The 243,793-nt window shown below is 44.9% G+C and overlaps 15 protein-coding genes and 4 long non-coding RNA genes across 23 annotated transcripts in view; 7 read left to right on the top strand and 12 right to left on the bottom strand.

Annotated features, from left to right (window-relative positions):
- Positions 1-3,698: 3,698 nt before the first annotated feature.
- Positions 3,699-11,489, bottom strand: LOC144102178 (uncharacterized). Its single transcript, XM_077635491.1, has 5 exons — positions 11,451-11,489; positions 11,352-11,367; positions 9,966-10,066; positions 6,633-6,962; positions 3,699-3,858 (listed from the first exon to the last, which is right to left on the bottom strand). The coding sequence occupies exons 4-5, from the start codon at positions 6,836-6,838 to the stop codon at positions 3,699-3,701; spliced, it is 366 nt and encodes a 121-aa protein (XP_077491617.1). The 5' UTR covers positions 6,839-6,962; positions 9,966-10,066; positions 11,352-11,367; positions 11,451-11,489.
- Positions 11,490-20,233: 8,744 nt separating this feature from the next.
- Positions 20,234-25,451, top strand: LOC144100100 (uncharacterized). Its single transcript, XM_077633138.1, has 4 exons — positions 20,234-20,441; positions 22,678-22,693; positions 24,505-24,602; positions 25,342-25,451. Exons 1-4 carry the CDS (start codon positions 20,243-20,245, stop codon positions 25,449-25,451), a joined length of 423 nt encoding a protein of 140 aa, XP_077489264.1. The 5' UTR covers positions 20,234-20,242.
- A 49-nt stretch (positions 25,452-25,500) lies between these two features.
- Positions 25,501-34,237, top strand: LOC144100099 (uncharacterized). Its single transcript, XM_077633137.1, has 8 exons — positions 25,501-25,572; positions 26,304-26,526; positions 27,198-27,351; positions 29,129-29,241; positions 30,117-30,255; positions 31,241-31,414; positions 32,263-32,388; positions 34,010-34,237. The coding sequence occupies exons 1-8, from the start codon at positions 25,524-25,526 to the stop codon at positions 34,217-34,219; spliced, it is 1,188 nt and encodes a 395-aa protein (XP_077489263.1). The 5' UTR covers positions 25,501-25,523; the 3' UTR covers positions 34,220-34,237.
- Positions 34,238-36,698: 2,461 nt separating this feature from the next.
- LOC144100098 (uncharacterized) lies at positions 36,699-56,968 on the bottom strand. The gene is made up of 12 exons (XM_077633135.1): positions 56,881-56,968; positions 53,874-54,090; positions 52,992-53,007; positions 51,314-51,408; positions 50,065-50,235; positions 48,134-48,356; positions 46,853-47,006; positions 43,975-44,087; positions 42,648-42,786; positions 40,479-40,661; positions 37,975-38,100; positions 36,699-36,954 (listed from the first exon to the last, which is right to left on the bottom strand). Exons 2-12 carry the CDS (start codon positions 54,067-54,069, stop codon positions 36,745-36,747), a joined length of 1,626 nt encoding a protein of 541 aa, XP_077489261.1. The 5' UTR covers positions 54,070-54,090; positions 56,881-56,968; the 3' UTR covers positions 36,699-36,744.
- Positions 56,969-59,140: 2,172 nt separating this feature from the next.
- Positions 59,141-77,936, bottom strand: LOC144102177 (uncharacterized). Its single transcript, XM_077635490.1, has 9 exons — positions 77,848-77,936; positions 75,394-75,609; positions 71,797-72,019; positions 70,612-70,765; positions 70,054-70,166; positions 67,291-67,429; positions 64,470-64,652; positions 61,421-61,546; positions 59,141-59,350 (listed from the first exon to the last, which is right to left on the bottom strand). The coding sequence occupies exons 1-9, from the start codon at positions 77,918-77,920 to the stop codon at positions 59,141-59,143; spliced, it is 1,437 nt and encodes a 478-aa protein (XP_077491616.1). The 5' UTR covers positions 77,921-77,936.
- Positions 77,937-87,153: 9,217 nt separating this feature from the next.
- LOC144100989 (uncharacterized) lies at positions 87,154-105,252 on the bottom strand. Its single transcript, XM_077633949.1, has 12 exons — positions 105,186-105,252; positions 102,063-102,381; positions 100,559-100,574; positions 99,141-99,235; positions 97,405-97,599; positions 96,246-96,468; positions 93,668-93,821; positions 92,168-92,280; positions 91,227-91,365; positions 90,044-90,226; positions 88,698-88,823; positions 87,154-87,604 (listed from the first exon to the last, which is right to left on the bottom strand). Exons 2-12 carry the CDS (start codon positions 102,355-102,357, stop codon positions 87,395-87,397), a joined length of 1,749 nt encoding a protein of 582 aa, XP_077490075.1. The 5' UTR covers positions 102,358-102,381; positions 105,186-105,252; the 3' UTR covers positions 87,154-87,394.
- Positions 105,253-106,615: 1,363 nt separating this feature from the next.
- LOC144100990 (uncharacterized) lies at positions 106,616-122,818 on the bottom strand. Of its 3 annotated transcripts, XM_077633951.1 has the most exons (10): positions 122,779-122,818; positions 120,253-120,344; positions 117,750-117,917; positions 116,357-116,579; positions 115,018-115,171; positions 113,104-113,216; positions 110,796-110,934; positions 109,437-109,613; positions 108,513-108,638; positions 106,616-106,853 (listed from the first exon to the last, which is right to left on the bottom strand). In XM_077633951.1, exons 2-10 carry the CDS (start codon positions 120,314-120,316, stop codon positions 106,644-106,646), a joined length of 1,374 nt encoding a protein of 457 aa, XP_077490077.1. In that variant the 5' UTR covers positions 120,317-120,344; positions 122,779-122,818; the 3' UTR covers positions 106,616-106,643. The 3 variants fall into 3 exon arrangements, with proteins under 3 accessions (XP_077490077.1, XP_077490076.1, XP_077490078.1); XM_077633950.1 differs by lacking the exon at positions 122,779-122,818 and having other exon boundaries at positions 120,253-120,370; XM_077633952.1 differs by lacking the exons at positions 109,437-109,613; positions 122,779-122,818 and having other exon boundaries at positions 120,253-120,370.
- Positions 122,819-127,139: 4,321 nt separating this feature from the next.
- LOC144100097 (chymotrypsin inhibitor) lies at positions 127,140-129,256 on the top strand. Its single transcript, XM_077633134.1, has 2 exons — positions 127,140-127,296; positions 128,994-129,256. Exons 1-2 carry the CDS (start codon positions 127,233-127,235, stop codon positions 129,182-129,184), a joined length of 255 nt encoding a protein of 84 aa, XP_077489260.1. The 5' UTR covers positions 127,140-127,232; the 3' UTR covers positions 129,185-129,256.
- Positions 129,257-139,890: 10,634 nt separating this feature from the next.
- Positions 139,891-147,592, bottom strand: LOC144100096 (juvenile hormone acid O-methyltransferase-like). Its single transcript, XM_077633133.1, has 3 exons — positions 146,905-147,592; positions 143,774-143,939; positions 139,891-140,191 (listed from the first exon to the last, which is right to left on the bottom strand). Exons 1-3 carry the CDS (start codon positions 147,418-147,420, stop codon positions 140,016-140,018), a joined length of 858 nt encoding a protein of 285 aa, XP_077489259.1. The 5' UTR covers positions 147,421-147,592; the 3' UTR covers positions 139,891-140,015.
- Positions 147,593-149,909: 2,317 nt separating this feature from the next.
- On the bottom strand, positions 149,910-152,474 carry LOC144102176 (juvenile hormone acid O-methyltransferase-like). The gene is made up of 3 exons (XM_077635489.1): positions 151,836-152,474; positions 150,721-150,886; positions 149,910-150,082 (listed from the first exon to the last, which is right to left on the bottom strand). Exons 1-3 carry the CDS (start codon positions 152,376-152,378, stop codon positions 149,910-149,912), a joined length of 882 nt encoding a protein of 293 aa, XP_077491615.1. The 5' UTR covers positions 152,379-152,474.
- A 2,942-nt stretch (positions 152,475-155,416) lies between these two features.
- On the bottom strand, positions 155,417-168,837 carry LOC144100988 (juvenile hormone acid O-methyltransferase-like). 3 transcript variants are annotated; one of them, XM_077633948.1, is made up of 5 exons: positions 168,243-168,376; positions 166,156-166,321; positions 158,949-159,100; positions 158,132-158,297; positions 155,417-156,575 (listed from the first exon to the last, which is right to left on the bottom strand). In XM_077633948.1, exons 2-5 carry the CDS (start codon positions 166,295-166,297, stop codon positions 156,409-156,411), a joined length of 627 nt encoding a protein of 208 aa, XP_077490074.1. In that variant the 5' UTR covers positions 166,298-166,321; positions 168,243-168,376; the 3' UTR covers positions 155,417-156,408. The 3 variants fall into 3 exon arrangements, 2 of the variants coding, with proteins under 2 accessions (XP_077490074.1, XP_077490073.1); XM_077633947.1 differs by lacking the exons at positions 166,156-166,321; positions 168,243-168,376 and having other exon boundaries at positions 155,420-156,575; positions 158,949-159,866; XR_013307906.1 differs by lacking the exons at positions 155,417-156,575; positions 158,132-158,297; positions 158,949-159,100 and adding an exon at positions 165,586-165,723 and having other exon boundaries at positions 168,243-168,837.
- LOC144100987 (juvenile hormone acid O-methyltransferase-like) lies at positions 160,897-164,247 on the top strand. Its single transcript, XM_077633946.1, has 3 exons — positions 160,897-161,654; positions 162,256-162,421; positions 164,072-164,247. Exons 1-3 carry the CDS (start codon positions 161,088-161,090, stop codon positions 164,245-164,247), a joined length of 909 nt encoding a protein of 302 aa, XP_077490072.1. The 5' UTR covers positions 160,897-161,087.
- Positions 168,838-174,567: 5,730 nt separating the features above from the next.
- Positions 174,568-175,101, bottom strand: LOC144102174 (juvenile hormone acid O-methyltransferase-like). The gene has a single exon (XM_077635488.1). It carries the CDS (start codon positions 175,099-175,101, stop codon positions 174,568-174,570), a length of 534 nt encoding a protein of 177 aa, XP_077491614.1.
- A 1,459-nt stretch (positions 175,102-176,560) lies between these two features.
- On the top strand, positions 176,561-181,856 carry LOC144100094 (juvenile hormone acid O-methyltransferase-like). The gene is made up of 3 exons (XM_077633131.1): positions 176,561-177,290; positions 179,322-179,487; positions 181,590-181,856. The coding sequence occupies exons 1-3, from the start codon at positions 176,745-176,747 to the stop codon at positions 181,760-181,762; spliced, it is 885 nt and encodes a 294-aa protein (XP_077489257.1). The 5' UTR covers positions 176,561-176,744; the 3' UTR covers positions 181,763-181,856.
- A 2,643-nt stretch (positions 181,857-184,499) lies between these two features.
- LOC144100986 (uncharacterized) lies at positions 184,500-188,870 on the bottom strand. The gene is made up of 3 exons (XR_013307905.1): positions 188,672-188,870; positions 185,887-185,979; positions 184,500-185,160 (listed from the first exon to the last, which is right to left on the bottom strand). It is a non-coding gene; the product is annotated as an uncharacterized LOC144100986 (long non-coding RNA).
- A 3,841-nt stretch (positions 188,871-192,711) lies between these two features.
- LOC144100093 (uncharacterized) lies at positions 192,712-194,397 on the bottom strand. The gene is made up of 2 exons (XR_013307521.1): positions 194,289-194,397; positions 192,712-193,088 (listed from the first exon to the last, which is right to left on the bottom strand). It is a non-coding gene; the product is annotated as an uncharacterized LOC144100093 (long non-coding RNA).
- A 4,864-nt stretch (positions 194,398-199,261) lies between these two features.
- LOC144100092 (uncharacterized) lies at positions 199,262-201,372 on the top strand. Its single transcript, XR_013307520.1, has 2 exons — positions 199,262-199,481; positions 201,013-201,372. It is a non-coding gene; the product is annotated as an uncharacterized LOC144100092 (long non-coding RNA).
- Positions 201,373-203,928: 2,556 nt separating this feature from the next.
- On the bottom strand, positions 203,929-226,864 carry LOC144102173 (uncharacterized). The gene is made up of 8 exons (XM_077635487.1): positions 226,856-226,864; positions 226,130-226,239; positions 224,466-224,500; positions 222,848-222,869; positions 221,527-221,573; positions 209,952-209,973; positions 204,724-205,190; positions 203,929-204,024 (listed from the first exon to the last, which is right to left on the bottom strand). The coding sequence occupies exons 1-8, from the start codon at positions 226,862-226,864 to the stop codon at positions 204,008-204,010; spliced, it is 729 nt and encodes a 242-aa protein (XP_077491613.1). The 3' UTR covers positions 203,929-204,007.
- Positions 226,865-237,355: 10,491 nt separating this feature from the next.
- LOC144100091 (uncharacterized) overlaps positions 237,356-243,793 on the top strand; it is a 7,112-nt gene continuing 674 nt past the window's right edge. Inside the window, exons 1-4 of the long non-coding RNA XR_013307519.1 lie at positions 237,356-237,552; positions 237,965-237,995; positions 239,084-239,112; positions 241,503-241,521. This is a non-coding gene — a long non-coding RNA (uncharacterized LOC144100091). The remainder of the gene's footprint in view (positions 237,553-237,964; positions 237,996-239,083; positions 239,113-241,502; positions 241,522-243,793) is intronic.

Raw genomic sequence — 243,793 nt, 5'->3', positions numbered from 1 at the left:
AGACACAACAATAATGAAAGATGACAAAATTACACGAGATTGCATATGCGAGTCAAGTTACTTGCGGACGCTAATACCTCGGGACCTTTCCTTGCATTGAAACCGCTCGGGAGATCAAAAAGCCCTTGCTGTCAGCGCAGGTTACATCGCGTGTCCGTGACAGTTTATTGTTAGATTAAAATGAAAAGAAACCCCTTGTCTGAGCAGAACCTGCATCTTGATCCTCAAGTTTCTGATATATCCTGATGCCGTTAACCTACAGCATGCGATTTAAATGAGGATGATGAAAAAAGTAATTGAGCCCATAGGCTCGTGACCCATGGTCTTGTTGGCTTCCTCGATTTCGCTCGCCTATTGAATCAGCCAAATCTTTTCCCTCGTGTCCGAACTGGTCAGGGCGGCCTCCCAGTCGGCATAGGTCGGGCTGGGGATGAGTAGTTATGCTCGCATAAAGGGGGGGGGGGGGGAGCAATCCCAATAGGTATGATATGCTCTATTTCTGATATTACTACAACCCGGGAATGCGTCGGGGTATTTGGTGGGACGAGAGGGGAATTAGGGGCGCAAACTAGATATTTTATGGCCTTCCGCTCTCACTTTTATCATATAAATCTTGGAAAAAATGTCTGACCAGCGCTTCCTTAGTTTTTGCTCTCAACCACCGGTGGCAGACTCCCGCTTCCTTATTTCTCAAGAAAAACACCGTGTCATCACTAGAAACTTCTATCATACATCCTTTGGTATGTACACCATGTACCAAGTGGGGGGTTCAGCAGAAAGCAAAGGTCCGGCTCGTTCCACCAAAGCTTCGTCGGGCGAAATTAACAGCATTTATGTCTCCAGAACACCTCCACTGTGCTCACAAGAACAAGCAAGCATGTGACCTTCAATAGCCAACTACGTTTCTATAAGTTTCGTGCAGACGTTTGTGTATGAAACGTTTTCTTGGCAAATTGTGTCGCGTCGCCCATCGGCGTCACCGTTTCAGCATGCCACATACGCCAGTAACCACGTTCATCTACCGGCCGGGGATAATTTTCGGAGTGCGCCAAAGTGGCCATGTAGTCCGCATAAGGGTCCAAAAGACTGCCTGTCAGTAAAGACCAGGTCGTCATGTCCTGGTCCCTCTAGCCTGGTGGGCCCTTACTATGTGGTCCTTTAAACGGACCCTGATGACAAGGAGGGCCAGGTCATTGACGCAGCTGTTCCTCATGAGGACCCTGGAATATGTCATCTGTATATAGGTCCTCGGAGTGGGCGATCTCACGGGGTATTCCTTATAGATGTTGCAATCATTTGTTCCTGCCCGGAAATAGCAAACGGCAGACCTCTTTTTCATTTTTTCCATGGCGAGAATCTTGGTAGCAAATAAGAGTAACAATGAAAATGTAAACATGAAATCCCGGAGGAAAATGAGCATTTCTTCACTTCTGCACGACTTATAATAGTTTTAATGCCTTTCCGCAACGCACCTTAAGAGCATTCAGGCAATCGGCGAATTTCGTCGAGGTGGTGTGGATGCCGTACGTGTTGAGAATACCGAAGTGCGACACTCCTTGATGCTGCATCGAGCCAATTGCGTTCTTGAAGGCGTCCTGGCCGACGTCTGTGAAGAGCTGGTCGTTACTGCACAAGGACAAAATTAGGCCACTTTAGGCCTACCCGGATTTAACACCAGAAATGAAGCTTTTTTTTTTCAAGTATGAGCTGAAAAAAAATTCTGTGCGAACCATACGCGCTGTCCACAGAAGCAGTAAATTGACCAAAAAAGCAGATTTCACCTTTATTTTTATTAAGCCAGGAGCATTCTACCACTAGAGGCTATACTTAGAACATAAAACCTGCCTTGCTCATCACTTCATTTCCTTCCTCTATTGTTTGTCTCTAATGCATTAAAACCATAAAGACACTTGTGTGCCCAGTTTACTATTGCTGTCGATAGGCTCAGTTATTGGATGCTTGTGAAAAGGGGTCGCCCTTTTTGCAGCGCTGGTTTTTGGCCTTTAGTTAGCGTCTGCTCTATCTTTCGTACTATGTCAGGAACTCTGGCTACAGCAAGAATAGTCGACAGAGTTCCATCCACTATGCGCAATCACGACGCCGGAAGAATTCTAAAACGATAGTTGTATCTAGGAGATTATGCGAGCGAACTGGAAACTGAAAACTGAAAACTTAAGCTGCCGCCTCAATAGAGTGCTGTCTAGGCAAGCTTAAGGGATACGAAACGTGGTAAACGGGGTATGAATGCATTCTCGATAATATGCTATTATGTGGTTCGAGACAACCCGTTGGAGCAGTGATTATCACTCTTGCGATTCAAGAGCGAAAATGTTTATACTGCACTGTATAATGTAACTCATCTACAAGGATTTTGGCATGGAAAACACTGTTCATCTCAAAATAGAATGCATACTTTATTAGTCTGAAACCTCCAGCAGACGTACATAATAAATTAGGGTGACTCTAAAACAAAGCAGTCCTGCCAATCACAAGAAATGTTTTTGCGAAAATGTAGCGTTACAAGATTAACACAGTTCCCTCAATTTATGCTGTCAGGACAAACGCAGATCGAATTTTCTGTTGTCGTGTTCACACAGGTATTAACATACGCACTGGTCTTTTTCTGCTGCGCATATCAACCCTGTTAATCGCATTTTCCCGTGCCTCAAAACTACAAAAAAGTGCCTATCGCTCGTACTAACTTAGCTCGTGGTTCACTGCGTTTTCTGGCTATTCATCATTGGAAGAAGCTTCCCCACGGAATTTCATATTTTCTAACCATGAACATTTTGTTCGCCACTTAAAGCATTATTTAGAAAAATGTCGCTTTCTCTGGTGAAACGTTCCATATGAGCCGCTCGTATGTAATAAATTATGGTGACTCTAAAACAAAGCAGTCTGCCAATCACAAGAAATGTTTTTGCGAAAATGTAGCGTTACAAGATTAACACAGTTCCCTCAATTTATGCTGTCAGGACAAACGCAGATCGAATTTTCTGTTGTCGTGTTCACACAGGTATTAACATACGCACTGGTCTTTTTCTGCTGCGAAATCAACCCTGTTAATCGCATTTTCCCGTGCCTCAAAACTACAAAAAAGTGCCTATCGCTCGTACTAACTTAGCTCGTGGTTCACTGCTTTTTCTGGCTATTCATCATTGGAAGAAGCTTCCCCACGGAATTTCATATTTTCTAACCATGAACATTTTGTTCGCCACTTAAAGCATTATTTAGAAAAATGTCGCTTTCTCTAGTGAAACGTTCCATATGAGCCGCTCGTATGGAATTCTGGAAAAATAAAGCCCATAAGTTATGGATATATATGAAGTCTATAAGCATTCCCACGATTTCTATACGATTTCCATACTGTGTAGTTGACGTCATATGGTGTCCGTAAGTTTCCGTACCTGATTTTATACTCTCCATACCGACTTCATATGCTCCATACTGGCTCCACAAATTTTTTTTATGGGAACGCATGGAATTATAGAACTCCTAATGTGGAAACTTTCAGTAGCGTTGGTCACATCACATTTTTATTATTTGTTGTTCATTTATGTTCTTCTTGTCTTCTATACTTCATGTAATGACCGTAAGGGTCTTTAAATCATCTGAATAAAAAATCTGTAAACCCTGGATGACATTTCATTTTTTGTTTTGGCTGCGGGGTTTCAACCGACAAGAGGTAGTCATCGCACTCACGCCGGAGAGAAAGAGGCGCCTATTCCGGTGACGGACATTTGCTTTCCCACTGCCAGGAAGTGGTCGAGCCCGGGGTCCGTCCAGCCGACGGGGAGCAGCTTCAGGTAGAAGGACTCGTAGAAGATGAAGTCGCATAGTCCGTCCACAGGAAGTGCACTGCCAGCCGCGAATTCAACGCTCACCGTGCAGAGTAGTGGGTTCTGGACGTCGACCGCCGACCCTGCAATTATTTCGACGGCCGAGAATTAAACGAAGCATTGTATACCGGCCTCAAGAAAGCTGCACTCGCCTTGATTTTAGCAGAAAGATTTACTCCTAGGCTACTTGGTGAAAACGATCATGCGGTATAAATGAAGCCCAGCATATCGGGACAGAGACGCAAATTAGGCTACCTGACTTGTTATCAGCTTGTTATCAGCTTGTTTCCGTCTTTGTCATTAACACATTGTTTTTATCACTGCTATCATTTCTTCATTATATCGTTCCATGAGATAATTCTAGGCGAGCGCACGTGCAGAAAAGAATAACCATCTTGACCCACTACATTTAACATCGTTCGTAGATACCAGATCGCTAAACATGCTCGTCCTGTAACCAGAAAACGTTTGAGAATTTTCAGTTAGCACGTACCAGGCCGTCTTGCGAAGAATTAGCAATAAGGACTCAGGGACTATCTGAACAGACGAGGAAAACGCTAAGCAACACGCCCAACTTGAAAGTCCAACTAGCGGCGCGGTAACGGTCCTTGACTGTATTAAAGCTCGCACTGACTGAAACTAAGTTCTCAATCCGCAAGGAAGATTCTTGCGGTTACTTTAAATGCAAAGCTCGAAAGAGAGCGCCTATGCACCTGACGCATTGTCACGCGGTGTCTAGACTAGCGAGACCATACGGCAAGCTGATCTGACATCCCCCCCCCCCCCCCCTTCCTGGGAAAAGAATAGCTGGCGACGGTTACAAGCAAGGAACTGAAGGACTGGGATATGGGATACAAAAACTTGGAGGACACTTAAGTTCGCCTTAAGAATACGACGCGGTAGCATTAAAGGTTCCTCTACTTTAGACTGAGGGTCCACTGACGTAGCGTTTCGCAGACGTCGACATGCTTGTTGCCATCACATACTGCTTTATTACACATCACCATCTACGCTAACGGATGACGCTAATTACTGACCATAATTATTTAAATGTTCCTTTAATGTAACTAACCTGTCTGGTATGAGGTGCCCGTATACAAGACCTCCAGTTATCCCACTGAAAGAACCTTCCCTAGGGGCGTAGAGAGAGATATAGCGTGTTCTGCTCTCGATCCAAAAGGACAGCGGTTCGATTCCACTTGACCGCATTTTTCCTTCTCAGCGAAGCTGCTTTTCGACGTCACTGCCCTCTCGACCAATCAGGACTTTCCAGTCAAAACGATGCCGATGTCGGGTTTTCCGCGGAACGGGACCTTTAACGCTATTGCAGTAATATGCAGTGATTTAACGCAGAAAGATAATGAATCTGGCCCCTTCACTTCTGAAATGCAACTTTGCTGCGAACTACTGAAATCGGCATGATAGTGTCGCCAGAGTAACTGGGTCCGTGTGACCCAGCTAACTGGAAATGAGCAAAACGCGCTCGAGCATCACTCTGAAATTATATGCGCGCATTATGAGCGAACCGCGTTTGCTTAAGCGCAATATACCGCTGCATTTGTTTATATAGAGCTTCTCGGCATTCCATAATAAGAGTACGTTACAAACCTTTGAAGTAGGCCGTGTATAGCCTTCAGTTGAAGCGCTGAATGTTCGTCGAAGGATACGTAATGCTAAACAAGCATGGTTACCGGGCTACAGTAGACATTGCGTAATGACGCAGTGGTAACGACGCTCAGTGCAAGCGCCCGAACCGGCACGCACATGTTGTGTAAGTGTGCATGCGTCAGTCTTCGCACAGCTTCGCATTACTGTCAAATAAAAATGCGTTCGGTTCTGCTGAACAAGAACATCAGGGAAAAGGAAATATTTGCAAAACATGTTCCAACTGGTTGCAGCCACGTGCATACAAACCAACCCAGTAGAGCTGCACAGCTGTATAACAGAGCTTTCTGTGAAATGGTCTAAGCTTAGGTGCTGGTAACCTGTCGTTTTTTAAGAGCGTTAGCTCTTCCTCATCACGTTTCTCGATTTATTCGGGTCTGCTACCGCCTCCCTTCGGCGTGAAATTTTCGAAGTCCGAGGAATTCAATACGGCGGCCCCCATAGTAAATCGATAGAGCAACCCAAATGGTGATTGATTGGTGACGTCATTAGTATATCAAATTGGTGATTGATCAGTGACGTCGCCGATATATACAATTGGAAATTGATTGGTGATGTCACTTATAAAACCAAGATATCGTCCCATAATGGTAATTAATTTATGGCATCTTTAATTAATCCAAGATGGCGGCAGCTAACGCTCGTTAGTTCGTCTTCCAGACTGTGGCGGCATCTTTTTTTCCCTTTCTTTTCTTTCGTCAACTTCTGTAGACATTCTGCTTTCTACATAGTAGCGTTTAATGCTGCTGTGATCAGGCTTCAAATTATAATAATTAATAATAATAATTGGTTTTTGGGGAAAGCAAATGGCTCAATATCTGTCTCATATATCTGTGGACACCTGAACAGCGCCGTAAGGGAAGGGATAAAGGAGGGCGTGAAAGAAGAAAGGAAGAATAGGTGCCGTAGTGGAGGGCTCCGGAATAATTTCGACCACCTGGGGATCTTTAACGTGCACTGACATCACACAACACACGGGCGCCTTAGCGTTTTGCCGCCATAAAAACGCAGCCGCCGCAGTCGGGTTCGAACCCGGGAACTCCGGATCAGTAGTGGAGCGCCCTAACCACTGAGCCACCGCGGCGGGGCAGGGCTTCAAATCAAAGGCGTAATTTCGACAACGCTTACGTTTCGTGGTCCCAATTTTGGTCGTTGGTGTCACCGTAGTCGTCGTGGTGGTAATGGACGACGTCGTGGTAGTTGAGCTGGACGTCGAAGCCGCAGTCGTTGACGTCGTCGACGAAGACGCCTGCGTCGTAGCGTCCGTCGGCGTAGTCGTAATAGTAGAAGTAGCAGTCGACGTCGTGAACTGCACGGTTTCCAATATGGTCCATGGGTGGACTACCACTTTCACTTCCGGTCGGACGAGCACGACCGGCGGATCTGTTCTGTCCTGGCCCGAGCCTCGCGACTTCTCCGACCGCGTTGCGTTGCCTTCGTCGTATAGATAAGGTGAGCCTGCGACGAAGAAGAGTTAACGGGCATTTTGCGCTATTGACAGCGGTGTAAAGCACAGGGAAGGAATTGTGTAACACTCTTCATTACCCTCATGGTATACAACCAATAATGTTTGTGCTAGAGGGGTTGGAAACTTAACAGCTCACTAATTAAGGAAGCATTGAAATATGTGCAAGGACAATATTTCGTTACTTCTCATTACGCTGATCTTAAAAAATAAATATTGCCAAAATTCTGCCTCAGCAGCCGCCAGCAAAGCGGTAAGAATCATGTTATCTAGAAAGGTCACTGTTGACAGATTAGTGCACCCTGTATTTGTTTCGTCTTTTAATGGCTCGCTATCAAGATGCGTTTACAAAATGGCTGACACTATGGTTTGCAAAGAAGGTGGAAAGGGTGTGGATTTGAGCTTGTCTGCTGCTGGGAGTTAGTATTTTAGCAATTTTAATATAGTGAGTCTGGAGTCAGTATGTCATTTCCTGTTGAATTCCTTAGAACCTAGAACGACCGGGACGGGCGCCTATGCCGTTTGAAAGCTCTCATTCTTTTGTGCTTCGCGACCGCGCAGTTAGCATGAACGATCAGAAACTAGCCGAAAGGATACTTCTATGTTAACTCTATTCGCCAATAACAGCCACAAAAACCACTGATAACAAGAAACTTTGAGGTTTCGTCGCCCTGTTCCCTTTAGTGTCGCAGGCGATGTAAAAGGGTTAGCACTGTCGACAAAGTCCCCAGAAAAAGATTATGATGATCGCTTCTAGTTAATTTTGTTTTCACTGTGATGGTTACAAAACACTGAATAAAGCAGAAATTTGGGCGAGTTGGTTCGTGTCCATTTTATGTGCTCATATGTTTGATAACCAAACACATTTATCAAACACATACACGCACGAAAAATACCGATAGCGATGCTCCCTAATGCGAAATTTAGGCAAAGCTGTTTAGATACCTTTTTTACGTCGTAGTATTATATAAAGAGAGGAAGTTTAAAGGTACAGGAGTGGCGCAACAGGTAGCGCTGCTATGGCTCGGTTGGCGCTCGCCGGGCTCCTCATCCTAGCCCTCCTGGCTCAGAAGCTCATCAACCGCTTCTGCGATTCCGCGAAATCTTAATGCATTATTGCGACAGCCACCGCCTCTACCCGGCCCCTGCCAAGGGGCTGAGTAAGGCGGAGGAGCGAACTCTGCGGCGCCTGCAGACAGGAGCTCTTCTCTGTCCTGCCTTAGTCAAACACTTGATTTGAACATAGATGGGGCTGACCGCACTGTGAAGAGATCTGCGACATTTTTCGCGTGGTGTGGGTACTCAGAATCCTCACCTTCCTTCTTCCACTACCCTTACCCGAAAGGCATGGGAGACTGCCCTCCTCAACTGCTTCACACTGGAGTCCCAAAGGGCTCTGGTAAAGCGGGAGCTAGACGGAGATTCATCATGCGGTGTCCCGGACTAAGGATACTGACCATGTAGAGGGGTCGTCTGACTAAAAAAATGAAAATTGGTTTTTGGGGACAGGAAATGACATCTCGGCGGACACCTGAACCGCGCCGTAAGGGAAGGGATAAAGGAGGGAGTGAAAGAACAAAGGAATAAAGGGGTGCCGTAGTGGAGGGCTCCGGAATAATTTCGACTACCTGGGGATATTTAACCTTTCAATGTCAGTCCACTGATAGTAATAATAATTGTTTTTTGGGCGGGAAAGGAAATTACGCAGTATCTGTCTCATATATCGTTGGACACCTGAACCGCGCCGTAAGGGAAGGGATAAAGGAGGGAGTGAAAGAAGAAAGGAAGATAGAGATGCCGTAGTGGAGTGCTCCGGAATAATTTCGACTACCTGGGGATATTTAACCTGTCAATGTCAGTCCACTAATAATAATAATTGGTTTTTTGGGCGGGAAAGGAAATTGCCCAGTATCTGTCTCATATATCGTTGGACACCTGAACCGCGCCGTAAGGGAAGGGATAAAGGAGGGAGTGAAAGAAGAAAGGAAGAGAGAGATGCCGTAGTGGAGGGCTCCGGAATAATTGCGGCCACCTAGGGATCTTTAACGTGCACTGACATCGCACAGCAGACGGGCGCCTTAGCGTTTTTCCTCCATAAAAACGCAGCCGCCGTGGTCGGGTTCGAACCCGGTTCAGTCCACTACGATACCGCTGCTGAGGTCGGGTTCGAACCTGGGCACTCCGGATCAGTAGCCGAGCGCCCTAACCCCTGAGCCACCGCGGCGAGTCATCTTCTGACTCCCAAACTCCAGACTGTCTCTTTGAGCATTGAAGAAAATTTTTCATCACAGCTGGTTCCGTCTACGCTTTCCTCCTGATGCTCCCAGTGCGCCCTCCTCTCCCGCTTCCTCCTCGCACTCCCTCCCCTATCGCAGTCTTTACTACTCCGCTGAGCCCTGCGTTCCCTCTCTTTTTATCCTCCGATGCGTTCCTCTGTCTCTTTCTTCTTTCATTCCCACCTTCCTTCCCTTTCTTATGGCAGGGTTGACGTGTCCACCAAGAAGTGAGGAAGTTGATGCGTCTTTCCTTACCTGATAAGTTATAACCAATCATCATCACCACCATCATAGTTAAGTCTGTTACGCCGAGGCTGAGGCACGCTGCTCAATACAGAAACGGGCGTCTAAGAGCTTCAATCTGTAATATTGAGCACCCTGAAAATGGCGAATGCTTGTGGCTCAGTGGTGAGGGTGCTCGGCTACTGATCCGGAGTTCCCGGGTTCGAACCCGACTGCGGCGGCCGCGTTTCGATGGAGGCGAAACGCAAAGGCGCCCGTGTGCTGTGCGATGTTAGTGCACGTTAAAGATCCCCAGGTGGTCGAAATTATTCCGGAGCCCTCCACTACGGCATCTCTTTCTTCCTTTCTTCTTTCACACCCTCCTTTATCCCTTCCTTTACGGCGCGGTTCAGGTGTCCGCCGAGATTGGAGACAGATACTGCGACATTTAGTTTCCCCAAAAACCAATTTTCAATTTTACCTTCGGAGGCAACTTACCTGCCGTTAGCGCGCTGAGGATTACGGCTATGGAGATGAGGCACGCCACGATTCCGAAGACGCACCCGATAAGGCAATACAACTCGCTTTTTTGATGATCCCTGTGGATGAGAAGATAAGGCGGTACGAGGGCTTGACAAAAGTCTTGATACAGCTGATGTCAGAGCGGCTACCCTTTTCACACACCCGGCCAGGTTCCCACCCGCAAGCTTCATTACTGCTATCTCGGTAAGTGGGTATTAATAATACGAGCTGTAATCGGCTTGCAAAAGACTCCGCATCGGACGTCTCCGGGATAATATAGATAACCGGATGTTCTTCAAAGGAACACTGGAGTCAAATTGCAGTGGTGATGCAATAATAGATTAACTGTGTAGCAGTAGATAACAGAGCTTGATGTGTTCTTATAACATATTGGTTATTGTTGAAAACTGACAGGAAATGAGCTATGGAAGGCGTCAAAACTATGAAATATACAATTAAGGTTCGAACCCGACCGCGGTGGCCGCGTTTCGATGGAGACGAAACGCTAAGGTGCCCGTGTGCTGTGTCATGTCAGTGCACGTTAAAGATCCCCAGGTGGTCGAAATTATTCCGTAGCCCTCCAATACGGCACCTCTTTCTTCTTTTCTTCTTTCACTCCCTCCTTTATCCCTTCTATTACGGCGCGGTTCAGGTGTCAGCCGATATGAGAGACAGGTACTGCGCCATTTCCTTTCCCCAAAAACGAATTTTCAATTTTCCTCCGTCAAAACACAGCCGGCGCGGCCGTGGTTTGATTCTACGCCAAGTCGCTCAGCCACCGCGGAAGGGTGCCAACATAACCATACATTGAGGCTGAAGTGAAGGGGATATGTTAATAGTAAAAAAATTGTGAATTGAGGGCTTTATGAGAGCGCATTTTTTTCATTATCATATTTACCGGGTAACAAAATTACCCCTCCCCCCCTTCCCCTATAAGGTGGCGACGCGATATGACTGCCATGCTGTTGATCTCCATGGCTGCGCAAGTGACGTCATATGAATAGGGTCCATAGGGCGTCAAAGACGTCACTGAGTGATGACTTCACGAATTGTGAGGACCAATCAGAGATGTCGGAGAGGTCATTGAGTGTTGACGTCACTGTTCTGAGAATCAATCAGAAGCGTTCTGCTAGGAGTCTCCTGATCGGTACGTATTAATGCGATCTGGCTCCAATACCGAGGCTCAACCGATAAACAGCACCGCTGTAAATGGATGTTGGGCAGAGTATTTCACTGTTTAGTAAACAAAGCACTAAATGGTATATGAAACCACTGCTGTACGCAGGTTTAATACTATGTGACGTGCACTAGTACCAGCATTTAGGCATCGAAACCATCCTTTTCTCAATTCATTCAACTTACACTTTGAGGTTTTCGTCTGTAAGAATAAAGAAAAGGTGAAATAAGCAATCTGAGCAACCACCGTGGGTGCGAAAAATGCAGTAGCCGTGCACGGCTTACCATGAGTGCCTTCAGTACTCGACGAAGTGCCTGTCTGCCCTGTGGAAGAAAACTTTTTTTATTCATGTGCACAATTTTAGAAAATCGGTTGCTAAAAACGATTAACGAACATCTAAGTAAACAGTCAGCCGAACTGAGGAGCCGGGGTGTCATTTTCTAGCCATTAAATTTGCACTTTATTAATGCAATAAGATTTGAAGCCACGTCACGGAATACACCCGCCCTTATGGTCTGTTCTGAAATTCGGGGAAAAAAAACTCGCCGTTATGGTCTGTCATCAATATCAATTGACTGGTCTAGACAGTTATGACATCATAAGGTCACGTGACGTGCCACACCTGGTCCCTCTCTCCTTCTCCACGCTCACAGTCGCAAACAGAAGCCTGATAACGGAAAAACCCGGCGTTGTGATACATTTCGCTGATTATAATGCCATCGCATTTCGCACACGTAATGAAATTAGTTTGCCCCATAGTATTTCGTTTCTAGTTTGAGTTTTTGACATCCACATATTAAACAAGAGTATCATTGACAATGTGCTGCTAACTACCGTGATACGCTAGCGCGTCAATTCTACTGACAAGCGTACAAAAACACAAATTGAGCTCTTGAAATAGCTGGATGAATGCGAAGCATCATGTCGAGCTAATATGCGTAGTTTCGGCTCAACGCTATAACTGCGTGCTATATTATACGCTCTAAGTTTGCGCGGATGTACAAAAGTTAAGTATTTACACAACTAATAAGAAAAACAAAAAGAAGTTCAAATCTTCTGAAGTTGGGAATCCAACACAGTAATCATAGAAACGGAAGTGTATACGTCCTTTATTCCCCCAAATTTTCCTATTCGCTGCGAAAACTTCCTAAGCGCACAGAAGTAACTCAAGGAGCAAGAAGAAAGCGATGTGTCATGTTTTATCATTAGTAGCGTTTGCAAGGAAAACTGCCATTTTCGTAATGTTACATATAGGAGTCCTGAGGAATAGGATTTTAGCAGCTTTAATGTGGCAAATAATAACTCTCTCCCCAATCTGTTGTAGGGCTTTATACAAAGCATATGTGCAGCTGTTTTATTGCAGGTCAACCTCGGGAGGGAAATTGTCAGTGCAGAGCAGTGGCGCTGGCTTCTTTCCCGAGGTCGAGACTTCTTGTTTTGCAAGGACGCCACAAAACTTTTGTGGGGTTCCCCACAAAAGTGACGCTCCTTCCTGGTGATGCTCCTTCCCCGAAGAGCCTTACGGGAAAGAGCGTTCAGGGAAGGAGCATCACCACCTCAGTATGCCGGCAATTCCTTAAGACTGGTGCCATGCAGAAGCCTCGGATGAGCCCAAAAAACTAGCAGCTGTGGGCAGTAAGCCTTTTTTATTTAGGTACATTTCCTGACTGACAAAGACATTTGTTTATTTAAGTGTGCATGACTTAAATACCTTTATTTTGCAGCACCTGCATGTCTTCAATTTTGTCATGATTAATACTCTTTCAGATGCATGTGATGCATACATCAAAGCTGCACAAGCTGCCGAGGATGAGAAAATGCGCAGAGCACTTGAATTGCTACCTGGCGGACATGCTGAGGGACATCAAGTAATCATCGCCTGCACCTGCCCCTGTAGTGAATGACTGTAGTCAGATAAAAATGATAAAATAAAGGCAGCAAGAAAAATTATTTCATTGACTGCAGCCTAGTATTTAGGGCTGGGATGCATCATTTGCTGCACTGAAGGGTTGCAAGCTCATTCAGGTAGCCTACATATTCAGAGCTATTAACTGTGCACCAGAGTACGTGTTGCAAGGCCATTGTATCCCCATGTCGAGGCCCTCGTATCTGTACGAAGGTTACGTGGCCCTCGTATATACGAGGGACGGGGGTGACACATATCCAATAGCGTACATATGAGGCACGTATCACCCGTATATATGTGTTTCGCCATACGTGTTGAGTAACACGTATGCCATATGAGCACGTATACATACGAGCATATATGTGTACACATATCCAATAATTGCGTATATATGAGACACATTTAACACATATATGCGAGATTTTTCAATAGGAATGCGCGCTGGTTTTAAGCAGCACGGTATTTAATATGCTTTATCATAGGGCGCCGGTAAGGATATCGCAGAGCATGCCTAATCTGCAGGTCAGAGCGATTTGGTCATCTAAATGAATGTAACTGGTGTAAGTCACTGTAGGAGTAAAAAAATTGTGCATCACTTACTACTCTTCATTCTCATGGTGGAAAAAAATGACTCTGGCAAGACCATTCCCTGTGAGTAGCGGCCTGAAACAAAAGCTCACCGTTAATCAAGGCTATTGAAACGCGTCTCGATTGCAAGCCCGAACACACGATGTTATGTACTAACTCTTTGCACTTTCAATCCGCAACCTCAATGTTCTCATCGTCTTTTGTGGAACAGTTGTACGATAGTGCGACAAAATTTGCGAACTGCGATGAATTTCCATTTCTTAAAACCGTTGGATATACCTCGTACTTCGCAACACGGACAAACTCCACCGAATGGTCATTCATGCTCAAATTGACTCGAGTAAAAAAGCGATTCCTGACGTCAGAGTACCGAAGCCTGGCTAATTGGTTTTGGGGAAAGGAAACGGCGCAGTATCTGTCTCATATATCGTTGGACACCTGAACCGCGCCGTAAGGAAAGGGATAAAAGAGGGAGTCAAAGAAGAAAGGAAGAAAGAGGTGCCATAGTGGAGGGTTCCGGAATAGCTTCGACCAACTGGGGATCTTTAACGTGCACTGACATCGCACAGCACACGGGTGCCTTAGCGTTTTGCCTCCATAAAGACGCAGTCTGACTAAAGTTTCGGTTCTTAAGATTTAAGGCTTTTTTATTTTTAACGCGCCAAGAGTTACAAGAGCCCGCAGTGCACTGTTGCAGTTTAAAAGGTAAATGCACCCTCAAAGCGAACAAGAATAGCTGTCTATCTATGTCAGTGCCCTTCTACTAATTGTGCGCGTCCTACAAACCGTTAATACGTCCCGTGTACAGTGGTACTGGCTGACACCACTTCGCCGCAGCTACATATTTCGCTGCAGCTTATGCCCAGCGATATTTATTCAGCCGACCTGCGAAACAACGCTTTACATCCCAAAAATATCGCGTTTGTGGACGCTAGCAGAAAGTGGCGCCACCTGTGAACGGCAGTGACGCACTAATAGCATTCTTTAATTCTTCTTGAACACTTTCAAGCAGTTCATTTGAGTGCCGAAAGTGGCGCGGCCCTCGGTTAACCTCCGAATTTTGCACTGACAGCTGTTAAGGACGATCTTCCTGGTTCTCTGGCGTCGGCCTAGGACCCCGCCATGCTGACTGGCCAACATGCAGTGACGTCACACATGACTCAGTCAAAATTACTAACGAATTAAAAATATGTTATAAAGATATAACAAAAATTTTTGTTTAAATTATTCACTAAGGCAGACAAAACACCCGCAAATCACACAAAAAATGTTTGCCTCAGTCAGTTCTCTACCATCCGCAGTCGACTGCATCCTCTGCAGAGGAGGCGTGCGCTTCTCTGCGATGCATGAAAGCTTGAGAGTCACGTGATCACGTCTGGCCAAATGGAATAGAACCACACAGAGAAGGCGAATGCGCGAATCAACTCCAGTAGGAAGCATTTACAGAAACGATCAAACATTTCAACGGTGGGTGCGGATCTACGTATGTTATCTTCATGACATTTGACGGCTTTGGAGTAGCGCAGTATGAGATCAAGCTGACGACAAATTTAAATAATTTTCAACTGCAAATCGTGAACTGTGTGGTTTAAAGTCCTGAAGAGACACATGGGCTATGAGGGACGCCATTGTGGAGGTCTCCAGATTAATTTAGATCAGCTGGGGTTCTTCAACGTGCGCGCATCAACCACACATAGCGCCTGGACGTTATTGCGAGCTCGCCTCCATCGAAATGCGGCCTCCGCGGGCGAGATTCGATCCTGCGACCTTAGGATCAGCAACCGGACGCCAAGGCCACAGAGCCGCGGCAGCGGATAGTTGAAGATTGTAGTCACGCCACCATTTTTTATGCATGCTTATTATGCAAGCTTATTATGCATGCTTATTATTATTATGCTTATTATGCGAGCCTATTATGCATGCTTATTATTATCATGCTTTTTATGCAAGTGCCGTTGGGGCAGGAAGAATTTCTCACCTCGTGGAGACGCAACTCCGGTCTCGTCAGCTGCAAAAAAAAAAAAGAAATGCAGCAATCTTATCATATCAGTCAAGCGGCACCTAGCTATGCTATAAACTAGCTCGGAGCGCATAGAAATGTTAAAATCAGATTGTCGTTTTGGACGCATCACTGTTCTCGATACAATGAACAGAGCTGTCCGATATAACGCCATCGCGAATTCGCGGTTTTTGTCCAACATGGCCGACCCGATGCTGATCTTTATAAACACAATCTGGCTAGCAGCTGATACTAACTGCAGGTAAGCGTCGAAAATTTGTTACTGAGGTAAGCCGGTGACTCACAAATTTAATAAGATGATGCTAGCGCACTTTGTAGCGTGATCGACTGATAGTTCATCTAATCTTCTTTCCTTACTAAAGAGCGTAAACTTTTCAAAACCTTAATATAAGAGAAAGACGTGCTTTCTAGCACAAACAGAACTGAAGCCCATTTACACAAGACGCGTTATAACGAGCGCACTTGTCGACATTGATTTATTTGATGCTTGTAAGGAAGGCCATAACCTTCGCCTTAACCATCGAAGAACTCTGAACTCTAACCACAGGAGGGCAGTGCAAGTGGCATGATTTTGCACTTTTTCGCCAGTTTCTACCAACTGCATTCGTATTGAAATGCAGAACTCTTTCAGATCACCTTAGACTTAGTTCAACAGGAGAAAGATTGTAAAATGGTCCAGAAAGTCGCACAGACGCCGTTCTGAGGAATATCGACGTGAGATCAGCTTTCAAGTAGTGGCTGAGGTAGCAAGACACAGCCCGACTGCAAGCTGCCGCTCGCCTGTTTGCCAGAGATTAGATTTGAGGGCGCATGCAACACACGGGTGTGCCAGGCTTGTCGCTTTGGTTGCAAGGCCGGAAAAGAACTTGCTCAATAATACGTACGCTCTTGGGAGTAGTAGTACACGACTCCTTCGCTGGGAGTCGAAGTCATGGTTCCAGGTCGACGGGACGCCGATGGCGACATGGAACGGCGGAGCTTGGAGCATCCACCGCTAAGGCCTGAGAGAGTGCGCTTCTTCTTCTACTTGTTCCAGGACGGAGCGCCCCCTGATGGCTACGTCGTCTAATTGCTTGTCCCCTTTAGTGGTAATTATTGTCCACTGGGGGAAAATTTTCAATTTCAGATTTGTAAAGCAGCGCACGTCACGATTTCCGAGAAAAATTCTTACATTCGTGTTGTCTACATATGTCCGTCCAATTTCTTACCCTAATTTCGCTGTAGCGTTGCGGATGACACAATTTTCATTTTCCCTCACTCGATCAAGTCTAGCTTTCTCGGGCAAAAGTTTTGAAAATTGGAAAATTGTAAAACACTGCTATGGAATTATTGAAGGTAATGGTCTGTTCTTTTGATATGTAGCAGTCTTTATTTTAAAGTGTTTCCATCACTCTCATCGAGCAGTTAAAACTTCCGCAGAAAACCAATGGGAAGCTCTTTTGATGAGAGCAAAAACGTTGATAGAAAAAAATTCAAGACTTTCGTCTGATGAACTGCGGGCATATTGATTGTTATAATGAAATATTGCATTGGTATGAAAAAATTTAGGTTCATAAACGGTTTCCCGCTCAAAAATGATTTTGCCCAGTATTGTTGGGCATGATGGGGCGCTTCGACAAAGAAAAAAAAGAAGACAGATCAGCGCGAGCATGTGAATAAAATGTGAATTCACAGCTTTTCAATTCCTTTATTTTTAACCTTTTTTTCATCCAGATTTGCGTCTTCTTCACAAAATTATCCAATTACTCCACTCCTTACCCATGTGTGCGTTTGTATCAACAATGTACCCTGGCCAATCCCCCACCGTGGGTACGTGCCATTCAGCCAGAGGCCATCATCATCATCATCAGCATTATCATATTCATCATCAGCGCGAGCCTAGAGCCGTGTGCACAGAAGGAGCCTCCTGGACGCTTCGAGTGGGCAGCTGCACCCCTGAGGGATCTCTTCGTCGGGCCTACTCGGTGAGCCAGCACGTCACCCTCTGCCACACTGATGACCCCTAGACCATCTCTTACTTCTGGTCTGAAGGCACCAACCAGCCGCGATAGCTCAGTGCCTAAGGCGGTTGGGTGCGGATCATAATGTCGTTGGATGAAATCCCGGTCACGGCAGCCGGGTTAGGCAAAGTGGAAGAATGCCCGTTCTGTGTGCGATGTCAGCGTATCCCAGGTAGCACATTACAGCGGGCCGATATTAGAAATCTGTTGGCAAACACGGCCGTAAGTAGGCGCAAAGTTCGCAAAGAGCATCTTATATTGGCTGAACCACTCACTAACATATCCAATGATGGTCCTGGTCCTCCGTCGCTTTTCCAGTACTGGCTGGGTCATCATCAAATCATGGTTATCATGGGTCACGTTAGCCAGAATTCTCCCACTCTTTGTCACTGCTGGCTGTGCCATCTTGGAATCGTGGCTATCACTGGCCATGTTAGCCACAGTTCCTCCGCTGTTTGCCACAATTGGCTGTGCCATTCTAGAAAGCTGTCGATATTGGCCTAACTGTGCCATCACTCATCCAGTATTAGAAGTATACTGGCAAACGCTGGTCAACCTTGTGTCGTCTGCTAAAACGACATGGCAAAGTTCAATATTGCTACAACAGAAAGACAGTTTATAATCTTTGGAACTCGTAAAAACTGACGAATTCTCTATACGCGGTTTGAGACCTGTATACAGGCCTGTCTCATTTCAGTTTAACTATAATTGGCATGTATACTCGGACAAAGATATATTTTACGTCGATCCTTGAGATCAAAACACGTGTTCCTGGAGCACATTATAACATTTGAACAGCATCAGAGTTGTAGCGCTGTGCTATTACTCTGCTACTGCTACTGCAATTCTGTCATAATACCCATGCTACGTAAACTTTGAGTGGCATTTGAGTCAAATAGTATTCGACACTTCGAATGGCATTCGGACCAAACGGAGTTTACGTTAAGGGACCCGAGGTCGCCTCTCTCTCTCTCTTCTTTCACTTCTGCCTTCATTTCTTCTCTCATTGCGAACCTCGAGCGTCCACCTCGACTGAAACAGTTACAGCGCTTAGCCTTTTTTCATAATCGTCACGCCACCATTACACGCATATTTTTACCAGTGCTAAGGTGGTTTACGGACCGAGATAAAGGAATTACAGTTTATATATCTATTCCCCTGTTTCACTTTTTTTCGGTCTCTGGGTGCCGGATTGCAAAAACGGCTGTGAAATGTTCGCTGTCGTAGAAGAGCTCCAACATGCAACAATGCTTTACGTGCCTTTCGTCCGAGTTTTCGGCGCTGTTCTGCTCACTGTATTCTAGCACCTGCGCCAAATCATCTATCGCAGCAATGCCTAAATGGTGTGGGCGTACTGGTATCCGGCTCGCCTTGTCTTGTTGGCACTTGGCTGTTCCAGGACTACAAGGCTCTCATAAAGGCTGTTTAACACCTATTTTTGCGCATAATGAATATTTTAAAGGCAGTTTTTTTTTTTCACAGGGTGGCTGAGTGGAATTCAGTTTTTGAGTCAACAAATTTTGTGGCTGAAATAGAGCGTCTGTTCTTGGTTGGTTATAATTTGAGCCTGTTTTAAGCAGTGTTTTGAATACTTACTGTCTTGTTTGTTTTTGCTCTTATGTTAACACTGCTTTTGCCGAGCAAGATAAGCGCTGGTCCTTGAGGGTAACGGAGTGGATTCCACTAGAAGGCAAGCGTAGCAGGGGCCGGCACAAAGTTAGGTGGGCGGATTAGGTTAAAAAGTTTGCAGGCATAGGGTGGGCGCAGCTGGCAAAGGACAGGGTTAAGTGGAGAGACATGGGAGATGCCTTTACCCTGAAGTGGGCGTAGTCAGGCTGATGATGAGGATGACGACGACGACTTTTGTCGTAATGTTGTTCAAGTCTTTTATTGCGAAGCAATACTACTTTAGGTCGCACTTCAGCCCGTTCCGTGGCGAGGCGGTGGTAGGCACCACGGACCTTTAGCGTGACCTCGCTGCGTGACGTCACACCACGTGACCTAGAGTGACGTCACACCAGCTGTGTAAAAACGGGGCCCCATCTCACGCCGTCGCGAGGCGAGGCGGTAGCCACCAACGGCGGCTTAACTCCCGCTCCTCTCACCAGGGGTTCTACGGTCGGTGTGACGTCATACCAGCTGTATAAAACAGCTCCGCTCCTCTCGCCTTCGCAATCATCAGGCTTAACCAAGCTAAGCCACGGCCGTTTTTTTCTTTTATTGCCCTCCAGCTAGGGCTAAAAATAGCCTGCAGTATATTTGTGAATAAATACACCCCTGGCTGTGCTGACAGAGGCCTAGCAGGAATTGGTGCGAATGGAAGAAAACTGGCTACTGGCGCTCTCTACCGTAGATATGAGGAAGAGGTCAGCATGGTGTGTTCCTGTTGTTTGCGGGAGACCCAGAACATGCGAATCATGCCTGCGGAACAAGCGAGTTTGTACGCGGTACAACTTCAGCGTTACAGTTTCCCTTATTGTTTTATTTTCTTGTGGCGATATGCGTATTCGATGTTGGCACAGTTTAATTTTGTTTCTACAGGTTCCAAGCTCTGTGTTTTGAATGGCCAACGCCGGCGCCTACCGGGAGCCGGGGGACGACGCTGTGCAGCAGGGCATGCTGTACGCCTATGACATGGCACAGCAGGCCATGTACGGACCGGCCCAACAAGGAGCCTACTGCGAAGTCCCGTACCCTCCGGTGACGCCTGACCCAGATCTGGTGGCTGCCCCGAACCAGCCGGAATCAGCAATGTCAATGCGTACGAAAGCTCTTTGCCATCAGTCAAGCTGCACAGTCGAGCGAGGGACAGGCTGAAGTACTGCAGGCGTAGAAGCGTACTAAAAACATTGACCGGACCGTCGCAGAAATAGAAATAATATGGCTTAGAGAACAGGAACAAAATAGCTTGGAATTTGGAAACAAAGCAGAGAAGGTGTGAAGTGTACTATAGTTGTGGTTTGGGCTTGTTGGTACTTTTGCACAGCTAGACGGAGCAGCGGGGAAATGACGAGGACAGACAATGTCCTGTAAGCTTCTGTGTTTGTCCTCGTCTTTTCGCACTGTTCCTTCTATCCATGCAAGGCGTGAAAGTTAAAAACATATAAATGATACAAAATAGGCTACTCCTTCCGCGTTTTCAAAGTGTACCCAGTATCATGCAAGAGCCACAAAGGCACTGAATGCACTTGATGTGTATCGCCGGCGAGTTTTTATGAGTAGCTTCATGCTTTGAAAAATGCCAGCTCTTGTATCAGGCTTACAGCCAGCCAGCGTACAGCCGGCTAAATCGCAAGCTATCTCGCGGAGCTCCCGACTTGTTTCGGTGCGCCAGGACCTTATGGCGGAGGCAAACGGCGAAAAAATAAAGGCTAAACTCATGCTCCCAAGGCGCATGGAGCTGGGAACGTGATCTGGAAAGCTGTTTCTTTTTATGGACGGCACCCCTCATTAGCAGATTACTAACAAGCCGCCGGCATGAGCACGCATGTCGTTTTGCGCGCGTGCGCGCCCTTTTCACTGGGCCTTAGTGCCCACCTTCAGGTTTTCCTCCTCCTCTCAAACCAACCCGCCTTATGGCAAGGTGGTGAAATGATTTTGTCTCTGCTGATGAGAAAAACGTTAACAATGTAGCAGTCGGTCGATAATTTGAAATTAACAATAGGCCGAACATGCTTAACCGTGAGATAAGCCAAAACATGCATTTTTGGTTCTTTAGTTCATGGCGTGAGCGCTTCATTCATCTTTTAAAAAAAGCTGTTTTAGAAATATTCGCAATGTCGATATCCAATCTTCATAGATCTGAATATAAATGTTTTGGAGATGCGTCGTTTGATTAGGTTCTTATACAATTTATATCTTGTCGCTTGAGACCCACGGGGTGGCATTTTGATGGCCGTTGCAAACTGCCAAGGACAGAACGGCTGTTGTACGTTCAAGTTTCGAGAGCACCCGTTCCTGCCTTCCAGCCTTCTGGCAAGCTGCAGCTGTCAAGTGTATCGACGTTTCGCGTAGTGTTGATAACAGCTCAGAGGAAAAAGAGCAATGGAAGTTAAGAAATGAAAGATCCATGGTTTGGTTTTTCATATTTAAACTTGCGCTGCTCATTTTGAAATTTTGGTTCCTCGGTCTGTTGTTAACATTGTGAAGATTCGGCATATAAGATAAAAAGTATTTCGTTCAACTCGCTTGCCATTCAGGCATATTTGTGCTATAAGCATGCGCATGCTTAGACTTTCTCTGAAATGCCCTAAAAGAGTCGGCGTCCAGGAGAAGGAACGGCGTTGTAGAAGACGTTCGCTGTGGCGCGCTTTGTGAACGTGCGCATAGCCTTCAACGTTTCTCAAACTTGCTCCGTCATAAGGCTTTGAAGCAAAGAAAGGTCGGCGTTGCTCCAGATAGCAAAACATTTGACCGGTTGTACGAGGCTCTTATTACATTCGTCGTATGAGGGGAGTATGAGGGAAGAGCAGGGGTGTAACAAGAGCATGAGAAAAATATTCGTCGTATACTCCTGACATGCCCCTCGTACGCTCCTGATGTACTCCTCCTTCTGCGATGCTGTCAGCAACAATGATATTAAGGCGCACAAAAAAGAGGAGCTGAAATTGGCAGCATCTCAGCAAAGCAATATTGCAAGAAAGAAATGCTCTGCAGTTATTTCGTATATTTTTGGAAACTGAAATGCCCAACGTGGTTTTCGCCGTTATCACGCTTATGGTACCAAAGGGCCTGATTCAACAGAAAACATTCTTATAACAGAGCCTCCCAACTTCGGTGTGTAAACGATGGGTGAGTCTCCACCTCTCAGTACCTTTGTCTACGTAAACATAAATCATTCCTATTACTGAACCTGACCGTGAAACCAAGATGGACTGCGACCTGCTCATAGTACGCACTTTAGACTGAATCAGGAGTACTCGCAAACTCATACAAACTGAGCAGCCCGTCGAAATGTTCGCATTGTGAGCTGAAACATTGTTTTCGTTTTCTTCCAGCGTGGAAAGATAAAGAGTAAGTAATGCTGGAATGATTTTGCAAGGTTTAACAGTTTTTATGTTTCTTTTTAGCCTTTTGGGGAATATATACCAAATAAGTTGAAAAACTTCATAACCAAACAAAGCTTTGCTGAAGCTTTCTGTCCACTTTTTTTTTCTGTACTGTGGCTGTGTAATGATCGGGCTTTACTTCGAAAAAACACTGCAATCGCTTTCTTGCTCTGCCAAGGCTGTTGTTGGAGGACATCATGGGTGTTTTAGATCTTCGTGCGTATGACGTCCCCAAACACAAACATGCTGTCTAGCCTTGACGTTGTTTTGGGCTATCTTGTACAATGATGGCACAATCAGACCAGCGTGCTTGGAAAGAAGCATACAAGATGAAGACTTTAACAAGGGAATAATCATGAATAAAAGCAGGCTGACCGCAGGCAGAGGAATAAATGCAGCTGATTTTACAATTTTTTGAATCTTAATAGTGTAAATAATTTTTTTTCTTTCAAGTTACTCTAATGCGGTATCATGGTCTTGCTAGCGGAGGCACTGGGCTAAATAAATTAGGTTTTTCGATTTGCAAGATGCACCGATGCTTAACAGCCGCTTTCATCATATGTCTCTTTTCAGAAATACACTGAGGATTTTTTTTTCTTCTCTACGCGTTATCACGAGTTTAAAAATGTCATATTTATGGCTCGTGCGAAAGTTCGGCGTTAAAAAACTTACGACTGCTCATGAGTGTAAGGAAAGACAGGTCGTCAGAAAAGCTATATTTGCGGCACTTCTGTATAGATCAGTTAACGGTATTCCAACCTCGACAGGTGTTAAATTTTTCACAAATTGTCAATAAATTTTGAGCCTGACCAAAAAATATTTGGCGCCAACGACAAAAAAGATTACATGGCGTTTCGCCTCCACTTGGCAATCTTTCTCACTCTTTCTTTTAATCGGTGCATTTTTTATTTTTTATTCATGTACTACTCAGACCAAACGGGCTTCTGCCAAAATCTTGACTTTAAACTTCGGAGGTTACGTTTGTCTGAAGAAGATCAGTGCTACGTTCCAGCACGCAATCAGCATTGCAGGACACCTACAGGGTACGCCACCGGAACACTTGCTTTATTAAAGGATTTAATCTATATGTGGGTTCGGGATCCCAATAATGCCTTCCTTAGATTTTAAAGAGAAATCAATATGGCCACTAGCAAGGGCAAACTATCTGAACCGTAGTCCCAAATTTTGTTATTCTAGATCAAAGAAACCACCCAAATGAGTTGCACGGAGGCTTCCGATAGATACCACCAGAGGCCAGACAATGAACACGTGGCCAGCGCTGCTCTGCGCTTGGCTGTGAATTTTTTCGAGGAAAACAATCGACAAGTGGCTTTTTGCTGTTTTCAGCTCGGGTACCACAAATGTTACGCTATTGATTGCAAGTGAGGTTCGAAGCTTGTACGAGCAAACGTGCAATATAAGATCGAAGAGTAATCAAGCTTCAGTGGTTGCTGTTCATGTGTGGCGTAGCTTAATTTGGCAGCGGCTAAACGTACGTCACATTGTTGAATGACTGACGATAAACTGTCCGAAACGGAATCTGAAACCTGGCCGAAATTATTCCGGAGCCCTCCTCTACGGCACCTCTTAATTCCTTTCTTCTTTCACTCCCTCCTTTACCCCTTCCCTTACGGCGTGGTTCAGGTGTCCAACGATATATGAGACAGATGCTGCGCCATTTCCTTTCCCCAAAAACCCATTATTATTAGTTATTATTAAACCTCCAAGGCTCTCTGTAATGATATTCCTTTCTCTCTCTCTCTCTCTCTCGCACAGGGAAGAGAAGAGCAGCTTGACGCAGACGATGATCATCTGCGGCATGATCTTCTTCATACTCACCACACTGGCCATTTCAGCGATAGCGTTGATGAGCGGTGAGCACTTTGAATCCGGGGCGCTTTTTTATGCAGTGTACACAATTTCATTCACAGTTGTAGGCTCAATCAAGGAAGAGATTTGATACGCTCTAGATTTATGCTAATCCATCCTGTATCAAAGGAGCTATGCTCTAAAAGGACTTGTCTTGGTCCGGTCCCAGGTCTTGTTCTTAGCGCTCTCTAGCGGTCTGAGGATTCCCTCGCGCCCGTGTTTATGTTGTGCTGTCGAAAATTCTATTTTTCACGGCTCTCTCTGCCCCGCCGCGGTGGTTCAATGGTTAGAGCGCTCGACTACTGATCCGGAGTTCCCGGGTGCGAACCCGACCGCGGCGGCTGCGTTTTTATGGAGGAAAAACGCTAAGGCGCCCGTGTGCTGTGCGATGTCAGTGCACGTTAAAGATCCCCAAGTGGTCGAAATTATTCCGGAGCCCTCCACTACGGCACCTCCTCTTCCTTTCTTCTTTCACTCCCTCCCTTATCCCTTCCCTTACGGCGCGGTACAGGTGTCCAATGATATATGAGACAGATACTGCGCCATTTTCTTTCCCCCCAAACCAATTATTATTATTATTTCACGGCTCTCTCTCTTTCGTGAAAGCGTCTACGTTGCGGTTCCTCTTATTTGTGGATTCGTCGTTCCTTTTCTCACCATTTGCATGCATCCACTCCTCCTGTTTCGTCTATTCAATACCTTTCAGTGTAACGAAAATAAATTAAGAAATAAATACGTACGCAGATTTCCCCGCCTTTACCACCGAGGCGGCCGAAGACGACTACCTAGACCTGAGCTACCCCGTTCCGAAACCAGAACGACATGATATCTACATCCAGATAACGAAACCGTAAACCAAAGCCACCTTGGCACCTACAACGACGGAACGGGCCACTGCTCGCACATTCGAGCCGCCACCGCCGACCATGCGGACCACTACGACCACATCGACGTCGACCGTCTCTCCGCGCCAAGGTTAGTGCGCCTTTGGCGATTCATCTCAGCCCCGTTCCTTGTGTTGGTCTGTCATGCTTTCAGTTTTGTGCGACCAGGCTTTCCAGATTGAAATCCTTTCCCTCAATTTTTCTTCTTTTTTTTTGGGGGGGGGGGGGGGATGCACTGCTTGAAACATAAATGTTCCTAGTTGCATTCATACCCAGCAATTCTGGACAAAAGCGTTTTTGAGCAGGAAGCTATTTATGAACGCAATTTTTTCTTGTAACGTAAGATTTCACTACAACATTCAATATATCCCCGGATCACCTGACGACAGTGTTGTATGTTTTTTCATAAACGTTTTTGTAGTCGTCAAAAGCGTTCCTCAATGGTCTTCTATGGTAGTATTAACTGTTCGATGCGATTGATCGAAACACTTTAAAAGAAAAAATTTGCTACATATCAGAATGAACCATTACCTTCAATAATTCTATACCAGTGTCTTACAATTTTTTAATTTTCAAAGTTTTCGCCCCAGAATAGTGGACATGGTCGATGTGGAGTTAGTTGCACATCGTTTGTGTGTCATACTCTCGACGGTAATTTTTTAATACAGGAAGCTTGCAAACGTAAGGTGGCCGAAAGCTAGGTGGGCCAGGGTTCATTAGGAATAAGTGGGAGAGGCCTATAGACGTGTTTGGGTTTGTGGTGATGATGATGATTATGATGATGGCGATGGTGATGTTGCTTTCGTCACTCGATCTACGCAGCTTTACCGGAGCGCCCCATGGTGTGCACTGTGGGAACCAACTTAAGGACACCCCTCATGATCCCGGAAGACGGCCTCTGCGACTACCTCTTCTACGACTCCATATTCAAGGATAACCGCAACGTGCTGGTCAATCCGAAGGGATTCGAGAACGACATGAAAATCTTCGCCGGCAATTACCGCAAGTTTAAGCAGACAGCTTTCGGTATCGGCTTCGCATTCAAGTAAGCGACCGCCTCCGTGTAGAGAATCCCGCCTTTAACGGCTTCTCGGAAATAACGATTGTGCAGTTTTGACATCCATGGCAGGAATGACCTTCGTAGCTAGGGAACACGAAATTGCAGGAACGTCGAGACGACGATAAAGCAAAAGCACGGTGCATATGTTTTCGCTTCCCTGAGTCCAGCGCTGTATCTTCTGTTAGCATCGAACGGGCCTCCAACTTAGACCTTTCTTGAATGCAAGAACATGATTATGCGTTTACCGTCCAGCCCGCTTATGACCAACCTGACGGTAATGAGAAATGCGTCAAATGGTGTAAACGTCATCAGCCCCCGTTCCTCACTGTCCCCATATCCTCCGAAGGAACGCAACATGACACTGATGAGCAGACGGTTCGTGACATTGATGAGCTTTTGGTTGTGACACTACTGCGCATAATACCCGCGTATCCGGCCATTGCACTTCGAGAGAGGGTACTACACTTTGAGAGTCTTCGAATATGTAAAACTTTGATGATGTTCGTTAGCCACTTCGTTCCACCTCTGGGCACTTTTTGCTCTACTGCTCTACTTGTTCATGTGACTCGTTCCTTGAGTGCACGATATCGAGAGGGGTCGGATAAAACCTGCCTCCATTCATTTGAAGCTCGATTACCGGATGTGACGTCACGCAGAAAGGCGCATATCCTGAAGGAAAACCTGCGCGCGGCCGGACCGTTGCGGCTGGAGTATTTCTGGAGTCGTGGCATTTACCACTTTGGCATCCTGGACACGCCCACACTGCGCCTGAGCCAATCGGAAGTGGAGGTGGCCTTCGAGTGCCTCAAGGTATCCTGTGACGTCACGAGCTGTAGACGAATCAGGGTGTTTAACATATATTGCGTTTTAATTTAATGAATTCATGATGCATTTCTTTGTAGCCGTGCGGCTGCACTCGCTAGATGGTAATGACTGATCGCTGCCTGATTTAATCTACTCTCAACACAAGGAGGCCGATCCTGTGAATTATAAGCGAACGCTTAAATTTAATTTGAATTTCATTGTGAATAATAATAGTAATAATTGGTTTTTGGGGAAAGGAAATAGCACAGTATCGTTGGACACCTGAACAGCACCGTAAGGGAAGAGATAAAGGAGGTGTTAAAGAAGAAAGGAAGAGAGAGGTGCCGTAGTGGAGGGCTCCGGAATAATTTCGACCACCTGGGGATCTTTAACGTGCACAGACATCGCACAGCACACTGGCGCCTTAGCGTTTTTTCCCCATAAAAACGCAGCCGCCGCGGTCGGGTTCGAACCCGGGAACTCCGGATCAGTAGTCGAATTTTATTTTAAACGGATTATGTTTGAAGGAAATTACTGAAAAAGCGACGCTGCAGCGTTCTGGCAAACAAACTGCTTTGGCATGTATCCTCGCATGAGAGTCGAGTGTTAAAAAACTAACTGAAGCTGCCACTGGGAAACTGAGGAAGCTTATTTGATAGTTTAGTAGGGCAAGCGTGCCTATATTACTCGATATTGACTTGCTCATATCTTGCAGAAATAGTTCTGGTTTATGGTTTTGACGTTGTATTCGCTGACACGCTATCAGCAAATGTGTTTCTGAGTTTTTTGGCCATCACAGCAGCTAAAAGATGAACGCAATATTTTAAACGTAGTCCCCGGCCTGACCCGTGTGTTTACACATATTGGGCCGAATAGGCTACACCGAATATTTTCTCGATTTTTTAATCCGAGTGTAAAAACCCAGACGCCAACTGCGATCTTCCTGACAAGAAAAACAAACTATTCTAGTCACCGCTGCGTTCACCGAAGCAGAGTGCATTTCATTTTATTTATTTACTCTCACTCGCTGAAACATTAGAGAGATAAGAGCATAATAATGACAAGGACATCAGCAAAACAACAAGACTACAAAATAGGGCTCAACAGAATAGAAATATTTGCGATTTGAAAGCTGTTCATCTTTTGGGAGCGCGAACTTTTAAGTAGAGAAAGACAGAAGACACAAACCACGCGCCATTATCACAAATGGTTTACTGAAAAAGAAGGGAATACTTAAATACGATGCAACAACGGCAGTAACAAAAACTAGCAGTTATATATTCAAGCTCAAGTAGAAACCAAAATGGGAACCTCCGAAGATAGCCTATTTCTTTTTTTTTCTGCTAAAACAGTAGCTTGCTGACACAAATTCCGCACGAAGCTATATGGAATTCTTGCATCAGATTTATGGTGTGCCCTTCCGGGTGCAGAGACAAGGCTTGCGTTTACTTGAGAATAGACCTGTAATTTCGGCATTCGCGCAAATGTTCGCGTACTCCGGAAGAGTTGTCCTTGTTATGCTCTGTGATTCGAATGTTCAAACACCGCCCAGTCTGGCCTATGTGGGCGATTCCGCACAAGAAAGGAATCTTGTAAACGACTCCAGATTAACGGCACACAAACTTCACTTTGTGTTTTACTTGACAGCCGCGGGAAATGGGGTCAACGTTTTCCGCATTTGGAGCCGCAACAGTGCGGCCAAATCGGATTACATTCTGCCTCGCCTACCGGACACCGAGCGGTCGTTGGAGCTGTTGTCGTTTTTACCGCGGTTTCATTTCAGGCCCTCGACAGCCTCGCCCAGGTCCAGCGGCGGGCCGGACACCCGTCCTTCATTTTCTTCGCAATGGTCGTTCTGAACATCACGTGGGAGGCCTACTACTGGGGAAAATTTCAGTAAGGACTGGTAATATGCACTGAGGATCTGTAGATCAAATGGCTGAATTTAGTGAATACCATATTCAGTATTAAACTCATAGTCTTTCTCGTATTCAATTAAATCGGCCAATTTAGTGCTCTCTGCCTGGTGCTAAAAACACCTATCTTTTAGTTTTTGATCTTAGCTCGCATTTACATTGCATTCTTTCACAGTGATTGGCGTTGTTGCAATAGCTGTTGCATAAAGTTAATTTTGATGTTTCTGTTTAGAGGCAGAAAGTTAGATGGCATTAAGTAGTTTTCGGGCACAAAGTGACTAAAACATCTGCCTGTTGACCTGTTATTCACGATCGATTGGTGTCAAAATGGTTTAAAATACACGCATAAAATAGGTCGGAAACAAATTCCCGTAGATACTTGTGATGTGACCACCAAATTAACGGAATCGTCGTCATTTCAGAATACACCAGAGTGCTTTAAACAACCCATAAACAATGAAGTTTTGGAACTCATACGAAGAGCCACATTTTATAGATAAAATGCAAGGTCCACTCTGTGTACTCCTCGTTGCTGATATAGCTTACCGAAGGTTTTTTAGGTACTTAATTTTAATGTTTCAGCGCTAAGCACAAAGACAAAGAATACACACCACAGGACTGGGAAGAATGGCGCAAGGCCTGCATTGTTCCTTCTTTTCTCGTGGCTTTTGCGCTGAAATATTGAAATTAAGAAACTGCGCCAAGTGGCCCATATTTCAATGACATTGCCTTTAAATTCAGTTTCCGGTGCGGGGGTGCTTGGTCGACCACAGCACTTATTTTTTGTACGTAATTTTGCGAAGTTCAATGTCCCTGCCACTGAGTGTAGACCAAAGACCATTTGCGCATGCGCAGAGGCTACTACCAGCCGGACCTCGTCATCGCCCAAGGCCACTACTATTACGGCGACAACACGTTCGCCGAGTGCCGTGTTATGCCTCCCACTGCGCTGAGCAGGCCGCCAGAGGCCAGCAACAGTTACCAGCACGACCTGGTGAGAGTCACGTACCTGAGCTTTTCACGCCTAGTCTGGATTTTTTTCCCCGAGATAAAACTGCACCTTAATAGATTTTTTTCGGTGCTGACTTGGCCAGCGGCGAACGTAGCGTGAACTGAAGTACACGTCCTAGCATGCAGTGGCACTGTGTAGAGCACTAATTGCAAGCACACTACATGACGTACCACCCATCTGCACAAAAAGAGCTCGTTGATTATATCCACTTGCGAAACCTCGTTTGCAATTCTAGCTATTTCCCACGGTATCTTATCTCAGTTTAAAAGTATGTCGTGGCCCTTATTCGTAGTGTCCGGCTGCCGTGGTGCCTCGGCGGTTATGGCACTCGGCTGCTGACCCGAAAGACGCGGGTTCGGTGCAGTGACATGCCACCATCAAATGACTTAACAGCTTTGCTTGACTCAAGAACCAGGTGTATTGACCGCTGAGAAGTTAATATGAACGCCTTAGGTGGTACAAAAAGTCTGCCAACCTCCTAATTTTGTCTTAGTGCGAACGCGAGATTAAGATAGTCGGATTCTATGGCAATTTGAGACTTTGTGAATTCTCGCCCCACTAAAAAAACCGTACACTCTAAAGAACAGAGTACACAAACTCACTTCTAACCATAATTCAATGAGAATTTCGCTATGGTAAAGTTAAAGAACTTGGCTTCAAAGCACAATGATTTATGAAGTGTAGGACATCACAACACGAATAAGAAGTGGGAGGAAAGCCGCTAAAAAAAGAAACTGACTAACGTTTCTACAAGAGGACTTGTCCTCGCCTGACCAAGTGCGGTCACAATTGGCGATAGAAGGAGAGTGAGGGTCCTATAAAGTCCAAGAGGAGTGGTGAGGCTTAAGTGCCTTCTGCCCCATGTTCTTTTGAGTGCCCAAGAATCCTATCTTCCCTTTCCACTCTGGTGCATCGACGTCTGCGACAGTCACGCTGTCGCTGACAGATCTGCCCGCACGCCTTGCAGACAATGGCGGTGAACACCTTCCGGAAACTGACCATCCTAGGGAAGCCAACGCTGTGGGCCATCTCAGTCACAATGAAGGGCCGATGGACGATGCCTCTTCCCGGAAGTACGTTCGAGTTTCTCTCGCGCTGCGTCAACAACTACAGCGCACCGTCGTTCGACACGTACACTGAGGTGAGCATCCCCTCCCCCCCCCCCCCCCCGCACACACACACACACGCTGTGTTCAAAATGGTGGCAGTAATTTAAAGGAGTAAGGGTTGCCTTCGCGAGTAGCAGTTGAGTACTTGCGCTCCCTTACAAGGTAGTAAAGATGTAGATTCCTCTCGTAACTTCTGCGCCACTTCGTTTGGCAGCTGCACAGCTATGAGGATCCACTCTTTCGGTGGGTGGGGTTGAAAATGGTAGCAATACCGCTTGGCCACCGTAGCGGTGGCCAAGTGGCTGAACATCCGCCTCGCATGCGGGAGGTGCGGGGTTCGATCCCCAGTGCCGCTGGGCACCCACCGGTGATACAATGGGCACAAGCTTTCCCCTGGTCTGGTGCTCGGCTTCTCTAGGGTGAAATGCTTGGAAAATGAGTCTTTGACCTCTCCTTGAGTAGTTGAAAGTAGCTTGTGCCGTGGCACGTTTTGGCCCCAGATGCCCTTGCGCCATAAAGATCCATAATTATCATCAGTACTCTACAGGACTACGAATTGCCTTGTAGGGGTGTAAGGATATCTATACTGCCTTCGAAGAGGTTAATATAGAGAACCTTTCACGGGTTGTTTCGGCATGCTCAAGACCGCGGTCGTCTTCTAGCGCACTCACACACTCCATGGTTACTTACAGGTCTCATGATTCCTGGCCTAGTTTCTTGCTGAACTATTTTTGAGAGTAGATGCAGTTACTGGGGGATTTCACCTTCAAACACTGCTGCTCTGGAACACAATTTTGTGTTTGCTGACTTGATTTATGCGCTCGCCATCGATCGGACAACGAGACACCGTTTCGCCTTTTGTTCCTTTACGCAACGACAGGTCTGTCGCCACCAAGACTTCAAGCACCAATTCAAGTACAACAAGCAGCAGGGCGCCGTGCTTGTCCGCCACATCAAAGAGCGGCTGCTATTTGCCTACGACAACGAGGACGGCCTGTGCCAAAAGGTGGGACCACGACTTGTGGGTTAAAAAAAAACACCCTTTATTTTTTAAACACACTTTATTCTTGCCAGGTGTCGAGGGAGCGAGAACCAGAGCGGAAAATGGTGAATGAAGTCGAGATAAAAGAAATAACCTAATTAAAAAAATTGTGAAAGGTGCAGTGCATTCAAGGATCTTCAAGGATTTAAAAACTGTAAATTATAAATTGCGGGGTTTAACCCCCAGAAGTGAAACACGGGCAATGAGGGACGCCGCAGTGGAGGGCTCCACTTTAATTTAGACGACCTGATATTCTTTGACGTGCGTTAACACGAAAAACACGAGTGTTTTCGTATTCCGCCTCCATTGAACCCTCTGCGTTCGGGATCGAACCCGCGACCTTGGAATCAAAAGCCAAACTCCAAAGGCACAGAGGCAGCGTGGCCAAACCCCAAAGGCGCTCAGCCCCTAAGGCTTCAGCCGCCCACGTGCAGTGAAAGGGCGGAAGTCGCACGTTTAATGGGCAGTGGAAGAGCACGTTAAGGAACCCTAGGTGGTCGAATTTAATCCCGAACCGAACTCTACGGCGTCCCTCATAGCTGATGTCGCTTTGGGGAAGCTTTCGAACACCATATACCATACCCTACCTAAAGGTTTGAAGCGAAGTGGATAGAAATCAAAAGAAATTGAAAAGCAGCTTTGAAAAGCTGATGGAATTCAGTGAAAGCCAAGGCGATGCAAAGTGTTTGAGAGAAATCCAAAAGAATTTCCCATCAAAATGCGTCCTTTTTCGCACGTGCAGATCACTCGCACAAACTGAGATCAGATGGTGCGAGACATCTGGTAAATACGTTCTCTGGAGAGCAGTCAACTTTCTGAATCTCCTTTCAAAGATTATTAAATATGATAGAAGCAAGCTTTCTTCAAGAAAGGTACACAAGAAATGACGGAAATTGAGCAGCTCTTCATTGCTACTAATGAATAAGTTTTAATGTCTGTTTCTTCGCGCCTTGTTATCGAGCTGTTAAGGAGGCAAAACGCTAAGGCGCCCGTGTGCTGTGCGATGTCAGTGCACGTTAAAGGTTCCCAGGTGGTCGAAATTATTCCGGAGCCCTCCACTACGGCACCTCTTTCTTCCTTTCTTCTTTGACTCCTTCCTTTATCTCTTTCCTTACGGCGCGGTTCAGGTGTCCAACGATATATGAGACAGATACTGCGCCATTTCCTTTCCCCAAAAACAAATTTAAAAAAAATTAAAAAGTAATCAAGCTGGTGATGTTGATAGTAATAATAATTGGTTGGTTTTTTGGGGGGAAAGGAAATGGCGCAGTATCTGTCTCATATATCGTTGGACACCTGAACCGCGCCGTAAGGGAAGGGATAAAGGAGGGAGTGAAAGAAAAAAGAAGAGGTGCCGTAGTGGAGGGTTCCGGAATAATTTCGACCACCTGGGGATCTTTAACGTGCACTGACATCGCACAGCAGACGGGTGCCTTAGCGTTTTTCCTCCATAAAAACGCTAAGTAGTGCAAGAATTGATTAAGGAAGGGGTAACGATGTTGGGATTTGTGATAGAGTTAATGAAGATGGCGATGGTGGCCCGTTACTTATCTTTCCCCGCCCTTCCTTTCCTCCCTCCTGACAGCTGTGCAAGGTCCAGGCTCTGCAAGCGGCCAAACACTTCGGCATCGTCGCCTTCGACTTGGACTACGAAGACTTCTCCAACTACTGTCCCACGTGGAACAAATACGGGAACTTCTCGAGGCTGCGAACTCTGCGCAGGATACTGGACTTCTTCAGGACGGAGTTCAAGACCGAGGAGGACGAGGACGCCTGTCTGCGCCTCGTATCCTGAGTCTCCTGGACAACGAATTCCTCCTGTGCACGTTATTTGTTTAAAAGAATTGAATTCATTCAATTAATTTACATCTTCATTTGCGTTCTAGAGTAGGGAGTGGTGAACTTTCAAGGTTAGGCTACGCGCAACGCAATTCGGATAGCCATCGACGTAGCTCTGTTGGTAGAGCACCGTACGAGACATAGGGAATCCTACCAGCGGCATATGACTTTTCTGTTGAATTATATTCCATCTCAAAAAGGTTACGCTACTAATTTCCTGTTTAGTCCAACACCGCCAATAAACAATTCCTCTATAAACAAAGAAAACTCTGGTTTGTGGGAACTGGTTGATTGTAAAACGTCTTTTCAGAATAGCGTGAAATGACCTATTCTTCTTTGGGTTTATGGTTTATTGGGGTTTAACGTCCCAAAGCTACTCAGGCTACGAGGGACGCAGCACGTAGTGAAGGGCTTCTCTGATTATAAATGTCTTGGCGTATTTATTACCGCCAACTTGTCATGGAAAACGCACACTGCACATATTACTAATAATGCTAACAGAATACTTGGATTTATTCGCCATAATTTCTTTCCTCGCTCCTGTGCCCCTAAAACTACTTCCATACAAGTCTCTTGCTCACCTGAAACTAGAGTATGCCTCTTCCGACACGGATCCCCAGACCAAAACACTCACACAAGCGCTAGAATTCATTGAAAATCGTTCTTGTTTTATACTTTCTAATTACGTTCGGCCAGTTCAACGTTAATAAAGGACACACTGGACCTTCCTGACCTTTTCTTATGCCGTCGTATTCCTCTTTTGTCTCTTTCAGAAAATATATTTCATCAATGAATACTTGAAACAATCGCTTTTTCTTATCTCTACGAACTTTTCGCCCCGCGTGGACCACCGTTTCAAGGTTGGCGCTCCAAGCTGCAGGCCTTTTATTCAAGATTAATTTGTTCCAAGACTAGCACGGACTGGAACCACCTTCCCGTCTTTGTCGTGTCCATCACTGCGCCCGACGCTTTCAAGTCTGCTGCGCATGATCATCTTAACTTGCCTACTACACATGTATTTTTGTTAGTCACCCATTCCTCTCCGTAAAGCCGAACGGCACTGAAAGTAAATAAATGAAATCAGGTGCGAGTGATGACCAGCGCATAATGAACCTCCCTAGGCGCTCACGCTATAGCGTTTCAGGAGAGCTTGAACTCCTCTAAAACTGCGCTTCGGCCCTCAAAACCACATTTCCTGGGTGAGCCTTGTTGATTTAAAGTTAATTCATTCACGTATTCGTTAATAGTGAATACAATAAAACTTGTACAAAAGGAGGTACCATAGTAAACGACTGGGGTGGGGGGAGAGCATCTTAGAGCAAAGCAAGTTAGGTAAAATCGTGAACAATAGAACCAGTGTATGACGCAACAGGTGTAAAAATAGAACCTGGAAAAAAAGCAACGGTAACAATAAAATGATTTAAGAAAAAACAAAATTGACATAGTGTGTCAACTTATGTGCATAACACCGACGAAATAAAACTTTAAACAAGAATTATTACTGTTTAAGCATATACGTAGGGTGAGCTACGCTGAGCCGCCGAGCATCAATTGCCGCTGAGCAGCAATTTCTCTCTCCTCCATGGCTGTACCACACTGACGAACGCCCCGCTATATGTATACCCCCACTGATACCTCTGCGCATGCGCACAAAATGAGAGGCGCTATCAAGCGGCTCCGGCGCAGCGTCAGACATGGCTACTGCGCAACGGAGGCGCACAGCAGGGCACGCGCCGGCGCCAGTGCGTCTGCCGCGGCTATGACGTCACTCCTCTGGAATGCGCAGACCGTCGAGGCCCGCGCGGCGGCTCCGGCGCGCCAGCTGTGCGCCGTGTGACGTCACTGCTCCTCGCGCATGCGCAGCACGGACCTCAAGGAGCCACGCGAAACTGTTCATCCTCGGCTAGTGTTTCTCACGCTACAATATACTTTAATGCGATGATGGAATGAGTGCACACTATAATTTCACATGGCAAGGTACCCAGTAGGATATGCCGGCAAACATGGTAGATTTTTATAATTAATCCTCGCTTTAGTCAACATAATATTAAACTGTTGAAACATTGTAGGACTAGTATTTATAAGCTGATCAGAAACGCTATCAATATTAGCATGATCATTAATTAGCTTGCACATAATTATGGATAATTCCTCACTGAATGATTCAGGCATGCGTTTGAAATGAACGGAATGGCATGAGCCTGGTGGCTCGGTTCTGAAGGCGCTGAAGACTTTCGATGTGTGTGAAATGTGTTTTTCCCCATCAAGACAGTCACTTTCAAAGATCATCTGTGATCAAACATACAAGAAGGAGACTGCACGTAACGCTCGTTTCCGAAGCTGACGCGCATGAATATAGCACTGACATCCGTACGATTGTTCCACACCCCCTAGTTTATACGAAATAAATGTCGTTTGTAAAGGGAGTGGGGAAGGGGGCGTAGGGACGTTGCCGACGCCGTGGTCCGTCTGCAAAACGACTCAGGTGACTAGCTGCAGGCAAGCGGGTTCGTCGGTGTCCGCTCTGAAGCTCGTCCTGAAGAACTCCACTATCCTGCGCAAGGCTCGCAGCCTCGAGAACTTCCCATACTTGTTCATAGATGCGCAGGTGTTGAAGAAGTCGTCGTAGTCCAGGTCGAACGCTGCGATGCCGAACCGTTGATTCGGCTGCTCACCCTGAATCCTGCACAGCTGTTGCGAAAGTGGAATTAATTACGAAAAGTAAGCTTAATTCAGTCCTCCTCGTCATCGTCATCATCCTCGTTATCACCAGCAACCACCAACATCACAATAATCGTGGCCATCATAAATGTGACTAGCTGGGCCGAGTTAATCTTCTTTTTGTTAATCACAGCGGAAGCTATTAAAGGAAGTTTCCTGGGTTTCGCGTCGTAAACCAGAAGCTCTACGGGATGGAAGAGAAGCATGGCTACCATGAAAAGAAGAGGGTACGATGATGGTGAAGAAATCAGCAACTGGAGGGTGATGTCCATGGTAACCACCCTTCAGGGTGGTTACCGTGGAAGAATCAGTGTGGGAGGATGGAAGAATGCGTGACCGAAAGGTGGTTACTTCGGGAACCATCCGGTAGGTTGGTTACCGTGAAAGGAAGAGGGAGAATGTCAGGAGTGTGGAGGAATGTCGCACGTTGCGTCGGAGGAAGCTGTTAGCTAAGAGGTTCAGAGGCGGTGACGCCGTGTGCCTGGAGCGGAGGACTGGACAGGAGTGCTAGTCGTAGAAGGAGTGGTTAAGGCGCTTGGTTGCTGACCCGAAAGATGCGGGTTCGATCCCGGCCGCGGCCGTCGCATTTCGGTGGAGGCGAAATAATAGAGGCCCTTGTACTGTGCGATGTCAACGCACGTTAAAGAAAACCAGGTGGTCGAAATTCCCGGAGCCCTTGACTACGGCGTCCCTCATAGCCTGAGAAGCTTTGGGGCGTTAAACCTCCATAAATCATAAACCATATCCCTCCCCAATTCTTTACGTCAAATAGCACAAAATTAAGATACCTCAACAGCTGTCACTGCATCCCGTGCTACTGCATTGCAACCGTGCTAGGTGTTCTAGTAACATGCAGCAGACTCTCCCAACTATCCAAACTTGTGCAGCTCTGTGGGGTTTCTCTACTTCTTTCATTAGGGCTTTGTTCACAGTCTCCTGGCTCAGGCATGTCGTAGTTAAAAAGATTGAGATTAGATCTCGTGACGTCACCTTTTTGCAGAAGCCCGCTTCGTTGTCGTAGGACATAACGAGGCGTGCGGTGTCGTGGTGAGCCAGCATGGCGCCCTGGTCCGCGCTGTAGGTGAAGTGCCGCTCGAAGTTTGGGTCGCGGCAGATCTGACCCAGAAAAGAGGGAAAAAAAGGGCAACTGAATCAGCATCAAAGATCAAACGATATTTGTAGAAACGGGACTGATGTACAGACAAACACAGCCTCGAACTAGCATCTGAAGAAAAAAATTAAGAGATTGAGAGTGCTGCAGTTTTTTTCAGCAAGAAAAAAAAAACGCAACAGGAGAGCTTAGGGCATGTCTACGATGAAAAGCAGATCAAATTACCACTGGGCACAAAAGTTAGCGGGACGCCAGTTCTTGGAAACAATGATTATTTCAACTCCACCTCGTTACCGAGTCGCCTGATATTGTTATCAGAGGAAGAAGCATTTAGGCCTTTAACACCTTCATACAATATTAGTCGACTGAGTAGCGAGGGGAAGCTTCAATAAACGTTTTTCTAATAACTCGCGTCCCGCAAACCTTTGTACCTAATATCCCCGACTGTAATCTTAAACTGCAAAATCATTCGAAAAAAATGGAAGCATTTTCGTCTAAAACAGAGGTCTCTAAGTACTTGTTTTTTCCTCGCACCGTGGCTGAAAGGAATGGTTTGCCAGCAAACGCGGTCAATTGTGAGAGAATGAAATTGTTTCTTCAAGATCTGAACAAAGCAGATGAGCATAATGTATCTTATTTCGCAGAAAGTGTTTCTCTATGTTTATCTTGCTTTAGGGTTCGGTTTTCCACTACAGCTGTTTTAGAGCGAGAGCCCTGCTCCTCGCGGTACAACTTCCGATTTCGACATGGATGAGACAACGACCTTCAATGCCTCACAAGGTCAAACCAAACTTAACAGAGCGGTGATATGGCCCAAGCGATGATGGTATGATCACGTTATCATATGACTATGAGCATTGAGTACCTGACATTGATCCTTTAACTTGACATTTGATTTGAGACAGTGGGCACCACATCGACAATGACCTTCAATGCCTCGCAAGGTCAAACCTAAATGCATGGTGTTATGGCCCATGCTAGGGTAGTATGACCGCGTGATCATATGACTATTGACCGTTGAGTACCTGACTTCCACCTTTGATCTTGACCCTTCACCTTGATATTTGATTTGAGACAGTGGCGACCATGCTTAACAGACCTTTCGTATAACAAGGTTCAAGCCACGTTGAACTCCAGCCATTTTTTTTACTGTTAGCTTGCTTTTTCCTTTGCAATGCATTTTATTTCTATGCTTATACATTATCTCAATGCCCCACTCCTGCTTAAGGCCTGGTCGGCGGCATATTGCGTTTTCGATTCTAACAAAGTGAGTTGTGCATTTTCAGCTAATGTCCAGTCTATGCGCCATTCTTAGCTAATAAAAGCAACAACAACAAAAAAAGAGAGATGCCACCTGAGGCTAACGCAAACGACACTCCACAGCAGTGCTAGTTCAACTTTACAAAACAATCGTATACATGAACAATGTGAATGTATAAAACATTTTATGAAAAAAAACAAGAAAATACCTCAAAATAGCCTAACAATCATGTCATCAGAGAAGCTGACGCAAGAATTATAATACAGCCAAAAGGACTTTGACTTGTTAGTCAAAACAGTGAATGAAGCGTTCACAGACAAGACACGCAATCGAGCAACTCCTGCAACTTCGAAAATATAATGTGGTATCAGCAAATCTAACTACATAACACATTAATTTCTTTTTGCACCATTAAAATGCTTTTCACCTGAGACTTTACATAATTTTTAAAAATAGGGTTTTTGAATTAGAAGAGCGCTTTTCCGCCATAGAATTGCCAGCGGTGAAATACGTCAGCATACAGCTAAGGTTTGCTAACTAGCAGACTGTTTCACTAATATTTAATAGTTAACTTTTTAAGTATTACTGTTATGCTCCTTAATTATTGAGAGGTGTGTATCCCACCTCAAGTAATATCCATATCAATTTTTAGAATTTCGAAAACGCGGTTACCCTCGGCGATGTGGCCCAACAAATTTTTCCCACATTGCGCCAGAATACATGTGCTTTCGAGAAGCATGCAGGCAAAGCAACCCCTCCAGTGCACGTAGCTCGTCGAAATATTCGAAATTTGTTGGGCCACAGCGCCGAAGATAACCGCGTTCTCGAAATTCAAAAAATTGATGTGGATATTGCTTACGGAGGGCTACACGCCATTCTGTAATTAAGGAGCCCAACAGTAATAGCTAGAAAGTTATGAATTAAGTATCAGTTAACCAGCCTGCTAGTTAGCACGTCTCGCTCTATTTTGATGAATTTCACCGCTGGCAATGCTATGGCGAAACAAGCGCTCTTCTAACTCAAAAAGCCTATTTTTAAAAATTGTGTTAAGCCTTAGGTGAAACACCCTGTATAAATGCTGCCTCCTTTGAAGCCCGGCTGAGCAGAATAATGGAGACTTACGTCCGCGTAGCTGCCGAATGACGTGCCGCTTGGGTTGTGGGCGCATCGCTCGAGGAACTGCAAAGGCCTTCCGGGCAAAGGCTCCGTATAGTGGCCTTTCATGGTAACAGAGACCGCCCAAAACACCCGCTTGTCCCGCCTGGTCAGCCTCGACAGTTTTCGAATGCTGTCGACCGCCGCAGTCTGGAAGATATCCGAAGTATATGCGTTTTTACCTGCACCTGAACTATTAATTAGAATCACGCCGTTTTCAGTTAAATTTCTAAAAGAACGTATTTGTTGACACTGACTGCTTTATGCATTATGAAACCATCTCAATTTTTTATGATGTTTGCCTACTGTTAGCGTTTCTTTTTGGTCTGCTTATTCATGCTTATCTATTTTTTATCACCGGCCGTGTACTGCTTTACATATTTTGTTTGTTTGCTAATTACAAGGTCGCCTTGACAGTTTTTGACACTGCTACCTTTTTGCGCTGCATAAAATTGAATGCATACGGGTTCTGAAATAAATCTCAAATGTGTAACTCTCAAATCTCTGGAGGTCCGTCAGCGACGGCACGACTCTACCACAGCTATGATTTTCGTGATTACCGGTGCAGGAAGCACTGTTATCAGAAATTAAGCTGAGCGTTTAAGTTACTGGTATTAGAGTCGGGCTCCAGGCAATGAACGTACTGTACCACTGCGCCTGGAACGCTATGAAGACTCCCAGCGGTCTATTAATGTAAAGTAGGGAGTGACCAATTGTGCAAATAAGGGCATTAACTCATTAACGCTGTCGTGTCATACCCTTAAGGCGGAGCTTAACTGCCCCCTCCAGTTATTTTTAACTTCGCGGGATGCTCGAACTAAATCACCTCTTTCATGCTGTAAAGCCTGAAACTCGGCTCACAGATTTCATTGAAGCTTATAACCGTCCTGGTTCTCATATAGAGTTGCATTCATCGTAATGTCACGGTGGTGTGACGTTTCTTATAAACATGACGCACCTTACCACATTCGCAATAAGTCATACTAAGGCAGATTCAGTAAAAAAAATTGCCACTACCGCAAAAATTTAAAGGCGGCCATGGCTTATGTAACAAATGTGCACCAACCGTGAAAACTGCAGGCATAGAAAATTGATGACATGCCACTACGGTAGAAATTGCGATACATAAATTCACCGAATGCACCGCTGACGCTGCGTCAAACTCTCGTTCAATGTCTATAACTTCTGCTATTGCCGATCAACAATATGTGTAACCCTTTTACCTTACGTCTATTGGTAGTAGCTCAAAGCACCACTCTACGCGTTTTTTTTTTTTTTGCCGCCATCCTGAGCGCGATTTCGACAAATTCGCCTTTTCACTGCTTCAGGGCAGCATACGTTGCTCTGCCGTAAAAGTCGAGCAGAGTGACAAGTTTCATATTACTCGATAAGCCTGCAAGCTTTAGAAAACAACTGTTAGAAAAATTACAGGGGAAGTATTATCAATCCTTAACAAAGCGGCTAAACTTCGGAATTTACAACCTGGAAATATAACCAGCATAACATATCATTCTTATATAATAGTACTACGTGAATACCTTGGTTATAAAGTCATTAATGACGTTCTGATTCTGATACTATTTGAGTTAGTCCATTTCCTAATAGAGTGATGTTACTTTGTCGTCCTATTTTGCATTGTTTGTACATTCTGCCGAAGTTTTACAATTTGACTTCAGTGGAGAACGAAGCAACTTCCTTGCATAATTACTTCTTTACATATTTTTCATAGGTTCGTTGCAAGCATTTTGTTCATTGCTCTTATTAATGGTTGTATTGATATGAACCTTTTTCACAATTCTTTTTAGTTGTGAGGTTCTACTGTTTACAAACATTTTGGTAACCGCTTTTGACAATACACTATGATTTCATTTGATATGCAGGCCCCCGCAATATGCGACTGTCCTATGACGTCATAATTTCGTGTCTTTGCAGGCGGGTAACACGTAATGACATGTGCTTGAAATGTGACGCCCACTGTATGTACCACGTGATATTATGACGCCATTTTTGTTTCAATTCGCGTTCACCGTCTAGAAAGTCAGTGCCGGAAAATCCCCAAGAGCCAGCAACTTCAACAATCGAATGACAGCGGGCGGCGGAAAGTGCACGTAAAGTATTCCGGCCTGTCATTCCTACCAGGTCGTGCCTGTAGGTGTTGTTGGCATCCTGCGGCCTGGTGACTACCGTGGGAGGGAGGACACGACATTCGGCAAACGTGTTGTCGCCGTAATAGTAGTGGCCCTGCGTGATGACCACATCCGGCTGGTAAAGGTTCCTGCGCATGCGTGAAAAGTGTTAGGCCCAACTCAGGAACAGAGAACCTGTACTAAAGCTCGATCTTTGATAGCACGGCACTTTCCAGAAACTTGAACGCCGTTCAGCGTGCGACTGTAGCCCATAAGTGCTTTCTTTTGGGGTTCAAGAGCCCTCAGACACGGGACAAAAAAAGTCTTTCAGTGCAAATTAAGCCTATTTCTTTCTTTATTAATTTATTTAAATTCTGTAAACCCTTTCGGGCTGTTACAAGGTGGGAATGAACAAAACAGGAAAAATTTCAGAGGAACAGTTTTGAAGAATACGCCATGAAAAGCCGAAGTGACCGTATTACCTAGACAACCATTGAATTGACAGGTACACAAGGGATCACAATTCTTATTTAACGCACGTTTCTAATTTCTGAACAAAATTCTCTGTTGATGCAGTGTTAACAAATAGGAGTGCCAATAGCGTGGCCCCACTGGAATGTTCAGAGAAATAGCTGGTCGCCAAGGTGGTGGCCTAGGAAGTTTGATTTAGAAATAGAATAGAAGTAGAGCAAGGAAGTTCTTCAATGACCGGCTGTGCTCTACTGGAAGTAGCTGCATTAGAGTGATTAAATTGATGTCCCGGAGCCGAACGCGCATAAGATTAATCGCTAGCTTCGAATATCGGTTATTGATGGATGCTGGCATTCGATATAACCGGAATGGAAGCATGTAACAATGCACAAACACCGCCACCATGGTGGTTCAGTGCTTATGGCGCTCGGCTGCTGACCCGAAAGACGTGGGTTCGATCCCGGCCGCGGCGGCCGAATTTCGATGGATGCGAAATCCTAGAGGCCCGTGTACTGTGCGATGTCAGTGCACGTTAAAGGACCCCAAGTGGCCGAAATTTCCGGAGACCTTCACTACGGCGTCTCTCATAGCCTGAGTCGATTTGGGACGTTAAACCTCCTTAAATAATAAATCATAAATCAACGCACTAACAATGACGTGTTGCTGCTGGGCACAAGAGAGTGGAATCAATCCGGACCGCGGGATTGACCTGTCCATATCCTTTTCATCGAAGAGTGAGGTGTCTTTGTAATCCCTGGAAATGGTGACCGCGTTGGTCCAGACGAAGTCCTTGTGTCTGACTATTCATGGGTGGACTGACAACTTCCCCATCTGCGCTAGTTGAATTTTGAGCCGCCAATATTTACTTGAAATTTCTGTCATAGCGGTCTTCGAGGGTGTAGTTCAGAAGGACCACTGCGAAGAAAATGAATGACGGGTGGCCGGCATTCCTCTGTGTCTCGGCCTGGCTGTCGATATCCTGAAAAAAAAAAATTACGGTCGACCTATTGTTTGGAGTCAACAGTGAGCATTGAAGAGGAAACCACAATTCAGTTTGTTTGCGCAGCACCACTACTACCACATCTTTCCGGCATCGAAACTGAACGAAAAAGCAATATCGTATTTTGACGAAGATGACACAATGCACAATGTGTGTTCTAAAATCTCTTTTCGGTTAAATAAGAAAGGTGAAGGTAATAGAAGTGTTACTATAATGTGGGGCATTTCAGTTATAAAAACAATAAAGTTTCACCCTAAGGAAGGGTGATGAGGTGGACCAGATACATGAGAGGGACACTAAGCGGAAACCTACCTTAGCTTGTATCAATACACGGCCACGTTCTATAAACCCAAGGACTATACTTTAATTGAAAACAGAGCATCTATAGGCTAATAAAGGTATACTGGTGTTGTCACCACTGACCGTTTTCTCCCCTTAAGAGCAGTGCGTCGAGTCAGGTTTTTTAAACGTGGATCCCGGAGGCTACGTTTCCCCGCCATTTACTTCCAATCGGTGATCGCGGAGTCCATTTCGGGTTTGATGTCTCGAGTTTAAATGGACTGCAGCGAACCTTTTTTTTACTCCATTTTATTGCACAACGAATGCTGCCGGACGAACTTCAGCGCAACCAGGAAGAGGCAGACCAGAATGTTTTACTAAGACCAATATTTGGATAAAGCTGTTCTCAGCATTCCTCTGAGGTTATTATGTGTGATGATACATACAAAGGTTATCAGAGCGACCTCAGGCGGAGGTAATAATTAAAAATAGTTTTCTTGAATGAAATTTAAATAAGCAGCCGCTCGGAGGAAGAATCACTACGCATTACTGCTATATTGATTTTGCATGCCTTGAAGTGCCGTGTCATTTGCGAGTGAGTGTAAAATAGTAGACAAAAAATAGAGACAGAAAATGACGGCCAAACAACATAGTAAAGGCCGTGGTGGATATGGAAAACAGGCGAATAATACATGGCCTAAAATCGACTCAGGCGCAAAAGGCAATGTCGTAGGTGTTGCACTGAATCAAATTATTGAATTTTGAAGGCATTAAAGATGAGCGAATGACTCCAACCACATTTCGGCAAGTTTTGAACGATGGGTTTCAAAAGGCGCAAAAATTACATCATTTGGTTTTTCCACGTTGTATTTATAATTGAAATACTTCTCTGTGCGGTGATTTAAAAACTAATCACACATTTTTTTCTGTTACCATTCGCTTATGGACATTCATGATTAGCTAAATAAGTAGAGCGCACTACAAAATGTGTCCAGGCAAATGCCAGGCGTTAGCCTGAAGGCTCGCAACTTATGCTCGTTTGTAAACCCTTGCCTGATACTGGATGAAACGCCCCTCATACGGGTATGTTCCTTTTGCTAGTCTTCCTTATATGCGCATTTTTGCTGGAAGATGACACCTTTTCGCTAGTTTACCAAGCACTCATGAAGCTCATGATTGGGTGACCAGATTTTCATTACGGCCACTTCACTGCTGATTTCTTAATTTTTTTCTTTTTATACGACACAGAGCTTCAGAACGAATCCGTTGCTGCCTGATTTTCGATGAAGAGTAAATATACCTTTGTTCTGAGCACTTTGGAAATAAATTAAGCCGCTGGCCTGGTGGTGGTAGTGGTTTTTTTAAATAATAATAGCAAAAAGGAAGGAAAAGATTTTTGCTAGCCCCGGCATCTGCCATAGATACTGAAGCACCTGAGCTGGGGCAGCGGAAATAAAGGATAGCAGGCAGAATGGAGAAATAAGCCGCTGGCGTGTGCACGAAATTGGGCGCACAATGGTAAGAGCCAGTCAGTAGAATCGCGAAGCGCGGGTATTTAATAGAGGATCTAATGACTTAAACAGTACCGTTTTTGTCTTTTCCTTGATTTCCAGTAGCGCTTTTTTTTTTTTAAAGCAGCACGTAGTCTATTATCCTTCAAATCCCGCCACCAAAAATGCGTTGTTCGTATTTTGCAGATAAAAAATGTATTTATTTCATGACAAGTTTGGTTAACTGCCATACACATTATATATGAACGTGTTCTATGTTATATGCGTCATCACTACTACTGGTGAGACTGACCCGTTGCAGAGCAAATCAGCTTTATTTTTGTTAAAGCCTGGTGACTTAGTGTCGGGTGTTTAAGTTATGCAGTATATACTTTCAGCTAAAAACCCCAATTGTGGAGCACAGGGCGATATTCTGAAGCCATCCTGTTGGTGTGAATGAATGAAGAAATGAAGAAGTGAAAATTTAAATAAATAAATCATTGAACTGAAAAAATTTCAAGACATCACTTAAGTATGCTTAAGAGCAGAAATGCCGAAGCCTTTTCTTTTCTTCGCTTTCTCCCTCCATTGTTTCATTAGTTATTTTTATTTTATTGTTTCAAATTTTTTATTTTTATTTGTTTATTTTATATACTTTATATTTTCTTTTTGTTTTTCTAATTTTTTTAATATGTATGCCTTCTCACGCATTTACATCACTTTTACGTCGAATAAGTCACAGAAAAACCTGCTTCAACACAGCATTTATTTTCATTAATTCAATTCAATTAACAACTAATCGCGATTCATCAAACAAACTTTTCATATTTCAAGATCTTCTCACGCACTACCCAACACACTCAAACTTTTGCACATTTTATCTCCACAGAACCACATTATCGGGCGGACACAATTTGCGGACACTCTTTGCTAACGCGACATTACGATATAATGCTTTCGCATCAAAATAAATACCCTGAGGCAGTCCATGGCTGCATCTACTTCCGTCCCCTTCAGGTTCGAAGTGGGCGTGTCCAGGATGCCGAAGTGGAAGATCTCGCGATCCCAGAAATAGGCCAACGGCGACCGGCTGCCAACCCTCAGGTTGTGCTTTAGGTGCCTCGTGCTTCTGCGTGACGTCACAAGCACATCCAGTCATTAGAGTGCGGAATGACTGCAGTCGCCGTGCGCATCTTGCAACCATCTTTCGTGGACTCGTGCACTCAAAGTATGGTGTCTATCCTGTTTCTAGAATAAAAACTAAGTGCCTAATGAATTAGTAGATATTGGCGACTTCATGTTAGGACAGGATCGGGCAAATGTATATAGCACAAACAAATCAATGTTTTGCTCCCGCTCTGCTGCTCATTTCCGGACACAACCGTAGCGATGGCCCAGTGGTTAAGTATCTGCGTCGCATGCTGGAGGTGCGTGGTTCGATTCCCAGTGCTGCCGGGTACCCATCGGTGATACAATGGGTACAAGCTTCCCCTGGCTTGGTGCTCTGCTTATTCAGATTGAAATGCTTGGGAAATGGGTCTTTGACCTGACCTTCAGCAAATGAAAATACCTTGTGCCATGGAGCTCTCTGGCCGCAGATTACCTTGCGCCATAAAAAATTATCATCATCATCATCATAATCAACATCATCATCATTTCTGGACCCACTATACTATTTATCACAACGACAAAGTACGCATATGAAGATCATAACTGACTTCTTTACAGCGGTGTCTGATACTGTCGTGCCTCTATAGATGCGTACAGTTAGGCCTGACAAGCACCGTGAAGAGATCTGTGTGCGTGTGTGTGTGCGGGGGAGGGGGATCATGCCGAATATGCAGCTACGGCTTTCATGCGTCAGACGCAAGGATCGAAAAATGTGCTGTGCTCTTCATCTCCTGAACCCTGACAGTTTATGCTCTTCATCGACGAAGGACGTTTTCACCACTAACATGTACCATCGGAGGCAAAAGTAAGAGACCCCCTCCCTCCAAGTTCAGACCTGTCCCACTCTGCGTAGGAACGCCACTTGACGAAGCTTTTCTGGTGACAAAACGGGCCCCCACTACGTTAGTCTCGACACCAGAACAGTTGTCAGGTGGCGCCCCCACGCAGAGTGGCATAGGCCGGAACTTCGAGAGGGGGGTCTGTTACTTTTTGCCCCCATAGGACACTACACATTCGTTATTGGCCGGAAACTGTTAGAGGCGGAAATCTCTCCATCCGTGAATGCCAAGGGTCGAAGTCGCTTACTTGAACGCGAAGGCGATGCCGAAAGCGGTCGTCCTGTACGTATTGTAAGAGTCGAGAAATATTCGCAGGTCATTGCCGAAATTATTGGGATCCAGGAGCAGGTTCCGGCGATTCTTGTAGATGGAGTCGTAGAAGATGTAGTCACAGAGTCCGTCATCGGGTAGCATGGCCCCACTGCTTAGCTTAGACCCTATGGTGCACACCATGGGCCGCTCGTTCAAGGCTGTTCGAAAGAAAGGGGGCGACAACGTATGCGAAAAGCAGTTTTAGCTGGCTGCCCCGTCGCGGTGGCTCAGTGGTTACGGCGCTCGACTACTGATCCGGAGTTCCCGGGTTCGAACCCGACCGCGGCGGCTGCGTTTTTGTGGAGGAAAAACGCTTAGGCGCCCGTGTGCTGTGCGATGTCAGTGCACGTTAAAGATCCCCAGGTGGTCGAAATCATTCCGGAGTCATCCACTACGGCACCTCTCTCTTCCTATCTTCTTTCACTCCCTCCTTTATCCCTTCGCTTACGGCGCTGTTCAGGTGTCCAAAGATATATGAGACAGATACTACGCCATTTACTTTCCCCAAAAAACCAATTATTATTAACAGGGACAGCCCATGAGTTGATCGAAATGCAGCAAGTTGAGTGTGAGCGAGACGGTTCAATGAAAATCAGACAGACAGAGTTTTGACCTAGGCGCGCTGAATGATTAATTAAAGGCTTAGAGTAAATAATAATAATAATTGGCATTGGGGGAGAGGAAATGGCGCAGTATCTTTCTCATATATCGGTGGACACCTGAACCGCGCCTTAAGAGAAGGAATCAAGGAGGGAGTGAAAGAAGAAAGGGAGAAAAAGGTGCCATAGTGGAGGGCTCCGGAATAATTTCGACCACCTGGAGATATTTAACGTGCACTGACATCGCGCAGAACACGGGCGTCTTACCGTTTTGCCTCCATAAAAACGCAGCCGCCGTGGTTGGGTTCAAACCCGGGAACTCCGGATCAGTAGCCGAACGCGCTAACCACTGAGCTTAACTACTTAGAGTAAACTTAGAGTAGCTACTTAGAGCAAACTAAGTAGTTAGACTAACTACTTAGAGTAAGTAAAACGGTGTTATCTGTATACGTTTATTAGTGCTTCTGATATTTATGCGAGAACATTTAGCGCTAGGTGCCAGGGACCAAGAACCGAGTATGATTTTCTTTCCTTAAAATTCACAAGTTTTTTTTTATCTCATCCACTGCTACCTCCTCCTCTTCCATGGCATTCTCTTCCTCTGAAATACGTTATCGCCCGACTTTCATCCTTTGCCGCGCTCTTGAATAATAATAATAATAATAATAATAATAATAATAATAATAATAATAATAATTGGTTTTTGTGGAAAGGAAATGGCGCAGCATCTGTCTCATATATCGTTGGACACCTGAACCGCGCCGTAAGGGAAGGAATACAGGACGGACTGAAAGAAGGAAAAAAGAAGTGCCGTAGTGGAGAGCTCCGGAATAATTTAGACCGCCTGGGGATCTTTAATGTGCACTGACATCGTACAGCACACGGGCGCCTTAGCGTTTCGCCTCCATCGGAACGCGGCCGCCGCTTTGCCATAATTCTGCCAGTTCGCCCTGTTCTCCGTTTTACTGTTGTACTGTCAGTTCGCCGTGCTCTTCGCTTTACTATAGTTCTGCCAATTTAAACCTATTATTATTATTATTATTATTATTATTATTATTATTATTATTATTATTATTATTATTATTATTATCATGCCAGTTTGCCGGGCTCTTCTCTTTGCAATAGTTCTGCCAGTTCGTCGTGCTCTTCGGTTTAATGTAGTTCTGACGGTTGCGTCGACAGCGACGACGACTCCCAAGCCGCGAACAGGCGCCGAAGCGCTGCGCTCTACAACGACACTGCGATGAGACGTTTAGGTCGTACTGACCTTGACGCGGCGAGCGGGTTGGGGGTGCAGTGCTGCCACCTGTCGTGGATTTCGGTGGCGTGGCTGTGGAGCTCTTTCGTGGCGTCTCCGGGACGATATAAACCGACACGCCGGGGCTGCCCACGCCCCCGAAGTCGTCTTTAGTCGACTCGGTGGGATAGGCGGAAGGTACTGCGTGTACATAAAAAGATGTTTTATGTGCGTCATGTCAGAGGGCGATATAAATGTGGAAAAGTGGCCGCACACACTTGGCAAGATAAAAAAATTGGCTGGGCTTCAACGTAGCTTGAACCCAGTTATACGAGTGAGATACGTTTAGCATGATCTCCACTGTCTCAAATAAAATGTCAAGGTTAAGGGTCAAGGTCAAAGGTCGAGGTCAGGTATACAATAGTGATAGTCATATGATCAAGTGGTCATACTACCATAGCTTGGGCCATACCACCACGCAGTTAAGTTCCATTTGAAATTGTGAGGCATTAAATGTCGTCGATGGGGTGCCTACTGTCTCTAATCAGATGTCAAGGTCGAAGATTAAGTTCAGAGAAAAGCCAGACACCCTGGTGGTCATAGTCATGATCACTTGGTCATATATATTTCTTTCTAAATGATTTTATACTCCTAATTTTTAAATACTTTAATACTATTTTTATATTTCTTTCTAAATATTTTTATACTACTTTACCTTGGGCAATGCAACCACGCAGGTAAGTGCCGTTTGACCTTGTGAAGTACTGAAGGTCACTGTGTCATCCTCATCGAAATCGGAAGTTGTACCCCGAGATGTAGAGATCTCGCTCTAAAACACGCTCTCAAGAAGCAGCTGGAAGCTAAGCGCTCGTGTCCACGCAGGACACTGGAAGTTGCTAATTTTCGCCAAAAATTAAACAGAAAAGATCCGCCGGATGAATTCACTGCTTGCCAGGATATTTGTTTTCTGCATCCATGGCAGTGTGATTAATGCCTTGTTGCATTCACTTACTGCTATTTTTAGCCACAGTTCAAAGGGTCTTGAATACACATATAACACGATAGCTTTACAAAACGATTGAAAAGCTGAAGAAACTCTGGAGAGGAAAGATGGAGAAGAAAGGGGAAGGGGACCTATATCTAAGCCATAACCGATAACCCTCGATGGAATTTGATAATAAGTTGTGCTAGAGTTTAGCTTAGCCAATCTTTCTTGTTTGTTTGTTTGCGGTTCCCTGAGGCAAAATCCCACAGCTGTCCAAACTATCAAGCTGCTTACCGTTCAGAAGCATTACCACAGTTGCCATGACTGCCATGAGAAGTAGGATGAACAAGGCTGCGATCATCACCATCTTGAACAAGCCGGGCTTGTCCCTGTGAGGAGCCAAGTGACGAAAAGCAGAATTATCTTAGATTGTCTTGAAATTTAAGACGGTGCATCATGCTTGCTTTGCCAACGTGAGACGCCTAGGTGCTCTCGTGTTATTCTGCTCCACGCCAACCTAGAGCTTTCTGTAAGTCTTAACAATACTCCTTTCGTACTTTAGTATTGATAACGCGCGCTTTCTCACTCGCTTGTACACAAGGAGGTCGAATTTTTGGTTCCCACACTAGAAATAAATTTGCATCCAGCGAAAGATCTTTGCGACGTTCACCACAAGTGGAAACGGCCTAGTCTATTTTTTCCGCTTTCTGGTGGCACTTAGTTGAAGGGAGTTATTGATAATCAGTAACAAAGCAAGTCTTAGCTGGTCGACCTTTTACTGGTTGAGCGTAATCACATGGAAGGTGGAGAGAAATGTATTACAAGCCAGTCGTGTTTCTTACAATGCTGGCATCTTAGAAGTTTTTTTTTATTATACTGGTTTTAGCCTCTCTATGCCGTCTTAAGAAGCCATTAATCGGTAATCAACCAGCATGTATTTGTTCTTTATTTTTGTAACGTGCAAGTAAACTGAAGTCGTCCTCGAAAGTTGGCTTATTGCCGAAACGTACCATAAACATTGTGCGAGTTGACGCAGGTATTGCAGTTGGCTATTTTTGCAAGCTGGAACTCCTCAGCACATGGAATAACCAGGATAACCATAGGATATCCATGAAATAACCATGGGATTATCGTATCTCTAGTTAGCTTGGAATTTTAGTTACCTTCTATGAAAAAACATTTTCAATAAGGCATTCAAATTTATATTTAACAGACTCGCTGAACTGGAACAAAAGCTGAAAACGCGACCCATACACTGTTGCAACTCGTAGTAAACAACACGCACTAGCGTGGCTTTTTGAGGTTGTTGGTGCTCGTGCTGTTCGTTTCTTCTGTGTCCTGTCTACTCTGCGCTATAGTCTCTTGCTTGAACACGCACTAGTTTCTTTAGCATAAGGGACACCCGAATGTGGAGATATCTCGATTTAAAAATTCTAAAAAAGTTAAAAAAGAAAACCTGTCTCAGGAAGCGAAACTTTTTACATGCTAGAGCCTTGCTTCGAAATCATGTGCGTATCCTCACGTTGAATTTACCGTTAGTTCTCCTGTAAGAAATATACTTTTATTTGAAAGCTTTTCCCGAACGCATTTGATTGAACACGTGCTGGAAGACAGCGCAACAAAGACCTCTACATAAAGGATCGAGGCTGTGCCTGTGTTCATAGGAAAGCTGGGTCGCGCGGCTGTCTGAGACTACATCATGTAGCAGGCACATGCGTAAGGATTGCTCGCAGTGCTTCTAACACTGCAAAACTTCATGTCATGCGATTCACTTCATGCGATTCGTGTCACCCGCACATGTTGTACCGAATTCTGCTGCCAAGGAATGAGGAACGATAAAGACAATGTTTCGATGGGGGCTCACTTACGAAGGCTGGACGCCTAATGTCGGCATCCTTACTGGGCGTTGCATTTGTATGCGAGACACAAATGAAAATATTACTTAGTGTGCCATCACTGCTCCATTACTTACATGTCATCTTTCCAGACTGAAAAAAAAAACGATAAAAGGCTTGGGAGGGAGATTAAACGCTCCAGCATGCAGTGCAAGTTAGGAAAAAAATGGGCGTTCTACAGGCCTGGAATTCAACGCGGTCACGCCATATGAGAAAACTTTTACTTTTTGCGTTTTTGAGTCCAACTATATTCAATTAGATGCAAGCATCTACCACCGAGCTGTGCTTTGATTCCACGAAAGGTACCAAACCGGCTATACCTCAATAACAAAACAACATATGATTCATGTTTTTAAATAAGGCGGCCTGAGAAGTGTAGGTTCATAAAGCAGTCGAAAATAGTTTTCATTCATGTGAATACGTTACCCGCCGCGGTGGCTGAGTGGTTAGGGCGCTCGACTACTGATCCGGAGTACCCGGGTTCAAACCCGACCGCGGCGGCTGCGTTTTTATGGAGGAAAAACGCTAAGGCGCCCGTGTGCTGTGCGATGTCAGTGCACGTTAAAGATCCCCAGGTGGTCGAAATTCTTCCGGAGCCCTTCACTACGGCACCTCTTCTTCCTTTCTTCTTTCACTCCTTCCTTTATCCCTGCCCTTACGGCGCGGTTCAGGTGTCCAACGATATATGAGACAGATACTGCGCCATTTCCTTCCCCCCCCAAAAAAACCAATTATTATTATTATTATTATTCATGTGAATACGTGATCTGTTGCAACTTGCAGCACCTGAGGCATAGGCGATGTGGCCACAAGAATTTTTAACATTGTGCTCCCAGAAAGTTAGTATAAAAGGGAGTAAATTGGGCTCCAAGTACAATTACACATTCGCCATGACTTAAAGCGTATCCGTTAGGTTCAACTGGATTCAAACAGCGTTGTCAGCAGGCATAGTTTCGTACTTGACATGTAGGACTCCGGCTGGGTCTGGCTGGCGATTAGGTCCGGGGTGAACGTTCCTGGCGTGTACGGCACCTGGCCATACGCAACCTGTCTGACCGGACCGTACGCGGCCTCCTGTGCCGGGTCATAGCCATATCCCAGGGTGTTCGGAAGAGCCACACACGACGGGTGAGGGTAGGCACCGGTGTTTGCCATTCAGGACGCAGAAGTGGCAACCTGCACAAACAGTAAAATTGGGTGATGGGGCCAAAACTTGTAAAACGACGATTACCTACGCTTTTAGTGATTCCGCCACTGCCAGCAGCAAAACAAGGACGATGCTGCTTTTTCATGATGAACACCCTACGCTTTAGTGAAAACAGATATTTATGAACTAGAAAAGGCAAAAAAAGCAAAGTACAGGTATCGCCACCACCAATTTTTTCTAGGAAGCTGCTGTGACAGGACAGTTGGCTGGTGGGCGGACCTCTGATGTTAGGCGGCATCGCAACCATTTCAAAGAGGGGATCACGGTGCACTTTGTGGTAATGACGTCACTGATTTTATTTGAGAGCGAAAAATTCCTAGGCCCAGTTTCTCAACAAGAGATGAGTTTTGTGCTGCCGAGAAAACTGCACTATGACCAGAAAGAGAAACGTTATCGATTTATAATAAAACAAAAGTTTAATGGAGATGTCCTCAGTGTCTGTACATTAACAGTCAGTAATAGCTAAGAGAAACTGAAGGGCCTGTTAGGGGAACATAGGGGGTCAGAACAGCGCGGAAGCTTTACGCAAAATAGCTAGAACAGGAAGCGGTTGATGTGACCGTGGGTGTGTCTAGCATGCCAAGAGGTACGGGATGACATAAGTGGCCTGACTGGTGTATCCTGGGGCAGGGGGAAATTTCTTGGGGGCGGGTTTTACAGCGGTTGCCGTTAGTGGAACGTGCCACGTTTTCCGCAGCCCGCCGAAGCGCGTATTACTGACGTCAGAATCACGTGACGGGAGAGCGCACCGTAACTCAGCTGATCAATACATTGGCAGAGCAGGTGGTTGTGCAGTGGCGGTACCTGCAAGATCTTCGTGTACGTTGCCAATAACGTGAGCACAAGTGAATATGCTGGGCTGCACACCAGTTAAGACGGATGGACTGCTTCAGCGGACAGAGAATCCTGACGTGTGCGCTCCAAGTCCGAGATGAAAGAAATGCACTAGGATCAGGAAGAACGCGCCCGCACGAACTAAGTGGCTGGACTCGGAGAAAGATGAGCTGCGACGGTGTAACTGGGGTACCCTGGGGGAGGAGGAAATGTCTTGGGGGCGGGTATTGCAGTGGTTGCCGTTAGTGGAACGTGCCACGTTTTCCGCAGTCCGAAGAAGCGCGTATTACTGACGTCGGAATCACGTGACGGGAGAGCGCTACAATAGCGCCCGTAAAGCGCCATAGGTTCGCATTTGGTTGTCTGGAAGGAGACAGGCTCTTAAATCTGCTGCGCATTTCAGTGGTCAACTAGGCCACTTATCAGTAACATCGCAATAAGGCCAGGTTAGGAGGGCAGCTAGCGAGTAAATTAGCAGCCTCTTTAACGGGGAGCTGGTAACAATTTTTATATATACAAATATGAGCGACTGCTACTTTGTGCGCTGCTAATAAAAACCTACGTTTCATTTGAAACAAGGTTCACTCAGAGACATGCTTTTTAGAAAGGTTTCTCGGCATGAAGGTTAGGAGCCAAGGCCACCTACATTTTCAGTACCTCTCAGGTCCTCCGCTTTCTGGTGAGAGCAACGCGGATGCCTCGTGCACCGGTAACTCACAATAGAGAGTTTTAGTTTCACGTACGTAGAGCTTTTACGGGTGACCAAGGCGCATGCGCAGAACGCAAAGGGATGCGCCAGTCTCACGTACGTACGTGAGATTCGGATTTTTACGTTGCGGTCTTTGCGTTGCTTGCGTACGTAGCGTTGACAAACATGGCGGCACCCTGCCCGCCGCTTCACGGCGATAACAGCTTCGTCGCTAATCCCTCGAGGCGATATGGTGTTCTAAACTGCTGTATTCGCCTTCGATTTGCTCATTCTTACCCTCGCATAAGGTTTCAAGCGACAAATAGCTTTTGTTTTTCAGACAGAAGGGCGATTTTTCAGCTGTTAAGCCTGACGAAGTAGCGTTGGTCGTCGTCATAGCAACGGTCTCGCTATGAATGGCTTCGCATAATGACTTGTCTTGGATTATTTTGGCTACAACCAGTGTCTGTGTTTCTTAGTAGATGGCGCTAGGCGTAACGCGCGGCGTGTTTCGCGTAAGTGTAACTATAAGGGTTTCAAACCACCTGCGTGCAGGCTACGTAGACTTCTCACGTTTGCGTACGTGAACCCTCTACGTACGTGAAACTAAAACTCTCTAATGTGGCGCTCTTCAGCGGGAACCCTTACGAGCCCTACGTTAAGTTACGCGGGCTGCGTCATCGCGCGTCGCTTCCTCTAGTCTCCGCGAAGTGGCGCCATGAGACGTCTCTTGAACAGCCTAAGCTTGAACAAGTAGAAACGCCAGCGAGTAGGGATGAGCAAGAAAATGGGAAAGGAAAGACTTGGTAGCTCTGTTTCAGCTGATGTGGCTGGCACTAAAAAATCTAAGAGGCCTTGGCTGAACACATGACTTTATCGTTACATTATCGACGAGCGTGAAATACATGGCTACGGGCTCAAGTCGATGCTTCTGTGCACTTTCACCCTTGGCCTAGAATTTAAAAAATGGATTCGTCTAACAGTCGAACAACAACTACGACACGAGAATGAGCGTACGTGTAACAGAATTAGGAATAGAAATTCTTTTTCCAATCTTATTTCACACAGCTCATGGGTGTCTTTTGTGTTCCGCTTCCATCGAATGTGACCGTCGTGGCCGGGACGCGCAGCCGAAAGCCGTTACCATCTAAGCGTCACGACGGCAATACGCCTTTAGTGCAGGAGTATGGTAATAGCTATGGGTCACCGCTGTGGCAATCACGCTTAGCTGGCTCACCGATAAATATCGACGAAGGGAATCTTCAGGGGCGCAAGTTTTCCCTCGAAGCGTCCAGGGGATCTTTTCTGCTCAGACAATTGCCTCGTTGTGGTCCTCAGCCCGCGCAAGACTAGCAGCTCGCGCTTTTTCGCCTTTCTTCTTTGTCGTAGCTTCGCACCGCTGGGTAGGAGGCCTCAGCCACTCACCAGAGCCTTAATTGCAATATAGAATGCGTTGAGCTGCTCCTCAGTGAAGTGTTTCGTCGACAGTTCTCGGACAGGAAATCTGAATTCAGTGTTTCTTTCACTCCCTCCTTTATCCCTTCCCTTACGGCGCGGTTCAGGTGTCCAACGATATATGAGACAGATACTGCGCCATTTCCGTTCCCCCAACAACCAATTATTATTATTATTATTATTATTATTATTATTCTTATTCCACAACCCGCCGCGGTGGCTCAGTGGTTAAGGCGCTCGGCTACTGATCCGGAGTTCCCGGGTTCGAACCCGACCGCGGCGGCTGCGTTTTTATGGAGGCAAAACGCTAAGGCGCCCGTGTGCTGTGCGATGTCAGTGCACGTTAAAGATCCCCAAGTGGTCGAAATTATTCCGGAGCCCTCCACTACGGCACCGCTCTCTTGCTTCCTTCTTTCACTCCCTCCTTTTCCCTTCCCTTACGGCGCGGTTCAAGTGTCCAACGATATATGAGACAGATACTGCGCCATTTCCTTTCCCCCAAAACCAATTATTATTATTATTATTATTATTATTATTATTATTATTATTATTATTATTATTATTATTATTCCACACTTCTGAGTGCGCTTGACAAGCGAGACAAATGCACGTAGGTTCTCATAATTTGTATCTCCTCGTGGTTATGTTTTGTTACCTGATGTAATTTTGAAGTCTAAACTGCACTTGAATTTGTTTCACAGTCTACGAGAGTAGGTTGTAAGAGACAATGCGCTTTATAGCCTCGTTAGAGACCATAAGTTATGACTTAAATATCACCTCTTATATATCACCTCTTGGACAAACATTGACACACGCCCTCCCCATAATCTGGCATGGTGGCCTTTGAGGTTCGCCATTCTCATCTCTTCTTCCTTTCCTTCCCTCCCTTCTTGAGTTTTCGCTCGGTTGGCCACGGCGGAATCGGTAACTGAAGAGGTCTTGGAATTTAATGAGCTTAAAGAGATTAAATACGTGGATCTTGCAGAAGGACGCAATGTCTTTTTGTTCTAACATTTGAAATGGTGACGTATTCGCTCATTATATGCGAGACGGCGTCCAGACTTCCGTGCACCGCGGAGCGCCGAGAAGGAGGCCCAGTCATGGCACGATTCAGAGTGCGAATACAGTTACGAAGCAGGAACGCTTTCCAAAAAAAAATTGTGGCTCCAGTCCACGCTCTGAAGGTGGTTGGACAGCGAAGCTGTAAAATCACCCTCAATGATTCATTGCGATGTCAGATGAAAATTCACACACGTGGCTCTACAAAGAGTGAAACCAGAGACAAGTAACATGTGCATTTAATACCCTTTGTCTTCACAAAGACATTCACGACTGCTTTATTATATACACTGACATTATATACACTGAGATGCAGCAGTATGATATATACTGAGATTTTCAGTTCTAACCGTAGAAATATTCTTTGCAAAGGTTAAATGATTCCATGACCCATGAACGGTGGTCGGTTGAGTTGCATTTCTGAAACGGTGTTCCCATTTTCACACGCGTCAGTGCACGTTAAAGATCCCCAGATGGCCGGAATAATTCCGGAATAATTCCGGCCATCTGGGGATCTTTAACGTGCACTGACGCGTGTGAAAATGGGAACACCGTTTCAGAAATGCAACTCAACCGACGTTAAAGATCCCCAGATGGCCGGAATTATTCCGGAGCCCTCCACTACAGCACCTCTTTCTCCCTTCTTTCTTTCACAGCCACCTTTATCCCTTCCCTTAGGGCTTGGCTCGGGTGTCCACCGAGATAGTGATACAGTTACTGCCTTATTTATTTTGCTATAATAATAATAATAATTGGTTTTTGGGGAAAGGAAATGGCGCAGTATCTGTCTCATATATCGTTGGACACCTGAACCGCGCCGTAAGGGAAGGGATAAAGGAGGGAGGGACAGAAAGGAAGAAGAGGTGCCGTAGTGGAGGGCTCCGGAAAAATTTCTACCACCTGGGGATCTTTAACGTGCACTGACATCGCACAGCACACTGGCACCTTTCGCTCAAAAATCATTTTTTTTTTCATTTTTTTTTTCATTTTACGAGCCGCAGGCAGGCAGACTCGTCAGCGCCTGTCTTGAAGCTCGTCCTGAAGAATTCCACTATCCTACGCAGCGCACGCAGCCTCGAGAACGTCCCGTACTTGTTCATCGAGGCGCACTCGTTGGAGAAGTCTTCGTAGTCCAGATCGAACGCTGCGATGCCGAACCGTTGATCTTGATGATCACCTTGAACTCTGCACAGCTGCCACCAAAGTGGATATAATTATGAAAGGTAATCTGCATGCCATCGCAATCATCATCAATATTATTGTCGTCATAATGAAATCAAAGAATCACAATCATCATAATAATCATCAAAATGGTAAGCAGTGGTGAGTTAGAGAAATGTGCCTCTCACTCACGAATTTTTTCGTTATAGCGAATGTACATGTTATAGCGAATTTCCGAAGCAGGTCACTGCATTAATTTATCCTTGCGTTCCCTTAGCGTACACTTTCGTGTATAGTGCTTATCTTTTTCTGCGGCAGTTACTGAACTGTCCTAAAGGTCCGGATCATTTAAAATGAGGATGGGAAGAAAGCAGACTCACAAAAAGTATGAGTGTAAACGTTTACCCTATAGAAAGTGAGATGTGAAGTAGAGTCAGCACAACAGCGGCAAAATGAGCAGGTAATAAAACAAAGTAAAAATACTCTATTAACATCATTTCTTCTGTCTTATGTTGTTTAAACAAAACTTCATGCTGCTGAACTTAGTAGCCGTTGAAAAAACGCTTCGACCCTTTACTGATGATCATTAAACAGTTGGCTTAAATGACTAACACCGTCCCTGTTAATGGAAGAACTGTCTACATAAGAGATAAACAAGATTTCGCAATCACATTAGAGTTTTTTTAAATTGCGTTGAATAGCCTTGCCTCTGTCACTGAATTGTACAGGCGTTAGAAAGCTTCATTTTAATTCATGCTATTTCGCGGTCCTGCCGGCTGCCTACGGAAGTTTTTAGTGTGAAAGAAAGCCTCAACACCGCAAAATTCGCCTGCCAGCGTGAAACCTCTGAAAGAGTCACGAAAGGAAAGAAAATGCGTATAACTGGCTCCCTGGGTCAGTGCACACCTTAGTCATGCTTTGAGGTACACGGTGGTAGTGACAGATATACGTCCATTGGCTTTGACTGTGTTGTGGAATAAACGCGGAACGGAACAGGCCGCTGGTGTGTAGTGAGATTGGCGTTAGATTGGTGTTCACAACATTATAGTGTGTTGATTTTGAGGATTTTGAAGAGCACATAACTGGCTGTCTGGGCCAGTGGACACCTCAATCGCGCTTTGAGGTACATGACAGTAGTGACAGAGATATGTGCACTGCATGCATTGGCTTTGACAACATTGTGGAATGAAGGCGGAACGGCTGCAATGAGCACCCGCCGCGGTGGCTCAGTGGTTAAGGCGCTCGGCTACTGATCCGGAGTACGCGGGTTCGAACCCGACCGCAGTGGCTGCGTTTAGATGAAGGCGAAACGCTAAGGCGCCCGTGTGCTGTTCGATGTCAGTGCACGTTAAAGATCCCCAGGCGGTCGAAACTATTCCGAAGCCCTCCACTACGGCAAACTCTTTCTTCCTTTCTTCTCTCAGTCCCTTCTTTATCCTTTCTCTTACAGCGCGGTTCAGGTGTCCGCCGATATGCGAGACAGATAACTGCGCCATTTCCTTCCCCCAAAAACCAATTTTCAATAGGCCGCTGGCGTTCAGTGGGATTGGCGTTATATTGGCGTGTACAAAGTTGTAGAGTGTTGATTTTGACAAAAGGAAAAGCGAATAACTGGCTCCCTGGGTCAGTGCACACCCGATTCTTGCTTCGAGGTACGTAGCGGTGGTGTCCACTTGAAAAAAAAAAACCGCGCTTTCGCACAATATTACGCGCTCAGCAATGCTAAAGCGCCAGCTACTTTTTTTGTGCTCGCTCACTCCGAGACGGGTCGGCCCGGTATCGCACTGCCTCCGGGATCGGTCCGGGGCAAACTGGCCTATTAGCGCGCGGCGCCTTTTCTATCTTTCCTCTCCTATCCTTTAACTCTCCTACTTTTCAGCATGCGGCAGCGACTCGGCTTGAGCCAGTAGGCAGGCCCATGCACTTTCCTTTCTTCCTGTCAGCAACAACAGCAGTGCTCGCTTATTCGAATTCCTTTGTTCTGCTAATTCTCTTATGTGGACTCCATCCCCTTTTTTCTACGGGCTCCTGCCACCACGTGTGTTACGTAAGTAAAAAATGTTCCTTATTAAAATGAACAGAAATATATCGCATGCTTCCACCTTTTTGCAGAAGCCTGCTTCGTTATCGTAGGTGAATACCCGCCGCACGGTGGCGTTATAGGTCAGCACGGCGCCATGCTCCGCGCTATAGGTGAACTGTTGCTCGAAGGCTGGGTCGCGGCATATCTGGAGCAGTCAAAAATAAGAACCAGTTGAGTGGAGCGAGACTATGTCGATGATGAAGAACAAACAAACCTGATCTTTACTTGCAAAATCCTATTTTTTAGGATTAATTACTCAACTTTTTGTCAAAATACGGTATAAAAAACACGCAAGAAGTGTCTTGCAGAGTTGAATTGAAAAAATTGTTTTTCACATCGCTGTAGGGCAATAAAAATTATGATTTTGGCCAGTGGTCATTAGCTATTCAGTTGAAATAATTTTAATCAGTCATTATGGATGCCACGCAAAAACAATCTGACTTGCCCGATATGGTGGTAAACAGTATAGGGTTTTCGTCGCCTTCAATATTCGGCTTAAATTTGAAAGCTTGGGTCATGTAATGTGACACACCCGGAATATTGTGCGGATGAACATTCGTAATGAACAGCAAGCACCCTTTGGCAATATGTGGCTGTGGCTGTGGCAGCGTCGTCTTTAAGCACTGAAAAATAGAAGCTGCCGGAAGTCAAGTGGCACATCGCATTTCTGACGCAACCAAGGAAAACTATTAAGTCTTATCATTGCTTCCCTATACTGGGAATTCCCAACTGATGGAAGCACAATAGCACAAGCACCAAAATGATAACCCAAAGAAAGAACAAAGCACTTTTTCCGCGAGCTATTTAACTTCGAAGGCAGTCACACACATGCAAACAAAAACACACGAGTAAGAAAAAAGAAAAAGAAAACACAAGACACCACGTACAAGCAGCTTCAAGAAAGTGGTGACAAAACCCCTAATGCGCTAAGCAGGAGAGCTTCTTTGCATCATTCCATGGGGCTCTCAATGACATGTCCCTCAGGTGACCAATCTTCGTAGCTTGAGGGATCTTACATTTTTAGCACGTCCAGCTAATTACCATATTCAGCTGAAATTGACACGAGTGTAAAACAATCTATATACCACGTGTTTAAGCGAAGGTGAACCAAGATTTTTGAATATAGGCGTTTTCAGGTACGAAGGCGGCTTTTGCGGCACAATAATACTTGCTTCGGCGGACATCAGAAAAGATGTAAATGATGTTAACTAGTTAGCCGGTTTACTAGTTTCTGATAGTTAACTTTTTAACTAAAACAATTGGGCTATTGCCTGTAGTTAGAGATTTGTAGCCGGTAGTTAGTAATAGCAATATCAGGGCTCAGAATTTCGAAAACACAATTACCTTCTCCGCTGTGACTCGACGAAATTTGGCTTTTTCGACTAGTTATGTGCACTGGAGGGGACGTTTTGCATTTACTACGCTTTAGAAAGCGCATGCATTTTCGCATGAAGCCGCCAAATTTTGTCGAGTTGTGGCGGTGAGGTTAATCGCGTTTCCGAAATTCTAAAAACTGATATCGCTATTACTAACTACCAGCTACGAATTTCTAATTACAACTAGTAGCCTAGCTGTTTTAGTTAGAGTTAGTTTCCGGAAATTAGTTAAGTGGCTTATATTGCTTTCCTCTTTTCATGAACGCCGACGCAGGCATTAAGCCCGGGATACATGGAGCGTTTTTTGGGCGATTTTCGCCCGACGGCGCGCATTTGACGCCCGGTCTCGAAAAAAACGCCCGCCGCCGCCGATCTGGCCCCGCCAGATATTGACGCGCGGCGTCCGGAGAGACCGGAAGCGGCAGCCGGAGCAAGCCAATAGCAGCCCAGAAAGCCCGCTCTTCCGGTTTGGCCGCCTCCGCCGCCGCCGCCGCCAACATGGCCGACGAGCTCTGCTGTGTTTATTGCACAAAAATGTTGTTATCGTGAAAATAAACGCTTCACGAGACATGAAATGTCACTTTTTTTGGAGAACAGGACCGAATCTTGGATCGAAATGCCCGCTTTTCCTCCCTGAAGCGAAGGTGCCGAAGAAAACCGCAGCCGATGGTAGCCACGGCTGAGCGGGCGTCGAAAGGTACGCGACCGCATGCATTCGAGCGCGCAAAACCTTGTAGATATCTATGCACGCGTGCTGCAATCAGTACAGTGGTGTCTAAATGAACAATTTCGTTATTCTGAATAAGGAGTCAGCGTCGCTGCTCTCAATGAGCTCCCCGCTCAATGGTATTTGCCACTTGTTGATCATATTGCTTCCGCGCTGAGATACGCGGCGGCGGGCTGCCGCTTTTTCGCTCCATGTACCTCCGGCCGGGCGTCGCGCCGCCGCGACGTTTTCTGCCGCGCGAACATCGTCGGAAAAAACGTCGCATGTATCCCGGGCCTTATTGTGCTGCAAAAGCCGGCTTCATACGTCAGAAAGGCTATTTATAACAAAAATTTTAGTTCATGAGGTGCCGTACCAGAATAATTTCGATCACATGGGGATCTTTAACGTGCACTGACATCGCACAGCACGCGGGCGCCTTTGCGTTTCGCCTCCATCCGACCGCGGCGACCATGTTTCGATGGAGGCGAAACGAAAAGGCGCCCGTGTGCTGTGCGATGTCAGTGCACGTTAAAGATCCCCAGGTGGTCGAAATTATTCCGGAGCCCTCCAATACGGCACCTCTTCCTTCCTTTCTGCTTTCACTCCCTCCTTTATCCCTTCCCTTACGGCGCGGTTCAGGTGTCCAACGATATATGAGACAGATACAGCGCCATTTCCTTTCCCCCCAAAACCAATTAATATTATTATTATTGCAGAGCGGTTCAGGTGTACGCCGATATGTGAGACCGATACTGCGCCATTTCCTTTCCTCCAAAAACCAATTATTAACCGGAACACAAATAAAAAAGGCAGAAACACCTGCCACTAGCGTTCTCGGTATGTGTTCATCACTTTTTGTTCTGTTTACTGGTCACACATTTCTCTCCCCTGCCGTTAATCTATACAGATACATGATATGGTCATAACTCTTAGTGTACCGCCGTGCTTGAAGACAGATATGCAGGAAGATACCAACTCAGTACCTCGGCGTAGCTGCCGAAGGACTCGCTCCTCGGGTCGTTGACGCACTGGACGAGGAACCCGAAAGGGTTTCGACTCAAAGGTGTCGTCCAACGACCCTTCATGGTCACCGAGACTGCCCACAGCGTCCGCTTGGTCAGCCTGGTCAGCCTCGACAATGTGAGAATGCTGTCGACCGCCGTGGTCTGGAAGACATACGGGGATGTACCACATTTGCCAAGGCGCCAGCCTGCCGAAGCTCTCTGTTACCAGTGGGTATACATGAGACGCTAGCTGTATAACAGTCGGGCTCCTGTCAAGGAAGCTACTTGAGTTTCACCCTTACCAGAAGGTCTATACACAGCCTATAGACCGCTTATAGACTCTTTGCCTTCCTATAGACAAGCGTCAGGCCGTGACGTCAAAGAGATGCGGCGGCGCTGGCGTCAGCAGTGTCTTTCGTCGTGTAGGCAGAAAGCGGGACCTTCCGCATTGGGTGCGCCACGCTTGCGGGTTTCTGGGCACAATTCACGGCATGCCGACAAATTGTGGTGCGGTTGGTTGAGCAGCAATGCAGAAGAAAGGAAGTGGCATAAGTTACCACAAGTTTATGGCACTCAGATAGGCGCGAAACCTACGGGCAGGGGCCGAGGAGCAAGACAAGTTCGGTTTCACGGCTAATTATTACCGCCGAGCTCGTTTCGCCCCTTGGGCTGTTATATTGCGTTTCTGAATTAAAATCTAACAAGTTGGTTCGCGTCTCTGACTTCGCATCGTTGGTTTTCGGTCGCGTGATGAACAGTGCAGAAATCAAGTAACGCCTGCAACTCGTTCTCATTCTGTCTTGCTCTCAGCATAAGTTTGGGCGCGATATTCCATGTGCTCGGGATCGTAAATTGAACGCAGGGGACCATTTTCAGATGTTTATCACCCAGACAACGTCTCGAGCATCACTTCGCGCAAAAAAAGAGACAAAAAGCTGCCGCCAGTCGCCTTCAGCGTTCACACCGTGCCTCGCTTGAAGAAGCACCGGACTCGATCGGGTAGTAGCACGCACGGCGGTTTTTTCTCTGTTATAATTTTCGCGAATTTCAACAAGTGTGTCGTTTCAACGCCGGTCCAACGACGCTATGATCTCGACAAAGTCGCGCAGTGTTATTCCCCAATTATTGGAATTTTCACGTTGTAGGTCGATCAGAACCTGGCGAACACAGCAAATTCCACGCCAAAAGCCACTCCGATCAAGCAGAACGCGCACACATGAATAAATTCTTAAATAAGGAGCAAAATTTTATAGCTTAGCAGAGAGCGTAAATTTCGTTTGGAGCTCGAAGAAAACGTCTATGCATGCGCTCGTGGAGCTCTCAGATCGCATTTGCCTTATTCAATGCAGCTGTATGGTGTTCATTCATTTCCAAGGTCTCCGGAGTGAAGCGGCTCGATGAAAATAGGAAGCACATTTACAAGGTTCGTCGTGTGAGAAAACTGATTCGCGCCGTCGTGTATCACGTCGTCCTCTCTTGCACTAGCAATCGGATATGCTTTATCGGCCCATAAGTTGAAAACTGTGGACGATTAGTTCCTCCCCATACCCCGCGCTTTCACCCGCCGTAGCGCTGCGCTGTTACTTGTCGCCAACTAGGCGCGGAGAAGCACCCGATGCAGCGCTCCGCCTACTAATTCCGTCTAGAAAACAGGCTGAAAAAGTGCTGCTCTCCGAGCATCAACAAAACTGTTTCTAACCAGCGACGCTCACGCTTTGAAATATTCGCATGCACCAGTATGTTTCGAAGGCAGCGTCGCTTGGCGCAGTGTAGGCGCGCTGCGTTTTGCCTAAACCCCGCGTCGCTGCCGACCGCAGCGCTACCATTGTTTACAAACATGACGCTTGTCTATAGATTTTTCTTTACCCGCCGCGCTGGCTCAGTGGTTAGGGCGCTAGGCTACTGATCTGTGTTTCCCGGGTTCGAACCCGATCGCGGCGGCTGTGTTTCGATGGAGGCGAAATTCTAAGGCTCCCGTGGGCTGTGCGATGTCAGTGCACGTTAAAGATCCCCAGGTGGTCGAAATGATTCCGGAGCCCTCCACTACGACGCCACTTTTTTCCTTTCTTATTTCACTCCCTCCTATATTCCTTCCCTTACGGCGCGGTTCAGGTGTCCGCCGATATATGAGGCAGATACTGCGCCATTTACTTTCCCCGAAAATCAATTATTATTACCAATCCTTTTGCCTGCTAATTAAGCCTGAGGAAGTTGTGCTCATTAAGCCCGAGGAATAATATTTTAATAAAATTCCTAAACTAGTTTTCTATCTCTGAGATGCTTAAGTCGACATTAAAGCACGTAATTAGAAGGCGTCTGGCCCATGTAGTCCGCTCATTCAGCGCAGGTGGGCTTTTGTGTGATCAAAAAGAGTGGGCCTATAAGTAAATGGTGGGAACTTCATTAACACGTAAAATGGACCAGCGAAGTGAAGCGGTTTAAATGGGAGCCATAACGTTAAACGCCAACCAAAGTGCATGTTTATTCCGTGTCACTTTGCCAAGTGACCACGATAAGTGCAAACCTTGGTGGAATACCACCGTAATTTTTTTCCGCACCGTATGCGCTACTTGCCTCTTCTCTGTAATTTCACAGCTTCGCGTGCGTGCAAGTGGGCGCGGTGTAATGGCGTCTGCTTAGATCTAAGCGGTGTCCTCCACTGTGCCACGTTATTTCCTGCGTTATTTTGTTTCCCTTTATGCTGAGCACCGACAAAGACTCTGTCGGAGCATCTCCAAGCTACTGTTACATGTACAAAATAAAAAATAATAGGTGGCTGAAAAATGTGCTCGATTCCCACCAGGTCATGCTGGTAGCTGCTGTTAGGATCCTGTGGCCTGTTCAGTAACGTTGGAGGGAAAACCCGACAGTCGATGAAAATGTTGTCACCGGTGTAGTAGTGGCCCTGGGCAATGACCACGTCCGGCTGGTAGTGGTACCTGCGTAGGCGTATGAGATGTCCAGGCTCTTATCTACGAGTCTTGGCGGCACGATGCTTTCCATAAGTTTTTTGACCACAGCACGGATGCCTGCACAAACTCCTTGTCAACCTGGCATTCACAGCCCTTCGAGTGTAAGGAGCTCTTTCCTCCACAGTGTGTATGACGTCACGAGTGTCATTAGGGTCTCCCTGCTGCAAGGCTCAAAGAATGGCGTTTAGACGTTTTGGCGGGCTAGTTGGTTATGAAGCATCATGAACTGAAGAGCGAAATCTGATGCACAAACACACTGGGACGAAGTTGTTCAGTATTAGTTCTCATTCTTCGTCTCGTTGTGTATGTGTCTCAGATTGTTCTGCTCACTGCATGATGGATAAGTTAATGGCCCGTTGGTATAACAAGTTCAGTGGAAGCTTTCACAGTAGTGAAAAGCATCAGAAGTTCGAGTGGAAGCGCTCGCCAGCTGTTCTTCGATCACGGACTGCGTTTCATGCTCCAAGTAGCCATGTTCAATGTGGTCTACGGAAAGGTGCAATGGTACCGAATTGGACAGGGTGATTCAACAGCAAACACATCAGAACTCGACGTTCCCTGATTTCTTCCAGAAAATTTATGTCTCTTTATCAAGCTCTAGGAAGTACTTTTCCTCAACATTTACAGGAAAAAAATAGGGTAATATGACAGCGATTGCAAAAAACGGCCTCAATAAAATCTTAGAAAATGTAAGTTATTTCTGTGTTAGAGTTTAACTATTTCTTAACAATATAAAACCAATGTACTTTTGCACGAATGAGCAATAAAGTAGGCAAAGAACATTTTTAATCTCATGGTTGCTTGTTATTTTATCCCCGAAATTACAACTTTTTTTCAAAAACGTACGCGAAAATGGGAATATAAAAAGTTTTATGGGCGGTCTGCGGCACTTAATACTCGACAAAAATGTTTGAACTCAAATGAAAAGTGGTAATTCTAAAAAAAGTTTCGCAATTCCAACTGCTTTGCAAAATGCGGCTCATTTCATAGCCAGTAAAAATGTAATTTTGCAAAACCGCTTTATGGTGGTGTAACCGCCAAATAAAGAGGCGTCGGCGTTCAGGCTTCTCTGCAGTGATCAGCGACGGGCAGAAGCCTTGATACGAGAGAGATTTAGCATACCAGAGACGTACTAGCGGACTCGTATAGCGGTATTACGTAGGGAATCTGCGCATGCCCTTTGCAAATGCGTGGGCGAGTAAAACTACTGCGCGTGCGTAACAGGTGGGCGTAAAACCGGCATACGTATCCGGTATGCTAAAATTCTCCGATGACGTCACGTACGACGGCGCAACGTTTCAAGCGAAGAAACTGTTGTTTCATAGGAGAGAACCAACATCATCGAAGATGGAGCTCACGAAGCATTGTTTGGCGGTATCGGATGACGCACAGCACCATGCAGGTGAAGGGCAGAGGACATCTGAATATTCGGCAACAATGACGTCACTACGAGTTTTCCCGCATTCTTCTTATGCAGTGAGGAGAAGCCTGAACACCGTCAAGCTTTTTATCGACAACTGCATCGCCATTTTAAACTCTAGTTCAAAAAATACCCACAAAAAAGGAAGGAAGTTTTTTTATTCCAAGCATCTGTACGTAGTTGAGGGGGAGGGCAAAAGGCATAGTAAGCCTGACGAGGCCCATCCCCCTGGTGCACCTGACACAGCAAGAGAGCGTAACATGTATAACAGTAATGTAACATGTAAATTAGCACACGCGAATTACAATGGCAAAAATACCATAGGCACGTCAAGAAATTAAATAAAATAAGTAGTCATTTACATTATCGATTAGGCACGTTTTTACCAGTATAATTTCTTATCCTGAGGGGCCTGGTACAATAATCTCTTAGCTGGTATTTTTGCTGTTGGTCGGGGCGCGTGTGTGAAAGTGTACCTATGCAAACAAGCGGTGAGCATGAATGGCAATCCGCAGTGTATTTAGTTTATAAATACTTAATAACTTTACAGCCACCGCGGTGGCTGAGTGGTTATGGCACTCGGCTGCTGGCCCGAAAACGCGGTTTAGACCCCGGTCGCAGCGGTCGAATTTCGATGGAGGCGAAATTCTAGAGGCCCGTGTACTGTGCGATGTCAGTACACGTTAAAGAACCCCAGGTGGACGAAACTTCCGGGGCCCTTCACTACGGCGTCTCTCATAGCCTGAGTCGCAATGGGATGTCACACCCCCATTAACTAAACTACTTAATAACTTTAAGCCACCTCAGTGTGGAACTGTGGTCTCTGGATATAAAATACCTGCAATGACTCTAATCTAATATTCATAGATTCGAATTCTTGAATAGCACACAATTCTCAAACAGCCCTTTCTGCTTCCCTTTAACATTATTCACCTGTTTTATGATGAACGGCAGCGCAGGTATTATATTGCCGCACGAGCCGCCTTGACACATCAAAAATTATATATTTTTTTAAAGATCAGTGGTGGTCTTCCCTGAAACACTTGGAATAATCCTCGCCAGTGATGACGTCCTTCGCCGAGAGCAAGAGAGGCCTCCGTGTACAAAGTGTTGGAGACCGGACACAGGCGTTCCTCGTGACAGTAGTACAATTTGCGCCACCTGTACTCACTTAAAGTATCTGTAGTATTGGTCTTCGTAAGTGGAGTTACGAAGTACCACTGCGTAGAAAATGAAAGAAGGGTTTCCTCCACGTCTCTGCGTCTCGGCCTGGCTGTCCAGTTCCTGAAACGAAATCGTGGTCGAATTAGAGACCCGTCGCGGTGGCTCACTAGTTAGGGCGCTCGGCTACTGATCCGCAGTACCCGGGTTGGAACTCGACCGCGGCGGCCGAGTTACGATGTAGGTGAAACGCTAAGGCGCCCTTGTGCTGTGCGTTGTCAGTGCACGTTAAACATCCCTCGGAGGGCATTTCGGAGCCCTCCACTAAGCATCTCTTTCCTCCTTTCTTCTGTAATTCCCTCCATTATCCCTTCCCTTGCGGCGCGGTTCAGGTGTCCGCCGAGATGTGAGACAGATACAGCGCCATTTCCTATCCCCAACAACCAATTTTCATGTTTTAATCAATTCAAATTAATATTGAAGCACTCGTTTAGATTCCACGGTGTGACCTTTATGTAAATGCACTGGAGGAGAGTCAGACTCGGCCGCTGTTGACGTCGGTGTGTACCTTGAGGCATTCCACGGCCGTGTCAAGATCTCTCGCCCTCAGGTTCTCGGTGGGCGTGTCCAGGATGCCAAAGTGGAAGATGCCGCGATCCCAGAAGTAGGCCAACGGCGATCGACCGCTACCTCTGATGTTAGCCAACACGTGCCTAGACTGCCTGCGTCGCGTCAATCACATCCACCCGTGGAACGCAGAATGGTTACCGTCCCCATATCCGTGTTTCAAGCGATCTTCAATAGATCCGCGCAATCAAAGAGCGCAGTATTTGCCGAGGCTAGAACCGAAACGAAGCGTGAAATGCATAAACTCTTATTTAGCGATTTAAGGAACATGGTTCATCAGCGCAGTCGAGAAGTTCAGAGCACAATAAGGATACAACAGTGAGTTGAGCACAGACAAAGCACTGCTACGCTTCTCTTCTTATGCGTGTTCCTTCATTCTTTCCTTCCTTCATCATCGTCATCATCATCAGCCTCACTGCGCTCACTGCAGGGCAGAGGCCTCTCCCATGTCTCACCAATTAACCCTCTCGTTTGCCAGCTGCGCCCACCCTAAGACTGCAAACTTCCTAATCTCATCCGCTCACCTAACTTTCTGACGCCCCCTGCTACGCTTGCCTTCTCTTGGAATCCAGTCCGTTCCCATTAATCTTTCCTTCCTTCATCATCGTCATCATCAGCCTCACTGCGCTCACTGCAGGGCAGAGGCCTCTCCCATGTCTCACCAATTAACCCTCTCGTTTGCCAGCTGCGCCCACCCTAAGACTGCAAACTTCCTAATCTCATCCGCTCACCTAACTTTCTGACGCCCCCTGCTACGCTTGCCTTCTCTTGGAATCCAGTCCGTTCCCATTAAGGACCAGCGGTTGTCTTGCCTTCGGATTACATGCCCTACCCAATCCCATTTCTTCCTCTTGATTTCGACTAGGATGCCATTAACCCGAGTTTATTAACTCACCCACTCTGCCCGCTTCCGGTCTCTGAACGTCACACCTAACATTTTTCTTTCCAGAGTTCGCTGCGTTGTCCTTAACATAAGATGAACCCTTTTCGTTGGCCTCCTAGTTTCTGCCCGCTGTTCATTACCTCATCAACAAAGAGTGTACGCGTCACTAGGGTACACACTGCGCATTCGTTATATCCGGGACGCCGTTAGAGGCGAGAATTTGTTGTGCCGGTGACTGCTCACTTGAAGGCGAAGCCGAGGCCGAAGGCGGTGATCTTGTACTTGCTGTACGAGTCGAGAAATATTCGCAGGTCATTGCCGAATTTTCTGGGATTCAGGAGCAGGTTCCGGCGATTCTTGTAGATGGAGTCGTAGAAGATGTAGTCACAAAGACCGTCGTCCGGGAACATGGCCCCGGTGCTTATCTTGGACCCCATTGTGCACACCAATGGCCGCTCGTTTAGGGCTGCGTGAAAAAAATAGGTGGCTGGGGTTCAGAGGGGCTTGAACCTAGTTATACGAGCGAAAACTCTGTTAAGCATGGTCTCCACTGTCTCAAATCAAATGTCAAGGTCTGGGGTCAAGGTCAAAAATTCTGAGGGCACTTAAGTCTGCTTACGTGCAGGAATGTGAAACCACGGAAGTTTCTTGAACGCAGTTCTTTTTCCACGGCTTCGTAGGCATATATTTTTGTTTTTATTTTTAATGTTTGATTTAATATATTTTTTAAATCTTTATTAACTTTTTGGCTGTTTTATTTATTTTTATTTCATCTGTTTATTTTTTTTCTTTTAGCTAATTACCAATTCATCACTAATTAAATAATTCAAACCACCCATTACTTAATAATTGCTGCGAGTATATGGGTTACAGCAATTATGTAATTGACGACGTCATAGTGTGACAGATTTCGCGGACAGTCGGATGGACGGACGGACAACAATGAGCCATTAAAGGCTTTAGCCTTGAAAAATCAAGGTCAGGTACTCAAAGGGCACAATCATATGATCACGTTGTCATACTACCATAGCTTCGGCCATACCGCCGCGCAGTTCAGTTCGGTTCGACCTTGTGAGGCATTGTAGGTCATTGTCTCATCCACATCGAAAGTTGTACTCCGAGCAGTAGAGCTTTCGCTCTAAAAGGTGAGAGTAGCATTTCCATCAAAAAGGAGGTGGAACTTAGGGAATCGGTTTCACGGATTTAATTGTACCAAAGAAATGATATTGGAATGAGTGTAAGGACTGAGATCTAACAAATGAAGTGTTGTCGAGGCGTGTTGGGTAATAAAACGAAATAGGAGGAATATAGCCGATTTAATCTTAAATGCCTGAGTATTGGTTTTAAAGTGCTCTGCAAATCCAGAGTGCGAGGCCCCAAAGAACACATAAGAAAAGGTGCCGACAGTGATTTCCGACAGTAAATTCTTATGTAGCAGCCGAAGGGGAAAACTAACGCTCATTTACCGAGAAAGACTTCACGGAGTGGAAGCAATGCCAGTTTGGCGCGCAATTTAGTTATGATAATATATTGCAGGATAATGTGGCTTGAGCAGCAATTGCATGAGAATTACAGTATAAAAACGTCGGGCAGAGAAGTTAAGTAAAGAATAAATTCAATTAATGGTTACGTTGCTAAGGAGAATATTTGAGCGATAAATTAGACGTGAAATCGAAGGATTTTCCAGAGACATGTCCAATTTTCCCGGTTTTTGTTCAGGTTGAAACTACCTGGCAAGGTATGTTGAATTGTCGGACGAGATCAATGGAACATGAACTGTACGAGAAAAAAGAAGGGGCGCGGTGCGACATTCCACGTTTTGCTGCAGACTGCTTCGAGCAGCGGCACAAACTAGAGCTGGCGCCATGAGCCGTGGCACTGTTTCGTGGCGCCCTCTTTACTTATCGGTGCGAACTGCCACTTGCGGACGTCGAAACCTCCACCGTATAACCGGTGCCTGACTAAGAGCTAATGGTCTAAAAACAACTAGAACAAAGGTTAAGCGTTTATAAGCTTCAGCCCGACAGCACACACAAATTAGTCAGTCAGTCAGTCAGTCAGTCAGTCAGTCAGTCAGTCAGTCAGTCAGTCAGTCAGTCAGTCAGTCAGTCAGTCAGTCAGTCAGTCAGTCAGTCAGTCAGTCAGTCAGTCAGTCAGTCAGTCAGTCAGTCAGTCAGTCAGTCAGTCAGTCAGTCAGTCAGTCAGTCAGTCAGTCAGTCAGTCAGTCAGTCAGTCAGCCATCCATCCATCCATCCATCCATCCATCCATCCATCCATCCATCCATCCATCCATCCATCCATCCATCCATCCATCCATCCATCCATCCATCCATCCATCCATCCATCCATCCATCCATCCATCCATCCATCCATCCATCCATCCATCCATCCATCCATCCATCCATCCATCCATCCATCCATCCATCCATCCATCCATCCATCCATCCATCCATCCATCCATCCATCCATCCATCCATCCATCCATCCATCCATCCATCCATCCATCCATCCATCCATCCATCCATCCATCCATCCATCCATCCATCCATCCATCCATCCATCCATCCATCCATCCATCCATCCATCCATCCATCCATCCATCCATCCATCCATCCATCCATCCATCCATCCATCCATCCATCCAGCCAGCCAGCCAGCCAGCAGCCAGCCAGCCAGCCAGCCAGCCAGCCAGCCAGCCAGCCAGCCAGCCAGACAGCCACTCAGTCAGTCAGCCAACTAGCCAGCCAGCGAGTCAGTCAGTCAGTGAATGAATGAATTAAAAACAATTTCATAATATTTAAACAATAATTTTTTCTATTACCTTAACCGAGTAGAATAACTTAATACCGAAGTTACACAGCCTACGTTGCATTCGTTTTCTGCTAATCTCTAATGATTTTGTTGCAAGCTCAAATATGCCTTTTTCTTTTATGCGACATTTTATGCAATAACGGTGTTGTTTGTGTTGTCATTTAAGCGATGTACTTTGTTCTCGCTTTGTTTTGTTCCCTGCTTTTATGTACTGGTATATGTTATTTGCACCCTGCAAAAATCCCTGTTCTGGACTGCAGTATCTGTGAATAAATAAATAAACAAATGTTTATGTAAAAAATCAGTTAATTAATCAATCAATCCTTTTTGCTTGAATCCTTGAGAAAAAAAATGATTGGTCGTAAAAAAATGATGTATTGATTGCTGAATTATGCAGGAACATTAAAGCGTTATTCTAAGCACAAGACAACTAAGGTTCGTCAAATTTTAAGTGAGTTAATGCCCTAGACGGTACATTGAGGGAGAAAATTTTATACTGGAAATCCCCCCTTTGAAAAAAAAAGGAATTCAAGCAAAACGGGAAACAGCGCTGTAAAAATTGGCAGTGGCTTAACTTGGCTAACCGTGCACTTGATCGAAAGGCGAGGACGTTTGCAAAACGTCTGGAGCTCGTCCATGCCAGCTCCGCTACACGCTCGCAACAGCCGTTCTATATATATATACCCACACGACCGCGTGGCTAGGACGTGGTATCACATGGTCTTACGACACCCCCTTTGGATGTCGTCACGTGGCTTAACATCACCCCATCGGATGTCATTAAGAGCGAAGGTCAACCCAAATGTCACCCAATGTCAAAAGTGAGCTCAAGGTCAAAGGTCAACCAAAAGGCACGGGTCCAGGTCAGGGGTTAAGGGTTTGACACCATAACTGTACCACATGTGGTCATACACGGCTATACTTGGTTGGGCTTAAGGTCGTTCAAGGTCATTCTCAGGCCTACGCGACGACTGCTTTACCTAGCGTAGTGCATCTTCTCGCCTCAATAAATCGCAGCAGCAGGCTGACCTTCACGCGGTGACTTTGTTGAAGGTTCCGGCGGCACCGTGGGAGCAGCTGTTGCGACGGTTCGGGGCGTCTGTGGCGTCTGTGGCGGAGCAGCTGTTGCAACGGTTCGAGACGTCACCTGATCGTGATTGACCCGGATATCCGGCGGGATGCTCATTTCCTTGAAGACCTCTCCGGTCGTCTCGGAGGTATACTCGGCGGTAGAATCTGTGGAGCCTGCGTCCGCGTGTAAGATATTCAATATGCTGCGAGCCATCGGATGCTGAGAAACCGGAGAAGCTGGCACTCACACCTGGAGACAATAAATTAGAGATCACTGCGGCTACCCGCATTGGAAGAATGCGAAAGTGCTGACGCCTCCTCGACACTGGTCGCCTTTTAAATTTGGCGCCATTGTTGTTTTCTCGCTCACTAGATTGATTGGTTATCGATTAGCTCTGATTATACCCTCGTTTGATCCCGGCAACCATTTCGAGTTTTCAAATTTTCTGCCACGCTTTGTTCCCTCCCGCTCACTATATGCCCGTCCAGTCTATTTACCTGTCCATTACCTTTAACTTCTTATTAATTACCTAATTGCCTCTAACTTATCATTCTTGCTTTCTATCTTCTGATTACGTATCATCCCTTATCACTGCTCACGTAATTGCTCATTTCGAGTTTCCAAACTTGGCGCCATGCTTTTTTGTCTCCGTCCACACTTCCCATTTTTCAAATTTGGCGCTACGCTATAGCTCCGCCTACTTCCGCCGTTTTCAAAGTTAGCGGCACTTCCGCTCTAGCTCCGCCCACTTTTTGGACATATTTGTCTGTAATTAACTATTCATTCGATTTCGATTTTTTTTTTCTGGCTGCATCCTCACATCATGCTCTTTCAATTACAACCACTCGTTTCACGCTACCTCTTCTGAGTTGCCCACAGCTGCTGCCGACACATTTTGCGGACACGATCCCCGCCGACGTAGCCTAGTAAAGCTTTCGATTTAATAAACAGATAAACAATCCAGAAACAGAGCTAATGTAAACCCTCGTCAACGCGCACGACATTGACGTTAAAAAGACACCAATTTTGGCCACATAATGCAAAAAATTGTTTAGCAGATGGAGAATTCACTGCCTGTTCGAAGAATGTTTCCCCCACTATGGGTGTCAGAAGAAAGACAGTGTTGCAATATCCTTTTCTCATTAATGCGTTGACGCATTGCATTCATTACTGACTTTGGAGCCACTATTTAGAAAACTCTCCCCGTACTGACATTTCTCTTACCACATTTCTCAGGGCCACCACACGTTTTCTAATGAACTAGCGGATTGATGGTGCTGGAAAATGAAGTTCAAACGTAATAGAAATGGATGCCACCGTAGGGATTTTGAAGAAAGACGATTATGGCTTTCTTAGCTTGCTCGTGAAATCAGAAAGCCACGATTAAAGAAAAAAACAAGCACACTGGCATGTATTCACAGCGATTATATCTTTATTTTCCGAATTTTACCTAGATTTGCCAGACGATATGGCATCCATGTAGTTCTTACAGTGCACCAAGATCTGGACGAACAAAAATTGGAGGGGCACTTAACCTCCGCCTCAGGGGTATGACGCGATAGCATTAATGCGTTAATACCCATATATGCAAAATTGTTCATTCTTGACTTTACTTTCTGAGATCGCTCAGAGCCCTGATGCCACTCCTGGCGCAGTGGTGCAGCGGTTAAACGATGCGCCACTGCTCTTCAATGTCAGATGCTGCCACCGATGGGGATTGTGCGAAGCATGTTTCTCTTCCCAAGCTACCTCTCACAGCCAGTCATTAATTTAACTGCCATCTGCCACGGTGGGAAGTTTGCTCAGGATCCGGTGGACCCGTTGTGATGACGCCACAAGGTTACTTAACCTAGTTGGCCCACCTACAAGGCCCACAGCTGGGAGCAGCTGCCATCGCAGGGCAGTGGCTTGTCGCTTAACCTCTGCACCAGGAGGGGTATGAGGACTCCCACTGGTTACTTGACCTAGTTGGCCCACCTACAAGGCCCACCGCTGGGAGCATCTGCCATCGCAGGGCAGTGGCTTATCGCTTAACCTCTGCACCAGGAGGGGTACGAGGACACCCACTGATTTATGAATGTAGAGAATGACATTCTCCATATATGGGAAGTAACCCATTACGCTATCGCGTCAAGCCCTTAGAGCAGAGCTTAAGAGTAACCTCCAACAATTTTTTTCCCGGTAGCGCCAAGCTCCAGTAAGCAAACACTGGGTGTAAAGCGGGTGTAAAGCAATTAAGTGAGACACGGAAGCAGTTTGTGGTTGGAGTTTCAGAACTCTTGGCGACGGAGCAGAGCAGTACAGGTTAAGCGCCCGGTGTTTTGAGAAGCAAACAACGATGACGCCAGGAATTTTTTGCTCGGATCTCTGAGGCTAGACCTCACAGACATGATATCTTTCAATCTGCTTACCGTTCATGAGCAATGCCAGCGTGACGACGATCACAGCGCATATTGTAAAGATGAGGGAACATGCGACCACCATCCTCAACAAGTTCGGATTTTCCCTGCGAAGTGAGAGGGACGAGCGACGAGGTTACTTTTGATAGCCTTGAAGGTTGGGAATTTAGGTGTAGAGTATGTAACGGCATTGTTTTGCCAGTGTGAAACGCATAGCTGCGGAGCTTTCAAGCTTCTTCATACCAAAGAACAGCTTTCTTTAAACCTTAATAATGCTCCGCCCCTAAAGTAGCAACGTTCAGAGATGCTTTGTGGCTCACTTCTACGCAGTAGTGTTGCATTGTGGCTTCTACGCTGGAAGAATATTGACTCTAGTGAGTCCTATTTCTGAGGTTAATGAATGAAAGCTTCTTGTCCTCAGCAGTCGTTCGTGGTCATGTGACCGCTTATGCCCTCTGGTGGCATTAAGCGGAGGCGTGTGCGTGACTCGGAGGCGGCAATTCAAGGGCAGCATCATGAAACGTCATTAACCTGGGTAGCACCGTAATAATTAGGCAGACAAGGACTCCAGCAGAGATTCAGCGATTTTCCACTCGGTTTTCAGGATATCAGGTTTCTAAGAGCTCTTGAGGTCATAATGTGGCAATTATTGAATCCCAATCAGTCCGGGCTTATTCTTTCGTTTCTTATCGCTTGCATGGTGGTGACGGGAACCGCTGTTGTCTTCCGCTGTCGGGTGCAAAGAACGCTACTTTTAAAGGTGGTACTTTGGACAATGTTGAACTTTTCTTCAGGTAGAACAAGAGCCGATCACTTGTTCAGTAACGACGCTCGTTTTATTGCATTATATTAAGCGGCGTGTTTTGTACTATAGCGTCGTGGATACTTAATATGATTTAAGTGAAAAACTGTCGAATCAGATAGATATAACGCATGGCGAACTCATGCAAAGCACAAGTAAGGAATATATCAACGACTTGTTGAAATTCGGCATTTGTTCAAATCGCGTTCCTATGCACTAGTTCACCGTGTAAACCAAGAAACATAGTAGCTTTATGATACTGTTGAATATATGATAGTGATCTCGCCATCGGTTGTCTAGACATGACAAGAAAAATTTTAATCGGAAAATTTAGGCACTGTATATCCTTGGTTTCAGGTAGTGCATCTGCCCTTAGGTTGATGATATGTGCATTAATTATACCCTTACAAGAAAAATAGCATGTCTTGCAAGCTCTTCCTTAATGTATTACACTCACTACCTCGTAAGACGCAATAACGTACACATCTATAAACGAATGAGGTGGAACGAGTGCTAGCAAAGCTAGATATCACGGGCGTGTGCAATAGCATCATACACATAAATGGAGCGCACCTTCTCTTGCAACATCCCAAGAGGGCTCTGCGGAATGCGGACACCTACATACTGAAAAATTCTAGGCAATCGCATTTTTAAACGAAAAGTTGCTCGTGAAGACAACTTTTTCACATATCGTAGGACTCCACCTTGACAAGTATTAGATACAAAGACCGATATCCCCTCTGCATGCTCCTAGTATTATCGCTAGTAACCTTTTTGCTATTGTCAAAAACTTTCCCCATTGACTTTATATGGCAGTCTTAACAACCCAATGCTTGCGAAGGACAAAGTTTACAAGACAGATGTTGCTACGCATCGGACGATTGGACCATTGCCTTCAATATTTCTATTACAGTATCTTAAAACATTCCGCAGTTGACTCGCAATTAAAATTGATATCCAAGAATCGTGGACATGGCGCAGAGGGTGTTCCTCGAGTTAAGATTTTTTTTAAAATCTGTTCGCGTGAGCATGTTGTACTATGGTATCCCAGAGGAGATAAATAATTGGGACAGTGCTTCGAAGGTTGGCTCTCTTGGAGCGGCAAACCACCCAACGCAATGTTCCTTTTTGAGATTTCCAGTTTCCGCGCCGAGAACGGAGAAATGATCTTTTAACGCTGTGCACCATCACTGAAGCAGTACTTACATTTTATCTCTCCAGACTGGAAGAAAAAGAAAAGAAGTTTCAGCAGACACCTTCAACTCTCTAAAAGGCAATGAAGTTCTAAATAAAATGCCAATTCAATAAAGTGCTGCAATAGTATCGGAGTAAAGCTGGTCGATTGAGAGGCTCTACCGCTGTTTTATATTAGCGCTAAGTGTGAACAAACTATTTTAGCATAATTGACTGCTTCGTCCCTCTTTCCTGCACTGCCACGTTTCAAAGCTAAAAGTGTTATGAGGTCACATTGCCGTCAGACTCTAGCGAACATCAGAGACAGCGCCCGAACATAATGGCGAACCTGTTCAGTGAATGAAAAATCGCCACATTAAAAACGGGCAAATAAATTACGGGTAAACCTAATAATAATTATGCGATGACAATGTGTTACCATTAGGTATTATCTTTTACATTTATTTGCTTCTCTTAAACTTTTTGTATTCTGCTCATAATTTATAATTTATACCTTGCCATGTATTGCTTTGCTCAACTTGAGACGTGCAACAGAAAATTTTGAGCGAAAAGTTAAGAACTTGGTTTGGTTTGGTTTATGGGGTTTAACGTCCCAAAGCGACTCAGGCTATGAGAGACGCCGTAGAGAAGGGCTCCGGAAATTTCGACCACCTGGGGTTCTTTAACGTGCACTGACATCACACAGTACACGGGCCTCTAGAAATTCGCCTCCATCGAAATTCGACCGCCGCGGCCGGGATCGAACCCGCGTCTCTCGGGCCAGCAGCCGAGCGCCGTAACCACTAAGCCACCGCGGCGAAAAGTTAAGAACTATACGAAATAAATAAAATCGCTATTTCACTTTACCATACTTTACCATTCTCTTCTTGGCTAAGGAGGGAAGGTTACAGAGTCTGAGCGTCCGTAATTGTGCCAATCGGCCGAATGGTGACAACTAATAATGACTTTGCTTTGTTCTTTGCTGAGTAATTCATTGGTCATATTCATTTTTGCTTAGTCAGCCGTACCCATTTTCGTTTTTTCTCAGTCACTGTTATTTTCGCCGAATTATCTTAGTTATTATTAATCACCATTCGGCCGAATGGAGCAATTACGGACTGTCAGACTCTATAACCTTCCTTCCTTTGGCTAGGAAAGCTCGATCTGAGTATGGTAAAGTAAAATAGCAATATTATTTATTTTTTTATGTGTCTTAATTTGCGGTCCTATTACGGTCCTTTGCCATTCTAATTTATTGGAGCTCTACGTTTCAAAATAAGTAACTTTGAATTCTTGGGGACGATCTGAGCAATTTCAGACAGCAGTTCTTTTCGGCACAGTTTCTTACTTGCTAATATGTAAGACTCCTCCTGGTTACGGCCGACTGCAAGGTCCGGGCTAGGCGCCAGGGGCACGTACGACATCTGGCTGCCGGCAACTTCCATGGCAGGTCCATATGGGGCCTGCTTTGCCTGAGGGAAACCCGCTGGGGGAGGGCAGGCAGCACCGATATTCTCCATTCAGACCACAGAGCTGGCAACCTACACAAAGAGAAAAAGGCAATCGAGCCGTTACTTGCCAGCAAGCCTTAGATAGCTTAGCCAACGGCCGCTTCGCTGCCAGATGGACAAGGCGGGCGATGCGTTAAACACACCGTTTTTAAGGCGTTGTCCGTCCACGAAATCTGTCACGCTATAGATGCCAATCAAATGACGTGAACTCGATAAGAAAAAATTCTTTGTTCACGGCGGGATTCGAACCACCAGCAGAGCGTGCTAACGACTACACTACTTCCTGTCGACGCACATGTAGTTCTCCTCGGCAGGAGGGACTTATTATTTTAAATCTTTTGAGGTTGCCCCAACCTAGTATATAGTTTACTTTATAGGGGTTTAACGTCCCAAAGCGACTTCCGCTATGAGAGACGCCGTAGTGAAGGGCTCCGGAAATTTAGACCACCTGGGGTTCTTTAACGTGCACTGACATCGCACAGCACACGGGCCTCTAGAATTTAGCCTCCATCGAAATTCGACCGCCGCGGCCGGGATCGAGCCCGCGTCTTTCGGGCCAGCAGCCGAGCGCCGTAACCACTGAGCCACCGCGGCGGCCCAACCTAGTAAATGTCTAGCCCGTTATGCTTAGTGGCTTTATGTTTCGACTTTTTTCATAGTCCCAAAATAATCTTTGTCTATCGTAAAGGGCACGGGCAGGGACACTTCATTTTTCATTCTTTTTACAGTCCCACAATAATTTTTGTCTAGCGTAAGGCTGGCAACATTATTTTTCTTTCTTTTTCTCTGCTCACACTAATACTGTGTCTAGCGTAAGGACGATGGAGAGTGTTTGCGGAAAGGCGTCGAATCAGACGGATGCCTCCCAAACGCCCTCCACTGTCTCCAGCGTTTAAGACTCACAAAAAATTGTGTACTTAACATCTTAACCACGCATCAGCGACACAAGCAGCAAAAACACGCTAAAGGCTGCCGCCTCACCGCACTTTAAGTCGACAAAGTGCCCCCTTGAATGTTTTTAGGAGAGATTCAGAACAAGCTCACGTTGCGCTGTATCAGTAGATTACGGCGTTCTGATGAGAATGTGGACACTTTCACTGCTAACAGAGTTTTTATCGGCTAGAAACGATTAAAAATTAAAAACAGGCGTCACTACCACTGGCACCTTTCTGCATCAAGCTGCGGTGACGTCAGGACAGTTGTCTTGTTCTGGATCCCTGAGGCAACGCCAAAATGCCACTCACTTGCGGAAGAGTATCACGGGGTCCTTTTTCGATGAACGCTATGAACTTGAACGCAGGGGACAATAAAATTTTTAAATCCAATTTTCTCAGCAATGGTAAATTCTTTCGTTGCCGAACAAAGACAGCGTAGGAAGGAAGCGAAATACAGAATCAACCTTTCCTAAGAGCCGAAAATTGGATGGAATTATCAATAGTCTCCCTTAACCAGGATCAGGAACTTCTGCGACAGACTTAGGGCCCCGCTGGTAGAACATATTGACCGTGCAGCACATGAACCCCTATGCAAGATAGAACATAACACGATTTTATGCGAGACTTCTTCTGTGCTGAATGACAGTTTTTATGTGATAGTTTTTGCGTGTCCTACGCTTTGGGTGGCCGTCGAATTCATTCCTTTTATTATCACTAGAATTAGAGCACGTGTACACTTGTTAGCTGATTTCGTTTCCCACAGCACGTAATAATAATAATAATAATAATAATAATAATAATAATAATAATAATAATAATAATAATAATAATAATAATAATAATAATAATAATAATAATAATAATAATTGATTTTTGTGGAAAGGAAATGGCGCAGTGTCTGTCTCATATATCGGCGGACACCTGAACCGCGCCGTAAGGGAAGCGATAAAGGAGGGAGTGAAGGAAGAAAGGAAGAAAGAGGTGCCGTAGTGGAGGGCTCCGGAATAATTTCGACCACCTGGGGATCTTTAACGTGCACTGACATCGGACAGCACACGGGCGCCTTAGCGTTTCTCCTCCATAAAAACGCAGCCGCCGCGGTCGGGTTCGAGCCCGGGAACTCCGGATCAGTAGTGGAGCGCCCTAACCACTGAACCACCGCGGCGGGTAAACAGCAGCACGTAGGCCTGTTTTCTGTTTCGCTTGCGTCAAAGCGCGGCAGCTGCCGCCAATATTTCATCCGGCGAACTGATGTTTAGTGGCCGAAAGCCCATACTACCCAGCCAATGCGACGGGATTATGCCTTTCGAGCAGGAGTATGACATGACCTAAGGTTGTCCTGCTCGACTAAGGACGATGAATTGACTCACCGACTCCTTTGTGACGAAGAGATTCTTCCCGGGATGCAGGTCCTCACCGCAGGCGTCCAGGAGCTGTTTTCGTGTTGCGGCGTTAGCGTTGCCTTACAGCTAAGGACGCGCTGAGCTCGAAAGCGGAAGTGTTTTGCCCTTCTTCTTCGTCGAATCTGCGCATGCACACTAAAGAGGAAACCGAGCACATGTTTTTATCGTGGGAACTCGATCTACACGTTCCCAGAATTCTTAGAAACGTCGAATTATTATCTGTGCAGCCGATTTCCCTAAATTTAAACCGGATTAAGCGTCACAGCTCCTGCCATTTTTTTAAAACTCAACGCTGAAGGTAGGAGTCACCCAACGCATGGATTGCCCTTTCAGCCAGTCGCATGGCGTATTGCCGCTCTGACATCGGCGGAGTGATACGTAAAACAAGGAGTCCACGCGTATTTTTTATTTTCGTGGGCCTAATTTGTGGCTGCGTGGTCTGCGACTAGGACTGTTTATTCACACAAACTTAAAAAAACTAAATAAAAGCGAAAGCGAAGCCACCACGGGACTGGCTGAAAAGAACTCGACGTGTTGGTTGACTCTTCCTACCGTCAGCGTTGGGTTAAAAAAAATGCGGGAGCCGGGACGTTTTATCCGATTTAAATGAGTAAACTCAGGCGCTCAAGACAATAATTCGACGTTTCTAAAAATGCTCGGAACGTGTAGATTGAGTTACCGCGGTAAAAAGACGAGTTCAGATTCCCATTCAGTGCACCTTTAACAGGTTGGAGACAAAGCCGACGACAATGACTACAACAGGAATGGCAAGCGGGTGCAGTTTCAGGAGCGACCGACGAAATAGAGCGTCTTTTTATGGCGTCAGTGATGAAGTTTCAAAGCTATAATCAGTTACAAGCTTTAGTACATGCATTGGTATAATTGCTCTGTTGAAGAACGAGCAGCAACCTCATTAGGCTACAAACATACGAGCAAAAAATCAAACAAATACCACAAGAATACACGCCCCAACACTACAAACACAAACACTATAAACAAGACGACTGAATTACGTCGTAAAGAGAAGCGGACGCTTCGAACTCTGATTGACATCACACATCGCGAATATATCTCTGATCACCCGGACCCACTTATGATGAAGCTGTACGCTATACTACAGTACAGTACTATTAGTACGCTGTACGGGATACTAAGGAGGCTATAAATATCTTGGTGTCTATGAGACAACCCCATATTTTACACTGACTGTTTAGGGGCTATTAGACAACAGAAAAGGGTTACAACGACACTAATCATCACTCAGTTAAGTTCAGTTCAGTTTTTTATTCCAGTCATATAAAATGGCTGAGGAGACTGGAAAAAGCCCCGCACGCGGCTTGACGAAGCTCCCCTCTCCTACAGCAGTTAAGACACGGTGATGGCAGGTCACAGCAAAAATGAAAATAAAAATAAAATAAAAAAGAAGAGAAGACATGGACATGCGATACATACATTATAATCAGAATTCATCAGCATGATCTCTGTACAGTTTACACAAACATACAAATACAATAAGTTACTTGATCACATCAGTGTTTTTCTTTTGCCGTCGTGGTGGCTCAGTGCTTATGGTGCTTGGCTGCCTGCTGACCGAAAGACGCGGGTTCGATCCCAGCCGCGGCGGTCGAATTTCGATGGAGGCGAAATTCTAGAGGCCCGTGTACTGTGCGATGCCAGAGCACGTTAAAGAACCCCGGGTGGTCGAATGTTCCGGAGCCCTTCACTACGGCGTCCCGCATAGCCTGAGTCGCTTTGGGACGTTAAACGGCCATAAACCAGTGTTTATTATTTTTTTTACGGGACAAGGTTTTGATGCTGTTATATGAGGCGGATCGAATGGAGGAAGAGGAGAAGGCCTTTAATGGAGCAGGAGAGGTGCGGATCGAATGAATAGATTAGTGAATGTGTATCTGTTGAAATATGATGGTAATGCGTATATTAGTGTCTGAAACCCGTGAGAGGGAGAGAGAGAGAGAGAGAAAGTAATGTAATGAAAGGAAAGGTGGAGAGGTTGGCTAGCGCTAAAGGGACCCCTGCTATTCTACTCTGGGGAAGGAGGAAAGGGAAAGAAAAAGGAGAGTAATTTGTGCCTGGACAAGGCGAATACCAGCGTCCATGGTGTTTTGTATTGTGGACAATCGTATTTTCGCATAGCTTTGCAGGTCCATTAAAAACGCAGTGTGACTGTGTACCTGAGATTTGTATAGTTGAATCACCCCGTACTACTGAATGAGCCCTTACAGTCATGGTGCGGTATATTGAAAATAATGGTCCTGGATGTGCCAGATACGAAGTACATGCTATTGACCTCAGGGGATTTTTTTTGTAGTTAATAAAACGTTATGAATATTAGTTCGTGTTGTTCCCCAGACAATATGACAATACTTAACATGCTATACAAATATAGAATGATAGATTACAAGTTAACTTTTAGTTGATAAGATCCATTTGAACTTTCGGAGATGCATTCTTTTAAAGAGATACATTAAGATAACTTTCTCTAGAGATACATGCTCTCAATAAGAGAATGACATTGCAGCGATGACATTACAGTGAATGTTGTGTGAACAGGCGAAAAGAGAAATTATAAAGCGTAATCGGATGTACCAGAACTGCTATGGTGGGTAGAAATACTACGCTGAAGCATATGATGTCCTTAAAACTGATCCTGCACAAGCTACACTGAATGAAGCGCGTTATTTACCTCCTCGGTTGGAGCTCCTGTTTTTTATGCTAATCTCCAGTTGGTGCTTCTGCAGTACATCACGGAGTCGAAGCTGAACAGGGAAAGAAGAGTGGACGGCAGCCACAGGAAACTCAAGTAATACTACTTCAATTTCAACAACAAATCTGCATTCTAATTTTTAATACTAGTTTAATAATATTTTTATTTTAGAATTTTGAGCACCTGTAAATCACCGCCTGCGTCTTTTCCAATCTCCTGCAGGGGTTATGGGCGATTATCCTCTTGAGGGCAACTACTACCACTACTATAGGAAAGAAATGTCGATTTCCCAGATTTATTCATGCCAAAGATGGAGTTTAACTTGATCGAAAACTCTGGAACTAAATATAATGGACGCTTTTCTGTGCCGAAATGAGCGTCACATCGAGCACACTGTATGGCATATTGCAGATCATGAGTTTCGAGAAACCTCTTCTATCGGTAATACTTCAGGAATTGCCCCGGGAGGAGTGAGCAAAGGTCAGTGCAGGGGTGAAGCACGACCTGACTTCTACGGTGAAGAAATAGGAAACGGGCGCCCCGATGAAGTGAAGGTTTTTTGGTGGTGCTGCAAAGTGTTAAAAGCCTGCAGTAGACATCGGCTACGAGTATATCAAATGTAACATTCCGGTGCCTTGAATGAGTCGGTCTCTTCACAAATGTTCCTGCGGAAGTTGTCAATGACGAGAATATCACTCGGTCCTCTTGCTCTGTCAAATTATTTCCAGAAACAAGCATGTGGGCTTTATTTACATACAGACACACAAGACGTTATTGACATCTGCAATTGATAATTGCTTTACAATGAGGAAATTTACGCAACGTTGCTTTCACAATGTACGCGCTTTCTAAGGTTGTCGACGGTCAACATTGTAAGAATGGAACTGCTCATTAGACGTTTCTGAAAGCCTTTTAGTCGTTCTACACCCCATACTTTATACGAAGTAGTGAGTGTTGGGGGAGGAAGCATAGCGGACTTTCCCGGCGAACCGGTTAGTCCTCAAAAGGGCTCAGACCACGATCTGCAGGCAGGCGGCCTCGTCGGTGTCTGTCTTGAAGTGCGTCCGGAAGAACTCCACTATTCTTCGAAGCGCACGCAGTCTCGAGAAGCTCCCGTACTTGTTCATCGAGGCACAGGTGTTGGAGAAGTCGTCGTAGTCAAGGTCGAACGCGGCGATGCCGAATCGTTGATCGGGTTGCTCGCCCTGAATTCTGCATAACTGCCGCAAAATTAAAAAAAAACGCGAGGAAAATAAACTGCATGTGGTAAAATTACCGCATTACAGTCAACACTACCATCGCCTTTACCACCGCAAACATCACCTGTACAATAATAAAACCACTGGCAGAGTTGAGATGTTGAATGTTACAGGTGGGATTACACTGGCAGAGTCGAGTGGACGTACATATGACTCCAATAACATCTGTGGGTTGTTTTGCGCCAGCCCTTACAAAAATGGTCTATATGCAGTCTACAGACTTTATTGCCTTCCTATAGATATTTCTTTTTGTCTTTTCATAGTCTATAGACTGTCTATAGACAAAGGTCTACTAAAAGTGTATGGTCATAAATCTATAGATGGTCTATCTATATCAAAGTCAATTGTTGGTCTGTCTATAGACTGTCTATAGTAATTGTATTGTCTATGAACGGTTCTCTAGGGCTTGTCTGTAGAGTTTATTGACAGAAGTCTATATACAGTCTATAGACTGTCTAGAATTTTTTTTAAGGGAGTCGTGGGCAGGTCGGTCGAACTTCCTCGTTATAACGCATTTCCGCCTTGTACCGAATTTCTGAAGCACATCCCTTATAGTGTTAACTAATGCTCATTGAACAGCTTTCCCAGGAATCTCGCCCAGTGCCGGTAACTGATGCAAGAGGCGCAAAGGCCCGATACCAATAGGAGGCAAGGGGACAAAATCACAGCGCTGCAGGTCTCTTGCCGTTGCGCGGCTTCACTTGATATTAATATCATTTCTGCCTATACTCGCCCACAGGTTCGCGATGTAAGAGTTGTCTGCAAATGTGAAAAGGAAGCGATGATCGCTTTGGATCCCCTTGAAGGGGCTTGTCTTTCACTTACTCTTATCGGCTTTCTAAAGCTGCATTTAAACTTATTCGAATTCTAGCTACCCTTTGGTGTTGGTTAGGGGTACCGCAGAATGCTTGCTCTTTCGACGTCCTTCAAATCTCTCAACTTCTTCGACTGGTCTCAATACCACCGCTTTCCAGAGTCCACCCCCTCACACCACTTCTTAGCAATGTTGAGGCAACATTTACCAGTTGAATAAAATAAAAAACCGTGGCTTCACCTTTTTGCAGAAGCCCTTTTCGTTATCGAAGGACAGAACCCGCCGTTCGGTGGCGTGGCTGGCCAGCACGGCACCCTGTTCCGGGTTGTAGGTGAAGTGCTGCTCGAAGGCTGGGTCGTGGCAGATCTGGTGCGGCACAGAAAGAAAGAAAATGGCGGTGGTTCAGCTCTGGTTAAACCTGGAGTGAAGCGATAGCTACATCTGGCTGAGTGGAACTTGGTCACGTGACCAACCACGTGATTAACCACGTGATCAGCCACGCCGCCGGCAGCTGCTCTGCACCACGTGACCAACCACGTGACAGCGTGGCGGCGCAGCCACCGAATGGCAGCGCCGACACGCTGAAGGCTCGAAATCGTGATGCAGCTATCGCTGCAAAACTGGTATTAGGCACTGAGGGTTTGCCTTCGTTTTCGGCTGCAAAATGCAATGGTCTTTCTTTTTTCCTGAACGATGAGCTTTTTGTAAAGGTCAAACACAAGATCCACGCAAATGTATCATAACGGACACAATGTATTGTTGGCCGCAACAGTTGAAATTCTTGGGATGGTCTGGAAAGAGTAATTTATGAATTGCAAACTAGTTTTTAACCGGGCAATAATAAAGGGCAATGTAAAATACTCGACACACTGGCGAAAAATCAAAGCAGAATTGGCTCTATTCGTTGGCGCCGTTGAAGTTTTATTTTAAATTCTTCTTCAAATGAAAGTGAAAGACCAAGCATACCATGCAAAGGACCGTTCATGTTCAAAAAGGTTCTTGACCGAAAGGCATCATATTCTAGACAGCAATGAAAGTACGGACCCTTGCCTGCATGCGATATCAGACTCGGTTAGTTTCCAATATATCCAAGGTTATTTGTGCACGGCTTCCTCACATCAGTCTATCTTACATGCTTAGCTGATGCAACCTCATAATTAGCATCCCTGAAGACAAACAAACGACAAGCCATAGCACTCTTTCCCCAAGGCAACTGAACTTACAAAGCAATGAAAAATACATTTGAATAAGAAAAGGACTCAAGAAAACTTCAGCCCCCCCCCCCCCCAAAAAAAAAAAAGTACAGAAACAAACGCCATGAACTGAAAGACGAAGCCTCTGAAGCGCCTAAAAGGTCAGTTTCTTTTCCGCCGTACATCAACAGAAGGGGCGCTCACGGACATGTCACCCAAGTGAACAATTGCCGTAGCATCAGTGAGCTCACTTATGTTTCGAGCAAAATCAACTAGAGACCGTGTTGAGTTCAATTTGCGATCTCTGAAAAGTAATGTACAGATGTTCAAGAGACACACCACGTTCAATTCTTGACCTTTTCAGGGCATTGTGGGGGAATAATAGAGGCTCACCTCCGCGTAGCTGCCGAACGACGTCCCGCTTGGGTTGTGGGCGCACCGCTCGAGGAACTCCAGGGGCCTTCCGGGCAGAGGCGAGGTCCAGCGGCCCTTCATGGTGACAGAGACAGCCCAGAGCGCCCGCTTGTCTCGCCTGGTCAGCCTCGACAGTTTGCGGATGGTGTCGACCGCCATTGTCTGGAGGGCATACGTGAATTGGCGTCAGTAACGGCGCGCCTATTCCGCCATTCGCTACAATTTTAGTGGCCATAGTCGGATACAACTTAAGTCTGCAGTGAAGCTCCCCTAAAATTCAGGGCCGGCACATAGAATTCCTTCACGACAAAAAAGTAGTCCGTTGCTAAAACTTTTCTTGTTACTAAAACAAGAAGCTAATAAGAAGAAACAAATTATAAGCTATAGAATTTTGTTGGATGCATGTCTTGTTTGATAAAGCCAATCGTTGAAAAGTTGATTTCGTTTACTGTTGTGATCGGCTAGCGGAGGAATACAGGACACCGTAGACCAAGTCCCCTTGTTAACAACTGCTGTTTTCTTAACTTGTGTCCGACCATACCTGTATAACCCATTGTGACCTTGAGGTAAGAGATGTAATAAGCGACTGGCGTCACAGTAAAGCTCCAGTAAAAAACAGGCCACAGTTCTAGCCCACAGAGTGATTACAACTCTGGTTATAGCGCTGGTTGCAACACCTCAATGTGCGTATAGTTCTAGGTGATTGCGCTTCCCGTTTACGGATGCAATTACAACCCAAACAATGGAGAAACCTCTTATTACCGCACGTAGAATTTGTCCTTCATGACGTAATGTGGCGTCTATTTTACCGGCAAAGTGGTCTCATTGAATTGCGACGTGTTGCGGTAACTAATTGTGCGCTTATGTACCCTCTCTGGTGGGAGTTACAATGCCAGCTGAGTTAATTTCCTGTTAGGCAGGCACCAGCTAGATGTGATTCTCATGTGACGTGATATATTTATGTGCTTATAGGTGGGTACGAATTAATCACACGTGCGTTTAATAGGTTTCAGCCCACTTCTCCACATGATGTTGATGTCAGTTTTTTCGTGTCGTGCTCGCTACGGACACTATCACTGCCGGAAAATCTCCAATGCACAAAATTCTCTACAAGTAGATAATAGCCGGAGGCAGAATGAACGGAGAAAGCATTCAGGCCTACCAGGTCGTGCTGGTAGCTGTTGTTGGCTTCCTGGGGCCTGGTCACAACCGTGGGAGGAAGAACCCGGCATTCGGCGAACGTGTTGTCGCCGGAATAGTAGTGGCCCTGGGCGATGAGCACATCCGGCTGGTAGACGTTCCTGCGCACGCAAGAGTGATGCTTAGGCTCTCGTCATCATGATCGACATCAGCCTCACTACGCCCACTGTTCGGCAAAGGGCTCTCCCAGCGATAGAAACCTCCAGTAGGGCATGAGACCTTTTTGGCATGGCAGGTTCAACAAATTTTCAGGCTGCTCCGCGGCGTCACTGGAGCAGCAGATAGGTAACTTGTTCTTTCTGGTTTCAGAAGCCTACAGCCGACGGGTAGAAATGCTTTTGTGTATACTACGTCTAGAGCGGAAATATCTTGATCCCATCGCTCAGAGGAAATTGCGGTTGCAAAGAAGGTGGGCTAGAAACTTTGATTTAAAATCTGAATTAAAGCACGCGGGAGAAAGTTCTTTATTAAGTCTGCGCTCTGTGGAGAGGCGCTCCTTTGAAAGGACCTTCATTTATATGGCGATACTAAAATACACGATGAGACCGAAAATGCATAATAAACTGCACTGTTCACTCGTCAGGCGAACGCACATACAATCAAATGTGCTGGCTTCGCAAATGCGGTAGTGATGATCGCTAGCTTCGGATTTAACCGGCGTCCAACCACGCGGTGACACCCAATCGGGGTGTGGTGCTATTGGGCATGGTGCAGATGTTTCTGCCCGGCCGTGGGATTGCAGGCTCCTCCACATCCTGTTCTCTTCAACGTGACATGTCTATGCAATCTGTGCCAACGATGACTGCAGCCCCCCCAGAACTGAAGTACTTCTGTCTAAACATGTACGAGCGGACTTATTCTTCCCTCTTTCTGATTCTTGAAATTCGCGCCAGCACTACTCACTTAAAACTTCTCTCGTAGTGGTCTTCGAGGGTGTAGTTCAGGAGGACCACTGCGAAGAAAATGAAGGACGGGTGGCCGGCATTCCTCTGTGTCTCGGCCTGGCTGTCGATTTCCTGAAACAAAAATTGCGGTATAACTACACTTGCAGCAGACGGTGAGCATCCAGTAGGAAAACCCTATTCAGTTCACTTTCGCGGCCACTACCGCTGCAACCTTCTCGTATAAAAACCGAACAAGAAGCGAATATCCTTTTCTCTGCAAGCACTGCGCAGCGCAGGTCCCTGCCGGAAATAACCGGCCAAACTTACCGCTGACCCGCCGAAACTTCTGGCAGTTTGCGATGCTTGTACAGATCGGACAGAGGGTGAGGTCTATACCGTAGCAAAGACTGGCGGGGTGAAGCTAACGATGCACTAATTGAGCGTACTGCTCAATTAGTGCATCGAAGTAGCAATATGCCGTATTTCTACTTCGTAAGAGAGCTTTTGTCTCTTTTCTACCATAATCGTTGTTGAATGGTGCGTGCCTTCTACACATTAGGCGTCTGTCCATCTCCTCTCAGCACACGACCAAACTTTTTTTTTTTCACATTGTGCGCCTTTCGATGCTATCTAGAGCGCACAAATAAAATATTTTACATGTTCTGTGCCTTTCGCTCCTCTGTTGAGCACTCCTTTGTGTTGTATTTTAAGAAACAACAAAGCTTCAAATTTCAAGAAGGCAACATTGCGAAGACACTTCGGGGGCATTTTTCAACCACTTTCAACTGACGTATTTAAGATCAAGCAGCAAGATCAAGAGTTAACTGCACTGACCTCCCTCTTAATGTGATTACAATCATCATCCATCATCATCATCATCAGCCTGACTCCACCCACTACAGGGCAAATGCCTCTCCCATGTCTATTAAATTAACCCTGTCCTTTGCCAGCTGCGCCCAACCTATGCCTGCGAACTTCTTAATCTCATCCGCCCACCTAACCTTCTTCCGCTCCCTGCTACGCTTGCCTTCTCTTGGAATCTAATCCGTTATCCTTAAGGACAAGTGGTTATCTTGCCTTCGCATTACATGCCCTGCCCAAGCCCATTTCTTCCTCTTGATTTCGACTATAGATGTCGTTAACCCGCGTTTGTTCCCTCACCTACTCCGCTCGCTTCCGGTCTCTTAACGTTACATCTATAATTTTTATTAGCATAGCTCCCTGCGTTGTCCTTAACTTGAGCTGAACCCTATTCGTTGTCCTCCACGTTTCTGCCCCGTAGGTGAGTACCGGTAATATACAGCTGTTGTACACTTTTCTCTTCAGGGATATTGGTAAACTGCCATTCATGATTTGAGAGAACCTCCCATATGCACTCCACCCCATTCTTATTCTTCTAGTAATTTCCCTCAGATGATCCGGATCAGCAGTCACTACGTGCCCTAAGGAGACGTATTCCTTTACCACTTCCAGCACCTCGCTGCCAATTGTGAACTGCTGTTCTCTTGCGAGTGCGTACCTTGAGGCAATCTATGGCCACGTCCACTTCCGTCTCCTTCAGGTTTCTTGTAGGCGTGTCCAGGATGCCAAAATGAAAGATGCCGCGATCCCAGAAATAGGCCAGCGGCGACTGACCGCTACCTTTGAGGTTCGGCTTAAGGTGTTTCGTGCCTCTGCGTTACGTAACAATCACATGCAGCCATTAGAGAGCTATTTAGGGACTTTATTTGCATTGTCCATCAGTGCTAATGAGATGTGAGCAGCGCAACACTATGACGATAAGAACAAGACTCAACGCAGCCCTGAGGGTGTTTGTGGCTGTGTGTGGCCAATACCAAAGACCTTCGCTAATACAGTGGGCCCTTCTATTTTTGTGTTGTCTCCAAGCTTTATTGACGAATGATTACACGCGTTGTCGACAACACCTGCCGAACAAGGAGAATCGCTTTGTGCATCAAGAATAGATTGGTTCCCGCAGAAGTGAGTGCCCTTTTTCGCCCAGTGTTACCGTCATGGAGACACGGGAAACGAATAAGCAGGATTCTGAGGTCTCAGCTGAGGCGCCAAATTCTCCTGCGTAACGATCTTCTACGCACTGCTTGTCGCACGCAATATCCTGCCTGGCTGGCTGATAAGAACATTTGGTCTGTCAAGAGGTTGTCATCCTAGATGACAGAACAGCTCTGGATATGCATGCTCAACAGTCTGCTCAAAGAAACAAGAAAGGACATGAAGAAAGCTGTGAGTGGTTTGGTAGTTGTGGGGGACATCGATCTGCCAGATAAGGGCGCTCTGCCCGTTCTCTTCTCTCGTGTGCGTGCGTGCGTGGTGTGTGTGTGTGTGTGTGCGTGTGTGTGTATGTGCGTGTGTGTGCGCGGGTGCGTGCGTGCGTGTCTGTATGTGTCTGGTTTTGGCGCCTTCAAGTTACAATGATCAATTACCAACTAGCCCGACAAGAAGTTTCCTTAACATTTGCTGCATCTGTTTTCAATGCCAATTTGTCAGCACTAACATCCACAGAGGATGATTTTTCGGGCAGTGGAAAAGAAACCTTTAAATTAAGCTCGAAAGATGCGGGTTCGATCCCTGTCGCGGAGGTCGCATCTTGATGGCGGCAAAATGCTTCGTTCTTCGTTTTTTCCGCAAGCCATCCGAGCTTGGAATACGTTGCCAAAAGATGTGGTCACCTCTAATTCTTTTCAGGCTTCTTTGGAAGGATTCTCAAATCTAGAATGGGAATAAATGCACTGTTTTGGAATTGTTTGTTTTTATTTTGGGTTTTCAATGCGCGATTTATCGCATTCTATTGCATTGCCTTTTTCTTTTTGCAAGTTATTTTGCAGCCAAGATTTTATTTTTACTATTATTGTTTATATTATCTTTTTATTCCTGCAGTAACCTGACTGTACACGTTTTTCATGTGTATATACAATTTATCCCTGTTTTGCAAAAGCCTCCAGGATGAGGCTAGCAGTGTGTTGTAAGTAAACAAATAAATAAATAAAGTACTAGAGGCACTGCGCGATATTAGTGAGCGCTATAGAACCCCAGGAGGTCGAAATTTCCGAAAAAAGGTAAAAAAATAAATATATAAAATGCTAGAGGCACTTGTACCGTGCGATGTCAGTGCGCGCTAAAGAACCCCGGAGGTCGAAATTTTCGAAACGCCTCACTGCGGCATCCTACACAGCCTGAGTCGCTTTGGGACGTTAAACCCCATGAACTAAACCAAAATATGCTCGACTATCATGTGTGCATTGAACGTTCTGACAACGGAAAATAATCTTCACGAACACAATCATCACCATCATCGTCGTCACCACCCGAGCTGAGTCCAGCTGTCTTCCCGCCGCGAACTTGCACATATTTCACTTTTCATAAGCTTTGTTATCACTCATCGCTTCATGGCGATTTTTTTTTCAGGAGCCCGCGGACAATTTTCCACGTCTTGATCATACTTGAAAAGTTATGAGCGCCCCATGCTGCACGTTCCTTTTCGCGAAGTCATTAAGAGCACGTATGACCATCGAGTGGAACTAGCTGCCATCGAATATTGCTACCGTAGCGTGTATGACAACTATATTTCAAGAGCTAATTCACGCATTGAAAATAACTAACCAAATCCACATTCTTAATAGTGCCATTCTTTTACTTGATCTGAACATGAACCTCTTGCGGTGATTCATTATGCACCCCGGAAATTTGCGGAGCGGTATTTCTGTTGGCTTACTGTGACTTACTAGTGACTTGCCTGTTGGCATCATTGTATTTGCTTGTGCTGATGCTTGCGTTTGTAATATTTGTAATTTCCTCGATAGGCTAAATAAAATACCTTCCTTTTCTCTAGTGTTAGGTTGTGAATAGGGTATTTTTACAGCCCCCTTCTTTCCGTAGTACCGTCAAAAGAGTGCCTTTAAACGTATTTAAAACAAATAAATTGAAATAAATAACAAAAACTAAGAACATGTAACTGATTACAAGTAATCAGTTACTTGCAACGCGGGATGTCAAACTCTATATTCGCTTTTCCGCGAGACTATTACAGGCAGAAATCTCTCAGCAGAGGGTTCTTTTTATATATGGCGGCTTTTGCTTACTTGAAGGCGAAGCCGATGCCGAAAGCTGTGGTCTTAAACGTGTTGTAAGCGTCAAGAAAGACCAGTAGGTCCTTCTTGAATCCCGCGGGATTCAGGAGCAGGTTCCGGCCGTCCTTGTACATCGAGTCGTAGAAAATGTATTCACAGAGACCATCATCTGGGAGCATGGCCCCACTGTTCAGCTTAGACCCCATCGTGCACACCATGGGCCGCTCGTTTAGGGCTGCGCGCAACGTAAGACCGACAGTGTCAATCAATCAATCAATCAATCAATCAATCAATCAATCAATCAATCATCAATCAATCAACCAATCAATCAATTGAAATAAACCGGTACAGCAATCAGTCAATCAGCCAATCAATTGAATAAATCAGTCAGCCAGTTAATCAATCAATAAATCATCGACCAATCAATTAATAATTCAGGCAGTTAGTTAAGTAATGAATTATTCAATTCGTCAATCAGCCAGTCAAATCAGTCAATCACTCTCACACACGCACTCAGTGAGTCAGACAATCAGTCAACCAGTCGATTTATCGATCAATCGGTAAATCAATGGACCGATTGATCAGTCAATCAATAAATCAGTTAGTCAATCAATAAATCAATCAACACGACTGATCGATCGATGATGGCGCCACGCATGACTCCCACTGCCACTTTGCTTATTTGCTATTTGCACCGAATTACCACTGAACATGTACAGATATCCGCAGTGTCCTGTGCTTCATCGGGCGGACTGTGCCTCAGGAGTAGCGTATTTTGCGTTAGAGTTCGGGCAATAAATGGTTATCCCAGTTGGCTTACTCCGAATTACGGAGTCCAACGTAGAGTGGAAGAAGGGTGGCTATAGGCAAGTCTGTCCGAAATGGCAGATTTGTGCACCCCTGGCAATATATATATATATATATATATATATATATATATATATATATATATATATATATATATATATATATATATATATATAAATATATATATATATATATAAATATATATATATGCTGTGGAATGGGTTATGCAGACAGGGCGACGCCACCGGCAACATTGTGAACTAGGAGAAAATAAGTTTATAGAGCCCGTACCGCTCTAAAAGGAAATAATGGGACCAAACAGGAAAAAAGCTGGGCCGCAATGAAACTTGGGAAGAGTACTGACCGTCACGCGGCGAGATGGTTGGAGGCGCAGTGCTCCCTTTGGTTGTCTCGGGTTCTGGGGGCAGCGTGGGTGCGGGGGGAGGCACGCTGGAGGTCTTCGGAGGTGTCGTCAGCCCGATGTAAATGTCCGGCTTTCCGTGGCTGCTCAGATCATTGAAGACATCTTTCGTCGCCTCGGTGGTAGAGGCTGACTGATCTGGACGGAAGTTTAACAGCACAATAATATAGAACTATAAATAGAAGTATACAAATGCTGGTTCAAGAAGTAGTGGACTTGTGATTATGAGCGCGATCTGCAGTCATTAGCGGGACTCTGACGACAAACTGAAGATAGCCTGTATTCATAGACTGCTGCGTTGTATTCAAGGAGAGACTACTCTCATCAATAGTAGACCTAATGTAAACAAGAAACGACCAAAAAAATGAAATGCAAGTCTTGTCAATACCAGCTGATTTGTCAAGGAGACAGTTCGTCTACAATAATTTTTGGCAACGGTCCCAGAGTCTATGCTACATCGCCATTCACTTCAGAATGAATTTTAACGTAATTGGTTTTTTTGGGGAAAGGAAATGGCGCAGTATCTGTCTCATATATCGTTGGACACCTGAACCGCGCCGTATGGGAAGGGATAAGGGAGGGAGTGAAAGAAGAAAGGAAGAAGAGGTGCCGTAGTGGAGGGCTCCGGAATAATTTCGACCACCTGGGGATCTTTAACGTGCACTGACATCGCACAGCACACGGGTGCCTTAGCGTTTTTCCTCCATAAAAACGCAGCCGCCGCGGTCGGGTTCGAACCCGGGAACTCCGGATCAGTAGTCGAGCGCCCTAACCACTGAGCCACCGCGGCGGGACTTCAGAATGATGGTTGCAGTCTTCGATGCAGACATCATGGCTTGAATTGAGCGGTGGAAAAATTTTTTAAATGAATTTTGTCAGCAATAAATTAGTAATTCACTGCCGTTGCCTATGCGTAGAACAGTCGGCGCAAGAAGCAGTTCTGACTAGCCGGGTGCTTTAAATACAAGCGATTCAGACGCTTTTGCACCGTCATCAATGCATGCATACATTAGGGCTGAACACAGGAGAAGTTTCCGCTGCTGTGCAGTGGGTAAGGCATTTCGCTGTTCAGGACGATTTGGATTAAAGCGTAGTTGCGGCTTATGCTGTTCGATTTGGGGAAATACAGAAACATTTCTATAGTGCAAGCTTGAATGCGCGTTAAATATTCCCAGGTGGTCAAAATTAATCTGGAGCTCACCACTAAGGCATTCCTTAAAGCTCACCTGCACCCGATAATGGCAGAGGCTAATTTGATTCGAAGAGGAGCTTTATAATCGAGAACAGATACCGCCACAGCAGATGGTTTCCAAAAAGAAACACTAAACGTCATCCCATCTTTTCTTTTGGTCGGCGCCTTTTTCTTTCGTCACTAACAGACTGTGTTACCTTTATCGACCTTTACCGGTACCGGAGTACCGGGAGCCCACGCAAAACCAAAGCGAATGCGTAAATCACCTTAACGGCGCCAGATGGTGCCAGGCACCCGGCAGCTGCACACGCGCCTGCAGCACCGGGACTAATCAGAGCGAGCTCACTGGCGGTGGGCTGGCTCCCGGTACTTCAGTAATGGTAACACGGTACACGGTATGCTAAAGGTGTCTAAAGACGCCAACTATTTTTTGGTGCGGATCTCTCAGGCTAAGATACGCTGTCATCCAACAGTTCAGACTGCTTACCGTTCATGAGTATTGCGACGCAGACGACGGCCGCGGTGAGTAGAACAAGAAACAAGACAACGGTCATGACTGTCTTGAGCAAGGTCGGCTTGTCCCTGTGAGGAAGAACAGGTGACGAAAGACGAGAGCAGTGAAGGAAGCCTTGAAAGCGAGATATTAAAAACAAAATGTCTTCATTGTTTCTGCAAATGCGCAACTCCCGCCATCGCTCGTCATCTTTTCCACTGTACAAAACAAGGCTTAACAATGCCCCGTCCCTACTGTATTGATTGTGAGAAATGATTTCTCGCTCATTTGTGCGAAATGGTGTGGAATTACGTGTCGCGACCCTGGAAAGAATTATGCCTCGAGTGAACGGTCTCTACGAGATCTATAACAAGTTTAACATTCGTTACAAAAGCAGACGATTTTTTCAGAAATCTCGCAAATTTTGCTGCACTACTTTCAGCTGCGTGATTGCACCGCACTCCCCAGGAAAAATAGTGACCTTACAGGGAAACAAGTTTTGAATAGGCTAAGAAATGAGGCTTCCTTAATTCAGTTTATAGCAAGAAAAGTAAAGAGTATCACTAATTTTTTTAAATATGACTTATGTAAAAAGTTGCTCTATGCATGGCTGCAACTTGTTCACCGAAAACACAGTACCTGCAGCTTTGATAGCTTAGTGGCTACCAAAGTCTGGCGATGTTCCAGCAAGCTAACAAATGGAAACGAACAGAAAACATTGTAGTTCAATAAGCGAAAACTGCAGAGCATTTGTTTGGAGTCGCGCGCTTGTCCTTACAATTACGACTGTAGAAATTGCTTTCTTACCAGATATTTACTCTGCTTTGAAAGTTCTTACTAATCGCCCTTGACTATCACGCGTTAAGGCAACAGTGAACGCACCTATGTACAACTGAAGCCACGCTAGTGGTCTTAACCGACCTGGTCGTTTAGCCGCCAAATTAATTCCCCAAAAAATGTACCAGATTCACTTAACTATATTGGCAATTTTCGGTAACGATGACTTGTCAGGCTTAAAACACGCACTTAACTCACGAAACGCGTTTTTCATGAAACACTAGCGCACTTTAGTGCTCAGAATTGCAAAAAACTTAATTTCCGATAGTAAATCGTTTTTAGCGGTGAAAACAGCGCAAAATCGGGACGATCGAGCGTGACTCGTCATTGAGGATATTGGCACAATCTCCCATGACGAGTACAGCTCGGGGTTGGTGGTTAAAGAGCGAGGCTTCATGGGTGTGTGCGATAGCATTGTAACATGAAACTATGATGAGGGTGTTTTCCTCTTGCACCATGACGATAGCGACCAGCGATATAACTAATGTCAGGCTGCTTACTAAGTTTTTCACGTGCAAGGCGAGAAACAGAGAGAAGAATGTTGCCCTGTGGATCAATATGGCAGCATTACTTACAGCTTATCTCTCCAGACTGGAAGGAAACGATAAGAAGGTTTATCAGTCAACTCGAACGCTCAAAGAGGGAGTAAACTGTGTTGAGAATAATCATCCCTCTACAGGTCCAGAATTCAAAGCTTCTCCTATGAACAAATTTTTATCTTCTACGTATTTGCCTGCAACTGCGCTGTGCAAGCAGCGTGTCTTGCACAATTCTGCAAAGAGATGCCCCACTGACGGTGTCAAAAGAGCTCAAGAATATATTTTTATGAAAACGACTGAGGCAGGTGCAAGTTCATAAAAATTTTGGAAATTTTTTTCGCCAAGACCCTTTACTAGACGTCCGCGTTTGAGTCCTGATCGGTAGTAGTAAAAAAAAGAGGCCTAGGTGACAACGGCAAATATCAAATTAGTTGTTTCGTTGCTACAAAGATTCACAGCAACTGTATAGCATTGCTTCGTCATATTCCGACAGTACTCAGATTTAATTTCAGTTTCCTGGTTTTCAGCACCACTACACTTTATTAACTGGCATAATAGCCGGAGAATGAGAAAACAAGCATAGAGAGGATATGCGGAGAGTATACCAGAATGACATGGTGGTAAGGCAACAATGTCGAAGACGAGTACATTAAGAACATAGAAAGAGTATAACAGGAGCGATTAAAGAGTGGTTGGGTTTACGTATGCTCGTGCGCTACAAGTTTTTCTGCGCGTAGATTCTATATGAGTATGAAGGTGATCACATTACAACTAACCTGCACCCATAATGTGCTCAGCGCCAGCTCAGATTTGCACGAAGACCAAATAAAATACATGGGCCAACTAGCTCGTTCTGCATTGTATCCTTAAGCGTCGCTTTTTAGTGCTCTAATGCCAGAGCCCCAATGTGCCAATTTTGCCGTTGTCGGTTTGCCCAGCCATCCAAGCTAAGTAGACTGCCCACCATGGCAGGTGGCAGTTCGTTTAATGATTGGTCGTGCGAGATGTTGTTGGGCCTCACTAGTGCCACCGGTGGTAGCACTTGTCATTGCAGGATAGTGGCGCATTACTTAACCGCTGCACCATTGAAGCAGGAGAGGTATGAGGACTCCCAGGGATCTATGATGTAAAATAATGAACAACCGATTCCGCATATATGGGCAATAACCCATTAACACTATAGCGTAATAGCCTTCAGACGGAGCTTTTGTCCGAATGCGCCCATTTTTGTCTGAAGCCTGCTTGACCTTCAAAACTGAGCCTCGAACCACTACTGAAGCGAAAAACGATGGACTTGCACACCTAATTCACATTTGGTGTAATCACGCTAAAACATCCGGCATTTTTTTAACAGTTGAAGGGCTCCTCACACCCACCAGAAAATGATCTTCATTGATTTTTCTCAGCCACCAAGCTTTGGTCATCATCACATTCACGGTGACTCTGAACAAACCACTATGCGCTGCGCCGTAATTGGCATCAAATGCCTTTAAAGTTGAACAGGATTCAGACACCGCCGCCTGTCGGCGAAGTTTCGTACTTGTCGACATGTAAGACTCCGTCTGGCTCTGAGCGGCCTCTGGATACGGGGCGGGAGCCACAGGAGTGTACGGCGCAGGCGCCAGGGGAGTGTACGGCGCAGGCGCCACAGGAGTGTACGGCGCAGGCACCACAGGAGTGTACGGCGCAGGCGCAACAGGCGTGTACGGCGCCGGAGCGTGCGGAGTCTGTTTCGGCGTTCCATACGCGGCCTGCTGTGCTGGTTGAAAGGCAAACCGCATGGCGTTCGGCTGAGCTAAGCCACCGGGGGAAGGATAGGCACCGGCGTTCGCCATTAGACCACAGAAGCAGCTGGCAACCTGCGGAAACGAAAGAGAGGGAAAGTTATGCCGATACTTGTCCGAAGACCTTAGCTAGCGGTGCTACCGAATTGGAAAACTATGGTGCGAACAAGGCGGGAGACGCGATGAGCGCATCATTTTTAATGGCACGTTGAGGTCAAATTGATGTTCTCTTGTATCGATAGATTACCGCATTCTATTGAAAGCGAAAATAGTTAACTGAGATCGGAGATATTATAAGACAGAAAAAAAATCGAAATATAGTTATCCTTACCGCCAAGCGTTTGCGCTGTAAAAGGAGTTCATTTTTCCGTGGCGCACACTTTAGAGGCTAGGTTACATGACCATCCACTTCCAAAACGCTATGATGGAATTGTTTTAGATTTTGACGACATGGGTTTGAATCCAATGAAAGGCAAATTTTAAGTGTAATTTTGTCAGCAATTTATGCGTTTTTAACTTCGTAAAAACTGAGGCACACCCACCACAAATTCAAGGAGTGAGTTTTGCCAAAACAATATTGTACGATCTCCAGTGTCTCTTTGAAGCCAACTGAGGAAATAGCGTCCAGAATATAGCGACAAAAATGGCGCAGAAACAGGCTCGGAAGGTTGTACAGAAACCGCCGTCCTTGCGTGTCGAAGCACTAGGCATGCGTCTTCAGGCTGATTGGTATATTATATAGGGAACACGGGATGCAGTCGCTCAGCACCAGCTGCTAGTGGCAGATGCAATAGTTCCCCGTAGTCGGAAGTCGCACTCTTTACTGACGCCAGGATCGCTTGCCGCGCACAGTCACTCACTACCCTAGCTGAGATGGGTCGCCAGAAGCAGTACTCCTACTGAAAAACACAAAACATATTGTGCCGTCCACTAGATTTTTTTGTAGTACTTGAGATATGAACTTGTAGTAACAAAACAATTCTCTGTTGTATTTCGGTGTCTCTTCTCTTGGCAATGGTTGCGCAGAAAAGTAGTTGAGAAAGATTCTGCGAAACTACACAAAAATTGATCGTTACGATAGGGTGACAAAAAATTTTGTCGCATTTTAATGAGACAGCGTTAGGAGGTCGTTTTGATAAAACCAGGCGGTGTCTCCAACGCGAAATTCCTGATTGGTCGAGTGGGTCATGACGTCCTCAGCACGCCAAATTTGAAAATCAGAGGGCTAGAATGTTCGAGTAGCTTCCATTAGATTATCATATGGGGTTATGCTAACCCGCCTGATAATCAACTTATCCACCTTAACCCATTTACTGGGTCGGCCTACTTCATAAATTTTGGCGGGTCCTTCTGGGAAGTTAGGTGTGGGCCAACTTCCAAGTTCCAAGAAAAGAAGATGAAGATCACCTTTAAAGATCGTCTCTGGTGTCTTAGAATATCTAAAAATTGACCTTGCTTATGGATTCCGTACTGCGAAAACTTCCTTGCCTAGTTTTAGACTCAAGCCTATAAAAATAAATGCAACAAGAAGGGTTCTGCCTGTGAAAACATTGCGTCCGCAGCTCAGTAACATATTTGGGCAATGTGAGAGAAAGGCACAGTTTCGGAAGCTCTCACTAAAGGAAAAAAAACAAAGACATGTTTTAGTTGTAATACTGCAGGAGATACTGGTGCAAGTGGCAAAGTATACTTCCCAATAACAATATCAATTGAAAGGCAGAGTAGTCTACGGCAATAACAGAGTTCCCTGCCTTGTTGTCACTCTGCAAATGACATAAGCTATCGTATTTAATCTGCCCAGACGCGTTATGATTGCGTTATCCAGGGACTGAAGAAGGATTTTGCATTATGACCAAACCACGGAGTAAAATAGCCTACACGACTGCAATCGGAGCAACCAAGTGGAGTGCTATATTGAGGAGAAAATACGTGGCGCATTCGTAATATATGGCGTCGCAACTACATAAATTGGCTTCCACCTTGCAGGCAGCGTTCCGGCTTTGCGTGAGCATCCTACTGATACTCGCTTTTTATGCAACGACAGCGTTGCACGCATTTCACCTCTTTAGCATCGCGGTTTGTTTGCGAAGCAGTGAGGGCAAGTCGAGTGGCGACTTGGACGGGACTGCGAGGAGATCCGTGCAGAAGTTCGCGTTTTCGAGAAAGGGGAAGCAGAGGACAACAGTTATGTTTTCGTGGAATTATCGCGAGGTCTGCATTGCGGGTCTAGAGTGGTCGCTGCTGTCCACCTGCCTGCGGAGCCGATCATACAAAATCTACAGTGCTAGTTTACGGTGCTAGGTGTTAGAATACGAAGAATGCAATTACAGACAGAAATTCCTTCCTCAGTAATAATGCACCCGCCGCGGTGTCTCAGTGGTTATGGCGCTCGGGTACTGATCCGGAAGACCCGGGTTCGAACCCGAAAGTGGCGGCTGCGTTTTTATGGACGCAAAACGTTAAGGCGCCCGTGTGCTGTGCGATGTCAGTGCACGTTAAAGATCCCCAGGTGGTCGAAATTATTCCGGAGCCCTCCACTACGGCACCTCTTTCTTTCTTCTTTCACTCCCACCTTTATCCCTTCCCTTACAGCGCGGTTCAGATGTCCAACGATATTTGGGACAGATGCTGCGCCATTTCCTTTCCCGAAAAACCAATTAATATTAATATTAATGCAGCGCGAAGGCATGTTTTGAATCTCGACTCAATCGAAATGCGGCCGCCGCGGCTGAGATGCGGTCTAGTGACGCCATGCTGAATAACCGGAAGTCGCCACCACTCAGCCATCGAGGCTGGAATATGCCGTTCGAGAGCAGTACAGAGCAGTACAACCTTGGTAATGGGCCCTTCAGGTGCTAAATGACGACGTAATAGCTTACCAAGTAAGGTCAAACAAGAGATCTCCGAGAAGACTTCGTCCTCGCTCCAAGTGTCCAGCGGCTATTTGCCTGCTCAGGCCGTTAGCAGTGCTGTAACCCAACGCGCGCGCAGGGGTCGAAGCTTGTGTTACTTCGTCGTTCTTTCGTATCGAAAACCTTCTCATCACTATGCACTAGAGGGCTCAGCAAATAAGTTCTAGAAATTCTCTATAAGCCCTAGTTTTCGTATCGAATATGTTTGAGCACTACTGTCCATGCAAAAAAAAATTGCAAACATTCCGGCACTCTGATCTCTCATTATAAGGTTAAGCAATGAACCTTATATACAACCCATAATAACTATCTGCTTGAGATTAAATGGGATCAAGATTTAAAGACGGAATTTTCAATCCGTAATGGCGTAATTCTGAGCCATCGAGAGTGGAACATGTCTTTCGAGAACAGCACAACATTGGTTATGGGAGATATGTGAGAGGATAAAATATGCATTATAGGCTCTCTATACAATGACTTCATTTATAATCAACTCTCTTATTATCATCATCACGCTACATTATCACCTTAACTGCGGCCGGCTCGCCAGGAATTTGTGCTGCCGGTTGCGTGAATGAGCCAAAGGCACCGCATTGTTGCTGTCGCCTCTGAAGGAATAGCACTGCTTTGAATTCTCCTTGCTTTCTCTTCTTTTTCTACCTTCCTATCCTCCTTTCCTAACGGCATGCACTATACCTTATGTTGCTTTCCTGAGTTCGATTGTTTTTGTCTTTGAACAGATAGTCAGTGGGTGGGAATCGCACTACAGGATATTTATTACATCATGTACCTGTAATGCAAAGCGTGCCGTGGCCGAGAAGTGCGCCGGATGCTAGCAAGCTTTATGCGCAGAACACAAGACATATGGACTCTTTCATGGCTCCTTTCTAGACGTCTCCCATTCGGCTAACCAATTTCTATATATTCCAAATGTTTCACAATAGAGACAAATGCTTTGAAAGAGCAAAAAGCGGAACTCGGCATTCGCATGGCTAAAATGTTTTGTCAAACAGTTTGGGCAAGCGTGTTTAGGATTAGTATAACTTCGCACTTCAGCAGTGTGATTTGATAATAAAAAGAGAAATTAGAGGGATGCTGTTTGCAGCGGCCACCTCGGTAATGGTTATAACCACACTGTAAAAAAGATAGGCGTTGGCAGATTATTAAGTTGTGTGGGTGGTAATCAGAAAAGCACCTCGTTACCAAAAGTCGTTACCCAAACGGCTGCCGCCTGGCTAGCAAAAATTATGGAGAGGATCATCGTCAATGGACGGAGGCAGGCAGCTTTCACCATAGAGTGAGTGTGTTGTCTATAGAGGGATAAAGGTTCGCGTACTTGTTCATTTTCCTTTATTTGCGGATTACCAGCGGCTTAACCGGGTCCCCCCCCCCCCCCAAGCACCACATTGTGTCGATGACGTCACGCTACGTGATGAGCCGCAGGCAGCCGGCCTCGTCGGCGGCTGTTTTGTAGGCCGTCCTGAAGTAGTTCAGGACGCCGCGTACCGCGTGGAGCCTCGAAAAGGCCCCCTCCCTGTTCATCGAGGCGCACGCGTTGGAGAAGTCCTCGTAGTCGAGGTCGAACACTGCGACGCCGAAGTACCGGGAGGGCTGCCGCGCCTTCACGGTGCAAAGCTGCAGGCGAAAGACGAAGAAAAATTGACGGGGCGTTTAGTTGCCCTCACCATAATAATCATCATCATCAGCCGGACTACACGCAATGCAGGGCAAAGGCCTCTCCCATATCCCTCCGGTTAACCCTGTCCTGTCCCAGCTGTGGCCACCGTATTCCCGCAAACTTCTTTATCTCATCCGCCCACCTAAATTTCTGCCACCCTCTGGTACGCTTCCGTACCCTTAGAATCCACTCCGTCACCCTTAAGGACCACCGGTTATCTTGCCTTCCCATTACATGCACTGCCCAACCCAGTTTCTCTCCTTGCTATAATGCCAATATCAGCGGCACATAAAGTCAGGCTAAAAGCTTATGCCTGTCGAAGTGTGTAGCATATCCCGTCAGGGTGTACGGTGCCTGTTGCATTTACGCCCCTGCACTAGCTTCTATAAGCTATAGTGAATGCCTTTCGCTTAGAGTTCGTGAGTAGCCGCGCGCACTAACCAGTCATGGGGATTGGGTGGGGTGTGCGGGGACTGGGTGTGCGGTGTGGGGGTAGAGGTTGGGAGTGAGTCAGGCGTGAATCGCTTATTAATTTGTACAAGGCTTGTGTTTAGCTTGACAGGCATAGAGATGGAGATGGTTGGGAAGAGGGATAAGGTGAGCTAATGGCGTCACGAGTGACGTCATTTATTTCGAACCTAACCGGGACACACTGCCGTAAAATCGTTTATGATGTCACTGTATTGTCAATAAATGTGGCGTGCAGCGCTTGTGGTGTTAAGCTGGCGACGCCACGGGAACACGAAACGTGGACTGAATAGCTGCTGCTTTCAAATCCAGTTTTTATTGTTTGTTGCTGAATGAGCTTGCGGGCTGCCCGACCTTTCGTTGTTTTAAACGATCGCCAGTAACCAGACATGCTAGATCAGTTTTCGTCTAATGGGCATCAAACACACATTTTAGTGACTATGAACACCCTTTGATAAGCTTGTCAGTCATCCGAGTGTAATTTAACTCCTTAGTGAAAGAAGGTATAAAAAGCCGCCTAATGTTTTTTTACGCGATAGCGTATAGAGCTCGTTCCGTCGAAAAGCCGTCAGCGTAATTGTATTCGGCACCGCGTGTCGGAAATAATCGAGAGCTGCGTAAAAAAATCGTACCATGATAATTTGCCGTCCTAGCGATTGATTATTGATTGGTGTGTGATAGGCGATGACGAGTAAATAAAATCATTGTAAGTGATTAATAAAAGAAATAAAAACTTGGAAAATTCGGTTCAAAGGTATAAAAATGCTCAGAATGAAAAGCCAATGGTTTAATATGCTAATTAAGAAAATGTAGAACGTGTAATCGGTCAATTAATTGAAACAACTGAAAAAAAATGAAAAATGCATTGAAAGGTGTTAGTATTCTCAGAATGGAAAGCCCAACCCACTACGCTATTGCGTCATACCCTTCAGGCAGAGCTTAAGTGTCCTCTGCAGTTTTTATGGATCAAAACTGAAAGCAAGGGACGGCGCCTCGTTTAGACAAGGACGCACTGTTAATCTTTCTAAATAACACCACAGGGTGCGCTTATCTGCGGACTACACCGCCTCCACGCGGTAAAGGTAGAAGAAGAGCTCTCGATTGCTAACGCTGTAAAAAGTGTGAGGCGGAACCTAAGGAACCCTCACCTTTTTACACAGGCCTACTTCGTTGTCGTAAGACAGGATTAGCCGCTCCCTGGAATGTAAAGCCTGCATGGAAGCTTCCTGCTGGCTGTAGGCGAAGCGCCCCGCGAAGTTTGGGTCGTTGCAAACCTGGAGGGTGCGAGGACAGTATGTCATACGACGCGAATACACAGATGCAGGCGAACATAAAAATACCATATTGAACGCAGCAAATTTACTCCAAATCCAGCTATGTTCAAATTCCATTCTTTATTTCACCCCGCGAGACGCGTAGCCTTGGAAATACGATAATGTTTGAAGATGGCGGACTGAGAGTTTATTCTCCAACGAGCCTCCTATACTATCGCATAAGAACAACGTCTGTGAAGCATTTGCTGTAAAAAAGAAAAGAAACGTTTGAGGTCACTGCGGTAACCCGCATTGGAAGTATGCGAAAGCATTGACGCCTCCTCGTTCCTCTTTGCCTCTGTTTGCTTCACTTGTCCCTTCTTCGCACATGTAATCGGCTAAGCACTGATGTAAATTTAACCAATTTCCCAATTACCACAATTAATTGTCTTACTTAATCGAGTTCCATCAGTTGCCCATTTTGAGTTTTCAAACATGGTGCCACGCTCCGTTTTCAAATTTGGCGCCACGCGTTGCCTCCGCCCACACTTCCGGTTTTCAAATTTGGCGCCACACGTTGCTCTGGCTCCGCCCAATTTTTGGAAATTTATGGCTCTAAAAAATTAACTAATAACTCTATCGACATAATTCTTGTTTGCGCAGCATCCTCACATCAGCCTCTTTCGATTACAACCATTCGTTTGGCGCTACTTCTTCCAAGTTCCTCACAACTGCTGCGAACACGTTTTGCGGACACGACCTTGTCGACGTAGCCTAGTACAGCTCTCGCTTTAATAATGGTATCGCCCTCCCATTTACCTCTTCCAAGCTACCGAACGGGGCGGCGCTCAGGTTCTGGGAGCACCGGGAAAGGAAGTCCGTCGGTTGTCCAGGAAGGGGCGTTGACCACCGGCCCTTCATAGTGACCGAAATGGCAAACACCGTGCGCACTATTCCCGGTACATCAAGCTCAGGAAGGCTGTCCACTGCCGTGGTCTGTAAAATAGGCCGCAGGTCGGTCAAGGGCAGACGCAAAGCCAGTGCTGCCACACCCTCCAGTTTATGGAATTGTCCTCTGCTTCGCGCACTGTGATCTTTATGGCGCTCCCCGCAGAATCACTTCTAGCCACTTCGCTACAGTCGAAATAGTTCGCAGGGCACATCAGAGACAATCCGACAACGCTGCGAGTTATACATCTCTTTTTTCGCCCGAACACACGCACAGACGGGCACGAAAATTCAGAACGGAATCAGCATTCGCACAAAGGCCGCTCTGCATCTCCTCACAAAGTCACCTCACAGAGGAACCTTGTTCCTGAACTTCGACACATGCACACAATAACGCCGTACGATTCAAACCTGCATTGGTTTCGAGTTCTGCTCTTTTTCATGATGTGTATTTGTCACCGTAGGAATGCTGCACTATTGGATCGAGAAATGCTGAAACGAAATCGCCGAAATCCTCCTGAAGTAAAAGTTAAACTCCGTATTAAATTTGGAGATCTAGACACACGAATGCGAAAAGCCGGTGCGGAGACATATACTTCATACCCACTTTAAGATACGCTGTATAGGCGTTCATGTAATGTGACACAAGTTTCAGCGCCACCTGGATGCAGGGGCATATGCTCCACATGACACTTTTGTGGGTCATATGTGACCTATTTTGTTCTCACACTGACGCTGAAAGAGGACAACGGAAAAAAGCAATGCACCGCAGTGTTGAAGCGATCTCCATCACGACAAGTATGACCATAATCGCTATCAATTGAACTGTGTCCACTGCAAATCCAATGCCTCCTCCATTGATATCCAAACAGTTACGTCATCTCGGAACCCGATATGTGGCGTTCCTAACTTTCAAATCTCATCTCTGTCCATCGCACTCTCTCGGCGGGTACTTACCAGTGATACACAGGGTAGAAGATTTAACTGTTACAACTGTTTTTTTTTGTTATTGTTCTGAGGCTCGACTTCTTTAGCGGGGAATGCTTGGGGAATGGGTGTGTGACCTCACACTGAGTAGACGGGAACACCTTGCGCCATGATTGGTCATTGGTCACAGGGAGCCTTGAGCCATAAAATTCACATTAATCATCACTATCGCACTTCCTGCAGTCCCTAGTAATTACAGCACAGATAACAATAACTTAGCGGGGTTAGACGTGCAATGCGCACCATGTCATGCTCGTAACTGCTACCACCCCCCTGCGGCGCGGTCAGGGCCGTGGGCGGCATCACGCGGCAGTCGGCGCGGCTGTTGTCGCCCTCGAGGTAGTGGCCGTGGGCGATGAAGAGGTCCGGCTGGAAGACGTTCCTGCGCATAATAATAATAATAATAATAATAATAATAATAATAATAATAATAATAATAATAATAATAATAATAATAATAATAATAATAATAATAATAATAATAATTGGTTTTGGGGGAAAGGAAATGGCGCAGTATCTGTCTCATATATCGTTGGACACCTGAACCGCGCCGTAAGGGAAGGGATAAAGGAGGGAGTGAAAGAAGAGAGGAACAAATAGGTCCGTAGTGGAGGGCTCCGGAATAATTTCGACCACCTGGGGATCTTTAACGTGCACTGACATCGCACAGCACAGGGGCGCCTTAGCGTTTTTCCTCCATAAAAAAAAACGCTAAGGCGCCCATGTGCTATGCGATGTCAGTGCACGTTAAAGATCCCCAGGTGGTCGAAATTATTCCGGAGCCCTCCACTACGGCACCTCTCTCTTCCTTTCTTCTTTCACTCCCTCATTTACCCTCATCCACGTGCAACATTTAGGACCCTGCACTGCACTTCTACGAGCAGCCCGCGTGCAAGCTTAGCACGTGCTGTACTAAGCGCCAGCATGACCTCATCGGCAATTTCGACTTCTCTTAAAGTGACATGTAGATACTGCTACAGCCTATTTCCGTGCTTATTCTGGCAAGGAAAACCTGTATTTGTAGCTGAGAAGATTGCATTTTCTACTGGAGCTTTTTTTGTAGCGGTAGCTACGCTACGCCACCTCTTCGACCCTTCAGCGTGGCACCACTTGAGCTCCGTGGCTGCGCCGTTCGTCATGTGGTTGGTCACGGGGGTTGATCACGTGGTGCGGAGCAGCTGCTGCTGCCGGCGGCGCGGTGCGCAACAGCTGTGCGCATGCGCCGTGTCAAGTGGGACGAAGATGAAGGAGGAACACCCAGCGAAACGGAGCGGCCAAAGACTGACTTTGCAATTCGACTGCGCGAGTTCCACTCGGCCAGCTGTAGCTATCGCGTCACTCCAGCTTTAACCAGAGCTAAACCACCGCCATTTTTCTTGCCAGGCATTCAAAACTTGTGACGCAACGACTCTGAAAAAGGGATCCGTGATTGCCATTTGGAAGTGAGGAGCAGTGTAGCCCAGGCTCTGAGATTGGCGCCCTAGAAACTGTCTTGACATCATGCAGGTGGCTCGAGAAGGCGCTTGGTGCTTCCGGTGGCTATATTTTTTTGTTGTCCTTTCCTAGCTTACAAATAACATCCGCTAGAAATGAAAATTGCCTGTGTGTCATTTTAGTGCTGAATTCTATCAATACACTGCGACTTCTATTATTCGTCAGTACCCCTTAAGTTGGTTTTATAACTCCTAAACATCCCTTTTCCCCGTATTTTATAGTCCTATCTTTTAGCTGATACCACATATCACCAGTCTTCGAACCTCTAAAATCTATTATCTACAAATGCTATATTCATAATATAAAGAACATTGAAATCTGCCAACAGTGCAAGATTAAAGAAGAGAATAGCTAGCACAATTTTAACCTTACCTTGTTTCAGCCGAAGATTTTTAATTTGCATGTCGTCTTACGCTGTGGTATTTGCAGGGACCACAAATAGCTGTCCCGACCGATTGCTATAGCAGTTCTGCACACCGTCCTCATAAGTGGACTGCCTCTCACAAATAATAAATGGCTCCAATGGCTCATGAGGTTCGAGTATGCATATTTCCATAATGGGCGGTTCGAGTCGCACGCATTATATGTTGCTGAAATGAATTCTTCCAATGTTCAAGTGGTTGAGCGAAATATATAACTATAATGAATGGCTTTAGTGGCTCGACAATTCGTGTTAGAATAATGAATAGCTGAAAAGGTTCGGAGGCACATGACTGAACAATGAATCGTTCCGAGCTCGCCGAATGAACAGTTTGAGCAGTTCAACGATGCATGGTGGTGTAATAAATGTTCGGAGTTGTCTGAATGGTATGTTCACAAAATGAATAGTTCGAGTCGTTCGACCATTCATATTCGCGAATAAATGGTGTGGTGTTAACAGGGTCCGCGAAAATCGCAAGGCCTGCCAAACACGTAAACGAATGCCGCGTTTGAGGGACTCACGTGATCAAAAAATTGCGCTAAGACTTATTCTACGTTCCGGCATATTCTACAGACATTCTACATGACTTATTCTACATGCCGGCAACCCAAAGCAGTCCAGAGTGTATGCACTCACTTGAATTGGTCGGCGTAGTAGGCAGCCCAAGTGTCGTCCGGAAAAGACGCTGCGAATACTATGTAGGACATGTGGCCCTCTTGGTTCTTCTGACTGGCATGTTGTCGGAGGTGCTGTAAAACAAGTGATTATGGCAGAACTGCACTGGACAAGAGTTTAGAGACTATTGCATAAAAAGAAAGGAAGAAAGAGAGAGAGAGGAAGAGAAAGAGAGAAAAAGAGAGAAAGAGAGAAAGAGAGAAAGAAAGAACCAGGAAAGCTAGCATATACTAGGGCGAGAGCAATGGATCAAACAGTTGATCTATTCGCTCTCGCCCTACGATATGCTTGCGTTACTGGTTAGCTGGTTACTGTTTTACTGATTAGCTGGTTAGGTAGAGCGACTGTTTCATTCAGGCGATGGTCGCGGGTTCGAACCCCGGACCAGAACTAGATTTAGAGCGTTAGCTGTACTGGTCGCGTTTCGGGCCTCCGAGTTATGCTGATTCCAGGGATAGAAACAAAGATGGCGGACCCCATAGGAACGACATTGCATCCCAGTGGCTGCCGTGGTAACCGAGGTGGTTACATAATGGAATAGAATAACAGGCGGCAGCGGGATAACTGCCCACGGTGAACAGGTTGCGATGATGTTACGAGGACATGTGGCCTCTCTCGACCAATCAGTGACTTTTGTGAACGACGCAGGACGCGAAATCACATTATGTGGAGTATAATGCTGTAGCACTCAGAGTGTTGCATTTACTCTGTCGCTCGGCGCTCGCTTGGTCAAGAAGTTCTTACTGCTTAGGCATTGCATTCGGGAGCGTGTATAACGTCCTATAAATTTTCACAATGTACCACCTGCTAAGTAGGAGCAGGCTCGTGGTGACACTAATAAAACAGAATCAGTGAGAGAGAATAATGTATCATGAAGTACCAAAGACGGATATCTGGAGAGCTTAGCCCTTCTTATTTTGAAGTGGAGTTTCTCTGCTCATTGTCTTGCCACTTGTTTTCTGAAGCAGTAGTTTGGTCTACTTAGTGTGTAAAGAGCAAGATGAGCAGGACCCATGATCCTGTGCTTGTGTCTAACGTTTACCTTGCTGTGCACTCCTTATAACTGTTATTTATTCCTGAACAGTGTGACAGTGCCACTCAATGTGGAACGAGCCGCCGCCGTGGCTGAGTAACTGGTTATGGCGCTCGGCTGCTGGCCCGAAAGACGCGGGTTCGATCCTGGCCGCGGCGGTCAAATTTCGATGGAGTCGAAATTCTAGAGGACGTGTACTGTGCGATGTCAGTGCACGTTAAAGAACCCCGAGTGGTCGAAATCTCCGGAGCCCTTCACTACGGCGTCTCTCACAGCCTGAGTCGCTTTGGGACGTTGAACTCCCATAAAGCAAACCAAACCAAACCAATGTGGAACGTCACTGAATGGAATAGGCAAACGAATTCGGTTGAATTTACAGGATATTCTAGCAGCGAATAGATGCTTATAGTTTAATTTCCGCATTTTAATCGAGGAGGAAAGCTGATACAACCATGATCAGCATACGTTTTCCTATTATTTACCATTATCTTTAATCTGCAAAAGTACCGCCATGAAACATGTGCTTTTGAATATAGATTCCAGTGAATATTCGACTATTCCGACTTTGAATGCTGGCTTTCGAAATCTAGGTCTCCACCAGTATTTCAAGCACCACGCCTTCAAACTTTTTACTGATATCCACAGCGGATGCATTCAGATTACCTTCGTATTCCATGAAACCCTAAGGTCCCAGGGGGGACTGATTGCGTCAGCACGGACATCTGGACTTATGTTGCTGCGTAAAGTTCTTTGAATTTACGAGCAGAGGTAATGACAGCCACGCGATGGAGGAAGCCGGTACTATAATGCCGAGTCCAGACTCATCGCACGTGGATATATACCTTGAGGCACTCGAAGGCTTTATTCATGTTTTCTTGGTACAGCCCCACTGCGGGCGTGTCTACAATGCCGAAGTGGTAGATCTCCTTGTCCCAGAAGACCTTCAACGGGGGTGGATTCGTGGCCTTCAGGTTGAGAACAACGTGTTCAGCCTTCCTGCGTGATAGAGCCGCAGTTTGTGCAGTAATCGCTTTGGCTAGCACTTGTCGTCAGATTGTACTGCGCTGCTTTTGGAGCGATGCAGGCATAATTTTTCCTGGTCCAGGAACTATATGGTGTTGCTCGCGCGCAGCTTTCATACACCTGGTATTCAGTGAGTCATTGTGATTAGTTCAGTGATTTTAGAATATCGTTCCACTCACCTGCGGTACACTAAGAGAGGATCGCAAAAAAGAAAGGAGAAAACATGAAAAATACGCCAGGAGAGATGAAAAGGTGAAAGAGAACACGGCAGAACTACACGGCAGAACTACACAGACAAGGACAATTTGATGATGATAGAAAATTTTTATGGCGCAAGGTCTTCTGTAGCCAAAGAGCGCCTTGGCATTAGGTATTTTCGTTTGCTCAAGGTGGGGTCAAAGACCCATTTCCTAAGCATTTGATCTTGATTAAGCCGAGCACCAGGCCAGGGAAAGCTTGTACCCATTGTATCGCCGGTGGGTACCCTGCGGCAGTGGAAATCAAACCCCGCACCTCCCGCGTGCGAGGCGGATGCTCCACCACTAGACTACCGCTGCGGTCTGAAGGACAATTTGAAGTACTCCAAGGTTGTTCTGATTAACAATATGGAAATCTAAGAGCCACTCCAAAGCGGAGTGGCATGATACCATGGTGACCTTTAAAGCTGCTTCCTTACCGAAGATACGTGAGAAAATTCATTGATTTCGAAGACACTGTAGAAAATACACACGAAAAAAAACCCAAGAAAAGTATGTTAAAAAATGGCAAGCAGAGCAGGAGGCGGCAGAGTTTGGTTGGTGAATGAGATTAGGAAGTCTTCCGGGATAAGGTGTCCGCAAATGACACAGAACATGGTTAATTGGATTGATATGAAAGGTACCTTTGTTATGCATGTAGGCTGATGAAAATAAAGAAACGTAGAAGACGCCCTTGCGCTGTACGATATCAGCCCACCTTTAATATTCATGGGTGACCGCAAATTAATTCTGAGCCCTCCAAGGCGGCGTCACCCATTGGTTTTGGCCATGAAACGTCACATACCGCATACCATACCAAAACTCATGAAAAAGCTCAGAATAGCTCCCATTATTTCCAGTGAAATGGTCATACGTTAAGTTTACTCTGTGAGCTTTATTGTTTCTACTGAAGGAAACTTACTCAAAGGCGAAGCCGACTCCGAAGGCAGTCGTACTGTACTGGCGATTGACCTCGACGAAAGTGCTCAAGTCGGGAGCCCAACCAGTGCTGTCGCTCATCAGGTTGCGCCTGTCCTTGTACACAGAGTCGAAGAAGATGTACTCGCACAGACCGTCTTCGGGAAACATGGTCTTCGAGTTGGTCCTTGAGCCCATTGTGCAAACCAGGGGCTCGATGTCCATTGCTGCACGGAAGCGATGTGGTCACTAAGCCCTCATGTTTCTTAAGCTGGAACCGCATGGCGCGTTTTCCGCGAGCGAAAAACGCGACGCGCGGCGAACGTCCGCGTTGCCGCCGACGCGCGAGCACCCGCACGAAAAAAAGGGAGGGCGCTTTCGCGTCGCGGCGGCATGCTCTCTGCCAGCGAGATAAATACGAAAACGGCGGGTAAACATGCCAAGTTCACATGCTTGTCGAGGCGAATGTACATAGAACAAGCAGGGCAGCCACATCACGTGTGCATAGATTCAGATTTGGTGCATACCGTCTACGCTGAGGGCATCTGCTATATAGCTCTCCAAGCCTGGCCACGTTTCATGTTGTTTTTGTAGTTGCGGTCGCGTACGTCCCACAGGACGCGACGCTTCTCCACTTAAGTTATTAGGGCCTAGTTGAAGGTTGCTTTGTCCATTTCAGGTGAACACGATTCGCGAACGAAATCACGGTAGCACGTGTTTTCTTTGACGCACGCGCAAGTTCAGCCGAGAAAAAAAATTGCACCAAAGAGGTTCCGTCGAGATGCGCAGAGAGCAAGGCCATCTGGTGGCAAAACCACAAACCCAAAATGCCACGGGACCAAATGCCACGTGACTTACCTGAACTCTGATTGGCGGACGCGCCGCGTGAGGCGTTTTTTTTCTACTCCGAGTAGGAGCACGCGGCGGCGCGATTTCGTGACGGATCACACTGGGCACGTGTCAAAATGACGCGCGCGTCCCACCATCCGCGCGTCAATCGCGCCTGAAATCGCGCCATGCGGTTCCGCCTTTAGGAGATAATTTTTACAATCCGACTTCACACAAGATCTGAGGGCAAGCGGGAACGCAGTTTCTTTCCTGTCCTTCGCTAACTGTGGAAATGGGAGTTTCGGTCTCAAGAACACCGCAGAGGTCCAGGCCTGGAGTAATTTTCGTTGACTTCGACTCAGGTGCACGAAAAAGAGTGAGGAGAGTTGCGCAGAGTTTTCAAGTCTCTCTGCACACCAGTGTTCCCAACAAAATTTTCTTCCTTGACGAGCAAAATTTTGTTAAAAGATTGTTGAGGAGCATCGCCTACAGACGCTGCTCTTGTCCAAGGCGCGACGCGCTGAACTCACTAGCGACTGCACTGCGCGGTCACTCGTGACATAACTTACAATACCGCGGAGGCGCGGTCGCCCTGGTCGGCGTGGCGGCGGTGGCCACTGGCGACGTCTGCCCCGTGGTGCTCGTCGTCCGGTGGTTGTCATGGCTTCCCGGCACATGCACGCCACCTGGCGGATTGCTGTCCAGGTCTGTCTGCTCGGTCGTCTCGGTGCCGGGCCCTGAGAGTTGTAGGCGTCTCTTACCCATCTGCCTCTCACCCTAGCAGACTCCGGTTGCTATTGGTTTTAAGATTGGTTTCTGGTTTCTGGGGGTTCAACTTCTCAAACCGACTCAGGCTATGAGGGACTCCGTAGTGGGGGGCTTCGGCAATTTCGACCACCTGGGGTTCTTTAACCTGCACTGACATCGCACCGTCTATACACGGCATCTAGAGTTTCGCCTCCATCGAAATTCGACCGGCGCTGCCGGGATCGAACCCGCATCTTTCAGGTCAGCAGCCCAGCGCCATAACCACTGAGCCAATATGGCGGGGTGCTATTGGTTAAGAGATTAGATTGTTTTTTATAACTGCAGAATTATAGTTACAAAATGCTCAGTGCGTCAAATAGCTGCGGGGCCAATATGACATGCTATATTGACATTAAAAGTCATACCCAACCGGCAGCATACAGTATATTAAGAAAAAGTAGTCTAATGAAATTATAATATAGTAAAACAAAAAAAGAAATATTAGAGGCAACGCATGTAACCTTACGTTATCAAGGAAAATGTCTCCATAGAATAGTCAAAGCTTCATATGTTCAACATTTTGGGACAAAATTTTTGAAATTTGAGAAATGGTTAGGCACTGTTATGAAAATATTGCAGGTAATGGTCGATGCTTCTGATACCTAGCAAAATCTTTTTTAATGTGTTTCCACCGACCGTATCGATCAGTAAGACTACCACATAAAGCTTATGGGGAAGGCTTTTGACAATAGCCAAAACTATTAATAGAAAAGAAACTAGTCTTCCGTGGGGCGATCTGCGGTGATATTGATTGTTATAGTGTAATCTTACGCTAAATGAACAAAAATTAGTTCATAAACGATTTTAGTCTCAAAAATGCTTTTGTTCACGATTGTTGGGTATGGAAATCTTAATTTCAAGCAGATTACAATTTAATATTTTTGCACCTAAAACTGTTATATTTACGAGTCGCGAAAACCTCTTTATGAGTGGTGACTAGTGTCGCCAACCAAGAATCACTCTAATACATCCATTCGGCATTGATACACAGTCTGAAGAATACTGCATTCGACAATGTGCGGCGTACAGCGCAGGTATATACATTTCTGTCCTCTACACTGCTGGAGTCGCTTGCATTCTGAACTCGCTAGCTGCGCTAAGTTCCGCGAAAACAGGTGCCCTTCTGCCAACCGCTCTCGTGCAGAGAATAGAGGTGACATTGTTTATGAGCAGGGTTCACAGGAGTGGCTGTTGGTTTTAAGGAACGATTTTTCGATATGCCGGCGTGAGTGCGCTATGTGATCAAGTAATCGAGCAGGGAGCAGCGTTGTGAGCCTGGAAAGGGTGACGTCGGTTTTAGCGTCCACAGCGCTGAGCAACTTTGATAAGAGGCGTTTGCGCAGGATTTTGCGGTTTGTACACAATAGATGCGCAGTGATCGTGTAGCTTGAATAGAGAACAGACACTCGTAACATGGTGGCTAACGCAGCGAAGACAGTGCCATCTCTGAACTGGGTGACCACTTTCGGCGGGAATAAAAATGAGCCGAATGTGTTCTCATTTCAAAAATATGACGTGATACGTTCGAAAATTTCGCGCTGTGGGAAATTCCATGAAGGGAAAACTTTTGGTCTCAGACTCACCCCCACCACTACCATCATCACCATCATCAAGATTATCTTCACGAGCGTTATGTTTATTACCCACAGCTAGTTCAATACAGAGCCATCGTTTGGTGAACCCCAGGCTGTTGAATTATTTACAGCTGTCCCTGCCTTGCAACAAGCATCGGCATATAATTGATGTATCCCGCAGAGTTACTCTGCTAATAAATGCATTACAAAAAGTGCTACTGTGAAGCAAACGACTGCCTATTTGCATAGATGAAGTACTGCTGCAAGCCCTAGTAGCCGCTCATTTGTACTACGCATTGTACAAACATAACGAAGAAAGGGAGAGGGTGCGACAAGGTGAACAAATACTCCAGTATTTGGTGGCCGAGGCATGCAGCGTTAGGGTAACCGAAGGATGCTGGAAGAGGCCACCCCCGATCAGTGAACTTTATACCTGGTGATGATTATGAGGAAATCTTCCCGAAAAGGATAATTGGGAGCTCTGGCGTTAACTCAGTGCATGACACTCAGCCCAGTTCCTTCGTAAAAGGCCGTAGTCTCGATGTCTGCAGCACGACTAATTTCTCTCTCTGGAACTCGCGGCTTGTATTTGGGGGACTATGGTATTCACGCACCTTGGCGACCGTTAATTGTTGGCTTTTTCTAGTAGGGTACAGAAAAAGTACTTTAGCCACGAATGGAACATGCTCACCTCCTGCCAGTATCAGCGCCACGAGGATGGCACCAACGGCGACGACGAAGACCATGGTGCACATGATCGTCACTGACGTCACGCGGCTATCCCTGAGCAAGAAAAAATAATTAGACATGTCGGACCTTTGGGAGCATGTTAGGTGTTTCAAGTGAACAAATGATAGCCAGTGCACCAAATGCCGGTAGAAGGCCGTACTTAATGGATCCAAGGCGATGTAAACTAAATGTCGTTGCGTAGGAGGATATGTGCATAGAGACGTGGCAGTAAAATTAGTGCCTGCCGCACATGCATGTCAGGCATTGGGTTGCGAGGCTGTACTTACACAGTAGACTTGGATTCTGGAAGAAAAGAAAACAAGTCCGACACGTTATGGGAGCACATCAACCAAATGCACCACTTCTCTGAGCGTGCGTTGTTTGATGCGCGATGGTGGAATTAGAAAGCATATTTTGTATCATATGTGATCGGTAAGCGTCATATCGAAAATTACGTTAAGGCGGAAGGTAGAAAGCTTAAGCAGAGATCTTCAGTCCTGTTCGTGACAGAGATACAGAACCACTGCAGAGCTTAAGTCGTACTCATTTCAAAAAAAAAATTGTGAACCTCATTATTTAGTGCACCGACTAGGAAGGGCTCTTTCACACCAAACACATGGTGTGGACTCACTACAATGTGCCTGAGCTTTAGCGCAAGCAGGAATAGTTCATTTGACTATAGACAGAAGGCGTGGGCACTAATCGTCTCCACATTTCCACAAAAATCAACCGATCGAATTAAGTCGTCCGCAAAAACAATGCCTTTGCATGTCCAAGCCACGGCCCTCTTGTCCCAGCAACAATCTGGACTTTGTCACTGCTTAAAAGGATTGCGTTGTGAACAAGTTGGTGACCTGTTCTGAAAAGGTGCTTCGGGGCTGAGACGCGGGACAAGACATCAACACAGCAGAGTTCTAAGTGAAAGAATGTGCTGGGTCCACTGTGTACCTGTGTTCTTGAAGAACCTTTCCGACATAGCATCGCACCGACCGCCGTCATTGATCACATTTTCCCTTTATTTCCCTCCCTAGCAGTGGCATTAAATGGATAGCACTTGGTCGTTGGACGAATGTTAACAAATGTCGGTGCTAAAGCCTAAAGCATGGTTTAAGTCGCTTGTCAGGCAAGCTCACCAGGATTGGTACAAAACACGTCAGAACCAACAAAAACGGAGGACGCAATAAACGAAGACAGATCAGGGCTGGTCTTTCCTTCTCTTCTGTGTCGGTTGTTGCTGTCTACATTATGTTTAATAGCAGTTTTATGCTCGGCTTTACTGTGACGTGGATAGCTGGGAGAGCTGGTACCAGTTCCACATTTCACACAGCAACAAAAACATAGGCCCACGGAAAAGAAGTCCCACATGACGCATGCTGGCTCGCACCTACAGCGAAATTTTACTCTAGCGCGGTATAAATACGCAGCGAGTGGCAATGCAGCAAAAGCACATCCGAAAAAAAAAATATCGAGGGGACAATTAAGCTCCCGTTAACAGTATGACGCGATAGCCTAATGGTTTGATTTCCATATATACAGAACGTCACTCTTTGCATTCATAGATGCCTGGGAGTTCTCATACCCCTCCTGGCGCAGTGGTGCAGCGGTTAAGCGATGCGCCAGCCACTGCGCCACTGCCCTGCTCCCCGCGTTAGGCCTTTTGCGGCTCAGGTAGCTCTTCCCGATCCACCAATCATTCATTTAATTGCCACCTGCTACCGCTGGCAGTTTGCTCACTATCCGGTGGGCAAGAGAGAGCGTTGTTAGGCGAGTCAGTCAGACATTTCAACAAAGGGTACTGCGCACATACAAAGGTTGGGAGGGGGGCGCAAGGTCGCGCGACCTAGGCGGCCTACCTGCCTCCCAGTTTGATCTCTGGGCACAACCTGCCAGAGTCATGCTTCAGATTTTTTTCTCACTACGCCAACGCCGTGTTTTTGGGTAACTGGGCCGTTAACGCTATAGCGTTAAAGCACAACAAAAAGAAAGTCGCAATATTTTCCGTGTTGTGATATTCGTCTTAATTTATTCATTTTTCCTTGTCTGTATATTTTATGCCGGATGAGTGAGCGATATTCAGCTGAAACAAAGAAGAAATAGTCGCGGCAGGGCATGTAATGAGGAGATAAAGGGAGACGGAATGGACTCCGCGAGAAGGAAAGGGAAGCAGGGTACGGCAGAATGTCTGGTGGGCGGGATAGATCAGGAAATTGCCGGGGATAAGGTGTCCGCATTGGCGTATGAGAGGGATAGCTGGAGGTCACTGGGAAAGTGCTCTTTCATGCAGTCAATATGTGGTGATGATGGTAATGAAAAGCCAATCTAGCTGCGACTTAGGGCGTCCTGTTTCTCTTCTATCTACAGTGCCTACGTTTCTGTTTCACTCTGCAACAATAAGGGTTCTGGTATAGGAATCTGTGCAGGACAAGATAATTGTGCCCGTCAGTGCTAACCACTCCAAGCCATGCAAGCAGGGGCTGCCATTGCGTACCTGTGTGTGGTGAACTCATACCGTCCGTGGTGGTCGCCGTGAGAGCCATGGGAGGAGCCTGCGTGCGCCCCGTATGGCCGGAGCTTAACGCCGCGGCAGAAGGGGGTGAGGCAACAGCGGGAGTGGACACAACGACAGGCTGAGCCATGCTGCTGACAAGTCTGGAAATCCGGAACAAAGTAAGCATAATTTCAGCTGATGTTGTGAAGGCCGGACTTGTCTTTTGCACAGAAGTGGACTGCGTAGGTGGTGCCGCGATTATTTCAATGCGGGTAAATCTGTGTGTTCTGTTGCGTCGATGTTTATCGCGGATAAGCGACTAAGGCTTTCAGGCGCCAAATATAAGGTGGTTACATTTGTAACAGTATAGAAATTAATTATTACATATATCCGGGATGACGTTAGAGCAAGGAAAGCCCGTACAGCACTGAGTCAGCGCTAAGAAGCAGCCGCCTATGCGTCGGAGTAGCCATCTATGGCGGCTCTCGCCGAATGATTAACGTGAGACGTAGTAGCCTGGTTTCTCCGGTATTCCTTTGCTAACATTCGTGACCCAGAACGAGCGGATAAGAGATGATGAATAGGCAAAGCCCAGCGTGTTAGGCTATCAGTTTACACGTGGGTGCTACAGGCTGCGGAGACCTCTGCGTGGTCTGAGGCAGCGGGCAGCGAAGCTGACCTCTTTTTGCAGTCACCGGCTCATTTTGTTTATTCTGGATGCTATTCCGATGTTAAGTTTCGGAAAAATTGGACAAGTTCACCTCGTTGTTTCGGGTAAGGTTCTCCCTCGTGTCCAGCATCAAGTTCGGACTATGTTCTCCTTGCTATGCCGAATGTTTAAAAGCTACCTTCGGCATGCGCTAGTGTCACGACTGTAGCGATATCACCTAAGGCGAATCTATGTCAAGGCCTCAGTGCAGCTGTGTCTCATGACCCGGCAACCGCGTTCCCGGCACATCATACCCCTTAGCCACGATTGTCCAGGAAGCGCGACCTCATGCTGAGTAGCAGTAATAAAAACAGCCGAAGCCATCGATAACGCTAACAGCGAGACACTCACTTTGTTGACTCGGCGAACAGGTCCCGGAGAGCTGGCCAAGGACGGTGCACACTGGTGCTGGTCAAGGAATGGCGTCGAACAATGGCGTCGCTTCCTGAATGCCGTATTACGGGCCGAAGCACAGAGCGCGCGGACCTCGAGACTCGCGGCACGTCTCAGTTCTTTTTCTTCATCGAGAAAGTTACTGAAGGTGATGAGGGCGAAAACATTTTAATTGGAGCTAAAATTAATCCTTCATCCTCCTATTCCAGGAGTCCGTTGGGTCTTGCAGCCGCTATAACCGTTTCGGTCCGCTCCTGATGAACCGTCGTGCCTGAGCTGGTCAGAATTTGCTCCCACTGCTCAATTGTCGGTTCTTGTCTCCTGTATATTTCTGTGTTGCCTTGACAGGCTCATACCATGTGGGAAACCTCCACCTCTACGATACAGCGTGCGCATTGGGGCTCACATTCTTGTCGGTACATTACGGGAAGTGTTTTTGGGCTTGAGCACGTTTTTGTTTGTATTCTTCTCAAGGTTAGTTCCTCTTCTTTGTCTAGTTCTTTAACCGTTGGCTTGTATTGGTCCGAATATTTGGGTATTTGTGCTCGTCCGTGTGTTGGGGTGCCCGGGGTAGGAGTGCTCGGGCTACGGTTTGCTAGCCTTCATTCCTCTCTGCGGACTGATGGACTGGTGTCCATATGAGCTTTGACACTTGACGCTTTGCTTTTCTGAGGTATATTATTTATACTCTAAGATGAAACCTACAAAGCTTTTTTTTTCAGTGAGGCCAGCAAAAGTTGGGCAATATGTATGACTGGAGGTTCTTGCGAACGCCGCACAGTTGTGAGACTGCGTACCATGATGGTTACCAATGAAGTTGAGTGCATGGTTCACAAAACGATCAAAAAATCTTCCCATGATAGTTTTACAGCGTTTCTTTTAATAGCTCACTGGCCGGATAAGTGTCCGTCTGGTAATCAGATAATTTGACCACACACAGGAAATGGGACCACGTAGAAATCACGCTAATTGTGCAAGGGTTCTGATTGGGCCACAGATCTCTGACATCAGTAAGGTGGCGTCCAAGGCACCTCTGAATTGCCCTCTGAGCGCCGCTTTACAGGCATACGGTTGGACACAGCTGATCGTTATCTGAAAGGATGTTCTTCTTCTTATGGTTTTTCGAAATCAAAATCTCACACAAACTGATGTCAGAGCAACGCGAGGCAGTACAATGAATGTAGCACATCTTCTATACGTGTGGGTACTGGTTTGTGTTCTCGTACAGTTGCCTGCTGTTGACATGTCATTGTACGATACGAAAGTTTGCTTATAATAATGCTTGTTTATCATTCAGTATCGTCAGATAAATGTTCAGTACTTACGAAACGCCTACAGTGCCTTGTTTGGATACTGCTAACGCAGCCACGTTGTTGAATGCTGAGAAGTTCGGTAGAAAAGAAACACAGTTATACCTTCGACTGAATAGTTTTGGCATAACTATCGGCTGATCAGTTGGAATGGTTGTGTTGCTTCAGAAGCTATTTTGGGTTTTTTATAAGTTTAATCGGAAGGGTTATGCATGCCTGACGATATTAACATCACTGAGGTTAAGATTTCACTTTTTTTTTGTCACGAGTTAATAGCGTCCCTGTTAGCATGAAAATGGCCAATATACTTTCTTCAGCATCCCATTCACGCATATCCCTCTATCATTCCAATCTTTAAATTCTTTTCGTGCAACCAATGTTATTTATTTGGCTTCAAGGGATGCCACCTTTTTCAATATGCTGCTTCAGGGTATGTAGTAATGTAGCGGGAGCTTAAAAATCGCATTAAGCGAGGTGATATTAAGTCGCATGTCTGTAGAAAAAAGCGCTAAGAAGTGTTAGCACTAATAAATCAAAACCTTATTGGACTCATAGCCTTACAGAGGAAGCGATGTGCATCCAGTGCGTTGACTGCTTTGCTGTGGTATCTATGGCTGATAAGAAGCAACACTTGGATTGTCGCTGACATCGCACTAAAATGGGGAAAGCCTGATTGAAACAGGGCGTCTGTGTCGTTATTACCCGCTACAGCTGATAAGAGGTTTTTCCGTGGTCGCTTGAGATGAGTAAGTTGTACATAATGCAGCGAACAATATCGTTAATATTACGAAAAGCAGCCCCTCATAGAGTGGCGTCCCCAGTCATTAGGTAGTGGAAGCCTTTCTCAAGGACCGTGCTTTGTTAAGCAACTGAAGATCCGGAGCTGGTGCTTTTTGTCAAATTAATTTGCAGAATAAAAAAACCTCCATTATAAAATGATTTCAGGGGCAAGACTACACACTCGAAAGAAGACAAAGTAGTTTTGGAGCTAAAGTCTATATCTGACAACCAACTAGCCAAGCAGTAAACTTTTTTGAAAGAAGGTTTTTGGTTTATGGGTGTTTAACATCCCAAAGCCACTTAGGGTATGAGGGACGGCGTAGTGAAGTGCTCTGCAAATTTCGGCCACCTGCGGTTCTTTAACGTGCACTGACATCGCACATTACACGGGCCTCTAGAATTTCGCGTCCACCGAAATTCGGCCGCCGCTGCCGGGATCGAACCGCGTCTGTCGGGTCAGAAGCCGAGCGCCATAACCACTAAGCCACTGCGGCGGACTTTTTAAAAGGACTAGGATGCATATTTCATCCACTGTCATTGTGTGTCAATGAAGCCTCTGTTTTTCTTGATACCTAAGTCAACCTACTCTTGGCTGTAATCAGCGCGATAGCAACCTCTAGCTATGGGGAACATGCGCGGTGCAGTGCCGACTGCAGCGCCATAACACACTGCCTAGCGAGAAGAGCAAGCAGCTTTGGGTAGTACTCTTAGTACTTTTCCGCGCCACCTTCAGGCGCTTATTGGCGTGAGCCTCCGCGCTCTGTCGAAGGCGCACGTGCCGTGCGTCAGCTATCTGGGCTACGCCGAGAGAAGCTAGGCAATGAATGCTGTCAGCCAAACGCGGGTATCTAATCGCGCAGAATGTGTTCTCGCGTTTGCAGCGGCCCAAACTGCTGACAAAAGGAGTTTTGAGTCACCGAATGGAACAATTGCAGTGCCACCTTGGCAGCGCAGGTTCCCCATAGCGATGTGAGAAACGGCATGTGTCCTCTGGCCGATTATCGCATTCTTTTTGTTCAGTGCCTGACATGGTTGCTGTCACTCGCAAAGGTAGATAGGGAAAGTGCACTTATCATTGGACTAGCAAAAACACAAAACCATAGCCTCATTTAGCTTCTCGCAGATGCTTTAGAAGCATGTTTTTGTGTCGTTAACGGATAACCCCGTTCTCGCGGTTGCTAACAGTACTCGTTGGAAACGAATAAATAGGAGTGGACTCGTCGGCGTGTGCACAAATTCGTTTGACGCGTAAAGCAACAGCCATGAGGAGCTTCGTGTTGCTGGTGGTTCTCGTCGTCCTGGTGGGCTGCACGTTCGCGCGGGATGGTGAGTATGGTTGCCTTCTATATATATTACGCAGCGAAGTTGCGCACACAAAACGACAAGGCCTTATACATTACCTAAACAAGCTGCTTTACCACTTGCAGAACTCTTATTTAGTTTTCTAAATATGTGAGTTGCGCAAAACATGCTTACATGGCGCCTGCATGAACCTGATTAATTGCTTAAAATTCAAACGCTCGCTTCAGGCGTTGCGATATGCATGGGCCGGATATCTTCGATAGTGTACGAATCGTTGCTTTCTGTTATATGCAGCAAAGTTGCGCATTCAGAACAAGGAGGCCTTTTCATTACCAAAACAAGAGCTTTACTTCGTACAGAACTCTGACTTAGTTTTCTAAATATGTGAGTTACGCAAAATATGCTTACATGACGCCTGATTGAACCAGATTATTTGCTTTAAACTCAGACACTCCCTTGGGGCGCTCAGGTGTACATGGGCCGAATATTTGCGATAGAGTGCATGACCAGGACATTTTAGAAGATAAGTATGGTAAGTTTGAGCTAACGGAAGTCTAAATTGTGCATGTAAAATTAGTGAAAGGTTTTCAAACAGTCTGAGTTGACCTCAACGCCGTACAAGAGGAGCGGTGGCTAGGCAAAGCTCTGTAGGCCAGAAAAAAATTTCAGACATAGATGACCCGTACAAACATTTACGCCAAGGTGTTAGCAAATATAATTGAAACTTTGCAGGAAATAAAAAAAGTTTAGAACGGCGCTTCGCAAATCCAATGGGTATGTGGCTAGATGTGTTTGATGTGCCGCCTAAGTGGTGGCGTCAGGATATGTTTCAACATAGCTTCATTCGGAATTCGCGAAATTTGTCATGGCTCTTGTCAGCTTTTTTACTATTGAATTGCATTTATTTTGATCCCGATAACCATCGACATCTCTGCATTGAAAACATTTCCTTCAGGTTTTATGTGCTGCGTTCGACTTATATTGAACTATTGGACAATGCACAGCAACAAAGGGTAAGACTAACTAAAATCAACTTTAGAGTGATTTACTCCCTCTGAACCTACCTTCTGCTGCAAAGTGGACTAGCATCTCACTGTCTTCCAAATTTATTTAGCTATGTGCAAATAATATTTTTAGACCGTGATAAGACTTAATTATCCCGCGATAGCAATACCTTTGCCGCATCTAGTTTCCACGCAAAGACTGCATCCTTCTGACTAGCCTTGTCTGTACCGTGCCACCACAAGTGCCACATTTCCCGCATTCCTCTGTCCCAAAATTTTTACGAACGGCTTGGATTCCAAGAGAAGGCAAGCGTGGCAACGGGCGGCAGAAGTTAGGTGGGCGGATGGGATAAAGGAGTTTGCGGGCATACGGTGGGCGCAGCTGGCAAAGGACAGGGTTAATTGGAGAGACAAGGAAGAGGCCTTTGCCCTGCAGTGGGCGTTGTCAGGCTGACAATGATGACGATGATGGGTATGTCTTGATAAAATTGTCTGCAGGAAGCAGGTGGGACTGAGAGCTACAGGCAATTTTGTGATTGCTGCGATTTTCGCTCAACGCCGGGCGACTGATAAACGGGGGGGCAAGCTTTTACATGCATTTTGTAGCACACATTCTTCAGCCGCATCTACCACCTAAGTGTACGAAAAAAAAAGAAAAATATACTTATTGTTATGGCCAGCCACTGGTTAATCCATTTGCTTCAATTCTATGCGCAGAATGCGGTCCCCGGGAAGTGTTCAAGGTTTGCGAGAGCAGCAGTTGTGGCGAAGACAACTGCGACTCCCGCCCGGGCCCGAGACCCTGCACAGCGGACTGCCAGACTGGATGCTTCTGCGCCAGCGGTTACTACCGGCGTGATTCCGACAACGCATGCGTTCGCCGCAGTGAATGCCGTCTAAATGTGTAACTCCGTCGTGGAAGTGCTCAAATAAGGCTCTCGAAGTCATTAAATCCACGAATAAATACGTGAAAACTAAAACCTACATCTCATGCCTCTTAATGCTGCAGAGGTTAGAAGAGCTCCGCACATAGCTGCATCAATGTGCTTTATTATTATTAATGCAATGGCATTAGAAGCCTCAGCGGGGAAAAAATGTGTCTTTGGTAATATGGCTTATGGTTTGCGGGCGTTTACCGTCCCAAAGCGACTCAGGCTGTGAGAGACGCCGTAGTGAAGGGCACCGGAAATTTAGACCACCCGCGGTTCTTTAACGTGCACTGACATCGCACAGCACACAGGCCTCTAGAAGTTCGCCTCCATCGAAATGCGACCCCCACGGCTGGGATCGCACCGGCATCTTCAGTGTCGGCAGCCGATCGTCATAACTACTGAGCCACGGCATAAAATCATCAGATTGACTGGCGGTAAGTGAGGTGACCAGACAAGAATTGACAACCATTCATTTCAGTCGCCAACTCGAGACTCCACGGGGAAGCATTTAGCCACTTGCTAGACGACCGCAAGGGTGTCGTGTTGCGTGCATACAGACGTGTAAGGGTGTCCTGAAACACCAGTATAACCTAATTACACAAAACTCGATCTAAAGGCATCAATGACCTCTAATTCCATCGTGTCACCAACAAATATTAAAATTAGGTGTCCCTGTGCATTTTAGTATTCTGACATGCGCATTCGCAGTTGACACATTATTCACTGTTCACGTCCGTTTTTAATGAGAACCTTCCTTTGTCTAAGCTCTTTGTGAAGTGTCCTTTTTTCGACACTAGGTGCTAACCCGGCATGGAGGGGAAATGCGTGAGCCCCTAATACGCGAACGCATGGATGCCTGTTTAGGAATCCTATGCATTACACGCATGATGTTTTAAAATACACTACAGTCAAAACAGGCGCTGTGGTTCATCCAACGTTGGTGGGCACAGTAACGCCACGAAGTGGACACTTCATGTTCGGCATAATCGAGTGCTATTGGGGTGAAGTGAATGATTTTGACGTAGTAACACATTCGGTAGTGGCGGTGTTCATGTACAATTAGGAATAGGATGCGCAAATGGGCTAACGTGCGAATAGGTACAAATAAGATCAGCCTTTCAATTTCATCACTGCAATTTCTCCGCTTGAGTCACTTCATTGAATGCGAAGAATATTTGCTGCTATCCAGGAGAGTCAGTGCCCTCCAATATCTCCGAGTAATTGTGCCGGTGCTTGACGCACAGTGGAACTTTCGTCAAGGCGAACTTCCTAGAAATGCTCAGCAATTTTCATATGCGCGTAATATGAAACATTTATGTGAGAAATTTAAATCGCCTCGTTCAGCGTGTCTTGATTCACAAGCAAACGAAGCTACGTTTCCGAATCATTTTAACGCACAATCTTTCTTCGCTGGAGTGCGGACAGCAAAGACGCAACTGGCGTTTTATCCAACACAGTACCTACAAAGGCTGCTAAGGCATCTGGAGGCTGTGTAGGTCGACTCAAAACGCTGACAACCCTGCTTTCGAGTTTTCTTTACTTCTTAATCCTCAATTTTCAGCGGAGAGTCCTCATTGTAGGCTAACAGCGCGAATAATAATAATAATAATTGGTTTTGGGGGAAAGGAAATGGCGCAGTATCTGTCTCATATATCGTTGGACACCTGAACCGCGCCGTAAGGGAAGGGATAAGGAGGGAGCGAAAGAAGAAAGGAAGAAAGTGGTGCCGTGGTGGAGGGCTCCGGAATAATTTCGACCACCTGGGGATCTTTAACGTGCACTGACATCGCACAGCACACGGGCGCCTTAGCGTTTAGCCGATAGATAGTTTGATCATTGCAGAGAAAACGAAAAAAAAACGGTAGTGTTTTTTTTCCTCTCCTTCAGGGCTATATTATTTGTGAATGAAACTGTCGACACCGTAAGCCACAGCTTGGATCTATGATAGGAACAGTTGGGGGATCGATGTGCACTGCATGGCTGTTTTGCAACCGTCACAGTAGTCACGGAAAAGAACTCTGCACTCGTGAAGAGTCCGAATGCTGCGCCAACTTCGATGTACTCATCACGCGGTGTAGAAAAGTTCAGGTTTAGAGTCAAAATGCTTAATTATTTACGGGTAATTTACGGGTAAATTACTTACCGATCAGAGATCATAGCACAAGTAGCTCCTAACATTTGAAAAAGGTTTAAAAATGTTGTTCAAGTCGCAGTAACGTCTTATGTTGCATTGGAAAGTAAGATTAATGGTAAATAAGAATATATAACGCTATATTATGTTGTAAATAATAGTTTGGTTTTTGGGGGTTTAACGTCACAAAGCGACTCAGGCTATGAGAGACACCGTAGTGAAGGGCTCCGGAAATTTCGACCACCTGGGGTTCTTTAACGTGCACTGACATCGCACAGCACACGGGCCTCTAGAATTTCGCCTCCATTGAAACTCGACCGCCGCGGCCGGGATCGAACCCGCGCCTTTCGGGCCAGCAGCCGAGCGCCACAGCCACCGCGGTGGCTTGTAAATATTAGTATAACATTGAAAGTAAACATTACTCCCATGGCAACTTCTAAATATTATTATATTGTTAAAAATAACCAATGAAGTTTTTTTTACCATAAACGCTAGTTTAAAGGTCCAAATATGCGTTGAAATTTTATAGTTTCCCAAGCCTTATTTTAATTCTTGCATCACAGATAAACATTATAAACGTATATCAAGCTCTGAGTTTCAAAATTTTTACAGCGATAGCTGTTGGGCGGCCGTGTGCCAGTGCAGCTGTGCATCACTCGACAATTACACCAGTGGTCGCGTGACTAAACGCCTAAACCAAATTAAACACCTAAACAGCTATCGCTGAACTCGCGTCACAAAGTCGTAACCGTCCGGAGAGTTTTTCTTCCGCTGTCTTTTCTGTAAAGATATTTTTCAACTGCAGTAGTTTGTAGCTAAATCTCTAAGATGTGCCCGCCATGGACTTCGTGCATAGCCTGGTTGTTTTGCTATAAAACTTCGCTTATTGCACATTCGCCGCTGTAATTCATCGGACATTTCTCAGTAATGGCTTCATAAGCTTGACTCCTTGGCATCCGTTCGGAGGTGAATGCATACGAGTTGCATGTTGTTCTCTATACCGCAGCTTAAGTGCCACCCTCGTTGTTGGTTTTTGCAAAGTGCTTTAAGTTGTGTACCGTCACAACTGGAGGGTCTGCACGCTTGTTCAGGGTTGGTTCGCCATTTTCTAGATGTTTCATCTATTTTGTTGGAATGTTTAAATAATCTTATTGAAAGTTTTTTCGAACGTTCATTAGTAGCTTTAAAAGAATATTATAGAAAAAGGGCATTAAGAACATTGAATTAGCGTTTGACCAACAGAAAAATGCAACTTTGTTGTAAGGTTTAGGTCCAACCTGGGTGCGCCTTACGTTTGCTTTAACAAGTGGTGTCTAGCAGAGCTCCTTCATCTTGCCAGTATCGAGCTTCCAATAAGGTCTTTGTATTAAAAACTCCGGTTGATTAAACCAATTTTCGAGGGTTTACATGTATTCAAGACGCCTGAGGTACATGAGTGTAAGCTGCATTTCAGTTATAAGCTGGAGATTTCCTCACTCGCCTTTCGAATCGCCTTCTTGCACTACTGGCACTAATGAATGATCACCGTTTATTTCAAGAATGCACTACCTAACTTTGTATAACTAGCAACCTTCAGTAATATTATGCTCATAGTTCTATGTTTCGTTACCTTGTATAACCACTGTCCTGTATAATGCTGGTTGGCCCTGAGGATATTTTAAATAAATAAAGAAATAAAGAAAGGAAGAACAAGCTCTGCAGACCAGCTGACATGTGCTTCCCTCTCGAGGGAGCCTAAGCAATCAATAAAGTTTAGTCGGCTAGCTATTGAGGGCGCTGCTGGTATAGGCAGCCCATGGAGCAGCCGCCAGGCAGCGCAAAGACGGTTTCAGGCGACCATCAAGTTTGTTTCGTTCCTGGAACACGAGCCAATAAACGTTTCTGCTGGCTGGCAGACTGAAAGTAGGCTAGGAAAGCGTTTTGTCCACCCGAGCTTTATTCTTTTGAGCTTTCGAAAGGAGCCGGCAGAAGGGGCGTTTCAAAGCAACGTAAGGGCTCGTTAAATTTGCCTTTTCAGAGCATCTGCGTGCTTTGGCGCGGGATGATTTCTGTGTTTGTTGTATAGTTAGTCCAATAAGAGATCAAGAAAACTACTCACATTCGGCTCCTTGCAATATATAATTTATATTCGGTGAATCCAGACTAAAGATTGCTGTCATTAGAGCCAAGCAAATGATAACATTAGAAAACATTATAATTAGGTGTAACCGTTTCCTTTGTTACCTTGCGAAGAGAATTTTCATGGCGGAACCAAAGTGAATGAAATATTTTTCTAATAATAATTATAATAATTGTTTTTTGGGGAAAGGAAATGGCGCAGTATCTGTCTCATATATCGTTGGACACCTGAACCGCGCCGTAAGGGAAGGGATAAAGGAGGGAGTGAAAGAAGAAAGGAAGAAAGGTGCCGTAGTGGAGGGCTCCGGAATAATTTCGACCACTTGGGGATCTTTAACGTGCACTGACATCGCACAGCACACGGGCGCCTTAGCGTTTTCCTCCATAAAAACGCAGCCACCGCGGTCGGGTTCGAACCCGGGAACTCCGGATCAGTAGTCGAGCGCCCTAACCACTGAGCCACCGCGGCGGGTATTTTTCTACAAATACATTCTCAGAAATTACATGGTACATGGGGTAACGTTTCGAAGCTGTATGTAAGGGAATGGCTAACCCCGGAGTAGAGTGCTTCGGATTAATTGTACCCCTTGGGGTTCCTCAATGTGCGGTTATACCCCGAAGCATACGAGTGGTGTGCATTTCGTCTGCGTCCAAATGCGGCCGCAGCGGCCAGGATTCGATTCGGCTATTTTATCCAAATAGGACCCTCCAAATTCCTCCACCTTAAGAACCGCCCATTTTGGTAGTTGGCCATTTTGGTCTGGCCTTGTGTACTGTGCTCAGTTTTTGTCACAAACGCAAAGTTTTTGAAAGTCGCTTGTACCTTGAACTGGCTGTCAGCTGGGTGAACATAAAATCAAGTTCGTCTAGTGCCCGTTTTTCGCTGATAAAAAGCCCATACAAGCTGCTCGACTCTCTTAAAAGCACTCATCACAAGGTCGCAAATTGTCATTGTGGCCAAATCTCCAAATATTTGCTCATATGGCTTTGTGGGTACTTTTGTGTATAAAGTGCGTCATCCGGCTTATTTCTTACGCAGAAAAAGCCGACGACTTGCCGGCGCTGAGTGATCTACGCGGTTTAACCAGCCGCTATTATGGGGGTCTTGGTGACTTTGGTAATTATTGCTTTATTCGGATCGGACAAACTTCTTGCGTCTGGTAAGCGCTTTCGAATGTTTTTCAGTGTCATAATAAAATGGGGACTTAAGCCGACGGGGTAATTTACGCAGTACCTTTTACGAGAAAGAGGAAGCAATTTATTGCCAGTTTTGAAGGACAACAGGTATGCATATTGTGAAGCCAACTGCACGCTAAAATTGTGTCTCTAAGCATAAGCTGTGTTCAATGGCATACCTCTGTGTTATACTGACACTGTCTATACGTAAATGCTGGTAACATAGAAAGTGCTACCTAGCACACGCACTCTGGTACTATTGTCATACTTGCCATTAACAGCGTCGGCATGCCTGGGAATTCAGGATTGTTGCCGCTGGAATGCTAAATGGTTTTGAGAAATTCTACAAGACGTTACATGGTGCACGTGCAATGTCCTACATAAGGGATGACAAAGGTCAGTGCATGAGGCATGCATAATGATGATATTTACGGAAATAGTAAAGTTTTTCAAGTACAGTAATGTCGTCTAAATAGGCAAATAAAAAGTCTATATCGTGTTCCTGTTGTGCGAAGCAGGCTAAGGAAGTTCTATCCCTGTGTTTTCGTCGGACTACGTTGATGTTACATCCGCACATTGCGATTGTGATATCGGGTATCTATCTTCCTTACAGTTATATTGCACGTAATTTGGTTCCAATTGCAGAATACTGCATGGCCACCTAGCTGGAATTGCGATGAAGGCTCATTTCATCCTCATCCTGTAGCGTGATTGCGGGTGACGAGACAAAGCAGAGCACAATAGAAAAAAACTACAGTACTCTTACCATGTCTGTGTAGCACAAGACTCAGCGACAGCTGTTAGTGGGGTTGGATGAAGTGTGGTTCATTGTTTATTAATTCTCTTCTTCATTGATAGAGTGCGCCTGACATCACAGAGGTCAGACCACTCAGCGTGTCATGTTGCATTGTCGTGATGCGTGACGTCACTGCATGTTGCCTAGTCAGCGGGGCGCGTAGTTAGCCTACGCACCAGAAACAGGAAACTAGCCCTTAGCTGCTGTAGCTGTAAAAAAGAACATTCGAAGAAAATGACGTCTTTCCGATCGACAAATGTCAAGTTCGACAGCTTAGGTTAGGTAATTTCCCAGGCATCGGACGGGTTTGCTGTGTGCACGACAAGGACTAACTAGAGGGTGCTACTGCCCGAGAAAGTATTGTCCGCCAGGATTATAATTCGCTGACAGTTCCGGGGTGACATTCCTTGTACACCTCCCTCCCCCAACCGCATTGCTATCATTTCCTGTCCTTCTTGGTTCTGAGTCATGAAATCAACGGAAGCAACCATACCTTTCTTCCTAAACGCAGAGCGGGTCAACGTGTTAAGCAGGTGCCCGTACCGTGAGGTCTGGAGACGGTGCGAAAGCAGCAACTGCGGCGAGCTCAAGTGCCATCGGCCGCACCACAGGAGCTGCAAACACGATTGCAAGACGGATTGTTTTTGCGGCAGAGAATTTTACAGGCGCAGGGACGGCAAGTGCGTCTACTGGCACGATTGTGGCGATTAACCTTGACAAGGGGGCGCTCGAATTCAACAAAACATGTCGCAAGTGTACACCAGAAGGCCGAGCTGAGTGATGCAAAACCAAAGCGACGAATAAAGCGTTGCTATGGCAGTTGGTGGTCGAAAGTTGCATCTATACGATTCCGCAAACTTTGGTTAAGCGAACACTGAGAACAAGACTACGCAGCCAATTTTTGTTCTATGTAGGCATGGATTCTGTGGACTTTTCTGGCTGTGCTGAGGCACAGGAATGCGAGAACGGATTTGAAGTCAGGACGGCCACTTCAAACTTAAGAGATCTCGGAATGATGATCATAGCAGCGTGTTCTGTCAGTGGCCTGTACGTTTGAAGGTATTGGCATGATCAAGAGTTAAATATCGGGTACCGTAAAAGCACTTTCAATTTATCGAAGGATATTATACAGAGAGAAAATACGGGTCACTTGTGCGGCAATTTACTTCACCTATTGTGTGCTTCGCTTACAAGCTGTGTTTAATTGTGTGGTGTCAAATACACAAGACATAAAAGCTAAGCTAACGTGGACTTCAAGGGCTACAGACAAAAGGGTTTCGAACTTTAACAAAGGGTATGATTTGTTTCAAATGCGGAACGAGTTGTCTTCTAACAAGTTGCAGTTTATAGGAAAGAAGTAAAACAAAATTTAATACAATATTGAATGTTGTCCAAGGAGCCACTCTGCATTTGAACCCGCATCCAGTAGCGTCAAGGGGCACTTGGACCGTTTACTGCGACATCACAGAACCCAGTGATTGTTCATAGGAACAACTGGTGCTTGCTTATACGACGCCGACGTCAGGAATGTGGTAGTCAAGGTTGCCACGTCGACCGTGACGTCACTGTGGACTTCAGCGCTGGCGACGACCAAGAACGAAACTTCCGGTAAAAGATAATTTTTATTTTATTAGTAACGCTGCGCACTGATGTTTTGAGCTCATTTTCATGACTTATAGGCTAGAAAGTTTGTGTCGGTAATCCCTTAAATGCGGGCAGCTGATACGCTGTATTGTAAAGGTGAAACTCTTTACTAGACGCGAAAAAAAGGCGGCTCAACCTTTTTCGTAGCAAAAACCTCAGTACATTCTAATAAGAGCAGGAAATGGAAGCAATTTTTCCACAAAGAACTAGACTGAGCTATTCAAAGAGATAAAAGTCCTTCACCTTTCAGTTCTGTTTACTTCAAGCATGCGGTGAGAAGCAAAATATTTAGGACACGGGTAACAAAACATTCGCCGTCGTCGACAAGCACACGCCCTACGTTTAGGTACTCTGTCCTCTGGTTGTTCAGGGAATCGAAGCGAAGGAACTAGTAGATGCGGCTGACGCGCCATTACTTGCTAACAAACCTCGGAATATCCCCTGCCTCAATCTCGAAGATATCGTAATGGATTACTGTGTGCTGCAACGACGATTATGGCTGGCGACTAGTCCACGACCACGAGATATGTGGAAGGGGGGAGCTGTGTTGCCAGATGTGGTTCCTCGTAAAGCCACCTGAACCGCAACCGACTTCTAAGTGCTGCTGGTCGGTTCATGGAGCGTTCTTGACCACGACTTTTATGAGAGAAATTATGCGTTCTCTCTCCGGCTACTCCTGGAAACGGACGTAGGCGTCATTAATTTCTGTTTCTGTTCCAAGAACCCAGTTCCCAGCCACCAGTCACTGAGCGGCCCCGTCTTGGGCTGAGGCAGCAAGTTGAAGCTCTGGGATGCGCGATGGAGGAGCGACATAGGGACGCTCAGGCGACACTTGTCTACAGAGAGAATAGGAATACACTATCACCGTAGACGACTATCACGCATCCGGGCCAACATCCCGCCGCTGTGGCTGGTTTCATCAAGGCCGTGAACATATCGAGGGGTTCTTGCGAGTGTTGTTTCATCGGAGGTAACTTAATGGAAGAATAAAAAGCAAGCAATTTCATGCAGCTTCAAGCTTTCAAACTGCCTGGGATGTCACGCTTTGCTCGTTAAAGAGTTGTTTGAATATCGCTTTCAGGAAAGCTTTTCTGGCGGCGAAATGATATAGGCCTGTGTACTGTGCGTTATCAGCGCACGTTAATGAACACCAGGTGCTATAAATTATCGTGAGCCCTCCACTACGGCGTTCCCAATAGCTTGAGTCGCTTTGGGACTTTAAACCCCATAAACTAAACTGATGTATTTGTGGTATTCAAGAAAGCAAGACACCCCATTAGGGCGTGAAGGTTTGCATCCACCGAAGTGAAGGTTACCTTACCTGCTACCCTCTGCATTTCGCAATTGTTACATTATCTTCAGTAACGTTTCATGAGCCCATTTATGGCTGCATGCTTCTTTTCCTTTATGTAGACTGCTTAATGAATCAAAAGCAGCTGAGGCATCTAAGATTCCTGTGATTGCAAGAAACGTGGAGATTCCATGGCTGGCGAGACGACAGATTTCTCAACAGAGCGGAGTGCCATTTATCACCTTTCCCTCAGAATAGCCTTGAGAAAAGGGACGCTCTTAAGGAGAAGGGCTCTCTCTTCCACCATTTACAAAAGAGACCTATAGACTGTCTATAGGCTTTTTATAGACTGTATTGCCTTCCTATATATATTTATTTTGGTACATTCATACTCAATAGCCTATCTATAGAAAAAAAAGCCTACTAAACGTGTACGACTATAAATCTATATACTGTCTATAGGATTTGTATTCCCATGAACTAGTCTATAGAATATGTCTATAGAAAGTTTATATATACTATATGGGCAAATTTTTATGAGTTTATAGACTGACTGTCAACAGAAATTTTTGTTAGGGCAAGATCAGCAATGTCTGTAGCTAAGAGTAATGGGGAACAAGATATAAATCCGCATAAGATAAAGAAATCTTGATAGGGGCGCTAGGTGCCGTCTCTGCATGTTATCGTGCCAACGATATTTAAATACACTCAACGCGGCCACAAGGACGCATGAACGCTGCGCAGACAAATACACGTCGTTGCAGGTGGTAGACATTTAGGGTACCGCATGTATTTCCGCTTAAAGAGAATGCAAGAAGACAATAATTTGTTCTGATCCAGCTTTATTTTCGAAGCCTTTTGTCTTTTTCAAGAGGCTGAGCTTTCGAAAAGTGAAGCACAGTGTTATTTTTTATTTCCAGCGCACGCTTACAATTTCTGCTCAGCTTTCAGCAAGCCTGAAAGCTGGTTCTCATTTTGCTGTTCATGAACATAAAGGTACATGCTTACATATAAAAACGCTAGTTTAAGATACTTGCTCGGCGTAACGTTTACTGTGAAGCATATCGCCTCTAGGAAAAGTTCTTATCAGTAAAAGACTTCGCTTACATAGAAGAACGCTAGTTTAAGATACTTGCTCGGCGTAACGTTTTCTGTGAAGCGTATCGCCTCTAGGAAAAGTTCTTATCAGTAAAAGATTTCAATCCACTTTTTATTCGTAGTACATTCATCGATAAGCCACGCCATTTCTGGGAGGTGCATTCATTCCTGAATACGGTATTGATGTCTCCGCGTCACGGCTTACATTTATTGAAATACTGCTTTTTATCACAAAATTTGGCAGTGTCTTTTTTATTTCATATTACTGTGCTCTCTTGGGGCAGAGTAATGGCCCCAGTTAGACAAATCTCTACGTTGTATTCTGAATAACATACGGTGCATTATATATACGCCCAAAGCACTGAAACTGCTACAGGGACATCATAAATACAGAAGTTCCTCTATTCAACTCTTACGCTGTATCTTATACACAGCGCGATTTAATCTTTCTTCTTGATATTGCGCCTGTATATTTGATGTTGTGCCTATACTGTTATTGATTTCTTGAATTCGTGACAAAATAGCCGGCAGCGTCTACGTCAAGCATTGCTCCCTAGACTGTAGGAGACTGTCGAGTGGCACGAATGGCATAAAAGGTAAAAGGTAGGCTGCATCCCGTTGCAGTCACCGTTCTCATGTTCGTCAAGGCAGCTGTCCATGCTTTCTTGAACTCAGGGTAATCCTCAGGCGGGAGGTGAGCTTCGAAGTCGTAACTCATGGAGACAAAGTCTGAAAAGGACGAGAGATAAAGGATAGTTTTTATAAAGGTAATAATAAGCATTTAGTAAAAAAAAAATTAGCTGCGGTTTAAGTACTGCTGAATCTGGTTAGAGAGCGAAAGCTGTGGTGTGTCGGGCAACTAGACGCGGTTTGACGTCTGTAACGTTTAGCGCGTTCCGTACACTGAACAGGCACGCACTCACCCTGCCACCCTGGCAAGTGGCAGTTAATGGTTGATCGCGAGAGGTTGGTCACCCAATGGACGCCCGAGGCTGATTCTACCGCCCTCTAGCGACGAATCGAAAGGTCAAAGGTCAAGTGGTGCGACACCATGGTGGACCACATATGGAAGGCCTATAGCCACACTTGACCTCTGGCTAACTTGAAAATCAGTCGGCAACGCACGTCGAAATCGGCTTTACCTAGCGTAGTGAAGCTTTCGCTTCAATACCGCACCGATGGACTAGTGGTTGGCACATGCGCATTGTAAGCAGTAGTTGACCATGAGCCATGACCTCTGAGATCGAGCATCAAGGGAGGGTTTTGCTGAGTTTGCCTCAGTCATGCCTCGTGGTCCGGTATTAGAGGCCATGTGCAAGCATTATGAACAATGCCACACAAACGGACTGCGTCGTGGCGCTGAACCCTTTATCCTGTTCATGCTTTTCACGGAAGGATGGTGCGCGGTGTTGGTTTGTTTGGTTTGGGCGGTTTTAGTCCTAGTACTAGAAATAAAGAGGAAAGCATGGGCTTCTGCAAGGCATGTAATGCGAAGGCAAGACAACCGCTGGTCCTCAAGGGGAAAGGAGCGCATTCCAAGGGAAGGCAAGCGCAAAAGGGGGCGGCAAAAAGCTACGCGGGCGGATGAGATTAAGAAGCTCGCGGGTATACGGTGGGTGCTGCTGGCAAAGAACAAGGTTAATTGGGAAGACATGGGAGAGGCCTTTGCCCTGCGGTGGGTGCGATCAGGCTGATGATGATGATGACTACTTCACGAGGTCCAACCGGCTCATGGAGTTTGTGTCAAGCCTGATCTTGAGGGTGACCCTGACCATACCATAAATGAATAAACGAAATAAATATTGCCGCAACTGTGATTCGAACTTCGAGGCGGCGCGAACAGGTCAGATTCGCTGGCCACTGCTCGAGAGCACTAATGTTATTGCTGCAGCCGTTCACGCATAGCGTTAAACTGCAACACATTCTCGCGCTGTGCATTGAACATCGTAGTATACGTAAACTAATCCTAATATTTAACTAATATGCACACTCTCGCGCTGTGCATTGCACATTGCCAGACATGCCACCGACCGAGAAAAGCAAAACCATGAGCCAACCAGGCTAAACACATGGTTTCACACGTCTACTCGATTTAACTATGTTAAAACCTGTTAAAACCTGCCACTTTTTTGGAACAGCCGCCGAAGAAAAATGCGGCGGGCTATTGCTGAACCTACTGCCGATTATTCCAATACTATTCCAGAAGCTGAGAACTTATTTGATTCGTTCAGATAATCGAATAGCAGGATATTAATTTCGCTGTTCGAAAATTTTGAATATTTGCACAAAACTGCCAATGAGTGAAACCCGTGTGCGGTCTAGTATTTTCCTGCTGATCCATGCCACGTGTCTTTAAGTTTTTGTTTTTTTAGATTAAATACCGCTTTTTTTGGTTCGAGTCACTACAACAGCGGTATCACAGGAATCAGCCAAATATTAAATTTGGAAGAATTCAAAGATTTCTTGTTGTAGGTTTCCTCTGAAGCGCCTAATATTGTCTGCCTGCTGGAAGCTCGGCTTACGATCATGCCTTTGGAAATTACCAGAGAGATGGCCTCCTCAAGCTGTAGCCTAAACCGCGTAGCGGTGCTCACGAAGCCGATCATAAAGCAATTGATCTGTCTGGCCTATGTAGCGTTTCAATTATCAGACTCAAGTGGTTTCTGTTCGCCCTTCACAGCAGGAAAGATGCGAGACAGCTTATTAGGGGCTTTGAGCACAGCTGGAGAGCCACATTTGACACCTTCGTTAAGCGGTGAGATTGTGCCCGTATGGCACCGAGGCCTGCCTCACATCAGGGCGGCTTATTACGGTTTATTTTCACGTCTCGCTGTAAACGATGCCTCAGTGCCTCGTAGTAAACAAGAAGTGAACTATCTGGAAAAACACGAAACACACGTGTCATTGCGATGAATTCGGTTTAGGAGAAATCTTACTCTGGTTTTATACTTTGCGTTCAAAGAAAAGAGCAATAAAGAAAAAGGTCTGCGCATGCTCCTGTCGATACTGCGACCGTGCTCCCATTATTTTTTCAGCTCAAATCCAAGCGTTTGTCTTCTCTATATCTTTCCCTCTGCATACATTTTACAGCTGGGAAATGCCTTCATTTGAAAACCGAAACTAATCAGCTCAACAATCATGTATCATGCATATACAAGTGTACAGATAGCGAAAGCGCATGCACTACACTCCTCGGAACAATGTAGAGGCTATGTCTGTATTGAAAATTCATGGCCTTTTGCGGAAAGAAGGGGAAGCGTGCCACAGAATGTCTTGCTTTGTACACGGTTAACACTTAATATGGAATGAACCCATGCACAATTTACCTAAAAAATATCTCGGAAGGGCTATATGCGGATAGGCGAACATAGACAAAAATTTTGAGCGTGCGCAGCCGCAGACAAGCGCACACATGAGAAGAAATCAGCGTACTGCTCCATGATCAGTTATTTGCAAAAATTAAACGCCATTATGCTTGAATTGCTCGAAGTTGTTCAGGGCAAAAAACATGCGAATGAAGGCAGGTCGCTGGAATTTTGATAAAAGTGGTGCAAATTCTTCGGGTAGGAAGGTATGGATATTGGAGATTTTGATGGTGGGCCATACCGAACGGAGAACTGCCTGCAAAAAAAAAAAAAACCTCACACAAGCTGAGTGGCTTTTATCTGCTGCTGATTATTAGCAGACACGGAATCGGGTTGAGTGATAACACTGGTCTCAAAGTATTCACCTTTGTAAGTCATTAACAAAGAGAAGAATTACACACAATGTGCAACAACTTTCGAGAGGGAGAATCGGATATACCGAAACAAATATCAATGCATGGCTTTTGTTTAATCATTAATATAAGGCACCTATTTTAATGCAGAAATAAAAACTATGTAATATGTGCAAAGTTCTGTGTTTTTCACGCAGACGTTATCAACACTGTGCTAGAATTAGAACAACGTTATTTAGGCTCGACTAAATGAGTGCCGTTGGATCTGAATGCAGTGGCGTAGCGCTTTCAGCGGTTCAACTTAACGAGTACATCAACCTACCTACGGTTTTTCTCTGCTGGATATTGACGCTGGCTTAGGGCCAGCGGTTATACATAGCGAATAAAGTCAAAGATATCTAGAAAAGCTAGAAAAAATTGCCCTACTTGCGTGATTTAATATTGGCCTGCGGCCATTGGACCGCAAACGCCTACTTACATGACAGTCAATCTACTGTTTAGAACTTTTTATTCTGCAAGAAGCTGTTAATTCTCTGCAGCAGCAGGAACTAAATTTGGTAGAGTTTGACTGTGCAGTTCGCGCGGCCGCTTACCAACAACTGTTTCAGCATCCGGAAATACCCATTCGTTTTTGTATACTTCACAGTCGAGGCAGTGTAGCCCAGCTTCTGCAACTAGGTGTCGTACTTCAGACTCAAGCTCTCTCAGAGGTTTGTTGCAGTCGAAGTAGAACATGTCGGAATAAATTTCTCTTGGGTCCTGAAAAGTTAAAAACCGGGAGTTGTCAAAGCAGCATTTGCCTTCGTCATATATTGTATACATATATTTATATCACACGTTGCGCAAAACGACTCGACAGCGACACGTGTATATGACCCTTTTATGGAAGTAACGCGTCGGGGGCGTCGTCCACACTTTTCCCCTCTTTCACTTCCTCTCTCGCTCTCCTTCTGGCCCTTGTCTTTCTCTGCACCTGCCACACCTAGGATGGATGGCCTATTGTTATTCAGGCTGGCATCCAGCGTTTTTGAGGGCTGAAGAAAAGGAAAAATGGCAGCCTCAATTGGGGGGGGGGGGGGGGGGGGCATTGGTTTTGACGCTCTCTGAAATGCGCGTCGGATCAAGTATTATAGGGTAGTCAGTATTCGACGCTATCATAGTTGGACCACTTTTCGGACCACCAGCTTGCTATCACGTTTGCAGTTGAAATTTTTGACAAGTGTTTGGATGAGCGAATGTCAGCGCTAGCCGACAATGGACGCAGCCCAAAAGGGGGTGCCGTGCTCGGAACGCTGCCCGGAGGGAGGGGGGGTGGGCGCAGTAGAGGAAGAGGCGCTAGGAACGCAAGATCACGGAACGCAAGGAACACAAGAGGCCATAGATCCCGCAGATCCAAAGATATAAATGTGCGGGCCACTTATATTGAGCGAAAGCAGAGTAGCCGTAACACTCAGCAGCGCGTGCTGCCGGGGCTGTCGTTGTAATTCGCACAACCGATAGTAATCATCCGCTGAGTTTTTATGGTTTGGTTTGGTTTATGCGGATTTAACGTCCCAAAGTGAGTCAGGTTATGAGAAACGCCGCAGTGAAGGGCTCCGGAAATTTCGACCACCTGGGGTTCTTTAACGTGCACTGACGTCGCACAGCACACGGGCCTCTAAATTTCGCCTCCATCGAAATTCGACCGCCGCGGCCGGGATCGAACCCGCGTCTTTCGGGCCAGCAGCCGAGCGCCACAACCACTCAACCACCGTGGCAGCTTTTAGTCTTTATGCTTTTGCAAACGACTCAGTTGCAGTTAAACCCCCTCAGAAATGCAGTGCGCTGGCATTCGGGGAAGGGAATATCGCGCCTTGATGTTTGTTTATCCTGAGGCCCGCAGTGCTGAAGGCATTACATTGGGGAGGACGTACGAAAAGTCGTACACGACGGATGAGACAGTAGCCAGGGGATAGACTATACAACATACAGGGTGTTTAAGATTAAGCTTTACGGTTTTCTTGAAATTAGGCAGTGAGTAGTGCATAGAATTCGCCTCAGCACGTAAGTTATGCGGCCACTGGGACGCAAAGCGTGGTAATAATCATTACCGTCGGACGCGTAATTAACTAAAATCGATGAATGACCTTCCTAACGACTCCAGTAAGCAGGCATGTTTATATTGGGAACTGAGAGGCAGTCGTATTCCTATACAATTTCATGTTGTAGAGGTCTCCTAGCCCGCGTGTTTTCATAGATATTCGAGTTCAAATTTTCAGCTCGATCCGTGTCATTGCAAACGCAAAGCAGTAAGGATCTGCGCGAAACTCGCATCGACGTTACACTGCACGAAACCGCGTACAGCGACCGCTGAAGCTGATAACAGTTTTGTTCCCTTCCGGCTATTGAAATGGAAGAAAAGCCTGACGCAACAGCTGCGTCATGGTAGGGTGGAGTTTCGCGTAGAAAGCCACCGCCTTGCATGCGTAATTAAGCGATTGATCAGTGGTAACTTCGGGAGCCAATCTCACGCAACAGGCGCGTTCTAGAATTCTACCAAATTGAGTAGTCTAGAATAGCGACGGCCTCTATGTTTCACGCTAGAGGCAGAGGCCAAAAAGTTCATTATTATGATTTAGTTAGCTGCTGATGTTGATAATTGTCTCACTTTGTGTTCCCCTGGCCGCATAACATATGTGCAGAGGAGGATTTCAGATACCGCTAAGCACCCAATTATAACAAACCTGCAAAGATTGATTTCTAACACCCTATGCGTCTCACTCAAGTGGAACGATAGGCCGATACAGCTGCACTGGCGTGTGTGGACATGTGCTGTTAAATACGAATGCCAAAGCATATTAAAAGTTAGGAGGGCTTCTACAAACTCAAGAATTCGGCGAATTGCAATGGTAACACGAAAAAGAGCGTCTGTAACACATGGGTTTCCACTTCCACACAGTGCATAATAAATGTGTAAGTAATGTGGCATAGTAGCATTTCCTCTTTCTCTGGCGTTTATTATGCGAAAAAATAATGCCTTTAATGCGTCTTCCTATTTATGCTTGATCTACGAGAGCTTAATTTACGAACTGAACAAACGCTAACTATGTGACTTGTACAGAATACAGAAGGCGCCAGATCACAGACTACCCTCGCCTGATACGGTCGAATTTCATGAAAAAATTCATAGTGCACAATATTAGCGTCTACTGCTCTCGCAGGACGAATGACCTAAAGCTTTTTCATAATAATAATAATAATAATAATAATAATAATAATAATAATAATAATAATAATAATAATAATAATAATAATAATAATAATAATAATAATAATAATAATAATAATAATAATAATAATAATAATAATAATAATAATAATAATAATAATTGGTTTTGGGGGAAAGGAAATGGCGCAGTATCTGTCTCATATATCGTTGGACACCTGAACCACGCCGTAAGGGAAGGGATAAAGGAGGGAGTGAAAGAAGAAAGGAAGAAGAGGTCCCGTAGTGGAGGGCTCCGGAATAATTTCGACCACCTGGGGATCTTTAACGTGCACTGACATCGCACAGCACACGGGCGCCTTAGCGTTTTTCCTCCATAAAAACGCATCCGCCGCGGTCGGGTTCGAACCCGGGAGCTCCGGATCAGTAGTCGAGCGCCCTAACCAGTGAGCCACCGCGGCTGGGCAAAAGAGAAAATTGAGACAAATTTAGGGTTAATAAAAATGGCCTGTTGCTCACCGGGATCAAAGGCTTCCACTTGGGTGTCAAGTACACTTCGAGCCACGCGCTGATCGGTGGTGCGTGTAGGCAGCTGAGAACAAAACACTCGCCGTCGTCCTCTAGTAAGCGGCGCACGTTAAGGTATCCCGCTTTCTGACTCTTTAGGTAATGGAAGGTAAGGAACGAGTAGACACGGCTGAAACGTCCGTACTTCTTCACGAAGCTCTCCGCATCCCCCGCCTCAATATCGAGGACGTCATAATAGATACCCGGATGCTGCGACGTCTTCCTTGCCACCTCGATCATCCCAGGCAACTTGTCCACTGCCACGAGCCTAGAGCAAGGCGAGCAGTGCTGTTGAACGTGGCTCTTCGTGAAGGCGCCGGGGCCACAACCGACTTCTAGGTGCTGCTCGTCAGGTCTAGGAGGGTCCCTGAACATGGCTTTTTGGAGGGCATTCAAGTTTTCTCGCGCTGGGTACTCCTGGAAACAGGCGTAGGCCTCTGCTTTTAGGGAGGTGCTTCCTGCTTCCATTGTAGTGCCTTTGGTGAACTAGACGTCCAACTCGACAAGTAATATCGGTGTTCTAAGGTTCCAGTTCCCAGCCGTCACCAGAGCAGGAGTTGAGTCTGGCGGCTGTGCAGTAGGTTGGAGCACCGAGTTGCGGTAGAAATTTAAATTGCCACCATGGCATGGAGATGCTCCTGCGTGCGCAGTACTCTATTACGGCCGTCGTTCTAATGCAGCTGTGGGCTAGAGAACACGTAGGCTCAGACCTTGCAGGTGTCGATGATCCCTTCCACGTGTTTCAATCTTGACAGCCTACGTTGCCAACTGAACTGTAAAGCTAGCAACGTTTTGATAATTTGCTGGAACTTTAAAAAGGCAATTACAGTCAATGCCGAACAGCGTATTGAAATCGATTTCTCCTATATTAGAGGACAAAATCTCGGAATTTTAGTTCATTGGGAGGGGTAGATATTTTTCAAATCATTTAGGTTTCCTGGCTTTTGCTCGTCTGGCAGCCTTTACATTGTTAACGTCAGGAAGAGATACCGGTCAATTTCCTCTGCCAGACGTCCCCACTATGTACAGCTGCTGGCTGGGGGTAGGCGGCCGCTATCCGCAGTTGTTTTTGGTTTCTCCAAATACAAAATCATTTTTTTGTTCTTTTCGCGAAGCTGAAAGCATTGTATGAGAGTTCAGTGACCTCTAGAGAAGTGGGCATTTTGATGACGCGGGTCATCCGGTCGTCAAAGGAGAGAAATTTGTTTGGCGTAATCTGCATTATTGAATCACATGTTTAAACGAAATTTTTCATGTATCGTAACATTGATTGCGTAGCTGCCAAGTGCTCCCAAAAGTAGTGGTAAAGAACTTTATTAAGGGCACTACGAAATATGGAACGTACCGTGCCTGCCTCTGCTGACGCGCGTTCGCGAAAAGCACGGTGGAGGCGTGGCGCTGACCACTACCCATATCTTGCCGCTACTCCACTGGCTTGACAGCTAAAACTTCAAATTAGCACATATCAGCACTGGAGTTCACACTTGCGGCAAGAAGAAAAGAATTCTTCGCTGCATGGATTCCTAGGAAAGTGGATATGTGTATGTGCTGTAGAACGCGCATTCTTTACTGCTGTAAGGACCTTATTGCAACACCGAATCCCGCCAGATGACAATGTCCAAGCGGCATGTCAGATAAACGGTAGAGTGTGATGTCGGGCACTGAAACGCATTGTAGGGTTGTTGTTGAGCGAATTTGAAAACTAGACGCAGCTTGAGCTTAAAGTAGCCAAAATAGCTATGCCATTTAACCTTAGCATCATTAAGGCTGTGAACTGGGCGAGTTGGTACTGATTCATATTTGAACAGCGCAATAAAACAACGGGACACAAAGAAGAATGGACACCACAAGTGCTGCACGCTTGTGGTGTCCATTCTGCGTTGTGTCCCGTTGTTTTATTGCGCTGTTCAAATATGAACCTTAGTACCAAGTTTGTAGCCGAATACGACAAAGCAATAATGCAAAAACAGTTGTTATTAAAGAAGAATAAATGATAGCATTTTGAATCTACGAAAGAAAGAGAATAAAGAACACAAAGTTCTGGCCCTTTTGCTTGGCCTTCAAGTCTCATGTACGTCACAAATAAATAAATGATTTATTTCATGCTGAGTGCGCGTAGATATCGATATTGCGAGACTAATTCTGTCCAATTCTAGCCAAAGAACTAGTCGGACGTCGAAACAGTTTTGCTTTGAAGTGTGGGTAGAATCTGATTCGTGGCATCGCCTTTAGGCAGTCCCGCTTCATTTTGTTTCCCATCTGTTTTTTTTTCAAGGTCACATAGGTAAACGCGCGCTTAGACCGTACTTTAGTTAGGTGTTTGCCCTCTTGTCCCTACTAATGGTTAGGTATATGGTTAAATAAAATGGCTCCTTTTATTTAATTAACGCGTAGGATAGCACATTTAACAAGCATATTAAGCACAGTGACTGACTTCATCTATTGGTCGCTTTGATTTCAAGCGAATGTGTTACTGATTTTCTCACTTAACCAGTGACATTACTGATGTCAGTGTTAGCCTTGAAAGTGTGTTAGTTACTTGGGACGTTACTTCATAGATAAAAGAGATATGATGAGGATATGAAACAAAAAGCACTTGTTTGTTCTATGACTTTGTTTTCAGTTACTGTTAAATATGGGCACCATTTCTTGCTTAAGAAGCTAAGTCTGTCTGCAATAGCATCCGCCTGACCCCTTTGCAACTGAGGGCATAGTAGGAAGTCGCACTGTAAAGCCGCAAAAACAGCAAATTCAAAACACAATGTGGTATTAGGACAGACCTAAATGGCAGCAACATCACAACGATTACAGAAAAAAGACCAGACAACGCAGGGCTGGCATGAATCAGTGATTTATTCAGGAACCAAACATACATCGTTTTATATATAGTGCTTAGTTCGAGACCTCGTCTTTCAGAATAACAATGTGACAAGGTCTCCTTGAAACGAAGGTGCCCTCTAAACACTCGAGCCCGATCGCGCATGTAGACTGTAGAGGGTCATCCGCATCCCATACCCGCGACTTGTGGGCGCCGAGATGCGGTGCAGCTGACGTGTGCACTCTGCCTTCAAAGCTGGGACATCACACTGGGGCACTCGTTTGGACCACTCAAATGATCCAAGTACCTCATCTGTAACATATAGACGGTTGAAGTATTAGGCCCAAGGCAATCGTTTATCACGCGCACATTCCCACTGTCTGCTATCATGTCACAAACTGCAAACCGGACACGAATAAATTAGGAGCATAAATGTAAATTAGAGGCTCAAGTAACAACGCATTACCTCGGCCCCGCATTTTCAGTAAGAGATTGCCCCGAGGAATTACCACAAGAGACTAGTATTACTAACGGATAAGTATCATCAATAGTACGGTGGACCTGTAAATGTCATGGGCCGTGCAACAGGAGATCAAGAAACACAGTTCGCGCTAGGGTATTTATGCGCTCTAAGTGAATCTGAATTCAACCAGCTGCGAACCATATGGTGGCGTATAATTTCAAACGCTCGCGAAAACAAATTCCATTCCACAAACCTAGCAGGGCTTCACTGCACTGTTCTGTGCATTCATTATTTGTGATTATGATTTACTTTGCATTCGCAATGTGAGGCAGCCTCGTCTACAAATGGCGCAATGTAGTTGTGTAGTTTTGAAATGTCCCGCTTTTGTATCAAGCTAAAGTGCTAAGGTGTCAAGATGTTTCCAAGAAGCACAGCTGAGGTCTCCGTCAACTTTCGTTGGAAGCGTAATATGTAAACGTGCACTTACCGACGCATGCCTTCGCGCTGGGGAAGAGCCATTCTGTTTCATAGACGCGGCATTCGATGCATTCGAGTCCTGCTGCTCTCACCATTTCTCTGATATCGAACTCGACCTTCCGTAGGTTCTTGTCGAAATGGAACTTGAATGGCTCGCAGTACAAAAGCCTTGGATCCTGCATGTAAATAAGTTGCCTCAATCAACTAATCAAGGGGGGTGTAGTTTTATTATATGCGAGAGTGTCCTTAAAAACAAAAACACCTAAACAGGGTGTTTCACCTAAGGCTTTATACAACTTCTGAAAATAGTCTATTGGAGTTTAAGGAGCGCTTTATCCGGCATAGCATTGCCAATGATGTAGAACAACAGAATACAGCTTAGATGTGTTTACTGGAATGTTTGTTAACTAATATTGATAGTTGACTTGTATTACCGTTACGCTCATTAACTGCTGACAGGCTTGCAGCCCACCGTAAATAACATTAATATGAGTTTTTAGAATTTGGATGCTGACAGGCTTGTAGCCCACCATAAATAACATTAATATGAGTTTTTAGAATTTGGAAAACGCGGTTACCTTCGGCGCTGGTGCTCAACAAATTTTGGCTATTTCGACGAGTTACGTGCACTGCAGAGCTTGCTTTCCCTGTGAGCTTCTCGAAAGCACATGTATTTTGACGCGATGTAGCCATAATTTGTTGGGCCACAAAGCTGAGGGTAACTGCACTTTCCAAATTCTAAAACTGATATGGATACTACCTACTGTGGGCTACACGCACCTCAATAATTAAGGAGCCTAACTTTAATACTTACATAAAAAGTTAAGTGTTCATTGTTAGTTAACCAGCCTGCTAGTTAGCACATCTTAGGTGTATTCTAATGTACTGACCCGTTGACAATGATATGCCGAAAAAACGCTGTTCTAGCTCAAAATACTATTTTAAAAAGTTATGTCCAGTCTTCGGTGAAATACCGTGTATATCTGGGGTAGACGTCTGCAGGTCAAAATGCATTAAACGCAGCACCGTATGCCAAAGCTGTCTTCTGCACGCCTGATGTATGCAGACAGCAAGGCCCCAAAGATTGGGTTCTGTAGTAAGTGACAAATATTTCCTTGCACCTACCGGTATCATGTCTCGCCAACGATTCATCAGATGAACTTGGAGCCATGAGTCTGCAGAAGCAGCACTGACGGCCCCGACAACGAGGCACTCTCCAGATCCGGGAGTAAGAACCTTGCCCAAGTCCTTGTACGCACTAAGCTGGTTCTTGATGTAGTGAAAGCACAGAAATGAATAAACGCGGTCGAAACGGCCGTACTTTGCCATCAGCTCTTCCACATCCTGGTTGCCAAAGTTGAAGACGTCGAACATTATGTTGTCATGGCTTGAGTTGGCTTTAGCGAATTCGATCATCAACGGTGACGTGTCCACGGCTACTAACCGCTTGCAAGGTAGTGAGCGAGGTACAAGATAGTCCCTTGTAAAGGTGCCTGGACCGCAACCTATGTCCAAGTGCTGGTGACTTTCTTTCGGCGTTTGAAGAAAGGTAATTCGTTCGAGAGCGTTGGCACCTTCTTGCATCGAATGGCGCTCTAAAGAAGCATATTTCTTAGCATCGATAAAATCGCGGGAGTAGTACGACGTCGACTCTTCTGTGGTAGACATGGTCGGTCCGGACGCTAAGCTAAGAGGTGAGTATATCGGTTGTTTCTAGGTGTAAGTAATAGTTGGGCCGGAACCCTTCGCGAAAGCCTCTTGACGTTTCAAGATAACAGGTAGCTAAAGGAGCCACGTCACTGTATCTGATGCAGTCAACTTGGCAATTTCAACTTTCGGACAATACCTTCTGCAATCAGCTTGAGAATAACAGCTACAGATAATGGCCGTCGGCTGTTTTCGCAGAAATAGGCACTGATAAGGCGCGTACTTTATACGGCGTTCCGGACTTGTGGAGAGGTAGGAAGCCTGTCACAGGTCAAAGGCACAAGGCAGGCGTTTAGAAGAGCATTAGTATCGTTTTACCTCGAACGAAGAGTGCAGTACTCTAAGAGTTATATCGATGACTAAGCTACGATCTTACCAAAGCTGGCAGCGCTTGACTAGCGAAAAAAAACTGTCATCACGAAGAATATGTTTGATATAACCTTACTACACTGAGGTAAAATATTGTGCCGCGTCATATGCCGAAATTTTCCTACTTTTCGCGATCATCGACGTCCAAAATTAATAACAGCATGTTACTCACAGGGATGGAAGGTTTCCATGGCTCTGTTTTGTTTACTTGACCTACGGTTTGAGTAGAGGAGTTTGTAAGCTGCTGGTTAAAAAAAAATTACCATCCTCTAACAAGCTTCACACGTATACTTGCCCGCCCTTTCTCTCGGTTAATGTAATGGAAACATAGGAATGAGTGGATACGGAATGAGTGGATGATGAAATAGAATGAGTGGATTCTTCCTAACAAAACTCTCCAGAGGTCCCGTCTACACATCGACGACGTCGTAATAGTGTATAGGATTCTGCGGCGTCTTCATTACGACATCATCTTTGCAGGGGATATATCCCCTGCTACGAGCCTCAAGCAAGGCGAGCAGCGCTTCAGAATGTGTCTCTACGTGAAGCCACCCGCACCGCAGCCGACTTCCAAGTGCTGTTGGTCAAGTTTCGGAACGACACTGTATGTGGCTTTTTTTTTTCAAAGAAATGAAGCTTCCTCTTGACGCGTAGTCCTCGAAACGAGCGTAGGCGTGAAGGAAGGAAAGCTCCGAAGAGGCTCTCGCTACCCAAGCTGAACGCCAGAAAGTGCGCCGGAAGTAACGTGTTTACGCAAGATCCGCTGGGTGTCTCTGGCCGATGGCGCAGCCAATAGTAACGTTGGGCGCAGCGACGTCGTCTGCATCATTGCCTGGCACGCATGCGCGAACCCGCTGAGCTGCTGGTATGCTATCGGAGCGTTTCTGAAGTTGATTTTTTTAGGGAGAGAAGTTTTCTCGCACCGGGTACTCCTGTAAACAGGTGTAGGCATCTGCGTTTAGGAGAGTGTTTAGTGCTTCCTTTGTGTTTCCTGCTTTACGATACGTCACACTCGACTAGTTATGTGGCTGCCTAGAAAGGCAAGTTGCCAGACGACACTTGAGGAGGAGCTGAAACTGGCGCCGGTGCAGCAGGTTGCAGCGCGGAGATACGGTGCGAATAAAATCGCTGCCATCGCAGTTCCCCTGGCGACCCTTATCTCCTGAGTGTACGTGTACGCTATTACGGTCGACCTTCGCACAGGTGTGTGCATGTGGACACGTTGGCTCAAGCCGTGCGGTCGTTGACGATCTCTTTGTCGTGTTCGCATAATGAAAGCCTACTTTGCGAAGTGAACTGTAAAACAAGTAAAAGCGTTAAATCTTGGAACTTTTTGCAACATAAGGAAATTATTACAATCAATTCCGAGCAATACCTGAGTACTTAACATGATTTCACATACGCTCAAGGTCAACGTCTCGAAATTTGACTTCATTGCATGTTAGTAAATAGTTTTAAAATTATTGCTTGCCTTACTTGTCTCGCAGCTTTACATGTCTGCAGCACGCTGTCCGCTATGTCTGCTTGCTGGCATGCCGCTCGCGGCCGCTACTCCCAGCTGTTTTTTTTTTACTTGACCGAAATAAAAAAAGTTTTTTTGTTTCTTTTCTGGCATGAAGACGAGAGCGTCGTATGGAAGTTCAGTGACCTTTGGAGAATCGGGCACTATACCCTGCAAATATGGAATGCACTGTAAATACAAATTCAAATTTTGTAATCTCGTGCTCTAACCCTGCATTAACTACCTTTACTGAAGAAAACGTAGTGCGCGTTCACCAAAGCACAAACGTTCTTTAATATTCTATTAATGCTTTTTTTTACGACACTGACGTTTTTTTTTTCCTTTGGCTTCGTTTTTTCATTATTCGTGGCGCTACAGAATGACGAGATCCCATTATGTCGTCCTTGTCTAAACCCACAGAATAACAGGATTCCTCTTACTCTCTATATTTCATTCCTGACACATTGTTTTCAGCGATGTTTTATGTGTTCCCTTTTGGTTGGGAGTCTTTATTGCTTTATGACGACGCCTTGCTCAAATTAAAAAAGTTCAGGCCCCCAGCATTCCTGCCATTACAACATGCTGTGACTTGCGACGCAACGACTTTCTACCGAAGATAGCTGGAAGCATCCTTCCACAAACGCCCTTTTTGGATAGCGTCCTTTAGCACAAACGCTGCACTATTAATATCCCAGCCCTAACAGTGTTTGCAGCTAGACGCGCTAGTAAATAAGATACGCATCTCTCATAGACTGTCGGAAATCTTGATAGAGGGCTTGGAAATTTTGTGCCATCGTATCGTGACGTCAACATTTCCGGAAAATATAAAAGGGCACGGAGCCACAAGCATGTTGTGCGGACAAAGACAGTTTATTGGATAAGCTAGGCATGAGGAGTTATGCATTTATGCCACAAAAGGATGCAAGAGAATAATTCTTTATGTGCTCACTCGTTTTCTGAAAATCTTTGACTCATTAGTTGCGCGATTTAATGCTTCATGGTTATAAAAAGTGGCGTGGGCTGATTTTTGTTAGAAGTGAACGCTTGTAATTTAAACGGGATCTTCAAAAGCACGAGAAGAGATCCTCCTTGTGCCGAAAATGACGTTGAAAGCGGTGCAATACGCAGAAGGGACCGCGCTTCAAAGTCTTCGACGGTGTAATAATAATCGCTTTATTTATGTCCCCAAGCTTACAGTGAGTGAGGAGTTCCAGGAAAAGCTGTCGTGAACAGCTCGACTAGGCCGCAATTCCTATGTACCAAGCAGCAGCTCCTCCTCCGCCTCTAGGAAAGCTTCATTATCACTATCAGAGATTACGCACCATTGTTTTATTGATAGGATTCTCACTACAATGCGACACTGTTTCTGGAAGAAATGGTCATTTCTGGACACGTTTGTGTGCGTCACTTGTTAGATTAGTAGAACGCACGGTTTCTTGTAACAATATGTTGACAACATCATTTTTGGTCGGTAACATTTCCTTTGCTCCTTTTAGACATCAGCACGACCTCATTTAGATAAAATTGCAGACAATGTACACAAGAACGGTGCTTGATAGAGAAGCAAGTCAGTGATATTGCTACAGACACTTTATTTGTACAAGATTCTTCGCTTGTTGGTAATCTGATCACCGCAAATATTGGCACATAGTCCTTTTTTAGGAAATACTTAATTACCTCCTGAAAGTTATCATTATCAGGCCTACTACGCCCAGTGCAGGAAAATGGTATTTCCCATTACTCTGCAGTCATATCCGTCCTGTGCCACCTGTGGCCACCTTATCCCCTCCCCTCCTAATCTCATCCGCCTGCCTAAATGTAGAGTACACTATCATTTACCCGGGGCTTGTTCCATGACTCACTCGGCTCTTTTCCTTTCTCTTAACGTAACACCTATTAGATGTGCTTCCTACCATAGGTTACTGCGTTCTCCTCAGTTTTCAATCCCGCGGTTCTGCTAACACAAAAGCTTATAAGGGAAGCTAAATAGTATAGTCAGGCATGAGTCGATTCAAACCAGCGTACATTCAATGGTATGCGCTTTGTTTTGAAGTTCTAAAGGGAAGAACTACGCAAAACAGACTCATTTCTCAAGTTTTTGAGACTCATACTTGTCGTGGCTCATGAGGCTGATTTCGCATGCAAGCAGTAGAAGACCATCTTCGCTGTGAATCCGCTGCGCTGCTTGGCGGCCGATGCTTGCATCAAGCGTGCCCAATCAGTCTTCGCATCTTCGATGTCGCATTCGGGAATTGACTGCACAAATGGTATGACGTTGAATGACGATTCTGAAATGCAAAATAATTATTGAATAACGATCAGTGTACTGGCTAGTGAAAATTATAATAAATGTGACGTTTCCCCACCACGGAAAGTTTCATATTCTCTTCTTGTCAAGAGCCGTCGCGGTGGCTGTGTGGTTATGACGCTTAGCTGCTGGCCCGAAAGACGCGGGTTCGATCCCGGCCGCGGCGGTCAAATTTCGATGGAGGCGAACTTCCAGAGGCCCGTGTGCTGTGCGATGTTAGTGCACGTTAAAGAACCCCAGGTGGTCGAAATTTCGGGAGCCCTTCACTACGGCGTCCCTCATAGCTTGAGTCGCTTTGGGACGTTAAACCCTTATAAACAAACTTCTTGTCAAGCCGAGCTTTCTCAGGCAAAAGTTCTGAAAATTAGAAAATTGTACGACACTGTTATGAAAATATTGAAGATAATGGTCCGTTATTCTGAGATGTAGCAAAATATTTCTTTTAAAGTGTTTCTACCGATAACATCGAAGAGTCAAGACTGCCATAGAAAACCAATGGGGAGCACTTTTGACGACTGCAAAAACGTGAATAGAAAAAAAAAATACATGACTGCCGTCGGGTGACCTGCGGATATATTGATTGTTACAGTGAAACCTTGCATTATATGAAAAAAATTGCGTTCATAACGCTTTCACGCTCAAAAATGCTTTTATCTAGAATTGCTGGGTATGTGGTGCATGTAAGCAAATAACTAAGACTTGGTAGTTTTCTTTTAATATATTCTGGGGCATCGTGCTGCACAAGGGTTTTTTGCATTTTTCCGCAACTGAGACGAGACTGACGTGATCGGGATTAAATCACGTGACTGCGTTTTTTAACAGAACACCTTAGCCCGTGGGCCTCGGCGGCAGGATGAAGATATGAATTAGTGCGGTTTTAAAAATGATTTTCTTTTTTTGAAGACGGAATACTTTTTAGCGCAACACATATAGGAGACACGAAAGCATTTAACTGAAGACTGTTTATTAACCCTTGAAAATATGAACGAACTAGCACTCAAACAAACGCTGCTGATTTATAAGCAAATTATGCGCAGAACGCACGCGCGATAATTGTATTCGAAACATCCTTTCAACGTGTTTTTGACGCAATAGAAAGATAACAAAAACAAATTAGCAACGAATAAAATTAGGGATAAATATTCAGGTGGTTGCGGGAACATCAAGATAGCTTCAATATTTTGCTCGAAATTGGTAACTTAAATGACGAAATTGGTTCATTAACTCTATAGAACTCTATAAGCAGTGATATATTTTGTTGACAGCGGGCTTGCAAAGGCAGGAAATGTGATTTAAAAATTCGTTTCCTCAGCAGTACGCTTGACTAGTCTGGAAAATTTGAAAGCAGCTTTTAATAACTTCGGTGTTGCACAAGCCTGCATCAAATACATCTCGGCTGAGTAGCTGGATGTCGAGAGCTTCGTTAGAAAATCGTTAAAGAATTCGCAAGATAGGTTGAATCATAAGGCTTAGAATCGTTTACACCTGCGTGCTTAAGAGAAAAGAGAGAAAACAAGAACAAACGGAATCTCTCACCGAGAAATGTTTTCACGTTAGGAAAGGGCCATTCGCTTTCGAATACGTGGCATGCAATTGTCTCCATTTCGGCGTCGGTGACGAGTCCTCTTATCTCAGACTCAATCTTGCCGAAGTTGTTGTCGAGCATGAATTTGTGGTAATCTGACAGACAAGACATTGGGTCCTGAAAATCAAGAAGAGTTATTGTACTTGTTAAAAGTGCTTCAGTGGTGTCATCTTAACGCCCGTGCTTCACAGCCATGGTCTTCTACGAAATTGTAGGATTGAAAGACAACACTTGGTGTCAGTGCTGTATGGCACCACACGTATAAATTATCAAGTTTCTTTGCGCTTCCATTGCAATTTTTGCAATAAGCACTTAATAACTAGAGAGTTTTGCCACCTGCAGAGTGTTCTGCAATGGCATCTAAAAAAAACTTTCGTAACAATTATTCGCTCATTTTTTTTATTGTTCCAAGAAACACTTTATGAAGCTGTTATTAAAGGCCAAAGGCACAAACATGCTTAGCTAAAGGGTCATTGGCACTAATGAGATAAGACTTATGTGTCGGTCATTAGATTTAATAACGCTGGTATTCTGAAATCAGCTAAATGTATCCACGACCACACCTCTCGAACAAGAGGCTACAAAGAGAGGTATGCCACAGTGTGCATCACTGGCCCGTCATTAGCGGTGACAAAAAATGAAAAATGACCAAAGAAAAGTTGTCAGCACTGCTCGCATGGGGACTATTTCGTTGAACCAAATTTTTGTCAAGGCATAAGCGCTTTCCAAGAGTAACGTCGCACTGCAGTGCACTGGATTAGTACTTACAGGAATGACCTGTCGCCACCGGTCCATCAGGTGCATCTGCATCCAAGCATCGGTAAAAGAGTTTGAAACGCCGGAGAATATCAGGCACTCTCCTGATCCTGGAGTCAGCAGTCGGGACAGGTCCACGTAGGCCTTCCGCCCATCTTTGACGCCTTGGAAATTCAGAAAAGAGTAGATGCGGTCGAAGGTGCCGTAGTTCGCTATCATGTCTTCAATGTCCTGTCCGCCGAAGTCGAATATCTCGAATGTAATGTTTTCGTGGTCACTGTTCTGCCTGGCGTACTCAATCATTTGGCGAGACTTGTCGACGGCTACAATGTTCTTGCAGGGCCAAGATCGAGGAACCAGGTAATCCCTTGTAAACGCTCCTGGACCGCAACCTATGTCTAAGTGTTGATGGTCCTGCCTTGGCGTCTGAAGAAACGCAATCCTGTGCAATGCACAAGCATTCTCTTTGATGGAATAGTTCTTGAAAGCTTCGTACATTTGCTCTTCGAGGAAGGGTTTACGATGTTCGGCGCTTGGTTTCTCCACGCGTAACGTTGCCAACGCGCACGTGAGACTAAGTGCTGAATACACATGAGAATGGTCAAAGAAGGCTGCAAAGGCACATGCGTTGAGCCTATTGCGCAGTAGTTTAGAAATACGAGGCGATTGAAGTGTTGCCAAATGATAGTTTTGAAGGCAACGCGATGTGAAGGGGTTTAACTGATGAGGAAAGTCATCCTTTCGACAGGCCACTGCGCCGTCGAGGGGTTATCGCGTCTGCACAGATATTGCGCTAGCCAGCTGCACTTCTCCAGTTACTCTTACTGATATAGCTGCTGATAAACTGCTGTGGTTCTTATTTTCACCAGCAACTTAATGTTTTGCTAACGGGTTCTGTGCGAGCTCGGAGATATTCGTAATGTGATCTTGTTTTTCAGTAGCTAAAGATAGCAGATGAAGGGTGATGGACGCTAAGCGACTGGTCGGAAACGTGCATGCCTGGAAAAGCGCTACTAATTGCGGACACTCTTTTTAAGAGTAACACACAGAGAGAAGAGAGCGTTTCACAGCTACACGTTGAATGTTTATTTATAAGGGATTATAAACTGCACAAAATAAAGTGGGAATGAGAAGTAGCTTAAAAAGATTGAGGGACGAATCGCAGTTAAGAGAGATAAACCACACTACCCGTATTTCTTTTCCTGTTTACCATTCTCGTGTTCTTCGCAAGAAGCTTCGGTCGAACTTCACTATGACCGCCATACGGGGATGAGCGAGGACACTTGGCACGTGGAATCAAGAAGGAATGAGGTCTCACGTGAGAACGCTAAGTATAATTTTCATTGTAAATTCTTTTCATCGCACTGGCAACAATAACTGAAAGCTTAAATTCTCCAGGGTCGGGATTAGGAGAACGCCGGCCCCTCCACGTGCCCAAGAACAATGAACTCGAGAATAAGACGATTACTGGAGGTTGGAATTATGGCTGCAAGGAAGGGACACCTTTCTTTATCGCTAACGGACAATGCTAAGAGTCGGAGTCCGCTCAGGTTTCTGGAAGAGGACAGTCTTCACGACCTACTTTAGCTCAGTGACAGCCAATTTTTATGCCACATGGCAAGTCTCAGCTAAAAAAAATACAGGATGATTTATTGACTGCGGGCGAGTGCTCCGTTCCGCGCCACTGCCCGCTTCGTCGTCTTCATGTTCGTAACAATATCTTCAGAATGCTAGCGCACTCAACCTTCATACGTTATCTACAAACTCTTGGCGCAGTTGTGAGCTCACGCGCACATGTTCGCAGCTACTGAGCCCGTGCTCGTTCGGCAGCTGTTATCGCCCGCTGCTCAAGGTCCCGTAATAATGCTCTCAACGCAAGGTTATATTCTATTCTGAGCCGCCTAGAGTATCGTTAAGGTTGCACAAGACAGCCGGCATACTCATAAATGTGAACTTCGGGACCACTCTGCGACGTTGTTTCGCAGTGAATGTCAACCGGCCTTTGGGCATTTATCGTTTACTTAGATCATAGCGCCATTGTGTTTTCATCGATTGATAGATTTATTTGAGTTAGGGTAATACTAATACCCTAGAGCATTGTTAACAACTATCGCTCTTTTCTGTTCGTTAGGTTCTTGTTGTGGCGACATCATGCTCCGCTGCCGTGAACTCGAGGAAGAACAGCAAGTTTCCTCGAGTGAACACGCACCATTGCCCTTCATGTTTGACTGCGATGCCTACTCGAAGATCGAGGGATATCCTACAAGAGAGAGTGTCCATGCGCTTAACAAGGTCAAGCTTTCGGCGACCAGAAGTGATGAAGATCAGTGCCTCGACATCGGTTGTGGTCCGGGCGGCTTTACGAGGGGCTTCCTTTTTGACTACTGCCGACCGTGCGCAAGACTAGTCGCTGTGGACAAGGACAACTCAATGATAGAACGAGCCCGCGAGGCGTCCAGTCATCCGGACATAACGTACGACCTCCTGGACATTGAGTCTGGAGATGTCGATGCATTTTGTGTCAGGTACGGAAAGTTTCAGCGAGTTTTTTCTTTCTTTTGTTTCCAGTTTGTGAACGATAACCTAGCAGCGTATAAAAATCTTGCCAAACTGCTCGATGATAGGGGGGAGTGCGTTGTGGTATCCTGCGTGAACTTGGTCATCGCTGACATATGGCTCAAAGTCTACAGTATGGGCGACTGGAAAGCCTACATCCCAGTAAGTAAAATTTTTCTGTTTTAAATATTCTTTCAGGAACGAAATAAGTTATCTTGTTACCACGATATTTATTTCAGGAGCTTGCTGCTTTATTTATTTGCGTCTTTAGGGCCGGATGATTAAAACCTTGACTGCTCGTGCGTCATTAAGCTGAATTATCGGCCCCTTCGCAGCCTACGAACTGGAAAATCGTCATCTTCCGATCAAAAACAGCCAAAGAAGTTTATTAATTTTTGCCACAGTGGATAGGCGTCCATGTTGGTGAACCAGAGAGTACAGTGACTGGTGAATACTACGCAAAAAAGACAAAAATGGGATCAACGAAATCTTGTGTAATTACTCCCTAGAAGGGGAAGATACAAATATAGAAAGTTACTACGTCCCACGAAAACTTTGCTGGCAGTAAGCAAGGAAGTTAGTTTTGTTTTTGAGTAGCGTTTGCCCATTACTGCTTAATACAATCTAGATGGTGGCGACCTTGCTGCTTATTGACTTTTGAGACCGTGCAAAAAAATCGACGTCTAAAGAACACACAGCTCGAATATCAAGCGGTCCCACTACAGACATTGCTTTTGTTTTTTTTCTATTTTCTTCTTCTCAGGACCCAAGGGTTGTCTTCTCAGACTCATTCTACTTCGAGTGTAACACACCAGCCTCCGACATAGAAGCCGCAATGAGGCGGATGATAGAAGACGCCGGTTTAGAGTGCATCACTTGCGAGGCTTACGAAAACGAGTGGCTCTATCCTGACGCTGACGCGATTGTTGGTGAGAGAGAAATTTTAAACTACTTTTTGCTGCTATTGTTATGTGCCTCACTGTCTTCAATGTTCATATGACATTCAATGTTTATAAATGTTTATAAACAAGCGTATAAGACTCTTGTTTCACCTCCTCTTAAATACAGCAATATAATATGACATTCATTTACTTCTGTTAGTATCAATAAAATGGAAAGAGTGCGAAAGAAAGCAATTATATTTATCCTCAGTCAATATCGCATTACGTCTATTACAGAACTCCGCGATAGAGCTGGTTCGAGGGTGCTATCATTAAGGAATACGATTGCGAATTTATGTTTTTGTTTAAAACCGTGAAAGGTAAAAGGGAGGATTGTTGGGCCAGTTGGTTCAAGACTGAAAACGGCGCGAAAAACAGGACAAGAAGAGAGAAGCAACACACCCAGCACCGAACTTACAACTGAGTGTATTTCATGCGAAAGCGCAATAAATACAGGTGTTCTTTTAGTTTTTTATGTGTACTTCCTGTCTTTATTGCGCTTTCGCATGAAATGCACTCAGTTGCAAGTTTGGTGCTGTGTGTGTTGCTCCTCTCTTCTTGTTCCGTTTTTTCGCGCCGTTTTCAGTCTTGAATCGTGAAAGGTAAATGGAAGAGCAACACTCATGAGTATGTGAAATTTTCTTCTGGTTGCGCTGCAAGACGCATAAATTCGCTTACTTTGTTTCCTTTCCAAACAAAAAAAAAGTCTAAATATTCATTCTTTCCTCGCTCTGTAACCGAGTGGAATGGCCTTGATAGCAAGTGGGTAGAATTGGACGACGTGGATGAATTTCAGACGTTGATTGAGTATATAATGTGGACTCCCTTCCTTTTCGTTTATTGTTTTTAAGGCACTGTTTTCATTTTGTTCTTGCCATTACATGTACTGCGCTCTTTTTTTTCTGTGCACTGTTTTACTTCATATTTCGATATTTATTGATGTCAGTCCCACCCTGCCACTGCCCTTACCTTTGGGATAGCAATATTCTAAACAAATAAAAATTAATAAATATATGGGCTTGAGATTTCGTCGTTGCAGCTCGGCTCCAAAAATTTTGACTATGAAAAACAATCCGGGAAGCACACTCGCCCTTAAAAGTGTCGCTGCTTTGCAGACAGTCATGTATTGACCCATGATCAGGTCAAAACCACACGGTGTTAGTTTGGAGATTTTCACTGGTGTGAAGTTCAGGCGCAGAAAAGGCAGTGAGCGTAACATTTGGACATAAAAATATCGAACTAGCTATCAAGCAAACAATAAAAAATATAAACAGCTATCTAAATCACAATAGTTAAAGCGATATAGACATCCCCTTCATTGCATTTCAGGGCAGGGATCGCACTGCTTGTTCAAAATGTGACCACCACAGCGGTGTATCGAATCCGAGCCTTTTGTGGGTTTTGTTGGTATGTATAGAACGGCTTTCGCGAGCGTGTAACGGAGCTGCCATGGGCGAGCATCAGACACTTAGCAAGAGTCTTTGCTTTTCGCTGAATTCCAGGGTCAGCCAAGTTAAGCCACTGCCAGTTTTTTAAGGCTGTCATTGTGTGAAAGTCTCAAGTTAATCCGGTGATTAAGTGCGGCGTGGTCGCAGCTAATGAGTAGTTTTCTTTTTATTTTGGTTTCCTGAACGACAGACTTTTTTGTTTCCATCTTCAACTTGGACCTGAACATTCCGCCTCACGAAAAGGCTGTCTTCCGACAAACATGGCGGCGAATGGTCGAGCATAGGACGACAGCGACACCCGACGGCAGAAGACTCAACTTCCGTTTTTCCGTAGCGCACGCTCGCCTCGCCACCAAAGCCTCTTGACGTCATCAAATAAGCCCTAAAATAAATTTGATTGTCCAAACTTTTCTAATTTTACAACGCGTCGACTACCGCTTATTTCCGCTCCAACTTTTTTTGGCCAACGTTGAAACCTGGCAGTTGAAACGTTGAATTCATTTCCTGGCTCGTCTTATCCAGCTGTGGCCGACAGTTAAATAGTGCGCTCCTAAACATTAGGACCTGCACGACAGGAACAGTGCTGACAATCGGTCATCACTGGCAATTTGAGGCAGGTTTATTCTTTGAATTTCTGTGTGCGCAAAAAGTTGCTTACGCAATACCCTGATAAACATACCTATTAATTGTTCACTCTTTGCCTTTAAGTCAATGGTTGCTATTTAGATAAGTAAAATGCCTCTTTTATTCTATGACCGCCGGCAGAACTGCAGAGAGAGAGAGAAAACCTTTAATGAAAAAGCGGAGAATTTAGGCCGATGTTTAAAAATCGCTGGCATGCTACTCTGCGTGGGGAAGGGAATTGGGAGATAAAGACGGACGCAGAGCGGTGCGGGAACGGCTAATTTAAAGGAAGTTAAAAGGGGGAGAACACAAAACGCGGAAAATAAATGCCTAATAAGGTGCATCGGCAAGAAATAATGTAAAATATGAAATGATGAAGCGCGCCGTCTGGTAAAAGGGCTAACAAAGTTCTGCGAAAAGAGTGGATGAGGGCAACATTCAAGGTGGAATTTAATCTTGTCAAGATTACCATTGTCTTAAATATGTAAAAAGAAAAAGTTCATTATGTCTCTGTTGCGTAGGGCAGGCTAAGGGGCCTATGATACAGTCCATTTTTAGACATACATAAATATACAGAACTGCATATTTATCAAGAATCTTATGCACAGAGATTGATTTAGCTGCTCGATGCGATTGCACGTCTCTTGTTCAGGAAAACAAACAGATCCTTGTGTAGTGGATAATTTAGCTCTCTGAGCAATAATAGTAGTAAAAAAAAGGCGGTGCTTGCTTGAAGACCGTTAAAATGAACCTATTCGGTCACTTTGACAGGTGAGAAAAAGGCGATGTTGGACTCAAGAGTGACTGTGGTCATATTTACAGCCTTTCGCAATCGATGACAGGCCCCCTTCCACTTTGCCACCAAGTCGTATAGCGCCGTGGCTCGTGACATGTTCAAATGGACATCTAGGGGAACCTTTCGTTAGAAAGTACAAGCATATGAAAATGCTCGAAAAGAAGAGGCCTTTTGTGCGAGCTTTCTATCATGTGCTTGTCCGTTTTTGTGCAAAACATTTTTAGGATGAGAACATCAGGATTTATATGCAGGCCTTGTCCAACTAACAGTAGCGTGAACGGTGTAGAAAGTAAATTGAAAGGCGCTGCCAGTAGATGTTGGCGTTCTCATTCTTGTCAAGGTTTCTCTCCAAGCTTCCCTGAACTCCGAGAGATCTCCAGCCGGGACCTGATGTTCAAAATCGAAGCACATAAACACGAAGTCTGAAATGAGAAGGGAGAGAAATTTTTTTTTCAGTGGGAAAGAGATTCAACGGGTCGCAAAACTTTAAATGTCCCAGTATAGTGAGGTCTGCCTGAAACAATTCAATTGTAGAAGCTCAAAGCGACACAGTTGCTGCAAATGTAGGGCTCTGGGAGCGCCTACTTGAAGACATTCAGTCTCACCTGCCCCAAAGGCCATTGCCAATTGCAGCCCTTGCTTCGCTGAGCACAGTTGATGTTAATAGGCGTGTGTACTAGATGCGTTTCTCATTGCTTCTGGTATTAGGTGCCACCTCGAAGATAGCAACCAGGAAAATGTTTTTTTCGCTGTGAACAACTTACAGGTTAGGAAAGCGTGTATAGTACCTAGCACCTTTAACGACCCCGGCATTATGTCAGTGTATTTGGATGGTACTGCACAGCGCCGCTTACCCAAAGCTGTTTGGACATCTGGAAACTCCCAGTTTCTTTGGTACACTTGGCAGTCAAGGCAGTTGAGTCCTGCATCTGCTACTAACTTTCGCACTTGAGATTCAAGCTCACTTGGAGACTTTTTGCAGTAGAAATAGTGCATGTCGCAGAAGACTTTCCTCGGATCCTGCAAAGTAAAGTTTTGTGTTAGCCTATAGTTCTCAGGCGACCATTTCCCCAACATATCAACATGCGTTGCATAAATCTATTTTATAATTTAAAGGGATCACTGCGGTTAAATTTCAGTTGGTATTGTGATGATGATAATGAATATTGATGGCGCTAGGGGAGCTTTGGTCGCAGAGCGCCTGGGCGCAAGGTATTTTGCTTTGCTGGCCAGTGCTTTAGAGGACTGTGCTATCGCCGCAGCAGAGTATGACTCGTGTTGTTGTTGTTGTTGTTGCCTTTTTGACATGGCACATACTCACGACGGGGGATTGCCCAGGGTTCAGTGGGGAGACCCCATAGAACAGGGTAAACTGGTGTCAAGCTAATGATTGCGCCTTGGGTGAAATTTCAGAGTAATTTAAAAGAAAAAGATGCAACAAAATATCGGGAGAGAATATATGATAATTATATAATTTAATATAAGGCTTAACCATGAATACGTTTTCGTTGGCTGGTTGATTCATCGTCATGACGTGGACAGCGTGATCTGAGACGCAACACACACTGCAACCCACTCTCGAGGAGTGCATTGCACATTGCCTTCATCAACTTTCATCTGCGGCACGAAGACGCAGAAAATTCTGTCTTCGTCGGCGTCATAATTCATGCAAATCTGCTTTCGCGTGTGTATAAAATTTAGGCAAAAATTTTCTGTCATTATTTTTAGTTTAATCTCGGCGCGTGTGTTCTGTAAACTCTTTTGCGTCATTTGTGTAATTGTAAATGCTGCCAGGCAGTAAACTTCAGTTTTTAGTCAGCGTTGTGTTGGTCTCTTTCCTCGTCATCTCAGATCACGCCGTTCACTACATGACGAAGAATCAACCAGCCCACGAAAACGTATTCATGGTTAAGCCATTTCAGTGACTGTAATTTAGTTCTTAGTCAAAATTCTAACAAGCAACAGAATACGGACAAACTGTAATTTTGCATCTTCTTCAGCAGTGACGCTAAAACCACCGTCAATGCCGCTTTCTTTCAGAGCGTTACCCCTTACTCATCACGTTTCTCGATTTCTTGGGGTTGCTACCACCTCCCTTCGGCGTGAAATATTCAGAGTCCGAGGAATTCAGAATGGCGGCCGCCATAGCAAATCGATATAGCAACCCAATTGGTGATTGATTGTTGACGTCATTAGGATATCGAATTGATTATTCATTGGTGACGTCACTGATATGTCCAATTGGTGATTAATCAGCGACTTCATTTATAAATCCAAGATGGCGGCCAATAATTATCATATGATAAAATAAACGTAGAAATTTGTATTTATATTGGAGTACCTCATTTCAATCTCATTCAAATCAAATCTATCAAACCAAACAGCTAACGCTCGTTACTTAAGCGTCCTCCAGACGGTAGCGGCAACTCTTTTTTTCACGACGGCTTTTTGCTATTCTAAGAATGGATATCGATGTCACATTTATGAATAGCTCATTCTTGCTGATTTCAATAAAAAGCAATAACACGTACGCGTTTCAGGACTACTGACCGCACCAAGTTGCTGGCCTGCAATGAAATTTGTGAGGCCCACGAGAAAAATTTTAATGGTAAATTTCTGTGGTCTCATAAGGTAGATTAAGAAAACTTTCCACGAGAAAAACTGCTGCCATGAAATGACATCGGATACTCCTAAGCACACCACTCTACGAGCAGAACACAAGGTTTCAAGAAGAAGCAGGCTACTCACAGGAATAGCGATTCTCCAATTCTTTCTGATATATACATCGAGCCAAGCGTTTAGGATGGCACTCTCCAAGCAGCCGGTAAGAAAACACTCTCCGTCGTCCTCTAGTAAGCGGCGTACGTTAACATACCCCGCTTTCTGGCTCTTGAGAAAATGGAACATGAGGAATGAGTACACGCGGCTGAAGCGTCCATACTTTTTGGCGAAGCTTTCCACGTCCCCTGCCTCAATATCCAGGACGTCGTAATAAATTCTAGCATGCTGCGACGTCTTCTTCGCGACGTCAATCATTGCTGGCGATTTGTCCACGGCCACAAGCCTCAAGCATGGCGAACAGTGACCGAGGACGTGGCTCTTCGTGAATCCGCCAGGACCGCATCCGACTTCCAGGTGCTGCTGTTGAGATCTCGGAGGGACTTTGAAATTGGCTTTTTGCAAGGCAATCAGGTTTTCTCGTAACGGATACTCCTGGAAATTGGCGTAGGCTTCAGCGTTTAGGGGAACTCCTCCGGTATCTGTTACATTTCTTGTTGTTTGAGACGTCGTCTGCGAGCAATTTGGTTGCATTCTTACGGGGAAATTTTGTGGCTGACACTTGCCGAAGAGGGCAGTTTTAGCACGGTTGCACCAAGTGGAAGACGTGAGACGCGACACGAACAAAATCCCCGCCATGGCGGCGCGGCCACAGTCCTTTCACCTCTGCCGACACGCTTCAAGCGCTAAGGAGAAAGAACAAGCAACTACAATCATCTATGTGTGTCGACGTCGGCTCCTGTAGCTTGCTCCCCGAAGGCCGTGCCACCGCCGACAGGCTCTTTCGTGTGTTATCTTGTCGGAGACTGCTTTATGCCAGGCAACCTGTAAAGATAGCAATGGCATTTCGGTTATTTCTTTTCAACGTGAAGGTTTAAAACCACCCCAGACATTCCAACTTTCCTAAACGCATACAAAGCGGATTCATTCATCATTTCTGTTCAGCCAGCTTCACTAATTGAAGTGTCCTGGATTTCGGGTTGTGTGCTGTTATCTTGCAGGTACTTCAGTAAAGTGGGAATCAACAATGTGCTGCCCAGGTCAGTGCCTCTTCTACAAGGGATCTTCTGAGCTTTAGCTTGCTATGTTGAATCCCCGCTCGTCTATTTTGAGCGGCATTTTATGGTTTACTTGTAAACGCATATAAACTCTTTATCACCACGAAAAAAGCGATTTGGTGGCTTGGTCGCAATGAGATGCTGGGATTTTAAGCTTTTGCAAGCGTGAGTCGGAAAAGGCAGCAAGGCTAGTATGAGCACTGACGTGGCAGGCAGTAAACCAACTCAAGAAGGCATTGCACCAAACCTGTAATTTGGATGTAAAAGAAGAAAATATAAGAAAGCAGCTAGTATAATATGGTAGAAATTATGCAATGTAGACAGTCTACTTTCCTTTTGCATATTACTCGAATTGATTGCATTCCCAATAAAAACTTGTTTGCGAGCTTTTGAAAGAGGCCAACAATTTCCTATACCGAGTTTAACTGAAACTGGATTATCTAGGGTACATTTGAGGTTTTTACGAAGCTGTGGCTTGTGGCACCAAGTTTAGTTTTCATTTATAGGCTATCGCTAGAGCAATGTTCCCCCAATTACACAGCTTTCAGTTGGTAATGCCAATATCCTAACTTCCCATCCAGCAGGAAACGTATTTAGCGGAAGGTAGATAAAGATTGAAAACCGTAGCAGGGTTTGTTTTCGATTGCGAGGCCTTGATTTTGCCTAGCCAACGCGATTAAAACAGCCTGAGATGGTGATAACTAACAGCGTGTGGGTATTAGGATGTACGTGCATTAAGAATGGCGCGCTACGCTAGCAGAAGGCGTCGCGATGCCTCGTCTATTTAATATGCCTCGAAGATGACACCTGAATAAAAATTCGTGCAAAGAGAATCCACCATATTCCACAAGCTAATCAAAATCTACTCTTGCGTGACTTTCGCAGTGTATCTGGAGGGAACTCTAGAAGGCCATGGTACGTGCTGGTCGTGTTAAATTACGATCGAGGACTGCATTAGGAATGAGTGAAAAATTCAAGTGTAAATGTTTCTTTTAAACATATGCTAGCCTTTGCCCACCACACTGTACTTAATTAGGGCGAAATGACAACCCCATGGTTTCTATGTGCCTAGAACGACAGATATTATACGCTGCTTGCATTAAACAAATTGTTGAAGCTCTTCTGGGGACTACAATAGAGTGCTCGGAAGCTCTGCTCCGAAACACACTTGTTCATGACATCGAACCAGAGGCCACTGAAGTGCAAGTGTTGATCAATAACGTACGCAGACTGCAAGAGACAATTGTTTTATATCTATAGAGTTCTGCGAAATCCGGAACTGTTTTCAAGGAGCCGAAGGTTCGTCCTTAGGTAAACAATCTTTCTTTTTTTAATCAGTACCTTCGGTGTAGTAAATTGGTCTATAAATTCGCCATTTTATTTAAATACAATTTCTTTCATCCTGCACTTCTAACCTTATGTCACCTGTATTTTTTTTAGCCCCTAACCTTCCAATCTCTTTTTGATAACTTTTACCGCAAATTATTTCACGTGTTCATTGTTATCTCGAAACACTAGGGCCTCAGGAAGGGTGACTGTGCCTGCATCGATACCCGAGTGGATACCGCCATATTTAAGGTGTTCAATAGTTTCTACACACTTAAACACACTAGGCACATGCGTCATCTTTGTTAAATTTGTTTTTGTAGTTTGAAGTTCTAAGACGTTATGATTTAGCTTCAAAGATTAGGGCATGGCTTCTCCAGTTATCATAGAATGATTCCCTTCTGATCTGTCTTTTCCATTTTTTATATCACCGGCACATGGCGCCGTACGGCGCCCATATGGCGTACTTGAAAGGTATACAGCAGCCTAGTGTTTCCAGTGCAACAATTCCCTTTGCGCACTGAGTTTCGGAAAGCACTTCTTGTATGTGATAATTTAATATCTTGCGTAGTACGCACAGCTCAAATCAATCAAATCGTTATCTTACCCTTACAGAAAATAGGAAACCAAAATTTTTGAATTTTGTCTAAACAGCACCTTGAGCACTTACGCAGACCCGACAGGATGGCCTTGATGGACTGATAGAATGAGCAAATTCGTGGACGGAGAGATGTGAAAAGGCAGCTGTGAAATGAGTCCTGCGATTAAATATTTTAATATTTTTATAGAATGGCAGTTTATTGCCACCTCATTTTCGAATAGCGCATGCGATTTTTATTGAGGAAAGTATGAAGTGCTCGTAAATACCAGAATGCACAGGCCACGCTGAAGTCCAGCAACGACCCATCATTGCTTATTTACATGGGTTGGGAAGAAAACAAAGCGTGTCGCAGCCTTTGGGTCTAGAAATGGGTTCCTAAAAAAGAGAATTCATCACTGAATTGTTCAGTCGAGAGCAAAAGTTTGCGGGATAATTTATTCCTGTGTTGCCTCGCTTGCCAGTAAGCCGATATTTGTTCCGCTGGATGAAACACGCATGTCCCCTCATGCTTCTATGCTTTTCATTCACCTCCTTTGCTTGACCGCGCATAATTAAGCCTTTTTCCGTGAAAACCTGTATCCCGTCAAATTTTGTCCGTGACTACATGCTGGACGTTCGTCCGACGTGGCCACACAAGGGTTTCAAATCCACAAACATGGATGCATGCGCCGAGCAATCTTTTGATCACGTGAAGGTTAGAAGCATCTACTTGAAAGACCGCGAAGACTGTTACATGACTCCATGCTGCTGCTGTCAAGCTAGCACTGAGCAGCGCCAGGGTACGGTGGTGCAGATGCTGATATTTAAATAATATTTTCTTGCTTAACAGAGAAAGTGTCCCGATCTAACTTTCTGAAATAAATCTCATTAGAAAGTTCGTAGTAACGTGACAATTTTGACATTACTAGCGGAAACACTTCATTTTGCAATTTATGGCTCAATTTACAGCAAAAACGACTTTTTACAAGGTTTAGAATGTTATTTTTCAAACGAGTGACGTCCTTTTGATGCCCAAATTATTTGAGCCGTTTCTGAGACTTGGCAGTACGAGAAAATAGAATTGGTAACTGCATTAATAACAAATATTTGTCCAAACAGTTCAAATTTCTGTGAATGAACACATTTTTCTATATATCTATTTATATAGAAATGAACTAAATTCTCGTCAGGCTGCACTACTTGGAGGAGCAAGTGTCTTCCAATTTATCTGAAGAAATCTTGCCGATGCGTTAAAAAAATCTACTTTTCATTTATGTTTTATTGCACTATGTTTTCCTACCAACTGCGAAGTGGTGCTGGCGCCCACAGCTCTAAAATTTTGTTTTCTCCGAGCAGGATCATGGAGAGTATTTTCCACAATGACACGATAAACGAGAATTAGTTTCAAAGAATTTTGATGCCGTTGAATGCAACGTATAGGTTATTTGGCGTGAAATGACAATCGTATGAGTGCATGCGGTGATGAAATATAATGCTGGCCCAGCAGAATTTCATTTTTTTCTTTACTCGCATACTTCTTCGTTAGTTTTAAAACCGCACTGAAAAGCGAGGATTGTTCCATAACCTCCGTTAATAGCTGCGAAACATAGCCGCCGGTATCTAACGAACGAGTTTTAAGAATTTTTTCCAGATGCTCGAACGTGACCTCGCGTGGAGGCTTTAGAGAATCATCCTCATTGCATATCCGCTGCTCGACGGCACTGCATTGCTCTCAAGTTGACGTGATAAGTCTCTCCTCAGTGCCGGGACATCACATGCGGGTACTCGCTTGGACCACTCAAAACAGCCGAATATATGGAATCTGAAACGAATCAAAAGCATTTTTTTTACATTCTGTACTGACGACCCAGACCCGCGTAGACCTCGGGACTAGTTTGGCGGGAAAGAACTACAGGTTTTTTTTTTTTGTAATTGACAATTTCTAAAAGTCACCCACAAGTGTTTCGTTGTGAAGCCTTCCGCTATTAGTAGAAATACACACTGCATCATTGGTGCGTTGGCCACGGCATCGTCATGGTGGATTCATAATTGTCGCAATGTGTACATTTACATTTAAATAAATAAATACCCCGCCGCGGTGGCTCAGTGGTTAGGGCGCTCGGCTACTGATCCGGAGTTCCCGGGTTCGAACCCGACCGCGGCGGCTGCGTTTTTATGGAGGCAAAACGCTAAGGCGCCCGTGCGCTGTGCGATGTCAGTGCCCGTTAAAGATCCCCAGGCGGTCGAAATTATTCCGGAGCCCTCCACTACGACACTTCTTTCTACCTTTCTTCTTTCACTCCCTCCTTTATCCCTTCCCTTACGGCGCGGTTCAGGTGTCCGCCGATATATGAGACAGATACTGCGCCATTTACTTTTCCCCAAAACCAATTATTAATTATTATTATTATTAATAATAAATAAAGAAAGAGTTAAACAATTGATCCAGCGCTATATTATTCAGGCACTCCTAATAAAAATGATGCTTGTCCGGTGGAAAACTTACGGTGGAACGTTGAATGACCATCGGAAAATGAGCAGCCGCTTAAAAACATTAAAAGAAGTATTGTACTCCGACCTGAACAGGCAGCAGATGTTCGCTGTATTAGCAAACAATGCTTCTTGCTTATTTCGCTGGACCAGTGTGGTCCTGCCTTGCATCTTAGAGGAACCAGGCATTGCTGGACTTTTCCGTATGATTGCATTCACGTAAAATGCAAAATAAGTTTCTGTGGATGCCTTAAATGTTACAACTGGTAATATCTTTGCCTTAATGTCACTGTAACTCCTGGTAAAGTGGCATTAAAAAGTGACTTACCAACGCATGCTTCCGCCGTGGGTAACAACCATTTTGTTTCGTAGACGCGACATGCGACACATGCCAGTCCTGCTTTTGCGACCATTGCTCGCATTCTGGATTCGGTCTTACCGAGGTCGATGTCGAAGTTGAACCTGAATTGTTCGGAGTACAAATTTCTTGGATCCTGCGTGAAAGCCGAATGATTCGGTTAGTCAGTAAATGACAGTGCGGTTGAAATATACGTGTTTGTCTCAAGAAATAACGCAATCAACTGGGTCCTGGAATGGGGAGCCAACCACGGGAGTTCTGCAACACTTTTTAGAGCACATAAGGTTTACTCTCCCTCGATGTAGGAACCAAAGCGGGTTTGTTATGAGAACAGCACATTGCGGTGTCTTTTTTTTTTTAGAAAAGAAAATGTACTTTCGATATCACAAAAAAATAACAAAAAGTTTTTTGTTTCATTTTAGCCGTCTTCGTTCCTTTAAGGTGTTTTTTATTTTTCTCGTCGAAATTCGGGGCAACCTTTGTGTGAAGGTGCTATCAAGAGAAAGCTACAGTTAGCAACCTATAATAAACAGTCAGTATTTCACTAATCAATCATAAAAAAACTGCTAGTTTGATCCCATTGCTCCAAACTACGTCTTTATAATGCATACAGCTGGGCTTAAGAAACTGCCTTTAATTCACGCAAACGGACTGGTATACTCTGTACTCACGGGTATCATTCCTCGCCAACGGTCCATGAGATGAACTTTGAGCCATGCGTGGGCAGGAGAGCAGCCAGTGCACTGACAATCAAGCACTCTCCAGACCCTGCAGTAAGTAGCTCGGCCAAGTCCCTGTAAGCCCTCGGCTCATCCTTCATGTAGTGAAAGCAAAGAAAAGAATAAACACGGTCGAAGCGGCCATACTTGACGATCAGCTCCTGGACATCTTGGTCACCAAAGTTGAAGACGTTGAACGTTACATTCTCATGGCTTGAATTCGCTTTCGCAAATTCGACCATTAAGGACGACCTGTCCAGGCCAACTATCCGCTTGCAAGGCAACGCGCGAGGAACAAGCTTGTCCCTAGTGAAGGTTCCTGGTCCGCAGCCGATGTCCAGATGTTGGTGACCTTCCCTTGGCGTTTGGCAGAAGCTAACTCGTTTGAGGGCGTCGGTATTCTCCTTCGCCGCAAGGTGCTCCAAAAGGCGGTACTTAGCGTCGATGAAATCGCGGGAGTAACATGGTGTCAAGCTTTGTTGGGAGGACATTTTCGATTGCGGCGTAGAGTTATGAAGTTAATAGGACGGTTGGAGCTTCGGGTACTAAATGTTGCTACCGGAGCTGTTTGAGAAAACCACTCAGCCACTGCGGCGGTTTATATATTTCCATTCGCTGAGCTGCGCTGGTTTCTGCGCTTATTTGTTCATTACTTTGAAATTTAAGCGCCAGAGCAAGGTGGGGTTCCTATCCTGAATTAAACAGCCCGATGAGGTGTGCCTGAAGAACACAAGACAAGCTTTCTGTTCTAGCTGACCTGCAGGAAGAAATATTTTCTGCCGAACAGTTGAACGATGAAAAGCTGCAGTACTTTTTTATACTTCTCCTATGTCTGAACGAAGCAAACTTTTGCCTATATCCACTCATGAAAGGACTATTTTTTCCAGATTATGCTGATCAACTCATCTTTTTAGAATCGCGAAAGGTAAAATGATGGCTTATAATGTATATATTTAGGTTTTAAAACCACTTACACCCTTTGTGCTTGGCGTATAGCAACCTTCGCGTCAGCTTCCTTCCAGAACCCAAACATTTTCTCCAAATATTAACCTTTTATAACGCGCGACAAACTTAAACACATTAAAAACTGAAACAAAAACACACGTTTTTGACAGCTACGCTAATCACTATTCCCTCGACAACTCGTATTTTTTAATGCTTTCTAGTGTTTTGCGCCAGAACTTCATACAATACAAAAACAATATTCAGCTTAAGCATGTACAGTCGCGAGTAAAAAAAGATTAGCACTAGTGACATGCCGCAGGAGCGGCAGATAGCAACGCTCGGCGCCACGGTAACGAACACGCCGATAACAAAAGTGGCAGGTGTGTTCGCAAAGCACGGCGCCAAGTCGGCCACGCGGTGCGATTTTCACCACTCCGGTGACGTCATTGTACTAATCTTTTTTACTTGCGGCTGTACTTGCCTCAAAAAGAAAACAATCCTAAGAGAGCGTACAAGTTTTGTATCTTGAAGAAAAAAAAATCAAGAGGCAACGCCTAGAAAGAATGGAAATGGCATCGCCTATTATTACACGATATAAAGCCGAAAATACCTAAAATGTCTTCACATGTTTCAGGTGGACGTGAGTATAGGCCCCTTTTGCCGATTTCGAGCGCTGTTTTGCAGTGTAAACATTGTAAGCTTATCTGAACCGTTCGACCATGGGCTAACCTATCCGCACGCATATCTATTCGCGAAAGCAAAGGACCTATGAATTACTTAACTAGAATTTCAGCTCCGTGTAACTGCTCTCTATGGTTGCTTTACTGATAGGCACAACGAAAAACTGGCGCGAAAGCGCTAACGAATGACAGGGACTTCCTACATCAAATCAGACCGCATCAGCGAGTGACGCACAGAGATATGATGATCCTCTTATCAGGCAAACACTTCATTCTGCGCTTATCTTGGTTGACTCCTGCACTTGACGACGCCTATACCCGCACTGACATGCGGCCTGAAGCTGCCGACGGCGTCGCTTTTTTGGGGTAGAGTCTTCTACGAGTGGCAGGCTGTATCAGCGCGTTGGCAAATAAAAAAATAAAAGAAAGGTACTTCACCTTACTTCCATTTCTGATTCTTGCAATTCGGTACCTTTGAAGCAGTAGCTAAATCCTCACCGCCACCAGCCATGCCGTCTTCACCGAAGTTGAGCACTGATCAATCTAAGAACCCGGGCGTTGACTTGAGCGCTTACGCTAGCGTTGAGTCGTACCCGAGTCAGGAAGACCTCAACGCTTGGGGCCGGATCCGCTTTACGAAGGCGTCTCGAAGACATGACCAGCACCTCGACGTCGGCTGCGGACTGGGGGCGTTCACGCGGAAACACTTGCTCCCTTACTCGAGGCCCTGCAGAAGACTGGTCGCCGTGGACAGTTGCCGCAAAGTGATCGAATACGCTCGCGAGCACTCGTGGCACCCGGACTTAACCTACGATGTAATGGACATTGAGAAAGGCGACGACGTGGCTCGGCTGCTGGAGACGTACGGCAAGTTCGACCGCGTCTATTCGTTCATGTGCTTCCATTTTGTGAAGGACCAGGTGGCGGCGTACAAGAATGTGGGTAAGCTCCTGGCGGATGACGGAGAATGCGTGGTGGTGTCTTGCATCGCCACCGCGCTCACGGATATTTGGCTCCAGGTGCACCAGACTAAGAAGTGGAAAGCATTTGTTCCGGTGAGTTCCTGAAGGCAACGTGTGCATAATTCTCTTGAAAAAGAGAATAGCTAGGGTATAGAATATATGCCAACAAGGGCGGCGAATGTAGAGTCTGTGTCAAAACTATACAGACCAAGTGGTCTGCTTCTGAACCCTGCAGCGTGGCTCCTCTTGCATACCCAGGGACGCTTAAGTCCTCAATCCTCCCATTCTTAGGACAGTCAAATGTACTTAAGAGCCATGCTGCCCGGCTTGGGCACAAACCTTTTGTGCTGTTTATTTTTGACACAGACTGTACTTTGGTATGAACGGTCTACGTAGAGAAAGCTTCTTTGTAACCTCCTTGTCTTAGATAAGTGGGTCTGTCTCCACTCTGACAAAAGCGAGCCTACCTGTGGCGGCTTTTTTTTTACCTGAGTAAGTTACCCGCATGCTTATTGGCGTTAACGTTTGATTGTAGTCTAAATCCCTCAATTTCTTCTCCATGACCCTAACGTCACAGGCATTGGCAGTCGTCAGGTACTTGAGTGATTCAAGCCAGGAACTAAATGTTATTGTAGGTGCACTGACCGGTGTGTGTCGCTGAAAACAAATGCTTGCATTCACCTGGTATTCTTGCACGAATGTGATGCACGCTAGGCGGGGTGAGAAATTTACAAAAGTATATATGAGATATAGCTGGTGCACTACGAATGACGGTTTTTGAAGGAGCATTTCAAATGCGAGCTTGAGTGAATAGTATTTTATGGTTGAACTTGTCGGACCACTGAACGCCTACGTGGTGCGGAATCTTAACAATTCGAATAAAATGTTTTGTTTTCGTTGTGGCAAGAAAATTACAGTCCTGGAAGCTTTATGCAAGTTACACCTCGAAAGTAAACACTGCTTAAACGACTAACTCAATGTTTGATACAATTACTGCCATTTTATTGCTAAAAGTAATCAAGAAACCTATATGAAGGGAAATATATTGCCCCACTGTTTTTCTATGTTCCCCCTCTCATGCTGAGATTTTGAACTCTTAATATGAATGCTATCTGCTGCGCAAAGGTAAGACAGCAAACATTATTATACAGTGACTTACAATGGTACTGACATATTTTATCGGCAACGGACAAAAGAAAGCGGCATAATCTCCTGACCTCCAGGTGAGCTCTTCTGATAACATCCACCCTACCGTTATGCGAGAGTGGGACAGCATGCGACCAACTTCCTTCGGTATGTAATGCGTGCATTTGCTTAATCGCCGTGCGATATTTGCAAGCCGGCATAGTCAGAAGGTAGCGGCAGTAAGGCCAATGTCGCAAATATGAAACAAAAAAATTCCGAACGGTTACCGTAATAGCTTAACACTACTTACACCAGTGAAAATCTGTTTACGGCAGGGACGTCGCCATATTGTCGACGTCCCGATGTTCCGTTCGCTAAGGTGCTAGTGGCTACTAGTAAGGTAGACGCGGCAGTCAGTAACTTGGCAGTTTGGGCATCTTGGTATTGTATGGTAGGATTTAACAACGCACACGTTTCTACTACTAGTGCATTCGTCCTGTGTGCGCTGTTCAGTCCTGCGTCACTGGCTGGCAGCTGCATTCCTTTTACTCCGAAAGCACTATTGCGATGGGTAAACCCGGGCAAGGTCTCGGGATGTTTGTGGGTTTCTTCCAAGTGGAATGAATAAAAATAAATAAAATAAATAGTCGCTGCGGCGTGCACACGCCTCGCGCCACCCTTGGCGTGTTCGGATGTGGTACACGTTCACCCCTTGATAATGTAGAGCCGCATGGAAGGCTTACTGGAGGCCATCGCAGATTTTTTCATAACATGTTTCTGCTGTAGAACAACACTGTATCGCTGCACACCTTTTTCGGTGTTTGTCGACGGGTATGCGAAAACTACGCTTTCTTTTACTCGAAAAGTGGGCTTTTAAATGAACAGTAGTAGCTGCCTTCAATTTTTTTTATTTTATTCAATTAGAGTTTACTGCACTACAAGACTGCCCTGCTGTGCAATTTTTTAGAGAGTTTTTCTCACCTTTCTTATTTTGTTTAGGACCCCAAGAGTATATTTTCTCCTCAATTTCGCTTCAACTGTGTCACTCCAATGGCTCAAATTGAAGAAGAAACGAAGCGGCTTATTCAGGAAGCCGGTCTAGAGTGCATCAGCTGCGAAGTCTACGAGAACTCCTGGACGTTTCCGGACATCGAAACAGTTATACGTAAGCACGGCATGTGCTTTATGTATCTTTTTTTTTTTTTTGGGGGGGGGGGGGGGTAGCAGTAAACGCACCAACGCGTGGGAGGCTGTAGAGCTTGGAAATAGTGAACGCCGTGCAGTTCAGTATTACTGAAGTGGCAGCATTCCAAGAGAATGCAAGCTTAGCAGAGGGCGGCAGAAAGTTAGGTGGGCGGATGCGAATAAGAAGTTTGCGGGGATACGGTGGCCGCAGCTGGCAAAGGACAGGGTTAATTGGAGAGATATATGAGAGGCCCTTGCCCTGCAGTGGGCGTCGTCAGGCTGATGATGATGATCATGATGAGAAGCATTACCGCAAACAATAAACTATGGCAGAGTCGTAAGTTGAAGTAACAAGTTCTGATTTCATCATTCGCAAACTTCGTGAAAAAAACAGCAGGAACTTGCACAGTATCAAAAAGCGCTAGTAAGCCAATACCCGGGTCATGGCAGAAAATTGCAAGAAAGCAAGTCGTTCTTAAAGGAAACAAAGGTATCGAACAAACACCTTAACCACCTGGTCCCGGAACTTACTGAGGCGTCATACGTTAGTAGAATGCTGGGAGTTTGCGTAGGTGCGCACTATGTTTTGCGTGGCTGTGACAGTGAAAGCATTTTCCCGAATTGTTTTTAAAGTATGGCGATGTTCTTTACTTTTTTACTGTTTTTATGCGCATGCATAATTAGGTAAGAACCGCTTGTGTGAAAAGTAATGCTCCCAATAGGTTTGTTTCTAGCTCATGTTTTGTAGCTCGTTGTGGACTGCCAGCGTGTCAAGTCTCTTGACTGTGAGTGGACCTGTCGTCCTCTCGCCGCCGACATTTGGGGCAGTGGCGGACGCTACGAGGGCTTCATCGCACGGCTCAGAGACAAACCCTTTCGGCTCCTATTAAAAGCCCCAATGAGACAAACTATTTGCAAACAAAAGCATTAGGGGTGAAAAGTAAAAAGTAGATATTGCAAGAAGCATTTGAGAAAGACTGTGCAGATTGCATACATGCGTCTTACAAACACAATTGGTTATGAATTTGCAGCACTCATGTTGCCTCCGGTGTTGCGGTCCTTTTGGCACGGCTTTTCGGATATCTGTAAATACCCTTGTTTCGACCACCTGGGGATCTTTAACTTGCGATGTCAGTGCATGTTAAAGATCCCCAGGTGGTCGAAATTATTCCGGAGGCCTCCACTACGGCACCTCTTTCATCATTTCTTCTTTCACTCCCTCCATTATCCCTTCCTTTACGGCGCGGTTCAGGTGTCCAAAGATATATGAGACAGATACTGCGCCATTCCCTCCCCCCCCCCCCCCCCGATAAAAAGCAATTATTATTATTATTACTTGCGAAAGAAAGCTGCTCCGACGCTTACGTTGAAGAATAGATCGTCGAGAGTACAACAGGGATTCGGAGCTGGTTTCGACTGAAATCTGATACGAGTAGGGACTGGGGTTTTCATTCGCATTAGGAAGCGCAAAAAAATTACAGCGATTCATCTTACTTGCGCAACTGAGAAGTCTGTACGCTAACACGTTGCGTTTCGTTTCGCTTTCGGATAGAGGCTAGCGTATCAAGGTCAGGCTCCATGCAAAGATTGACAAAGTCGATGAATGGAGACCCTAGTGATAGTGCACTGTAAAATTTTGAGACCGCTTAATGAGGCGTAATGTCGCATAGCGATATCGATGTGTTCTACATCAATTGCACACGAATGAACGATGATGAAGACGACGGCTTACAATGTACAATGCGAGGGAGTGGCATTTAAACATCAGAGGTGATCGGCCACTGCACGACAGCATAGTCCTCTCGAGCAGTGCCCTGCGAAGCTTATCTGTTCAGCCGCCTCGGGTTCGAAACCCAGGCACAGCGCAGTGGCGAACGTATACAGTATATTTTTCCGGATATACCTGGCTTCAGACACTCAACAGACAACGTTTTTTTTATATTGGAAACTTAAGCGCTGGCGCGCTAAAATATTTCTCCAGAATTTGAAAGAGCCCTGCCAGTGAGGAGCTAAATGTCTCCCAAAGCACAAGTGAGGTGGAGTTTCCTTGATTGTTTCCTTTGCTGCTGCTTTCTCTTCCAGGTTTCTTTTTTACCATATTTGGATCCGAAGACGTGGTGCCTGAGGAGGAGAAGGATGCTTTTCGTGGCGTGTGGCGCACCATCCTCGAGAAGAAGACAGAAGAGAGAGCCGACGGGAGCCGGCAGCTGAAGTTTCTCATCTACGTGGCTCATGCCCGTCATCAGCCGCTGTGAATGTGGAAGATGATCGAACGAGGTCTCGTATAATCATTAATATAACTTCCTGCAGCGTAGTGAGTTGGTGCTGCTCGTGCATTTCAAATAAACGATTTTTATTATTAGTGCACTGTGAACTTTTCATGGGTCTTCTGCTTCAAAGTTTCACTTGCCAGCCTGCCCCATTGTTGATGCTTGACGTACAAGAAATATTTCTCAACAGGTTTACAAAATTCTGCCTTCACTCTCGTAGGTAGAACCACATTTTGTAAAATTATAGCATCCACGCTAAGTAGCTTCCGGAGTCTAGTCGTAGGAAATGCTTAATCCTTCCTCACACATGTTTATTCACCCTTAAAGACATCGAAGTTGTGATATTTTTGCAAAGCTTTTTGACATCATATCTGAGAGGGCATTCTCGTATTTGGGGTAACTAGAAAACTCCATTCCCAAGTAAAGGCTACAGGCTTGTTTTGTGCTGTCCTACGCTGCCTGCATTGTGGTAAGCTTTATTCCCAGTCCTTGCTCTGTCTTGCCTAGCCATTTTAACCTACACTGCGGAAGCAAAGGTAGCGCCTGATGAGTTGTCGAATATAAAGATTGCTTACGTTTCTCTTACTTTAGTCGGCAGTGGCCCTCACGTCAAAGGGAAAGATTCCGGTACTACTCAGACTAATAATCGCGCAACTTCGACTCCAACCCCGCACAAAAATACGCATGATCCACTGTCGAATGGTTCCGGGTCGCCTCGCAGCACCTCGAAGCAAAGCGTGTTTTCGAAGAAGTAAACCTTAAAAATGCAATCTATGGAGGATGTTGCGCACGTTTGCTCATTTGATTCCTTGCGCCGATGTAATTCCAAGAATGGCTCTTAAAAGGATTTATTTTCTGCACAACTGTAGGTTTAGCAGCATCGTAGCCCACCAGTTATGAATTTAGGTTGTGAACCTAATGTTCTATATTCGGGCAAAATAAAATCACTCCAGTAGTACGCGTGATCCCGAGGTAACAACCTTTTCTAGGCTGCACGACTCGCATAAGCAGCCACAACAATGTTAATTTGGCGCCTGCATTAAAGTCTTGCCCTCCTGGCCTTATGCAGTGTTCAAATTTTTGAACCTGATCAGCAAAAATTACCCTTTCCTGCGCCAGAAAAAAAACGGAGAGAAAAGTTAACTTAAATACCTTAAAGGAGTATAGACACTAATTTTGGTGGCATGTTTTTTTCTCTACAATGATGCGGAAGACACTGATACGCATGAATCATTATGTGATATTCGCCAACGACCGCAAAATAATCTATAATCCAATTTTTTCTCGCATGCTCTTTTCGTTTCTGTTTCAGCAGCCGAACGATAGCTGTGACGTCAAAGAGTGCTTTTGAGTCACGTGAGGCATAGAAAGAGGCCCATATAATCGTTGCTACATGGTTTTAATTTATTAAGCCAGCCTTCTTCAATAGTAGCAATGACAACGAATGTGGAAGCAGCGATTATATTGCAGTTGTTTCATGCCTCACATGACCTGTAAGCACACGCTGACGTCAAAGTCCTCATTCGGCTGTTGAAACCGAAACAGCACTAGAAATAAATGCGATTATTATTTATTTAGGTGTCGCAGGAGAATATAAGGTGGTAATCCATGTATAATAATGCCTTACGCGTCATTACAAAAAAGAAAACGCGCACCAAACTTTAGGTGTCGATACTCCTTAAACATCAAACTCATGGAAATACTAAATCTCTGAATAACCGCGAGTAAAACCACCTACAATCTTAAATAATTACACAAACCTTTAAGTAGCGGCCAGTGAATGTACTTCAAGCCACACATTGCTGAATACTAATGCGTCTCTAGTAACACTACGGACGAGGGACGACAATGTTTAGTGCGAATGCATGTAATACGAGTATAATTAGAAAGGAGAAATGGCGGGAACAGCGTGCTCCGTTGTCGGTATTTCTCAGGCGCTTTGAGATGGAGCTAACTTTAGATGAAGCTAGGTGAAATGCTCTTTTTACGCATCCGAACGTGAAGTTCTTCTTGCACTTATTACCGTCTGTCCGTCAATATATTGGTTTGACAAAGTGGCTTTCCGTCAGTGAGTTAAATCGCAAATAATCATTAAAGTTCCTTTTCCAGTCACTAACAGGGGACTACAACATTAACATGTCAGATTTCTTCACTTCCTCGTCAGGCAATAAAACAACACTACGACACTATGACAGCTCTAGCTTAGTGGTTCGATCATTCTCCTGGCATTCGGAAGGTGCGCGGTTCGATCCCCAGTGCCGGCGGGTATCCACCGGTGGTACAATGAGTACAATCTTTCCCTTGGCCTGGTGCGTGTCTTATCTGGAGTGAAATGCTTGTGAAATGGGTCTTAGACCCACCTTCTGTAAAGAAGAAATACCTTGAGTCATGGCGCTCTTCAGCTAAAACTGCCCTTGCGCCGTACAAACCCATCATACCAACCGTCGCAACGACATGATGGAACAATAAAGTTCCGCTCACTTCAAGAAATGATAGTTTTCAATACTCATGTGTCCTGAGAGCTGTAGTTAACAAGAATAGCCTTTCCAACGACGCCGTTACCGAAAAGCCGTTAACATAGCCACAAAATAACCTAAAATAATTTGTTTATATCGTTCTTCCTTCATGTATGCGCATTTGTGCACATGCACCCAACCTGCTATTGCCTTGAATAACACTACAGCATGTGTAAACAAATATACATAAATGAAGCAGTGCCGTGTAATGGTCCAGCTACAATAGTTTATTTATTTCAACAATAAAAACAATGAGCATTTTTCGAAGACAGCAGCTTGTCCTGTTTGACACTCTAGATAGGCAAGTACGTAGGATTGTTGAAATTTCGATAGCATTGTTTTTAAAAAAGCGAACACAGGCAGAGAACTTGGCCGTGACCGTCTTGATTGCAATTATATTTTGTGAAGACAACCATATAGCCAGTTGCGTATCATGCGTTTCTCGCATACAAAGAGGCCACAGAAAGATGGTGGATCGGGTCTTACACTCTCGTGATCGACTTTATGAGGGGTTCTTTTGAACGAACTTTAAGTGAGACTTTAGTGCCTTGCTTACGCAGGGCGACAGGACAGTGTGACGTGAACATTCCTTACTTGGCATCAGCCGTGCACCAAAGCTATCCAAGCAAGCCTAGAAAGATACTGAAATTCGAATCTGGGGATGATAATAGGATGATTTTGTGTGGTCGACTCTAACTGCTGAGCAGAGTTGAAGCAGGTGTATATTTCCTTATCCGGTGTTCCGTGCTCTGAGAGTGCACATGCAGGTGAGTTTGCGGATTCCAATACACCTGCCACTCTGGTAAGGGCCCCGGCGGTAGCAGCGATTCCGGCAGCTTCGGAACGACGGGCAGCCGGCACGGCCCACTGTGAGGAAAATAAAGCGTCAACATTGAAAATGATCGTAGTTATAAACAACGATGACATTTTCAATTCTTAAATAAATTCACGCATTTTAGGACATAAAATGTTCGTGTTTGATCGAGGAGCTAATTAGTCGCTGCACATCGTGTACGTGCAGACGTACTTCAGGTCATTGCTCCATTAAATATAATGAAGCGCGTATAGAAACAAACGAGAACAATTTAAATAATATCAGCTGTCCAATACGAGGTCAGAAATACAGCTCGCACGCTTGGCCCACTGAATGAGCTTTCTTTCACTCTGCAAACGAGTGATTTGGTTATAACTGTTCATGGACCCACACATATTTCAGGTAATTATAAAGAAGCTTTTTGAGTGTATTTATTTCTATCCTAGCACAGGCTTAATACCATATCGAATAAAAGTTTGTTTGGTGCAAAAAGTGCTAACCAAAACAAACAAGCCTTCATAGAAAGCGTCAGGGTCTTGAAACGTGTGAAATCATCGTGAAATGTTAGTTTTAATCTTTTCTTTCTAGCATGAAAGCAACCGAAGGCGTTAATAGTAACATTTCTTTTGTTGGGATCTCGACATTCTGGAAGAGATCTGCCTTGTCGGAAGGCGAATTAGAAAATGACGTGACACTCCGGGTAAAGACTACCGAGGAGAGAACCGACGTTCGAGGTCGACTCAGCACCTTCATAAGGGTGGAACCATATTTGTACTCACGTAGTCTGTACGACGGCTCTGGGCTGGTTGTTACCGTAACTGCTTCGCTTTCCAGGGCGGTTACATCAGCCAAGGTTTCAGAGAAGAGGCAACCTGTTGGGAAAGCAAAATGAGCTTTATACGAGTGTACAATGTTGTTTACTCCCAAAGGTTGTCGACAGAAAGAAAAACTAAGGCACCAAGAAGCGTTTTTTTTTTCAATCTCAAATCATAAGCGCAAAAGATTTGAAAACTATCTACGACACACGACCCGTTAGTGAATTCAAAGTGTTCAGCCAATAGAGACCCCAGTATATATCATGTACTACTTCTGCAGACTGTATCGTCTGATAGGCTTGCTCCATATTCGGTTCTGCTAAATGGCAGGTGACAATTTTGTGAAGCAACACGTCGGATCTGGTGTAGTTTCTTGGATTTTTCGTCGTTACGATGAAACACTGAAAGCTGAGAGCTGCGCAAATCAATAATAATAATAATAATAATTGGTTTTGAACCGCGCCGTAAGGGAAGGGATAAAGGAGGGAGTGAAAGAAGAAAGGAAGAAGAGGTGCCGTAGTGGAGGGCTCCGGAATAATTTCGACCACATGGGGATCTTTAACGTGCACTGACATCGCACAGTACACGGGCGCCTTAGCGTTTTTCCTCTATAAAAACGCAGCCGCCTTTTTATGGAGGAAAAACGCTAAGGCGCCCGTGTGTGGTCGAATTCACTTCTAGAAATCGCTGTGTTGGTAACTCTTGTGTGTGAAAAGAGATCTAGAAAGCTATAAAAGAAAAGACGTTGGCCTAACGTTACTTGACCACTTTAAATGATGAGACCAATGGATAGGAGCTGCAACAAGTTTGTGGCATCTAAATGCGCACGTTAAGTCCGTATTGACTCCTTCTTGCCCTGTCGACTAGAAGTGCTGCCACAGTAGTACATCATCTAATTGCTTTATATAGCATCGAGGGGTCATAGTTAAACTATCTTTTCCTGCGATAAAGTGTGGTGTTAAGCGAACCCGAGCCCGCGCTCGGGACCAAGTGTGCAGCAAACGTATCAACAATGACTTTCTCAAAATGGCTCACTTTAAAGTGTCAGACTTTACAAGAAACATCGCTTTGCCCCAAATAGAGCAGCAAAGTTGCGTCGGCAAGAGAAAGGCCCGCGTTCGACACATTTTCCAGGTGGTGTGCGATTGGCGGACGCGACACTTAGACGTGCGCGGAAATTTCTCCCTGCTAAGTGCTTTTCTTGTGCAAGAACGTCAAGTGACTCGACCCCGTCAGTAGTCGATAACGGTATCAGAAGAGTCGCGCTGCGTCATCAGCGGACCCAGCAGCATTGTCGGCAGGTAGTTGCAATCGGCACCGGGGGGAAGCCGTAGCCATATAATACGGAACGTTTTTTTCTAATAATAATAATAATAATAATAATAATAATAATAATAATAATAATAATAATAATAATAATAATAATAATAATAATAATAATAATAATAATAATAATAATAATAATAATAATTGGTTCTTTGGGGGAAAGGAAATGGCGCGATATCTCATATAGCATATTATCCCTCAGCTTTTTCTTGATTGGTAACCTGCATCATCTGATGATTTTATTCATATCTCTGCCCCTTACTCTTCACTGTGGCAAGATGCTTCCGCGTTCTATCTGCTACTGACATTTGATAGTCCGTTCTTTCATGAGCCAAGACATTTTGTGAGACTCAAAGGTATTTCTAAAAGTAGAACTCGCCATCTATTCTTGTTGAAAAAAAGTTTTACGACAAGGTTGCAATGGCGCAAAAGACGCCGGACGAAGCATTCGCTGTTTTGTCTTGTTCTTTTCTTTGTCTTTCTTCTTTTGCTCTCTTTCAATCATGCCTAGTTGCAAAAAATTCTCCGAACTTTGCCTGCTATGCCAATTAAGGGGGTATGATTGTACTAAAATTCTTTTTCTTATTTGTAAACATATCTTGCTGAAACATAGCATGCAGGTATATCATAGGATGCTGATTTTGAATATGCATTAAGATTTAAAATATCTCACTTGGAAAGAAATAGATGAAAAATTAACTTATCCTAATTATGTAATTTCTTGCCGGCCTTTGTATTAATCTATCAGTTAAAGAAAGATTTTTTAAGAATAAGCAGACATTTTCAGAGGTATACAGCACATCCTAAAGCTAATAAAATGGCTATAAATTCCCTTTTTTGATGTTAAATGAATAAAAAAAGTTGGAAAGAAAAGCAATGAATGAAAATGAAAACGAGGCGAAAAATTTTTCGGAATCTGCAAGCGAATGACAAACAGGGTTGAATAATGTTCTTGACGTCATACTCTAATTGGGTTAATTTAACGGCGAAACTTTAAAAGAATCTGGGCTGAAACAAGACTCTGCGCGAGAGAAAAATCTGGCACGAAATATGAAAATACAGAATAATACTTGTCTTTTGCCTACATGCACCTGAAAAAAGTACGGGAGTTTCATTCTCAGTGCTTGACGTATGTGTCACGGTTGCTCCAGAGAAACCACAAACTTTGTAACTTCGTACGAGTTTAACAATCAACTCACATTGACTTAATGATTTATTAAACCTCCAAAATTCAGTGTGGCACATAAGTTTACCCCTGACTTACGAAACGCTACATTTTAATAGCTTATCTAATACTGTTTAGTGCTGATTCCCTTGAGTGAGAAAAAGCACGTTTGCACTCTGACTTTAACTACCCCAATTCACTCATGATGGTTCACTGAAAGCGAACTGTTAAAAAGTAATGCCAAAGCACCGTATTCACCTAACAGCGCCAGCAGCAGGAAAGTAATCCACAGCGTCTTCATTTTGAGTCGTCACACACCTCAATCAAAGGCAGCGATATTTGCGGAACCACCTTCAGGAGCGCGACTTCTTTCCGACCTGGAAGCGCGACGACATAGCGCGAGCTTCACGAGTAACAAAGTCCGACTGTCCCAGCATTGCCTCACATCGCGCCTCTTACGCGTTTCGGGTAAGAGCACAAAACACCGGTAGACAACCTTGGCGTCCCTTTCTGCGCGGTTTCTTACGCGCCTCTTGAGCAGCACTTGTCAAGAGGTGGGTGCTCCCGTGGGGGATAAGATAGGAAGCACCCACGACTGATAGGGAAGAACTCGTGTCGCGATCTTTTCCGGCGAAACGGGTCAGCTCTCCGCTCTTGGCTGCTGTTTGCCGTGCATGATGGAACCAGAAGACGTTGCGATAGGTTGTTGTTGCCGTTGTCGTCTTCGTGAAGGAATATGCGCGCTAAAGGAATCTTTCCATAAGCGTTCACATTTTCAATGGTTACAAGATATATTATGCATCACGCCCTATTTTAATAGAATGAACATCTACAAATAAGGCGCCCGTGTGCTGTGCGATGTCAGTGCACGTTAAAGATCCTCAAGTGGCCGAAATTATTCCGGAGCCCTCCACTACGGCACCTCTCTCTTCCTTACTTCTTTCACTCCCTCCTTTATCCCTTCCCTTACGGTGCGGTTAGGGTGTCCACTGAGATAAGTGAGATAGTTACTGCGCCATTTCCTTTCCTTAAAACCAATTTTCATTTTTTTTCAAGTTATTACATTTAGCCAAACTATCTGTGCCAATCTCTTGGCTCATAAAAGGTTACGCCAATCGCTTAGTGAAACGGCTGGCTGTCGATTCCTAATTCTTGTGTGAAACAAAAATGTGCCTTGTGCATTGGAGCACTTATTATAGCTTGTAAATATTTTCTTTATATGTTCCGTTTATACGTCCGCCGCTATAAACGAGGGTGGCGCTGGTGAACACTTTTAAGGTTCATTTGCATTAAAAATTGCATTAGAAATTACATTAGACATACATTAGAAATCAGAACATTGGACAGCCGTCGTCGTAGCTCAGTTGGTAGAGCACCGGACGCGAATTTCGGAGGTAGTGTGTTCGGATCGCACCGGTCGCATGGTTGTTTTTTCCTGCTTTGTAATTAATTTCTTTAAGCGACAGATTAATCGCAGTTTAATTCTGTCATTCATCAACACCACAGAGCAAAAAGAAATGGAAACATTCTCCTATGGTCTTTGGTTTCGGTGGCTGTTGGCTTCCTTCATTTTGTAGCGATAGCTACATTACGCCAGGTTTTCGCCTCTTTGCCGTCGCCGCACTTTGAACCGTAGCCGCACTGTGACGTCACACCACGGCCCTCGATTCTCCGGCAACTCGCCTCGCAGCGGTCGCCGCGCGTCCACCGTTCCTGCCGTTCTTAAAGTCCCTTGATAATTAAGGGGCTTTAGCCATTGGGCGCTCGCTGCGCCCTCTTTATGACGTCACACCCGGCGCTCCGCAGCTGTGATAACCGGGAGAACAGAAGGGGAGAGCTCGCGTCGCCGCAGCCGTAGTGGAGGCCGCAGTATGGATGGTGAGAAATCGGCCAGCCTGAAGTTTAATAACAACATGTATAACTACAAGCGAAGCCTGAGCGCAGCCAGGTGTCTGTAGCTGTCGCTACTCGACTAGGTTTAGCCAGAGCTAAACCACAGCCAATTTTTTCTACCTGTACTGTCTTTGCCAAAAGTAACCACGCTGCATGATTTGCTTATCCGTCATATTGTGGAGCACCTACGGCTTCTTTAAAAACAAAAAGTATTGCAAGTTTAGGAAAAAGGTTCTCCTTACCACACAGTGATTTCAAGCTTAATGGTTGCGATAAGTGTTCCGCTATACAACTGATCATCAAACCGGGCGGCCTGGCTACTTTTGGCAAAGGGGTACATATACATAGCATGGAAAAGTTTAAATTTCAGCTTGGGTCTGTAATAAGGAATGACTGAGTCGTCTCCAATGATCCTTATGTCGGGTTCACACACACACACACACACACACACACACACACACACACACACACACACACACACACACACACACACACACACACACACACACACACACACACACACACACACACACACACACACACACACACACACACACACACACACACACACACACACACACACACACACACACACACACATATATATATATATATATATATATAAACCAGGTTTCACACAGATTTGCATGCAGTGCACGGCCGATCAGCAAAGTTATATTAACTAATCTTGTTGATGTTTTTTTTATTTTACGTGCAAGACCATTATTCAGGTTCACATGTGGCGTTCCGTTGCTTGAAGACCTTCAGTCGTCCCTAAGCAACAAATATAAACCAATCAATAACAGTCGTTTTGTCTTCCACATGGACCTTTTTCACAATACTTTTTTTAAAATGTGGAATCTGAACGCTGATATCTCGAAACATGCAAGCAGCAGATTGCGTGTCCTTTCAAATACTTTCTATTCCCAACATAAACAATGCTGGCTAAAGCACAACGAACATTTCGTTGACCAGTTGTTGAGTCGACTCAACATACATTAGATTCCTGTTGGTTTACTGTCGATTCAACGCAAACGCTCCAGGGCGTCAACTGTAGCTCAAAAGTTTTTCTAGGGGACCGGCTGCAGTCTGACTACTTAGTATCTACCACTTAAAAGATACTCCGAATATTTCGAACTAATTCCCTGAAAACATCAGAGCCAAAGGTTGCATCTAAATCAACCAAACCAGCTAGCAACTGCCATCCCCAAGTCGTCTCTGTACAAACACCTGCAGCCTTCTAAACCGCTCCACACTCTGTAAGACTGGACAGACACTGTTTTTATATGAAAGTTATCTACACCGCTAACTTCACCCTTCACATCACGAACCCGTAAACAGCGTCTTTATAGATGCTTTTTGATTCTGTCCCAGATCTGTGTTCTCTTTGGCGCTATTCAACCTCAAACAGACAAACGAACAGAAAAGAATACACAAAAGACGAAGCGAAAAGATACATTTGCCTTCATGTCCGCAAATTACAGCCGCTGATATTGGCTTTCCCTTGTGTTTATGACTTGTAAACAATGTTTGGAGCACATTTAGGTTTACATACATCTGATTTATGGAGGTTATTAGAGTTATTATTTGTACCACCACACTAGACCGATGTCGTCAACAACGCAGCAATATACCAACTTTCACCACTGGATTCTGTGACGCAGTGTGCTCCTAACATCCCTAAACAAATTCAAAGCAGTTAGAAACCTGGCCCTCAACTTCAAGAGGCCACTAGGCGAACATGTTCATTTGGATTCGCGCCGATGGGCAACAGCCCTGGATGTGGAAGTGAGGGCTGCGCGACAAGAACTGACTCCTCTTTCCTAGCCGCCGCGGTGGCTCAGTGGTTATGGCGCTCGACTGCTGATCCGAATGACGTGGGTTCGATCCCGCCTCGGCGGTTTCATTTAGATAAACGAGAAGCTCTAGAGTCCTGTGTACTGTGCGTTGTCAGAGAACGTTAAAGATTCCCAGGTAGTCGAAATTTCCGGAGCTCATCGCCACGGCCTCCCTCTCAGCATGAGTCGCTTTGGGACTAAACCAAATTCCTATTCCTGTTTAGTCAACTATACTGAAAGTGCCCTTGCCATTGCTTAAATACCTGATGCGCAAAAAAATCCTAACCTGGTGTAGTAAGTACGAATAATGTCAGAGCATTTGAAAGCGGCAGCAGTGTTTGTTTTAGGGGTGGCTGATGCGTCTACGGAACTAATTTCATGCGATACAGCGGCGTTTAGCACGTTTAGGAACATTTAGAGAGGAGGCGGAGAGTCCCAGTTTAAACCCCACTCATTTTTTACATATTGTTACAATATTAACTTTGTGGACACCATTAGCAAGCCAACCCAAGCGGCCAAGATTCGTAGGCACAGAGACGAACTTTACATCCAAAATCAGACAAGCAATTCATTTGATCAGCTGCGCAGCTTTTATTCACTTCAGCCAGCCCCGCAGTTAACCACTGCGCAAGCAAATAAGCTTTGTGGCTTTTCAGCTGCTGTTGCTGTTGGCATTGCTATTGCTGCTGTGGCTGTTGCTGTTGGTATCGTGGTTGCTGGCAGAATTTGGGTTTTTGGCATTCAAATTATGGTTGGAGTTGGCGTTCGAGTTTGAATTCGAGTTGGAGCCGTGGTGGTTGGCCAGCGCAACAGAGCATAGCTGCGAAGCAGCCAACGCAACGATGAACAGGAAGCCGAAGGCCCTGTGGCCGGCACCGAGGGCCTTCTTCTGAGATGCGCTGACTGGAGACATGGTGCTTGCGTAAAACTCCTAGTAGGCAAAGCTGCGGAGAAAGAGAAATGTGATTACGTCGGTTTGGCAGCGTTATGCGCGGAATTAAGTGAATCCTCTCGTGCGTGAAATGCACACCCAATAATTCTGGAAAGAAGCATTTTTGAGCGATAAATAGTTTATGACAGCAATTTTTTTTCATATATTGCAAGATTTCACTATAACATTAGATATGCCCACCAATCTACCGGCGGCAGTCTTGAATTTCTTGGCTATTACCGTTTTTGCTAACCTCAAAAGCGTTACCCACTGGTTTTCTATGCCAGTCTAAGCTGTGCGTTGCGATCGATGGAAACACTACAAAAGAAAGATGTTGCTACATATCAGAATAATGAACCATTACCTTCAATAATTCTAAACCAGTGCCATATAGTTTTTTTTAACATTCAAATTTATTATCCAAGAATGTAGAACATGGTTGCATTACCGTAACGCATTGATAATTTCATTGACTTATGCTTGGTTTGTTCATTTATTGCGCATGAATGGCCCTTTCATAGATCACTAATGCAAGTGAGCACTGACGTGGCAGTTATACGAGTGGGAGACATGCTTATGAATGTTCATAGTCGTCTTTGCTCGTAGAATAGAAACGAGAGGGGTCTGTTTTCACAGTCGCGTGTGTGTAAAAATCGTTTAATTTATTTACGTACACAGAAGGAGTGATGTGAGATTGCAGCGTCCACGCGCTTCCTATAAACGGTGATGGGATGGCAGTGCCGTAAAAGACAATGCGCTGGTCTAATGATGTGGCTGTACGCGCAAAGGCTATGAAAAAAAACGAATAAACGAATAAAATTTTTCTTTGATTTTCGTCTATGACTACGAGCGCCCATATAATTTAAAATCCTGTTTTCTCTGGTACAAGAAGACGGCTTAAAAAGTCTACATTATTGCGCAGAAAAACGACGTTTAAAGATATAATATCACAAATCCTGCTTGCTATTTCATTAGACCGAGTAAACCATGCAACTTGTCCTGCAGTTCGGTTTCAAGCGTGTGAGATCGCAGTTCCCGCAGGCGGATGAAATTGTTACAGATTCTAACAAATTGATTATTTTGACCCGTAGACACACGGTGCTTAACATTCCAAGTCTCAGTATGTAAATATTGCAGAAATTCTGCGCCCTTACTCTTCTGCGTGTTTTGCAAAGCCCCTAAAAAGCCTGCTATGAACTCCAGGCAAACATACCTTTCCAAGTGGTCCTTTGAGCCTCTGAGCCTCTCGCCTTAGTCGACGTGTGCTTTCCCGGCCTATTGCTGCACTTATATAAGCCCTACCGCTAAAGCTACGTGCCATCTTACGTGGCCAAGCTATTTAAAAAGTCACGCCATTGGCGTAACATGACCAATGACGCACTTTTGCGCAACAAAGAAATTAGAGACTGCAAGTATTGTTTTAATCTAAGACCGAATAAAAGCTCGCGAGCAAGCACGCTGGTAGGGTCGAGACTATACAGATCGAATCGTTTTGTTTCCTGAGAGGCCTTGAAAAACCTCGTGGCTTTCTTCCTTGTCGCCTAACAAAACGGGATCGGTTTGTGTTTCTTAAAAAAGAGTGATCGCTTATGTTTTAATTTTCACGCTAAGGGCTAGGCGCAAGAACTTTTTTGTGTTAGCGCACTTGCAGTCTAGCCGTGAAAAAAGAGATGTTGCCTGAAACGCAGTTTTATTTGCTTACGCAGGAAATTATTTCGGTCGGCTGACGTGGCCAATGTGAAGATTATCGCCATATTCTCAACCCCGCTAAATTATTCCTTAATGGCCAGATACTCTTTGTCGTATGTGTGTTAATATGAACGCGCACACACTCACAAACAAATACGCATCCTGTAACGCAATAATTGAGCAGTTAAAAGAAAAACAGGTACCTGCAGCTAAAATCACCTCAACGCTTCAGGTGACATTTGTGACGAGTATTATTACACTCAATCTCATCATGATAGAGGACGAAATTATAGTACCTGAAGACACCGCAGCACACCTAATTTATGTTTTATACTTTTACTGCCTTTGAACTGGTGCGGTTGGGAATTTATTGAAATGAAAAACTTGTCCCGGCCACTTCTCCACAGTGATGGCCACGAGTGTATCTAGACCCCAGAGAACCTGATGCTTACAGACGGTATCTTTTGAAGAGCCTCCACTGATTTTGAATGCCAATACCACAGACATCGTCTTAGAAGTGCAATTACTTTATTTTGAAGAAATATATCTTCTGCTGATATCTATACATCATTGTGAGAACTTCCGGCGTAGTTTGAAAGACATCAGCGCGTGTCTGCGACCCTGTTCCGTTGTACTAATGTTACACTCAGAACAGAGTCATTCAGTATTTGTGATCAGTAAAGGGGGGTTATTTTTTTCCAGGTTGGCGTGCTATACTTTGGCACAAGGACTACTTACAAAAAACATCCCTTTGTGGCAATGTTGAAGTTTTTTAGGCATTAAAAGACGCATCCCATGATGCAAATAATTGGATAAAATGTTTTTTCTTTTACTTTGATTCAACCTTATGAATTTAATGATAATAACACTGTGTTATTGCTGTTTAAAAGTTTATGACGTCTCTCATAGCCTTAGTCGCTTTGGGACGTTAAACTCTCATAAACTAAACTAAATGTTTATGAAAGTGTTATCTAGACTCGGAGATTCGCGATAATGAACTAACAATACGTTACCACTGCTAGCTTGCAATAATAGCTGGTGGCTGCTTTTAGTTCTCATGATAATGAAACAATTGAGTCTATCGCGTCGTCGTGAGTAGATGAAAGCATAATATGCATTGCAGGAAAGCCGTAGCGCATTCTAGCGTGTCTCATGGAAGGTTGTAGCTGCACTCGAGTCTTCAAGAGCCTCCGCCACAAGCCGCTTTTATTAGCCGGACCACATGCTCGGCTTCCTTCACCGCTTCTGGTCTCTAGCAGTTCGCGTGGATAAACTACATGCAACCTGCAGCGTATGCTGGCTACAGCTCCTATTCTGCGACACGTCACCAACACTGCTCATGCAGCTCACCCCAATGATCCGGAGTTCCCGGGTTCGAACCCGACCGCGGCGGCTGCGTTTTTATGGAGGAAAAACGCTAAGGCGCCCGTGTGCTGTGCGATGTCAGTTCACGTTAAAGATCCCCAGGTGGTCGAAATTATTCCGGAGCCCTCCACTACGGCACCTCCTTCTTCCCTTCTTCTTTCACTCCCTCCTTTATCCCTTCCCTTACGGCGCGGTTCAGGTGTCCAAAAATATATGAGACAGATACTGTGCCATTTTCTTTCCCCCTAAAAACCAATTATTATTATTATTACTCACCCCAAATGCTTTGAATGCCGCCGAGTTCAATCATAGGCGGAAAACGCCTTACTTAGGAGGCTGACGACGACAGTGATCCTGTGACTTCGAGCCAACGTGGTGGTACAATTTACATGCGAAAATATGTGCCTTTCTTGGCTGTGCTTGTGGAAGTGGACAGAACTTTATCGAATATTATACAAATGCCACGTAGCAACCGGAAGAGCTCTGCGAGAAGGGAAGGTATGCATAGTGGGTACCTCGCTTTAGTTTCCAGAGGCCTTAACGGTTGCAGTAATTTTTCTGAAGCTGCAGTGAATAAATGACGTCGCTGTAGTATTTTTCACGAACAGAGGCACTTAGTTACACTAACATCGTTGTGAGATAGGCCCTCAAGCTTGCTTCAACTTTTTCTCGCTCTCTGAGATCATCGACACATACTTGACTTCCACCGCGAGTGAGGCTACATCGTGACATGGCCATATCGATGAGTAGTCTCCAGCAAAAGCTCAGAGGATGCGCGTTCTCGTGCAAATATTTATTGCTGAGCAGCCACGCGTTGCGGTCGCTTGGTGTTATTACCAGAGCTTACACGCCCCATGAAACCTTCAGGCATTTAGAGTGATTGCCTTGGTTCACTGCTTATGAGTGCGCTAACTTCAGGACAAGACTAAATGCAATAGAAAATCCCAGAAACAACCCGAGGCTACTGATCTTGTAGTCTCCTGTCATTTATGCGTTTTTTTTTCTACGATGCCTGGTTTAGTCCTGAATTTAGCGCACTGAGATGTTAGCATATATAACCAACTTTTGCGCACACCCACATCGTCAGATGTTCTACTGTAGTCTCTATGTCTTATTTCACCTCAGGGCTGTGGCGAAGAACTCTGGCTTATCAGTAACCTTTAAACAGGGAGGTCAGTAATGGCTTCGCAATCCTTTTTTACCTTTCTAATTTCATGGTCGAGGCGACTGAAAAGAAGCTGTTTAACTGAGGTTCAGTACCTGTCGCAGAAAAGGTCTCACAGAGTGGGGTTACAAGAGATGTCTCCTTCTTGTCTAAGTTAACAACATTGATTTCATCGACACTCTGAGACGGTGGGAAGCAATGGAGACCTCGATTTTGAAAAAAATCAGGGGGGCACTTTGTTGACCTAAAGTTCGGTGAGGCGAAACCCTTTAGCGCGGTGTCACTGATCTGTGGTTAAGATGCTGAGTAAGCACACAATTGTTTGCGAATTTTAAATGCTGGCGACACTGGAGAGGGTTTGGGAGGCAGCCGTCCGATTCGACGCCTTTCCGCTAACATTCTCCAGCTTCTTACGCTAAACATATATTACGGTGGGCAGAGAGAAAATGAAAGAAAAAAGCTTTTGTCCAGCCCACACCTCCTATGGTACAATTGGCTAGACAGAGGTTAGATTGGGATAAAGAAAAAACAATTGCCCTACCCGCACCGTCTTGCAGCGTCCTAGACAACGAGAACAAGATACGCGTTGGCAGGAAGAAGCGTTGTCGTTAGCACGCTTGCCGCGGAACGTAAGAATGGTGGTTCGAATCTCATCGTACACGAATGTTTTTTTTTTCTTACGGGGTTGACGTCATTTAATTGACAGCTACAGTGTGACAAATTTCGTTGACGGAGGGACAACGATGAGCCATTAAAAGATTTCGCCTTAAAAACTATCCCTTGACCACATCTCCCTTTGAATCGTTGAAAAATTGAATTCTTAATCTCAGATGCACTGCGCCTAGCAGGTCTGGGTTTGCAATGGCTTCGAAAAAATGAGCCAGGAACTGCTGACACGTCATGGAAAGCGAGCGCGCGCATCGCGTCGCTATCAGATACCCGGTTCGAGTTGGAGTGCTCAATGCGCGCCACACTTCCATAAGACGTTCGATAAAGCATACGGTGCTACGTAAATACGCTCCGTTTATAAAATCAGGCCTCAACGACCAACGCAAAAATTAAGAAGTTAAGGCTTGCAAACCAGTTTACCCATTGGAAAGAGCATGCACGAAAACTAACCTAATCATCGTAGTCTTCCGGTTGTTCCCGTTCAAAGCTTAATGCCGTCAAAGACAAGGCACTCTCACTCTGCAGGAAACATCAGCATTTGCTGGTGCATTTCTCACGGCCACGGAAACGTCAACGACCCAGTTGAGGATAGCGCTTTTGAGATAAGATAATTAGTACTTCGAAAGTGCGTAAGAGAGCGCTACTGTTGAGACTTTTTTTGTTTCGTGGATCGTTTTCAAAAGTCGGGAAAGGAGATACGTAAAGTGCACGTTGTTTCGTATACACTAGCAGTTTATTTTTCAAGACTATCAACAGCTTTGCTGTGTGCACTTCGTTCTTGATGGCAAGAACTGAAAAGTAAAGCTATTAAACTTAATTATTAATGGACGAGTCTTGTTAAAGAAGAGTGCAAATTAGGCCAAGAGACTCGAATCCGCCTTCAGTTGGTTTCAGTGGCACAAAATGTTTCGTTCTTTCTTCAAAAATGTCCGTTAGCTTTTGCTGGGACATCCTGTCATCTGCGCCACCGCCGTGAGATTGACAGAAGTGACACAGCTCGAATATGTAACCTGTCCTGTTTCCAAACGTTCTAAGAAGCATAACCCTAACGGACTGCGTTTATTATACTGCACTCAATTTTTATTGCCAATATATTTGGTCTATGCGCGCACGATATCTGATTTTGGCGGAATAATTGCAGTGTTCTACAAAATGTCCCTCCAAAGGTAAGTGCGTGGTGTGATGATTCATCACTTCTTAAAAAGATAAAGCCGTAGATGTAATTAAAACCGCTTTCCTGAAGCCTTTCTTCTTATTCCTGAGGTGCATGTACAAACCACATATAAAAAAATCATCTATTGACTCATGGCTTCAAAATCGGAAAAAGCCAGATGGAGAAAGGCTGGCTTGCTATTGTAATGACTTTTTCTTTAATTTGCCCGTGGCATGTTTTTATCTATAGTAGACGCCGGCACAAACTGTTTCCCAGCTTTTACGACTGGCCTGCATAAAAGGCAAGTTAGAGCCGACGACTGACACGTCGCCTAACGTGAAGAGCCAAGAGGACGCTTTGTGAAAGTAAGTTCATTTTTCGTTTATTATTGAACTTGTTCGTGCACCCCTGCTGAGAGATTGTGATATCATCAGAAAATAATTATCAGCGCACATGAAAAAAAAAACAGTGCTCTCAAACTAAGGTCCTTTCTGAGCACCGGAACAATTCCTTAACGCGCGAAGACTCACGGGTCGCGAGTGCTTGAGTGTCCCTCACTCCTTCCAACTCATAAGCGAATAATATAAGTATTGGTGAGATAACTGATATTCGATTTTCAATCGCCGTTTCGCATATGCGGTAATTGTTCATTTAAACTGACTAAATCACAAAAAATGGCAGGGCCGCTGCAAATACGAGGTTAAGAAGCAGCTTACAATGTTGGGCCCTTTCTCGGGGAATTCTTCATTCTTGACACTGACTGACAAGTATCCTCGGCAGTCACTCGGAGCAAATTTTTGTCTTGATAATCTTACGCAACCTATTACTGATCCGTCGAATTACGGCCCGATTTTTTATTTATTGCCTAATACACTAAATGGAATTTAGAACTATATAAAGCGGGAGCTTTCGCGGTATAGTGTTGACGTCCCTAACAGACCCGTGTTCTATGAAGGACGCCGCATTCGAGGGCTTTGAAATAATTTAGACCATCTGGGGTTCTCCTTGTGTTCTTCATCCATCGACATACTGCCGCGGCCGGGATCGAACCTGCGACTCTCCGATGAACAGCCAAACGCTGCATCTCCTGTGACGCCATGAAATTCTCAAAAGCGTACCGTGACTGGAAGACGAGATTTCACTCTGGGTGTTATGGAAGCGGACACATTTTATTCCTGGCAGAAACAGCTCGCCTTTGAGGGAAACTTTGGCACTAGTGAATACGGCCGTGATTGAGCGCTGAGTATTCTGCTTCACTTGTTGAAGGGATGCTAAGGACAAGTAGTACGTCGAATTTCTGTTAAGAGTAAAACTGGCCTACGATATCTTTATGTGCCGGTGCTCAATGTATATTTGGCACAAAATGCAGTTCCCTCCTTAGAATTAAGAGTTCAATAAAGAATACTTCTTCCCGCCACTCGGTTTAAGTTCGTGACGTTGATGATGACGTCGATTGCATCGGGCACACCGTGTTCATCAACTTAAAGGTGGCTGAGTGGTTATGGTGCTCAGCTGGTGACTCGAAAGACGCGGGTTCGATCCCAGCCGCGGCGGTCGAATTTCAATGAAGGCGAAATTCCAGAGGTTCGTGTACTGTGCGATGTCAGCGAACGTTAAAGAACCCCAGGTGGTCGAAATTTCCGGCGCCCTTCACTACGGCGTCCCTCATAGCCTGAGTCGCTTCAGGACGTTAAACGCTATCATCCAAATTATCTTCTTTTGCTTCAGTCTCGCTTTTCGAAAATTTCAAAAATTTTTGAAAAATATTTAGCGGTCACGGAAAATAAGAAAATGCACCAGTCCTTCTCTACAATAACGATAACTTTATTTATAAAATACAGCGTTAAAACCTTGGTAATCACGTAAACGATTTTGTTTTATTCATATATTTGCCAGATCCTTTCCTACCAAGGCCATACTATCGAACCAAGCTCCAGCATGTCTCCAGCAGGTCAAAAGAAGCCATCTGGTGGCCGCCACAGCCCACTTGTCTTCCTGTTCATCGCTGCAATCACTGCTTCGCAGCTCTGCACTGTTGCGCTCGCCAATAACAATAACAACGCGAATTCAAACTCAAACTCCAACGCCAATGCGAACGCCGATGCTCCTCGGCCCAACTTGGCCAACAGCCACGCTGGCCATAACCACCATGACCATGCAGCTAACAGCAACAATTCGTGAAGGAGAGACCACGTCTGGTTGCCTACGCAGTTGCCTCGGAGCCAAGTGCAGTGAATAAATGATGCAAAGAAAACGCTTCGTTTGTCGAGCTTTTTTAGTACTGATGCTTTTCCGCGTATCAATAAAAAGTGCCCTCCTAGTTTTGACAACCGACCGTTGGTTATGCAAGATAAAAATCCCACCTAGTTCCAGAGCCGTATACCCGTGAATAACACCTCAACTGGGCCTGGTTGGTGCATGATACTAATACAGATGATCGGTGTGCGCAAAACATTAGACGAACAAAGTACAGAACCATAGGTGGTCGAAATGTCGCCACTGGGGATCAAACCCAGCACCTCCCGAAGGCGACGCGAATGCTCTACCACAAGGCCACGCTTCGGTTTCACTCGTGTTTCTCTCATGTACGTGGTTGGTCCAATGTTTTGCGCACATCGATCATCTGTATCGATCACCCGTGATCATCCTTGAGTAGTTGTATTGTTGCGTGCTTGGCACTGTATTATTGTTCTGACGTTCTGTTGCAAGTCATTTCATGTCATGGCATGTCATTTCAGTGCATGTAAAACGTAAGAGGGAAAACATCTATGCCAGCATAGGCGGAGAGGAAGGCCGGTGGAAACGTCACAACAGCCTGCTACTCCACACTAGGAGAAATGGAGAAGGGTCATCGCGGTCATCGAAATCTTTGTTCCGTGAGCAGCACGCTTTCGCGCGGGGAGTATACGCCTAGCTGCCCCCCCCCCCCCCCCCCCCCCCCCATCTGGATGCATGTGTGTGCCTCCCAGACTTTCGATGCTTTGCAAGGTGGGGTCGTGCAGGGGTATGGCGGCCTGGTATTGTGTGGCGTAAGCATGCTTACATTTTTCTTTCAGGCACTATTTCCATGCCGTAAAGAAAAAAAGCTGCGGTGATAGCATAGCGCTTTCGCGCAGTGGCCAGCAAATCAGATCTGTTCGCGTCGCCGCTGGATCTAATCCCTGTGGCGAATTTTTACTTAGTCTAAAGCCTTCAATGGTTCATACTTGCGGCCATGACCTTGTCCGTTCTCAGGTCATGTTCGGTCTCAAGTCATGTCACACCGATGACGTCATCAGCGGTGTGTCGATGAGAAAAAAATCCTTGTGCACGGCGGGATTCGAACCACAGTGTCTCCGTTCCGTAGCCGAGCGTGCTAACAGCTACACTGCTTCCTGCCAACACATACGCTGTTCCTCTTCGTTCCTTTTATAGTCCCGCAATAATTTTTGCCCAGCGTAAGGACGCTAGAGAGTGTTTGCGCAAAGGGGTCGAATCGGATGGATGCCTCCCAAACGGCCTCCAGTGTCTCCAGCATTTAAGATCCGCAAACAATTGTGTACTTAAATAACATCTTAACCACACATCAGTGACACAAGCAGCAACACCGCGCTGAAGGCTTTCGCCTCACCGCCCTTCAGGTCAACAAAGTGGCCTCCTGAGTTTCTTTTTAATTTTTCTTTATTTATTTCACTCAGCACAAACTCACAAACTCCGCATGCATACAAACCTCGCAAAATCTTTGCTAGGGATATGCCCATAGTAACAGTGTTGTAGCCCCATAACACCTCATATCTTTGTTATGCATTTTATGCTTTCTCATACGGAAGAGTTGTTAAGTTCGACACCCAGGATCTAGAGTACCCACCCACTGGTGGCATAATAGGTACAAGCTCTCCTCTGGCCTGGCGCTCGGCTTTTCTGAGGTGAAATGCTTGAGAAATGGTTTTTCCGACCCAATCTTGAGTAAACGGAAATACCTTACGCTATGCCGCTCTTTGGCCAACACTGCCCTTGCAATTTTAAAATGCACCATCGTCATCATCATTTTACACTTTCTCAAACGTAGCTTCCCTCCAATTTTTTTTTTTTAACACAGCGGTCCGGTGTTCACTCAAACGAAAGCAGAATTGCCGCCTTGGTGCAGATTATCAGTACTAGGAATAGCTGCGACCAATGACGAAAATTAGGTCCTCCATTGCAAGTCCAAGAGGTCCTCCATTTCAGATTCCAAGAGAAGGCAAGCGTAGCAGGGGGCTGGAAAAGGTTAGGTGGGCGGATGAGATAAGTTCGCAGGCATAGGGTGGGCGCAGCTGGCAAAGGACCGGGTTAATTAGAGTGACATGGCAGAGGCCTTTGCCCTGCAGTGGGTGTAGTCAGGCTGATGGGGATGATGATGATTATGATGGTGATGATGATGCTGATGATGATTGCAAGTCGGTCAGTGAAGGCATTTTATGGTGAACGAGTTCGCTACCAGGTCCACAGAAAAACGTCCAGGTATATAACAAGCGCTTCAAAAACACTACCAGTTTAGCGTCATTCAGCTGGTCGCTGCACACTAGAAATCCTTACCTACAGTGCGATATCTGCACACTGCTCAGTGCTAGGTTGTGTCTTGTTTGCTGTGTCCCGTCTGTTGTGATCTTACTAAGGCAGTCAATCACAGCTGCCTGGTAGCAATTATTTTAAAAAACAATTTCGGCACTCGGAAGTTCGCCTGCTGAGTTACAGTGTCGTTCATCCTATCTAGCCGTATTGCTTGCTTCTCGTAGTTGTCTGCGGGGGTACAATTTTGGAAAAAAAATATTTGTGATAAAAGCAGCCTACACGTTTCTCTGAGTCATAACGCCGGAGAGATTTATTTGCCCAACATGACTCATAAACGTTGCCTTGTGAATATTTGGCGTCGTTACTTTCTTTCTTGTCCTGGAAACAAATAAAATAAGTCATGTTCAGAGGCGCACTTGAAGGGCGACTGAGAAAGTAGTGTATTATCTTTTTCACCTTGTAAATGCATGAGAAGTTATGCAGAGAACATGAAATGGCCCCTGCAACAACTCACAGCTTCTCGGGGGGCGCGAAAAGTGGTCTAGAAGCCAGCTTAAAGATTACATTCCTAAGTGTACACAACCAATGAAACGTGGGTAAAATTAAGAACACCGCGACACTCGGGCAATGTTATTCTCAGATGTACTTCCTTGCAGCCGCGAAGCTGCATTTCGCAGTACTGATACTAACTGTCGCTGATATCTTCTTTCAGAAACTGTTCTTTCTAATTATCGTTTTCTTAACTGCTTTGAAAGAATGATGCAATAAGTATTAGTGATTTCAAGCAGCAATCAAGCTTCCAAAATGCTGAACCAATCATACTTTTGATTTACTCTGTTGTAATTTAGTAATTACATTTTTTGCATTTGATTCATTATTTGTAATAAATACATGGTAACCAACGCCTCTGGCGTATTGGTTCAATACAAGAAAGCAATGTCCGTCGTCGACTCCGGTATCAAAGGCGGCCCTTAACAATCGAAGAGGAGGAAAAGACGCTGACGGAAGAAAATAATCGGTACAATCTGCGGTTCTTCCTATTCGTTCTGCTCGTGCTTAGAGGCAAGACCTGCTCACCGTCGAAGACCGGGTCTACATACTCGTCCTCCTCTCCACCTTTCCAACCGTGCTGACCCTTCTGGCCACCCTTGGCTCCACCTTTGTAGTACAGCTCTTGTTGCTGCTGCTGCTGCTGTCCACCTTTTATGGATGGCTGCATAGTTTGGGGTTTGGGTTGAGGTGTGATGGGTTTCGGTTTAGGCGGGCAGACTTTCTGCCCTTTGCAGTCCCTCTTCTTGTGCTGGCCATGGTGCACAGCCCTGGCGGCACCCGTAGGGTCACCCTGCACAGGAACAACTTGGCCTTTCTGGCCCTTTTGGCCCCCGTCTGGTCGCTGAGGAACCTGCGGTTGTTGCTGCCCCCTGTGATGCCTTCTTCTGGCGGATGGTCGCTTGTGGTGTTGCTGGTGTTGATGCTGCTGTTGCTGCTGCTGCGGCTTCTGCCCTCCCTTTGCTATAAAGGCACCTTCATCATCGCCTGCAAAACTGCAAAACATAAAGCCACAAGTAAATCACTTTCCAGTTGCCTAAGTACCGGAAGCTACTGAATAAGCTAGTAAGTTGGGCATTGTTGAAAATGGAAGGAAAGAAAACAGCGCAAAAAGAACGACAGACTGTAGTAAGATACAACTTAAAAAACAGCAGTTGTTAACACTTGGCCACGGTCCGCGGCGTGCTGTATCACACCTCTAGCCAGTCACAAAATTAAACGAAATCGGCTTTTTAATGTTTGACTTTATTAAACGAGCCAGGTATCAAACATCTAGAGCTTATAACTTTTTTCTCGTGATGAGCATCTGTCTTAGGCGACGAGAGAAGTGCTAACAATGGACTACTTTTTTGTTGGGAAGGAATTCCGTGCGGCGGTCCTGAATGTGGGCGGAGCTTCACTGCAGACTTAAGTTGTATCCGACTATAGAGACAAACCAATGCCCTGGTGCCCTGGTGTGTGTTTCCCTGCAGTGGTGTCGTTTCGCGTTATAGTGGTCTCTAGGAGTGTTGTATGTCTTTCCTGTGCGCCTGTCTTGTTTCATAGTTTTTTTCTCCTTTCAGTTTTTGTGTAGGCTTAATCGAATGATGTATTCTCCGGTCTTGTAAAGGGTGCTAGCGTTAGATACACATTGTTAGGATGGTTGGTCCATACTCATTAAGCGGTTTACGGCACGGCATGGAGACAAAAGGACTGGAGAGAACGCGGGCTACTTCCAAACAACTTCCACGAACAATAATTAAGGCAATGCAAATGCATACGGAAAGCACCAAATACGAGTAGCACTTCAAAGCGTGGCACCTTCCCGAAAATTTCACCTCCTTGAAACCAACACCACGTGTGAGGCTCCAACAATCACCAGAGCCACGGTAATTCTAAGGCGAAGTCCTTTAATGGCTCATACTCGCAGATACCAGCCTGTCCGTCCGATGTCACGCTCTTTAGCAACTTGATAAGAAGAAAATCTTCGTGGACGATGGGATTCGTACCACAACCCTTCCGTTCGGCAGGCCAGCATGCTAACGACTACGCTACTTCCTGCCAACGCATATGTAGTTCTCCCTGTCTAGGGGGCTGGAGAGTGTTTGCAGAAAGGCATGGAATCAGACGGATGCCTCCCAGACGCCCTCCAGTGTCTCCAGCATTTAAGATTCACAATCAGTTGTGTACTCAACATCTTAACCACACATCAGTGTCACAAGCAGCAACACCGCGCTGAAGGCTTTCGCCTCACCGCACTTTAGGTCAACAAAGTGCCTCCTGAATTTTTGCCTCTTTTAAATATATTGGTTCCTTTGAGAGCTAACATATGTGTGTAAGCATAAGGGCGTGCTGGAAGTTGCGGATTTAAATAATTTTTACTCGAAGGAGAGCGAGACATATTTACTAAATGTACAGCTTGCAGGCATCACTTTCGAGATGGTTTTCAATTGGTTCACATAACCCAGTTGGCCCTGCAACCGGTTGGAAGCAAGCCAAGTGCTCGATCAACAATTCGTGCTCTCTGGATGACATACTCGGGCGTCATCCGGTTTGCCCCACTGAAGACCCGCTGTAGAGCAGCAGTACTTTATAAAGAATGCCCGCTGCGCAGTCCACATAAGTCTTGGCGGTGCTAGACAATTTTAGTTGTACGTCCGCAAAACCTTTGCGCGCGCAATACGCGCAAGTTATAACGCATTCCCGCCCGTTTTGGCAACGATAGTTTTAGTTGAGCAAACGTTGGTTGAGCGTGGATTGCGCAACGCTGGAGATGACGATGATGATGACGATATGGCTCTTCCCTCTTGAACCGGCGCTTACACTTGGTGTGTCCTAGCCTCACTTTTGCATTAGTTCAAACAAAAAGTAGGGAAAACAGGTGTCTCAACCATCTCGAGGCAGGACAGGCTTCTGTCGCGTTGTCGTTGCCTTCCATTGCCGAAGACGAGCTTTCGTTATGGATACGGCTTCGGCTTCGCTCAAAGCCAAGCTGGATGGATGGATGGATGGATGGATGGATGGATGGATGGATGGATGGATGGATGGATGGATGGATGGATGGATGGATGGATGGATGGATGGATGGATGGATGGATGGATGGATGGATGGACGGACGGACGGACGGACGGACGGACGGACGGACGGACGGACGGACGGACGGACGGACGGACGGACGGATGGATGGATGGATGGATGGATGGATGGATGGATGGATGGATGGATGGATGGATGGATGGATGGATGGATGGATGGATGGATGGATGGATGGATGGATGGATGGATGGATGGATGGATGGATGGATGGATGGATGGATGGTAGGAACATCCCCTATGAAACGGGGCAGTGGTTGGTGCTACTATGCTCAGTTTTTCTTTTATTTTTGTTTACTCTGCTGTAAGTTGTTAATACAATTCGCCATTTCCTTTGAAACAAAAAATGTCTTCCTACACTTTAAAACTTATGTCACCTCTCTGCTTTTGTCCCATGAATCCTCCAATCGCTTTTTGCTAATTTCCACCGCAGATTTATTTACATGACTATTGTTACCTCTAAACCCTAAGGCCTCAGAAAGAGTTACAATGCCTGCACCGACATCGGGATGGATACCATCGCATTTTAGTATGAGGTGTTCTATTTTTTCTACAGATTTACCACACACAGCACGTGTGTCATCTTCTTCGTTAAATTCTAAAGCACATGTGTCATCTTCTTCGTTAAAAGCGCTCCCTGGTAGGTGGCGCCCTCTGTATGCGCTGGGGAAAATTAATCGCAATGGAGCACCAGGTGTTGAGGTTTCTAGTTCCGCACAGGTTGGGCACAATGAGGCTTGCACTTCGGAGGCTGGGTCAAAGCGTCGGCTGTACACAACGGTGCGAAGTGTTCCTGCACAGGCTTCCAAAAAGGAGTGCACTGCTGCGGCTGTTATCGGAAAAACATTTCTCAGGCGATCGCCTGCTTGTTGGCGTTTAGCATTTCTTGTGACATTTGTCCGGCATCAGTTCACACCAATGGGTGATCTACGTCTCTCTCGCAGAGGCCTGCACTGCTCCTCTGTTATTACGCTCGGTTCCTTCTTATTAATAAACTATTCCCTCTTCCCCCTTCTTAATGAGCTTAATGAACCGATGCTTGAGGGTAAGCAGCTTAACAAGGGATCACTATTGCGTCTTGATGGCCATGAAGTGAAGGCATCGGAACAACCGGCGCAACCAACGGGCGTCGGGCAGGAGGCGGAGGCATCCTCCAAAGATATTTTGCTGTGGGCCTCTCGGTATTAAAAGTAGGAGCATCCAAAGTTCCCTTGAATTTGCCTCTATGGCAACCCGACTGTGGCAAGCGAAAGCTATGCGACCGACATCGTGCTGTCGGTTCCAGCCTTGTTCCAGCCATGTTCGTGTTGCCGTTAACAGGTATATAAAAACGCTTCCAAATTCCAGGCTGGGTATGTGTACTGGTATGTGTAATGATACTGTAGCGATTAAGATATCTGGGCGTGCATCTGACACCATCACTTTCATGGGTTACCCGTATTGAAACTATCTGCGTCGACGCTTCCCGCTCACTTGTATACCTGGGACTTTATCTTAAACCTGCATCTCTTGACATGAAGAAGCTAAGGTACGAACCATTTGTACGGCCAAACTTTGAGTGTGCATCATCTATCTGGCGCCTATGGCAATCATATCTGACCATCGAAATGGCATCAATACAGAACTGTTCAGCTCTGTTCATCACTAAGTGTTCCTCGCGAGAAACCTGTGTCACCGCTCTTGAACAGTCTCCTCGTCTCTCATTACAGCCTTTGTTAACCACCTCACTAAGAACATCCACCCGCCTGTACCACGGTAACCCAGTAGCACGCATAAGCGGCCACATGTCTGCTTACAGCAATTCAACCTTTCCTAACAAGATAGCACTAAGAAATTCGCTACATCGCTTCATGCATAGATCATAAAACATTGCACGAGAAAAAAATTATCTTTTACAAAGTTCGACCACTTCTGCGTAGCCTGCACTAAGTTTACTTTTTTTTATTCTATAGCGCTGTCGCAACCTTTGTGGATTTCTTATATGATTACTACAATTGTCGTGCCTCTTAGGTTTTGTACTTTTTTGCAGCTTTATATTTTGATGAGTGTTTTTGCCGCAGTTGGCCTTTGCAAAATAGTGCGTCCCCCCTGATGTAATTTGCCTTCTGGCTTTTAAGGAGACAATAAGCGATGCGAAAGAAAATGCTTGCAAATCGCCAACGATAACTATCTGCACTGACAATAGATGGCGCCACAGAGTGGCAACCCGCGGAAATAAGTCGCTCTGATTGGTTGGTTGGATTTACAGGCTTCAACGTTTCGAACCGACTCAGGCTATTAGGGACACGCAGTGGAGGGCTCCGGATAATTTCAACTGCCTGCGGTTCTTTAATGTGCACTGTCGTTGCACAGTAATTACGGCTAGGCTTCAATTCGGCGCTCCAAAAACAGTCGAATAGAGCAACTCCGGTAAAAATACCATGAGATGACGCATGACAGTGTGTTTTGTTGTCTTTGAACTGGGTGAGCATCGTCACATTATTTAGCATGTTCATCCTTCCGGAAGCACTTCCTCTTCCGAAAGTAAGAGAAAGAGAAGAGGGGAAGCAGGAGGAATTTTACGAGGAATTCCTTCCGTAATACTCTTACTGAGAAGGAGCGCCTTAAATAGTTAATCAGCACATTCCTATACTTTCATAACGTCGAAAATTTTGAAAGTGAAATATGGTGATCGGTTACTCACATTTCTTCAGTGTAGGGCTCGGCTGAAATAGAGTGAAAATGTAGGGGTAATGAGCATTGCTTCTGTTTCGTGTCAAGAAGTTATTAAAATATAAGACCGCGAAATTATCCGACGAATTTTTTTTTAAGCGACGCGTTCATTTCGAAGTACATGTGAGCGATCTGTTCTTGGATAATTAAATTTGCACCAAAATAATTTTCGGCTGATTAGCTTTCACGTAAACTCCTATGTTAATGTAGCTATACTGTGAAACAAAACTTTACGCGACCACCTGATTTTCATACACCTATTCGGCAACGCTGAAAAAAGAGACGAAAAGATTACGCTGCAATATTTTACTGCTTCGAGTATAATGAAAAGAATAACTGTATCTGGAATTTAGGCCAGAGAACCGCACTCGAATCAACTCGAGAGAGTCAATTTCTACGCACACGCTATTTAGTTTATTCTGCAGCTTTTTGTGTTGTGGTGTATGGCAGCATCAGACTGATAGTATGCGGTGAATGTTGGCATTTGTTTTAGTAAACAGTCTTTATGGTGTTAGAGCAATAACAGAAAAGAAGCCTTGAAAGGCAAGAGAATAGTTGTCATGACGTCAACGGTGCTGTAAGCATTCAAGGTGCTGCAGACCTGTCGTCATCTTTGAGCATGGATGATGCGTAAGCAAATTACAGTATTTGTGACACGCAACAAACTAAGACAGAGTGTTTCTGAACACCTCGTATCTTCCACTCAATGCTACTTTAATCAAAGACGCAATACACTGCTGAGTCTCTGAGGTTGACACAGAGGTTCGGGCAAACAAAATTCTGCTGCCATACAAATCAAACATGCATCGTCCATTTTTTGGCTTTTTCAGTGCGTAGAAAAGCTGTCATAAAACTACAGTGTTAGCATATTTATATCTAGACTCTAAGTTGCAATGGGGCAGAAATACTAATCAGTTCTAAAGCTTCGTGACCACCCAATACAGGGACGCTTCTTTACCATAGTTCAATGGTCAGAGGCAGTAAGTTATCATCGAACCATATATGGATCATAAGTGAAGTTGCTATTACCAAATTTTTGTTGATTCCTGGCACAAGTAAATACAGCCCTGCTCAGAGACATCGAAGAATGCATGCGACAAATTATTAATGTGTACATTAACAAGATAAAGTAAACAACGAAATTGCGTAGCGACGCAAGGAAAACAGTACATCCTAATGTTACCACAGGCTTCAAATCATTTAAGCTACTTGTGCGACAAATGCAGTCATGTTTCGAAACTTTTGTGTGTACAAAATTGACAGCGAGAACCACGGTTTCTATTTTTAAACTTTAAATTGTTAATTGAAGGCAGTGAATGGTTTATTACGTTTAAATCAAGATTTTTTACATCGTTCCTATTGATAGAAACTTCTAAATGAAATTTCATTCTGCGTTCTTGTTGCCAGAGACCGCGGGTACCTCAATTCTCAGCTGTTCCTGTAAAAGTGTCCGTTTGTGCGTTTATTTGTCCTATTCTAACAGAAAGGCAGCCCGAGTTAAGATTCAGAAAAGTTCACGGCAAAGTATTCTTACCCCAAGATAAAGTCACAACGTACGCCAGGAGCACATATCCCCACATTGCGGTCTCAGAGGTCAAATCAGACGAGCATCGAGGTTACAGATTAAATTTTCCTCCTCGTGGGTGGCCCATAGAGGCTCACAGAGCCCTGGGGCAGTGCCTATAAAGCTTCATGTTTCAATCGCTTATCCCCCAACCTTGTCTTGTAGCGGTTGGCAATGCATCAGCGAAACGCAGACTTATATAATAGAACTGCTTTCCTATGAAAAGAGAAATCGTTACAACTTCGTGGAGAAGGCGTTTTGGTCTTCTTTCGTTTCAATTTCAATTTTCGAGAAAAGAAAAGGCGTATATTTCGACAACTTGTGTGCCGACACCCGGAATAAACCCTATTTGTTTTCGTTCTAGAAGAATCGGATGTCTTCCACTGGTGGAAATGGTTCCAAAAAGTTCTGCATCTGCAGTTTTGTTTTTTACGACCCATTCCAAGCTTTCAAACTGTCACATCAGAGTCTGGTTAATAGACCTGAGTTGTCTGGAAGTACACCGGGGCTTATTTTTCTATATAACACGACCGAAACAAAAAGCAAGGCCCAGAAAAAAAAATAAACCCTTTCAGCCGAATCAATGACTGTTTTTCTGATTGCTTGTCAACGTTCAATGAAAGAGCGCTTTTGCGCTGGCTTCAAGGTACTGAAGGTGCGTAAATCACTGATGTGTTCTCTTTGCTCGACCGACGAGCCAGGAGCAATTTGAAGCACGGCGATTGCGTAGCGTAGAGCCTCTCTAAGTAAATCTTGACAGTGATGTGTCTCTAGATGAAAAGTGAGAAGGTGAATGCAATCGTGCGCATTGGTCTGAATGCCTTGTCGCCGAACCCCAGTTTAAGTATAGTCATGCGCATCGTGTGCTAGACGCTCCACAAACACTTCATCACTTGTGCTGTCGCTGCCGACGGAGCGGACAAAAAGCTGTGAAGAGTGCAGCCTTTACTAGACTCATTGCAGCTTGAAAAAGATATGAAACGTCGTTGGGAATATCTCGCTGCTTTGTGATTACTTTTTCGCTTCTTGTTTTCTAGGTTGCCCGGCTTGGAATCGCTGGGTTGTCTGGGGAACTTGGTTTTTCATCGCATTGTTCAGCCTCATCTTCGTACTTAGCGTCTGCTTGAAATTGTGTATTTGAAGCGTTTAGAAAAGAAAGATGTTAATTTCTGTTCAATTAAACGGAGGGGAAAGAAATGAAGTAACATTTTACCTTACAAACGACCTCTATAAGAATGTGACGCGGCTAGCTTTAGCGCCAAAATATCCATATATTCGATGAAGATAAATCCACGACACTACAGAAAGCACAATGACCTCATGGGAAGTGTCTTGTGTAGCATATATACAGAGAAAATGCGAATGGAAGCTTTCGTTGAACGGTTAAATCGACGTCGAGTTAGCTCATTGCGTTGATGACGGTAATCGAGCAGCTGATGTTTCATGATCTGTAGCTTAACATCTTTAAAAAAAAGCAACATCCAATAAGCGGTAAAGTTTTTCATTGGCGTTATTACGAGTGATACCTAGAGCCTGACACGATTTTTTGCGGTGTAGTTTAATCGCAACGAGTGTAAATTCCAGAGTGCATACGAGGTCTTCAAGGATATATACAGCGACGCTGCATATTAACAGCAGTGTTTTTAGTGCAAGCGCATTTAGTATTTGAAGCGCGTTCAATGCGTCCTTTGAAACAGCACTTGTTTACACCTGAATGCGTAGCTGTGAGAAGCTTTGGTCATAGAGTTTAGACAGTTATCTTATAAAAGTGTAGTATAGTTGACAGCTGTGGACAAAGTGATTAGAAAAGAACGTACTTTAATATAGTGCCTTTTACTAAACTTCTGGGAGAAAATTTCACAGAAAGTGAATGACGTTGGCTTTTCTTTACTGTCAGTTGCCTCTAAGTGGAACGTCTCAATGCATGCGGTCTGTATGTTCGTACGTCTGTGGTTTTCGTTTCATTGTCTTGTGGCAAACGTACAGCATTTGTCAAAAATATACAGCCCAAGGGGTTTGCTTCCAAGCCGTGTCGTGGGGCTTTAAAGCGCGCTCGACAGTCCTAAGCTTGGGAGGGCCGAGGACTTAAGTTCCTCTTGCCTTCGTGAGAGTAGCGTTCCTGAGTGTGCATGGTAAGCTGCGGTGCAGGGCTCAGAAGCAGACCTCTTGGACTGCATACTTTTGACAAAGACTGTACATGCAGTAAATGGGTCGGTGCTCAAAGAGGGTCCTTAAGCAGTATGAATTGCCGCTTCCTGACGCCCAGTGCATGCATATAGCAATTCCCTGCTCCTCTTGTAAGGGCTGTGCTCCCCGGTGTAAGAACGCGTCCGTGCAATTACAGGATTGCACCAAGGGCGAGCGTGAGCTTGTCGAGGCGTTTCATGTTGCTATGGCTGGCCTTTTCTGCGACAGCAAGCCTTCACTTGCACCCAATTCAAAAGATATTAGTTTTTCTACTGATTCCTTTGTAATCATTACGCCATCTTGCTGTAATCTATTGATCCGTATTCCTAGCCCGCAACGTGCGAATGTCGATGCACTGTACTTTGCTTCGCCTGCTTAATTCTGTATCTTGTGACATGCGTCGTTGCTAAGCTATGCCTTCCTTCTTTGCACTTCCCTCAATAGAGGTCACTAATGAGTTCAGCGCTGAGTGCGTCGCTCCTTTTATTCGTCTCATTTTATGCCCTATTTTCTTCAATATGAATCCATGCCGACTAGCCCAGCTCACCATTTTCCCAATAGTGCAGTTATTTTCTCTTCCGCTCTGTAAGAGGGCCTTGCGATTCGTTGACAACATAGCGGCGTTCTTATCATGTTAAAGCTGGCGGTAGGATAGTGTGACCGAAAGCAGTCTTTTGCTAGTGCTGGTTTTCTCTTTTAGCTAGGCGCTTAATACCTTTTCTTCTCCTGGCATATAAAGGTGTGCCAACGTTTTCAAAGCTGACTTTACCCCCGTTGACGTTAGAGGAGTGCATTTCGTGCACTGAAAGCGCTTCGGCTACTTGTGATCGAGGGTTTGTTGAGCTCACTAGAACGTAAGCTTCTGTTTTCTTGCACTGACTTTAAAATGTTTTCTGAACAAAAAAAAAACACTCGACGCTCTTTCTCTTCAAGGAAGAAGGAAGCCACCATGAGAAATGTGCTATAAGTGACGGAATAATTCGATTTTCCTGCAACAGCTGGCCATGCTTAACTTATCAGACGTATTCAGTGTGTGTGGCGAGAATTGTGATGAAAGTTTCCAGCAACTCCAGACAACTGCGTTCAATTGCATTGGGACACCGTTGCAGTGTGTGTTCCATGTTTAGGCGACCACGCGATAATAACATCAGTTCGCTTTTGCCAAAAGACCGCATTCAAGCCATTCCTGGAAAAAAGACAAATTCATGTGCAAGTAGCCTTGCGTAAATAGTCAGAACTCACAAAGCCATTTTCTCCGAACTGTATAACAGGTTTGTGTTGGAAGCTACCGAACATATTAGGTACCTCACGTCTTCTATTAAAAGCCCCACGCGATGGTACTCAAGCACCACCTGGTACGTGTTCATTTGGTGCTTGGTGGTGTTTGGCACCACGCGTGTAAAAATCCTATCTATGCTCCCTCGTATGCAGCTTTTGTCAAGTGCCGCGTAGTACGGACTTCATCTTGGAAGCCAATCATACTTAACGGCACCTGGCAGTAAGAAAAAAACTCGTTTATTGATTTTGTCCTTTTATTTTCACCAGGACCCCGGACCGGAATGCCTACTTTCGTCTGTCTGCAAGACAAGAAAAGAAAAAGACGCAGCACAACGTGATGTGCGTTATTAGATGTGTAATAAACTACAGCCTTGCAATAACAAAAGTGCACGATGGGAAGCCTTATATCGTAACGTAAATGGCTATTTTGATTTCATTCGTTAAGCTGACCAGCTTCGTGGATTAAGTCGCGGTCCTGCCTATGCTGCTATGCTATGCTATACCTATGCTGCCATGCCCAAGCTTGGTGCTCTCTGAGTAAAACGGAATTTGGCTCATGGTAGAGCTCTCGAGTCCTATCATAATGAGGCAGTTAGCTCGCCTTTTCTATTCTATAATCCTTATCCTCCCCTGAAATTCCGCTGCTCTGTCGCTCTTCATATTCCGAGTGTTCTATGTATTCTAATCTAGTTTGAAGAAACACCCGCTGTAAGAGGAATAACTACCACAGCTTTGCAAAGTTCGGAGAAATTGGCTTAGAGATTTGACTAACTACACGAGGTTACCGGTGTCGGGACTGGCTGTACTTGGAATTTATTGAGGTGTAGGCGTATGGTAATATACCGAAATTCCACAGCAGCTGATTACTGCTGTGCTGAAACGAGATACGTCTCAATACTGCCGCAGTGTTATTGAGGCAAGTTTTTTTTTTTTTTGCAGGAACTTCACTTAGCTGTCAGGAAAAAAATACCTCTCCCTCGGAGACTTATCACGAAATGCTCATGCGCACAGTTCAGCATGAAGTTGAGAGGTCGCTGACTTCAATACTAACACTTTAGACACGGTAAAACAAATGCCACTTTTTTTGTGGGCAATGAACAGAAAGGATCCGAGTGCAAAGAGTCTCATGATATTTCTAAAGCACTGAAGACGAACTTTATGAATCTCATTTGACTATTGTGAGCATCGTTTCCGCTTTTGTATGTGTTCAGCTGTACTCTTTCGAGTCAGCTTTGTTTATTGGCGTGTACTTTGACATGCATGCTTTTATAATGTCTATTTTCGAAATAGCGTAGTTTGATTTTTAACCTGCATTATTTTATTTTTAACTTTCCAAAAGTGTTGTGTCATTTCCTTCGTGTATCTTGTTCTTAAACCCCACCCTAGTGTCCTTATATGATGATTCATTCTATATAAGGTTAGAGCCCCAATTCGACTGCGGCTATGATAGACGCTGTAGCGGAAGGGTGCAATGCAACGGATAATTTTGGCCAACTAAGTTTCTGTAACGTGCACTCTCATCACACAGTACACGTACCTCTAGCATTTTGCCTCCATTTTAATGCGACTGCAGCGGCCGGTATCGAAACAGTGTCTTTCAGGTAAGCAGCCGAGCACCATAACCACTTAGCCGCCACCACGGCAGCTTCGTCAGGATATGAACTCGAACATTGCTTTGCATTTTGTATAGCATATAGCGCAAGAAAAATGACAGTAAATGAAAATGGAAGAAACGAAAACAACAACACAAAAATGGTGTCTGGAATATGACTTTGATGATTCGTCGAGATGAGGTACTGCAATGCCAGAGAGAACCGTACAACGATGCGCCATCTATTCCAGGCCAATGTCATTGCCGAAACGGCTGTCTCTGCCACCTGCGACACACCAGCGCCAAATAGTCGCAAAAGAAAGCGTGCAATATCGCGTAATCTCAGAAATACTTCTTGTGGAAAATGCGAGCTAGAGGCAGCATTTTCCTGTCTCATGTAGCCACAAGTATCGTAGGACTTGCAGTAGTGGTGCATTTTAAGACTTGCATACCTGCATCTCATACCCTAGTTGTTGAGCAGTTTGAAAAATACTAATCGCATTCCCCCTTTGGCAACGCTGTATTTGCAAAACTCACATGTACAAGTTGGTCGCTAAATGACTCGGTCGTGTCAATAGCTTCGGGAAACTTGTATATGTACATGGAGTCACTTATTCCAGAAATTTGCACGGAATCTAACGCTTGTAACTCTACACATATCGCCTAAAAGTATTTTTTACCGGAAACCTTCCTACCAGAGGCCTGTCGGCATGTGCACCACGACACAGTGAGAACGCAAAGAAGAATTCTGGCACGAGCTTTGTGAACAGGAAACACAGTGCAAAAAGAAAACAAAAGTGTGCGCAGGTATTCCAGGTGTTTTCTTTTAAAGACCGGTTCCAAATTTATGACTTTAAAAGCACAGCAGCTCTTGAAGACATGGTCTCATCACCGTCCGATCATCGTGCCTATTCATGCGAAGTGCATCACCGGCCATACGTTGCAGACCGAGCCCGTTTCATCTAATAGGCACTCCTTTAAACTTTCCAACATGATACACAGAAATACATTGATGCGTGTTCGCTTTCAGGACTTTCGTAATTTATTACTTTCTTTTAATGCCACAGCTTTATGGGCACATTTCTCCAAAGGCGCGGTGGTTAGACGTCCGTGTGAAGCCACCGCCCCAGCGCCCCTACTGGAATGAAATACAACTAGCACTCGCGCAGGACATGCGCTTGGGGAGTAAGAAGAGGAGGCGTGGAAGGAGGAGCCATTGCAGCGTTGGATGACGTCATCAACGTCACGGTCATCGACGTCGACGCTACGCTCAGCCGTGTTAGAACTTGCGTTTGCGGTTTATGCTAAGTACTGTGCGATGTCAGCGCACATTAAAGAGCCCCAGGTGGTCGAAGTTATTATGGAGCCCTCCCCTACGGCAGTGCTTTCTTCCTTTCTTCTTTCACTCCCTCCTCTATCCCTTCCCTTACGGCGCGGTTAAGGCGTCGAACTCTTTATAAGACAGATACTGCACCATTTCCTTCCCCCAAAACCAATTCTTCTTCTCCTTCTTCTTCTTCTTCTTCTTCTTCTTCTTCTTCTTATTATTATTATTATTATTATTATTATTAATATTATTATTATTATTATTATTATTATTATTATTATTATTATTATTATTATTATTATTATTATTATTATTATTATTATTATTATTATTATTATTATTAATATTTATGCTAAAGGTCCCTCGACTAGCGAAGACGTCAGGACACAGTGCTGCCAGCAGCCGAATTGCAAGCAGAGCGTATAAAACGTGAAGCACAAGCGCAAAAGTAGGCGAGACGGTTCACATTCTGCTGACGCAAATTTCTCGCAGCGCATTGTATGATGACCCGCCAATTTTTTTTTTAATTTTTACTGACCCACCCTTAAAGAGGCCTATTTGCTTTCAACTGAGGATACTATCAGCTTGACGCAAGAAAGGCTCCTCGGCAAAATCAGGCGAACATCGTTACCAAACCGCGGCAAAGCTGATGCCGAAACTGAATCAGAACGTGAAGGCAAAATTTTCCGGCCAAATTGTATCCAGCAAGAAAAAAAACTGAAATTTTCCCTTCGAGCGCCCCGAGTGTGATAGAAAACCAGCAACCGTGCAAATAGCGGAGCTTCTTTTTCGGCCGTCTCATACCACAGAGGCGTCAAAAATTTCCACTCATTTATTTCCATTTCTGCCGGCAAGCCCTAGTGCAAACATTCCTGAACTAGAATAAGAATGGGGTGGAGCGCATTTGGATGGGTCTCTATGATCATGAATAGCACTTCACCAATATCGCTCAGGAGAAAAATCTATAACATCTGTATCCTACCGGTACTCACCTCTGGGGCAGGAACGTGGAAGCTAACGAAAAGGGTTCAACCTAAATTGAGTACAATGCAACGAACTATGCAAAGTAAAATGATTGTTGTAATGCTAAGAGAAGGTAGGAGAGCTGGGTGGGTCAGGGAACAAATGTGCAATAATGACATCCTAGCCGACATCAAGAGGAATAAATGGGCTTCTGCAGTGCATGTAATGCGAAGGCAAGATAACCAATGGTCGTTAAGGGTAACGGATTGGATAGAAAGAAAAGGCGTGCGTAGCAGAAGGCGGCAAAAAGTTATGCAGGGGGATGAGATTAAGAAGTTTGAGAGTATTAGATATATGAGTTTGAGAGTATTAGAGATATGGGAGAGGTCTTTGCCCTGCAGTGGGCGGGGTCAGGCTGGTGACCTGGGGTTCTTCAACGGGCTCCGACACTGTCACACTGCACAGCATGCGGGCGACTTTTCTATTTTGCGCCCACGGAAACGCCGCAGTCAAGGCTGGAAATCGAAAACGCGTCATGCAGCTCAGTAGTCGAACGCTGAAGCCACTGTGCCAACGCACATGCACGTGCTTCCACCAGCTTCGAGGCCTACAAATATGATGCAGTCATAGAAGGCAAGTTCGCGTATACCTATTATGAAACGGTTCCAAATTTATGACCTCAACCGAGATTCATCTTTTTAAGCACAGTAGCCGTGGCTGACGTGGTATCTTGGTCGTCGTAGCCATCTTGAGCACCTTAATCGTTGCCAAAACGTGACCAAACATTTGTTACAAACCAAGACCAACTAGTATGATCGGTCCTCTCCTAGCCTCTCGACGAAAAATCACAGAGAAATTTTATTAAAGTTCGATTTAAGTATCATAATCTATTTATTGGTTTTTTTCCTGCTTTTGAAAGCCCGCCCTTGTAGAAACGTGCCAGGTTTATAACGCGACCGGTATCAGTTTTGCAATGCTCATGTTTCCGAACCCTAGACACTGAAAGATAATGGGCAAATGAAAGAAAAACGAACAAAAGAAAGATTCAAGCTGCTGCACGCATCACAGTGCGAACTCTAGTGCAAAAATGCTGAGATCATCTTTTATCTGCCTCGACTAAAGTGGATTTGTGTGAACGGTAAGTTTCGATATCTGATGCACACTTATTGACTGAAAATTCACGAAAACGAAATCAAGATCACTTGGCCAACTTGCCATGCTTGCTGAGGTGTATTATAAGCCATCATTGCATCATTGTACCAGCTGGTCCAAGAACAGTTTACACAAGAGTTCAAATTTATTGTTGTGTGGGAAACCAGAAGTCATGTTGATTTTCACTGCTTAATACCTATAGGTCGTTTTTTTAATTGAATATCTCGCTAATTAATTTTAAGGCTGTCTGCCCATCTCCATCCTCTTAGCGTCTTCGTTTCGGTATGTTCCCGCCTCAATATTCATGCAAGCAATGTGCCCTCAGTCATTGGTAGAGAGAGGACAGGAAGACGGGATTGCTGGCAACAGAAAATAACTAAGGGAGAGTGGAACCTCAGGTCGATTATCCAACGACCTGTTTAGAATCTTGGCTAAGCAGCCTGAGGCTCTCCCTCCCTTGTTCACTTTGCTTGGTATGTATCACCAGTAAGTGTACGTTAAACACGAGAATCGGAGCATATTGTATCCAACGCTAGGCGATGACAAGTTACAACTTTAACTTCATTTGCTTTTGAATACTGGATAGCTCTTAAACGCAGTGCACCGATTTTCATGTATATCGTGCAGGACGTGGTTTGGAGCACACGTCACATCGACCTAGTCACCAGATCACTCAAACTAAAGGGCTACTAGCGGCTACGTACTTGATATAGAGCCACCTTGTGACTAAGTGTTTGTGATCGCTTGAAGTTATACTTCTCAGAGACAAATTTATCGAAAGATCGATTCGGCTACTTAGTTCTTTTTTTTTATACCGATGGAAGGCACTAAAATTGGACTTTCCAGATAAAACGTGTCCAGAAAATCCTAGAAAAGCCTCGAAAGTGGAGACAAGTATATGAACAATTTATTTCGTAGGGGCCATATGTCATTCCCTGAGTCCGCATTTGGTAATAAATACTGATATTTCTATTCACGCAGCTATTACAAGCAGCACCTATTCTTGGTCTGGCACTGCATGCAGTTGAAACATTGCGCAGTAAGGCTTTTTTTTTGTGAAAGAAGAATACGTCACATCGACGTTTGTTGGCGGATATTTTCGTGTTTGAGCGAACTACCATGGCCGCATGTAAAACTTCTGCTTTCTAGTCAAGCAAACAAGAAGTTATCTCTCGTTTTGTGTTATCTTCAGTGTATCCTTCATGTGCTTAGGGATGCTTCTTTCCATGCCACACTGCTCCCTCGCTCTATTCTTGTTTGGGCAATGATACCATTCTTCTAACGCTGCAACATTACCGTCATCAGCCTGACTACGCCCACTGCAGGGCAAATGCCTCTCCCATATTTCTCCAATTAACCCGGTCTTTACAGAATGCACAGAGTTGTAAGAATATTATTTTTCTTGCTTTTCTGCGGACTACTATTCCTGCTGACATTATTGTTGGCTTAAACAAAAGAGAAATCAAGTTGATTTAAACGCTCACCTTCATCTGCTGAGGAGTCCGCCCTGCTGTCATCAGCGGAGTCCAATCTAACAAAGGCAGGCGGCGAAATACCGGATGACAGTCATGAATAAAGATGGCTTTCATAGCATAGAGTGCGATTATGTCGTCAAATTATAACATATTTTTCACTGATTCCTCAAATTTAAAGCAATTCGCATGTGAGGGATTGAGAACCCAGTCACTACAACAAGAGTTGTAGCAACACAAGATATGAAGAGTTGTGCTTTGCTTGCATGCTTGAATTCATTCTGCCTGTTTAGCTTATTATGAGGGCAAGAGTTAGACGCGTTCAAATTGCCTTAGTAATGTTTGCAATGATTTTTTTAGTGAACACACTATGAATCGTAGCCATTTATTCATTAAATATACCTCGGCATGAAAAACCCATTTTGTTTTGTTTTTCTTCAAGCAACATTCTTTTCTGCCATTCGTATCAAGGCTTGGTCACGTTCCCTCTAAGGTACAAATAATCAAGTTTAGAAAATTCAGCGCGAAAAAAAAAAGACGGAAAACCAACAGCATGATCACAGAGACGAGCGCTGGATTTCTTCTTCCTTTTCATATTTTTTTCGCGCCGAATTTTCCAAACATGCACCCACTCCAACTTACCTAATTCAGCACTTTGTACAGTTATTCAATTAAACATAAATTCGCAATTGCATCCTCAAGCAAAATATCTGAGCGTTGCAGTTTGGAAAAGTCACTAAAGTATTCCCCAAATAATTGTGGTAACAAAATCTTATAAACCACAAATATGCGTAAATATTTCTCACAAATTTCAATTGTCTGCCCAAAATTGATTATTTTTTCAAGCTTTGCTCATGCGAGGTTGTGTATAAACGACGCAACGGAGTGCGATGAATTCGCAGCGTGATTTTAATTTCGTGTTCTCCGAATACTTTTTTTATTCATCTGCAAAGATTTAACACCGTCTAGCAAATGCTTTCTTCACTAAACCAGACGTTCGTTTAATATGACCATTGCTGTCATTGTGCAAATCATAATAAAAAACGCAAACGAATTAACTCGTCACATCACAAAAGAAACATACTCAGCATATGTCTTCCATGCGTTCTCAATGCTATTTATAAAATTTTCATTACACAATCGGAGGCGGGACGCAAAAAGTTGCCGGGCCAATTCCACCAATCCATGAATATTTTCTGCACTTTTGGTGCATTTGTAATGGAAGTGAGCATTAGTTCAATATACATTTGCAATTACTAGCTGCCGAAAAATCGGCATGTGCTTTCTCTACTTGTACCTTGATATGACGCGATAGCTCATAAGATGAACTTACGATGCATCTTCTGCTTCTTCCTCTGTGTAGAACGAAAAAAAAAAGTTGAACTTTGATGAGCCTAACCACTCAGAGTAAACAACACAGTTCTCAGTATTGTACGTGACAGCCAGCTGGTGGGACGCTGGTTGTCTCTAGGATGACTGCATTTACATGCAGACAAGGAACCTTTGTTTACTGATAAATAAATCACTGAAAACGAAGCGCGCCGCATGTCTCAAACTTCTATTACGCCAGAATTTAAATTTATAAAATAAAAACATTCACAAAGTAATAATGTAGCTAAGCTGAGTGCCATAATAAATATTTGCGGCAATCTGATCTTATATGCTTCTTTCCTTATATTGTTCTGCTTCATGCTGTCCTTGAGTGCACCCGTTTTAAATAATTAATTCGTTTTTCTCTACCCTTGCATAAAAAATCGTAGTTTTTTTTATATTAAAGCAATTGAACTAATCGTTCCCTATGTTGAAAATTGGTATCAGTTTGTTTCAACTATGTATACAAACAAAATCAATCAAATCAATAAAATCAATCAAATATTATGCCGGTGACCACTCACCCCTGTGAGTGTGCTTTCAGTGAACGTAGAGCGCTCTCATTATTCATATTAAGGCGAAAGCCTTTAATTGCTTATAATGGCGCCCATGACGTTGTCCGGTCTCAGATCATGTCCGGTCTCAAGTCATGGCTTACCGATGACTAAATTAACTCGATAAGAAAAGAAAACCTTCTGCACGGCAGAATTCGAACCCCCATTCTTTTACGCAGCCGAGCGTGCTACCGACTGCTCTACTGCTTGCGAACGCATAAGTAGTTTTTCTTATGAGACAGTTATACTTATAGCAACGGGCAAGGACACTTTATTTTGTCTATTTGGTCTTTATTTTGTCACAATAACTTCGTCTAGCGTAAGACAGCCAGTTGTGTCTTAGGCGGTGCGGGCAGGGGCACTTTATTTTTCATTCTTTTTATAGTCCCTCAATAACTCTTGCCTAGCGTAAGGACGCTGGAGAGTGTTTGCGGAAAAGCATCGAATCAGACGGATGCCGCCCAATCGCCATCCAGTGTCTCCAGCATTTAATATTCACAAACAATTGTGTACTTATTCAACATCTTAACCATACATCAGTGACACAAGCATCTACACCGCGCAAAAGGCTTTCGCCTCACCGCACTTTAGGTCAACAAAGTTCCCCTGAATTTTTTCTAATGGACTTCGAAACTATGCCTTGAAGAAAACAGAATAGTTCATTGCGGAGAGTTCACTAGTCAATTTTTTATTGTCTAGTGATTTGTGAGTAAATTTTTGAGAAGAAATACACCAATCATTTTGCGCAACATGAAATCAAAGCGTAAACAAGTGGAAAAGCCACGAAGGCACAACTTATGGCAACCCTAGCTGGACATCTCTACGTGTTTATTCTCGTGATTTAGTACCATGCCACCTCTAACCTAACAACAAAAATAACTGCTGAGAAGGGACTCGCTAAGATAACAAGGCTTCCCTAATAAAGAATGTTTCGAATTATTTACGCGTCCTTTTATATCTTGTGATGATCCAAGATACGCGCGAAATCCACTGCAGCTTCGCGCATATCATTCACTAGGTTCTTACCGTCCCTTGAATCTTCATCCCCTTCTTCATATGTCCTGTGCGCATGAAAACCAGTGTAAAAAGAAGAATTTAGGTCATACCAACATTTTCATACATGATCTAGAACTCGTATATTTTAATGAACTGACAGTGTACAGGCTTTGCCAAAAGTAACCGGGCAACGGTGGTTTGTTTCGTATCCACGTAGCGAAGAATTTTTTGGGAGCCTTTAAGATCTGAATATGTGTAAAGTGAGGTGCACCCTTGACCTCACGTTCTGACGTCTTTCGGTCTTCAGCGCTGCCGTAAACACTCCGTGATAATATTTAGCGGAAAAAACCTATTGCACGGTTACTTTTGGCAAATGGAGTCTTAGAACCTCATTTAACAGTTCAGAATGAGTGCAGGAGGTTACATTTTCAAACTAAATTAGTATCAACTGGATCAGGAAAACAAAGGCTTGGAAAAAAAAGAATGCCGCTGTCAGTCCGGAAATACCAGACATTAAAAAAGGCGGGCGGGTGTGGTAAACTGATCTTAAAAACAAATTCCTACTTTAAAGGAGTAATGTCACCGTCGCATCTCCTTTATCTCATAGGGTAAACTCGTGGTGCATGGGCACACGTGTGAACAACTACAAATATCTTTAATCGTAAATGCCTTGGGTGCTGGCATCCCTATTCATTCTTGTTATCACTGATTCATCCATCCCGTGCGAATATCCCAGCTGACAGTCAATGCCGTCTCTGTGTACTCTCCAAGAGTTGTCTAAAGCCATTTTTAAAACGGATTTTCTCAGAGCGAAAGTTTTTCCAAAAATGGCGGCGGCGCTAGGGCAACGGTGAAGGAACTAAAAACGCCCTCTTAGCCCAATTTAATTCGCTTGTTATTCGACTTTTGATTGCATCGGCTTTCTATATATGCCCAGGTTTTCTCGACATTCAGCAGCTGGCGCCATGTGTCGGCCACCGCGTAACTCAAAGGACATATTTCAAACAGCTAATTTTCAAAAAAAGTTAGAGATTCCTCCTACCAACTATTTCCGACGGCCATACAAAAGGAAAGAGATCAAGGAAAAATTCAAAATTCGCGCCGGGATATGCAGTGGTCACCGCCTCGCGGCAAATGATGGAAGCCGTGCTAACTATAAGTGTTTGCCCAGATTTTCTGGGCTTCTTAATTACGTGCTTATCGTAGAGTCCGGAAACACGCGAGTATTGATTCCCATTTTCAAGTACAGCTTTCTCGGGCAATAATTTTGAAAATTGAAAAATCATAAGACACTCTTATAGAAATATTGAGGGTAATGGCCAATTCGTTTGGTATGTAGCAAAATCTCTGCTTTAAAGTGTTTCCATCGGTCTCATCGAACAGTTAAGACTGCCATAAAAATCAATAGGGAACGATTTTGACGATGGCAAGAACGTTAATATAAAAAAAATTCAAGGCTGCCGTTGGGTGACCTGTAAATACATTGATTGTTTTAGTGAAATCTTACATTTTATGAAAAAATTTCGTTCACAAGTGAGTTCGCGCTCAAAAAGGCTTTTGTCCAGAAATTCTGGGTACGGTCTGTGAATTTTATGCAGAAATCAGAGTATTTCTCGCTGTGAAATGTAGATATCGTTAGTTGTGGTTCTTTCATCAAACAATTATTTTTTCATATTAAAGAAGTGTTGTCTTACGCCCTGGAGTCGCTGTCATCTCGGCTGTCGTCCGCACTGTCGTCGGCGCTGTCGTAGGCGCTGTCGTCTGCCCTAACTATCCGCGCAGGAAAGCAGAAAATCAGGTCAGACTAAATCTTACTTAACCACCAGTCTGCGCACTTGTCATAGCCAAAAATATCAGTGTTAGGCCACCGCCCACGGTGCCCTGAATTGAAATAAATTAAATTCAATTCCATTCAATGTTTAGAAAAAAGGACACATTTCTTTGACACACAAAACATAGAAACCAAAAACATCGAAATGCTCCCGTGTGTGTGTCTTCCTTTTTTGGTCCCGTCTGCTGCGCTGTTTTCATGCAAAAAATGTACCAACTAGCCCGACTTACTCCTTTGTTCGAAATGCTCCGCCTAGCACAAGCAAGAATAACAACTTTTGAAGTTTTGATGCAAATTTGTTGTATTTGAGTTCTGTATCCGCAGAGCAGGATGACTGTGTTATCATGATCTTTCGTTTGGAGTTGAATGTATTAGGCCTGGACGAAGTTTGTACATGCGGTTGGAAAGACTCGTTGAATGGTATTCATTTGTATTCACTCTCTTACGGCCTCACGGCGGACAGTATAAATAAATAGTAGCCGAGATCGATTTTGCCTTCCGTTTAGAAATCTTGACAGCGCCTAGGCTATCCCCTCTTTCCGGCTACCATTCAGAATATACATAATAGGTTTGTTGATAGACAACTGGCCCTCGTCATGGTTGAATCGCTGACAGATGGAGTCGCAAAGGACTGTGATCGTGTGAGCTATAAACGTTCATAAACGCACTGAGAGAAGTTTGAACTGTGTCCGTCAGTCCTTGCATTTTGACATATAATAGAAAGGTGCTAGCAGGTATGGAGTATATATACGAGAGGTAATTTACTTTTTACCAGTTTGTGCCTTTTTTTCAAGGGATAGGGCTCTGAAAGCCTGCTCTGGAAAATATGGGAAATTCTAAAAGTCGCATAGTAAACGTGTGATGCACGTATTTCTCGTGCTTTTGCGAAACAAGTGAAGTAACACAGGCGTGACCACTCTTTCAAAGTTAGTGAACTTCCTTTTTAGAAGTGATGTCTTGCGTTATTCTTTCTTTAAGCGTACTATAAAAGGGTGGAACGTTTTGCTAAGAAATATTGTTTCTCTAGCAGCAAATGATGAGTTTTACACGCCTTGTGAACGTTATTTATGTTTGTATTTTTGTTACAAAGATGTATCCCCCATGCTATATTGCCTGAAAGAGGCGATGCAGGTAGCAGGTAAACAATAAATAATGTATATGGCAGAAGGTAGGTAGCGCATGCACACATATTGTAGAGAAAGTTCAAAAAAGAACATGCGATGTTACAAATTTTTGGTGTTTTCTTTTCGTTTTCGAGTGACGCGATAGCTACAGCTGGCCGAGTGGAACTTGGGCACGTGACCAACCACGTGACGAACCACGTGATCAGCCACGGTGCCGGCAGCTGCTCCGCACCCCGTGACAGCGTGGCGCCGCAGCCACATGGTGGCGGCGCCGCCACGCTGAAGGATCGAAATGCTGCCGTAATGTAGCTATCGCTACAAATAACTATGGAAGACTGCTTCTGCAGCTAGTGCTTCAAAAATGTTACAGAAGATGTTGAAAGAAGAATTGCAGCCAAACTAGTGATGACTTGGCACCATAGTCTTGTTCCACGGCTTATGTTCATAACGCAGAAGCTGAATAAAAGACAGATTCAACATATTGTTGGCACTCCGGTCGCCCACTGCTAGCTGTGCCAACTGATATGTTAACACAAAGTGTTCACCGTGGGGGAAAGTTTATCAAGTGTGTGATACATCGTGCATGCGAACACTACAAAGAACACCGCGAACACACGTAGTATGCCTCTAATATCTGACACCCACGTTTTTCGTTCACCATAACATGAAATCGCACCTTTGGTTCCCTGCTATGCAGACTCTAGCATGCTGTGGTTTCACTTTTACTGTTATAATTTGAAAGTTAACTGACTGAAGCAAAATTATTGATAGGGCCGATGAAGATAATAGAACCTAGGTAAAGCTCGGACACTCTGACCACACTGTGCACAAAGATATGAATGAAGTTCGGTGCGATGCTTACCAGCTGCTGGTCTATGGTATCCAAGCAATATGAAAAGAAAAAAGGAAGCGCGAAAAGTTATGAACACTTCGAATAACACGTGTTCTGCGACTGCATAGAGCTGAGTATCATTATATTTCTTGATTACCGCTTCACAATAAGCTGCACCATAAAGACTCAGTTTTAGGCGGGCCAGCTAAATCACCCCGGCTTCAGTAAAATTGGTGCCTGATAATATTGAAATGTTCATATAAGGCATCTCATTTTTTGCTTCCAGAACCTCCTAGAAACTTCGTGCCAAGTATTACGGCTACCTTTAAAATGCCGGTAATAATAGTCTAAGGTAAAACTGGCCAACTTAGTTATGTTGCCACCGCTTCCATCAAGTTATATATCACTTTGGATTTAAATACCAAGACAAATGGCAGCTGAAACGATAATTCCGCTTTTTATTTGTTAAAGAAATACAAATGGGTAAAAAGGTATAGTTCTTATCACTGCAACCGAAAAAAGTCCCAGATTCTTCAAGGCAAGAATTTCAGCGAGTCGCGGACACCGTGGTCAGCCATGAACCGCATAATCCTGACAAAATCTTGAGCTATCGCAGAAGTCATCGTGAAAGGCCAGTTTGCATAGAATACAGCCTCACCAATAAGCACGCATAACACAATGTCAATTTTTAGCTCTTTACGGTCGAGCACATGCTGCTCTGAAACTCCGAAAGTCCTCAGACGATAGTGCGCTAGTTTCCCTCGCTCTCTAAGCATTTCTAGCTTCAGGGTTGCTGTAAGTTCCCCACTACAAGAAACAGAGCTATGGCGTTTCGGGTGGCCGTATTTTGCGAAGCCGCTCTACATATTCCTAGATAAACAAAGTGCGGTGTGATTTATTGCACCGTATGGCTTTAAAACACAAAATTAGATCATAAATATTGCAACAGATGGCGCCACATACAAGTTTCGGAGAACGTGTGCTAAAGACATATTTATTTGTGAAGCTGCGTTAATCTGCAGTCTGATATAAAAATGCGTATCGCAAAGAACGGCATAGCATTTCTTTAACTTTCCGGCTTTCTGCGGAGACTACCAAAAGATTAAGCTTTTTTTTCCTTCAATCTCCCAATTGCCTTTGCTTACAAGTGTACGTATTGAACTGTGGGGGCGTAGTGCGGTTTCATCGCGCTCCTGCCCAAGTCGCTTTCCCTGTACGGACAGCCCTTTCTATCAGTATTGCGTATGCCTTTTTCTTGATATGAAGCTTTCTGGGAACTGCGAGGAAAAGTTCATGGCTTCCTTTTTCCCATCGTCCTGCTCTAACGCAATCAGTGTACTTTCATCTCTATCACTTGGGTTTCAGAGGATACCAAAGCGAAAAATTTAGAGCACGCTTAAGCTTCGCCTTTAAGGTCAGGACGTGACAGCATGTTGCAGCATTGACAAGGAATCCACGGAACGCCATCGTCCTTCGGTGCGACAACTTGCGCGGACAATTTAAGGAAAGGAAACATATCTTGGTGGACACCCGTACCGCGCCGTAAGTCAAGGAAAATAAAAATAATTTTTTTTAAGGAAAGGAAATGACGCCTGTCTCAAATATCCCGGTTGACACCCGGATCGGGCCGTAAGGGAAGGGAATTGAAATGTAAATTGGTTTTAAGGAAAGGAAATGACGCCTGTCTCACAATTCTCCTGGACACCCGTACCGCGCCTTAAGAGAAGGAAAATCCCTTCCCTTACGGAGCGGTGAGGGTGTCCACCGAGATGCGTCATTTATCGCTCAAGGCCAAAGACGCCGACGACACCGACTTTTCTGCAACACGAGCTCCTTAACGCTGTCGCGTTAATATGCTTACTTTGGTTTTGGAGTCGTCCTTTTCGTTACTGGCTTTGCAGCTGATGAGAGAGCGACTGCAAAAAAGGAACGGAGTTGACACTGGTGAGTTTAAAAGTACACAATTTTAGTAAAAAACGCTGATCGGAGACAACGACAGTTTTGGAATTTAATTTCCGTGCCGCATTGTTATCGGGCTCATGTCATCTGAGCTTGACTTGATCGAATTTAATAATGGGGCTTTTAGCGATCCATACCGTCCAATCACAAAGGAAATTAATGACTGAAATGTAAACATGCTAGATTATATAATTTTCTATTACCACAATTACAGGCAGCCGAGTAAAAAATCAAACACAGAAAAACACCGAAACTTTTTGCCGTCACAAAAAATTTTAGGTGATGTCTTTGTCCATGAAATTGTATAACATAAATTTTTGCAGTAGCTGCAGAATTTTGTACAGTTACTTCACAGAAGTACTACATCACTGCAGATTACGGAAGAGTGCTAGAGAAAAAACTATAGTAGTGCAGAAAAATACTACAAAAAGAAGCAGAAAAATATCTCTTTACGACAAAACAGAAAAACCTTTTGTCGTATTTTTTACATGGTTCTGTCGTTTTTTTTTTTCGACTAGAAGGCGCTGGAGGAAAACCTTTCGTGGAGTTTCAATAGACACTTTTATTAAGATATAAAGCCAAGAAGCTGTGTGGAAAGATGCCAGCAATGTCAATGTGCCTACACATTGGAAACGGGAGTTGGTTGTACAGCTACAGACATATGTAAATAGAGCACTCTACTCCGTTCTAATTAATATCACGCCTTTCTTATTGGACATGAAGAAACAATAATTGTTAAAGAGAAAGCGCACTAGCGTTTTCTACCAGATTGCATAAACAGTACCAGCAACTTTCAATTATACAATTCGTGAAAATTGTAAAAGGCAGCAACGTGCTCCGTTTACTTTTGTCCGCACCTCTACGTATTGCGGCAGCATTGAAGCGTTCAATGCAACCTCAAGAGACTCATGAAGCCTCAATTCTGCATCTCAAAAGTGAGATACCTCTGTAGTAGTTATGGGACTGGCTTTTAAACTAGTTTCTCTATTGCTTTGCTTCACAAATCCGCTAGTGATTGACAGTTCTTCCCTGCCGGTTTCAAACACTCAAAACTGACTATTTATTTACGCCTGATTCTAATGCAGATAAGGGAAGGAATAGGAACCTAATTTTATTTCATTTTTCTACTAAGGATTGCCAGCAGCCTAATATTCTACTGCGGTTAGATTTCTGCGCTAAATTATTTTGCAATTGTCGCTTATTTATTTCAGCCTCAACACTCATGTCAAAATTAAGCTAAAAGACCGTGTCCTCGCACCTACTCGCATATCAATGTACTGGAAAGTGACATTAAAATACACACGGCGTAATCGCAGCCGGCTTCGGAGCACCAGGCGCATTCACATGTTTAGTGGTTATTCTTGGGTAAAGCATAAAGCCTCGTAAAAGAGGACCGAATTTTATCACACACAGACTTTGAACGCATCATATATACCTAGTTATGCATTCTGTGGCAAGAAGGAGCAGGAAAAATGCGAGATGGAGGCGGGCGAGGGGATCGTCAGCCCACCAGCCAACAATTCGACAACTGAAATTTTCTTCGACTAAGGTACATCCTTCCCTCTCAACGTTGCTTTGCGGACTGAGGCTTCTCTCCTTCTCTTTGTTTGCTCATAACCGCCACGGACGTTTTAAACATTTTTCGACAATGCAGTGGAACTGCGAGGTCCTCTCTGGTCATTTCGGTATTTGCACTTTCAAAAAGGCAGTTCTTGGTGATTGGCCGTTTCAGTCGCATCAGCTCTATGGAAAAGGAAAGTTTTTAAAACTAAAGTCTTGCACACTCTTGCACGAAGCAAAGACATTCTTATGCAGGGCAGTCTTTCTGTGCATACATCTGAGTTACACATCTAGAGCTAGTTGGTTGTTCATCGCAGAGAAAAACACCACAAACTTCACAGGGACAGAGAAAGGGAGGACGAGACACTGGTCCTTTCTGTGTCATTTATCTGAACGCCAACAATGCCCTTCTCATTATCATTAACGTTTAGGTTACTGGCTAGACCATATGAACCCAATCTACAAAGTCTGAAAAATTCATGCTATAACTGGCTTAACTGCCTTCATGGAACTGGCAAAGGCTGACCTCCTTGTGGTTGTAGGCCCGCGCAATGAAGCTGCCGGCAGTGACCGTGCCATTTCTATCCTCATAATACTGAGACTACTGCAAACGACGCCAATAAATAAATAAATAAATGGTAAAAACATGCCCTCACCCAAGGTCAGCACAAGTGCTCCACAGAAAAGCACCGTCGTTCTCATGGTGCCCTATGTGTCCTGCGCTAAGTCTGAGCGCACAATACTTTCGAAGGCAGCCCAACGGAAGATCGCGCTTTATACGGCCATGAGGCGAAGCGTTAATTCCGACCTAAAGGAGTCGTCGCCCACCGCCAGGTGGCCCACGTGTGTTACACAGGACCAATCGCATGTTCGCACGTTTCTATATCCCGCTGACGATAGCGGGCAAGGAACGATCCCAATCGCGAATTTGCCTGCTGAGTTGTCACGTCTAACGGTTCGTATTTCATCCCTGCATTCGTCGTGAGGCAAAGCGCGGGCAGGAGAGAGCACCATTCAGCCCTCTCTCATCCCATCGCGTCGCCTTGATGAGGTTCGATCAGCCGAAAGCCCGGTTTGTTCTGTATAGCAAACTTTCATAACGACCTGAGACTTTCTCGTTAGAGAGGGCTCGCAACGTAACGGCTTCTTGACTTCAATGCAGGCATCGTCGCCACGGTTTCGAGTTGCAAGGCTAGATTAAACAGAAAATGAAATGTAATCAGGCGAAGCCTGCATTCTCGACATGCCCTGAAACACTTCATCCTTCATCAACCTGGCAAGCAAGGTAGAGACGCAATGTTAAGACATTTGGACATTGTAATTTTGGCCTTCGCTTTGCCTAACAAGATCGATTGCTTTTGCAGCGAAAATTCTTTTCTTTTTTTTTGCACTGTCAGCTGGTACTTCGAATAGGTGCATAAACATATAAGGTGCAAGGTTCCTACCCTTTGCAGATAAACCCGCATTTGACATCTATTATACTCGCCTCCTCTGAGTGAAATATTGTCGCGCAAACTGCGCAGCGCCGTATAACATTTGAACTTTCAAAGGCGCAGCCTTAGGTCTTAGTCAGCCCGGCTGACATATGCACGCCACAGAGATGCGTTTAGCTCTGTCGATAGCATGAACATGAAATGCTCCCTGCCATTGAGGAATGCTTTTGTTTGTTTTATACATTACTCTGTGAACTAAAAAGGCGCCATTACTAGGATGCATAGAAAAGACGGTTGAGCGCGTTCGGTGGCTCAAGTTCGCGAAGAAAACACGCCCCGTCTATTAACGATTGAGCTAGAATGCGGCACTGCATCTATAACAGGCAGAGCATAATGCATACCATGTGCAAACTCTCCACAGTATGGCCCACGTATGAGTGATTTTCGATTAACCATTTGTGCTGTCCGAGAAACTAGGTAACGCATGTTCTGCCCAGATGCAATAAACAGAAGAATTAGAGAACACGGCAGTAGATACATCGGTGTTGTGAAGGGTTAATTATTTCATCTAGCTGCAGGAAGCATTGAAAGAGGGGGAGAGGAGACCTGAAATTCTGACGGGGATTAAATTGGTAACGGAAGGCGTTAAACAATTGTGCTTAAGGAGAACACGTTGTCGGGCTAGTTGGTGAAGTACTTCTGACATCGTAAAGTGTTGAACAATAATTATCGCTATGCGATTGTTCACGAGTGCATCACTTCATGGCAGGTAGGAACATGTTCGTTACTCAAAGGCGATAACCCTGCACGACAGACAGAAATGCGAGCAACAGTGCTTGTTCCCAGCAATTCATCGCGTCAGTTGAGAACTGTTTCGGAGGAGAAAGGCAGTGTTCAAGACCATGCATATGACAGCAGAGAAACAACTACGGATAAAATCTGCACAAACGCTTGATCAAGGATAGTAATTCTATTTACTAGGCAGCTGAAGACACGATGAGACGGCTTTGTCAAGAAGGAAGTCAACGTATCTGAAATGTTAACTGCACTTAAACGACTTTATGAAGATAACCAAAACTCCAGCCTCATTTAGTAAATACAGGCGAGGGCATAAGTAAACTGAGCCCGCGATTCTATTCGAAGTGCAATCATGCATTCCTTAGCTGAAATTAAGAAACATTGGTTGTCCATAAGAAAGCGCACTTCTGTCCCCTATCACCATGCACGCAGAATTGCTGGCAATACCAATTAGGCAACGCAGAAAAAAAATTTGAAGGCAACAGCGTACTCCGGTTACTTTTTTCCTCACCTACAGACACCGTTTCTGCTGCAACTCTTACTTTTTAGAGATTATATTATCTGAGAAATGATAATAAATAAATAAATATTAGTGGCTCACCAAATTTTTTTATCGTTCGCAGATTCATCGCATACGGCACTGTCTGTACGCACCTCTTTTGAGCAATGGATAGAGAGGGGGGGGGGGGGGGGGGGGGGGGGTAGAAGAGAGGTGAATACACTTCTTTAAACTTCACAATAGGTCGCAATTTGTAGGCACCTGAATAAATAAGTTGGTTCGGTCATTGCAATCAATCGTCCAGAAAGCTAGTGCCAATCCTCAACAACGCTATTTGTTCCATATTTCACCACAGCCACTATATAAGCAGAATTTCTGGATTTTGCTGCGGTAAGAGTGGTGGGTGTCGAATACTGCATGATGTCATAAATCGGTTTACGATTGCTGGCCATTCACAGCCAACCAGCGCTTACTCTGTGAGGTCACATTTCAATGTTACCACCTGCTGAACAATCGCAAAGGACTTGTAAAAAGAGTGCGCATACAGCGTGGCGCCCCGCATACAAACGAGGCTAATACCTGTCATTGCCACTGATAAGCAGTGAGATATCAAGGTCATATTGTCGTTTCACATTTAGAGAAGACATTCATTTCTATACTTCGGCTTAGAGGGTTTGGCGGCCAAAAAACAAGCTTTGGCACGAACGCCTTCGTCAGTCAGTTCCCATATGATTATTTCTGAAACTGAACGCACCAAAAATTCACCCAAAATTTCATCATTCCCGTAAATAACTTGACAAGGATGCCACCAAATGCAATGTCTAATAGGAATATAATATTTCTGGAAATTTTGAATCCCGCATTAAAACTAGGAGAGCGACCAGTTTCTTTCTGGAAACACTGAAACATGCGCAAACATACTTGAAATAATAAAATGCAGACAATTCATGTCCTGGTTTACCCGGAGTTTGGCAGCGAAAAGCTTTTTTTGTTTTTATCTATTCTTGTTCACATATCATCATCACAGGTGCTTTGTTTTCCCGAAAACTGCAGCTTGGTGGCGGTTGGTGTCGGCGTTTGTTTTTGCACACATAGCAATGATGAGGCTAGAAACACGCATGGGAGCAACACAAAGAGGTTTTCTAGTGATGTCTTCCGAACGTTAGGCTCTTCTCCTCAGTCTGTAGACAAGAGCATCTTAAGCACCCCGTGAGGTAAAGTTTTTCCAGCAGCCAATCCAATGAGCTTGCGACAGCTGGGAGCAGGCTGTGAAAACCTTCCCAGTGAAAAAATACGACAGAACCGGTCTCAAAATACAACAGAATTTTTAGTCGTCTTGTCGTTACGGCAAATTTTTCTGTAGTATTGCGAAGTTGTCTGTTTTTGTCATAGAACTGGCCCGATCGTAAAGACAGGAGGCTGCTAAATACTATAAAAATCCTGTTGTTGCTAGAAAAATTTCTGTTGTGAGGTCCTAAAATACTACAGGAATATCTGCTGGCACAAGAGAAAATTCTCTGTGTCTTTCGATACGGAATTATAGCACCAAGGGTAAGGAGGCAGCTTACAGAGAAGCCTATCAGTGTACTTTAGAGAAACGTTTGTTGGGCAAATTGTACCAGAGTTCCCCATCACGTTTGATGAGGGACTGCCTCAAATGATAAGCGCCATTTCGGCACTGGCCGTGTTCGTGTAGCAACAAGTCAAAATTTAACCGATATACAAGCAATATACAAGGATATACAAGCGGCCTGGTGACGTCAACATCACGGGCATTCCCGTTAAGGATGAAAACATAACACACCAAACGCTGCCGCACCACTACACTTCATCTATATCCCCTCCGCCCGACTCCCATGTCTGTAACCCTGTATCCTCAATATGATTTCTTTCTTCTTGAAATGTCTGAAGCGCTCCAGCGCCGAAAGCAACCATTTATCCCAGCTACCGGCATTCTGGTTTGATATGGAGAGGAACAAATATGAATGCCAAAAAGTATGGCCGCATGGACTCTCTGAGGCGACTTACGCGAGGAGATATCCCGTTATGTAGTTTTTATGACATTTCTACACTAAACATCGCTCAGTATTGACCTACAGGTGATGATGACGATGATGATAATAATGATGATGATGATGATTATGATGATGATGATGATGATGATGATGATGATGATGATGATGATGTCCTCAGGCGCTGATGTAGTGCATATGTGGTCTTTTCTTTCGTCCGCGAGGGCTGGCATCATGCCTTATTGCGTGGTGAAAAGCAACCATTTATCCCAGCTACCGACATTCTGAACTGATATGGAGGGGCCAAACATGAATTGCACAAGGTATGGTTGACAACGAGGGCGCAGCAATTTTAGGATGCTTAACACTTTCACCAAATTTCGTCATGCGATTTATTTTTTTTTGTTAATTTACAATGCCAGTCATTACGACCGAAGTATGCTTTGTCAACTGACACCTATGTTCTCTGCTTAAACGCTTCTGTCAACACCTGCGGTAACGCTACGGACACGTTTGTGTATCGAAGTAGTGCGTGTGTCGACGAGGACAATTAAAGTGTGAAGATATACGCGAAGGAGGCTGTGTTCCAGCGCGCGAAGTGAGCGGTGTCACAGACCACAAACCTTTAGAGATGGGCTCTATGATTGCTTTTTGCTAGTTATCATCCCGAAGCACGAACAAATGATGTGCTGAAAGGACATCCTATTGCTTGCGCGAAGACAAGTACAAACAGTCGGATCATCTCAATAAAATATAGCTCAGTCTTTTGTTTTTCAGCACGATGTGATCGCGTGTACATTTCAGGGTGGGCGTTGAAAGCTGCTGGTTGTAGCGACCCATGCAGGCTACTTTCGCATGTGGGTTCAGCGATGGAAAATAAAGCAGAAACCCGTAGGTGGTGACGCCGATGCAACGCCTTCTTTATAAGAGCCGCAGAACCCCACATCATGGTCAGTGTGAGGAAAAAGGCTGCCAGAAGGCCACCCCAAAACTTCGAGCAAAGCAACTGGAAAGAAATTGGATATGAAGACCATCATACTCATCTTCTGCGCACTCCTGATCTCATTCGGTATGACGTCATGTAATCTTGTTTCTTCCATCTGTGTATCGCGTTTTCACTGCGTGGCGCTTTAAGTAAATTTCTTGGTGATGACCTGTTGGCTACACAGATAACATGCCTACACAGCTCTGTAGCTTGTGAGCTAAAATGCTTTATTGCCATGCGTTAGCCAAATAAATGTCGAGCCTATGAAAAATACAATACCCCAGAGTGAAGGAGGCACTTAATAGAATGAACAAAAATAATACGAAACGAAGTTGCAGAAATACTTTCGGGGGCAGTCAGAGTAGATTTAACTGCGCCCGCGGTTTTTCCAAACAAATGTTTCGGCTAATTATTTCGGTTCACTGATATTCGGGAATATTGAATCTGACTATTCTTCAGCACGCACTTCTCATTTGCGATTTCTGCTGTTTTCCAGTCATCCTTGAAACTGATGCAGCAAAGAAAAGGTATGTAATGTAAACATCATACTTCCACTCCTTGCTTGGAAAGAGTAAACAGGAATTGTTTTTGTCGAAATATGCTATTCATGAATGCGTGGTTCAGGTTCCTGGGCAAACTATGCGTGTACTATAAGCCGCTGCAAGAACCTCTCTTCAAGCAAGCGTAATAATATAAAATTATTTCAACATTTAGTACAGAAATTAAGAAATCTGAAGCGCTCGCCTGCTTGTTATAATTCTGTGTGCAGTATACTCTACTACTTATATTGAATAGCCTGTGTCGAAGCCACATTAAGAAAACGACCATGGAAGGCACAGTCTTTATATATACTTCCTAGAAATTAATATTTTTTTGTCCTGCTGGTCTGCACACGCAGCTATTATGAATATAATTGCATTGCTTGATGCACTGCGTATGCATTGTGCTAATGTATGAACTGTATGGTGGCTTTTGGCGCTCTATATTACAATTCATGACGCCATATGACCATATTAGGAGATTTTATGAACTAAATACGCCAACAGCGAAGTTTTATTACAATGCCAATGAAACAGAAAGAAATTTTTGTGCGAGCATAGCATAGACCTTGAAAATATTTAACTTTAAATGTGGAGCATCCACAGCTTCCAGAACTACCAATAGGCCCCATGCACATATATACAGCGCTGTCATCGGTTCAATATTTGCAGCTCACTTGACAGACTCGCCTCTTATACGTGGCAATCAAATGAACTGCGCAGCGCTTCCCAAGACATAGATATGATGAAGAAGTAAAAACAGCAGGGTGCCAAGAATAGCTTACTACCCGGTTCATAGGTGGCACCATAATCTGCTAACGTCCAGATTCTGCCCGCATATCATGGTCTGTTTTCATTCAGCTAAGTCAGGGCACAGATTACTGAACTTTGCTTTCTGACGCTTAAGTCAGAAAAACGAGCATTCGTGCGTCAGTAGCCCAAATGACTAGATCCATGCATGCACAATCTTCACGCTTCCTATTTTGATTCACCGCCACAATTTTTAGTGAAACGGTTATTTTGAGCATGGTAACAGAAAAAAAAATTGACATTATGACATGATTTTCTTTTTTCAGGACAACGGTACCTGCGAAAAAAACGACTCGTGAGTAAATTAGCTTGTCAAAAAAAGCAACAGGGAGTCACTCTTTCTAAAGAGCTGTTAACATTGTATAATGTGGGCAGATTGGGAAAGCGTTTGTTTCAGTTAATAAATAAATTATAAAAATAAACTGGCAGGAAAATAAAGCAGGTGAATGCGTAACACTGATCTCTGAAGAAATGTCTTTGATATTTCGGCTTGGAGGCGGGAGCGATTTTAAAAATTAACCATGCTGTTCGCAATGTTCGTGGTGAAATACGCTGAAGCACATTTCTTCACTTGGTGTTTCGTGCCTTCCTATTTATGCCCGTTCCCCATCAGACGTGTTTCCGTCAGGCTGTCGACTCTGTAAAGAGAAAAACAGAACGAATTGCCTTGCGACAGCCTCGCAGAGAAAAAATATATATTTTAATTCTAGCTCGGGACTTTGACAGCGTTACACGTCATGAAACTCGTCCTAAATACAGCGGCAAGTGGAGTTCCTCAGGCTTCCATGAATGAACTCATAAAATGAGCTTATCGCTATATTTGAAGGGCTAGCACGTGCATAGTCGAAATTTTTGAGCCCAATATCATCACCCACACGTCGACATGAAATTACTGAAATTAAGGGTCAGATACTTTTCGCTTTAGTGTGGTGTCGTGTAATAATCAAACAATTACTTTATTTATTTTTCTCTAATTCCTTAGGCGTCTGGCTGGGGCTTACACAGAGGGCTGTGATACACAACATGTTCAATAACTTAAACAGAAAAGAGAAAAAAGAGACATACATACAGCGGTTTCTTTCGACAATAATTATATGTATAGAGCGCAAAACTAATTCCGAGCAACGAAATGCGCTTTGCAAATATTTTTAAACCAAGAAATATTTATTACTTAATCTTGCACCTCAGGGAGATGATTCCTGTCAAAATTTTAGGGAGCGAAAAATGAGTGGTAAAAGCAACTCGTTTTCCTTACAAATAATCTAACGTTATGACTTTGGCGCAGGCGACTGCATGTTCATGTAAGCCACTGAAGAAAAAAAATCGTGAGACGTAATATGATAGTGTATTTTATGGCGCAAACATAGCCGCAGTATTTCACGCATCAGTGAGGGTAGAGGAAGGTGTAAAAAGCAGTTGTCATAGTGACGGTGGCAGCACCATTGGAATTGTTATGAATGTAATACCTTCGAAAACTTTTGATGGAGATTACACAAAAACCAAGGCCATACAGAGCGAGGGTCCCATATAGAGGCCGCATATTGAAGTTTAGGGCGAACAAGTATTCTGTAAAGCTGTAGTTTAAAGGATAGAGAAATGTTCGGGAAATTTCTTTTCAAGTGACCTAGTTACCGGTTAGATTTAGTGGTTTATAGTTAATGTGCTGTTCTCACACAAGATTAGAAGAGATGAAGGTGCCTAAGTATCTGTACGATGTTATTAGCTTTAGCACCCTACGCTGCAGTTCATAACAAGCGGCATTAGAGTTCGCAATACATTCACCCTTTTGCGCTTATTACGACTTTGAATTATCTTCCTTCATAATCGCCTGGTGTACCATTGCAACAATTTTTTTAAAGGCCAAAGAAAAGTATTTTGGCTGTGTACCATTTCTGTATTACTTCCCCCCGAAACTGTGCGCCCTTCAGGAACAATAATAAACTTGAAACCAATTGCCGGCGCAGCCAGACATGATTGAGAATTCCTGCGTTCAATTAATCGTCAGCTGAAATAAGTTAAGTGATCCGAGGTGAAGTCGTCGCGAGAAAGTGCCTGTTTTAGCCATATCGTTCACCTGGAACTTTTACTGAAGGTCTCCGGATGCCCAGTCATAAGAGAAACGAGAAAGGAAGATTCGGAGGTAGTGGGAAAGGGAGAGGGGGAGTGATCAGTGCACGGCGGTTGATAAGACTTGTTTGCAAGGTGGGAAGAAGAGTCCGGGTATTATTTTGTTTTTGTTTTCCTGACACTTGGAAGTCAGCGTTCATCTTTAATATGCGCAGCATTCCTGAGCAAGCAGGATCAGCCGTTTCAAGCGCCTTTAGGCTCTAGGAGGGCGCCATTAGAGAGTAACAATTCATGCTATCAGAAAAAACACTAATTTAATTATATATCGCCCCACTGTATGAAGCGGCAGAGATAAATGCATCGCGTTCACACGATAGGACGCAGTAAGATGATTAGACCTGTGGAAAGCACAGTGTCTAGTCACAATACAGTCACATAATTAGGTTTGAAGGGGAAAGGTCACTCTCGATCACTTACGGTCACGGTCGCTTACTTATATTTATCGCAATGTCAGGACGTGGTGTTTTTGCGTGGAAGCTCGTTGTTTATGCATTTTTTTTGTAAGCGTATAGCTACACCTGACATTGTGCTATTCCTCTTTATCTTCCTCCTATCTAGCCGCTAAACAAGGCCGCGCGTAAGTATGGGACAATTACTACAGCATTTACTGTTCTACATCTAAGAATGCTTGAGAAAGCCCCAAAGTTTTCTCGCCTATTCTTAGGGGTGCGCCCTCGTGGGCGTTACCGGCCACCGATTTCTTGTGTGCAAGAAGTCTCACGTCAAAAACTAAGCGCTTGTTGGCAGTCAGCTAACCACGGAGAAAACAACATAAAAATTAGGATTTTAGAAATTACAGGCAAAAAACTTCCTTTCCGTTCGTCGTACATACCTTGATTTCGGACTTAATCGACATTCCAGGTGTTACAGGAAAGACTTTTTAAAAGAAATTTTTAAAAAAGTTTCTGGGGGCAGAAATATTAATTTTGCGGCATTATATTACAAGTGTTAGCGGACACCGGAAAGCAGGTGAATTTTCCTAAGCGCAGTAGTAAGCTGGTTAACTAATTTCTGATACTTAAGTTTTCAACTACCAGAGCTAGACAACTGGTTGCAATTAAAGATTTGTAACCTGTCGTTAATAATAGCCACATCAGGTTTTATAATTTAGGAAAAGCGATTACCCTTGGCACTGTGGCTCGAGAAAATTTGGCTTTTTTGACTAGTTACATGAACAGGAAAGGTTGCTTCGCCTGCATGCTTTTCGAAAGCGCATGTATTCTGGCACAATATTCCCAACTTTTGTTGATCCATAGCGTCGAGATAATCGCATTTTCGAAATTCTAAACACTGATATGGCTCTTAATAACGACCGGCTACAAACATCTAATAGTAACTAGGCGCCGAACTTTAATAATTAAGAAGTTCATTAATAAAAATTAGTTAACCAGCTTACTAAAGAAAATTCACTTGCTTGCTGGTGTTCGCTGAGACAGGTAATATTATGCCGCGAAAGTCATATTTTTACTCCGAAAAACCTATTTTTGAAACTTACTTAAAGTCTTTTCCACAACGCGTGGTATAAACCCGCACAAAACAAACGCGGTTGTTGCGATCACATTAGTAATGAAGTAAAAAAATGAACCGTTATAGTTTATTTGTGCGAGTCAATCAGCAGAACAGCTTCACCTGCTTACACCAACTGGCAAACGATGATCGAAGAGGAATCAAACTGAGAATATGCGCCCCAATTACTACTGCATATCCACGCTCAAAACTGTGCGAGCAGGTCCTGTTCTGGCGACCAATGCCGTACATTCTTAAATAAAATGTTTTCAAACTAATTTAGACTTTCAACGGTTACCGCTCAAGCTTCCTGGCGCCAGTATACTTCGTGAGCTCAAGGAGCACTAAAGCATCATGAGAAAAAAAAACAATGCCCGTAAGCCCAAGTTCTCTAACGTAGCTGTCACAGAAGAAAATCAACACCCATCTTCACTGCTGTGGCAAAGGCGGAGTAATTCCTTCAGAAAAATATAAACAGCAAAACGAGGGATTTAAAGCGACACTAAGGTGGCATTGAGGTTGGCCTGTGTTGATATATTTCTGCTTTTTAATGACGGAGAGGTTACTTTCACAAAAAAAAAAACGTAGGTTTTTTAGGCTATGTAAGTTCAAGAAGTGAGAAACAAAAATTTCACATCACAAGCTGCGTAGGCTGAAAACGGCGATGACGTCAATAGTTTTAGTGCGATAGCATTAGAGAAGTGGTCTCTGATTGGTCGAAAGAGGTCACGCGACCTTGTGAAGTCACCACAACCAAGCCACCATGGCAGGTGACAACCTTGACACCGTATTGTGAGCAACTTGCCCACTGGGCCAGGTGGTAATTAAATTATGTTTGGTCGAGAGAGGTCATGTGACATTGTGACGTCATCACAACCTGCCCTCCGGATTGTGAGCCACTTATTTTCTAGGCAGCGAACTATATAGTGAAATGAACTACAAATATACACAAAAGTGTGTAATGGTCGGCACCGTCACGACATAACGGATCCCTGCCACTCTAGCTAGCAGTCCGAATATGGCGGTTGATGGACCGAAAATTGCAGCAAAAAAAGATGCAAACACGAACAAAAGTTGCCACAGAAGGTGTGAAAAAAATGCTAACTGATGGTATTGCATTGCACTGTTAAGGTGACTTGAGCTTTCGCGGAGTTTTCTTGCGCAGATATTTGAGCCTAGGCTACGACGTGACTGGCTTCCGGGAAGCAGTCATGGACTCCTTCTTTGTATTCTTGTCACAAACTTTTATGAAGTGGCGGAAAAAGAATGTTTCGTCTTTAAATTAAATTTTCTTAGCCGTAAATTCATTTTATTCCTGGCGTACCAGAAACATCACCACGAAG

This window comes from Amblyomma americanum, chromosome 8 (assembly GCF_052857255.1).
Source record: "Amblyomma americanum isolate KBUSLIRL-KWMA chromosome 8, ASM5285725v1, whole genome shotgun sequence".
In the NCBI taxonomy this organism is placed as follows: domain Eukaryota; kingdom Metazoa; phylum Arthropoda; class Arachnida; order Ixodida; family Ixodidae; genus Amblyomma; species Amblyomma americanum.
This window is presented reverse-complemented; position numbering and strand designations above follow the sequence as displayed.

Excerpts from the sequence above, each read along its gene's own strand:
- LOC144102178 (XM_077635491.1), bottom strand. The coding sequence starts at position 6,838 with ATGGACCATATTGGAAACCGTGCAGTTCACGACGTCGACTGCTACTTC. Across the intron at positions 3,859-6,632 it reads CAAAATTGGGACCACGAAAC|TGCACTTCCTGTGGACGGAC; the intron begins GTAAGCGTTGTC and ends CGCGGCTGGCAG.
- LOC144100100 (XM_077633138.1), top strand. The coding sequence starts at position 20,243 with ATGGCCAACGCCGGCGCCTACCGGGAGCCGGGGGACGACGCTGTGCAG. Across the intron at positions 24,603-25,341 it reads AGCGATAGCGTTGATGAGCG|ATTTCCCCGCCTTTACCACC; the intron begins GTGAGCACTTTG and ends ATACGTACGCAG.
- LOC144100099 (XM_077633137.1), top strand. The coding sequence starts at position 25,524 with ATGCGGACCACTACGACCACATCGACGTCGACCGTCTCTCCGCGCCAA. Across the intron at positions 29,242-30,116 it reads TACTACTGGGGAAAATTTCA|AGGCTACTACCAGCCGGACC; the intron begins GTAAGGACTGGT and ends GCGCATGCGCAG. Across the intron at positions 31,415-32,262 it reads CGTTCGACACGTACACTGAG|GTCTGTCGCCACCAAGACTT; the intron begins GTGAGCATCCCC and ends ACGCAACGACAG.
- LOC144100098 (XM_077633135.1), bottom strand. The coding sequence starts at position 54,069 with ATGGCAAACACCGGTGCCTACCCTCACCCGTCGTGTGTGGCTCTTCCG. Across the intron at positions 50,236-51,313 it reads TGTGGTAATGCTTCTGAACG|TACCTTCCGCCTATCCCACC; the intron begins GTAAGCAGCTTG and ends ATGTACACGCAG. Across the intron at positions 40,662-42,647 it reads ACACCTACAGGCACGACCTG|ACTGCGGCGGTCGACAGCAT; the intron begins GTAGGAATGACA and ends GATATCTTCCAG.
- LOC144102177 (XM_077635490.1), bottom strand. The coding sequence starts at position 77,920 with ATGGTGGTCGCATGTTCCCTCATCTTTACAATATGCGCTGTGATCGTC. Across the intron at positions 64,653-67,290 it reads GCAGCTACCAGCATGACCTG|ACCACGGCGGTCGACAGCAT; the intron begins GTGGGAATCGAG and ends TATGTCTTCCAG. Across the intron at positions 59,351-61,420 it reads AAGCAGGCTTCTGCAAAAAG|CTGTGCAGAGTTCAAGGTGA; the intron begins GTGGAAGCATGC and ends CTTTGGTGGCAG.
- LOC144100989 (XM_077633949.1), bottom strand. The coding sequence starts at position 102,357 with ATGGCGAACGCCGGTGCCTATCCTTCCCCCGGTGGCTTAGCTCAGCCG. Across the intron at positions 92,281-93,667 it reads TGGCCATAGATTGCCTCAAG|GAAATCGACAGCCAGGCCGA; the intron begins GTACGCACTCGC and ends TTTTTGTTTCAG. Across the intron at positions 88,824-90,043 it reads CGTTCGGCAGCTACGCGGAG|ATCTGCCACGACCCAGCCTT; the intron begins GTGAGCCTCTAT and ends GTGCCGCACCAG.
- LOC144100990 (XM_077633950.1), bottom strand. The coding sequence starts at position 120,370 with ATGTCTAATTATTTTTTCTTGCTCAGGGATAGCCGCGTGACGTCAGTG. Across the intron at positions 116,580-117,749 it reads GACCGCGCCTCCGCGGTATT|CAATGGACATCGAGCCCCTG; the intron begins GTAAGTTATGTC and ends GCTTCCGTGCAG. Across the intron at positions 108,639-109,436 it reads CGTTCGGTAGCTTGGAAGAG|GTTTGCAACGACCCAAACTT; the intron begins GTAAATGGGAGG and ends CGCACCCTCCAG.
- LOC144100097 (XM_077633134.1), top strand. The coding sequence starts at position 127,233 with ATGAGGAGCTTCGTGTTGCTGGTGGTTCTCGTCGTCCTGGTGGGCTGC. Across the intron at positions 127,297-128,993 it reads CTGCACGTTCGCGCGGGATG|AATGCGGTCCCCGGGAAGTG; the intron begins GTGAGTATGGTT and ends TTCTATGCGCAG.
- LOC144100096 (XM_077633133.1), bottom strand. The coding sequence starts at position 147,420 with ATGGAAGCAGGAAGCACCTCCCTAAAAGCAGAGGCCTACGCCTGTTTC. Across the intron at positions 143,940-146,904 it reads AGTGGAAGCCTTTGATCCCG|GACCCAAGAGAAATTTATTC; the intron begins GTGAGCAACAGG and ends TTAACTTTTCAG. Across the intron at positions 140,192-143,773 it reads GGATGCTGAAACAGTTGTTG|ACTTTGTCTCCATGAGTTAC; the intron begins GTAAGCGGCCGC and ends CGTCCTTTTCAG.
- LOC144102176 (XM_077635489.1), bottom strand. The coding sequence starts at position 152,378 with ATGTCTACCACAGAAGAGTCGACGTCGTACTACTCCCGCGATTTTATC. Across the intron at positions 150,887-151,835 it reads GTTGGCGAGACATGATACCG|GATCCAAGGCTTTTGTACTG; the intron begins GTAGGTGCAAGG and ends ATTTACATGCAG. Across the intron at positions 150,083-150,720 it reads CAGCGCGAAGGCATGCGTCG|ATGAGGTACTTGGATCATTT; the intron begins GTAAGTGCACGT and ends TATATGTTACAG.
- LOC144100988 (XM_077633947.1), bottom strand. The coding sequence starts at position 159,434 with ATGTACGAAGCTTTCAAGAACTATTCCATCAAAGAGAATGCTTGTGCA. Across the intron at positions 158,298-158,948 it reads GGTGGCGACAGGTCATTCCT|GACCCAATGTCTTGTCTGTC; the intron begins GTAAGTACTAAT and ends CTTGATTTTCAG. Across the intron at positions 156,576-158,131 it reads TAACGTGAAAACATTTCTCG|AATCGTCATTCAACGTCATA; the intron begins GTGAGAGATTCC and ends TTTGCATTTCAG.
- LOC144100987 (XM_077633946.1), top strand. The coding sequence starts at position 161,088 with ATGCTCCGCTGCCGTGAACTCGAGGAAGAACAGCAAGTTTCCTCGAGT. Across the intron at positions 161,655-162,255 it reads ACTGGAAAGCCTACATCCCA|GACCCAAGGGTTGTCTTCTC; the intron begins GTAAGTAAAATT and ends TCTTCTTCTCAG. Across the intron at positions 162,422-164,071 it reads TGACGCTGACGCGATTGTTG|ACTTTTTTGTTTCCATCTTC; the intron begins GTGAGAGAGAAA and ends CCTGAACGACAG.
- LOC144102174 (XM_077635488.1), bottom strand. The coding sequence starts at position 175,101 with ATGTCCTCCCAACAAAGCTTGACACCATGTTACTCCCGCGATTTCATC.
- LOC144100094 (XM_077633131.1), top strand. The coding sequence starts at position 176,745 with ATGCCGTCTTCACCGAAGTTGAGCACTGATCAATCTAAGAACCCGGGC. Across the intron at positions 177,291-179,321 it reads AGTGGAAAGCATTTGTTCCG|GACCCCAAGAGTATATTTTC; the intron begins GTGAGTTCCTGA and ends TATTTTGTTTAG. Across the intron at positions 179,488-181,589 it reads GGACATCGAAACAGTTATAC|GTTTCTTTTTTACCATATTT; the intron begins GTAAGCACGGCA and ends TTTCTCTTCCAG.
- LOC144102173 (XM_077635487.1), bottom strand. Across the intron at positions 222,870-224,465 it reads GGATGAAGATTCAAGGGACG|AGGAAGAAGCAGAAGATGCA; the intron begins GTAAGAACCTAG and ends CGTTCTACACAG. Across the intron at positions 209,974-221,526 it reads GGACTCCTCAGCAGATGAAG|CCGAGCCCTACACTGAAGAA; the intron begins GTGAGCGTTTAA and ends ACTCTATTTCAG.